Below are 283709 nucleotides of genomic sequence, written 5' to 3'. Positions count from 1 at the left end.
TTCTTTGCCACTAGGTGCCACTTGCGGTAAAAATATCGGTAGTAAAGTAATATTTTGCTGCATTACAGTGTAAAATTACAGTAACAGATATTTTTTTGTGTACAGAACACATTAAAGGCAGTATAATTTTATTTATGTGAATATTCAAATAATCTATCATTTTCTGTTGACTGGAGAAAATTTCACAATGAGAATTTAACATAAAAATGTGCTTAAATTTCATGAAACATAAATCTTGAACAATAATGTAATATCCTTGAATGATTGGGACTTTTTAATATTCAGATATTTAAATATGTGATTAATTTGATTAATCTGTAGTCTGTTTGAAATGAGCCAAACACACTACAGGTCAGTAAAAGTATTTGTTTACTATGAGGCGTGTTTTTACAGTATTATTATAATTACTACTATTATTATAAAATGACAGTAACTAAGTCAATTATTTGTATCATCACATTTTAAAAGGCAGTGCAAAATTTATTATGACTCTTCAAATAAAGCAAACGTTTTTTCCAAAAGATAATTTTACAATAATGAGAATTTGAAAGGAAAACATGCTTAATTTTCATGAAATGTATAAATCTGGTGCAATAATGTGATGTTTGGAGACTTTTCTCAACAAATATTCGTATATGTGATTAATTTGATTTATTTTCTCAATAATTAGCTGATATGACACTTTGTTCTCTGCAGGTTTCTTGACATCCAAAAACACTTCTGAACAAGTGTATTCATATTCTGCTTGTCTAAAAGTTCTCTTGCTGCACTTTCCCTCTTTCCTGTCATAACCATAAAGAATTATGCTTTTAGAGCCCTGATCACATCCCCATAATGCAGCATGTCAGTGTCTGTATTTCCTCGACTCATCTCTTCTATGAAGCTGCTGAGTCATGTGGTCGTCTCATAAACTCCACAGCTCAGGCTGACAGTCCCAAAAAACACAGATTACTGAACCTACTTCTAAGCCGCAGTATCGCACCAGCTCCCAGTCAGCACCGCTGCTATTTAGGACACAACATTGTGCTGTTCTGCTTTTATACGTTCATACGCATATATCTAGTGAACTCTTTCTGAGGCAAATCCGACTGAATGTACCAGCATTAAAACTTGAAAGCATATTTCAAAAGTATATTTCAAAAATGCATTTCAGCCCCATGAGAATCAATGATGTTGACGTCAAACCTGATATGATAAATCTTGACAAATAAGATTTGACATACACAAAGCTATTGTACTATATGTCCACAGAAATCTTGCTATATAGCACACAAGTAGTTCATTTTGTTATTTTAGTTTGACTCACAATGAAGAGAAATATAGGCAAGCTAGACATTTTTCAAAACAACATTTTGTGTTCCATGTAACAAAGAAAGTCATGGAAAGGCACTGTAAATGCACTACAAAGTAAAAGTTGACTCAATTTTGATTGTTAAATGAACTGTTTCTTTTACATTAGAAATGGATTGGCTATGAAGCCAGTAAATATGTTTGCTTCTCCAATTAGCAGCTACTGAGTATCTTTGTTCGCACCTCTGCGTCTCTGACCGACGGATCGCAGCAGTACAGATACTGTAATGCCTCCTAAACCAGAAATATGATGTTCTCTGATTTCACTAGATGATGGAAATGTTATGGATATTATAATGAACATATTGTACTGTTCTACCTCAGTGTAACACAAGATGTGAAGCTGCAGTGAATGCCACATACACGCAGTACAAGAGCAAGCAATTCAGTGTTGCTTCAGTTCACTTCAATAGCTGCGTCGATGCCAAACACACATTCAGCATCTGTATGAAGACAGAATGACTGTACATGCCAAGGCTTAACACATCACTAACCCTATATATAAGCAATAATAGGTAACACTTTATAATAACTGCACGCACATTAGGTAAGCATTAGTAAATAGTCAGTTCATCCTTAAAGGCTTACTTCATCCCAAAATTAAAATTTTGTCATTAATCACTTACCCCCATGTCGTTCCAAACCCATAAAAGCTTTGTTCGTGGAAGAATTGTTGAATAAATGTTGTTATTTTTATTTTCTTTGTATACAAAAAGTATTCTCGTCGCTTCATAAAATTCAGATGGCAGATGGACTATTTTGGCAATGTTTTTTTTATACTTTTCTGTGCCTTGACAGTGATAATTTACTTGGCAGTCAATGGGACCGTCACAAGCCTCCCAGTTTTCATCCAAAATATCTTAAATTGTGTTCTGAGGACGAACTAAGCTTTTACGGGTTTGGAACGACATGGTGGTAAGTGATTAATGACAAAATTTTCATTTTGGGGTGGAGTATCCCTTTAACAAGCTTTGTCCCAATATAGGCATTAGTAAGCAGTTTATAAATACAGCTATACATGCCTTGTTCTTGATTTATAAGTATATCTATTACAAAGGAGATTTAAAGGCTCAGTTATCTTCCAAACAGAAAAGTTAAACAAACACAACACAGAGGGATACAGAACACAGAAATATTTATTTCAAGATGCAAAAAAATTAAACTGTACACTTGAATTTTTATTTTATTTATTTATTTTTTTCTATGAAATTGCAAGGTTTTTTTTATTTTTTATCAAGTGTACAGTTGTACAGCTGTATTTATAAACTGCTTACTAATGCCTATTAATGTTGGAAAAATGCTTTATAAGGGATTAATTGACTATTTACTAATGCTTACCTAATGATTCATAGTGTGCAGTTATTATAAAGTGTTACCCAATAATAGCGATGCTTCACTCAGCATACTCCACTAATAAAAATTAATTCATATTATCAGCCAGCGAATAAATTGATGTCATCAAAACACAGCTGTGTTTAGGCCCAGTATTTGCTGTAGCTAAATGAACTGCATACCGAGGCTCAGGCAGACGTCATTAGGAGGATACGCAGCAATGCAGAGATGTGAATTTCTGCCATCCACATGTGTTGGGTCTGCAGCACAGGCTCCTGTGGAGATCTGCTCAGATCTGCTCATCTGGGCCTCAGCAGGAGTCTGGCAGTGATCTCCACTGCAGAAGAGAACCGAGAGGAGGAGAGAAACGAGATGAATCACCAGATCAAATGCAGGACAGGAGAAGAGATAAAAAGAGAGGGACAGGAAAGAAGATTTGAGATTAAAAGAACCACTACTATAATTAAACATGGATTCCTCAGATTGTGTGTCTTGTTGACAAAGGGACAGATGATAAAACAGGTAAAAGAGCCCAGAGATTTACATTGATGGAAGGACCCAAGCCATATCTAGAAACTAAAATATATAGCTCAAAAGTAGATATTTTAGGAATTGAGCAGTGTGAATGGTGGAGCTTTTTTTTAAGCCACAGCACTGCTCTCTCTCTCTCTCTCTCACACACACACACACACACACACACACATTATTCTCTCTCTGGTTTACCTGCAGATTGGCCGCTCAAATCAATAGAGTTTATGAGGCCCAGACTGGCTCTTCCATTCATCATGAGGGTGATTGGGATTGCAAACAAAAATATGTGGAGAGTAATACATGTGCCGTTAAGTTAAAATTGTATACTGCTGCACCTAATATACCCGTATAGGGTGCGTACACTCTAAAAAATGCTAGGTTAAATACAGCCCAGCGCTGAGTAAAATATAGACGAACCCAGCGATTGGGTTGTTTAGACCCAGCGGTTGGGTTACTGCCCAGAAGGTTGGGTTAAACATTTAACTCAACTGTTGGTTTAAAACAATCCAGCATGTGTTATGTCCAATATTTACCCAGCACTTGGTTGTATTTAACCCAGCATTTTTTAGAGTGTATTAATAGTATTAAAGTACTGATATGCACATTCTCAACAAACAGGGAATGTTCTCTCAAAGTCATGGACAAAGATTCTTCAGTAATGTTAATATAACATTATTTCAGAGTCATCTGGTCTTTAACAACATTCTCAAGACATTATCAAAGTTATCAGATTGCTGTTCCTTTTACACTACATTACTGTTTTGGATATCGTAGCTGTGGTTTGCTCATTACACAATGGACTGGAATTCCTCCGAATCAAAACGGTGGTCCACAAGAAGCTTGCAATCCATGTTGTCTGTTTGCTAATTTGCAGTTATAAAACCAGAAAGAAAAAGAAAACAGAAGAAACTTTATTTCTGAATGTTTTCTGAACGTTGAAAATGTCCATTTCTCTTTCATAGGTTCACTCGATGCTCTGTTTGTAGCTGATGCTGTGAGGAACACCTCAGGTGTGATGAGTGTCTGAAGCACATGTACCACCACCGCACCAATACCACTGGCCAGTGATGATGCACGTGGCCTCTGCGATCTGTGCCACCAAGACCATAAAAGACACACCTCATTGTCACTTCCCTGGTTTTCTCCTCTTCAGGAAGTCAAAAGTCTGTTGTTTGTGTGGCATTAGTGCGTCTCCGTGTCCTTGTTTTGTCACAAGCGAGGACAAGCATGTGTATCACAGAATGCAGCACTGAAGAAATAAGAAACGGGAGCAAAGAATTTTCATCCTAAAGTTCTTGCAATGCACGCAGTTAGAGATGTCCTTGAGAACTGACTGTGTGCATTGCAAGGATTTATGATGAAACTTTTGGATGAAAATGCTTTACTCCCATTTTGTTTTCTTCTTGAGTGTAGAGTGTGAGCTGATGGGTGCACCCCTTTTACTGCGTGCAAATCGAGGCAGATGCACACAATTTGATTCCAGATCTGGAATCTCGTGGTGTGATTTCTTTAGTCCGGATGACACAGTTTCATTTGCCTCATCTGAGAGGTTATATGTTGAGCAATGTGAAGAAGAATGTCAAAGCACACATGGTCATGTAAGTCGAAAGTCTACTGCCAATTTAAAGTTGGTGAACGTTATAACATGCACCGTGACCAAACTCAGTTTAGACTGGCCTGACTCACAGAGCACACGCTCTTTGTAGGCTGCCTCCATTCTTTCTAGATCTCCACAACAAGTTATCAAAATCCTGGAATCAGCCCTATTCTGTTACATTACAAACCCTGGGGCTGGAGACAGTGTCCATCCCTGCTGACTAAACCTTGTAGAATAACTTGTAGAAACTTACCAAAGTTTAGTTGGTAAGGTTTATGTGGTGGCTGGTCAATGGTTGTGTTGCAGGCATACCAGGCTGACCTGCTAAAAGACATGGATGAAGGCGAGGTATTAAAGCCTGAAGTGGTGAAGGAGTTTTGTCAGGCCACAGACTTAGCCCTTCAGGCTACTAAGCAGATGGCATGTTTCCTATGGCAGGCTTGATAGCTGTGGAGAGGCATCTGTGGCTCAACCACTCAAACATAAATAATAAGGAGAAAGCTTTCTTATTCTTCCCAGTAGCCATATCACCCTGTAGCCCAAGACTGGTCGTCCACTAAAGCTAAGCAGGGTTGAACTTGGCCAGTAACTGGTTGGAAGTCCTCCTGGGAAAACTAGGTTGCTGCTGGAAGAGGTGTTAGTGTATACCCTGCAGTCTGAGTGGGTCCTAATGCCCCAGTATAGTGATGGGGGCACTATAAATACTGGAACCGTCCTTCAGATAAGATGTCCCTCTGGTCATTAAAAATACCATGGGACTTCTCGTAAAAGAGTAGGGTGTAACCCCAGTGTCCTGGCCAAATTCCCTCATTGTCCTTTATCGACCATGGCCTCCTAATAACTCCCTTACATAATTCCCCGTACATATTTCCATGATGCCCTCAGGGGGTTGTTTCACTAAACCTTTGTTCTTTTCAGGTAGCAACAGTTCCCACTGGGTGTTTTACTGTTACTCCACACTTTATTTTAATAGTCCACATTCTACTAACAGTAAGTAACTTTGCAACTACATGTCAGCTAGCAGTCATTAGAGTATTAGTAGACTGTCTGCTTAATATCTTCTAACACTTTATTTTGATGGGTCAATGACATACAACATATTGACCATGAGAATCTTTGCAAGTATATGTCAACTTATTCTACTAACCCTAAACCTATCCTACTGAGAGGTAGTAGACGTAGTTGCAAATTAATGAGAATTAGTTGACATGTTGTTGCAAAGTTACTTATAGTTAGTAGAATGTCTCAAGTGGGCTATCAAAATAAAATGTAACCAAAGGGCTTTCCCCTCTTTTTAGGGTGTTAGGGCACAAGAGGTTGATAGTAGAGGCTGACCCCTGGAGAATGGCCAGGTACTTACTATACAAACGGTCCCTTGGTTCTAGAGTTTGGCCTCTTCCATGATGATGAGATATTTCAGGGCACCGAAAGGAGCATTTCAATCTCCTATTGATTAATACCCTTTTCTGACCATTTGGCACCATGGCCACTTCTGCCAAATCTGTCACTCTAGGATCTTGGGAACCTTAGTGTCACAGTGGAGAATGGATACACCATCCAGCTGTGTCCGCCACAGTTCAATGGTGTGCTCCCTACCTTACTCACTGTCTGGGAGAGATTATTTCTTGATCTCCAAAAAAGGATTGTGAGGTTGCATCAATCCTAGATCTGTGATATTTGAATCACACTCTGCAGAGGTGCAGATTCAAGATGCTGACACACAATCATATTGTATCTCAAATCTGTCTTTAAATGATGTTTTATTAACAAAGTTCGGGAGGAGCATTTTCAAATAATTAACCTAATTAACACGAGAGGAGCACAATCAGTAATCAGCCCAGTTAACAAGATAAGAGGCATGTATAAATACAGACTTACCTCTGTTCATTCGCAGTTTTCCAGTATCCCTCCGCCACCCCTTCTCTGCACTTACAACTATTCCTGTCCTAACCTGTAGGGAGGGGAGGGGGGGGGGGGGGGTACTCTGGGTTCGAGCCAAAATTCCGAGCTCTGAGCCCTCCCCTCGGACAGCATGCCAAAGCATAAACTTTATTCTATTTATTATATTTATTATAAGTGTGAACTCGTGAATACTGGTTTGCCTCAATAAACCTAAAGGACCTTGCTCATCTGAGGTGTCTAGGGCTCAGACTGAACCTTTAAAAGAGTGTGTTTTTGCCAAGGCAAAATATGTTTTTTTACTATTATTATTCTGGGAGTGCAATAGGATTCTTGCATAATCTGGATCCATGCCTGTTTAGTCTGGTTCAGGCTACACCAAGAACTTTTTCTGAAATGTTCAGAATGCAGAATGTCTCAAATGTGCTGCGATTCAGAACAGCAGCACTCTTACTTATGTAATAAGAACCTTGTGTACCCATGCATATATTCAAATGTATTAATTTTACTAGCTACACTGAAAAGAATGGTAAATATCATATATCATGTTGGGTGTCCATATTAGAGATAATCACCATGTTTAGAATGAAACCATCATATTTAAAACATGACATAAATCAAATCATATAATACAATATAATTTGTTGTTACTACTGTAAATCTGTATTAAATTATTATGGGATCTCCTTCAATGCTTTCAGAATCTTTACTTTTTAAAATGATTTAGTTTTTGTATTTTAAAATATATTTGTATTTATATTAACATTTTATTGACAGTATATTTATTGAACAAAAATTAATTATTTTATTTTTCAAAATAAGCAGAAAATAGTACAAACTTTGCTAAAGTGATTGTTTTGAACAAGTATTAACTTAGACATTATTTTAAAAAAACATTATTTTAGCTGAAGTATTTGTATCAATAGCGTTTTACCCCATGCTGGTGGGCCTTTTACTCCGTGTGTGGGGTAAAAGGCCCCCCTTACCACCTCATACATTTATAAGATTTTTAAACAAAATAAACAACTTGTATGATTTATTTTCACCCAAAATTTGCTCCATTAATGTTCAATACAAGCACATATTTTTTCTGCAATTATACATTTTAGATGCAGGGAATAGCACATTTTTTCTTAGGGTGTGCCTTTAGCCCCGTTGTACCCTCTGTTTCCTAACTGTGACAAAACTTTGCCGGTGAGTTAATCAGGTTGGCTTTTGGGATCATCAGGCTTGATGTCATTTAGTTAGTGGGGGGTCTGTTTAAATGAGAACAGACGTGCATCAAGACATTCAGCAAGGGATTCTCTAGAGCACAGAGACAAAAGGTGATTATGCATTTTTAATTATATAGTTTGGCTGTTAATCAGTATGGGGCTCCAGCAGTACAGCAGGGAAATTCTGGCAGCCCGGAGTGATGTGGAGGGCAAACGCAGGCCTAAGGGATTTTGTCAGCAATGGCAACCTTCCAACAGCTCAGTTCACTCAAATTCACTGTGTCTTATGTTCACAGAGCAGCTCTGTGCCTCTGACTGTAGTTATAGTTTGTGTATGCATGGGTGGATCTAAATCAAGTACAGTGTGTGCTTTTAAAATGGTCCAGCTAACAAAACTATAAGGTTTTTCCTTGTTTTACAAGCATAATTAATTCCTGAAATCTGTTCATACAGTTAAAATGCTCATAAAAGTATTATAACAAATATCAAAAAATTAATCCTTTGTCATTAACTTTAAAAGGAAATAAGCAATCTGATCCATATGAACAAAATAATTAGATCAGAACATTTCAAATCATCTCCAGATAATCAAAGCGCTACCTAACAAGATTAGGGTTAAGGTTAGGAACATTAGGATTAGGGTTAGGATTAGATTAATTTATCCAACGTCCTCATAACCCTGTCCGCCTCATCACATTTCATTCACCAAACAGCAACTCAGAAGTCATTCATTGTTTCTTACATTTCTGTGAGTAATAACACACCTTCCAGATGAATCATTTTCTGCAAGATGTGGTTGAAATATAAACTATATGTGCATTAAAAGATGGGTGAAGGTCAGTGAAAATGTCTACATTATTGTACAGTTAGTTACATTTCTAAAGCAGAAATTTCGGTTCATTTATAATTTATTTATACAATATGGGCACTTACATGTACTTACAGTGTACATAAAGGTAGAGTCAGTGTTATTACCTAGTTATTGTATTACTAAAATAACAACATAGTATGTATTTACATGCGTAAGAAGACTGTAAAGTAAAGTGCTACCAAAATTTCAGTATTGATTTAATCAAAATGGTATCATTAGTGCATGTATGCATATGACCTGAAAACACTGAAACAATCATGCCATTAGTTTTAACTTCTGGTCTAATATTGGAATAATCCAAAATCATTGTGCCCATACAGGAGAGAAAAGAAAAAATAAGATGCATTAGTTTGTTATTATATATAAATATATATTTAATACATTTTTTATTATTTTTTTTCTCAACATTGAACTAACAATTTTCTGACTACATAGGACTGTGGTTTGATCGACAAGGTCACAAAAAGTTTTGGACCCGGTTTGCACTTGTATTCAACTCACTAAATATATGTGACTGCCATATTTGCAAATATTTGCAAAACTTGAAATATATTACTCCAGATCCAATTCACTCCAGTTGTCATATATATATATATATATATATATATATATATATACAGTATATATATATATATATATAGTGACAAGTCGGCTGCCTCCCCCCTTATTATCATCACCACCCCGTCCCGTATTCGCCGCCCTTCACCAGGCTCCCGATGGGAGTGGGTGTGTGAGAGAGGAGGGACGCTGAAATAGCCAGGGCTGGCGGCGTGTGATGAGGCGCACCTGATGTGAATAGAGCCTCATCACCGCCGTTGTTTAAATGCCGAGCGCGCCTCTCCTCGAGAGACGCTGGTGTCCTCATGGGTCCAGGAAGGGAGTGTCGAGAATTGATCGAGTTCTGCACCCGTGAGACGGCTGACGGGCCAGGATGCCGGGCCGTATATCCCCCAGAAGCGCCGCGGGCCAAATAAGGACGAAGCCGCTAGAAGAAGCCGCTGCCACTCATGCCACGGTCCCTAGAGGGGAGCGCGTGCGGCCGCCGGACTCCGCCCCTTACCTGGACCCTTCCTTTCAGAACACTGCCCTCCTTCACAAACCCCGCAGCACGACGAGGACACCAGACCCCCCTGTTTATTTTTGGACACTTTTACCCCCTTTGGACACTATTTTATTATTTTGTTTAATAAAAGCCTCTCCGAGGCCTGATGCCACACCCACTGTGTCTGTCGTTTGCTCTTCCCGCCACAATATATATATATATATATATATATATATATAAAATTTAGTTTTTACAGATACCGCTTTATTAATGTTAAATCAATATAAATTAAAGCACCCAATATCTGTAATTCAGTTATCTTCAGTATACTAATTTTTTGATAATAATTAACTCCATCCTGAAATAAGTGAACTGATATGTTGTTCAGGGTTTTAAGTGAGTGTGTAGGCAGTCACAGTGGTGTGTCCTGAATTTGCCCCTGTCCTCTGCTGGCAGTCAGTGCACTGACCTGAGCAGAGATGTAACATGAGAAGATTTCCAGAGGGGCTTCAGGTGAACTGTCCCTGCAATTAATGTCCTCATCTTTATGGATGAAAAGCATGTGTAAAATGACTCTGTGCCCTGAACATATGCTCCATACTTTTAGTGTGTTCCACATATTCTGCATTTGTGTAACGTGTGGAGCGTGACAACAGAGTTGAGGATCCAAATGCAGCTTTATTAAAATCGCAGTCAGACAGGCAGGGTCAAACACAAGCAAAACAGTAATATCCAAGGCAAATCCAAAAGAGTAATCCAATAAACATGCAATGGTCAGGGCAGGCAGCAACAATCAAAAACAAGGGAAGAGTCCAAGATCAAAACACGAAGAAAACAAGGAAACTAGGAAACATTACAGGCTATCAATCAATGTAAGTGTGTGTGTGTGCCATTCTTATAGTGTGTGACTGATGAGGTGATGAGAGACTGGTGACTGCAATTGGTGAGTGCTGATGAGTCCGGGAAAAGGATTATGGGAAATGGAGTGTCCTTGCTAAAGTGGCAAGAGTCTGGAATGGAGTGTCCTCTAGCGAAGCTCACGAGCACTCCAGCTAGAGATTGTGACAATCTGTAAGGCCTGAGCAGTGCTTATACACAAGAGTGAAAGATTATCTGCATGAATTGACCTGGGAAGTCAGAACTGCTCTTGTTAGTAGATCGATTGCTTCAGTCTGTTCCTGTCTGTTGTGCTGCTGAGAGGTTTGGTTTGTAGCTCCGCTTTTTTATTGAATGTTTACCTTACTTTCACTCTCTGTTGTTTAAAGTGATAATATATAACTTAATTCCCACCATATTTCTAGTATTATCTATCAAACTAATCTAACTAATTTGATCGTTCGCTTTTTAAAACCGCGAGTGCAGCGCATCAGCTGGTTAGCTTGTTACTCGCGGTTCCATTCGCGTTTCTATTCGCGCCTATTATTGTTTTATTTTTTCTCGCTCCGTTTTCATTTCTCTCTCGCTCCGTTTATCATGAGTTCATCAAACAACAGTGGTAAGTGGTAAATTAAGTTGGTATCATTCATCAGTCATGGTGAGTAATGGCTTCTTCTCCTGCTATTGTTGTTTGCATTTCATGTCACATGTATAGTTTATCTCTCTCTGTCGGCGATGAGGGATTCACATGTGATAAATGCAGGGAAATAGTTATGTTGACAGAGAAGGTTTCAGAATTAGAGACACACATCCAAACTTTAGTTGAGGATAGTAAGAACGTGAGGGCTGTAGATACTGCTTTGGATGCGATTAGCTCAGGTAGTCCTGTACATTGTTCGGTTCCGGTAGAGCCCATGCAGCAGGGCAGCTGGGTGACTGTGATGTGGCCTAGTCGCGGTTCAAAACACCGCTCTTCCGTTCCGATCAGAACATCAAACAGGTTCTCCCCACTCAGTGAGGCACCCACTGAGAAATCTGATGAAACTACTCTGGTTATTGGCAATTCTATTGTACGGAACGTGAAAATAGAGACACCAGCCACCATAGTCCATTGCTACCGGGAGCCAGAGCGCCTGACATCTTGGCAAATTTAAAAGTGCTGGCTAATGCTAAACGTAAATTCAGTAAGATTGTTATCCACGTCGGCGCTAATGATGTTCGACTTTGCCAGTCGGAGATCACTAAAAATAATGTTAAAGAGTTTCGTGAACTTGCAAGTACGATGTCAGGCACTGTAATATGCTCTGGCCCGCTCCCTGCTTACCGTGGCGATGAGATTCATAGCAGACTGTCGTCACTCAATAGCTGGATGTCTAAGTGGTGCCCGCAGAATAGCATAGACTTTATAGACAATTGGACGAGTTTTTGGGGCAGACCTGACCTGTTGAAAAGAGATGGTGTTCATCCCTCCTGGGGTGGTGCCGCTCTTCTCTCTAGAAATATGGCACATAGTCTTAGAGTTCGTACTTGACTAACTGGGGCCCAGGTCAGGAAGCAGACAGACTGGCTAAACCAACCGTCTGCGAGCCCCCTTACGTCACAGAAGTCAGTTAGTTCTCAGCACATAGAGACTCCTTCACCCAGATATCACACTATAGAGACTGCGTCTGTACAGAAAACGTCCAAACCAAATTAAGAGTAACAATTTAATTGATGTTCAACAAATAAAAAATGTTTACAATACAGATAAACAATTGATAAAGCTTGGCTTACTGAATATCAGGTCCCTTTCTATAAAAGCACTTTTTGTAAATGATTTGATCAATGATCATAACCTAGATTTGCTGTTTGACAGAAACATGGCTAAAACCAGATTAATACATTACTTTAAATGAGTCTACCCCCCAAGATTACTGCTATAAAAATGAGCCACGTCCAAAAGGTAAAGGGGGAGGTGTTGTTACAATTTATAGCAATATTCTCAGTATTTCTTGGAGGGCAGACTTTAAGTATAACTCATTTGAAGTTATGGTGCTGCGTATAACATTATCTAGAGAAACACGTGTTAGTGATAAATCCCCTATGATGTTTGTACTGGCTACTGTATACAGGCCACCAGGGCACCCCAAAGACTTTATTAAATAATTTGCTGATTTTCTATCTGAGTTAATACTGGCTGCAGAAAAAGTCTTAATTGTTGGCGATTTTAATATCCATGTCGATAATGAAAAAGATGCATTAGCATCAGCATTCATAAACATTCTGAACTCTATTGGGGTTAGACAAGACGTTTCCGGACCTACTCATTTTCGAAATCATACTCTAGATTTAACTGTCACATGGAATTGATGTTAGTGGTGTTGAAATTCTGCAGCAAAGCGATGATATCTCAGATCATTATCTAGTCTTCTGTAAACTCCATATAGCTAAAACTGTAAATTCTACTCCTTGTTACAAGTATGGTAGAACCATCACCTCTACCACAAAAGACTGCTTTGTAAGTAATCTTCCTGATTTATCTCAATTCCTCAGCATATCCAACAGCGCAGAAAAACTTGATGATGTAACAGAAACTATGGACTCTCTCTTTTCTAGCACTTTAGATACAGTTGCTCCTTTACGCTTAAGGAAGATCAAAGAAAAGAGTCAGACTCCGTGGTATAATGAGCACACTCGCATCTTAAAGAGAGCAGCCCGGAAAATGGAACGCAGATGGAGGAAAACAAAACTAGAGGTATTTCGTATAGCCTGGCGGGAAAATACCCTATCCTACAGAAAAGCATTAAAAACTGCTAGATCTGATTACTTTTCGTCTCTTCTAGAAGAAAACAAACATAACCCCCGGTATTTATTCAATACAGTCACTAAATTAACGAAAAATCAAGCATCAACAGGTGTTGGCATTTCCCAAAAGCACAGCAGTAATGACTTTATGAACTACTTTACTTTCAAGATCGATTCTATCAGAGATAAAATTGTAACCATGCAGCCGTCAGCTACAATATTGCATCACTATAGATGCCCTGAGGAACAATTTCACTCATTCTCTACTATAGGAGAGGAAGAATTGGATAAATTTGTTAAATCATCTAAACCAACAACATGTATGTTAGACCTTATTCCATCTAAACTATTAAAAGAGCTGCTTCCAGAAGTCATAGATCCTATTTTGGCTATTATTAATTCATCACTGTCATTAGGATATGTCCCCAAAACCTTCAAATTGCCTGTTATTAAGCTCTCATTAAAAAACTACAACTTGACCCCAAAGATTTAGTTAATTACAGACCGATCTCAAATCTCCCTTTTCTGTCAAAGATACTAGAAAAGGTAGTATCCTAGAAACTATATTCCTTCTTAGAGAATAACAGTATTTGTGAGGAATTCCAGTCAGGATTTAGACCGTATCATAGTACTGAGACTGCTCTTATTAGAGTTACAAATGACCTGCTTCTATCATCTGATCGTGGTTGTATCTCTTTATTAGTGCTACTGGATCGTAGCGCTGCGTTCGACACCATCGACCACAACATTCTTTTAAATAGACTAGAACACTTTGTTGGCATTAGTGGAAGTGCATTAGCATGGTTCAAATCATACTTATCTGAACGCCATCAGTTCGTAGCAGTGAATGAAGAGGTATCATATCGATCACAAGTGCAGTACGGAGTACCTCAAGGCTCAGTACTAGGGCCGTTACATTTCATGCTTTACGTTACCCTTGGGAGATATTATCAGGAGACATGGTGTTAGCTTTCACTGTTATGCTGATGATACTCAGCTCTATATAAAATATAAAAAACTGGATGACGAGTAACTTCTTAATGCTAAATTCAGAAAAAAACAGAGGTGTTAATTATCAGACCTAAACCCCCCCCCCCCCCCCCCCCCCCCCCCCCCCCATGTAATAACCTAGAACACTATCTAACACTTGATGGCTACTCTGTCAATTCTTCTTCATCAGTTAGGAACCTAGGTGTGCTGTTTGATAGCAATCTTTTATTTGAAAGCCATGTTTCTAGCATTTCTCAAAAACATATCTAAATTGCGACCTATGCTCTCAACGTCAAATGCAGAAATACTAATTCATGCGTTTATGACCTCAAGGTTAGACTATTGTAATGCTTTATTGGGTGGTTGTTCTGCACGCTTGATCAACAAATTACAGTTGGTACAAAATGCAGCAGCTAGAGTCCTTACTAGAACCAGGAAGTATGACCATATTAGCCCGGTTCTGTCAACACTGCATTGGCTCCCCATCAAACATCATATAGATTTTAAAATCTTGTTCATTACTTATAAAGCCCTGAATGGCTTAGCTTCTCAGTACTTGAGCGAGCTCTTATCACATTATAGTCCTCCACGTCTGCTGCGTTCTCAAAACTCTGGCCATTTGATAATACCTAGAATATCAAAATCGACTGCGGGCGGCAGATCCTTTTCCTATTTAGCACCCAAACTCTGGAACAATCTACCTAACACTGTTCTGGAGGCAGACACACACTGTCAGTTTAAATATAGATTAAAGAAACATTTATTTAACCTGGCTTACACATAACACACTAATAAACTTCTATTATTCAAATCCGTTAAAGGATTGTTAGGCATAACACATGTACTCGTTACATCATAAGAAGAATGGCATCTATGCTAATATGTGTCTGTTTCTATTCTGCTTCACAGTCCGTGTCCGGATCAGATGGTGGATTGGCACCGGGAGATGATGTATGTGGCCCTGATCGTCGGCGGAGTCTGGACACCTGGATGAGCCCCGGGACATATCCCCAGTGACCGTAGCCACCCGTTCCGGTCCGTATCCAGCCCAGATGGTCTCTGCAGTCATCAGATCCAGTCCGTATCCAGATCAGATGGTGGATGAGCACCCAGAGACGACCTCTACAGCCTGAACGTCAGCGGAGACCAGGACACCGAGATGAGTGCCAGAGACAGATCCCCAGCGAGGACCCCGCCACTTAGACAGCCATCGGGAAAGACCACTGGAACCAGTTGAGCCCTTACAATCTGACTTTGCTGCAGTTGGAATTGAACTTCTGGTTCGTTTGGCCAGAGGAGAACTGGCCCCCTGACTGAGCCTGGTTTCTCCCAAGGTTTTTTTCTCCATTCTGTCACCGATGGAGTTTTGGTTCCTTGCCGCTGTCGCCTCTGGCTTGCTTAGTTGGGGATATTTTATTTCCAGCGATATCGTCGACCTGATTGCAAAGACACTATTTAAACTGAACTGAGCTGGATGATGATATCACTGAATTCAATAATGAAATGCCTTTAACTGAAAATCTTTTTTTTTAATCTTTTCATTTTACATTATTGACACACTATTTTCCTTTTTAGATATTGTGCAGTTGCTTTGACACAATTTACTTTGTTAAAAGTGCTATATAAATAAAGGTGACTTGACTTGACTTATATATTTTGACACCCATATTAATAGTGTTGCACTGTCCCAGAAGCAGTTTATTAGTGCAGAGCATATTTTCCCACATTCAAAAACAAACTGAAAATGCACTGCTGACCTACACTGTAAAAACATTTTGTCAATAAAATAAAGATCACTGGAGTTTGTTTATAAGAAAATGCTGTCTCAAAATTTCATGTTTAATTCAATGCAATACTTGTAATTTCTTGTAATTATTTGTGAAATTTACTAGCAATTTCTGAGTGAAAATTGTTTCAAAGTTAATTCTACACCAAAGTTTTTAGTGTATTTATCAACATAATTGTTTGCAATATAAGCTTTAATGAAGCAACATAACGTTTAGCAAACTCATTGTTTGAACACGTACATCTTTTGGGACTGATGCAGAATAAATGCAGAGTGAAAAAAAGAGAATCTATTCCGTAAGTATGACTGAATCCAGATGTTTTAAACAGTTTATAGCTTTGCTTTTGTGTCTGATTTCTGTGGTTTATCATTTGGATGTAAATGTCGCCCTCCTCGTGAAATATTCAGTGCAATCACAGTAGTAATGATGAAAATGACTGAAACGCTGTCTGTGTGAAAGCACCACGCGATGCTCAGATGCAGGAAGTGTGAAACAGGCCTCAGGCAGATGAACGTCATGAACTTCCTCATTGATGATGTTCTCATTGAGATGATGTGAATTATTCACCTAAAATAGGTTGTTGTAGAATTGCCTTCCTACACTGTAAAAAAAAAACAGCATCCGTAGTTGCCAGAACTTTACAGTAAAAAAATACAGTAGCAACATTTTAGGTTATATTAATTGAACTAAATGTTACAGTAACTAAAACTGTATATTTCATTAGCTGTTATACTGATATCACTGATATAATGTTAGAGGAGCAACCTTTAACTAGGTTTGTACCTTTATAATATACAGATAATCACCACAAACACAGAGAATTTACTGTTAACCAATTTTTTTTTCTTTTACAGTTAAAATTACAATCATTTTTACAGTTTGTTAAAGCAATTTAACAAACTACATTTTATTTTGTACCATGCTTTTAATTTGCCCACAAAAAACATGAATTAATATTAATACAAGTAACTGCGCTACAAATAGGGATATAAAATTATGTTTGTTCACTAATATTGTAGAGCAGAAATCTTGTGCAATTATTATTATTATTATTCTGTCAAATACAAAAGGAATATGGTTATGTATTTTTCTCAAACAGATTTCAGTTTTTGATAGGTTGGCAATGCAAGAAGCACAGGAAATTCTGTTTAATAAATTATTCATACAACATCATAACTTGGCATTTTAGAAAAGCGGTCACCTGTGGAAACCCAGGGCAAACAAATAATGAGGACCCTGGAGGAAGATGAGAAGAAAGGGCGAGATTTTAATGCCCACAACTGAAAGAGTTTAAGAAAAGGAGAGCAAAGAGGAGAGAAGAGAGTTCCTCTGATTGATGAAGTGACTCCCTCTAATTGAACATGTCATGAATCAGACAGAGGCCAGACAGAGGGTTCAGCCTAATGTGAGCAGATCCACAGTGACCTCAATCTCAACACAAAAGAGAAGAGGAAGGAATGCCATTGGTCAGTTTGTCACTATCATTGCTGCTGGTCGCCGTGTTAAGTTAAATTATTGTGTAAAAATGTACTCCAATAATCTTTGTTTCATATGTTTTCATTTAATGTAACTTTTCTTTTTCCCTAACTTTGCTTTAGCAGCAAAAATTTTATATATTATAATAAATATATATAATTTAAATATATATAATTAATATATATACTTGAAGTGCCTCATAGATTTTAAGTTAATAATTATATTTTATTATATTTTTTCAAGACATTTGCATGTTCATATTTCTCTGATGTTGGTCAGAGTATGTTCATGTCTTTTTTAGTAAGTATTTTATTTAGATTGTTTATTACGTCTATATTAAAATGATCCTTCCTTCCTTAAAATATCGTTCATTTAAGAACCCCAGTTTGGAAAATTGTGACAATGTAAAACTTAATGCACACCATATAACTGATCACAAGAAACCTAAGAGTAATCTAAAAGTATTCTGATTAGATTACTTACATTTACATTCAGTCATTTATCAGACGCTTTTATCCAAAGCGACTTACATATGCGGACAAAGGTAGCAATCAAAATCAACAAAAAAAGTAATATGCAAGTGCTATAACAGTCTCAGTTAGCTTAACGCAGTACATGTAGCAAGGTTTTTTTTTAAAGAATATAATTAGAATATAGAGTGCTAGAGTTAGAGGGTCAAATAAAGATGAAAGAGATGTGTTTTTAGCCGATTCTTGAAGATGGGTAAGGACTCAGCTGCTCGGATTGAGTTGGGCAGGTCATTCCACCAGGAGGGAACAGTTCATGTAAAAGTCCGTGGAAGGGATTTTGTGCCTCTTTGGGATGGCACAATAATGCGTCGTTCACTTGCAGAACCCAAAGCTTCTAGAGGCACATAAGTCTGAAGTAATGAATTTAGGTAAAGGGGAGCAGAGCCAGTGGTGGTTTTGACGACTTTTCACGACTGCACTGCCAAGTTCAGCTCCGACTGCACTGCCAAGTTCAGCTCCAACCACATCATCAAGTTTGCTGATGACACAACAGTGGTAGGTCTCATCAGCAACAACGATGAAACGCACTACAGAGAGGAAGTTGCACAGCTGGCTGAATGGTGTGGCACAAACAATCTGTCCCTCAATGTGGGGAAGACAAAGGAGGTTGTGATGGACTTCAGGAGAAACTCCGTTGACCACCCCCCACTGACCATCGACAGCTCGACTGTGGAGAGAGTCAGCAGCACTAAATTCCTGGGGGTGCACATCACAGAGGATCTCACCTGGACCACCAACACCATGTCACTCTCCAAAAAGGCACAACAGCACCTACACTTTCTCCGCCGCCAGACTGTTCAACAGCTTTTTCCCCCAGGCTGTGAGAGCCCTGAACTCAAATCACCCCACCCCCCTCTGAAACCCCATGCAAACCCCTACATCCTGAAACATGGACCACCCCCCACCCCAAACACCCCCCCAACCTTACCACACCAAAGAAAAAACTGTATGAAACTTTTTTTGTGCAATTTTAAGTGCTCTACACACAGGTGAGTGGGCCTGTACAAACCACCTGTAGTAACACACTCTCCTCTATGTGCACTAGACACTTTACACACACTGCTGCTTGTACACAATCCCACAAAAGACTCAGCAATATGTTTACATGCTCATGCACTACAAATCATCCTACACTGTTCCCCAACCAGCTGCTTGACTCCAAATGTTTCTCTTTGCACATGTACAATATTTATGTGAAGCATTCATATAGTTTGTATTTTTTATCTTTTATTTTTTTAGTTTGTATAGGGTAAATATTTATATATAGTATACTTATAGTTAAAATCTGTCAGTAGGTTAGTTGTGTATAGGTGTAGGGCTTGGTCGAAAAGCGAGCACACACACAGGTCTTTTAACAGGACGGCAACATTCCGGGAAGAAAAAATACTTTCCCTATCTGTGGTCATAAAGTTGATTAACGACCAGCACTGCGCTCAAGCATCCTGCTCTGCTCTCCTTAACGCCTCACGAGACCCCTAAAACAAAGGGGCATATGTGTGGAGAAATCTGGAATGTATTTAAAACAGGACTTCACGGTTGGTTCTTGTCACTTAAGCTTAATTCAACCAGGAACAGGGCAAAGACCTTGGCATCTGGGAAAACTCTGAAACAAACCTTTCCTGATCTTCTTTCCATTAGCGCAGTAATTCAATGTTTACTACACATGTCCAGCTAAGAAGATTCCAAGATCTCCACGAAAGTGACACTCGTGACCTCGTGTTTCTCTCCAAAAGAGGAATGCGCCTTGTTGCTCCCTAAACAGACAAAGAGACGCAATGCTTTGCTCAAGTATTTTAAAAGGGACAGATTATACTAGTTTCTGCTATTGAAGCAATATACTTGAAAACAATATATACAATATATTTACAACATATATTAAGGTTGTTTTCATGACATGTATAAGCTTGCTGTGTTGTTGGAACTTGTGGTATTGTTGTAATCTTGTGATGTATGATTTTCCTGATCAATATTTGTTCAGTTTCACATGCGTGGATGTGTTTATTTAGAATTTAGGATCATTTAATCGATGCATTAACCACGTAATGGATACAATTGATATATGTACTTTGGGTATAAAAAATACGTGGTGTTTGATTTCAGATGAAAGCTGATTTTATTAGCAATAATCTGGTATGGATGAAAATTGTCTTTTCCATCATAATGTACAAATTAGGACACTTATAGGAATCTGCTAGGATATGTGTGTTATTTTATGAAATAAGGCAGCAGATAATGTATGCACGGAAAGAAGCTGTGCAGGGCGGGGCTCCGCCCCACAGGAAGAATCCGATTGGGTCAGTCGCACGTGGGTGGATCCCAAATCGGCCAGTTAAAAACAGATACCCAACTGTGTCTCAGGGTTGGGTTGTTGGAAAGAAAAGTTTTAAGATCAAGCTTAAGCTCAGCTCGTTCGGCGCTCTCAGTCATTTTAACATCATGATCGAGCAGTGAACTGAGATCAAGACTCAAACTTCCAAAGAACTTTAAGATCTAAAGCCTCAGAAACTGAAACCAACTTCCTGGGAGCGTCATCAAGTCAGAACGAAGCCAACCAACCACTGAAGGGTATTCTCGTGACAACGATCTACCAAGCCGCCAATCCACGCACAATCTTTCCTGGACCGGCAAAGAATTGAACTCAACTGAAAGCCAGGAAAGTAAGACAATATCTCCTAAATCTGCTGGAACTGGTTGTATTTATCTTTTAAGAGTAAAGACAGAAGAGTTCCATGTGTGTGCAATTTCCCTCAGGTTGAAAACGAGCATTAGAACCTAAAACTCTCTTCAGATCAAAACAATTCATTGCAACGAATGTGTGTGTGTTGTTACATCTTCTGTTTGTGTCATTTAGCTTAGTATTGTGTTAGAGTAATGAAATAAACTTTGATTCTATTAAGAAATCTCTTGTCTGTTGCTATGTGATTTGCAAATCTTAATTACTTGCCAAAGATTGCGTTTACCTACGGTCATGAATTTGATAACTATTTGGTTTGTTTTATCGTTGGCCGCGAATAAGATAAACAAAATTGTTAAGAAATAACGTGCTGATTTTAATGCTTGCTGGACAAGTCGTTAACAAGGTATAAGTTGGACATTCTGATTAATCTCAATTAATCATATAAATATCGAATCTTAAGAGTGATTCCCTAAAAGCTAAAATTAGAATAATGATTCTAAAGTTTACTACATAGGTTTATAGTGTTTTTTACTTAATTGTTGTATGTCTGTAATATGTATCACCGTGGTCCTGCGAGGCACAACATTTCATTCCACTGTATGTCCCCACATGTAGCGGAATGACAATAAAGCTCAACTTGACTTGACTTGAAGGTAAACATCAGTGCCTTAAATTTAATGCGAGCAGCTATTGGTAGCCAGTGCAAATTGATAAACAGAGATGTGACTTGCATTCTTTTCGGCACATAAGAAATTAATCTTGCAGCAGCATTTTGGATTAATTGTAAAGGTTTGATAGAACTGGCTGGAAGCTGCCGAGAGAGCATTGCTGTAGTCTAGCCTGGACAGAACAAGAGCTTGAACAAGGAGTTGTGAAGCATGCTCTGAAAGAAAGGGCCTGATCTTCTTGATGTTGAATAAAGCAAATCTTCAGGACCGGGCAGTTTTAGCAATGTGCTCTGAGAAAGTCAGCTGATCACCAATCATAACTCCAAGGTTTCTGGCTGTTTTTGAAGGAGTTATGGTAGATGAGCCTAACTGGAAGGTGAGATTATGATGAAGCGATGGGTTAGCTGAAACTACAAGCAGTTCTGTCTTGGCAAGTTTGAGTTGAAGGTGATGGTCCTTCATCCAGCAAGAAATATCTATTAGACAAGATGAGATGCGAGCAGCTATCGTTGGATCATCAGGATGGAATAAGAGGTAGAGTTTATATTACTTAAAGTTTGTAATATAATAGATTAGGTTGCTAATTACATTTTTCATCATTTAAATCAGTAATTTGAAATCAGTAATGGACTACAATTTGTATAGTAAGTAATCTATCCATTACTGCTTACATGGCCTGACCTTCAATGAGAAAAATCCCACAAAAACATCAAAATGTTCCAGAGTCAGATAGTACAGTCTACTCAGAGAAAGCATATAAGTGAAATTCCTCTAAGTAGATCTCAGCTGGTTAATCCACTATGGACTTAGTTAACTGTAGCCCAAACAGCTTAATTCAATCTCTCTGTTGGCACAGGCCCCATTTCAGGTCCTGACCCAGGCATTCGCATAATCCACTGCTGTGAGAAACCGTGGGGCGTACCTGCTCTTTAGACCAGCAATATTTTACCTCCTTTATGAGGGTCACTGTCCTGCGAAGTTTACTTCCAACCTTAATCAAATACACATGAAGAAGCCAATCGAGGTCTTTTTTGAATGGTACAGGCAGTTGAGTTAAGGTTTCGATAAAAAAAACAAATAAATAAATAAAAAATTCTTACTCAGTATCTTGTTGTTTTCCAGTACTAATACCAAACCATTCTTAGATGAAGACACATTTACTTGAGAAGCATATAGTGAAACAAACATGTGTGTGTATCCTATGGTAGAAAAGATTGAGAATCTGTTTGTTTACCACTCTTTGTGAGAGTTGATGATAGCCTGAGCTGTATGTTTTAGTCCTTTGAATGACTGCACAACTGGATTTATGAGCAAACATATTGAGGTTATTTTGTTTTATTCATTATTCAACCTTTAATCTCATCTAACAGGGAACCGTTTTTTAGTTTTTACAACCTAAATTTGTTACACTGTGTTACACTACAAATACACTGTATTTATTGCAAATATACTTACAAAATCTTGATGGTTGTCCTCTTAATATGCTTTACTCAGTAGATGGCATTTTAATGTACATGTTTGAAATCCTTCAATTTCCACAGCCTCAAACTCAAACCTAACTATATCCTGAAGGCAGATGGCTGTTGCAGTAATATGACATGTGTTGCCATCTGTATCCGTAAGACAGGAGAAAGTCATCTTGAGAAGTCAGAACACATCTGCTGGAGTCACACTGTATGGCTGTGACTGTATTTATGAGGTGTTAAATCAACATGGAATACACTCCGCTGTTACCATCTCATTAACATGCAGGTTTCCCACCAGTAAGAGCTTTGCTTTTGTTTAGAACCTGATTTATTCAAACATAGAACATACTGTAGAATGTAGACAACTTTACGATCACTTTTTGTCTGTATGGACAATGACTAATGATTGTACATGTAGTCTAAAGCCCGATTTGGATGGCAATTGTTTCTCATATGGACGTCTGTAAAAATACATTTACATATCACCTCAGTGATAAAACTAATGAATTCGGACGGCGATTTATTTACAGTGGAGGAGTGAGTTCTGTCACCTATCTCTAAAATGGACCATTGCCACTCCTAATTGAGACTGTAGACAGAGTGTCAATGGTCCATTTGAGAGATAGGTGGAGGTAATGGACTTATAAGTCTGCGATGTGAACGCGCTCAGGACAGTTGGACCGGACGGCGGATCAGACGTAAAAAACAATATAAATACTGTTCAGTTTCTTGCACAGACCGATCGTTTCGTGTCTTTAGACCTCAATGTATCGTCACGAGCCGCAGGGTTTAATTTGGTTTTGTCTGTGTATGTTTTTTTTCTCTCAAAGCCGTGAGTCCCATTGACTGACATTATATGACTGACAGACAGCAACGGTTTGAGTTAAAAATCTTTGTTTGTGTTCTACTGAAGAAACAAAGTCACCTACATCTTGGAGTAAGCAGATAAACATCAAATTTTCATTTTTGGGTGAACTATCCCTTTAACCTGAAATACTGCATAAAATAAAAAAAGATAAATGAAAATTAATAAACTATATAGACAAAAAAACTAAATGAAGACTATATAGACTATATACAACTATATAGACATTAAAAACTATTTAAAGTGGCCAAAAAAGTGTAATGCAAAATATTATAATATAAATATAATACTATAGCAATGACACTAAAATATCACTGTCTCAAAGGATGTCTTATCAGTCAGAAAAGTTCATAAACTGTTACTATATAAAAGCATGATTTGTTTTTGTAAGCAATTCAAGTCAAGTCATCTTTATTTATATAGCGCTTTTAACAGTACAGATTAGAGCCCTGCATGGGCCTAAAATTTAGGACCTAGCCCGGCCCTGGCCCGAGACGCTCAGGCCCTAGCCCGGCCAACGTCCGACAGCTTATCCGAATTACCGGCCCGAGTCCGACCCGACCCCTTCTTTTCTTTCCCCTTCTCCTAAAACAGTTTATACTACTGTTTCGGCTATTAAAATAGTTCAGTTTTGTGTGTAATGACAAAATTATTATTTCGTTTAGTTTTTTTATTAAGTTAATTTAGAAAAAAAGTTTGGAGCATGTTTGTTCGTTAAATAGCCTATAAGTTTTTTTTTTTTTAAAGTAACGACCAAGCAGCCAGCTGCATGAGCTGATCATAGCCTATGTTTGATCAATTTAGCCTTCTCATATCATCACGACTTGCCTAAAATAATCTATAGATATACTAAAACAGTTCAAGTATATTACAATGTTTAAACCTTAAACCTGCGCTATAATAATAATGTGCGCTAGCCTATATCTGTTTGTGCGGAGCGTGGAAGCTAAAGCGCGCTCTGCAGGACATGGAGGCACCAGCGCAAACACCTGGATTGTTTTCAGTGGAAACAAATTAAAATAAATTTTTTTTTTTTTTTTTTTGATAAAGGTAAGAGTAATACATCATTCGGACCTGTAAAGGGTCTACTTGTATTTGTGTGCACTCACAATACCAACAAAAGGTAGTTCTTTTATAAAACAAAGAAAACAAACATGATGCGCTTTCTGCATCTTGAACAGGAGCTTCAGCTGAGCGAATACATGCCTCACAGACATGATAAATATATCTATAGAAAGCTTTAAATTATCACTTAACAAAATAAAAAAACTGAAAACAAAAACTCTTTTATTATAATCTTAATCATAATCAATAAAGATGCATTTCTCTCTAAAGGCACGTCTAATGAGGAGACGGTGAGTCAGGATCAGCAACTTCATCCTTGCGACACAGACTCAGAAAACATTAGTTTATTAGTAAATAATTCAAATATCTCCTTACTATTTCCCGCAGACACATTCATGGTTATGTTTGCTGGGGTTTTGCAGCAAGCTTTAGCCTATTGCGTGCATTTGAACGCAGAACTCTTCATCTGCGCTGAAGTCACTTGCGCACGCTGCTGCGAAATGCAGGGCTCTAGTACAGATTGTGTCAAAGCACTTATTGTATCAAAGCTGGAGGATAGAGTGTGAGTAATGTATAATAATAAGATTAAACACTCAATTTTCAGTTAAGGCATTTGATTATTGAATTCAGTGATGTCATTGTCTAGATCAGTTTAGTTTAAATAGTATCTATGAAATCAAATTGACGATAATCTCTAGAAATCAATTGTCCCCAACTGAGCAAGCCAGAGGCGACAGTGGCAAGGAACCAAAACTCCCTCTGTGACAGAATGGAGAAAAAAAACCTTGGGAGAAACCAGGCTCAGTCGGGGGGCAGTTCTCCTCTGGCCAGGAGATTATTGTTTATTTATTGTTTAATTATTGATTTAATTAAAATTTTAAATGTATAAATGTATTATATTTCTATTTTTATATTGTTGCAATTTCTAACAATAATAGTATTATGTAGTTAGATATTTTATTATATTTTTAGTTATTTTGTTTTATTTTTATTAAAATTAAAAGTTTTATTGTGTTTTTAGTCGAGGTCTTCACTGGGGATATGTCCCCGGGGCTAATCCAGGTGTCCGGCCTCCGCCGATGATCAAGGCCTCAGACATCATCTCCCGGCGCCGATCCACCATCTGATCCGGACACGGACTGAGAAACAGAATAAGAAAGAAACAGACAAATATTAGCATAGATTCTTCTTACGATGTGACGAGTACATTGTGTGTTATGAGGAGTGTTCCCGGTTCCGGTTGATCTAATTAATGCAGCCTAGCAATCCTTTAACAGATTTGAATAATAGAAGTGTAGTAGTGTGTTATGTGTAAGCCAGGTTAAAGAAATGTGTCTTTAACCTAGATTTAAACTGACAGAGTGTGTCTGCCTCCCGAACAGTATTAGGTCGATTGTTCCAGAGTTTGGGTGCTAAATAGGAATAGGATCTGCCGCCCGCAGTCGATTTTGATATTCTAGGTATTATCAAACGGCCAGAGTTTTGAGAACGCAGCGGACATGGAGGACTACTGTAATTCCCTTTATTGGGGACTGCCTCAATCGGCGATTTCTCGCTTACAAACTGTCCAGAATGCTGCAGCGAGGCTTCTTACTGGAACAAGAAAGAAGGATCACATTTCTCCAATCTTAGCATCTTTACACTGGCTTCCTGTAAAGTTCAGAATCGATTTTAAAATAGCTGTTTATGTGTACAAGGCGCTAGCTGGCCTTGCACCAAAATATATCAGTGACCTTCTGATTGCTTATTCTCCTCAAAGAGCTCTTAGGTCCAGTAATCAGTTTCTTTTAACGGTCCCACATTGTCGCTGTAAAACCAAGGGTGGCTGGGCTTTTTCAGCTGCAGCCCCGAAACTTTGGAATAGTCTGCCTGTAAATGTGAGACTCGCTCCTTCACTAGCTAGTTTTAAGTCTGCTCTTAAATCTTATTTGTTCTCCCTGGCTTTTGCATAATGCCTGCTTAAGGCTCTGTTTTTTTTTTTTTTTCCTCTGTTTTTGCTGTATTGTATTTATATTTGTTGTACAGCACTTTGGTGCAACTCTGTTGCTTTTAAACGTGCTATAGAAATAAACTTTGACTTGACTTGACTATAATGTGATAAGAGCTCACTCAAGTACTGAGGAGCTAAGCCATTCAGGACTTTTTAAGTAATTAACAAGATTTTAATATCTATACGATGTTTGATAGGAAGCTAGTGCAGTGTTGACAGAACTGGACTAATATGGTCATACTTCCTGGTTCTAGTAAGGACTCTAGCTGCTGCATTTTGGACTAACTGTAGTTCGTTGATCAAGCGTGCAGAACAACCACCCAGTAAAGCATTACAATAGTCTAACCTTGAGGTCATAAATGCATGAATTTAGATATGTTTTTGAGATGGAAAAACACAGTTTTACAGATGCTAGAAACGTGGCTTTCAAATGAAAGATTGCTATTAAACAGCACACCTAGGTTCCTAACTGATGATTGACAGAGCAGCCGTCAAGTGTTAGATAGTGTTCTAGGTTATTACATGTGGGGTTTTTAGGTCCAATATTTAACACCTCTGTTTTTTCAGAATTTAGCAGTAAGAAGTTACTCGTCATCCAGTTTTTTATATCGACTATGCATTCCATTAGTTTCTCAATTTGGTGTGCTTCACCAGCCCGCAAAGAAATATAGAGCTGAGTATCATCAGCATAACAGTGAAAGCTAACACCATGTCTCCTGATAATATCTCCCAAGGGTAACATGTAAAGCGTGAAAAGTAACGGCCCTAGTACTGAGCCTTGAGGTACTCCATACTGCACTTGTGATCGATATGATACCTCTTCATTCACTGCTACGAACTGATGGCGGTCAGATAAGTACGATTTGAACCATGCTATGGCACTTGCACTAATGCCAACAAAGTGTTCTAGTCTAATCAAAAGAATGTTGTGGTCGATAGTGTTAAACGCAGCGCTAAGATCCAGTAGCACTAATAAAGAGCTACAACCACGATCAGATGATAGAAGCAGGTCATTTGTAACTCTAATGAGAGCAGTCTCAGTACTATGATGCAGTCTAAATCCTGACTGGAATTCCTCACAGATACCATTTTTCTCTAAGAAGAAATATAGTTGTGAGGATATTACCTTTTCTAGTATCTTTGACAGAAAAGGGAGATTTCAGATCGGTCTGTAATTAACTAGATCCTTGGGGTCAAGTTGTGTTTTTTTTAATGAGAGGCTTAATAACAGCCAATTTGAAGGTTTTAGGGACATATCCTAATGACAATGATGCATTAAAAATAGCCAAAAGCATGACATGAAGACAGACTATGGCACACTGGAGGTAAAATCTATACTGCAACTGTAGACGCTATGTGATCATAAGCTCAGAGCCTCTCAGGTGGTGTCTGAGGGGGTTAAACTGATATATTTTGTCCTCAGGGTGGTTTAGTCTTCATTCTCCTCCAGGCTAAAAATAGCAGAAAAGCCCCAGTAGAGGTAAATCCCTTCAGATTATTGACCGCAGCTTGAGGGTCACAGCCACTGCGTGACTGCATCACCTCACAGTGAGGGCTGCTCGCATGCCTTACTCCTTAAATGTAGTGCGCATGTCTGTGTAAGTGACACCTCTCAAAACTCAATGAGTTAAAGTAACTCAACCCATTTTAGGAAACTGATTGCCTTTGTCTGTTTAATTTCAGAAACCAATATTTATAAGTACTTATATCTATAAATATTTGAGTCCAAAAAAGAGAAAATTCTTAATATTAAATATCCACTAAATTGCATAAAACCAAGCATAAACAGCTTATATTTTTGCAAGTTAATTGCTAGCTAGTAATAGCATAAGTTCACATGCATGTGTTGATGTAATTACAATGCACAAGCATTGCTTTTTAAATAAAACAATATATAATTTTAGGGCCACCTTCAACCCACAGATTCTACTCTTTAGCACAATGGTAACGCTCCCCCCAAAAAACAGCTACCCGTTTAAATTCCAACGTAACAACATTAAGCACTAACAGATCTATACTAATCTTGTGCAATAACACACAGAAGAACACTTAATTTCAACCTTTGCTTCAGACTGTTAAGGGAAAGTAAAGTATCCTGGGATCATTAATTCTGCTGTAACTCACTCAGTATGATTCTGCTTAATACAATCTGTTATCTAACATTTTCTATTAAGTACAATAGACTTTCAGTAGTATTTGAGTAAAATAAACTTGTTTCATCTAGTATATTTAATTGTTCTTGGTTTACCAGCGTGGTCATGTGTGCTGGAAAGAAAGCTTGGTTTTATTCAGTTTTACTTATGCAATAAACATTGTGTATTCGATGCTGACCGCTTTTATTTAGAATTGATCAATGACTAATAATGATGTTCAAAGTGATGAAAAGGACAAGTTTAGAAAAAAAAAATCAAGTTTAGAGTGCAAGTGCTTTGTGGTTAGAAATGTAAACTTTCTACTAATGGTGGATTTGTGGATTCATGTCTGTCAAGGTTTCCCTCAGTTCTCTCTCACCATCCTCACTCTGCTCACGCTCCCGGACTAATCACCAGCACCTGGTTTCAATCAGCAGCCAATCAAAGACTGCATATAACCCTAGCACAAACACGACTGGCTCATTCTGGCCCAGTCCCGAGAGCAGTTGTACAATCACAGGGAGCTGGTGTTACGGCAGCTCAGCCAGTTGGGGCTTCGGGTCAACTGGGAAAAGAGCAAGCTCTCCCCTGTGCAGAGAATCTCTTTTCTCGTGTGGAGTTAGACTCGGTGAGTATGACGGTGTGCCTCGCGAACAAGCGCGCCCAATCAGTGCTGAACTGCCTGAGTTCCTTCGGAGGCAGGACTGTGGTGCCACTGAAACAGTTTCAGAGGCTCCTGGGGCATATGGCATCCGCAGCTGCAGTCACGCCGCTCGGATTGCTTCATATGAGACCACTTCAGCACTGGTTGCACTCCCGAGTCCCGAGGTGGGCATGGCGCCGCGGTTCACTTCGGGTGTATATCACACGGGAGTGTCGCCGCTCCTTCAGCCCCTGGACGGACCTTGCTTTTCTACGGGCCGGGGTGCCCTTAGAACCAGTACGGGCTGGGACTCTACATGCAACGGGCAGGCAGCCTCGGGGCTCTGGACGGGGCCTCGACTGCTTTGGCACATCAATTGCCTGGAGCTGTTGGCAGTGCATCTGGCCTTGCGGCAGTTTCGGCCACTGCTGCTAGCCAAGCATCTGTTGGTTCGTACGGACAACACTGCGGCTGTGTCATACATCAACCGGCTGGGAGGTGTACGATCACGCCGCATGTCACAGCTCGCCCGCCATATCCTCCTCTGGAGTCACACGCGGCTCAGATTGCTACTTGCTGTCCACATTCCGGGGAAGCTCAATCGTGCGGCCGATGCGCTCTCACGACAGCTCATTTTCCCCGGAGAGTGGCGACTCCATCCCGAGACGATCCGGCTGATCTGGAGTCGATTCGGGGAAGCTCAGGTAGACCTGTTTGCTTCCGCGAGTCCTCCCACTGCCAGCTATGTGCCAGTGGCACGGACGCACTGGCACACAGCTGGCCTCGGGCTTTACGCAAGTATGCATTTCCCCCAGTGAGCCTGCTCGCACAGACATTGTGCAAGGTCAGGGAGGATGAGGAGCAGGTCCTGTTGGTCGTGCCGTATTGGCCCACCCAGACCTGGTTTCCCGAACTCATTCTCCTCGCGACAGCCCCTCCCTGGCGCATTCCTCTGAGGAAGGAACTCCTTTCTCAGGGGCTCGACTGGCCCTGAACCTTCATGTGTGGCTCCTGGATGGGACGTGGTAGACACCATCACTCAGGCTAGAGCTCCTGAAGTGGAGTCTGTTCGCGAACTGGTGTTCTTCTCGCCGGGAAGACCCCCGAAGATGCACGATTGGAGTAGTACTTTCTTTCCTGCAAGAAAGGTTGGAGCGTAGGCTGTCACCCTCCACCTTGAAAGTGGATGTGGCTGCTATCGCGGCCCATCACGATGCAGTGGATGGCCAGTCCCTGGGAAAGCATGATCTCATCGTGAGGTTCCTGAGGGGTGCCAGGAGGTTGAACCCCCCTAGGTCACCCCTAATGCCCTCTTGGGACCTCTCTATCGTCCTAGTTGGACTTCAGAGGGGTCCCTTTGAGCCGCTGGACTCAGTCGAGCTGAAATTCCTGTCATCTAAGACAGCGCTCCTGACCGCGCTCACTTCCATCAAGAGGGTCGGGGACCTCCAAGCATTTTCGGTGAGCGAAGAGTGCCTTGTGCTCGGGCCGGATACGTGCCCAAGGTTCCCACCATGCCCTTCCGCGATCAGGTGGTGAACCTGCAAGCACTGCCTTCGGAGGAGGCAGATCCAGCCTTAGCGTTGCTGTGCATATACGTGGACCGCACCCGGAGCTTCAGAAGCTCGGAGCAGCTCTTTGTCTGCCACGGAGGTCAGCAGAAAGGGAAGGCTGTCTCCAAGCAGAGGTTGGCCCACTGGATAGTGGATGCCATCGCCTGGGTGTACCTATCCAAAGGCGAGCCGTGCCCCCTTGGGGTGAGGGCTCACTCCACACGGAGTGATGCCTCCTCCTTTGTGTTGGCGCACGGCGCCTCTTTGGCAGACATCTGTAGAGCTGCGGGCTGGGCGACACTGAACACCTTCGCAAGATTTTACAGTCTCCGCGTTGAGCCAGTCTCTTCCCGTGTGTTGGGTAACAGGTAAGTGGTGGGAAGAGATGGCCGGTGTCACGCTAGCTGTGCCATTCCCCCTCACCCGGGGATACGAGCGCCGTTTTTCCTCCTCCAGTTCAGTTCCCCGGACGGCGAACCCTGGTGGAGTCCTCCAGCACCCCCGGCAGTCAGACTGGACGGAGCAGTCTGACGCCAGGCCCAGTACTGGTGCTAGCTCACCCGGGTCTCCGGGCAGCCCCTGTACTCTGCTAGGTGTCCGTATGGCCTGATTCCCTTCGGGTAATCCCACACGTGTATTCGTCCATGGTACGGTTTCCCTCACGGTAAACCCGTGTCTTCCCTTTGACAGAGCTTTGTCAGGCCCTGCTGGCAGCTCTCCTCCCTACTCCTAGGTAGGATCTGCCCCAGGGTCCCATCGTATGTAGCAGGCCTGGGCCAGTCCATATCAGTGTCTCCACATGTTACCTCCCTTCGGGCAGGATGTGCCCTCCGTAGCACCCTTCTCCGGAAGGCTCGCTTCCCTGTCGTTACTACCAAGCTGTAACAACAAATAGGAAAGACTTGAAGCGGTCTTTCATACAAGGTCGAAATCCCTTCTGATTTCTTGGGGAAAAGAACAGCGGCTTGGCTATCTCCAGCAGCAATGTACTCAGTGGTCCCTGCGGGCACCAAGGTTAGCGAATTTGCGCTGGGGCGATGGGAAGGTTGCGACCTTCGCATGGCATTTGTCTGTCACGCACCAGCTTGTCAATATCTGCATGCACAAAGTCGTGACGGGGTTCAGGTTGTGGCGCTTTCCATATGACCCCTATGTCGTCACGACATAACTCGTAGTGACCGACAGATAGGGAACATCTCGGTTATGTACGTAACCCTCGTTCCCTGATGGAGGGAACGGAGACGTTATCTCCCCATGCCACAATCTTGAACCATCGCTAGTTGCCGAGGACTCGTTCTTGGCTCCTCAGCGGGTAAAACCTGATGAGTGGATGCACCTGTCGCCCTTTTATACCCGTATGTACGGGGAGTGGCTCAGGTATGCAAAATCCACTAGCCAATTTTCATTGGCGTTTTCTTTTAAGTCAGAGATGTTTGGGGCTTCCAAGTAAATCCCCTATGTCGTCACGACATAACGTCTCCGTTCCCTCCATCAGGGAACGAGGGTTACGTACGTAACCGAGACGTTTTGTTTTATAGATCAGTTTTTGTTTTATAAATTAATCCCTGCAATTGAGTTTACCTTCTGTCTTACTCAAAATCACCTGCATATATACAACTAGACCCAGAACAAAAAAACCAAAAAAAAAGTGGTTGTAAAACATTGAGCATTGCTTCAAAATGTTTCAAACACTTTAATGTCCAGTTTTCTTGTTTAATAATTACAAATGTTTCTTACGGCATTCTCCTAACTTTTTCACCTAAAATATGTTACTTGGGCATTTTTAATATTATAAGAACATTAAGTCCTGGTTTCACAGAGAGGGCTTAGGTTAAATCAGGATTAGGCCATAGCTCAATTAGGACATTTAAGTAGCTTTTATAAACATGCCTTAGATCAAAACACTACTAGTGTGCATCTCTTAAAGATAAAATAATGAAACTGACATATTTTTAAAATCAGTCAGTACAAGTTTCTTTCAGTTAAAACTGCCCAGACATGCGTTTTATGACAAGCTCACACTACATGATTGAAAGACTATCCGAATCACTGTGTTGCTCAAACTAGGCAACAATATTTCTTCTCATCTGTCGTCATCTTGTCATAGATGCACGCATACTACACAACACAATGCTAATGAGGTGCACACACTACATAACATTTAGTGAAGAGGCGTTCCTGACCATCAGCGAAAATGCGTTTTCTCACATAAATTCTCACGAGAAATTACAGCAATTATAGGCCATTTCTTCAAGCATGGATGATCAACTGGCCCTTAAATTGGTCTGTGCAGTTATTTTATCCGAAAGAAAAAAGAAACCACAACAAAAGAGACTATGGCAGTGGCTTGGAAGACGTGGACAACAAGGACTGTCAGTACTGCAGAAAGAGTTGGAGGTAATTAAACAGTACAATGAAACGTGGTATTATATACACAATATATGCATTTGTTAAATTTATTTCTAGATAGTTGATTTGATTAATTTGTGGCTTTTTGTTTCTGTTCATAAAGATGCATGATAAGAGTTGCATCTTCCACGTGAGTTTACTTGCATTGTTGCTGCTGCAGTTTATGTACCTCCGGACGCTAATGCTAACGTGGCTATGAAAGAACTCTGTGCTGCTATTAGCAAACTACAAACCCTGCACCCGGATGGAGCCTTTATTGTTGCTGGGGACTTCAATCACTGCACTCTTAGATCTGTTCTCCCTAAATTTAATCAAAATGTCTCCTGCACTACAAGAGGACATAAAACATTGGACCACGTTTATACTAATGTGAGTGATGCCTACAAAGTCACACCCCTCCCCCACCTGGGTCAGTCTGATCACCTCTCTTTGTTCCTGCTCCCCAAGTATACCCCGGTCATCAAACGTGTGAAACCTACAACAAGGACTGTTAAAATCTGGCTGGAAGGTGCTGACTCCACTCTTCAACATCAATTCCAGCTCACAGAATGGAGTGAGTTTGCTGCCCAGGCCACCACAAACTCTCAGATTAACATTGACACTTACACCAACTCTGTCATGGAGCACATCAACAGCTGTGTGAGCAGAGTGACTACACACAAAAAAATAAAAATCTTCCCCAATCAGAAGCCCTGGATGAACAGAGAGGTTCGCCTCCTGCTCAAAGCAAGAGATGCAGCCTTCAGGTCTGGAGACCAGGAGGCTTACAGCTCAGCCAGAGCCAACCTGAGGAAGGGTATCTGCCAGGCCAAACTCACACACAAACAGAAGATTGAAGAACACTTCAATTCTTCAGACCCCCGGCGTATGTGGCAAGGCATACAATCTATCACGGATTACAAACCACCTAACTCTGTGCCCCCCTCCAGCTCTGCCTCCCTCCCAAACGAGCTCAACCACTTTTATGCTCGTTTTGATCAAAATAATAAGGAGATCTCACTCAAAGCTGAGCATCAACCCAGTGAACTGCCTCTCACTCTCTCCACATCAGACGTTTACTCCACTTTGCGTAAAGTGAATGCACGGAAGGCAGCTGGCCCTGACGGAATACCTGGTCGTGTGCTTAAAGCCTGTGCGGAGCAGCTAGCTGAGGTCTTCACGGACATTTTCAATCTGTCCCTGGCCCAAACAACTGTCCCCACTATCTTCAAAACCTCCACCATCGTACCAGTACCGAAACATTCCACTGCCTCGGTCCCTAACGACTTCCGTCCTGTTGCACTCACCCCCATCATTGCCAAGTGTTTTGAGAAACTGGTTGCATCCCACCTAAAATCCTGTCTCCCTGCTACACTGGACCCATTCCAATTTGCCTATCGCCACAATAGGTCAACAGAGGACGCCATCTCAACAGCGCTTCACTCTGCCCTCACCCACCTGGACAGTCAAAACACACATGTGAGAATGCTGTTCATGGACTTCAGTTCTGCATTTAATACAGTAATCCCCTCCAAGCTGATCTCCAAGCTCAGCCAGCTTGGAATCAGCACACCCATCTGTAATTGGATTCTAGATTTTCTGACTAACAGACCTCAGTCCGTCAAGTTAGATAACCTCTCCTCCTCCATCATCACCCTGAACACCGGCGTGCCACAGGGCTGCGTACTGAGCCCTCTCCTGTACTCCCTCTTCACCCATGACTGTGTTCCTGTTTATGGCTCCAACACCATAATCAAATTTGCAGATGACACCACGGTGGTAGGTCTGATCAAGGATGACGATGAATCAGCCTACAGGGATGAGGTGCAGCACCTGGCTGTATGGTGTGCCACCAATAATCTACAGCTAAACACCCAGAAGACAAAGGAGATCATTGTGGACTTCAGGCGGACTAGGAGTCATGCACACACACCCATCTACATCAACGGAGCTGAAGTGGAGCGTGTGTCGAGTTTCAAGTTCCTTGGCATCCACATCTCTGATGACCTCACCTGGTCCCATAACACCTCTACTCTGGTCAAAAAGGCACAGCAGCGCCTTTACTTCTTAAGGAGCCTTAAGAAAGTTCACCTGAATCCCAGGATCCTTGTGGAATTCTACCGCTGTACCATTGAGAGCATACTCACGAACTGCATCTCAGTATGGTACAGCAATTGCTCCGCATCTGACCGCAAAGCACTCCAGCGGGTGGTGAAAACTGCTCAACGGATCACCGGCACCCAGTTAACTTCCATTGAGAACATTTATTATAAGCGCTGTCTGGGCAGGGCAAGAAACATCATCAAGGATGCCTCTCACCCTAACCATGGACTTTTCACCCTCCTTCCATCCGGCAGGCGTTACAGGTGCCTACGCTCTCGCACCAGTAGGCTCAGGAAGAGCTTCTTCCCCGAAGCTGTGACACTTCTGAACGCCACACCACCAATCTAACCTGCACCTGCTTATTACTGCACTGGTCACAGTACTTTAAACACATGCATTTGCACTACTCATATTTTGCACAGACTGCACATCGTTCAAGTCATTACACTATAAACTGTTTAAAGTTGTTACTGTACAAGCACAGTAAACTATTTCTATAAAATATTGCACTACTGCTATTTTGCATAGAATACATTGTTCTATCAATACTTTGCACACTCATCCAGCTGTATTTATTTATTACCACTGTTCTCACGTTTCTGCTGTTCATAATGTGTATATATAATCTGTAATCTATATAATCTACATTGCTCTGTTCATAATGTACACACAATCCCTACACTGCATTCCTATTTTATATTCTGTATATACTCTGCTCAATACTGTATATAGCAATTCCACTGTATATTCTGTAAATCATATCTTCACTTACTCTGCACTTATATGTATATAAAACACTATATTCTTGCACTTCTGGTTAGATGCTAACTGCATTTCATTAGCTCTGTACTTGTACTCTGCATAAATGACAATAAAGTTGAATCTAATCTAAATCTAATCTAATAAGACTGTTTATATCATCTGCCCTGTGATTGGCTGGATTAGTTCCACCTTGTCATTGTGTCGCTCACATTACGAGATCAGTGGCGATAATATCATGTATCAGTGGCCAAAAATCATGTAGTGTGAGCCTGGCTTTAGTCTGGGACTAGGTTTAATCCTTCTCTATGAAACCGAGGGTATAATGCCCAGTATTCTTGTTGAGATTAGAATGTTATTTAAAGGTTACAAAAAAAGATTCTTAGAATATTGAAGTACAAATAACATCATAAGGACACTCAGAGAATGTTGATAACAATGTTTTTTTTTCCCCTTGAAACTAAGAATGTATACCAAATAAAGTTATAAGAACATTCTTTAAACATTAACTTAAGATTCTTTTGTTCTAACATTTAAATACATCTTAAAAAACATTTGAAAGTTGTAAGAAAACTTTCTGTTAGCTGGGATGGCTGTTCCCTGGAAGATTACATGGAGGAGTTTCTTGAGATGTGCCCTGGGTGTCCTGGAACAGCATCATTTTTCAAGTGCTTCTGGAGGTGGCGATGACTCTGGCATAACTGATGCCAGTGGGAGCGACCTTCTGTATCTGGTGCAGTATCTGTATTATGCACTGTAGCTGAGTGGCTCTTTCTATACTGTGGGTGAGATGGACAAAAGATCACAGTGACATTGTTACAGCTCACACCCATCCTCATGTCGACAGTCCTCGTCCCTGAATCCCACCTCAGCATTAACAACTACCTTATTAACTTTTAATAAGCAGCAAATTAGCAAATAAAGTGTGACTTTATAATGCCCATCGAGTGCATATTTTCTTTCCCTCCACCTAAATATTTAATTTTTACAAAAGTAATGTTAAATTCACATAGATATTTATATGACTGCATCAAATGTACACAAACAGTATTACCATATTCTCTATATAAAGAGGTTTTAAAGCATGAACATAACATAACTGAAATCGTGGGCTGAATTTTCATGCTCTTTCCAAAATGGCTTACGCAGGATGTGCTTAACATTAATCCACTAAAATTCATAGCTACATACAGTATCATTTAATTCTAACACGCGCAAATACATGTTCCTCTTTATCAGTCTGAGTTTGAACCCCTCTTTTAGACTGCAGGTTATTCTTGCTGCTGTGACACTCTGGACCACTATTCATGTTGACAGAGTGTTCTGGTGTTTGCATAATCAGGCAAAGCAAATGACAGGATGATCACTACAGAGTGTTTCCCGGTCAGCAGTTTCCCTCCATCACACTCAAGCTCTTCGTCTCCATGTCTTGTCTCTATGGGTACCTGAGGAAAACTCAGTGTTACACAACAACATAGGTTTTGGGGCCTGAAAATGGGTTTGCACATTTTTTCAAAATGGGCTCCAAATGCAAGTTTTTCAAAACAATACCATAATCTACTCTTTTTTTTATATTGCATGTTCAGTCTTTAGGCATTGGACATTACCAACTAATGTATACTGTAAGTGTTTTTCGCTCATTTGTGCAGATTCGTCATTTTTGTCAGATTTGTCATTTTTACATGAATCTTTTTAAAATCGCAAGGAAAAATGTTTCCATTTGTAGTACATTGTTGTCCTATAAATGTACCCTTAATGTGTAAATGCCTGAAGTATGCAAGTGCGCAAAAACGAGAATCAAATACACACATACATACATTTCATGCAGTTAATCCAGTTAATTTTACATAAAAGAATGGTACTTCTGTAAATGTAAATATTTGAATTGAATCATTTGAATGGAATGAATGAATTAAAATAAGTTTTGATATTTATTTATATACAGTGCGTGCATAATTATTAGGCAAGTTGATATTCTGATCATATTGTTTTCCAAGCGCATTTGACCAATTCCAAACCACATCAATCTTTGTAACAACAATTAATTTTGTATTTAATCATTTATTAGTGATATATAATTGTTCATGAAGGCTGGACATGAAAAACTCCTTATATTCAGGTGTGCATAATTATTAAGTAGGTTTTCTTTTACAGATAAAATGAGCCAAAAGAGAATTAACTCAGACTGAAAATCAAAAATTATTAAATGCCCATGAAAAGGATGTGATACTAATACGATACTAGAAATTGCAAAGTTAAGGCATGACCATTGGACAGCGAAATAATTCAGCAAAAAGACGTGAAGAAGAAAATACACGTTAACTGCAAAAGAATTAAGAATTAAGGTGAAGGTGTGAAACTATCAGTCTCCAGCGCCACCATTTTCCAGAACTCCAACCTACTGTCAGGTGTCTGCAAAACAGTTCTGTTTTGCCCTTATTTGGTAGTTCCTGCCCTTGTTTAGTTAATGATTCATCCTATTCACCTGTCTTGAGTTAATTATCTTGTTTACTCCTTTGTTCCTGTTCCTTTATAAGCATTCAGTTTTGTTTAAGCCATTGTCGAGTCTCAAACTAACGTTGTGTTGCTATTGGTGTTGAGAACTTTGTTTATTGGAACCTTAGAGTCATTAAAGCCTATTTTCACGGAACTCCCCGTTTCTGGCCTTCCCTCGTGCACGTTACATTACAGAAGACTCGACCGACACAGAAGATGAGGCGGCAGCTGATTTTGGTTCCCCGCAAGGGAGGTACCTGCTTGTTCAGTTTAGTTCAATTTTATTTATATTGAACATTTAAAAGCAACCATGGTTGATCAAAGTGCTTAACAATGTAAGGATATTCACTCACACACACACACACACACACACACACACACACAAGACAAATACACTAGAAAAAGTCACAATGTCTCAACTCAACTCGAAATAAAAACCAAAGAATACATGTGTCTTAAGCAATGACATAAGTCTGAGCAGTTCTTATGTGTACAGGTAAACTATTCCATAGAACCACTGAAAAAGCTCTTTATTTTTTAACCTGGTTCTCGGAACATCAAGGAGCACCTGATTGGACGACTTCAATGCTTTAACTGGAGCGTGGACATGTAAAAGCTTAGATAAATAAGCAGGTGCCAACCCATTTAAAATCTTAAAAACAAACAATAAAATCTTGAAGTCAATCCTTAAGCAGACAGGAAACCAGTGAAGCTAAAACTGGGGTAATATGCTCATGCTTTTTAGTCCAAGTTAGTAGCCGAGCTGCTGCATTCTGAACTAACTGTAAGCGTTGAAGAGACGACTGATCCAATCCAACATATGAGTTACAGTAGTCCAGTGTAGACGTTATAAAAGCATGCATTACTCTTTCAAACTCCTTACTTGTCTTTTACAACAGAGCTAATCTGTTTATTAAATTTAAAAGCACTGTCAAAGATCACACCGAGATTCTTGGTAAATGGACGAACATAAAATCTTAAATTACCAAGACCGTCTACACAAGCACTTAAATTCCCAGGATGACCGAACACAACAATCTCCATTTTCATTAAGACAAAGAAAGTTCTGATCCAGCCATATTTTTAAATCTCTCAGGCAATTAAGTAATGACAGAAATGACACTTTCTCATTTGTTTTGATGGGCAAATAAATTTGTACATCATCCGCATTACAATGGAAGAAGATATTGTATTTTCTAAAAATATACCCCAAGGGCAACATACTGTATACAAATAAAACAACATGGGGCCCAATATAGACCTTTGGGGGACGCCACAAAAAAGAGGGGCACCAGATGAAGAAAATTCACCAAGGTGAACAGAAAAACTTCAGGCTGTCAAATACAATTGAAACCATTTGAGAGCTATACCCTTAATGCCAACACACTGTTCTAAATGAGTCTACTCCACCAAGCTACTGTTATAAACATGAGCCCCGTCAGACTGGTCGTGGCGGCGGTGTGGCAACAATATATAGTGATATTCTCAATGTTACTCATAAAACAGGATACAGGAGGTTTAACTCATTTGAAATACTTCTGCTTAATGTTACACTGTTAGATATGCAAAAGAAATCTCTCCTATCTCTTGCTCTGGCTACTGTGTATAGACCGCCAGGGCCATATACAGATTTCCTAAAAGAATTTGCAGATTTCCTCTCAGATCTATTGGTTAATGTTGATAAAGTGCTAATTGTCGGAGGTTTTAACATTCACGTTGATAATACAAATGATGAGTTAGGACTTGCGTTTACTGACCTAATAAACTCTTTTGGAGTCAAGCAAAATGTCATCGGGCCCACTCATTGTTTTAATCATACGCTAGATTTAATTATATCGCATGGAATTGATCTTACTGATATAGATATCGTACCTCAAAGTGATGATGTTGCTGATCATTTCCTTGTATCGTGCATGCTGCGTATTACTGATATTAATTATATGGCTCCGCGTTATCGTCCAGGCAGAACTATTGTTCCAGCCACCAAAGACAGATTCACAAATAACCTGAAATAAATTGAGATTTATCTCAATTGCTCTGTGTACCCATAAATACACATGAATTAGACAAAATGACTAGCAAAATGGGCACTATCTTCTCTAATACATTAGAAGCTGTTGCCCCCCTCAAATTGAAAAAGGTTAGAGAAAAACGTACTGCACCATGGTACAACAGTTCTCTCAAGAAAGAAACTCATAATCTTGAGCACAAATGGAGAAAAATTTACTTGGAAGTTTTTAGAATTGCTTGGAAAAACAGTATGTCCAGCTATAGACAGGCTCTAAAAGCTGCCAGGGCAGAGCATATCCGCAAACTCGTAGATAATAACCAAAACAATCCAAGGTTCTTATTTAGCACAGTGGCTAGATTAACAAATAAACAGACGCCGCCCGATCTAAATATTCCCTCACAGTTTAATAGTAATGACTTTATGAATTTCTTTACTGATAAAATAGATAACATCAGAAATACAATAACAAATGTAGATTCTACTGCGTCTAGTATTTCAGCTTCATTCATCACCCAAAGAAAAACTGCAGTGCTTTACAACTATAGGACAGGAAGAGCTAAATAAACTTATCAGTGCATCTAAACCAACAACATGTTTATTAGATCCTGTACCCACTAAACTACTGAAAGAGTTGTTACCTGTAGCAGAAGAACCGCTTCTCAATATTATTAACTCATCGTTATCTTTAGGTCACGTCCCAAAACCATTCAAGCTGGCGGTTATTAAGCCTCTTATTAAGAAACCACAACTAGATTCTAATGAACTGGCAAATTACAGACCCATTTCAAATCTTCCCTTTATGTCAAAAATTTTAGAAAAAGTTGTGTCTGCTCAATTGTGCTCCTTCTTGCAAAAAAAAATTATCTCTATGAAGAATTTCAGTCAGGTTTCAGGCCTCACCATAGTACAGAAACTGCACTTGTTAAAATTACAAATTACTTCTTGCTTCAGACAAAGGCTGCATCTCATTGCTAGTATTACTTGATCTTAGTGCTGCGTTCGACACTATAGACCATGATATACTCATAGATCGATTACAAAACTATACTGGTATTCAAGGGCAGGCTTTAAGATGGTTTAGATCCTACCTGTCCGATCGCTACCAGTTTGTTCATTTAAATGGAGAGTCATCACAATTATCACCAGTAAAGTATGGAGTACCACAAGGATCTGTCCTAGGTCCTCTGCTATTTTCAATATACATGTTGCCTCTTGGTAATATTATTAGAAAATACGGGATTAGTTTTCATTGTTATGCTGATGATACTCAACTATATATCTCAACAAGACCAGATGAAATTCCTAAACTATCTAAGCTAATAGATTGTGTAAAAAATGTAAAAGATTGGATGACCAATAATTTCCTCCTATTAAATTCAGATAAGACAGAGATATTACTTATTGGACCAAAAAACAGTACACAGAATCTCTTGGATTACAATTTGCAACTAGACGGATACACTGTCACGTCCTCTAAAGTCAAAAATCTGGGTGTTATATTAGACAGCAACTTGTCCTTTGAAAATTATATTTCCCATGTTACAAAAACAGCATTCTTCCATCTTAAAAACATTGCCAAGCTTCGAAACATGCTACCTGTTTCTGATGCAGAAAAGCTAGTTCATGCATTCATGACCTCTAGACTGGACTATTGTAATGCACTGCTAGCTGGTTGTCCTGCATCTTCAATAAACAAGCTACAGATAGTCCAAAATGCAGCGGCTAGAGTTCTTACCAGGTCAAGAAAATATGATCATATTACCCCAATTTTACAGTCTCTGCACTGGTTACCTATTCAGTTCCGTATCAATTATAAAATATTATTACTTGCCTATAAGGCCCTAAATGGTTTAGCTCCTGCGTACCTAACTTGTCTTCTACCACGCTACAATCCAACCCGCTCCCTAAGGTCACAAAACTCTGGACTTTTGGTAGTACCTAGGATAGCAAAGTCCACTAAAGGAGGTAGATTAAAGACATCACTTTAGCCAAGCATTCACATAATGCATTTTATAATCTTGTACTGCAGTTATATCTGATCAAATGTACATTATTATTATTCTTTAGCTTGGGTTGAACAAATCATTTTTGCTTAGATGGAACAGCAGCTATGCTAATTATGTCTCTATTTGTTTCTGTTTCTGTCACGGGATTAACATGCCGTGGTAACTAGGAATTACAGAAGCTTCAGTCTGGATCCAACCCTTAAATGATCTGAGATGACCGAACACCTGAGAAAAGATAATGCCAACCCCTCAGAGGACCTCAGAGGATGCCAATGCTCAGACAACATACAGAATTACCAAATTTTGCCATAAGTTAAATATATTAAGGTTCTGCAATATATAAATATATTGTGGAAACTTAAATTCCTGTAGAGCTGCTTTGCAACGATTTGTACCATAAAAAGCTCTATACAAATAAACTTGAATTGAATTGAATTGAACACTGTTCAAGTCTGGATAAAAGAATAGAATGGTGGCCCTTATCAAAGGCTGCAGTCAAATCCAAAAGGACTAAAACAGCCGAGTTTCCACAGCTAGAAGAAGATCATTAGAAACTCTTAAAAGAGCAGTTTCCGTACTGTGACGGGTCTTAAAACCAGACTGAAATTTTTCATAAATACAAAATTTGTCTAAAAATTATTGAAGTTGATTAAAAATAACTCTTTCCAAGACTTTTGATAAAAAGGAGAGTTTAGAAATAGGTCTAAAACTGGTAACACTTTATTTTGATGGTCCCTTTTGAATATTCTGTTGACAATAAGTAATGTTGCAACTACATGTCAACGAAGTCTCATTAGAGTATTGTAGTAATTTTAGAACTATTACTTTAATTTTAGCTTTTAGGGAATCATTCTTAAGATTCGATATTTATACAAGAGATTCAAGAGTTTTTATTTGCCACATACACAATTATACAGAGTATAACCAGCAGTGAAATGTAGGTATTTATATGGTTAATTGATATTAATCAAAATGTCCAACTTATACCTTATTAACCATACCTCATTAAAGACTTGTCCAGCAAGCATTACAATCAGTACATTATCTTTTAACGATTCAGTTTTATTCTATTTGTGGCCAACAATAAAACAAACCAAATAGTACTTTATCAAAATTCATGAGCATAGGTACGTTTTGAGCGTAGGTAATGCGATCTTTGGCAGATAGTTTCAGATTTGAAAATCACAGCAACAGACAAGAGATTTCTTAATAGAATCAAAGTTTATTTCACTACTCTAATACAATACTAAGCTAAATAACACAAAACAGAATACGTAAACACACACACACACACACACAGACACACATTGCAGGCAATGAATTGTTTTGATCTGAAGAGAGTTTTAGTTTCTAATGCTTGTTTTCAAGAATGCTCTACTTCAACATGAGGGAATCACAAGCATGGAACTTCACTATCTTTACTCTTAAAGATAAATACAACCAGTTTCCAGCAGAATTAGGAAATATTGTTTGATTTACTTGCTTTCAGCTGAGTTTCCGTTCCTTTGCTGTGCCGAGGGAATCCCGGTTTGGATTGGCGGCTGATGTGTCGTCACTGGGGAACCCCTCTCGCAATTGGTTGGTTCTCTGTGAAGTGACGACGCTCTCGGGAAGTTCGTTTGAGTTCTTTGGCTTCTGGTGTTAAAGTTTCTTTAGAAGTTTTACTGAGTCTTGATCGTTGTTCAATGCTCGGCCATGATGTTAATGGCAAGAACGCTTAGCAGCGCGATCAGAGCAGGAACCGAAGTTCAAACAGCGCGTGAGCAAACAGAGAGAGACGAGCTGAGACACACAGTTGGGTGTCTGTCTTTAACGGGCTGATTTGGGATCCACCCATGGGCGACTGATCCAATCGAATTCTTCCTGTGGCTGTTTGATCCAATCTTAAGTGTTTCTGTAGGGCGGAGCCCTGCCCCGCACGGCTCAGTTTTCTGTGCATAAAATCATTTGCTGCATTATTTCATAAAATAAAGCACATATCCTAGCAGACTTTATCTGCTTATCAGACTTTATCAGACTTTCATCAAGCGTTCTAATCGTACATTGATGAGAAAAGACAATTTTCATCCACACCAGATTACTGTTGATGCAATTAGCTTTCATTCTAAATCAAACATTGAGTATTTTGCATACCCACAGTACATATATCAATTGTATCTATTACGCGGTTAAGCCATAGATGAAACAATTAATTCTAAATAATCACACCAAGCATGTGAAACTAAACAATAGTGATCGGGAAAGTTAGACATCAAAATATTACAACAATACCATAGATTCCAATAACACAGCAAGCTTATAAATGACATGAAAACAACCTTAATATATATTGTAAATATATTGTATATATTGTTTTCGAGTATATTGCTTCAATAGCAGAAACTAGTATAATTTGTCCCTTTTAAAATGTTCTAATTCAAAGGTTTGAGTCTCTTTGTCTGTTAATACGCAGGAAAATGCACGTTTAGTTAGTAATGTGCAGAGGGCAGAGGAGAGTTGTTCGAGGTCATGAATATATCACGTTTGGGGAGACCTGGAGATTTTCTTAGCTCGGACGTCGGTTGTAAAAACCGCCTCTCCTAGGTGATAACATCATTGAATTACTGCGTTAATGGTCAGGAAATCAGGGAGGGTCTGTGCGGGAGTCTTCTCCAGATGACAAGGTCTTTGCCCTGTTCGACTTTATTTATGATAAACCGGTCGACCACTGAAGGTTCTCTTCTTTAAAAGATATCCAGATGTTCTTCTCAAATATATTCGTTGTTTTTATGGTCTCAGGAGATAAGACGATGGTTATCCTCTTAGACAGGGAGGCGTCATTAGGCTTGGTCCCTTTCGGACTGAAAGGAGGGAATCGACTAAGTTTCCTCTTTGGTATGCACGAGTCTCCAATTGTTTGAGTCTTGGTTCAATAAGACTCTACAGTATTAGTAGACTATCTGCTTGATAACTCTTTATTGTGATGGTCTCCCAACAGACAATCTACTGACTATAAGTAAATTTGCAAGTACATGTCAACTTATTCTAACCCTACCAGTCAACTAACACACTACTAACACGAGTGTTAGTAGAAATGTAGGTGCAACGTTACTTCTAGTCAACAGAATGTGTTTCAGCAAACATCAAAATAAATTGAAACCCTAAAATTAGACAAAATTGAAGGATCCAAATTATTCTTTTTCAAAAGTGGTTGCACAATAGCATGTTAAAAAGCCGCTGGTATACACCCTGAGCTAAGAGATGTATTAACCAAACATATAACGCTTGGCCCAACAGTGTCAAAAACATCTTTATCTAGGCATGCAAGAATAATGTCAAGGGGTCAGTTTGCAGGATGTAGCTGTTTAACTATGTCAGAAAGATGGGAAAAAGAAACTGGCTCAAGCTGTTGGAAAACAAATGGGCAAAAAGAGAAGTCAGAGGGGTGACTAATAACCATGATGGGTGGAAAACTAAGGCCCACAATTCTGTCCACAAAATATTTCAGAAAGTTTTCACAATATTAAAGATGGCACAATGCAATCTGAGTCACGAGGGTTAAAAACATTAAAAAGAACCCCAGGACTCCCTAGGATTTACATAATGTGTCCTGCATAATTTCAAACGAGACTTTATGAGTTCATCCTTTTTCCACTTTCTCTCGGCTACTCTGCAGGCACGTCTGAGACAGTGTTAATTTTGGCAGGCATTTTTGATTTAGTCTTAGTCTTTATCTTGAGACGAAAATGCTTAATAGTCTTAGTCACATTTTAGTCATTTGAGTCTTTCATAGTTTTAGTCTAGTTTTAATCGACGAAAAGTCATTGCATTTTTGTCAACTTTTAGTCATTACTTTTAGTCAAACTGCAGTTACCAACATTTATTTTGGTAGCTATTTTATATGTAGTATTTAAACAAAAATAGTCATTAATTCTTCTCTCTTTAGACCAAATCAATTAAGCTTAGTTATGAGAAATTTGAATCAAGGATTGAATTTGGAAAAACTGGAATAAATTTTCATTTTTTGGTAGAGATATAAATTAAACTCATTTTTCAGATACAGTAGGTTTACTTAACAAGTATACATTTATTTAACATCTTTTGTTGGTTAACATTTATGACAGATAATTAGGAATGCTGTCCATTTAAGACGGAAGGTATTTATGTAATAGTCTACTGACATACATTCAGTTTTCACCTACCTGTTTAAGCTCACTTAAGCCATAACGGACTGTATTTCCGTGAGATACTCTACATGAGAGACATGTGGACTGCTGTGTGTGTATTTGAGCGCTGAGAACTGATCGCGCGCTGTATGAGAACTGAAGAAGTGGAGCGTGCGAGAGAGCACTTCTATCAGCGCGTTTCCGCCTAACGCACCTTCACTGACTAAGTTAATTCGACAATGAATTGTGACTCCCGGGAAAAACGGGACGTCTGGTCACCCACTCTTTAACCCTTCGGTTGCTGAGGCCATTGTTTCAGATCGCTAGTTCGCGTTTTGGTAGGCTATCCGTCCACTGCGGCTGCCATACTGAGACTAGATATGCAAACGCACCTTATCCAATGACAGAGACACACATTTTGAAAGACAAGACAGTTAACTTAGCCTATAGGATGTATTTTGAATGTCCGGTAGTCCTCAAATAACATTTTAGTCCCGTCTCGTCTTGTTAACGAAGACGCGACATAAATTTCGTCATAGTTTTTATCATCAGATATTAGTTTTAGCTCGTCAGCGTCTCGTCTTAGTCACAAAAAAAAGGTTCGTTGACGAATATTTTTCGTCGTCGTCTTCGTCAACGAAATTAACACTGGTCTGAGAGAGCGGGTATTGTCATTCAACCAGGGTTCTGAAAGAGCTTTAGGGCGTTATTTCTTCAACAGAGCAACAGAGTCCAATATCCCAGTACAAGTACAGTCAAATAAGACAGTGAATTCCTCTACACTGAGATTACAGTCATCAAGATTGTACAACAATTAGTCTTTAAAAGCACTAGAAAACTGTGAAGCAGTTAAAGGATTAACTGCACACACACTGCATGCAGAAGCACAGGTAGAAGTCTCCAAACTGGGAGTAAATAAAAAAGGCAGGTGATATGAAATACGTCACATACAACCCGAATTCCGGAAATGTTGGGATGTTTTTTAAATTTGAATGAAATGAAAACTAAAAGAATTTCAAATCACATGAGCCAATATTTTATTCACAATACAACATAGATAAAAAAAACTTTAAACTGAGAAATTTTACGCACAAAATTAGCTCATTTCAAATTTGATGCTTGCTAAAGGTCTCAAAATAGTTGGGACGGGGACATGTTTACCATGGTGTAGCATGTCCTCTTCTTTTCAAAACAGTTTGAAGACGTCTGGGCATCGAGGTTATTAGTTTCTGGAGTTTTGGTGTTGGAATTTGGTCCCATTCTTGCCTGATATAGGTTTCCAGCTGCTGAAGAGTTTGTGGTCGGCTTTGACATTTTTTTCGTTCAATGATGCGCCAAATGTTCTCTATAGGTGAAAGATCTGCAGGCCAATTCAGCACCTGGACTTTTCTACTAAGAAGCCATGATGTTGTAATAGCTGCAGTATGTGGTTTTGCATTGTCCTGCTGAAATACACAAGGCCTTCCCTGAAATAGACGTCATCTGGAGGGGAGCATATTTGCTCTGAAACCTTTATATACCTTTCAGCATTCATAGTGCCTTCAAAAACATGCAAGCTGCCCATACGGTATGCACTTATGCACCCCCATATCATCAGAGATGCTTGCTTTTGAACTGAACTCTGATGACACGCTGGAAGGTCTCCCTTCTCTTTATCCTGGAGGACACGGTGTCTGTGATTTCCAACAATAATGTCAAATTTGGACTCTTCTGACCATAGAACACTTTTCCAATTTGAAACAGTCAATTTTAAATCAGCCTTGGCCCACAGGACACAACAACACTTCTTGACCATGTTCACATAAAGCTTCCTTATTGTATGATAGAGCATTAGTTGGCATCTGCAGATGGCACGGCGGATTGTGTTTACCGACAGTGGTTTCTGGAAGTATTCCTGGAAGTGCCGAAGTTTCTCTGAATCTTTTGATGTTATTAACTGTAGATGATGAGATTTGCAAAGCCTTTGCAATTTGATGTTGAGGAACGTTGTTTTTAAAGTATTCTACAATCTTTTTATGCACTCTTTCACAGATTGGAGAGCCTCTGCCCATCTTTACTTCTGAGAGACTCTGCCTCTCTAAGACATCCCTTTTATAGCTAATCATGTTACAGACCTGATGTCAATTAACTTAATTAGTTGCTAGATGTTCTCCCAGCTGAATCTTTTCAAAATTTCTTGCTTTTTCAGCCCTTTGTTGCCCCTGTGCCAACTTTTATGAGACCTGTAGCAGGCATCAAATTTGAAATGAGCTCATTTTGTATATATGTATTACTGATAGTAATACATAATACATAAACTATACGACAACACAAGGTCCAAAGTATTTCCTTTTCATGGGTCGTACCAGTGACAGACTGCGTGAGATTAAACGAATCAATTAGAATGAGAAAATTTTTAGCCAGAGGTTTGGATTCACAGCACACATGTATGTTAAAATCACCAATAATTAAAAAAACTATCATATTTTAATACAATCACCGCCACAAAGGCTGCAATGTCCTGAATAAACGCTGGGCAGCAGGAACGTAACATCCATCGCAAGGACACATCACACAGGTGGATGCCAGGAAAGCCTTGAATCTAATAGGCACACATCTGTGCTTCCCCCATCATCTCCAGTGCTTCTTACGAGGAATAATGCCTGGTGATCGGCGTAGAAATGCCGGTATATCTGCCAGGAAGGGCCGTAGTCTTATGGTTTCTCAACACATATCTTCCATAGAGTGTATCATCAGAAGCTCTTATATTAAAAAGTGTTTGGCGATCATAGATGAGTAAAGCCAAGACATCTCGACAACATATACAAATAAATAGAGCGATAGCAAACAACAAACTAATGCAGACAACACGGAGACAGGCGGCATGCCATGCACACTGGCACCATCTCGGAAGAAGAATTAAACACCCAAAACTTACTACCTGGAGTCTCCAGAAGTGCAATTTGTCAGGTTCTCAGAGACTTTGCTTGGGTAAAAAAATCCTAAAAATGACCCTCACTTAAAGCTGAAGTGTTGTGAAATACATGAAGACTGATTTGTATAGGCTTTATCAATAGATAAGTTGAGAGTGACTCTTGAAGGACCAGCATCAGATCCTCTTTTCAACTGTTTGAAGAATTTATCTTCCGGAATCTGGCAGTAAAATTTGGGATTTCATTTTTAGTCACTCTCCTATCCTGAAAAGTCTTTCTTGATTTTTTAAAATATAAATATTGCTTATCTAGAATTCTTTGAGTTGCTGTTTCCCCTCAACAGTGTACAGACACAGAGCTCTTTACTACATTAGCCTACTGATCGTGACTAGCAGTAAAAAGCACTTACTATTAATATGATTTTTATCTGTGTGGTCTATAGAGGAAAACATTCAGTTAAAATGCTTAGAATAAACAATAATACTTTAAATGAATATTTCTGATCACAGTATGTTGTAATTTTTTAATCTATTTTTTTCTATTTGCATTAATATAGATCAGCTCAACTGCACGGTGCTGTGCCTTTAAACCACTCCTCTCCCATCTTCCTCATTACGTGCACACATGAAAATCACATTCTTTCCCCTTCACTATCATAGTCACGTACACTCATGAACCCTGCTGAGTTTTACAGATGGTAACGCCTTATTAAAGCGAGTCTAGTAAATTGCTTTGTGCATTTCTTTACCGCAGCATAACAGGGTGCTGCACAAAGCTGTACGTCACCACTCAGATACTGAAATGCAAATGTTTCTTAGTATGTAGCATTAGGATATGTGATCCAAATAACATCTCAGAGGACCAGACACATGGTTGTATTTCCTACAGATACGTGGTTTTCTTGTGATGTATGAGTGCTGCAGCCATTTGTTGACCTGATAAAGAATTCATAGGTTGTTAATGAGAAGCTTCTTCTCTTTCTCTGTCCCTCTTTGTGTTTTCAAGCATTTGTTTTTCTTCTGCCTGAGGAGGAATTGCAAATGTGAACCAGTACTTTATTTCAGCCCTGAAGGAATGACTAAATAAAGGTCTGTTTTCCTCTTTATGTATATTTCATAAATATGTATTACATTTGTTTTTTTATATGTAGTACAGATGTGCAGAAAAAGAGTGTGTGATATAATTGGCTTCTTAGGTATGTATTGCACAGCAAATGGCATTTCTGTAGCTCAAACAGTAGAGCATGGTGCTAGCAACACCACGGTTGTGGGCTTAATTTCCAGGCAATGTATAAAACTAATAAAATGTGTACCATGAATGCAATATAAAATATTGGCTCTGGATAACAGTGTCTGACAAATGCCATTTTATTCTATCTAAAAAAACCTTACACACCATCTCATTCCCTCTCAGGAAACCATAGTTACAGTTTTAATCTGAGATATTCCCTGTCAAGAGAACTTGTATGGCAATACTCACTTCACCATGCAGACAAATGTCTGTCTGGTGTGAAATCACGGTGAGCACAACTAAGACAGATGCACTTTACAGCATGGACCCAAGTCTAAGTTGTAAAATCTGACAAATATGAGCACAGAGGAAGGGCACACTGCATCACAAACTTCCTGCAGGGAAGCTTCTGAAAGAAGGGCTTTAGAAGCTGCTATACTTGAGTGAGCTCTGATACCCAAAGGTGAAGGAAGGTCAGAGGACTCATAAGCGAGGGAAATTGTCTCAACAAGTCACCTGCTCAACATCTGTTTGGTCGCTGGAAAACCTTTGTTAGGTGGACCAAAGCAGACGACAACAGTTTTCCTCCACAGGGCAGCTCTGTGGACATAAGTGTCCATTGCTCTGACTGGACATACCAAATTATGCTTCTCCTGGTCCAGATCTCTAAATGGAGGAGGACAGAAAGTCTGCAGTACTATGGGCCAATAGCACATTAGTGGGTACCTTTGGCACCTTGGGTGCATAAAAGTTGTTATCACACCTGGTGCAAATTCTAAGCATAATTGTGCAACCGACAGGGCAGAGAATTGCTCCTGCAGGAACTGAACATTGAACCAGCCAGGAAGTTAACTGGGTCCAGCTGACGATTTACGCACCATGAAGTGAAAACAGCCCACTTCAAGGTGTACTGTTTCCTCGTGGAGGAAACTCTAGAGTGAAGTATGGTCTCAACAACCTCTGTTGAGAGACCAGAGTCTATGAGTTGGGCCCCCTCAGAGGCAACACCCATAGCTTCCACAACCCTGGGCAGGGGTGAAGGATTTAAAAGAAAAGGTCTCACCTGAGAGACACATGATGGCTCCCACAGAGAGCCATCATGGAGAGACACTAGGTCTGATGTTCCCAAGCAAGCAACACAAAGATCATGTGTTTCCCCACCCGTAATATGATATGGGCAGGGAGGAACACACGATCTAAAATGCTGCTTGCTGCCCTTATATGTGTTTTTGTGCACTTGCGTTGACAAACATCACATATTTTGATGAACAATTCAACACAGAGATAATCTACAACCACAACCATTACAGAAACCAAGACCGAAACAGAGGATGAGGCTGAGGTTAGTTCCCTGCAAGATATGCCTTTGGAACGACAGCCAATGCCAGCCTGTGAAGTCAATGTCGCCACCTGTGGCAAAGTCTCCATCAGGCCCGCCAAGTGTCCAGCCCTCCAGAGCCCCTGCTGGTCCCGTCCAGCACTTCAGAGCCCCCACTGGTCCCATCCAGCCCTTCAGAGCCCCTCTGGTCCCGTCCAGCCCTCCTTGGTCTCCGCTGATCCCATCCAGCCCTCCTTCATCTCCTACTTCTCCGCTGGTCCTGTCCAGCCCTCCATCATCTCCTACGTCTTCGCTGGTCCCATCCAGCTCTCCGTCGTCTCCACTGGTTCCGTCCAGCTCCGCGCTTCCAGAGCACCCCCAAGAGTCCGCACTTCAAGAGTGCCCACCAGAGCCTTCTCCTCCTGAACTGCTCCCAGAGGGGAACTTCCCCAAGAAATTTTTTTTGGGAGAGGGGCATATAGTTACTGCCTGTGTGGCCGGGCCAAGGAGTCCCCTGATCCGCCATGGCCTCCCAAGTCACCTGATCCGCCATTGCCGTCCAAGCTCCCTGATCCCCCATGCCCTCTCGAGTCCCCAGATCCGCCCTGACCTCCTGAGTCCCCTGATCCGCCCTGGAGGCTTCCCTTGTCTCCTCCTCTGTCCCCTGGCGCCCACCCCGATGTGACTGTTACGGCGCGGGACGCACCTTCCGGGAGGGGGGCGATATCTGTCACGTGTTGATTTCTGTCTAGTTCCTGTTTGTTTGTTTCCTTATTTGGTCGGTTTCCTGTCATTAGTTAATTATCGCTTATTCCATTCACCTGTTTTGTATTAATCATCTCGTTTGTTCCTTTGTTCTCCGTTCTCCCTTAGTCTTGGTCTTGGTTTAATGTTTATAATGGTATAGTGTGTTGATGCCTATTAAATACTCCTTTACGTCTACTCCTGTCTCCGTGTGATAATCTACAACCACAACCGTTATAGTAACTACATGTCAACTAATTCTCATTCATTTTCAACTACATGTCTACTAACTCTCAGTAGGGTAGGTTTAGGGTTAGTAGAATAAGTTGACCTGCAAAGTTTCTCATAGTCAGTATGTTGTATGTTCTGTTCCCATCAAAATACAGTGTTAGAAGATATTAAGCAGACAGTCTACTAATACTCTAATGTCTGCTAGTTGACATGTAGTTGCAAAGTTACTTACTGTTAGTAGAATGTCTAACGTGGACTATCAAAATAGTGTTACCTAAAGATTTAATGTCATTAACCTGGTAGTGACTAGTTTTTGCATAGTTGATGATGCTACAAAAAAATAAATAAATAAAAATAATAAAAATCCTACAAAAATCAGTCTTTGCCTGTACCTTATCCTTTATTTTCCTTCCATCCATCTGTCCTTGGATTATTAATTATTAATTATGGATGTGGGAGGTTTTTGTCATCTGTACTAGGCATCAGTAATCAAAAAATACCCTCAAAATCGCTGGCCTAGGCAATTTTTTTTATTGCACAATGTCACATATTTAAAATGCAAAGGTCTCGGGTTACTGTGAGACTGACCTCATGGGACTGAAAGAGAAAGAAAGGGAGAGAGAGAGTAATGCACAGGCTGCTGACACATAAACATGTTTAAAGGTCAGAGCGTCACATGATCTTACATACACAACACACAAAATATCCCCTTAAAGGAATAGTGAAAATTAATAAATGATCCAGAACTGAAAGCTTTTTCTGATCCAATTCTTGAGTTTTTTGCACTCTGTGATTCAGTTTCAGTGGTTTTAATATGGATTTTATATGAATATTATACATTCACTGTGATTGCATTGAAAAGGGTGACCAATGTATTATGTCTTATGTCGTAAATGTCTCCTTCTGACATGATGGTGAGTAAATGATGGCAGAATTGTATAATAATGTCAAACATGGCACTTGCGCATCAGTGTAGCATTTTTATAGTCCATATGATGAAAGGGAAGCTCATCAGTGATTATTAAACGGCGCTTTGGAATTGTGATTGGTTAAATATTTCATAATCCTGACCACCATCCCTTGCATCTGATTGTTTTGTTGTTATAACTTTGTACTTTAAAATTAAAAAGTAAAATTTGAAATTTAACTTTAACTCAAATTATTTCTTAATGTTAATATACTATTAATGTACTATACATATGCATATAATAAGGAGCATAATGTACAGTCAGATGGTCATTGGTGCAAAATAAACTACAGTTAAACTACATTTAAAGATGTACTTAAGTTGAGTGGATCAGAAAAGCAAAGTTCAACGAAATACATTTAATATTAATGTAAACTATAATACATTTGAATTTAATTGTAAATAACATTTAATCAAGGGTAACACACTGGAGTATATTCTTTTAAATAATTTATATTATATCCGATTATTGTTGTTGTCACTAAGAAAAGAGCTGAGTGAAGATTCTTCAAAATAACTCTTTTTGTGCTCCACGGACAAAAGGTTTGGAATGAACTGTATATTTTGGGAATGACCTATTCCTTTAAAAGAGGATCTAAAGCCGCTATCAGTCCTGGCAGAGAGAGAGAGAGTGTGTGTGTGATTATTTATGTGTGCCTGTGAGAATCCCTGAGGTCCGTATGTGTGCTGACCAGTGTTTAAATTTAGCTGCTCCAGCACGCTGTAAGTGAGCGACTGCTCCCGCGTGAAGCTCAGTGCTGTGTGCATTAATCACAAGGCCGTTTACCCATCAGCACACCTGTCATACTGTCAGTATATCTCCAGAAGTACCTGCACTGTAACCCAGTCAGTCTACATACACACATATCCATGATCACATATTGTTCCAAAACCTAACTAGCAGCCTCGCATGACAGCAACCTTCTAACACTGTGTCCTAACCAGGTGTGATGTCAAGAATTCCCAGTGATAAGCAATTTGTCTGTTTGCACTGAACACAAAGCTGCATGACACAGCACAATCACAGCCAATCAGAAGATATGTGATTGTTCTGATCTCTGTTTGTTTTGTTATTGGCGTCCCCTAGTGGCGATTTGTTTTATTCAAGTAAAAAACATATACTGTTCAGCCATTTTATTATATAGCGTTTGAGAGAGCACACGAATGACATTCATCTCCAACCAAGCTTCATTTTGCTCTTGAAAAGGCATTGTCTGTAAGTTTTCTTAATAACAGTAATGTTATAAATGTTAGTTAATTCTGGTCAAGGCATATGGTTATATATACACTCACCTAAAGGATTATTAGGAACACCATGCTAATACTGTGTTTGACCCCCTTTGCCTTCAGAACTGCCTTAATTCTACGTGGCATTGATTCAACAAGGTGCTGAAAGCATTCTTTAGAAATGTTGGCCCATATTGATAGGATAGCATCTTGCAGTTGATGGAGATTTGTGGGATGCACATCCAGGGCACGAAGCTCCCGTTCCACCACATCCCAAAGATGCTCTATTGGGTTGAGATCTGGTGACTGAGGGGGCCATTTTAGTACAGTGAACTCATTGTCATGTTCAAGAAACCAATTTGAAATGATTCGAGCTTTGTGACATGGTGCATTATCCTGCTGGAAGTAGCCATCAGAGGATGGGTACATGGTGGTCATAAAGGGATGGACATGGTCAGAAACAATGCTCAGGTAGGCCGTGGCATTTAAACGATGCCCAATTGGCACTAAGGGGCCTAAAGTGTGCCAAGAAAACATCCCCCACACCATTACACCACCACCACCAGCCTGCACAGTGGTAACAAGGCATGATGGATCCATGTTCTCATTCTGTTTACGCCAAATTCTGACTCTACCATCTGAATGTCTCAACAGAAATCGAGACTCATCAGACCAGGCAACATTTTTCCAGTCTTCAACCGTCCAATTTTGGTGAACTCGTGCAAATTGTAGCCTCTTTTTCCTATTTGTAGTGGAGATGAGTGGTACCCGGTGGAGTCTTCTGCTGTTGTAGCCCATCCGCCTCAAGGTTGTGCGTGTTGTGGCTTCACAAATGCTTTGCTGCATACCTCGGTTGTAACGAGTGGTTATTTCAGTCAAAGTTGCTCTTCTATCAGCTTGAATCAGTCGGCCCATTCTCCTCTGACCTCTAGCATCAACAAGGCATTTTCGCCCACAGGACTGCCGCATACTGGATGTTTTTCCCTTTTCACACCATTCTTTGTAAACCCTAGAAATAGTTGTGCGTGAAAATCCCAGTAACTGAGCAGATTGTGAAATACTCAGACCGGCCCGTCTGGCACCAACAACCATGCCACGCTCAAAATTGCTTAAATCACCTTTCTTTCCCATTCTGACATTCAGTTTGGAGTTCAGGAGATTGTCTTGACCAGGACCACACCCCTAAATGCATTGAAGCAACTGCCATGCGATTGGTTGATTAGATAATTGCATTAATGAGAAATTGAACAGGTGTTCCTAATAATCCTTTAGGTGAGTGTATATATATATATACAATCGTAATGTTGTTAAATATGTAGAGGTTTACACATTTGTACTGTTGTTTTTGCAGTTTTACACCGCTTCCATTAAATATGCCTGAAGACAGCTCTGTTTTTTGGGTACTTTTTGGAGGAGTGTTTAGCTTACTGCATAGCTACTGTATGTACCTGCACACATAGCGAGGGCAGAAAAGTGATGTTTAATGTGCAGTTATAAGGAGAATGAAGTAGAATTATATCAACATTTCCCGAACTTGGTGCAATAGATTCTGCAATTGCTGAAGGACAAATATGATGCTGCCTTTGTCCACAATTATGTATCTTAAAGGCAACATATTTTTGATGCTTACTGCCTTGTCTTGAGAATGTCTGATGCCTTACAATGCCTCAGCACTCAGCAGGCTTTAGAACAGAGCTATAGCTTACCCACACACACACACACACACACACACATTTCGTTTCATGCAGGTGCCGTTTGGGTAACCTCTCTTTTTCTACAGAATAACATCTGCAGTAACATTACAGCTGCAACAGTGACTCATATTTCAGACTTGCAGCGTTGTGATGATGTCGCAGGTATCGACTGTCACCTTCAGCACAGCCAATCAGCCGGTCTTTCCTGAGAGCAGCCCAGCGCAGGAACCAATCAAATGGAGAATGCAGTGAATGTTAGAGACACCTCTGCTTGAGTCCCTTACTGAGCAAATATTTTTGAATGGAAAGATTGTCTTTAATTGCTACTTCAAGTTTGAACTGCTCTGCTGGATGATACATCTTAATACAAAATTTAGGTCACTGGGCATGATCAAATGCAATTTTTTAAATAGTTATTTTTTTTAATACATTCAACTAAACACATTAAAGTGACAGCCTTATTCCCAACTGTGCTACAGTCACACAAATTAGGATACAAAGATTATAATAGGACAAATCAAAGTCCAGCAAAAACATCTGTGTAAATGTACGGCTCAGTGAGTGGGTGGAAACTAGTCTAGTGAAATGGAGCAAGAAATAACTTGAATAACTTTTTCCTTTAGCCATGTTCACCACTGAGAAGCACATATTGCATAAACATTCATTCCAATGAATAATTCATTATGGTTCAGCATTTTCACACTAAATTATGATATTCAGGATACAGTGAATAGTAAAGTAAGCAGCTTGTACAGGAACTGGATGTTCTTACACGGTGAACATGGTAGCAGTAACTGCACTCTGTAATTTCTGTAAAGACGTTGAACACTTTATTCACTAATAAGTAAGGCTTAAAGAGGACATCATATATTTTTAAAATTATTTATATTTATATATATATAAATATATTTGTTTTATTCAAGTAAAAAACATATACTGTTCAGCCATTTTATTATATAGCGTTTGAGAGAGCACACGAATGACATTCATCTCCAACCAAGCTTCATTTTGCTCTTGAAAAGGCATTGTCTGTAAGTTTTCTTAATAACAGTAATGTTATAAATGTTAGTTAATTCTGGTCAAGGCATATGGTTATATATACACTCACCTAAAGGATTATTAGGAACACCATACTAATACTGTGTTTGACCATTTTTGAGCATCTGTATATGTCTATATATATATATATATTTGTGTATATGTGTGTGTATATATATATATATATTTGTGTATATGTGTGTATATATATATATATATATATGTGTGTGTGTGTGTGTGTGTGTGTGTATATATATATATATATATATATATGTGTGTGTGTGTGTGTGTATATATATATATATATACACTTGAAAAGGAGATCAGAGCAGCAAAGAGGAATTATTCTGACAAGCTCAGGAAAAAATACTCTTCCAGTGTTCCTGCTTCAGTGTGGATAGGAATGAAGGATATCACCAGCTACAAGTCACCATCCCCCAGCACTCTGGAGAATCAACACCTGGCAGACGACTTGAACGACTTTTATTGTCGTTTTGAAAGATCACCCCACACCCGCCCTGAACACCTCTCCACACAACCATTCACACCTCCAGCAACCCCTCTCTCCCCCACACCTACGATTCAAATCAGCGAAGAAGATGTGTGCCAGGTCTTCAGGAAGAACAAAAGAAGGAAAGCACCAGGGCCAGACAGTGTGTCACCAGCTTGCCTAAAAACCTGTGCTGATCAGCTGGCCTCCATCTTCACACAGATCTTCAACAGATCACTGGAGCTGTGCGAAGTCCCCTCATGCTTCAAACGCTCCACCATCATCCCTGTCCCAAAGAAACCCACAATTACTGGACTTAATGACTACAGACCAGTGGCTCTAACGTCTGTAACCATGAAATCATTTGAAAGACTGGTTTTGGCTTATCTGAAGGACATCACTGGACCCCCTGCAGTTTGCCTACAGAGCAAACAGGCCAGGGACTTATGTGAGGATCCTGTTTGTGGATTTCAGCTCTGCTTTTAACACCATCATCACGGAAACCCTTCAAAATAAACTAACCCAGCTCCTCGTCCCCACCTCCATCTGCCAGTGGATCAACAGCTTCCTGACAGACAGACAGCAGCTAGTAAAGCTTGGTAAACTCACATCCAGCACTCGTACCATCAGCACTGGAGCTCCTCAGGGCTGCGTTCTCTCCCCACTGCTCTTCTCCCTCTACACCAATGACTGCACCTCTAAAGACCCCTCTGTCAAGCTCCTGAAGTTTGCAGACGACACTACACTGATCGGCCTCATCCAGGATGGTGACGAGTCTGCTTACAGACAGGAGGTTAAGGAGCTGGCTGTCTGGTGCAGTCTTAACAACCTGGATTCAAGATTCAAGATTTTTATTTGTCACATACACAATTATACAGAGTATAACCAGCAGTGAAATGTAGGTCAGCTCCGCTCCAAGGACAGTGCAATTATAAAGTATACAAATATTAAGAAAAAGAAAAGTAGAAAAAATAAAAGAATAAAATAAAAATATAAAAAATATAAATATAAATGTGCAGGTCAGTATGTTGTTGACTTAAATAGTAATAAGAGGAATGTGCAAAAAGTTGTACAGGTTATTTAAATAGCAGCAATATGAGGTAGAAAAAATTATGAATAGCTTATTGATATAGTGATATTTACATGGAGTCATGTGATGTTATGACACAGAGTTTAGGAGCCTGATGGCCTGGGGGAAGAAGCTCCTCCTAAGTCTCTCAGTTTTTGCCATCAGGCTACGGAAGCGCTTACCAGATGGAAGCAAAGTGAATAGATGGTTACCAGGGTGATTTGAGTCCTTGATGATTTTGACAGCTCTACTTTTGCAGCATTTGCGGTAGATGTCCTGCAGAGAGGGGAGAGCAGACCCTGAGATGCGTTCAGCTAAGCGCACAACTCTCTGTAGTGCTTTGCAGTCCTGATTGGAGCTGTTTCCGTACCACACTGAGATGTACTGAGTCAATAAACTTTCTATGGTCCCTGAATAGAAAGTTTTCAGGATTGCTGGTGAGACCCTGAATTTCCTCAGCTGTCGCAGATGGTACAGTCTTTGCCTGGCTTTCTTAACCTGTGTTTGGATGTGTGTAGTCCAAGTCAGGTTCTCTGAGATGTTTACACCGAGGTACTTGAAGTTACTCACCCTCTCCACAGGGTTCCCACTGATCATAAGAGGAGTGTAGGGCTGCTGCTGTCTCTTCCTAAAGTCCATGATCAGCTCTTTAGTTTTGCTCACATTCAGAGAGAGACACTTGTCCTGGCACCATGATGTGAGTCTCTCTACCTCATCCAAGTATGTGGTCTCATCGTTGTTGGAGATGAGGCCCAGAACCACAGTATCATCAGCGAATTTGATAATAGATGTGGAGCTGTGAGAGGACACGCAGTCATGCGTGTAGAGAGAGTAGAGCAGGGGACTCAGGACACAGCCCTTTGGGGCTCCTACGTTCAGGGTGATGGAGTTTGAGGTGAACTGGCCAACTTTCACCACTTGAGGTCTGCCGGTGAGGAAGTCTTGAATCCAGTCACAGAGTGAGGAGTTTATGCTGAGGTCTGTGAGTTTAGAAGCCAGCTTGATGGGGACTATAGTGTTGAAAGCTGAGCTATAGTCAATGAATAGCAGCCTTACATAATTCCCATTGTTGCTGTCCAAGTGTGTGAGGGAAGAGTGGAGGATGTGAGAGATGGCATCGTCAGTGGATCTGTTTGGGCGATAGGCAAACTGAAGAGGGTCCAAAGTATCAGGGATGGAGGAGCAGATGTGGCTATTTACAAGTCTCTCAAAAACCTTCATGACTATAGATGTGAGGGTAACTGGGCGATAGTCATTCAGGCAAGAGGGTTTATTGTTCTTAGGCACAGGGATTATGACAGATTTTTTGAATGAGGTGGGAACCACGGAGGTAGCAAGGGTTCATTTAAGATAGACATGAACAAACCAGCGAGCTGATCGGCGCAGGACCTCAGAACACGGCCGGTTATCCCATCAGGTCCAGCTGCTTTCCTGATGTTCACTTTCTTTAGCGCCTCCGAACCTCATCCTTTGACATGGTGATTACAGGATCATCGCTGCTCTGCCTGCTGCTTCCTGCCTGCTCCTTCCTGGACGGCAGAGACACGCCGCCGCTGTTGCAGTCGAAGTGGCTGTAGAAGATGTTTAACTCGTTGGCCAGCAACGGATCTGCTCTCACCTCAGCGGAGGATTTGTTTCCAAAGGCACAGATGATCCTCAGTCCTTGCCACATCCGTCGAGAGTCATTGAGCTGGAAATGAGACTCAATTCTCTCTTTGTATTGGTGTTTGGCGGCTCTTACTGCGCGTCGGAGAGCATAGCACGATGCTTTGTACTCGCTCATATTCCCGGTCAGAAGAGCCTCATTGTAAGCTGCAGTGCGTGTGTTAACTGCAGCACGGATTGTTCTGTCCACCCACGGTTTCTGATTGGAGAATATCCTTACAGTTATTGTTTCTGTAGCTTGCTCGGTTAGCGTGTTTACAGAGCTCAATACTACATCCGTGAACTCGCTGACGTCAGAAGAACTCGCCCGGAACATGTCCCAGTCGACGTCATCAAGAGCCTCTGAGTGGGAGGACCAGCGCGTCACTACTCTCTGCACCGGAGGATCCTGAACGAGCCGTTGTTTGTATTCCGGTGTTAGGAAAATTGCGGCATGGTCCGATTTGCCAAAAGCCGGTAGTGAGCGGGCTTTGTAGGCATTCTTGAACTGAGTGTAGCAATGATCCAGTGTATTCGGTCCTCTAGTTGGACAGGATACATGTTGATAAAAGTTCGGCATGACCTGTTTGAGGTTGGCTTTGTTAAAGTCTCCCGCGATGATAAAGGCAGCGTCAGGATGTTTGTTAATGTAGCTGCTGAGCACATCGTGAAGCTTAGACAAAGCCAAGCCGGTGTCCGCCTGTGGTGGAATGTACACACTACAACACTACTGTCACTACAACAAATTCCTTGTATGTTTAAACACACTTGGCCAATAAAGCTCATTCTGATATGTATATATATACAAGGAATTTGTTGTACACATACAAGGAATTTGTTGTAGTGACAGAAGCTCCACAGTGCAACAGAAAGACAGCAACAGGACAGGACACAGATAATAAAAGAATAACAACAATTAACCAAAAGGCAATGTGCAAAGCAGCAAAAATATATGTGTATAAATATGTACATGTATAGACATATACATATATATACACACATATACATATATATACACACACACACATATATACACACACGCACACACATGTGTGTATATATGTATATGTGTACATATATATATATATAGTGTGGCAGGGTGGAAGGAACACGCGACAAGCAAAGCTTAGGTGAAGGCAGGGTGGATTTTATTAACAAGTGCAAAAATACGTGGGCGGTGATGGCGGTCTTCCTTGTGGCGGTACTCTCAAACGTGTCCAGGTGTGGGTGAGTCTGTGCGGTGCTCGTGGCGGTGCAGATCGGTCACACACTGCTGTCTGGAGGGAGAAAGAGAACAGCGGATTAGGTCGCTGTCTCATGGAGAGGCTTCTCAACCTTCCTCTGTGACCACGCGGTTTATATCCAGCCCGGCTGACGAGGCGCAGGTGTGGCCGATCAGCCCGTGATGAGCTGTGAACAGGTGCTCCACGTGTGTTTCCAGGGCAACGCTGATGTGGGCTCGGGACGCTCATCACAATATATATATGTATATATGTATAGAGTCGTAAAGTCGTGACGTATTGTCAAGTATGGTGACCCATACTCGAAATTGGTGCTCTGCGTTTAACCCATCCAAGTGCACACACACAGCAGTGAGTAGTGAACAAATGCACACACACACACACACCGTGAACACACACCCGGAGCAGTGGGCAGCCATGCTGCAGCGCCCGGGGAGCAGTTGGGGGTTCGGTGCCTTGCTCAAGGGCACCTCAGTCGTGGTATTGAGGGTGGAGAGAGCGCTGTACATTCACTCCCCCCATCTACAATCCCTGCCGGCCGGGGACTCGAACCCGCAACCTTTCGATTACGAGTCCGACTCTCTAACCATTAGGCCACGACTTCCCCAAAAAAATTTTTCAGGGGAGAGCGCGAACGCAGTCCCCCACTACCATAAATTATGCAGTCGAGATTCCCACATTTGGGGCATTCGCAGATGTGAGACCGATCTCCGTGCAATGGCCGCTGTAGACTGTAGACGCTTCTCCCTTCCGATTGGTCGAGAGTCTAAAGTCGCCGCGGACTGTAGACCAATCGGAAGGCCGACCTGTTTACAGTTTAGACCCCGAGGCGGCCAATCGGAAGGGAGAACGGTTTCCACCAATCGCGGCGCTCAGGACTCTACGCCATTGCTCACGTCAACAAGCTCCGGAGTTTGGTAAGTTATTATAATATTATAATAATATATTCACGCAGCAAGCAAAGTTAATTTCGTTCGCTCGCTCACACAAAGTTTGAAATGTGTTACTGTGCAAATGGCAATTATTATTAGAAGGACTTATGATAATTTAGATGGAAAAAACTACTTAATTGTAATTAAGACCAATTCATAAGACCATATTATAATTTACATCGAAAAACTCTGCTTAATTTTAATTAAGACCAATTCATAAGACCATGTGATAAATGGAAAAAATCTGCTTAATTTTAATTAAGACCAATTCATAAGACCATATGATAATTTACATGGAAAAAAATCTGCTTAATTTTAATTAATTCATAAGACCATACATACATACATACCGTTACATACGTACGTACGTACATACATACATGCATGCATATATATATATATATATATATATATATATATATATATATGTATATATGTGTGTGTGTGTGTGTGTGTGTGTGTGTGTGTGTGTGTGTGTGTGTGTGTGTAAAATAATGCATAGTGTGGGAATGCACAATAAGTTATTAACCAGTTTTAAAGATTAGCTTAAAGTGGCAAGCATCAGTTTATGTTTACAGTCTGTTTACACATATACATATGTATTTTTATAGTTGTGTAAAATAATGTACAGTTGGGGAATGCAAACATATTTGCCATTGTAAAACTAATTTTTCACTAATCTCTGTGTGTGTGTGTGTGTGTTATGAAGTTTATAAGAGACTGTTTCCTACAGGTGTTAGACATGGATCCACTGTTGCCCACCTTGTGCATTTTAGACACAAGCATGCCACAAAATAGGCAACAATGCCTTCTTAGGGCTTCAAAGGAGGCCAAGGCTCTGGCATCTCGCAACACATGCTATGATAGGAATACGATCAAAGATAAAAAGACGGCTTGTGAGGAAGGTAATATCTCGTTCATGTGTTTAAATCCTATGTTTACACTGCTTTTTGAGCTTATCATTAAGGTAATTATGGTTTCTATGTCTTCAGCTATAAAGAGATGCCAGCCCTTTACCTCAACTCCATCGGAGGTGCAGTACCTTGGCCAGCTCAATCTAACCTTTGGCAAATACAATGGCCAAAGTTTTAAATGAATGGTGGAAAATGATGTAGGCTACATTAAGTAGTAAGGGAGAAAGCACATGGTGTACGCGTCTCCTCTGGTACATCGGCTCAAGCAGCGCAGTGGCATGGGACAGCCGACCACAATTAAAGTGTACATCTGTGCAAGATGTGGCCAACCCACTCAAGGCCACAAAAAGTACAGAAAAAAGAGCTACTGTGAAAGTTCAAAATCATCCACGTCCAAAGACCTTACAGGACAGACTTTTGAGAATTTTGCACTTTAAAAAGGCAGTGGACATTCTCTTGGGCTCCCAGTCTCAGGCCTCTGAGTCTGTCTAAGCAGACATCCCCAAGTGCTTATACCACTGTACACGTTGCTGTGCATAATACTTTTATAATAGTGTTGTTGTTGCTGCTAAGACAAATGTATGTTTATTGAATGACTGACCTTGAATACCTAACCTGGCAGCACTTTAATTAATCTCTCTCTATTCCTATAACTGTTGCTGGCATCAATAATAATGTAACTAATAATAACAGGGTGCTATTTTTCAGTATGAACACTAAATGCATCTACTGTGTTGACTTTTATGTCAAGCAGGTCAGACAACATGTTCAGAACTATTTCCTTTGCACTTTTAACAAAGTTAGTTCAGGTAATTCAGAACATTCTGGTGTTTGTTTTTCTAAATGCGAAAATGACAAATTAAACAATTTGTACAACTTCTATTTTCTGATTTTGTCTGATCTTTATTTTTTATCGAAATTCATGACAATAATATGCTGTCCATTTTTAATAATAATGTCCCCCAGTAAGTACAGTCTGGTACAGGTGGTTCCATTGTTCACACCATCACACACCACATACAACACACACATACCACTTGGATATTATGGCGTAAAAAAGGTTTTCGTATACATTGTTTGCATATACCATCAATTACACATGAGTTGTGGTAATACAGCCTCAAGAGACAATTTTTCCTAAATGATCTGCATCATGTACTACGGTCACAACATATTGACAGCAAACAAATTGATGTAACTAAGATTATACTTTAATTGCAGAAGCAACACAACAGTTGTGGGTTAATCTCACAAGCAGCCTGCTTTTAAGTGAAACAATGTTGCATTCATTCATTCAGTAACACTTTACAATAAGGTTCATTAGTTAATATTAGTTAAAAAACATTAGTAAACATGAACTAAGAACAACAATACTTCTACAGCATTTATTAATATTAATGTTAATTTCAGCATTTACTAATGCATTATTAAAATCACAAGTTGTGTTTGTTAACATTAATGCACTGTGAACTAACATGAATAAACAATGAACAACTGTATTTTCATTAATTATCATTAGCAACGATTAATAAACAATGCAATACATGTTTGGTCGTGTTAATTAATACATTAATGTTAACAAATGACACCTCATGGTGTTCCCATTCATTCATGAATGGTAACACGTGTTATTGTTTTGGTCCCGCCGGAAATGACGTCGCTTCATTCATACTTTGCTTGAAAACTAATCAACCAATCCCCTCACACGTTTGTTTACACGTCCAAAGCACTATTTGCACGTCGTACGGCCCCAGGGCCATTCGCAGGGATCAGCACAACTGGAGTGCAATGACCAAGCCTCGCCCTGGGTGAACCGCCTTCTTGATCATGGTGTCTCCCCTGCCAGGTAAGTATGTATGTGTGTATATATGTGTGTGTGTGTGTATATATATATATATATATATATATATATGTGTGTGTGTGTGTGTGTGTGTGTGTGTGTGTATGTATGTATGTATGCATAAACAGTATATAGGCAAAATATGCATAACCTTCATAGACAAATATGCATAATATTAGGTTTATTAGTTTATTTGTGTTAAAACTGTGTAATTCGAATGGAGGGAAATTTTTTACAGCACATGTTTTTAAGTGTAATAGCTTTGCAAATCTGCATTATATTTATGCATATTCATTAATCACTCTGTTCTGATTCTGAAATGTGCAACTCACACGATCAGGTTTCTGATATTTGGATTATTCGGAAGGATCTTCAGAGCTTCTTCACAAAGACAGACTTCAACACATTTTATATTAGTCCCTAAAACCCAAGAATAAGGTGCATGCATGTCGATATGAGAGTATAAAATATAAGCAAAATTGGACTATAAGGTGTCTGTTATTATCTATTTTCTCTATTACTTTTTTATTTGCAGTGGTTCCCATGTTGCTGAAATAGCACTGTGATGAACCTGCAATATCAACATTATCACAGTTAGAATTACAGCCACATATTGTGTGTGAAGTCCAGAGGAGGCTGAGGTTAGGAGGAACAAGATTCACTGTGACTGATGGCTGAAGACGCACAGCTTTGAAAATTTATGCCTCACAGCTTGGCTTTTCAATCCTGAGGCCTGATGAAAATCTAGGATCAATGTACAAATGTCAAGTAAGGAGCAGGCAGAGGTGGATTCATCACACTCTGTTAGCCGGACTGTGTTGGGTTCAGATGCAACGAACGCCATTAATTGTGGTCACAGACAGAGGCCTCTTTCAGTCATGTCTTGAAACCAGGCTAAGGTAACACCTTCAGTAAACAGCAGCCATAACAACATGCTCAAATTAACATACATGCTGCTTATTCCACGTGGATCATTTGTTTGTCTGTTCAATCATGCATGTGCCACAGGGCACTTTATTGAACTAATTGCAGCCACAGTATATACCATACAAACAGACTTGGTTACTTGTGCAAAACTAGCAACAGCAGAATAATAGGCTTGATTCCTGAAGAATGCATGAACTGATAAAATGTATACTTCAATGCAATGTGAGTCACTTTGAATAATAGCATCTGGCAAATGCATAAATCTAAATAATAAATTCCTCTGCATGAGGAAAATGGATTTCCTTGGGCATTATTCTCAAGGTGGTGTAAACATTAAAGTGAAAACATGTAATCTTGTCCAAACTACCTAAGGCTGATTACCCAAAGAATAGATGAAAATTAAACTACTCAAGACTGAATAAATTTAGCTCTATAATGTTATGATAAATGTGAATTCCAATTGAAATTTTGCCCACAAAATATGATAAATTAGACTGCACCTTAAGACTAATACAGGACAGTTTTGTCTGCCTTGCCCTTGCTAACACTTTAAAAAAAGCAACGCAACAAACAAGGAAGTGATGCATTTATATAAGTCAGTTTATGAAAGCACATTTATTTTAAAATGGGATTTCCTGCCATTGGAGATTTTGCAAACAGATACTTCTGAATGAATTCATTTCGTGGTATCCCTCTGACTGAATGTACTTCTGAACACATGTATTTCTGTCATAAGTGAATACAAATTATTCAGTAGATTAACTAATGTACTAAGAGAGTTCAGAAGCGGCTGGAGATGAAGTCATATACCATTCAATTATAATTAGCCATTAAATTATATATTATGTATTATATCTATTTAAAGATGGAGGACGTGGAGGTTTGATTAGTAATATATTTATAAGAACATCAGTTCTTCACTTCAAACGGAGAAAATGAGTCTGTCTAATGTAGTTCCATTAGTCTATCATTATATCTGCCCACTACTACTACAATACTCAATGGGGTTAGATATGAGTCTAGTGTGAGTCTAGTATTTGAGACCCATGCAAGTTTGTATTTGTATCAACTGCTCGAATTGAAGGGGGGCTGGGGGGATCCGGGACCCCCCATAAGGCATTAGGGACCCCCCATAAGAAGTAAAAAATAGACTTAGGGGGGTCCCTCAGACATTTCTACTTGGAGTAAGCCATTTAAAAGAAGAATAGTAGCTTATCTCTCTTTGTTATGCAACATTAAATAGTATATAGTTATGCATATTATGATCAAATATATTGTTTATTTTGTATAAATTGTATATTGCGAGACTAACCCCCACCAAAAAAAAAAAAAAGTCTGATGGTGGGGACCCCCCATAAGACTTGATTCAATTCGAGCACTGTATCTACATGCATGGACAGATGAGATCCCAGTATGTTTGACTTTAATTACTGGCTATCATTTGATAAGCAAAAACCTCAAAGCTAATGAGTGTTCCCACCTTCTCGTCAACAACAGCCTGGTGAAAGATCAAAGACTGTGTGTACAGTGCAAGGATTCTGGAAGAACATGAAACCCAATTAGAGCAGTGAATGCAAGACAAACACCTGGCCTGAAATCTCATTACACAGTCATACACACATTCACATGCACACCACAGAGAATCCCTGAATATAATGTAACCACCTCAAAGAAAATTGCAGACACAAAACAAAGTTTAAAGCTTTGTTCCAAAACCTATTGAACTGGCTACCTAGACATCCTCATGGAAACCGTAGATAATTACTTTCTCTTGGATAGGCTGGAAAACCCGGGCATCAGATCTCTAACACTAGTGAAGTACTGTATGGCGTGCCACTAGGCTCTGCATAAGGTCCTCTCCTGTTCTCTGTGTACATGCTTCCCTGTTTAATGTGGATATAAAATAATAATAGAAACATGTATGTGTGTAAATTGTTCATATCTACCATAAACTTTCCTGTAGCTCAAATAGTAGAGCATGGCGCTAGCAACGCCAAGGTCATGGGTTCGATACCCAGGGAAAGCAAGAGCTGATAAAATGTAAAAACTGTAACTTGAATGCAATGTAAGTCACTTTGGATAAAAGCGTCTGCTAAATGCATAAATGTAAATGTAAATAAACAGAAGGCATAGCATTCTAGGGTATTGCATTTTTCTTGTATAACACACGAGGAGTACTATTTTATGACATGTGAGTCACCACTAACCCATAAAAAATGTTCCAAATCAGTCAGTTTGGATGCTGCCTATAACAACAAACAGCAAGGTGTCTTATTAAGTTTGGAACAAGAACTGAAGTGTGAGTTGTGTTCAAGTTTGAATGAACAACCATCTGAAGTGAAAACTGCTGCTACTGAAACAGGCATTTTAGAGGTTAAGCCCACCACTGCTAGCATGTGACATCCATGTGACATAACTGTATGTTATGACATTCCCCAGAAAGTGAGGATGATTCTATAAGAGATAAAAAATGCTGACTTGTGAAAATGTCTTCTATTACTCAGAATCCATCATACAGTCATATAAAAGCACGTATTCTAACACTGGGCACACATTTAGAGCCTTAAGAAGTGTTGGCTGCCTATCACAGGTCCAGTACTAATATGAAAAGCAAAGCAATGTTCACAACACTTCACTTTTATAGGCGTAAGGCCTATTTGCAACAAGATAAACTATTTTTGTCAGGATAAGTCAAAAGTTAAACCTACCTGAAAATTCACACACTTTAAAGCAAAATAAAATGCTATATTCTCTAATCTGAGAATATGCATTTAAACAATCCATATAACAATCCACATAAAATGCTGGTTTTGGCAAGAAAAAAACTAACAAAAAAACATTTGTTTGTATGTGTGTGTGTGTGTGTGTGTGTGTGTGTTTTAGATGCTGGTGTTGGAATTCTGGTGTGCTGTTTCGCTGGTTTTATTTTTGATTGGCTGAGAGTGTCGCATCACACAACATTTTCATTTTCAGTGTGAGCAAAAAAATAAGAAGACTGGAACGTTTTTACATCATGCTTAATTTGTACATGCTGTTAGGCTAATGCTAAATGCTCTGACGTCTCCCACTTGACCAATGATGGCATGTGAAAATAATGAAATTATCTGGCAGACTCCACCAAAAACTGCATACAGTATATACCAAGATGCTACACTCGTCATGCTACGAATGGGAGAAACTGCAACATAGTGGCTCAAGAGTGGTGTTACGTTTGTAGTCCAATGGGGTACACAAAACACGGCAGGCAGGCAGGTATATAAAAAAAAAAAAAAGCTTCACTCACGCCGACAAAGGCAGGTGTAACACATACAATAGCGGACAAGGGAACAGGGGAGAACACAGGCTTTTAAAGGCAGGTCACAATCAAGGGAGAACAGAAACATGTGTGGAGCTAATTAACTAATAATATAGGGACAAACTAGGATCGCTGTCAGAGACATAACTAAACAAAAACAGATCAGAACCGTGACAAGTGGCTCCTGCCTTCTAAATAAAAGACCCAATTGCTAATTGGTAAATCATCATGTAATTGCATTGGCATCACTGATTACGTCATTGAATCAACTTAAATACAATAATTTATACCAACTATACTAGCAAAACTTAGTTTTTATGGGATAAATCAAATCGAATTCTTTTTACGCTAACATTTTAAAGGTTACCAAGTTTTACAGTGTTTTTGTACTTGGACTTTACCTCCTCTAGTTGACCACAAATTGTGACTCTGCTGCTAAAGAAAGAAATTTCAAGTTCACATGAAGAATTGTGACTCCACAGTTTTAAAGACAGACAGATTTGATGACTAATAGATCAAAGCTCTGGCATCAGTAAGAACTGCTCTTTGTCAGACATCAGCTTCTGGAAGTACATGGTTCTCTCTTGCTAATATGCATCCCACTCGGGTTCTTTGAAGACTGATCATTACAGAGTAGTGGAGAAGGCAGCCCAAGAGGCTAAAGGAGAAACTAACCAGCCAGACAGCAGGAGCGACTGACTAAAGCCCTGCAGAAAACAACATCCACATACACTCTCAGGGAGTCTGGGACATAAACTGGCCTTATTAGTCACCATCAGTGCTGCTCCACATGCATGAAGACCACCTGGAGCACACAAGCCATAGTGAACATCCCACCAGAAGAGTCTGAGTCAGAGCAAGAGGGCAGAAGACCAACTGAAACACAAAAAGACCTGTGGATGGATGCATAAACTGCTTAGACTAGTCTTGAATATTAGTCATCTTTTTTTTTCTTTTTTCTGCAAGATTCGTTATAACTTTTTGAAATCAGTTAGATAAAAACAAAGACTGGTCTAATTTGAATCCAAAAAGCAAGACTGATTACCATTTAGTCAAACTAATTCTTAAGACACAGTGTTAACATGGTGACTATGTTCATGCAACTGGTCTGACCTCAGCTTTCCAGATTTGAAATATCACAATATTTTCAGTCCATTCAGCATGGGTCTGTTTTTCAAATAAAACCAAATAATGCACTAATAACCTGTATGAAGCCTGGTTGCATATAGTATACAGATGTTCACTCTAACTGCAAAAAGAGATTTATAGATGTTATGTCTTTATAGCTGTGTAACAGACTCGGTCTGTAACATATGTGTAACAGTAGCTGTCTATTACATCTACATAATTACAAACTATAATTACAGGCTGTTCCATAACTTAGTTACATGGTAAGTACATTTTGTTTCATGTAAGTACAATGGCTAAGTACTTACTTAGGTAATTACTCTGTATTATGACACCTTAAAATAAAGTGTTAGCCAGTCTTTTTATTTAAAAATATCATAAAAGTGAGAAATGAACAAAGGTCAATGCCAAAAAAAAATGTTCGTTTGTCTAATTCAACACTTGCATTTTTTAGAGATTACTGTCTGATTTGATTGACTAATTGATCTGGCACTTATTTGACACAAGGTCAATAGATAATCAATCAATACGATTTTATAATGTTCTCAATATCACCTTCCATCCCAGTCTTTTTTTAAAATCCTAACAAAACTTTTTAAATGTTTAAAATAACTGACAAAAGCCAGCTCCTCAGGAAGTGGGAAACATAAGTAAGTATTAGCAATGGATTGTATGAATTCTGTTATATTTTGTGGTATTAGTTGGTTTGTGTCAATCTAATAATTAACAGTAGTAAAAGTATCTAGTAGTAGAGGTATCTACAAGTAATTACAAGTAAACCTAAACCAAACCCTAACCTTAACTCTAGAGTAAATATGTAGTTAATTAATATATTACTCAGTACTTATTTGTGTACACTAACACATTTCCTTAAAATTTCAGCTTCGACTTCTGCAATTTTGTCAGGTCCCATCCTTTTAGGCATGAAACTTAAAAAAAGCAAAAAAATCTTTGTTTTGCCAACTTGATTTACTGCAGAAAGCAATGGCAACAAGACTATCGTTTCCTCTAAATTGCTTGCAAATTTGGGCTGAGGAGTCTGTTTTAATAGGGCTCATTCTCTTCCTTCTCATTTTAATCATAGCATGTCAAAATATGTGGGATTATGGGATTTTAATTGTTTTCAAAAGTATAACAGTGGTTTTCCGAGGCGTGGCGATGACAGTGTTTGCTTCGCAATAGTCAGAGCTGGGCCAGTGAGATCGGGAAGAGCAAGCGTGTGAGGATTAGTCCTTTAAATCCAGTCCGGGTCTGTGCTCTGGGACTCCAGTAGGAGGATAACACAGATACTTGGCTTTGTCATTCTCAGCTCTTCCAGTGTGCAATAGTTGATTAATGTTCCCGCTCTGCATGCCCACCATCCCCCTCCGGCCTGCACTGCCTACTACAGCCTGCCTTTGATTAATGGCTGACTCAGGTATTCCAGGAATGGGCTTGCAAATTACCTCACACTACTTCAGGAAAGAAAAGCAGGTTACATCCTGAGAGGCTGAGGTGAAACATGTACAATTTCTCTATTTTTAGTTATGCATAAGAGCACAGCACCTTGGTGTGAAAGCACACAAACCCTTTTCTCACCTGCAGAGAGATGGGTATATTGTACTCTAGCCATTGTTTTTTTCTCAAGCCCCTTGCACAGAATACTCTCTGATTTGTTTGTGTGTGTCAGCGCTGTCTGAGCTATTTCAAGTGTGGCAGCTTTAGCCGAATCGATACTCCAAAAGCGAGGAAGACACTAACATTCACCTTTCTCTGCAGTGCGGAGGAAAAAGCTGCGGTTCTTTAGCATAGCATACATAATGAATAGCAGTGGTAAACCTACTTTATGACACACTCATGTACATTATGAGCAACTATGCTTTATGTATATTGCGATTCAAAATATCCTAAATATGCTTTTCTAAACATGCTAACTTGGATAAAGAATTCAGGTTTTTCTTTTTTATATAAATTAGCTGGATGAACACATTACTGGAGCTTTTAATTTAAATATTGAAAGTAATTAATAAATTCTTATATATCTGGCCAGAATTATGAGGTATGTAGTTGTTTTATTGGTTGTAATTTGTGCTCTCTTTTTGGTCTTATATAGCATTTTTGATTTGTAGTCTGTTTTCTGTTATTTATTTTGATAAATGTTTTTGTACATGGATTATATGTTTGTGCTTATGTTTTGTATATTTTTTTATGAGTAGATGTATATCTTTCATGGACATTTGTATGTACAGTATATGTGGTACAAAATGTTATAAATTTATATAATTAATTTATAGATGCTAAGTATATTTTTCTATACCTATACATGTTTTAAGAATGTTATTGACAGACAAGATTATGCCATAAACATTAAAATGTGTTCTGTTTGTAGTGTGTATGTGATAATGTCTTGTTCTAATATTTATTGTTCCTGCACTTTATAACACATTTTTTATTCGATTTTGTTATTAGATTTTTTTGTGAACTCTATTGAAGCGAAATAAACAAATAAACAAACAGTTGGGGAGCCTTTGTCCTTCTTGTTGTGTGTGGGTCCTTTTTCTACTTTGTGACTTTTTTGTTTGGATTTACACACCCAGTAAGCTTTAGAACATTGAACTGTGTTATACCGTACATTTGGCACTGCACCATTGCCTCCATCATGATTTGTTGTCTAGTCATTGCATTCTTGGCACAATAGAACAGGAGAACAGCATGTACAATTTATCACTGTCTTCACTAATGCATTTAACCAACATTACTGACACATTACCATTTTTAATGTGGGAAATTTTTAGTAAAAGTGATTGAAATTATTTTCACAACTCCATTCAATGGCACCAGTGGTGTGAACGCATGCTGCAGCTTTAAGATAGAACTGAAAAAATGCTGAATGAAAAATCCATAGCAGTATACAGTGTCCAGATTTCCTGCTGTACACCATAAAACCACAGCATTTCCACAAAGCCTGCAGATTTCCTGTCACCACAATCTATTATCGTGCTCCTTGTTCCTATTTTAGGAAAAACTGTATCATGTTCATATGTTATGTTTATCTGACTGTGTTTGCTCCCCTGTGAACCTCATGTTCATTAGATCATGTCTGATCACAAGAAAAACTAAAAATGTGACCTTCCTGTGTAATAAGACTATACTGTGTAATACCTTAATTCAAGGTTTCCAAACTTTTTGATGCCATAAACCCTAATTATGATGATTTCTTCCTAAAATATAGAGTAGAAAAATGCAGAAATATAAATTTTTACTGTGTGAAAGAGAAAAAAAAAGGCTTTGCTGAAGGCATTTTTTTAAACCACTATAAGAGTAGTCTTACATGGTTTTTATTGCATGTTTTGAAAACTAGGAATGTCATATTTTAAATAAAGTCATCAATGAATGAATGAACTAATTAATTCTATATAAAACCATAATGAAATATGAAACCTTATATATTTTCTAAATATTATATTTGGCAAGTGTGTTAAAATTTTTTAGAAAAGTTGCAAAAAAGTTGGGTTATACTTTATTTCGATAGTCCACTTTAGTCATTCAACTAACTATAAGTAACTCTGTAACTACATGTCAACTACGTTAACTAATTCTCATTAATTTGCAACTACATGTCTACTAACTGTTAGGATAGGTTTAGGTTAGTAGAATAAGTTGACATATACTTGCAAAGTTTCTGATAGTCAGTATGTTGAATGTTGTGGACCCATCAAAATAAAGTGTTAGAAGATATTAAGCAGACAGTCTACTAATACTCTAATGACTGCTAGTTGACATGGAGTTGCAAAGTTACTTACTGTTAGTAGAATGTCTACAGTGGACTATCAAAATAAAGTGTTACCGAAAGTTGCACATTAAAAAGGCACTGAAGAAGGTTATATTTTGACCAAAACATTTGCCCTTCCTTAGTAAAACTGTGTTTTGTATCTCGTGTTTGCTTTTGTGCTGTCTTTTGTCACCACTATAGTGGAGGCCATCTGTTTTTGGCTATTGTTACTATTAGTGGATTTTAAGGCACAGTGAGTTTTTTGATTTCTTCAGTTTAAAAAATGGGACCCTGAAAGAAAGAAAAAAAAAACCTCTGACATAAGTAACAATAAACTTATGTCATATTACATTAAACTTAAGAGATATTATTGCTCAGGTATTATTATTCATCATGTTCATTGATATTTTAATTATGAATATTAATTTAAAAAAATATTCATAATTAAAAACTGCTAAAATGTTTCATCCCTGGGAAATAGTGAATATGCCTGATAAAGTAAGGGACGAAGGGTTGGGGGAGGAATTCTAGGGCAAGGTCTTATTGAGGGGTCAGTTGGTAAGGCAGTGCTGGTGGTTGTAATTAATCTTCAGGTGGGCAAGGAGGTAAAGGCTTAGTGTCTTCATTGAGGCTTGAGCTTCCACTCTTGACGGTACACTCTCAGGGCCCCTTGGGCTATCCTTCATTCTTATTTATGAGTTTCTGCCCTGCTGCGGCACACTGACACATCAATTCCTCAAGGTTGAAGAGGAGACACGGCTTACTCTAACATGCTACTGTACACTAGATACAAAGAGAAGGCCACAGTGTGCCCGCTGCTGCATTTCTAATGCAATAACTGTGGGAAGTAGCTGGAATTAAGGGGCAACTGAGGTCCCTTAATGTCAGACCACCTGGGGCCCAGAAATTCAACTACATTAGAAGACTGTTTATAAAAAAGGACCTTAAGGGACCATAGAGAATGTACAAGGACATAGTTATCTACAGGGCAGTAAACTGAATTATGACTAATCTTTTACATATGACTTGACTTTGGCAGCACAAGGCTAAAGAAGGCATCAAGTGGATTAAGTTAATGTCATGCTTGCAAAAAACTGTTTAAAAAAATTTAACATTCAGTTGCTAATTTTAGTCATTACTCTCAAGTGAACTTTATGGTGGCCCAGTAGTGCACAATGCAACTAAATTAGCACAACACATCGGAAACAAGCCACAATACAGTTAAATTAGAACAACACAATGAAATTAGTCCTATGCATTGTGTTGTGGTGATTTCATTGTGTTGTGGAGATTTTGTTGCGTTGTGCACTACTGGGTCACCGTAGAACCTTTATGGAATCATTCATTCTCTGATAATACATATTATACAGATTCATCTAAGGCACATATTCTGTTATAAACATAAAAAATCCTTTATTTTAACGGACTAATAGCACTGGCAATAAATACGTTTAAAATCTTACCATTTATAACAGAAGATGTAGAGTGCCTTGAAAAAAAAAGAAAGCATAAACATTGGCATTTTTTTTTACAGGATGGGGGAAATTGATTGAATGTTTGTGTTTCATTCGATATGCCAAACTTTCATGACAGTTAAGCTGAACTTCAAGTTAAATGTATTTCCAATGTATTGGAACTTTTATTGAAAGTTGTCTGAAAGTTGTCTAGTCTGTAGAAACAATTACAGCCCAATTACTATTTAAAGCCCAAAATTAACCCAGTTGCATTTGTACATGGTTTTCCCCTCTGATGGGGGTCCCCCTCCATTAAAATAGCAGGGAGCAAGATCACTTTAACCTGTGGAAATAATAACCTAGCAACAGTGTAGAAGTTGCCCAATTCCAGAGAAAAACTGAAGACTTGGTAACTCTGCCCGGAAAAACATCCCCCTGAGTCTACACCAGTCATCACCATTGTTTTTCAATGATGTAAAAATCGCCTTGATGGGAATATCCAAACTGTCTTACATGGCAGCTGCAAATGCACATATCCAATTCATATCAGATTTATTTCCATATATGAATGAGGTCTGAAACCAATCTGAAAGTGATGGAATCCATGCGCTTTTTTCCTGCTTACATGTTTGTGGGTCATATCGAATCTGTGCCACATTGGAGGAAAAAATCTGAATTGGGTCACTTGAACCATGTAATGTAAATGCGGGCTTAGTTACTTTTAACCATCCCACAAAGGTGACTCACTCATATCACATGACTGGTATGCTACTTTAATGTTGCAATGACTTTGTAAGATATTGAGTGTTTTCTGTGTGGAACTGAAGCATCTGTGAACACCTCATATGTCCATAGACCAGGGGCCTGTTTCATAAAAAAAGTTTACCAAATAAGCCAGGTTTATTTCAGTTAGTCTGACTTATTGTCAGTTGATTTGGTTCAAAATAAGTCAGACTAACTGAAATAAGCCTGGCTTATTTGGTAAACTTGTTTTATGAAACAGGCCCCAGGAGTAGTCAGCCATACTCAAAAAGGACTATGATTCTTCAGAGTTACCGACCCAATCCTAATCAAACAAAAGCAAAAACAAAAATAGGGTGACCATACGTGCCATTTTTCCCAGACACATCCTGGCCAGGATTGCCTAAAATATCCAGGTTTTGGCTTTGTTTTCCTATTTTCATACTTGATGAAGGTAATAATGGAAAAGTAGTTTGACCAATAACGTGCAGGCATTGTACATAATAGGCCAATCGTGGCATGTGAGAAGGAGGGATCTACAGAGAACGGTCAAAGCAATGCAAATATGCGTACATATTAGGTGTGTTCGATTTGAAGCAGCATTGTGCAGACTTTACGGTGTATGACATCAAAGTACCGCAAGAGCAATTCGAAAGCATAAGGAGCTGTCTGCTCTCTATATCTCTCACGGTACTTTGGTGTCACACACTGATCGGTCTGTGGAACGCAAAGAAAGCTAAAACCTGGATATTTTAGACAATATAGAAATCCAGGACAGGATGTGTCCGGGAAAAATGACACATATGGTCACCCCACAAGAAAAGCCTGTTTAAGACCAATGACAGTCAGCAAACACTAGGCTGGAAGGTAGCTAAAGACATGTTTAAAAGCTTGTATTCTTCTATATTTACTAGAAAATGGTTTACAGCAGTGGTTCCCAACCCTGGTCCTGGACTATCCCCAACAATGCAAATTTCTGATGACTTGATCCACTTTCCACTTTGCCATTCAGGTTTTAGATGTTTTATGAAAGGTTTCGAGGTTACAGATGTCAAACATTTTTGACATGCCATTAGCAGATTTAAAAAGTGTATGCGAGTTCCTCGAATTTGTTGCCAAAATTTAGCAAATTTCTGATTGAGCCTCTATGTAATGTTGCAGGATGTCAAAAATCATCTGGAAAGTGGAATTGTTATTGTCAGACCAATGCTGATTAAGAATTATCCTGTTGAGGCTGAATGCTTTGCTACTTAGATGTACACAAAATATGTTTGTTGTCCTATTTGGAGTTAAAATGCAGTTAATGCCATGTCTTGTTCACTGTATCCTCCTTAATTATTTCCAAGATGTGTTTTGTTCAATCCTTAGTCCCAGTGTATTTATAATATCAAGTTGTTATTGTCCTTTGTGGTTTCTGTTGTTCTGTTGTTTTTACTGTTTTTAGGAACTTTCTGATGGGCATGTGTCTATAGATCCTCAAAAGCAAATGACAACAAAGAATCTCCAGCAAGATGCAACTGATCATGTCTTCCTACAGTGGCGTATAAAAATGTGATTACTTTTAATGTTCGTATATCTTGAATGCTTCTGAATGAAGCAGCTGCTTTATTTAAAAGTGAGCTAAACTAGTGAGCTGCCCTCTAGAGGGTGTCATGGAACCGAAAGCAGCCATTTTGTCTTGATTGCAGCTGCCTTACACCATAAGTTGAGGTGAGCTCTCTGTGATGTGTATTTAGTGTCTATATTTTATTTCCATAACCAGTAAACAGATTTTCATCAAATTGGTGCATGTGTGAGAGTTGTCACTGGGGCCCTGCTGATTCATCAAGTGCCCAGGAGTAGTGAGATGTCTGCTACAGCAGAGATGTGTCCCTATAATACCAGCACAGTATTTTGGCAAGGACTTAGTCACAAGTCAATGTGCAACTGAAAAAATAGGACAACATTAGAGCCAGAATCAAAATCCAGGTGGCAGGATAAAATGATTGAACAACCGCTACCAAACAGAACATCTGAAAGCAGAAATAGTGGTCACTTTATCAGGGCAAATGGTAAAACACATAATATGACAAACCAGTTGGCGTAACACACTAGATCATAGTTATACTCAGGTCAAAGTGTGTTAGAATGCTTCGCTGCTTCCCTCATTTGGCAAATCAGACCACTTTTCCATCTTTCTAAATATAAATAAAAGGCATGTCCTATTTTGCTTACTGTACTATTATACAATATTTCATAGTATAAGTAGTGTGAGTACTGTGTTCACACTGAAAAATGCAGTGAGTGATGAGATTATGCACTTTTTGAACCTTGAAAATACAAATCACAACTTTCCCTGTATGGCAGAAGGGGAACAGTTAAATGCACATTTGAAATGCACTGTACTTTCATTCAAATTATGCTGGAGGGGAGTTTCTTAAAGTGTTTGATAAGTGAGAGTGAAAGGATATCTGTCTCCATGTGATTTCTGAAGTGTCAAATCCCTAAATATCCCTGTTTTCCCTGGTAGCCGAGAGAGTTCAACATGCTGCAACTGAAGAAAACATATGCAAATACAAAAAACACTGGGCATCTAGACTAGCAAAGTCTAGTTCTACTATCTAGGGAAAACATCTTTATCAGTTGACGACACATGTGATGTAAATACTTGCAATACAACCAAATACAGAAACTTTCTCACATTCTCAATTCTCACAGCACAAATAAATCTCGGCCTCCGTATTTTCAGGTTCAATCATTTTCTTTGAAGAGTAGACAAAAGTGAGTATTACTAAGGGATTTGAACTCCTTTTTTACTCTTTGATACTTCTGATTAATTATGGTTAACAGGTGTTACAGACTCCCCTCGGTCTCATAAATGCGTCATTCGTGTTGCCCAGGGCTTCACTGACGTCTACACAGAGGACTCACAATGACACCACATATTGTGATGCTTATTCTCAGAGCACTCACAGATAAACAGTGTTTCATAAATGGCCAGTAATCAAACATCATATCTATGAAAGGAAAGAAATTACATTTTCTTACTGGCTAAAGTAAGTTGATGCACAAAACTGCAACACTATATAACTGAGAGTCCTAGAAACAGTGTTGGGAAGGTTACTTTGGGAATGTAATAGGTTACAGATCACAAGTTACCCTATCTAAAATGTAATAAGCAGTGTAAGTATTTAAATCACTTTTCAATCATTTTCAAACATTTAAAGCAGGTAGGGTTAACTTTACAGTAGTGCTCAACACTGATTACTGTCAGATTTACAAAATCCTCCATCACTTTGAATTAAGATTATAATAATTTAAATATAAAGCACAGCCACCACAAAATAAGACTTTAGCACCTATTTTTACTTTGAGATCATTCTGAGATTAAAGACAGATTCAAAACGATAACAAGAAATAGTTTAGTAGCTATGATACTGTTTTTGAAATCTTTGCACAGTTATGACAGAAAACACTGGCATCTGGAAACAATGGCTTGGAAAGAACAGTTAATCTTAAAAAAATAAAAATATAAATTAAGCATTTACATAATGTCACACCCCTGAACTCTTTTGTTGTGCGTGTCATTCAGTTTCTGTCGTCTGCTTTAGTTTAGTTCCTGTTTGCCCATACTTGGTTCTGTTCCTGTTCTCATTAGTTCATTGTGTAATTATCAATTAATCACCTTCATTGTGTCCACCTGTCTGCCCCTCGTTATCTGCCCTATATTAGTTCCTGTCCTTTGAGTTCTAGTTTGTCAGTTATTGCTTATTTTACTGTGTGTGCGTGCGTGCGTGTGTGTGTGCATCTTTGAATTATATTAAATGGATTATTCTCTTCAACCTTCTTCATCATGTGACTATTGTGTGTGCACAGCACAGAGACCGTGACAGATAGACCCAAACTGGAAATAAAACAGTCATCGAATAAGCACATGTCATATTCTGTGTCTCATATTTTAGAGCAGTCAGAAAGAGGTATCATGAAAGAAATCAATTAAATCTGTATGTGGGTGTGTGTGAAAAAAAAGGCCCCACTTTATATTAGGTGGCCTTAACTACTGTGTACTTACATTTAAATGAATCATTTGGTACAATGCACTTATTGTGTACAAACATGTTTTTACATTGCACTTATATATTTAAAATACCTATATGTAATTACAGCTGTAATTATAATTACATTGTTGACCCATGCCTTACACCTTAACCCAATACAATATGACCACAATAAATTTGTTTTGCAATACAATATGACCACAATAAATACATTGTACTTATTTTTTGATGCAAGTACATAGTAGTTAAGGCCACCCAATATAAAGTGTGACCAAAAAAAATTAAATCAGATGTAACCCCATTTGTAGTCGTTAACATTTTCATAAGTAACTGTAATTTAATAAAAAAAAAAATTCTTCTCAATAACTGCAAATGGTGACAGTTATTTTGGGTAACACTTTATTTTAAGGTGTCTGTGTTACACGTTACATGTACTTTTATAATAACAATAAATTATGCATAATTACATGCAAGTAACCCTAAGACGAACCCTAATCCTAACCCTATATATATAGTAAGAGCATGTAGTTAATTCATATTATTCAGTACTTAAATGTATAATTAATGATAAAACAGACCTATAGGAGGACTCGAGTCATATTTAAAGACTAAATAGCCTAACAACCCAAAAGTAATAGCCTAACAACCTCCCTAGCAAATGCATTGAAATGTGGATAAAAACATTGTGGTGGAAAGTTTTGTATAAGTGAGTTTGTGTGTTTTACCAACCACAATCATCCAAATTGACTTTCACATGTGTCTACTCACAGCAACAATGGAAATGTGCAGCAAAGATTACATATTGTACAACATTTTTTGAGTGGTTGACAAAACGAATGACGCAGCATTCAAAGGTGACTGGTCATGGCATGCTGGAGACAATCAGCAGAGGAGAAATGTTGAGGCAAGCGGATGCGAGGCAGACCGTGCTGTGTTGGTGAATAAATGATGAACTGTGGGCGGTACTATATTGGGCCGGCCTGCTGAGCTTGTCAACTCTGCATGCCACTGTACGTGACTTGTTTCAAATAACTAGACTTTCTGTCCTCTCCATGAGACAGGAACACTTACAGTTCTTCTGAGGCTTTTTCTTTGAAAACCTATTTTCTTTTCTAATTAATTATCGTGCTTGAGGGGTTTTTCTATCTAGTTAATTAATTTATGCTTGTCGTGCATACAGAAAATAAAATCTACTTGAAGCGATGAAATGGGCTACAGTCATTGGTGAGTACTGTGATGCAGGGTTCTAAAATTGGCTCCCTTTAGTCATGTTTTTAATTTCATTTGAAATTAACTGACCCAGAACAGGAATTTAAATGTGCTTGCTTTACAAAAAGCAACCCCAAAGAATCTCAAAGGGAAAACAAATGTCTGTATTGTCTTGCACAGTTGCACATGTGAGTTTCGGTGTGAATTGATCTTTTGCGAATATGTGCATGCACTATAGTGTTAACGCAGAGGCAGTGGCCTTTCCTCCTTCAGAAGGTGCCGTCAGCACTGCGATCTGTGCTGTCTGCTGACATTTTCACAGGATGCTCTCATGCCCTGCATTCGGGCCTCATCAGCATCTGCATCTGACACCCAGACCTGCACTGCTTCAGCTCCACTATCCTCCTCCCTTATCCTCTACCACTCTTCTCACAAACAGTGACAGTTATTTCACCTGAATTCGCCCACACAGATTGATTGAAAGCACAGCCTTCTAATGTGCAGGCATAAACAACACAACAAATATGGCATAAACAATAATGACTCATATCTGTGTGTGTCTTAGAAACAGAAGAAACTTGGCAGAATTAAATCCATTACAAATCACAAAGAAGGAGAGGAGATCAGTGTAAATTCAAATTTTATTTTACATACATCAGTAGAATATATATCTATTGTGCTCGCTTTTGGAGCTAAACAGATATTGTCATGATGATTAAGCATTTTATCATGATGATAAAACACCTTTATTGTCTTTTTGTGTTCCACAAAAAAAAAAAAAAAAAAGGATATTAATTTAGACATTTGTGTTATCTATTCGTAAAGGTAAACAACTCCAGTACAGCACAGATCCTCCCACTTTATAGCAGTGTACAGTCTCTCTGCAGATGTCAGCTGGAATTCTTGTGAAAGGGCAGCACCCAAGTTAGGTGCACCCACTAATGCATCTATCATCAGCACAAACACAAGGCTGAAGTCTAGCACTCGCATTACTGGCTCAGAGAAGTGCCATGAACACTGTCTTTCTGTTGAAGCCTCAAAATGTTTCTTCCTGAATCAGGTCTTTGAGTGGACAGTGTTTTGGATAAGTAACACTTAATACTATAATTCTATCCCACCATTGCAAAGAAAGCAGCCTTGGATTGAAATATGGCATTGCCTCTTGCTTTGGAATATGGCAGCTGCACCATACAGGCCAAATGTCTGGACTGGGTACTAATGTGGGCTCCTGGTGTACTAAAGGTTGTTTTCTTGTGCTGTAGGAGGAAGGTGCAACTGCCAATATCATGTAGTGTGAAAATGAAAAATACCAAAAATACCATACTTAGGCATTCCATAAACTTATCCACCCTGGTCATGTGATGTCTGTTTATAGTCCTGTCTGTATAGTAATTGCAATAACTGGGTAATAGCAAGGTACCAACCCTAAACCTAACCTTAACCCATGTTAACTTTAACCCTTCGCCCATGTATTTACCTTATATACGGTGGCCAAAATTATTAGAACACTTGGCATATTTAAAAGATTTCAGTTGTTTTTGTTAAATTGGCCATTACAATAATCATAAGATGAACTATTGCCGGAACTACTTGCGCTGGAAGGAATCTGCTGGAACATTGAAAATGGTTGGACTGGCCCCCTCAAAGTCCGAACCTCAACCCCATCGAACAAATTTGGGGCGAGTTGGAAAATAAACTGGACAGATCTTTTGTACATTCAAAGTAAAACATTTGGCTTGAGTTGCAGAAGGCATGGGATAACATTAGTGTTGAAGTTCTCAGGAAATATATTGATACTATGCCAGAGAGATGTGCTGCTGTAATTGCTGCAAAAGGTGGATATACCAAAAATTTAAGTTAAAAGTGGATAAACACAGTATGACTCACTTCATCTAATATTTGTTGTGCTCAGAGCAACCATCTGCATGTTTTGTGAACATTATGAAATGAAATCATGTTTTGGAGGCAAAAAAGGTCAATGTTTTCAGATCTGTCTTGTTTGGCAACCACTGTAAGTCAATGCTTTCTTTAGAAATTACACTGTACATGCATGTAATGCAAAACATAGATCTTTGTTACCAAGATTATGTATTCTATATAATTGCACTGTCCTTACATTTCACTGCTGGTTATACTCTGTATAATTGTGTATGTGACAAATAAAAATCTTGAATCTTGAATCCATAATGCAAAGGCTAAACCAAGGGTGTAATAATCAGCTCCTGGAGGGCCACAGTCCTGCATAGTTCAGTTCCAACCCTGCTCTAACACTACCTGTAGTTTTCAAGTAATCTTGAAGGACTTGACTAGCTGGATCAGGTGTGTTTAATTAGAGTTGAAGCTAAACTCTGCAGGACTGTGGCTCTCCAGGAGCTGAGTTTGGGACCCTTGGGCACTCACCTGAAACTTTGGCTGTTGAGGGCCAGCCCTGGGCTAGACCATATGTTTTGTGTTCTGCAATTCCCAGGCAGCATGTTGTCTTGTTCTCCTCAACAGACTTTGGTGATTCTATGTGGCAACTTCTGCACAGTGGATACTAGAGACTTTATAATGTTGTGCTGACTCTCTAACCATTAAGCCACAACTTGAGTTGCAGGGAGCAATCCATCTCGAACAGCATTACATGAGATTTGATTCTGACACCTGGTTAGAGTTGGCGATAAACTCCGCAGGAAGGTGATCCTCCAGGAGCAGAATTGGATAATTGGAGATTAGAGTATGTACCATTTGTAACTGACTGGACACTGACTTAGTGACTCTGATGTAAAAAGCATCCAACCTTAACTACTATGTACTTACATTGAAATTAATCATTTGATACAATGCACTTATTGTGTACATACATGTTTTTACATTGTACTTATATATTTAAAAATACCTATATGTAATTACATTTATAATTACACTGTTGACCCATGCCTTACACCTTAACCCACCCTTAAACCTACCCATACCTCCAAACCTGTCTATAACCTTACCCGTATCCCACCTCAATAGCAGCAACAGTGTTTTGCAATACAATATGAACACAATAAGTACATTGTACTTATTTTTTGATGTAAATACATAGTAGTTAAGGCCACCTAATATAAAGTGTGACCAATGAAAGTTTAATTATTATATGTAGGCTATTTGAGATATGTAGATCTTGCTAAATGAGATTACAGTTTGGATTAATTCCTTTTCTTTGAATGACACATTGACATTACAGTACAGAATAGCTTATTATGAACACTGTAAGCATTCATTTCATGTGAGAGGCTCTTGGGAGCACACATAAATGCCACATCTTTTTTAATTTTCCCAGCAAAACATCCTGAATCCTTTACATAAAAATCAGTATACAGGCTTTAAAAGACAACCTAGGAAGCCTTGTTTTTCGTGAGTCTTGAGTTTCATTACAAGCTGTTCACACTTTGTCAATAAAAAAGCAATTAATACATGGCTATTCTTACCTATAGTGCATTTAAATTGACATTTATGATTGTAGTATGTGTTGTATTGCCCTGGTTTACATTTTTTTTTAAATCCATTACACTAATCTACACTGTTAAGCTTCACATACAGCTGGGAGCGACAGTAAATGTTTTACATTTCATCCAAAGGGAGGTTGTTCTTTTTCAGCATAGCGTCCCCATCACTTTACTGTGTTGTCAGGACCCGCACAGACCACAGGATGAGCGTCCCCTGCTGACCACATCAAAACCTCTCCCAGCTGCAGCATTAGTTTTCCTCAGGTGGTCTCCCATACAGGACTAATGCTGCTTAGCTTCAGATGAAAACTGTGAGGTGAAAGCTGCTTTCGATGTTTCAATATCATATTTACAAACTGACCATTTTACTAAGAGACACGGGAAGATAACATGAGGAGACTTGTTCTGCTATTTTTGACCTTTGTTTGGCATGCATTGCACAGGATATGTATTGATCGGCATAGGAAGGGAGAGAGGAAAAATCAATAGCTTTTACATGAATGCACAATAAGCAGTATCTGCCCTGTTCTACAGTCTGAAGAATCTTCTCATGAGCCCTTGGATGTCATCCGCAGACAGATGAGGTCAAGCCCTGTTATCATAACCCAAACATGTAGAGAAAAGAGAGGTGTTACCCTCCATCTATTCTGCTCTGAATTAAACAGCAGGTTTAAATGGAGACTATGTTTCTTGTCAGAAATGTGTGGAGTGCCTTTCCCAGATCAAGTGGGAGGTTGTGCTGTTGTCTAATTCCAACACAAACAACCGTATTTATAAAAAATAAAATATCTAAATCAGATTTCTAGATGTATATTCTGTATGTGTGTGTAGCAGTCTGTGAGCAGTAAGCCATGGATTTAAAAAAGACAGACCCAAGGCCGAAGGGGGCAAGTTAGTTAGAAGAATGATAAATGAGAGGTTAATGACTCAAGGACGCCAAGGGGGGGGGGGGGGGGGGGGGGGGGGGGTGAGGGGTTGTCTGGTTTTTGTCCTCTAGGTCATGTGGACAATACAAATGAAAAATGTAATTAAATTTTATGGCACATAAACTATAGCACAGCCATTTTGTAACATTTTTATTGAGTAACATGAAGCATGAGTAACATAAAAAAATCTCTGAGAGAGATTCTTGTCCTGTATTGTAAAGTTATAGGACAATATTACTGTATATTTTCTCTTTTGATGATATACTCTGTACTCTGAAAATTAATGTTCTAGATTATGTATAGACAATTTTCGGAGCTTGGCTCACAGAATTGTTATTGGCTTACAGACAGACTTGCTTTTAAAAATGAATCTATCATGAAATTTCCAAATTAATTACAAAATTGCCTGAAAATAAAACAATGCATACATCAGTTTGTAATGAAATTTGCTGTCACCGTGTCAAAATATTACACTTTCACTTCATGGAATGTTGGAATTAAATGGAATTAAGTTATTTTATATGTCCTGATTAATCATCCTGCTTATAGCAACTTACCAGTTATATAATTGGACATGTAATGGCAACAGAAGGGAAGTAATTGATTTAAAATGGACAATATCCATTTGATTAAAAATAGGAAAACAAGATGGCGCAGCTGTGTTCGGACGCCGTCCAGGTCGCTCCGCTCAGATTTTGCTTTAATTTACTTTTACTTTCTCTTTTTACACATTTCACGTCGGCACTGATCACCTACAACATAGAAACACTTTTGGACATTGGAAACCGCTACACTAACCTGTTCCAGGACACTCTATCCACGAATCCAGCGTGGCCTCTGGAGATTCTTCGGAATGCGGAGATAAACAATAAACCCCCGAGGCGACGGATCAAGAAACACCGCGGGAAACACGCTGGGATTCGAGATAGACTCAGGAAAAGGGCTCACAGTCCTCCTCTTCCGAGCATTCTGCTCGCAAATGTCCAATCCTTGGAGAATAAGATGGACCATCTTAGAGCCAGGATTAGTTTCCAACGAGACATAAGGGACTGTAATATCCTTTGTTTGTCCGAAACATGGCCAAGTGATAACTTCTCTGTTTTACGGATGGACAGAATAGCAGAGGCCGGTAAATCCAGGGGCGGAGGAGTGTGTTTCATGATTAACAAGAAATGGTGTGATCCCAGGAATATCTCCATTCTATCGAGTTCCTGCTCGCCTCATCTGGAACATCTTTCCATTACTTGCCGCCAGAGGTGGGTAGTAACGAGTTACATTTACTTCGTTACATTTACTTGAGTACATTTTTTGGGTAACTAATACTTTTAGAGTATATTTTAAAATACTTTTAAAGTACTTTTACTCTTACTCAAGTATATTTTTAGAGAAAAAACGGTACTTTTACTTCGTTACTGTGGGCGACTCTCCTCTCGTTACTGTATCTTAATGCAATACAAGTTAAAAATGCTTCGGTTTATTCCAAACGCGCCGTCTACTTTTCTCTGGGCAATGAACGATGCCCATTCACGAATGATTCATTCTTTTGAGTCGATTCTATTTAAAGGCTTTATGAAACCAGTGAATCGGTTCGCGAATCAGTTCGAATGATTCGTTCAGTTCCCTGCCGCACGCGCTGAGTCGCTGAAGCGGTTCTCACTCAGATAACAGAGAGTTTAAGAACATCAAGAGCGCTGAAGACGTGGCTTTGGATCTACAGTCAGTTGAAAGCAAATCTGCAAAGGCTTGTTTGCTAGAGCTATATGAAGATCTTTTATTAGATGAACACCGCGTGTGCGGTCTACTGTTCCACAGGTATAGGCCACAATACCACTATGACATCACCAGTTTGTTGTACATGTACCTTACATTAAATACAATGTATAATTTATACATTAAATAAGCTGTCACAGAGAATGAAATGAACACCCGCGGAACCCGCGTTAGCTCTGCGCAGCGGCGCGCGGCCTGTTCTAGACACAATTAATATTCATATTTTTACAATATTTACGCTTGCAAAAATATAGGCTACATTTGTTTATATTTTGCAGAACAGAAGATCCGTCAATATGCATTTGTTTCGTTATGTTCAGAGCAGTCATGCGAGGCGTTTTCAGAGGTTTCAGTGTCAGAGGTTATAGGATAATACATAATTAATTTACTTTAAAATATAATTTAATTCAGTGATGCAAATCAGAATTTTCATCAGCTGTTACTCCAGTTTTCGGAGTCATATGATCCTTCAGAAATCATTATAATATATCGATTTATTACCAGTGTTGGAAACAGTTTTGCTGCTTAATATTTTTTGGAACCTGTGACATTTTGTTCAGTATTCTTTGATGAATAGAAAGCTAAAAAGAGCAGCACTGATAATAAATCAACATGATTTCTGAAGGATTATGTGACTCTGAAGACTGGGGTAAAGGCTGATGAAAATTCTGATTTGCATCACTGAAATAAATTACATTAAAATATATATATATATTTTAATTTTGAACGGCAGTGTGTGTCTGTGTGTGTGTGTATACACATACACATTACATAAATGTAATCTATATATCTAAATAAAAATAGACTATATTCAGTACCTATATGATCCAAAGTAACTAGTAACTAACTACTTGAGTAGTTTTTTTATCCGATACTTTTTTACTCTTACTCAAGAAACTATTCAGACTATTACTTTTACTTTTACTTGAGTAAATATTTCTAGAAGTACTTTTACTTTTACTTGAGTACAGTTTTTGGGTACTCTACCCACCTCTGCTTGCCGCCCATTTTATCTGCCCCAGGAGTTTTCATCGATCATTGTTACTGCTGTGTACATTCCACCACAGGCGGACACCGGCTTGGCTTTGTCTAAGCTTCATGATGTGCTCAGCGGCTACATTAACAAACATCCTGACGCTGCCTTTATCATCGCGGGAGACTTTAACAAAGCTAGCCTCAGGCAGGTCATGCCGAACTTTCATCAACATGTATCCTGTCCAACTAGAGGACCAAACACACTGGATCATTGCTACACTCAGTTCAAGAATGCCTACAAAGCCCGCTCACTACCGGCTTTTGGCAAATCGGACCATGCCGCCATTTTCCTCACACCGGAATATAAACAAAGGCTCGTTCAGGATCCTCTCCGGCAGAGAGTAGTGACGCGCTGGTCCTCGCACTCAGAGGCTATGCTACAGTCGGCTCTTGATGACGTCGACTGGGACATGTTCCGGGCGAGTTCTTCTGACGTCAGCGAGTTCACGGATGTAGCATTAAGCTTTGTAAACACGCTAACCGAGCAAGCTACAGAAACTATAACGATAAGGACACTCTCCAACCAGAAACCGTGGGTGGACAGAACAATTTGTGCTGCGGTTAACACACGCACTGCCGCTTACAATGAGGCTCTTCTGACCGGGAATATGAGCGAGTACAAAGCATCGTGCTATGCTCTCCGACGCGCAGTAAGAGCCGCCAAACACAGATACAGAGAGAGAATTGAGTCTCATTTCCAGCTCAATGACTATCGACGGATGTGGCAGGGACTGAGGACCATCTGTGCCTTCGGAACACAACAAATCCTCCGCAGAGGTGAGAGCAGATCCGTTGCTGGCCGATGAGTTAAACATCTTCTACGGCCGCTTCGATGGCAACGGCGGCGGCGCGACTCTGCCGTCCAGCGCATCAGGAAGCAGCAGGCAGAGCAGCGATGATCCTGTAATCACCGTGTCAGAGGATAAGATTCGGAGGGTGCTAAAGAAAGTGAACGTCAGGAAAGCAGCCGGACCTGATGGGATAACCAGCCGTGTTCTGAGATCCTGGGTTTGTTCACTTACATCTTTAATGAGTCCCTTGCTACCTCCGTGGTTCCCACCTCATTTTAAAAATCTGTCACTATCCCTGTGCCAAAGAACAATAAACCCTCTTGCCTGAATGATTATCGCCCAGTTGCCCTCACATCTATAGTCATGAAGGTTTTTGAAAGACTTGTAAAGAGCCCCATTGAGCCCAAATAGATCTACTGGCGATGCCATCTCTCACGTCCTCCACTCTTCCCTCACACACATGGACAGCAACAATGGGAATTATGTAAGGCTGCTATTCATTGACTATAGCTCAGCTTTCAACACTATAGTCCCCATCAAGCTGGCTTCTAAACTCACAGACCTCGGCCTAAACTCCTCACTCTGTGACTGGATTCAAGACTTCCTCACCGGCAGACCTTTCAGAGTGGTGAAAGTTGGCCAGTTCACCTCAAACATGTATGTACACAATAAGTGCATTGTATCAAATTATTAATTTAAATGTAAGGCCACCTAATATTAAGTGGGACCGTTTAATGTGTATTAAAAAGTTAAGTTCATTATAGTAGTGAACATGGTTAGACAAAAGGAGACACAGAGGAGGGGAAGACATGCTGGAGATCATCGCTGGAGATCAGGTGAACAGGTTACTAGGCCACCGCACAAACGAGTCACATATCCAAAAAACTAATCCTGTGTGACTGATATGCTTTAAATCAATTGATTTTAGGTCAAGGTTTTGGCTATCAGTCAATGATGCCTTCTGACAGGAGGGAATAGCAATATGGCCACTCGAATGTGTCTGGTGGCTTCACTCCCTAATGGCAGTTTAGACCGCAATGTTCCCATCAATATATAGATCAGTGGCATGAATGCATCTTAAACCAAGGTAACGTGCAGTTTGAAACACTTATGAACAACGCAACACCCTTCTTTGATTTTCCGTGACCAGACTGAGTCCCGCAGCAGTGCTGCTTGTGACAAGGCCGATGTCACTGCTCTCTTCCCAAACACTAAAATACTGTGCTGTGATTCATAGATGCCGTCATTTGTGAGTTTCTGTGAGCAATGCCGAGACAAGGACAAGAGGGCGGCTCGCACTCATTCACCACCAAAGGGAACACACTCATCCCAACGCACACATAAAGCAAAATTAGCCACAGGTACCAATAAACCACAAACCAAAACCAGCACATACTGATGACTGTATCGGAATCTAGCTGTATTCACACACACATAGTTCATGGTTTATGCACCGAAAAAATGAACTTGTTTTTCTAAAATTATATTAACGGCTTGGTTCAAACCTTTTTTTATTTTAAAATTAATCAAAAATACATCCATACAAAGTAAAGAGATTATTCTTATTATAAAGAATATAATATAATTAATCAACATATTTTAACACAAGCAATATGTTACTTAATGTATGTCAGTATAATTAATTTTTAACTCATTTACCACCTAATTTGACTATAAACAAAAGCTAAATTAGTGAAGTGAAGTGACATTCAGCCAAGTATGGTGACCCATACTCGGAATCCGTGCTCTGCATTTAACCCATCCAACGTGCACACGCACAGCAGTGAACACACACACGCAGCAGTGAACACACACACACACACAGCAGTGAACACACACACACAGCAGTGAACACACACACACTGTGAACATACACCCGGAGCAGTGGGCAGCCATTTATGAGCAGTTGGGGGTTCGGTGTCTTGCTCGAGGGCACCTCAGTCGTGGTATTGAGGGTGAAGAGAGCGCTGGACATTCACTCCCCCCACCTACAATCCCTGCCGGCCCGAGACTCGTACCCACAACCTTTGGATTACGAGATTACAGTTATAATAAAGTAGAATTCTCCCTTAAGATAAAAGTAAAAACATTTAATGTTTCATTTAATTAACTTACTATAAATAAAGACAACTTTAAAATACCTTAATGTTCATTGTGATATTAATTAAAACATCTATTATATTTTGTGTTATGCATATATTTTTTATTATGCATTAAAAAATAAATAAATAAAACCCACAATAATTTCTGCAGTCAGTATGCTATGCGTTCACATCGACACGCTGGTGTCAAGGGAAATAGTATTAAAGCAAAATTGTTTCTTTGAACCTTTTCCATGGGGAGTGTTATTTGCTTTTAGACAAAATTAACAAAACTGGTTTAAACCAGAAACCTTTATTTCCCATTAGACAATATATAAATGCACTTTCAATAAACGACACAGTTGTTTCACTTTTTTCCAGTGTGCAGTAAATCACTGAGACCTCATTCTAATGCCGTCTGGCTGAATAATAGGCCACTTACGAGCGTCCATGAGTGGCTAAGACCTGTAGCACAGAGCTGAAGCGCCGATCTGCAGGTTTACATGTGTTCCACTGACCGGACAGCTTCTCAGCACATGGCATAAATCACACGGGACAGTGAACAATTGCATTTGCCTACACATTTCCCAGGCCCATCCTGATCGATAGCAACAATTTCATCTGTTCTCTTGCTACATTTAATTCATACTTCAGTTTCACCCCCTATTTATGCCTTGTTTTTTGTAACATGGGTTTTTAACGGAATGCCAGGAGGCAGAGGAAGAAGGTCCTTCAAAGAAACAAGGATTCCAGTCACCCTTGTCCATGCAGTGTCTCGTGATTTCACTGCTGTTTCAGTGATTTTGTGGATGTGCATGTGCAGCATGTCAGCAGATCTTCCTTCATTTAGGCTCTGTTTTAATGCCTCACTGTCTACATACCCTTATGAAAAAGAAGTGTGCTTCATTGTAATGAATGTGCACTTGTAGTACTTCAAATCTAAAAAGTAGTTTTTGATAATACAAAATTCACAAAATAAAAGGCCACCTAAATGTACTAGAGAGACTGTTTCTAAAAACTTAAGGACACTTTTAAAACGTGCACTTAAAAGGTTTGCTTTAAAGTTCATTTTAAATTATTATGTTTAAATAATCATGCTTTAAAGTACACGTATTTTGATGTGTTGACACATAAAACACATGAAGTGTTAGATATTCCCTATAATTTGTGTTGGGACTTTCGTTGTACTTCCTGTTTTTTTTTTGTAGTTCCCTTGTAGTTCTGCTGATGATTAGCCCTTTATTGTTCCCAGGTGTTTCTAGTATTCTCATTAGCCCATGCGTATGAATATTTTTGAGTTTTCCCTGTGCAGTTTTTGTTGTTGTTTTGGACGTATCCCGTATTTCCATTTCTCTGAGTTCTCTTGACTCTTGTTATGTTTATACTACTTCATCTTCTTCTTTTTTTTTAGATTGTTTAGTTTAGTCTTGTCTTGCTTTTTCTGTTTATTAAAACCTCTTGCATTTTAGAGACACATCCATCTGCCTGCATATTACTAGATAAAATAATTGATTATAATTTTAACTATACTTTGTTATGTGATATTACATTTAAAGTTAATATATTTTAAATATACTGAATTGCAACTTTATCATTAAAATTGTGTTATTACAAATACATTTAAGTACATGATATTCATGTTTCAATAGATATTACATTAAAGTACAATTTAGTTTGACATAAATGCTTGTCAGTACATTCAGCAGTAACTTTAGCCATATTTCAAAGACAATAGATGTAATTATGAAATTCCATATAAAGGTAGGGTCTACTTAAGTGGATCAAAAAGCATCCTATATTTCTATATTTTCAATAATTTTCATTTAATTGTAAATAACATACAGTTAAGCGTCTGAAACATTACATTCAGTCCACACTTATTTATATTGTTAAAGTATATAATTGCCATACGTTTTTAATTGTATGCTAAAGTGCACTTCTTTTTCACAAGGGTAAGCAGCTGTAGACATCGACAGTGATTTGCTGTGACAAAGTGGCAAGACAAACATCCTTCATATTGGCAGAAAAATGCTGTCTAGGTAGACTCTTCATCTGTGTTTGGAACAGAGCCTTGATGAATCTTACTCTCCATCATACTATAGTAACAAATGCTCGCAGTGGACAGAAGAAAAGGTTTCTGTATGTGTGTGCCAGTGTGACATATTTGAGCACGTTGAATAGCAACAGTTCAGCAAAACTGCCCAGAAGACAACAGTGTCATTATTGAGCTCGTTTTAGTTCAATAACAAAGTCAATGTTGCAAAGTTCATCAATTATGATACAAATTTAATTCAGCTACAAAGCGTCTCTGCAGAAGAAAACAGCATGATTATTCAGCTCAATTTAGTTCAATGTTGATTCAATTCAATTCAATGCTGATTCAATTTCAAAGGCAGCTCTATGAAAGACAGCTGTGTAATTTTCCAGCTCAATTCATTCACTCACCTGCATGTTATTCACAAAACTGTATCATTTTTCTTTTATCTTGGAACACAAAAGATGGGATTTACTGGAATCTCGAAGCTGCTGTTTACATGCAAAATAAATAAATAAAAAAGTTTCACAAGTTCACATCTTGACTAATAACTGTGAACATATTTAGCCTGCTGTCCTCTATGGGTGGGCTTGTTTGCAAGACTTGGCTTGAGCTCCAGAATTTGATCAAATATGGCAGCTAATAATGCACATTTTAAATGTCTCCTTGGTCAAGATGCGAAGAGTTTCGCATTTTGGAGTCTCTTGTAATGAGCTGGCGAGCTGTGCTCGATGAGACACTGATAATGTGCATTGGTGCAGGGGCTCCAGGAACTGGCTTGAGAACCATTGAAACAGACAAACAGTTCAATGAATTCCCCTGACCCAAAGTCTATTAAACCCTCTGATGCAGCTTAATTGGATTTGTAACAAGGACCTGATTAATTAGATTAGTAACAAAATAAAGTATTTTAGTCGCAAATCGAGTTTGCCTTCTAATCTGTTTAAAGAAATTACAGCAGTTTATGATGCATCAGCAGAATTAAGCCCCATTCACCAGAGGTGGAAAGAGTATGAAAATATTTTACTCAAGTAAAAGTACCATTACCTTAATGAAAATTTACTTAAGTACAAGTAAAAGTACCAGTCTAAAAATCTACTCAAGTAAAAGTAAAAAGTAGCTCATTTAAAATTTACTTAGTTACTTTTTAACAGTGGGAGGGACGCAACAATGGGATAAGCCAAGGGTGTCAAACTCAGCTCCTGGAGGAGCATAGCCCTACACAGTATAGATATCAGCTGGATCAGCTGTGTTTAATTAGGGTTATAGCTATACTAATCTAATCATTTAGGCTTATTTGAAAACTACATGGTATGTGTGTTGGAGCAGGGTTGGAACTAAACTCGGCAGAGCTGCAGCTCTCCAGGAACTGAGTTGACACCCCTGGGATAGGCCTATAAATCTCAGACTAGTTGTTTTTAATTAAAGGAATCAGTTATTTAGAATAATAAGACATTTGGGCTATTACCAGGCAAATTAAATCAGTATCAACAAAATTAATCTTTGAAATGCAGAGGAAACACAGAAGCTTCATTTAGACACATTTACATACTGTTTAATGCAGAACATAAATGCATTTAACCTGCAGTTACAAATGCAGAAATAATGTTTTGATATATAAGACATAAAATGTTGAATACTCATTTGAAATTATATAAAAAAAATAAAAAAATAAAAAGATACTTTAAATGTGAAATTCAAACCGCCAGTAGGTGTCACCAAGTCACTGTTCATAAGTGAGTCATTGACTGAACCGAATTCTTTAACAGAGTGTCTATTTACACTAAGTGCAAATAGCCCATCTTGTTGGCAAAGGCTATTTACACTAACTCCACCCACTAACGTGTGATTGGGTTAGTCAAAATTTAAAAAAGAAGCTAGTTCAACATCAGTTTCAGTGGTGTAGATGGTAAGGTGCATGCTTTTTGACGCGAGCGACCCGAGTTCGAGCCCACTTTTTGCCAAACATTTGCCATAACCCTTTTCAAATCTCATATCGCATCAGAAAGGCATTTATTTTCAATAAAAATGAAGGAAATAATCAAAAAGTTGAAAATAAAGTATCGGGTAGGGTTAGGGTAGGTGTAGGGAGGGCTTTATTGTCCCAATAAGGTGGCATCCATTTAATAAATTTGAATTAAAATTATAATTTACACTCAATACGTTATTATTGCGTACTGTTTTATAATGTACTGCAATACTGAGGTGCAGATAATTGCCACTATTTGCAATAAGTAGTATAAATAGCAGAAAATCTTGCTATTTTAACAGTGTAAATAGAATCCATTGCTATTTGCACTTAGTGTAAATAGCTTCTGTCACTAAAAAAATATGCTATTTACACTTAGTGCAAATAGCCGCTGCCTTTATTTAAACAGTTGATTCATTCAGGAACAAAACACTGTCGTTTTGCTCAGGGACGCAAAACAGTGCTGTGGCTGTGTTTGGGATTATTTTTGTTGTCGAAATAGAGCAAAAATAGGCAATATGGTGTCTAAAGCGCAAGTCTCTTAATTAATTTCTTGTTTATTGAGTTGTAAAAAATATACTTAAGTAAAAGTAAAATTACAGATATTAAAAATTACTTTAAAAAGTAGAAGTACACAAAAAAGCTACTCAATTACAGTAACGCGAGTAAATGTAATTCGTTACTTTCCACCTCTGCCATTCACACTGACAGCGATTAAAGACTGGAGGTGGTGGAGATCTGCAGATCTGGATCATCGTCTGCAACACTACTGTACTCACTGCATCGAGTCACTGCTTCGCCAGCAGCTTCTGTCGCTTAAAATTGGTACTCTCACTGAACATTTATGAACAGTTGAATTTAAAATGAACATGACTTTTTCTCCTTTTGAGTTTGTCCTTTTGTTTTAATGACAGCAACATTAATAAAACCTGATGATCATGTTGTTACATAATCAACATGACTCATTTATTACATTTCACTTTCAGGGAGTTTAATATTTTACATTTAATGGACTTTACAATAAGGCACTATTAGTTAACGTTAATGCATTACTTTAGTCAAGTCAAGTCACCTTTATTTATATAGCGCTCTTAACAATATAGATTGTGTCAAAGCAATTAACAGTATCAAATTAGAGGATAGAGTGTCAGTAATGTATAATAAGATTAAACACTCAATTTTCAGTTAAAGGCATTTCATTATTGAATTCAGTGATGTCATTGTCTAGCTCAGTTTAGTTTAAATAGTATCTGTGAAATCAAATTGATGATAATCACTAGAAATTAAGTGTCCCCAACTGAGCAAGCCAGAGGTGACAGTGGTAACGAACCAAAACTCCCTCTGTGACAGAATGGAGAAAAAAAAAAACTTGGGAGAAACCAGACTCAGTCGGGGGGGCAAGTTCTCCTCTGGCCAGACGAAACCCGCAGTTCAATTCCAACCCCAGCCATGTCAGATTGCGTAAAGGGCTTAACTGATTCCCGTGGTCTTGTCCCGATGGGGCATTTTAATTTATAATTTAATGTATTTGTTATATTTGTGTTTTATTCATTATTTGAAGTTTTTCATTTATATGATTTATTCATTTGCTATAATTGAAATGTAGAGTTTAATTCATTTATTGTTTCTCTGTCTATTTTTATAATATATATTTGTTTGTTTATTATAATTTTAATTTATAGTTTAATTCATTTAAAATACTTCTGTTGTGTATGTGTGTATATATATATATATATATATATATATATATATATATATATTTATATATAATTATATATTATACTGTTTATTATTTTAAAATGTATTTATAAATTTTTCATATTTGTGTATTATTGTTTTAATTAAGATTTTAAATGTATAAATGTATTATATTTCTATTTTATATTGTTGCAATTTCTAACAATAATAGTATTATGTAGTTAGGTATTTTATTATATTTTTTGTTATTTTCTTTTCTTTTTATTTTTGTTGTATTTAAGTCGAGGTCTTCACTGGGGATATGTCCCAGGGCTCATCCAGGTGTCCCGGGCGCCGCCAACGATCAGGGAGACATCATCTCCCGGTGCCGATCCACCATCTGATCCAGACACGGACTGAGAAACAGAATAAGAAACAAACAGACAAATATTATCGTAGATGCCATTCTTCTTACGATGTAATGAGTACATTGTGTGTTATGGGGAGTGTTCCCGGTTCCAGTTGATCTAATTAATGCAACCTAACAATCCTTTAATGGATTTGAATAATAGAAGTGCAATAGTGTGTTATGTGTAAGCCAGGTTAAAAAATGTGTCTTTACATTTACATTTATTCATTTAGCTGACGCTTTTATCCAAAGCGACTTACAATTGCTATATATGTCAGAGGTCGCATGCCTCTGGAGCAACTAGGGGTTAAGTGTCTTGCTCAGGGACACATTGGTGTCTCACAGTGGGTTCGAACCCGGGTCTCTCACACCAAAGGCATGTGTCTTATCCATTGCGCCATCAACACCCCGTCTTTAATCTAGATTTAAACTGACAGAGTGTGTCTGCCTCCCGAACAGTGTCAGGTAGATTGTTCCAGAGTTTGGGTGCTAAAAGGATCTGCCGCCTGCAGTCGATTTTGATATTCTAGGTATTATCAAACGGCCAGAGTTTTGAGAACGCAGCGGACATGGAGGACTATAATGTGATAAGAGCTCACTCGGGTACTGAGGAGCTAAGCCATTCAGGGCTTTATAAGTAATTAACAAGATTTAAAAATCTATACGATGTTTGATAGGGAGCCAGTGCAGTGTTGACAGAACCAGCCTAATATGGTCATACTTCCTGGTTCTAGTAAGAACTCTAGCTGCTTCATTTTGGACTAACTGTAGTTTGTTGATCAAGCGTGCAGAACAGCCACCCAGTAAAGCATTACAATAGTCTAACCTTGAGGTCATAAACGCATGAATTAGCATTTCAGCATTTGATGTTGAGAGCATAGATATGTTTTTGAGATGAAAAAATGCAGTTTTACAGATGCTAGAAACATGGCTTTCAAATGAAAGATTACTTAAATGCATTAATTACCATTAACTAACAAATTTTTCATTGTTAGTTCATGTAACTAATGTTGTCTAGTTACGTAATGAAACTTGTGTTAAGAAACTGAATGTATATATGTACACTCACCTAAAGGATTATTAGGAACACCATACTAATACTGTGTTTGACTCCCTTTCGCCTTCAGAACTGCCTTAATTCTACGTGGCATTGATTCAACAAGGTGCCGAAAGCATTCTTTAGAAATGTTGGCCCATATTGATAGGATAGCATCTTGCAGTTGATGGAGATTTGTGGGATGCACATCCAGGGCACGAAGCTCCCGTTCCACCACATCCCAAAGATGCTCTATTGGGTTGAGATCTGGTGACTGTGGGGGCCATTTTAATACAGTGAACTCATTGTCATGTTCAAGAAACCAATTTGAAATGATTCGAGCTTTGTGACATGGTGCATTATCCTGCTGGAAGTAGCCATCAGAGGATGGGTACATGGTGGTCATAAAGGGATGGACATGGTCAGAAACAATGCTCAGGTAGGCCGTGGCATTTAAACGATGCCCAATTGGCACTAAGGGGCCTAAAGTGTGCCAAGAAAACATCCCCCACACCATTACACCACCACCACCAGCCTGCACAGTGGTAACAAGGCATGATGGATCCATGTTCTCATTCTGTTTACGCCAAATTCTGACTCTACCATCTGAATGTCTCAACAGAAATCGAGACTCATCAGACCAGGCAACATTTTTCCAGTCTTCAACCGTCCAATTTTGGTGAGCTCGTGCAAATTGTAGCCTCTTTTTCCTATTTGTAGTGGAGATGAGTGGTACCCGGTGGGGTCTTCTGCTGTTGTAGCCCATCCGCCTCAAGGTTGTGCGTGTTGTGGCTTCACAAATGCTTTGCTGCATACCTCGGTTGTAACGAGTGGTTATTTCAGTCAAAGTTGCTCTTCTATCAGCTTGAATCAGTCGGCCCATTCTCCTCTGACCTCTAGCATCAACAAGGCATTTTCGCCCACAGGACTGCCGCATGCTGGATGTTTTTCCCTTTTCACACCATTCTTTGTAAACCCTAGAAATGGTTGTGCGTGAAAATCCCAGTAACTGAGCAGATTGTGAAATACTCAGACCGGCCCGTCTGGCACCAACAACCATGCCACGCTCAAAATTGCTTAAATCACCTTTCTTTCCCATTCTGACATTCAGTTTGGAGTTCAGGAGATTGTCTTGACCAGGACCACACCCCTAAATGCATTGAAGCAACTGCCATGTGATTGGTTGATTAGATAATTGCATTAATGAGAAATTGAACAGGTGTTCCTAATAATCCTTTAGGTGAGTGTATATATATATATACACACACACACAGTATATATAAAATAACAACAACTACCAGAAAATACATTCTTTGTGCTCAAAATGAGCCTTAAATGCAAAATAATAAGAATAATTAAGAGAGAGTCATTTCCAAAAGCAGAAACATAAAATAACATCTGAAAGCTTAAAGGTTGTAGTTGCAGTTTGTGAAATACAAAATTATTTGTGATATTATTTGTACATATTATTTGTTATAATTTGTGAATACAAAATGTATTGTTCCCATTTTTCAATTCACAGATAATAAGAAATGAAACCTTAATAAAAAACCTTAATAGTGAGCCAAATGTCAGTGATCTTAAATACTCTTTTAAACAAAGCATTTGTGATATGTAAACAATGAAGTGATAAATAACAACAGTATTAATGTTTTGTCGGTGACAATGATGCTAACAAATGCTTTTGCTGTTGTTGGCAGCAATAGGTTTGTTCAAAAATGACCTAAAAGACCAAAACTTTTCAACCTAATTTTCAAACTCCTCTCCGTCGTAATTTTAGTAAATATATTATATGCCACCTTAAAGTCTAGCAGATTTCACTAAAAGTCTTGCTTTTTATAAAACAAAGGGACGTATAGTAACAGCTTAGACATTGTCAATATGAGGAATGAATAAGTAAATGATCTATAAGTGAAAAGATACACTTTGTTCCAGTGAAATGCAGCAGACCGCTGATCTGTGACCAGTTTCTGCCCGGGTTAGAGGGTTCAGGCCTTAAGTGAGCAATCAATCAGCCGCTCATGGCCACTGCCCAGGACAGACACGCCAACATGAGCAGAGACATGAGATACACTGCAGGTAATAGAGACACAAACTCAAGACGGATATAACAGAGGTCAGGGACTTACATGATATTTCTCTCTGTTATGGAAGATACACAGGAAATAAAGACTGCACAACTTCATTCTGAGGCTCAGTGTCCTGTTAAGAAACCTTTAATGATATTGACGCTGAATATCGGTCCTGTTGACCTGTTGATACATTCCAGGCCGCTCTTGTAAATCTATCGCTCACTGACACAAGTAGAAAAATAAAGCTGTTTGTCACATTTGATCTACAGGGCTGAGGTGATGTCACAAGGAACCCTGATGATGTCACTTCTTTAAATATGATGTCAGAAATTTCAAACCATTATTTCTACAGGAGGAAATGCACAGTATAACAGGTTGGACAGAAAGTGCAGGGCAGACAAATTCCTTCAGTATGCATATAAATGACAGGCTTACAGTTTTACAAATCATGGCATAATGCAGTGTGTATAATGCATTTAGGGGTGAGGTTGGGGTGCCATTTTATGTGTTTTATTATTTTTTCTGAAAAATCAAATGTTTTCATATGACTTACAATCATATGAATTCATTGTAACCTGCAATTATTACATTAAAGAGACATTTTAACCTGATTTAACCCATAAAAGTTAGTTTTGTTTGTATAAATTATTGTATTGGGGTTAATTCAGCGATGCTAAATAATACTATTAATTTGAATGAAACCATTTAATTAAGATGTTACTTACCATATTTTTCAGTGATAAGCATTGTACATTGTGTATTAGTACATAATACTTAATGATAAATACTTTCCGGTTCATAAGCTCAGCTGTAATATCACATAAATTACATTGTCATTGAAATACTCCCAACGCTTTGACCCTGCCTGTCTAGAGCTGTGATTTTCACAATAAGTCCCATGTAATGCCACTTAATTTGTCTTCAACTTTTTTCTTTTCAGAAGAATGACTTGAAGGACAAAGCAAGATGATGCATTTTTTGTACATTGTGTTCATAGGTGTTTGACTCAGCGCTGACTTTGAAACAGTGTCTCTCTCTGTACACATGTTCTCCTCTCACTTAGGCTGAGATCGATCGCATCCAGAGTTTCCTCCAAAGCCACCGATACTCTCAAGGTCTGCCCATCACGCCAGCTGGCTCTATCGATTTCCATCAGTGATGAGCAACCATTAGCATCAGGGAAAATGCTGAGCAAAGATGCCCTTTTTACAATCCTGCTGTAGGCCAAATACTGGACAGCGTGGCCCAAGTCAACACGGATGAGTTCCTTCGTGAAAGTCTTTAAAATTTCATGGAGGCGATTGAGGAACAGAGCCAGGCATTTATCTCAAGCTGCACATGGCTGTGAGCTTCACAGAGGTTCAACACAATGATTAGTAATGCTGTACTTCAAAAGCCATGAAGCCATAATAACCCTTTGTGAACAAGACGAACACTTATATGCTTTTAAAAAGAGGACTTATTACAGAGATAAGATAGTTTAAAAAGAATATACTTAAGTGGGAACTGAAAGTAATGTTTTCTAGTGATGGGTCATTCATAAATGATACATGACAAATGAACAAAAGACTTTAGATGTAAAATAATCATTTATGTTCCTCATAAATTATCTTTGGCTGCATTCTAGTGATTTCCTAATTTGAATTACGATCAAGAGTGCATAGGATGGATGTCTTCAGGGATTTTGGCTGTTGAAAGTATAACATTTAATGCCTCTCAAATAAATGAAATGGCTTAAATAAATATAGGTTAATTTTGATCAAAGAGATCGAACAAAAGAGTCAATAAAATGATCCGATCTTCACATCAATAATGTTTACATTCACTTAATTGCATGTTATTTAGAATTAAATGAAAATGTATTATAGTTTAAATTTATATTATAAATAATTATATATTATAATAATTATATTATTAATTATATTATAATTTGAACTTAAGTGTGCCTTTTGACCCACTTCATGTCACATTCTGTGCGTGTGATTTTTTCCCTTGACCTAGTTTTCCTGCATTGCCTGATTATGATATTCTGTTCACCTGTGTCTGGTTAATTATCTCGTTGGTCTCCTATTATTTAAGCCCTGTGTTCTCCTGAGTTCCTTTGTCCTGTATTGTCTTGAGTTGATGTGTTTGTGGTTGTTCGGGTTTCTGGTGATTCACCTGTCCATTGAGTTTAAATTGGAATTAAAGACTGTTTATTGGATTATTTCTGCGTCGTGTGCTTCTCTACAGCCACACACCATTACACTTAAATAGGACTAAGCACATTATTAACTTAAATTTAAACATTGTAACAAAAAAAAAAAAAAAGTTTAACTAAATATTTGTAGTTACATGTGTAATTGTTAAATGAGTACATTTAAAATATATTAACTTTACATATATACTATCAAATTATATGTAACACACTACAGTTAAAATTATCAAGTACTTTATGTGTGCTTAGTATGTTAGTCAACACATCAAAATAAGTGTACTTCTCTAAACCACAACAGATTATTGAAATATGATGACTGTAAAATTAAAAGTAAACAAGACATAATTATGAACATGTCTCTTTAAGTACACTTGTGTGGCCTTTTCTTTAATATTATCTGCAATATAGTGTATATTTAATATATACTTTTAAGATTGAAGATCACCATAAGTGCACATTCAATGCAATTAATCACACTTCTTGTTCACAAGATTAATGGCGGATCAGGACAGCTGAACACCATCAGCACTAAACCAACCAGAGTATCAGCTTCTATGAATTAGCGTTTGTCATGTATCTGTCCTCTGACTGAATAATTTACTACTTTTCTAGGACATGTAATCTCCACTCTCTCTGCCTTCACCAGCACAGTAATACTGGTAGACATGCATACTCCAAATCTGGAATGTATTGCATTTCCTAAATTATGATTTCCTTCATATAATGTGGCAATGTAATTCCATATTCTGCGTCACATATTCCCTGTGGAATTTAGTAAAATCCATCTATCCATATTCACCAGTTTTATCTTCTGCAGGGTCGCAGAGGACTCAACACAGTAAATGTTTTTATCTATATACTTTAAATCTCAGTTTAACACTTCTCTCTGTTGCTTTTTACTGTCCTCAGACTCATTGTGAAATTGTGTTTTATTGTATGTTTAATTGTGTCTGTATGGTCATGGTTTTGGGACTGTAAAGCACTTCTGTTTTTAAAAACCTGTGCTGTTTTTAAATGTGCTATAGAAATAAATAGGATCAATTGCTGATTGATTTATATACTCACAAAAAGATCTATTCCGTCTCCACTGGTTTTTAAAGCAGTCTGGTTTAGTCTCAAGTATTTACTGACATGCTGATATATATTTTTTTGATCAATTATGAAACAAATTCTATTTCAAAGTTTAGTTGTGTATCTAATTCATCTACTGTAATTTGGAAATAAAAGTTATGATTAGAAATGTCATCATTTTAAACTGTAAACTCTATTGTGTTCATTCTAATATGCTGATTTGCTAAAAAAAAACATGCCTTATGATTATCAGTGTTGAAAACCATATTTCCATATTTTTGTGGAAACATATACAAAACATGTTACATGTTATTAACAAAATAATTCACTCTATTCACATTTTCTTCTCTCTTTTATTTTCTCTGCGTAATCCAGTCATTTCCTTGGGTTCTTTTATTCATTTGTCAAATGTGAAATCAGCCCTTGCTATCCTCATCCCATCATCATAATCACACAGCATTCATGAGGAAGGTCCTTGTTAAGTCTGTGTGCTTTTATTACATTAAGAGAGTCTGTCATACTCACACATCATTTGCAGCTCTCATGATCCTAATTCTGGCTTGCTAGTGGATCTCTATGTAAGGTGTACAGTACTAACATGTCAGGAGATCCAAGGATACACCGGAGACATCCTATCTGGAAGATTTCCAGAGTCCCCATGATGCTTGATAGACGGCAGTACCGGTGCGGAGGAGGGATATTTTGGATGACTGGGCATCTCCGTTTGCCAAAGACAATTGATGCTTGTTTAATTCTCCTTTCAAATTTCATCTTGCATTGAGTGCTGGGTTATTGTTAATTGGATTGGCAGGTGACCTTGCTGGTTGGCAGCGCCCATAGACAGCTCTGTTCTGTTCAGGTGTTAAAGAGTCCCAGCACAAATTCAAGTACCAGGTCAAGTTTGCTGCTTCAAGACCAGTGTGGAATGACAATCACAGGTAAGCTCAGGTTGCTTTAAGGCAATTGACCGTGTGCTGTAAATCACTTTGGATAAAAGTTTTGCTAAATGACCATTTACTATAGTGTAAGTTAGTTGGTTGATGTTGATAGTAGAGAACAGTGTTATTTTAATATCTCTAAAATACTATTTTAGTTTTTATTAATAGTTTGAATTATTATTTTTGTTTGTTTAACTTTTTTACTATTGATTTTTTATTATTTTTAAATCTCTATTTTTTGTTTGTTTATTTATTACATAGATATTTTATATTTAATTTTATTTTAGTTAAAGCTGCAGTCCGTAACTTATTTGGGTTAAAAATGATCCAAAATCAATATTTGAGCAATTACATAACCAGCCAGTGTTCAAAACTATCACCTTACTTTTGTCCGATTCACAACGTTATCTTATAATAATGTTTTATAATTTGAGTGGTACGGGTAGGTTTTTCACGGGAAATTCAAGCTTGGCACTGCTTCATTACATCACGTCTGTAAAGATGAAGAAGTTTTTCCGGCTAGTAGGCTATCACACATGAGGATCCTGCAGGTGGTGGATCGTTTAGCCTTTTCTCACAGCAGCTAGAATAATGAAATGTATCATTTTGATGGCGGATTGTAATCCAGAAAGGATCATATGTTTATGAAACATGTGAGAATGAAATTAAAGCTTCTGATTACAGATTACACAAGATTTGTATTTTAAAGACAACCAGTTCAAAAGGAGCATAGTTTGCTTTTTGGGTTAAAAGAATTTCTTAATATGAAATTCGAATAGTATGACAATTAGATTAGACTGTACAGAAATTGAAATCTACACGCTAATACACACTACACTCATAGTCACGCAATGCTGATGTTGTTGACATGATTAATTTTAGAATAAAGTAGAACAATAATAATAATTTTCACGGTTAGATGTGACATGAGCTAACCGATCGTTAGATTTAATTACCATTGATAGCGCAATTTATTGAAATGCTTTTTTCCTCAATTGGTCAGAACAAACCTGGCAGACTTGTTACTTGTTCAGAAGGCTGAAAATTCTTATTTGGGTCATATATTCCAGGACGTAGGCAAGAATCTGTGATTCCTAAGTGCAGTATCCACACCGGTGTGGTAACTGACAGACTGACACACATACTCCTCAAAACATTACATTCATCTGTGCTGGAGCCATGCCGGAGCACAACCCCACGCATGGAAGTTAATTCCGCACAGAGCTGCAATTCCAGGTTTTTAAACAGAGATGGCGACAAAGAGGTAAAACTTACTGCAGCTTTAACTTTTTTATTCAAGTAATAAAATGTTACGCATTTGAATGTGCATTTAAGTAATTCTATTCTAAACAAAATGGAATTGTTCATAGTTCATTTATTTCCTACATGTATACAGTAACTACATAATTACAAAAGCATTGCGGTCACTAGGTTAGCTAGCCTGAAATTCAGCTAATATCTTGCAAACATAATCATCAACACTGTCATATCTGTTTTTTCCTCTCATGTGTGACACAGATCTGATCTTGGATGATTCATCAAATTGAATGTGACATTTTCAGTTCACATCTGTGTCACTGTAATATGTGGAAATAATTCAGATACATACACTACCATTTACAATTTTGGGGTCTCCAAAATTTGTAAATGTTTTTGAAAGTCTCTTTTGCTCAATAAAGCTGCATTTATTTGATAAAAAACACAGAAAAATAGTACAATTGTAAAATATTAATATAAATCAAAATAGCTGTTTCCTGTGAATATATGTTAAAAATGTAATTTATTTCTGTGATGTGCAGCTGTATTTTCAACATCATTACTCCAGTCTCCAGTGTCACATAGTCCTCCAGAAATCGTTCAAATATGATGATTTGCTGCTCAAGAAACATTTCTGATTATTATCAGTGTTGAAAACTGTTGTGCTTTGTATTTGTGATTAATAGAATGTTCAAAAGAACAGCATTTATTTGAAATAGAAATGTTTGGTAACACTATAAATGTCTTTACTGTCATGTTTGATCAAATTAATATATCCCTGCTGAATAAAACTTTTAATTTACAAAAATCAATCAATCAATCAATTAATCATACTGACACCAAACTTTTCAATGCTAATGTAGGTTTTTTTTTGTTTGTTTGTTTTTTTTGCAGTGTGGCTTCATTGTGAACAATGAGTTCAGAATTTAAGCAATTTTTATTTGTCAATCTGATGAGAACATATTTATAAAGCCTCACAGGATTCAATCCAAACAGTGAACCAGGTGATTCCAACAGGTTAGTCATTATTGGATAACATGCCTCTGCTGCAGGCCAATATAAGCCATTCCCCACATGCTTTCTAAGGGATATGGCCTGCCTAAATGCAGTGCCCTGCTTCACAAGCCTTACAGAAATACACAGATATACGACAGGCTGCCATAGTCATTGTAATGTTCTTTAAAAGGACCGTTTCGTTTACTCAACTGCAGCGCAGTCCAATATGGCGGCTCTAGTAAAGTAAGTTCCACCTGGTCTCTAAACTCACACTCTTTGCTTTTAACTGCATTAACAATGGATGGTCCAAACAAATATACAGCTTGAAGGTCCCATTCATGAGAAATTGTATTGCTGATTTGAAATCTGCAATTGAAATGTGAGTTTAGCGAGCAGCTTCTGTGATTTCTGTCTTTCCCCATTCAGTTAAAAGCAAGCTGCACTTGCAAGACTGAAAACAGCTGCCTGAGTGCATTTATGAGAAGAGAAGTACCTGGAAAAGGACTTTACTGTGGTGCAGTGAACTGTAACTTGCACATTTTTCTTCACTGGAGAGACACTTGTAAACAGAAGCTTTCTTTTACAGGTATGCAGCACATTCTTTATTCCCATTTATTATCAAAAATGTTTACTTTAACAGCTGTTTTTGTTTTGGATACAATTAATTACAACATTACCACAATGCTCTTTCTCTCTCACACTCACACACACACACACACAGTCTGGTCAGCTATACTTGTAGGGACTCTCCATAGGCGTAATGGTTTTTATACTGTACAAACCATATTTTCTATGGCCCTACACCTAAACCTACCCCTTACAGGAAACTTTGTGCATTTTTACTTTCTCAAAAAAAAACTAATTCTGTATGATTTCTAAGCTTTTGTACCCATGTAGTACTGCAGGTATTTGGAAATCTAAGCATTTCTTGCTACTCGCCATTCTCAAGTAAAGGATTTGGACATTTGTGTCATTGGTGGTGGTCAAACAGGCGTGGTCAACAACAGCAAACAATGATGGCAGGGGCAAGCCTAAAGAGTAATCCAGATAATCAGGCAATGGTCAGGGCAGGCAGCAAAACAATCATAAACGAGAAAAGAGTCCAGGGATCAAAACACGAAGGCAAGGAAACAGAGAAACTAGAAACACAGAAACTTAGAAACCACGGAAGAGCTATACGACATTCAATCACCAGCGAAGACAAAGAGTGTGTGTGCTACTTTCAAAGTCCTTCTAATGTGAGACAGCTGTGAACTGATGATGAAATTAAATGAGAGACCAGTGATGCCATTGATGAGTCTGTGCAAAGGATTATGGGAAATGGAGTCCTGAAGTGGCAAGAATCTGGAGTGGGGTGCCCACGGCACTCCAGCTAGAGATCGTGACAGAGCCCCCCGTCAAGGAGTGGCTTCCAGACGCTCCAAATAGAATAGACTTAAGTCCAGGAGGGAGGTGGAGCAGAGGCGGAAAAGGGGAAGCGTTGGAGGGCCAGGTCCATGTGGAAGTGGATGAACAAGGAACTGAGGCAGAGCCGGCAAAGCAGAGAGCCAAGGCGGAGCCGGGGCAGAGCAGTAAGCCAAGGCGGAACCAGTGGAGCAGAGAGCCAGGGCAGAGGCGGCAAAGGAGACTACCAGGGTGGTGCAGTGAGACAGGGCAGAGCAGTCGGAGCTGAAAACCACCAGAACGGAGCTAAGAACCACCACGGCAGAGCGGGTGGAGCTGAAGACCACCAGAGCAGAGCTATGGACCACCACAGCAGAGCAGGTGGAGCCGAAGACCACCAGGGAAGAGCAGGCAGAGCTGAAGACCACCTCAGAGGAGCTGATACCAACAAGGCGGATCAAGCAGAACTGGAACATAGAGCACAGTGAGGTTAACAATGGCCTCAGTGGCCGTAACAGGACTTGCAGACAGTTCAGAAACGGCATCTATGGCCATAACAGGGCAAGCAGAGAGTTCAGGGCCAGCCCTTTTGACCATGGCTGGACAGTCAGAGAGTTCAGAAACGACCTCCTTGGTCAACACAGGACAGAATAAGAGTTCAGAAATGGCCTTCTTAGCCATGACAGGACAGGCAGAGAGTTCACAGATGGCCTTTACGGCCGGGTCGAGACAAGACAAGTTCAAGGACGACCTCCGTGGTTAGTTCAGGACAGGACGAGAGTTCAGGGGCAGCCTTTCTGGCTGTGACAGGACAGGCTAGAAGTTCACTGACAGTCTCCTTGACTGTGACAGGACAAACTAAGGGTTCAGAAACGGCCTTCCTAGCCGTAACGGGACAGGCAAAGAGCTCAGAAACGGCTTCCTTGGACATGACAGGGTAATTTGAGAGCTCAGAATCTGCCTTATTGGTCATAGCAGGGCAAACAGAGAGCTCAGGAAAGGCCCCCTTGGCCAGGACAGGACAGTCACAGAGTTTAGAATTAACCTCTTTAGTCGGGACAGGACAGACTGAGAGTTCATGATTGGTTTCTAGGGCCGAGATGGGTAGGACAGGGGATTTACTGATGGTCTCCATGACCTCGTCAGGACAGATAAAGAGTTCATAAATGGACACCTCTGCCACCTCTGGAGGTTCTGCAGTGGATTCCGCCACCTCTGGAGGTTCTGAAGCAGTAGCATCAGGAACTACAATAAACACAGAGAGTTCAGAGACAGCACTTGCAGTCATAACAGAGGCATTAGGGAACAGGATGGGTTCATGAACATTCTCCTTGATAGAACAGATACGGAGTTCAGCAACGGTCCCTTCGACCATGACATCACAGGTTGATAGTGCATTGCTGGGTGCCACCACTGTGCAAGGAGCTGAAGCGAGCACCGCCATCTCGGGAGGTTCTGCAGCAGGAGCCACCACCTCTGGAGAAATCATAGTGGACGCCGCCTCTAGAGTTTCAGTGGTGGTTTATGCAGCCCAAACACACCATAGAGCGATCCCCATTATGAGAAGCGGTACAGACAGGGGAATCAGTTCAGGAACAGGAGGGGTAGAGTGAGTGCGTTTGGGGATACCAGCTGCACCTGCTGACTCCAGCGGTGGATCCTCCACGCTGGATGCCAGTCTGGGATACTGAAGAACGGACCTAGAAGATCTGTGTGCCACAGACAGGACTCGACAAGACTCTGGAAAACCAGCTGTGACGAGACGAGACCCTGGATGATCAGCTGTGACGTGACGAGACTCTGGACGATCAGCCGTGACGTAGCGAGGCTCTGGACAATCAGTCATGATGTGAGCAGGCTTTGGAACGGCAGCCATGACGGAATGAGGCTCTGGACTAGCAGCCATCTTATGAAAAGTCTCTGTGTTGGCAGACATTTTGTGAGAAGTCTCTGGGATGCTAGCCATTCTGCAAAAAGTATTTATGTTGGCAGCCATTTTATGAATAGTCTCTGGGATGGCGGCCATTTTATGAACAGTTTTATGAAGCTTTGAATATCATGCAGTATCAGAAGTTCGGGACAGCTATTTTGAAAAAAATCAGTGCTTCACATGACTCTTGTGTTTGACTTTACATTGACTTGGTTGTGTGTGTGTAATCTTACTTGGGATTCAGTAGAATAGTTTTGAGGCAACTGTAACCTCAACACCAGACAGCAAACAACGATGGCAGTGGCAAGGCAAAAGAGTAATCCAGATAATCAGGCAATGATCAGCAGTGTTGCTAACTGCTTTCAATTAAAAGTAGCCAAAACTGGTAGCTAAATTTCCCTAGATGACATCATAATGGCAAATTCACTGATCTATATAAAGATGAATATAGATCAGTGGGCAAGATGAGAACTTAGATAAGGTTTGTTCAAGAAGTTGCTATATTTGTCCCTAAACTTTTGTCGCACTGCTCAGTTCGGCTCGGTTTGCGTTTCCACTGCAGATTAGTACCGCTTTTAGAGTGGGCAGGATTATTCATGTGTCGTTATGGTTGCGCCGCCTCTACTGCCGTGACTCCTGAAAAACATTTTAATTCCGCGTCGCTCCATCAAGCTCTCGCTGGATCCGCTGTACTTCCTCAACAAAACAGCCATTTTTGGTTGTTAAAAAAGTTGCGTTGCATTCAAAACAGTTGCGTTCGATCCTTCACTGGCTGTGCTGATTTAAATCTAGTGGGTCTGTTGTGTCTCGTGCTGCAAGTTCAATGACGCAGGCAGAAATTATTCTCTCCGGCCAATCAGTGATCAGCAGCGTTTACACGTCATGTCACGTTTTGGTAATGGTACGTACGGTTCGCTTGGAACCTCGGCAGAGGTGGTACTAAAAAAAGTACCAGGTACCAGGTACTGTACCCAGTGGAAAACCCCCCAAAAGTGTGCCGTACTGAACTGTACCGTGCCGTACTATGCAGTGGAAAAGCGCCATTAGAAACCACAGAAGAGCTATACAACATTCAATCACCAGCGAAGACAACGAGTGTGAGTGCTACTTTTAAAGTCCTTCTAAGGTGAGACAGCTGTGAACTGATGTTTGAAATTAATTGAGAGACAGGTGATGCAATTGATGAGTCAGTGCAAAGGATTATGGGAAATTGAGTCCTGGGTAAAGTGGCAAGAGTCTGGAGTGGGATGCCCTCTAGCGAAGCTCATGGGCACTCCAGCTAGAGATTGTGACAAATATATGCAGAAATCCTGAAAAACACTCAGAAATAATGTTTTAATAATGTAATGAGAGAAAAAAAAGCTCTTTAAATATTTTGTTAGCATGGTAGTTTTGTCATACTTCCAATGCAACCATTTACAGTGCAGTCCAATGTAAATATGTCTTGATTTCAGATGTTTGACAAATGAAATTGTGTTTCCAACATCAAGCTCAATGAAGTTGATCCATTGTTTATTATTATTTTTTTATTTTATTTAAATGGAACAATTAACATTGTATTATTATTTTTTTTTAAATTAAACTTTAAAGACCCAGTGAAATTAAAATTTGAGTTTTGTTGTTTCTAGCATATGTCTGTATCTTAAAAGTCATTTATTTCTAGTGTACTGGTAAAAAATCACACACAAATACATTTAAAATTGTTAAGTCTTTGTCTTCCAAGAAAACTGACCAAACATATGAATGACAACATCTTGCATTCAAAATTTTGTCCAGAACTTAAAAACTGTTAAAAATATTGTAAAATAAGGCTGTAGTTATGGCATCTCCCAGCAGGGGCTCATGACACTGAGCTATCCAGCAAAATCAGAACTGTTTGCGTTTCCTGTACCCTTTTCCTTTAAAATGAAAAAAATAAAAAATAAAAATCTTCAAGACATCTTTCTTGAAGAGAACAGAAACGACAGGGTGGTTCAACATGTGATCACAAAAGAAATTGCCATATGATATTGGTCATAATACAAATAATTTTTTTAGGGGAATGAAAAAATTATTCCTTAATTAAGACAGACTACTAGAGGGTTAAGGCTCACATAGATTTTTATCTTGACTTAGTCGTATCTTGTCAAAAAAAAAGGTTTGAGACATAAAAATGTGCAGGAAAGCTGACTTGAAAGTGATACTGCAGAAGCGAAATGAACCAGCTCAGCTGATTTCTGCACCCTGTGAACTTCTCTGCTCTGGTGCCATGAGACCCTGCTGAAATGTTTTTCTGGACACTGCTGCCTCTTTGTGGTGAAAAACAGAAGCACAGAGAAGAGAAATTACTGAGAAACAAAAACACTGAGCATTTACTTGCCATGCTGTATCTTCAAGTCAACATGAAATCAAAATTGACCCAAATTACTTATGTTCCTATTGAATGATTCATTTGTGCACGTTATTCAAGATCAAAATGGCATGATTTCATAATCCATCATTCATATAACTTAGTCAGTGTGAGATATTAACTAATGTAACAGCCAGAACTCCTCATCAGAAGTGAAGCAGATGAAGGTAAGATGAGTTTGCAAGGATGGAAATGATTGGATATTTTTATCTCACAATTCTGACTTTTCTTCTTGCAACTCTGAGAAAAAGTCTGAATTGTAAGATATAAGATATAAGCTTGCAATTGTGAGGAAAATAAAGCTTGGTTAAAAACAATTTCACATTTACGAATTTATATCTCATAATTCTGACTTTTTTATTATTCCATTTTGGAAATAAGCTTATACCAGAAAGACCAGATGATGGTATTTTGATTTAAAACTGCAGGTCAGAAAAAACAAAAAAACAAAAAAATATATCAAATGGAAGATTGAATTCAGAATAAGATCTATAATATGCAATTTGAAAGCAGATGAGGTGAGTTCTCATTTCATGCTGACTCATACTGTATACTGTATTTTGCCAAACAGCCTTAGATGCTTACAGTCCACCAGTAAGGTTAGGTCCAAGGTCAAGTGCGTCTCCTGCGTCTACAGAGAAACAGTTTGATGAGTGTGATCAATCATGTTTAAGAGCTGATATACAGTGTGTCCTCATACAGGAGAAATCAGTTACTGACCAGCTAAAACACACATCCAGCGCTGCTGCTCTATCCGTCACTGATAGATACCAGACGAGCAACAGCTATATTAATGCATCAAAGCCCAGAAACATACACGCTACAGTACAGACATCCAGCTTTTGCTTTTGAGGATGAGACACTACTGTTTTCCCTCCTGCAGCACTTATTGTACATACCCTACTTTATAGTTGTATGCCTATCTATAAACTGTTTTTACAGAGAGGTTTGTACATCATTCAGCTGATTTATATACCTCTTTATTCCAAGGAGAAAACATGTTTATTTATTTCCTGGCTGTCGACAGTTGTTTCTGATAAAAAGAGATATAAACCTGGCTTTATGCAGTGTTCAGGTTTCTGTTCTAGAAATGTATGCAAAGTTGTGCATATTCAATTAAACACAGTTTGCATATTTAAATATAACATTTCAGAATCAGCTGTTTTGTTGTGCTGTGTGGTATATGGTATGATATAAACATAGTGAGATCTGGTAAATCAAACTGAGATCAAAATGTCATCCCATTATTTCTAAAACATTACTTTTTGTTTTGTTTACAGAGAGTTGAAATGATTTTTTCATACACAGTCTCTACATCTGCATGGTAATGAGTTGTGATCTGCTCGATTACTGTAGCCTTGTTTCTCTAGTAAAGCTCTAGTTTGTCGGGTTGAAGAAGATGGATTGGTTTTTAACATTTTCTGGGTCACCAAACCTGGACCAATCAGCTGTAAGCAAAGTGACATTTTTTCACTCTCCCTGTATCTTTTGCTCCAATTGAATGCAGTTCACAGTGAAAGCATTTTAGAGACAAAATTGCCAGGATTTAGCTGATAATTATTTATTATATTTATTTTATATGAATTACCCTTAATGCATAAGCAATTTATTATTTATATAAATACAGACTTCATATACTGTATTAGAGCTTTTAAAACTGCTCAACTTTTTTTTCTTTTAAGCTCTTTGTGAAACTATATAAATTGTTCATTAATACATAAAGCAGGGCAGTGAATTGTGTGATTGGTTGTTCGATGTAGATGTCACTTTCAGGTGCACATGCTGAGTTAATCTTCAACTCTGAATCAAAGCTTGAGTTAACAGAGAATGGTTAAAGCAAGTGTTGTCAATTAACTGAACCTGATTTAAAGCGGCCTGGATTTGTTTAGTTTTGTCATCTCTTAACTCTACAGATCACTGGAGGAGAAGTGCATCCTCCTGCCCTCTTCTCCTTTCTCTCTCTCTCTCTCTCTCTCACACACACACACACACACACACACACACACACACACACACACACACACAGAGGTATTATGTGTGCAGCAGACAAACAGCAGTGTGGTGTGTGCAGTTCATTAATGATTACTCCAGCGCAGCTGACTTTGCACTCAACAGGAAGCCAAAGGCATGAGCAGGATCCTGAGCCAGATATAGAGATGGCAGCTGCTCACGGCTGCATCACATCTCACATCTGCCAAATCACTCTGAGTAGAGCTCAAAGGTGACTTCAGCACGGCCCGTCCTCGATGCACACATGTGAACAATCGCTTACAGCACCCTTTTAATAATAAGGGGAAAAGATTGTGTGTAAGGGTCCTCAAATGCAAACTGTGTTTTGCTTCAAGAGAGCAGCCATGCATTTGCATTGTGTTTTCCTTTCTTTTGTATTCATTTATTCCTCATTCATTCATTTATAATAATTTATCGTTTTATTTAAAACAAATAGCATTTATTTTAATCATATAATCATGCATACTAATTATTTAAAACATTTATATACTCATTTCATTGATTCATTATTTAATTAGTCATTTATATATTATATTATTATTTTTCCTGGTTGTTTAGTCGTATGATTGTGTGTTTCAAGGGATATTTGTTTTCATGAGTAAGAGATCAGAGAATGTCTCAATTTCAAGGTTTTTAATGTCACGGGTCGTTGTTGTGAAGCAGTAATTTTCCACTGATATTGTTTGTGGTATAATCCTTGTTTGGTTCTGGTCAGACAAAGTCTGAGCACTGAAACGCAACTAAGTAATTATCACTCTGGACCCCTCACATCCAGCACACTCCCTCTTTGAACTGTTACCATCTGGTCGACGCTACAGAGCTCTGAGCACCAGAACGACCAGACACAGGAACAGTTTCTTCCCTCAGGCAATCCATCTCATGAACACTCAACAATAAACGTGGAACACACAACTCTATTATACATTATTTATTCACCACACTTACTTATTTTTTACATTTCAAATTTGCACATATCATAACTGTACACACATAATTGTCTATATTATATATTGTGTTTTTGCTATTTTGTACATTGCCTATTTGGATATTATTCCTTTATTATCTGTGTCCTGTCCTGTTACTGTCTTTCTGTTGCACTGTGGAGCTTCTGTCACTACAACAAATTCCTTGTATGTGTAAATATACCTGGCCATTAAAGCTCATTCTGATTCTGATTATTCAATAAACTCTGCTCCTTTTTATCATCATTACCTCGTCTCCTGCTTCCGCTCTTCACTGGCTTTGCTGAGTCAACTTCTTGGCTGATAGAAGACTGTTAATACAGTTTTGGGTATTTTGGGTTCCAGACAAGACTTGTTGTTAACAGGTTTTGGGTATTAGATAACTTTGCTGGCTAGTTACCAGACAAATTTTGTCAAATACCAGACAAAAATGAACCACATGCCAGGTGGAATAGAGAGCCACATCTGTGGCCTGGAGAAGTTCTTTTTTATCACTTTAAGGGAAACACTCATCCAAGGCTGGTAGGCCTGCAACTCCTCCATGGCATGCAGGGACCCCAAGCCTGACCTGCCGCTGCATAAGCTTTGCCCACCAAGCTGGATTTTACCCCACAGGGCTTGGAGGGCAATGCTGGAGCCTTCAAAGACAATGCCACACCAGGGGAGAAATAACTAGATAAGAGATCACTAAAGAGTCAGAGTTTCTTCAACCCGGGGCATCGTCATGTACTTATGCTTATTCAACCCATCTACATTCAAATAATTAGAAGCACCAGGGGTAACGATGCAAGTTCTACCACATTTCCGACACCTCATTACGGAGATCGGGCAGTAACAGACAGCTTCTACAAGGAAGTTGCATCTACTAGCCACTTCCTGTTTTCCCACCGGCCAATCAAAGCTGCGCTTGACTGTGGCCAAGGTGACCACTTCCAGCAGCTTCTCATATACAGGTTAGAGGGATGAGCTAGCTTCAGACACACTCACTTCCACACTGACCACCTCCACAGAGCTAGACATAGCCAGTAGTGGATTCACAGCCAGATTTGATATCAACTCCGTAACTCCATTTGCAGTCCCCATGATTTGAGCCACCAAGCTGCCTCGCAGACGCAGCGCCCAGAGCACAAGGTGCAGATACTCGACTCCCATCCCTCGAGGAAAGGGCCAGGATGGAGCACAGCTTCCTCAATGGGAAACACTCACAGTGCACACAGCCCAACCCCCTTTGTGTTCTAACCCAAAAAACAGAGAAAATCTGATTATTTAATGATGTATTTATTTTTTTACCATCAGCATGTCTGGTGGCACAATTTATCCCAAGTGCACATTTTGATATCACATAATCCCAAATATGCCTTCTTGCATCGGAATGAGTGTTTCAAATGTACTTACGAGAGCAAAGATATGATGACGTCATTTATTACCATTCATTGCTCCATTTACCACACAGTAGCACAAGCACATTGTATTAAAGGTTAAACAATATCTTTATATTCCCTTAAAAAAAAAAGCTGACTTAAAACATAGTGACTGAGATAACGCTATTCTACATTCTAAAAAATGTGGTTAGATCACTGCAAACAGGGATTGTTTTTCATCATGATAGCGTAACATGAAAAACATGAACATCTAGTCCTGGGATGCACATGACAATTTCAATCTGTTTTTCTCTGATGATGACGACAGTCTCTGGGAGTATTCCCCAGCCATGCAGTCAGACATCAGTGCATCAGGGCTGTTCTCTACATCCATAAAACAAACCAGATGACTGCTGATGCCACTTAACATAAAAGAAGCTATAAATCATGTTACAAATGACAGTAAAACAGTGTTCGGAATGCAATTTTAAGGCAGGGTTCTATGCACAGATATGATTATGTATATTTATTGTGATTGATTAAGAATAATTTGATTATTAAATGCAAAACATAAAACAGAACAATACAGACTTTGGTCACTTTTTCATTATCTATTCGCAAACAATCAAATGGGAAAATAACATTGCAAAATACAATAAAGAAGTATAAGCCATATGCTTTTTTTGGCAGAGGTTTCTCAAGACAAAACCTGTTTAAAAACCAATCAAAATACTTTAAATTACTTTAATACATAACGTGTATGTGTAAACATTCATGTTACACCAAATATGCTTATAAAAGCCAAGAGAGGACTGAAAATTCAAGAAAAATTGAAGGCAGAAATTAATAGCTGCATGTATTTTGACTAAAGTTTGAGGGAAAAAAAGAGCTAAATGTTTTATGCTCAGACACCTGCAATATTCCCTAAAAGGAAAAAGACTGTCAGTTTATGTTGTACATATTTGCAAAGTGAGTGCATGTTTCTGTAGCAGCTTCAGCTGGTTCCAGATCTGTAGTGTGAGCTGTACAGAAAAATACAGAAATAAAATCAAACAGCTATCAAACTGCTGCAAAGACGTTTGGTACTTGAAGGTACGCAGAAATCGGTCGGCTTAAAAATGACACTTGTAGTCTAGTTTAACCATAGCTGCATGATATTTACTTTGACTGACCCACTGATGACCGGATCAGCTGCATCTCCTCTCATTCTTTCACTGTACGTGAACTTACACATCCCACACATCCAGTTAAGGCACAACCCTTCCTGAACTGCAGTAACACATCTCAGGGTGTGAATCTTGTCTTCTCTCAGGGCACTTCTGTAGATTTTTCAACACAAAATTTAAGATAAACTACATTATTTAAAATGTGGGTCGCTGCACCATTAATATTAGCCTTAGAACTTTATTTTAGTAATAAAAACAAATCGGCAAAATACTTTTTTGTTTTGCATATGGTGACTTGAAGAAACAAAAATATCTCAAAAAAGGATAAGCTCCTTTTTACAAACCCTTTACATGGATTTTTACAAAAAAAAAAAAATATGTCTAATAATTTCCCTAAAATCCTTTCACGATGGCACTTATCAAACACTCAATAGGTTAAAACAATCTAGAAGGGATATCATATATCAGCAGGCATTTGAACCTTGGAACTATTTTACATCTTTTGTAAATGAATATTTTAAAACGATAATCTGAAAGGTCTGTCAGAGTGAGGAGGACATGGGAAAAAGGCTTTGTTTAAGCTTGCAATGACCAAGTATCCCATCCATGTGTAGAGGACGCGTGATCTTTTCAAGGCCTCAGCCATGTTGATACACACTGTCCTTCAAATGATACTTCATGCATGTCCCGTTACGCTCTCTGATAGAAGAGGTTGAGCAGGGGTGAGGAATTTGTACCAGATTCTCCAAAAATATGGCAAAGGCTTAACACTTGTGCTTCATGGCAAGCTAAAGAGAGAGAGAGAGAAAGAGAGACTTTTAAAGATCCAACTGCAAATTTACTGAACAAATAGAGTACAAAATGCCTAATGAATTAAAAAACATCATGCTACATAATCCTCCCTTGCATGCTTGTTTCATAAATATGTTGGGTCATTTGATAATGCATTAAAGTAAAGAATAAAATACAATTTCATAGACTACTGTTCAAAAGCGCTTTGTAAAAATCAATAGCAATGATGCATTTAATTGATCAAAAGTGACAGTAAAAACATTTTATGTAATGTTAATGTTTAAAAAATGATGACGGTTTCCACAAAAACAAAGCAGCACAACTGTTTTCAAGATTGCTAATAATCAGAAATGTTTCTTGAGCAGTAAATCAGTATATTAGAATGATTTCTGAAGATCATGTGACACTGAAGACTGCAGTAATGATGCTGAAAATACAGCTGTGCATCACAGGAATACATTACATTTTATTATATATTCAGAGCAATTATTTCGAATTGACATAATATTTTAAAATATTACTGTTTTTACTGTATTCTTGATCGAATAAATGCAGAAGAGAGTTCTTTCAGAAACAAACTTCTGAGCAGCGGCCGTGTTTCTTTCACGCAGTCGCCACATGAAGGCAGCACAGCAGCACAAATGTGTTTTCACTTGAATAAGTTTTAGAAAGTCTGCAGAAAATGGCAAAAAGACTAAGAGTAAAGACAGACATGTGGCACACTTCACCTTGTGTGCAGTGTCGGCAAAATGCTGGGCGCTGTTCATCATCTCGCCCGTCTTCTCCTCGACGCGTCCCAGTCTCTCGCCGCGCTCGTTCAGCGCCTGACTGGCCTTCTGCACCGCGCTGCTAACGCTGTCTGCTGCCTCGTGCAGGATGCTGTTCCCTACACACACATCAGGAGAAACGTGTCAGGGAGAACACCTCCACAGAATGTGTGCTAGCAGTAACGCCTTGTGAAAAAGAAGTACTTATTACAGAAATAACATACTTTAGAGAAATATGTGTGAACTGTTTTCAGACACTTAAAGGGATAGTTCACCCGAAAATGAAAATTCTGTCATTAGTTACTCACCCTCACGTCGCACCAAACCCCTAAGACCTCCGTTCATCTTCAGAACACAAATGAAGATATTTCTGATGCATTCCGAGAGCTCTCTGATCCTCCCATAGACAACAATGATCCTTACACGATCAAGGCTCAGAAACATAGTAAGGACATCGGGAAAATAGTCCATGTGACATCAGGGGTTCAACTGTGATTTTACGAAGCTACAAGAATACTTTTTGTGCAAAAATAACGACTTAATTCAACAATTCGTGTCCTCTGCGTCACCCTATAGCACCACTTTAGAGAGTATCTACTGAATGTAAACAGCGTATGCTGTTCTGTGTCCCCTGTGTCACACGGATACATTGTTTTCGTTCAGATCAAAGCGTAAACAAAGTAGACAACGTATCCTGTTGAATTAAGTTATTTTTGTTTTCTTTGCGCACAAAAATTATTCTCGTAGCTTTGTAAAATTACGGTTGAAGATCCTTGTTGTCTACGGAGGGTCAGAGAGCTCTCAGAATCCATCAAAAATATCTTAATTTGTGTTCAGAAGATGAATGAAGGTCGACATGAGGGTGAGTAACTAATGACAGAAGTTTCATTTTTGGGTGAACTATAAATGTATTAAGAGTGCTTTTTGACCCATTTAAGTAAGACTTAAGTACATCTTTATAAGTAATTTCGTAATTATTTCTATTGTCTTTGAAATATGGTTAAAGTGAACTGCTGAATGCATTGACAAGCATTCATGGTGAACCAAATATACTTTAAAGTCATTTCTATTGAAACTTATGCGTCGTGTATTTAAATATAGTTGCAATGATGAAGTTGCAATTTAGTACATTTACAATATATTAACTTCAAATAACACACTGAAGTTAAATTAAGTACTTTACATGTGCTTTAGTGTGTTAGTCAACACATCAGATAAGTGTACTTCTTTAAATCATGACAAAAGATTATTTAAACGATGTGTGCTTTAAAGATCAACTTTTAATTTGATATTACAAAGTGCACTTTTTAAAGTATGTTAAGAAATCATGAAAGTGTCACTCTTTACACTTACGTGGTCTTTTATTTTGTTAATATTAGATTATCTGCAAGAACAGTTTCTTTAAAATATACTTTTAAGATTTTAAGTACACTACAAATTAGGGGTGTACCGGTACACAAATATGACGGTTCGGCACATACCTCGCTTTTGAGGTCACGGTTTTAACGGTTTGGTATGGTTTAAAAAACATAAATTAGCTTTTTTATTAAACAGTGGTTTGCTGAACAAATTGCTCTTTCTTTAAATAAATTCCATTCTAATAAAAATTTTCTTAGGGATAAAAATCTACATGATTACATGAGGCATGAGATGTTGATTCATGTTTGTTTTGCATTAAAAGCAGTAGTAAAGAGTACGATAAGGGATGAGGCAAAGAGCACCAAAACAACATTTATTGTTTGAATTTCCGGAAAAAATGGATATAATTTGAAAGATGACATTTTGTTTCTTATCAAAAATAACAATATATACAACTGGAAATTTCCAATGAAGTTCCACTCGTGCAGTGGTTAAAACAATGCTGTATTTGTTCGGTACATATGCGCACCGAACCGAAAGACCCATACCAAAAATTCTTGGTATGAATACGTGTACCGTTACACCCCTACTACAAATGTGACCCTGGACCACAAAACCAGTCATAAGGGTCAATTTTTTGGAAATTGAGATTTATACATCACCTGACATTTGTCATCCTACATTTGTTACGATAGGACAATATTTGGCTGAGATGCAACTATTTGAAAATCTGGAATCTGAGGGTGCAAAAAAATCTAAATATTGAAAAAATCTCCTTTAAAGTTGTTCAAATGAAGTTCTTAGCAATGCATATTACCAATCAAACATTACGTTTTGAGATATTTACGGTAGGAAATTTGCTAAATATCTTCATGGAACATCATCTTTACTTAATATCCTAATGATTTGGGGCATAAAAGAAAAATCCATCATTTTGACCCACACAATGTATTTTTGGCTATTGATACAAATATACCTGTGCTACTCATGACTGGTGCTCCAGGGTCACACATGCATATTCACTTAAGCTCTTTCGGGGGTAGCATGACTGAGACACAAACCGGTGCATTTCCACTGACAAATGCCATCATATGCAGTTGCTTCAACTGACAAAATATTAATCTAGAGAGCTTTCAAGAGAAAGAAATTATCATGCAGACAGAAATTATCCTGAAAATCACATCCTAATGGTGGAAAAAACATGGTGGCACAAGATTTTCCATTACAGGATGTGCAAATGTGTCCAGCATTATGAAAGCCCATTTGAGCACAACCAGCGTCTGTCCATGACGCTTAACAATGGAACGGATCCAGCGGTGACATGGATCCCCCCAGTTTTCGTCCCACACCTGAGCAGCTTCACGGCATTTGTTTTGCACTGGTGTGAGACTTAGACCGGAGGGGCCAGAGTGATCTCCTCGCTTCCATGATCTCATTAACCTTATCATTAACTACAGAATGACCAATGTTGACATGTAAAAAACTGTTGCTATATGCTCATGCATTAAATGTTGTGGGATCATGTGACTGATCATTTAAAGTTTTACATTTAAACTTTGAAATGCCTTCATAAACCATAAAAAACACATTCATTACTTGAAATAAAATAAACTTAAGTGAAAATAAAAAAAAATAAACAATTTATTTCAGCTAGTTGTCAAGGCAACATTTGTTATTTTTATTTAAAGTTGAAGTCCTAAAATAACTAAAACAACAACAAGAACAAAAAAAACTCTAAAACTTAATTAAAATATACAGGCATATTTGATAAATAAATAATAAACATAAATGGTTTGGTTCCCCAAAGAGCCTTTCAATGATAATTTCTTAAAATAACTATTTTTGTTTCTTAGTGTAAAGATCATTTTGACAAACTAAAGATTATTTTCCCACAATAAAGAACCGTTTGAACAATGGAAAATTTCCAGGCTCAAGGTTAGGAAATAATATCCTTTTAAGATATGATTCAAAATATGAGCTAGATTGTGACTAAAGGCCATTATATATCATTATATCTATTGTATCTGTTTATATCTATTATCATTATGTCTCTTTAAGCTCACAGTCAGGTGTATTCATGTTTGAGTCCTGCCAGGCAACACAACCAGGCATCTGACCCTCAGGAACTCGACTCTGCTTCCCACAATAACACAGTCCCTCCTGTCACTGAGTCAGACTGCCACTAAAAGAATAAAGACAAGCAGCAACACTAAAAGCTGTTATTTATTAAGTGGGAGGAATAAGTGTCAGGGAAGAGAAGGAGGGAGCTTCCCCCAGGACACAGTTAAAATAGCATCAGCACCTTCCTCGACACACCAGCACTTTAATTGTAGCATACAAACGTGAACGGTCTGCGCTCGCATCGGTGCTGCTGCAATGCAGAACATGTCCCGATTAAACAAATGTGTGAATAATCTACAGATATAACCCCACATCAATGCCTGCGCCTTAAAAATGCTTGACAAGGTGGCAGCAGAAAAAAACAGGTGCAATCCTGTATAGTACATGTACCCTAATTTATTTAAAAAAATGTATCATTGTAAACTACTTGAAATGAGAATCTTTTTAGATTGATTACTGACCAAAACTACTAATTATTTAAAAGTCATATGTCAGGATTATTGTAGTTGCATAAGCAGCATGCATTGAGAACATTAATGTATTGTTACACCTCTAAATTGCATCCAGTAATGTGAGTGTCAGGGTAATTATAGTAAAAGAAAACCCTCCATTAATCATGTCCATGAGTTATAAGCTATAAACTATAAACATCAAAGACACAAAAAAAGTTCTCATGATTAGCAGAACAAAACATATTTGCTGTCCTACAGAAAATACAGTGGAATAATAAAGAACTTTACACAAACAGTTCACTCAGCTCTATATTTCTCTATATTTCTTCTAACATTTTAAAAAGCTGTTGTTTTTTGTTACTACAGTATAGTAGTGAAACAGAACAATAGTTTCACCAGCCACTATATATAATTATGAGCCAAATGCATATAATAGACCCTCTATTTGATTGATTGATTGATTGACTGGAGATAGGATTCTTTGTAGGTATTACCAAAATTTTAATAAAAAAAAAAAAACTTTAAACTAAAAAAAAAAACCTCCAAAAAAGTTAAAGTAGCGTATAGTGAAAGAGAATGCACCGTATGTTTGAACGGGACGTCTCACCTCCCAGCAGTTTGGACTGGCAGTTGATGAACTCCGGTTTTCTTTCGGGGATGAACCGCTGACATGTGTGATGCAGGATCTGAACAAACATGCACTTCTCTCCAGCTGAACCCGCAGTCCACTGGTCGGAGCCGTTCTCAAATGTCAAGTCAAACTCTGGGCAATCCTGAACATTTTTGGATGATGAGAGGCAGTCAAAGATCAACAGCATCAAACAGAACACAGCATCTCAAGGAGAAAGAGCCCGGCGTCTACTCACTCGGACGGAGTTGATGCCGTTGACCTGCTGCAGCTGACTGATGGTCCACTGTGATCTCCTGACGAAAGACGAGGAGCCTTCAAACTGCTTCACCTTCGTGAGGAACGCCTGCGCTGGTTTCTTATTGGTCACTGTAACAAAAAGGAAAATATGTTTCAATTCTGATCAAAAGTTTGAAATTATTACGATTTCTAATGTTTTGATAGAAGTGTCTTCTGCTCTTCTCATGTGTCGTCTTGATAAAACACAGTTAAAAACAATAATATTGTGAAATATTATCACAATTTAAAATAACTCTTTTCTATGTGAATGTATGTTAAAATATAATTTATTGCTCAACGCTGAATGCTCAAGAAAAATGTATTATTATCAGTCTTGTGCTGTTTAATATTTTTGCTGGTCTACCATTTAAAAGTTTGGGGTAAGTATGATTTATTAATAAGAATAATAAATACTTTTATTCAGCAAGGATGCACTAAAAATGTGAAAGACATTTATAATGTTACTTTTTATTCATCAAAGAAAAAGGTTATAAATATTAAGCAGCGAAAACATTAATAATTATAAGAAACATTATTAATAACTGATAATTGAGCAGTAAATCAGTATATTATTATGATTTCTGAAGATCATGTGACACTGAAGACTGGAGTAATGATGCTGGAAATACAGCTGCAGATCACAGAAATAAATTAAATTTAACAATATACTCAAATAGAAAACAGTTATTTTAAATTGTAATACCGGTAATAACTTCACAATATTACTGTTTTTACTGTATTTTTCAGTAAAGCATCAGTAAGCATAATATATTTATTTTTCAAAACATTACAAAATTGTATTTACTCTGAACTTTTGACCGGTAGTCTACATACTGTATGCACATTTTTCAATATAACAGAGAAACAAACACTACTCTGGATTACAGTGGTGTGGTGGTACTGTAATACGGAGCTTTATCAGCTGGTTCTCCAGCTCTCCAGCCCGTATCACAGAGCAGTGTTTACAGATCCCACCATACCCGGCTCTGCTGGAGCGAGAACATCCGGCCCACGGCGGACTGTTTGAGGAATTTCTGATCCTCCACTGTTTGTTCAGGCCTCTGTGTACAACACTCCCTTTTCCTCCCTCTCACTCCCTCCATCTGTGTGAGGTCACTGGTGTCAGGGTCTCTGATCCATCGCCTGCTTTCACCTCCAACACTTCTGATCGTTCTGATGAAACTCAACACTGCACAGTAGTTCAGGGGTGTGTGTCTGTAGAAATATCTGGATGCACTCAACATCCTGAATAATCTATTGTGCAATAATGGTAACAATAAAAGAGCCTTGCTTTTTGTGAATGTTACTGCGGCATATTTGCACAAATACAAAGTGTCACGTGTTTTTAAATCAGCAAAAACTAGAACAAAAACACTGGCAAGGTATGCACAACATACATTGCAATATGCATCATATCATGACTCAAATATCACGACTCAACTATTGTGAGTAGCACATCCCTAGAAAACAAGAAAACTAAATTCTATAGACTGACAAAATCAATCTGTCCAAGTTAACAATGCTCATACCAACTAATATCAAACTCAACATAAATGCAGAGGTGATTCTACAATCGCCCTTCATCACAATCACTGCAATGAGAAGTTCACTACTGCATGATGTCCAACACCTTTTGTAAATATGGCTTCTGAATCCACCTCTACACAGATCTAACATGCTTATGCATTTGCTTAAATTCATTTCTCTCTTAGTGAACAGATTTTTCATTTGTGATGCATTTAATTCTTGGTGTGAACAGGCCTTTAGACAGCAAAACATTGAACTACTGAAGCTCAGCAGTAGATGCTCTCCAGTTGGCTACTATTAAATACTTTTCAGTGTGTTTCCCCTCAACAAACACAAAAATATGTTTTAAAAATCCCCAGGGCTCCTTTGATACCTAGAGCCATGCACGCTGAGCACTGCATTATGAAGCAGGCTTGGAATGATGTTCTGGGTGGGTTTTAGACTCGCTCTGAATGGAAACAGAAAGGCCACGCTGGGGCTGCTGGTGACGGGTCTTGTTTACTGGAGTTATTGTGATTGGCTAACCACAATTATGCTTAACATACCACATAAATTCAGTTAACTTGCAGAATATTTGCATAGTAGCTGGAGATTAAATGTTCAATATCCTCTAAAAAAAAAGTTCACAATCATGTGTGCGTTACAAATCCTATTAAGGGCAGAGGTGAAACGAATGTGGCTTTGGGGCGATGATATAAACAGATCTAATCCACTAAAACAGGTGAAATGAAAGTAAACAGAGAAAATATACAGAGTAAAGCTGAATACACACTGCATGGGATTTCTTCCAGTCTTGTGTCACTTAGGGCTGCCAAGAAGAAGGACACTTTGCAAGATTCAGTGAATCCAGGATAAAAACTAAAATCATAAACAGTGATAGAAATGAACTTTTCCACTACAGGGTGCTTAAAGTGACTTCTATGGCATTTTTTACCTTTATAAGGGCAGCTTTTCTAACCTTTTCAAATTAAGCATCCCCTTTCATGTAAATCCTAACATTTTTTAATAAACACAATTATGATATTAAGACAGTATAGGCTGATAGCAATAAAATTAAATCACTATGGACAAAATCCATCTTTGCAGTACAGAGGAAACATAAGACTGCTTAATGCAGCTCAGAGATGACATAAATGCATTTACAGTGCAGTTACGATGTATGCATAAATAATGTTTTAAACAGCCTCCCACCTTTCCACAGCTTTACATGCTAATTTCCATCTTTAAAACAGGATCACTTGTCTATAAAATAACATTATTTTCCAAAGATCCTAATGTTGGGAAAGTGTGTGTTTATTTTCAGCTATGTGAATGTCTCAGTAGAGCATTATTTGTTTGTGTAAACCAGTCACAATTTGACGCATGCTTTGCAAACAGACTTTTATGAAAAACAAGGCTGAACAATAATGCAGCAAAATATTCAATGGTTTGGGTTTTGCACTTTTACTGAAAGTCCTTAATGCAAAAAGAGAACAGGTATAATGCAGTAATCAACCATTTTCACGATTAATTCAGCAGCTGTAATAGTAAAATTGCAGTTTTCAAGATTTCCACATTAAAACGTATTTAATATGAAATCGTATTACCGAATCACAGCAGTGGGTGTTTACAGAAGCGTGACATCTTTCTAAATTATGACACTGTTTAAAGTAAAAAAATCATACTAAAATGACAAGAGCACCTCAAGAAACATTATAAAGTTAGAAAAATGCAGTTCATGACCCTTTAGGTCAACATTGTCTCACTGCACAATTGAAGATGAGAATTCTCTCATGCCTGGAGGAGATCTTCAGAAAATGCAACAAGATATATATACGTAGAGAGAGCAGAGCTCAGCAAGAGTTCAGTCTGATGAATAGGAATTCCTAATAGTTGCTCTGCAGAATCCAGACGAGGCAGGATCAAACAGACCAGCCAAATGAATCTGCACAAATGAGTCCATGGAACAGCTCCAACCAGACCATTAACCCACCAAGACCTCAGGCACCGTTCGGCTGAGACTAATAAACAACTTCCTGCAGCACATTTAAACAGCGCAGCATCTGATCTCCTCTACTGTCACACCAAGATGTTATTAGACTCAGAAAGAATGAGAAAGACTGTTTTAAAATAGATCCTAAATTATGCACTCAGACTCTCTCGGTCTCGTTTGTCTCAAAACAAGTTCAGGCTTTAAGAAAAATATAGCATGTTAAATACAAAGACACTGTTTACACCTGGCAATCACATGCATTTATTTATATTTTTGCATGGAAATGCATTTGGAAATGCATGTTAACCCTGTAAAGCCTTACATATGAAATACATTTTAGAAAAATGAAATTTATTGATGCTTCAGACCAAAAAAACAACAAAAAAACTAAAACAAAAAAAATCTAAAAGGAATTTTTTTATTTCTTGCTGCAATGATAATTTAGAGATGAACAAATAAACATTCCTTTAAAAGTCAGATTTTTGAGACTCACTGATTTTTCTAAAAGATAATGTCTGGGTAATCAAGGAAAGCAAAGTTTCTTCAGTCCAGTAAGTGTTCATCTGGAAATTATGAATTCAGATGCAAAAGCCTCTATATAAGTGCCGTCTGAAATTTTCTTTTAAAATTAGCATTTTTATCAGGCTCCTATATTCATATTAAGTTATTTCAACTTTAATTGCATAGAAAAGGGCCTATACATTTCCATTGGAGTAAAATTACTGAACCTTAACATAGGAGCCTGATAAAAATGCTCATTTTAGATGAAAATGTAAGGTGGCACTTAGGGGCTTTTTCATCTGAACTCTTCAAATATTACTAACAATATCAAAGATATTCTTATATTTACTTGACAAAATCAGTAAAGAGTTATCATTATTTATTTTAAGAAATGTCTCAGTAGCAGTGAAAATTAATGGTCACCAAAATTCTTTTCTTTTATGTTCTTCAGAAGAAAGATGGTCATCCATTAAAAAATGAAAGATGAAAAATGAAACATGTTTGAAAGTTCAGGTGTGAAAAGTCATGATGCCGACTGGCTGATTACCAGTCCTGTACAGTGCTATAGTCCGGACTGAGCATGCAATTTCTACTTGTTGCTTTTTCATAACAGGATAAAAAGAAGTGCTGGGACCTCAGGTTTTTGGGTTTCATACATCAGCGAGTGAGAGAAACCACTTTCTCAGGTCAGGAAGGTAAAGTTATATCAGTTGTCTGGACTGAGACAGTCGGCTATTGCCAAGCATCATTTAGGAACAAACAGCAGTCACATTACGCTTGGCTTGACAGAGTTTCTACATCTGCAGCACAGATATCTGATCATCAACGGTGAAGCCAAAAAGGGAAAGTGCACACACTTCTTGTCCTTGTGACGGTAACGAACTACGATACCCAAAATGCAACGTGTTAATTTTGGGAGGAGTCAGTTAAGCAGTTATGCCGAGTGAAATGGAGATAAAATTGAACACAGGTGTGTGAGAAGAGAGAGGAGAAGGTGAGAGATAGGAGTGAGAGCCGTGTCCGCTGCACTGAGTGGGAAAGTGTGTCTGCTGCACAGAGCAAAGTTTGGATCTTTTACGTCCAGAGTGAGAGTTTTCGTTATTAAGAGTAAAAAGTTGGAGTTCATGGAAGTTTGTAGAAGTTAATAAAGTGTAAAATGAAACAAAATGATTGAAGATTACTGAGATATGAAAGCTGCATTGCTACGTTGAAGAGGAGTTCCCGGATTCAATGTTCCTGCAAGCTGCTCCTGTCTCCAGGGGGTCTGAGTCGTGTGAAAGCGGAATCTTCTGAAATAAAGCGCAATCGAGGAAACTACCAGATTCAAAATTACCGTGTTCCAAAAGGTTCGCTGGCTGCACAGAGGATGAGTTCGGAGGTTGCTGCGCCACTCTGCTGTGAAACGGCACTGGATCGGAAGGAATGCGGTACTGTGAGTGAGTTTGGAGTATCTCGGCTGGAAACAAATCCATTGACTATGCTTGGTCTTCAGGTAGGCCTTGATCCATTCAGTTAACTCGACGAAGATACTTACTCATCAGTAACTCTCTGAAAAGATGGGCTTAGCAAACTCTCATACAAGCTCTCATACAAGCTCTCATACGCTCTCATGAACTGAACGCATACTCGCACAACAAACAAACATCATTTATTTCCTTTGAACCTTACATGTAAGAAAATCACCATTTGAAAAGTCATTTGAACTGACTAAAGAATTATGTGATGTTATGCATTAATGTGAAATGGGTTAAAATGTTATGTTTGGTTTTGATGCATTGAATTACCGTGTCCAAAGCTCTAACTTTGAGGTTGCGATCTAAGTTCGTACTGATACCTTGTATTGTTTATGATATGCTGAAGTAATTCATGAGATGACTTAAATGTAGTGTTTAATTGTGACTGTTGGTATGTCCTGAACACGTCAAGTGCCTTGAAGAGTTCAAGACCCATTTTTTATTCAAATTAAAAGAGAAGACAGTTGAAATTGTAAGTGTTTTGTATTGTTTCTGTGACAAGTGATTTTGAGTTCCCGGGTATAGTTAGTCTCACTACATCACATCCTCTATAAAAGCTCCCCGGCATGCTGACAGTTTCTCTCAAAACATCAGTACACTTTATAAAGTTTCATTAGGCCACACTGAAGATGAACATTCACACTGTTTTTCTGAGTTTATAGTTTAAAGGGCAGTCGTGGCCTAATGGATAGAGAGTTGGACTTGTAACCTGAAGGTCGTGGGTTTGAGTCTCAGGTCCGGCAGGGATTGTAGGTGGGGGGAGTGAATAAACAACACTGTCTCCATCCTCAATACCACGACTGAGGTGAGACCCTTGAGCAAGGCACTGAACCCCCAACTGCTCCCCGGGCGCTCCGGGTGTATGTTCACTACTGTGTGTGTACTTGGATGGGTTAAATGCAGAGAACAAATTCTGAGTATGGGTCACCATACTTGGCCACACACCACTTCCCTTTATCCCCCATTTTTAAAGAGAATGTAACATACATGATTTTATCCATTAATCACAACATGAAGGTCCACGGGAAGACCGCACAGAGCCAGCACGTGGTTCACTCAGACAGGAAGGTGAACTCCAGGTTAGTTCCTCTGCTGCTCTCTGAGGACAGCCTTAATTAAAGCCAGAAACGCTTCAGCATAGAGTCTGTTCAGGTAAGCTGCACAAAAGAGCTTGTCGATAAGCTTCACGACACAGAAATCTTGGACAAGGGACAAATTCAGGAGGATGAGAAGGAAAAAAAGCCCAAAAGGACAACGCTGTGCAGCAGTGAATTATCCTGACATCACTGTTCCTATGTCCTCCTTCCTGTCCGGGGAAACAAAAGCCCTGAAATACTTGATAAGCCTTTAACTTCCTAACTCGCACAACACTGCTGAGCTGATTCTGTGCCAAACCCTTGAGCAGGTACTACAGATATATATACACTAGGGGTGTAAGAAAATATCGATACACATGAGTATCGCAATATTTTGTTTGGCGAAACTGTATCGATTCTCCAAAATGGAATATCGATATAATTTTTTTTTTTTTTTAAATCATACAAGATTCATGGCAGTTTCGTTTTGAGTTCATATCCCGACCGCTAGTCTTCATCTCTGAACTTAAACCGTAACAGGAAACACTAGCATCAGGGCACTCCACTAATGTTAGCGTTAATATAGTTCGCTGCCAGTAATGGAGGATGAAAGAATTGTTCCAGTTCTCGTTTCGATGTACAAGCCGGAAGTGTAGCACCATTTGGGCTTTTGTGGTAATGTCCGTCCCGGGACCGTGGCGCGAGCGCAACCTCCGTTCTGCCGCTTGCCGCGTCCCGTGTTGAAGAGCCTTTGCGCGGGGAAAAAACATAAATACAAACTGAAAAACCTGTGAAATCAAGTTGAAAAGTTCTGAGAATGTTTAATATATGTATTTATTTGATTGTTTTACAATTGTTTTGCTTTCTTTAGGAATCCTGCAAGCACTTTATTTTTCATTGATATTAAGCAGATGCCATTTTTTTTGTTCCGATCAAATGTTATGGTATGTCACAATTATAAAATTAAACTGTGAAACTTTAAAGTAGAGTCTATAAATATATTTATCTTTTTATAAGATACATTTTATACATTTAACTAAAGAATCATGCAAACACTTGAATATTTCCCCCTTTACTCGTACTGCACAAAAAGTGCTTCAATCATGCTGAATGTTACAGGGACTGATTATTGCAAATGCAGATCCCAGTGTGTTCTGGTTAAACTATTTTTATTTATTTTTTGCTAAGGTTTGCATATGGTGGTGTGTTCTTAATGACAGCTTTCCTAAAAAATATATATCCTATTCCTAAAATGAGAAATATCCCAATATATCGCCTTGCTTGCAGTATCGCAATATATCGTATCGCAACCCCTGTATCGTGATACGTATCGCCAGATTCTTGCCAATACACGGCCCTAATATACACACTGTTATCACTGTTAGTCCATTTCATGAAATAAATATTGCAATTTTGTTGGAGACAAATGCATTATAAATGCTCAAAGGTCTGAAATCATGTGCTTCAGTCTCATGCACATTGTACATTGAGTTTGAAGTTTTTGTTGTGTTGAGTTCTTTGCTTAGAAGATACCTTGCTTTTGCAAGAAAATAATAATAATGTAAAAACCTTAATTGCAAGAACTGAAAATGTTGTTCAGGTTTACCCACAAATTCCTCAGACACTGTATACTGTAATTTGTTTTAGAGTAAAGGTCATTGCACACAGAGTTGCATGCGTTTTTCCATATTCCCCATCCTTTCCTATCAAAATACATGCTACGGATGCAAAAACGCAGAAAATCGAACCTGATCCGAATTTTTCTTGACGACTGAAAGTTTTGGAGGCAATGTGCAAACGTGACGCATGTAAGGTTGTATTTATTTTTTAACCTGCAAAAATTTCGGATGAAAATTTCGGACTCCGTGCAGTGACCTTTATTCTGTGAAATAGTTATTAGTTATAACATCTGGATGACTAAAAGATCAGCAAATGTTTGCTTATTTCTTCAGTGCTTCTCCACAACACAACAATTGTCAACAATAGTTACAATAGTTCACTAAAATATCTTGTCAGGCAATTATTAAAAGACACACTTTAAGGGTCATTGCAGCCACCAAAATACTAATTCATTCATTTTAAAATCATTAATTTTACATTTTTACCCATTTTTGCCACTATCCTTCAAACCACTACCACAACCCATTTGTCATCAACCATTCAAAATATAATAATGTAGTATGATCACTTTTTTTCTATTTTAATAGGTACAGATGATCTGTTACAGTGAATGACAGTGGGACATAATTTCACCCATATTTTGACATTAAAGTAGACACTTTACTTGGATTTAATATGCTTTCCACACCTAAATGGGCCGTCTCCTCTTTTGGTTTGCTCATTTGGTCTGAAATATCTGAAAAACTGTAGTTCTGAAACTATATGACATGCATAAAGATGTGAAATGCTCAAATTTTTATTACAAATTGTAGTTCTGTTATTAACTATTTGATTAATGATCTTTTAAGCAAATCAACTATTATGAAGGATGTGCAAAAGTGTAGTGTTATTCAGAAAATAATATATAACATTAGATCTGACAAAGATCTGTTTTCTGTCTGTCAGGTTGGTGTGTGTGTACAGATATTTGGCATGATGATAACATGCCCTGCATTCTAATCATTCCTTTAAATCCACAGACCAACAGCTCCTTTGCTCAGACCGCTGAGTTAACACGCTTTCACAGCCAGCCATTTCATAACACGAGTTTGGCTTTTACTTTAATGGTGAGACGGGAGGCAGAGCCTTTGCATCTGATTCAGAAAGGAAACCAAATCCAACCAACCTGAGAACCTCACATCTCCTCAGGGGTGTAGATTACGCGGGGGACGTGTCCCCCCACTTTTAATATCACGTAAATTCGTCCTCCGCACTTTTTCGGGCAGTGTGTTGGCATAAAGGTTTTCAAGAGCCGGTGTGAATAAATCTAATTTAAATTCAAAGAGAAAGGTTAGTCTGTTGCATGACCTGATGTTTTATTCGGACCCAGAATAAGGCGAGATGAACATCACGGAGCGCTAAACGCTCATTACATGCAGTGTGTGTTTCATTCAGACTCGAAGCCGGATATATGGTTTATTTGTGTTTTTCAAGTCATCTCCAGGTAATAAATCAAGTATATGAACAATGCAGTGCTAATTGACATAGAGACTATTCTGCCTCATGGGACAAAAAAAGAGTTTGTAGTAAATAAACAAATCATTATTATTGGTTATTGTCCAGCAGTGTATCTGATTTCTAAGCCAATTAAAAGCTAGAAATAAGAGAAACAATTAAAGTTGCCTATACACTACCAGTCAAAAGTTTTTGAACATTAAGATTTTGTTTAAGATGATGTTTTTAAAGAAGTCTCTTCTGCTCAGAAAGCCTGGATTTATTCGATCCAAAGTAGGCCTACAGCAAATAAATATTTTCACTGTTTAAAATAACTTTTCTATTTGAATATATTTTAAAATGTAAATTTCTCCAGTCACACGATCTTTCAGAAATCATTCTAATATTCAGATTTGCTGCTAAAAAAAACAAAAAAAACATTTATGATGATGATGATGTTGAAGACAGCGGAGTATAATTTTCTTTTTCCAGGTTTCTTTGATGAATAGAAAGTCCAGAAGAACAGCATTTATCTGAAATAGAAATCTTTTGTAACATTATAAATGTCTTTATCATCACTTTTGATCAATTTAAACCATCCTTGCTAAATAAAGCTATTAATTTCTATCATTTCTTTTCCAAAATAAATAAAATAATCATACCGACTCCACACTTTTGAATGGTATATAGTGTATGATGTTACAAAAGCTGTTTATTTCAGATAAATGCTGATCTTTCTATTCAAAGAATCCTGAGAAAAATTACTCGACTGTTTTAAATAATAATAATTAAATGTTTCTTGAGCAGTAAATCAGTATTTTAGACTGATTTCTGAAGATCATGTGACTCTGAAGCCTGGAGTAATGATGATGAAAATACAGCTGCAGATCACAGAAATAAATGATGTTTTCCAATATATTCAAATAGAAAGCAGTTGTACAGTAAAACTGTATTTTGGATTAAATAAATGCAGGCTTGGTGAGCAGAAGAGACTTATTAAAAAACAACCTGATGGCTACACCCCTGCATCTCCTCCTGCTGTTTTTAAGCCCACAACTATATTTTTTACACTTTTGTAGCCCTCAAAGAATTAATTTTCATGTTTCTTGCACCATTTTAAAAGTGCAGTCAAGGAGAAAGACAGAAAACAATAAGGGAGCAGAGAGGGAAACCACAAACTTGCACTCAAAGTGATATTTTTATATAATTGAAATACAATTAAAATGTATTCATATTTTGAATTCATTTTTAATTTAATTAATTTTAAACTATTAAATCTCGATTAATCACATCCAAAATAAAAGTTTGTTTACATAATATATGTGCGTACTGTGTATATTATATATATAAATAAATGCACACACATACAGTATACATTTAGAAAAAAATTACATGTATATATTTATATTCATATAATTTATATTATATATACATATATTTAAGATAAAAACAACTTATTTTTCTTAAATGTATACATGTGTGTGTATTTATATTTACATAATAAATATACACAGTACACACACACATTACGTAAACAAACTTTTAATTTGGATGCGATTAATCGAGATTAATTGTTTGACAGTACTAATATTTTTTTATTAGTTTTCAATAAATTTTTTGATTGAAATTTAAGTAAACTTTTTTAATTTAATTATTTTTTTTTTTTTTATTATGTGTATGTAGTTTTTATTAATATTTATTTCAGTTTTATTTTGTTACTATAGTAAGTTAAACAATAAAAAAAAGTCAAGCTGAAGTAAGTTTTTGGCAGCACTTTATTCAAAGCCTGTATAGTACTTTATAGAAGTGTTTTTTATGCATTAATTATGCCTTGAATGAATCACTGTAGTAACAGTCTTAATACATTAAAATATCTATTCACTGCTACAGCTTTAGAAAGTATAATGCATTCAAACATTTCAAACCACCAAATGCAGTGTAAACAGGAATGTGCAAATATGATAATGCATTTTAATATTGTTTACAATTATGTATAAAAAGATATAATGCACCAATGTACATTTATAGATATCTATTTAAAGGAGTATGCATTAAAAAGACAAGCTTCAGGTAAAGTGTCAATATTTAAAATATTTTATTTCAGTTAATTTTTCTTGTACTCCAACAAGCCTTTCCTTGCATGAAAAAATATTGCAAAAATACTGCAAAACAAAGCAAGACCATTGCCTTCCATCATTACTCATAAACAACTAGAACTGGAGTGATATTCACTGTGCCCTAACAACTCAACTATTCATAAAGGACAGATGCATGCTGGAGTCCTTTTATTTCACTAAAAGTGATCAATTCAAATCTTTGTCTGACAAATCAAGCTGACAGAGACTTCAGTCGCACGCAGGTATGTCCCCCACCAGGACCCAAGCATCGGATGAAGCCTGTGACGTCCTGCAGGAGCTCTCAGAGAGAAACGTCTGTCTAAATCCCATCTAACCTTTCGACGTGCTCTGAGTGAACAGCAGGCCGCAGGAACACAAACCGTCCTGCTGCTCCGGCAACTGACACGCATGACGGCCGATCAGAGACGGACTGACTTTATTTAATCTGCTCCGGGTCAGTCTGACCATGCCACCAAGACAGAGTCTTTGCATTGGACTATTACAGCAGCTAAGTATACTTTGTTAATTGAAAATTAATGCAAAACCTGTAATGTTGGAGTTAATTTTCAAAAATTCAATGGTACTTTTAAATATATATATATTATTATTTTTTTTAAAGAAAGGTCTCTTCTGCTTCCCAAGGCTGCATTTATTTGATTAAAAATACAATAATATTGTGCAATATTAATACAATTTAAAATAACCGTTTTCTATATATGTTAAAATGTAATTAATTGCTGTGAATAAAGCTGAATTTTCAGCATTATTACTCCAGTCTTCAGTGTCACATGATCCTTCAGAAATCATTCTAATATGTTGATGTGATACGCATTTATTATCAATGTTGGAAACAGTTGTGCTGCTTATTTTTTGGACCTGTTATACTTTTTTCAGGATACTCTGATGAATAAAAAGTTAATAGAATAGAATAAAAAGAACAGCATTTAATTAAAATATAATTTTTTTCTAAAAATGTAAGTATCACTTTACACATCCTTGCTGAATAAAAGTATTAATATCTTAAAAAAAAAAAAAATACTGACTCCATACTTCTGAACGGTAGTGTATATTGTTACATTATACAGAGATGCAAACAGTAAGAGGGAAAAAGGTGAGAACATTTTGCGGATCGGAGGCATGCTCCACACAGAATGTCTTAACTTATTTATTATACATTTTATAATAATTAAAATAATTTGCTTTACATGCTCACTTGTAGTTACTTTAAGGTATTTTTTGTATTTTTTATTATCTTATATGTCCAAAACTGTAATTTTTTACAATAAAAATAAAATCAATAAAAAAAACATCTTGTTGCAACATTTTACAAAAATCAAGATCTCATGTTATAAAAGATGAAGTGCTATGCAGGCTATTTAAGACAATATTGGCTGATTAGATGGCAATGCGGATCTAAAATGCTAAATGTTTGCCCTCTCTCTCTTCACCCACATCTCAAGACCTCAAGTACATCAAATATTACACTTTTTGGATGTAGTTTTTGAAGTAAAGAGTAAATAAAATACTATATAAAACTTAATAAAACAAGTTTCTCATTTACCCTTGTAAGATCACAAGTACCCTTGAAAGACCCTGTTATTTTAAATTGCAATAATATTTCACAATTTTACTTTTTTTTTCTGTAAAACAACAACAAAACACATTCAAAATCTTAATGATCCCAAACTTCTGAACAGCATATATGTGTAAAAGCACTTATTTTAGTGTCATTACCTACATCTGCTGAATAAAGTGCACTGCTCCATTCAGTGCATTTACAGTAGAGAGACCCCCCACATGATTGTAAAGCGCTTTGGGTGTACAGCAATAAGGCGCTATATAAATGCATCATTCATTCATTCATAGATGCACTGTTATAATCGTCCACTGGAATTTCAGATTCTTTCCTTAAAGGGGGTACAGTGCTGTTTCATGCATTCAGTTGTTTACACTGTTAAACAGTTGGTCTCTTCTCATGCTAAGCATGGACAAAGTTTCAAAAAACAAATTGGACGTATAAAGTATTTCTGTGCCAAAAATCTTACTTCCGGGTTCATACAAGCTTCGGAGAGTTCTTTAGCTCCGCCCACGGAGCTTGGCTTTTTTTGGAGAGAATCGTATAGCTGTATTTTTCTTTTTTAAATATGATAAAACTAAAGACTTTTTGGAGATATGAAGGATGCAATACTACTCTATAGGTAGGCTACTCAAGATTACCATGAGATGTGTGTGTTATGTCCCCTTTAAAAAGACCTGAATGAACACATCTATTACAGTAACTACAGAAAGATGAGATTAATTGCAATTAATATTTGAATTGACTTGTAGTCATAATTACTGTACAAGTGTAAGAGAGCTGGCCTTTGTCATTTAGCAGTGAGGTGTGAAGTGGAATTGCAGCATATGTCAGTTTCATGGTCCTGGTGGGCAGATGTCTAAACCTCACTGCTCCTGCGGAGTGTGTGAGTGTGTGTGTGTGTGTGTGTGTGTGTGTGTGTCCAGCTGCCTGTGGACAATTTATTAGTACAATTAACACAAACGTCAATCATGAAGCACAGTTTCTGCTATGTGAATTATGCAGCTCATTCTTGTTTCCACACAGTTGTGTAATATGTAACATCAACAAAGAATCACCGTGGAATTTTTTTCTTAATTTCAGTTACTGAATGCACAAAACAGGTTAACAAAAATTGATAGCCAAGCTTAAGGTTAAGAGGATTATTATTAGGATTAATAATAAAAGGATTATTATCTGCTGTCATTCCGATTCTTTGTATCTATGTTTATACAGCATTGTTCAATTGTAGAATTATTTATTACTTAGTAGACTCATCAAATTGCAATTTGCAGCATAGTACTGACTATTAACCTGAACATTTAGAGTTTCATACCATGTTTATGAACTCAGGTTAATTATATTATTTTAACGATCGGCTTATTTGCATATGAACTTCAGAGATAAACAATATTCTATCGTCACTCGATCAAACACAATCAAAAATAAGCAAATCAATACACTCACAACTTAACAACACTGATATTTGCTGCACTGAACTATACTATTCAAACTGCTCAAAGATAGCAATAGCAATTAGTTTATCCTGACTATAGGCGGAGAGACAGTTGCACTTGCTCAGGAATGACTGGATGTTTCACAGATCGATAGGAAACAATCCACTGAGAAAGATCTGGAGTATTACGTCGGTGTTATATAAGGAACAGTGAAGGTGTTGGAGTGTGTGCTTCATCTGAGAGCTTTCTTTTCACCAATTATTGTGACATTATAACACCAGATGCATGAGATAATCTCACTCTGGTGTCACGATGAAAAGCGTCTATGAAATCTACCATTAAACTCAAATCTGCAACACAAATACTAGTAATTGCATATTTTCATCTCTTAGAAATGTTTCCAGTCAGCATCAAGCTCTTGTAACTTGGGTCATACTGACAAAGATCACATAGGGAAACATTTCAGATGCAAGAAGAAATAATGAAGGACAAAGCAGGGAAGGTATGAACAATACTGGGAAACATCAGAACAAAGACAAAACTGAACATGTGCCAAAACAACAGCTGTAAGGCTGAAACAAAAAGGATCATTTACCATATTTTCTGGAATAAAGGGACATGTGCCAAAGTACAATACACGTTTATAGGTTTTATAACATTTTAAATACCAGTATTTTACATCATTTCTAAATGTAATAATAAAAATGTAACTTATACACAGGCATTTTCTCTCTTAACCAGGCAACCTGTTTTTTTTCAGAAAATATGGTACTGTATTACCAAAATTATATTGACACCATCCCTCGATATTCTCTTGTGATGCCTCCCAGTTTTACCAGAAACCCCTTGCTGTTTCCTTGTTAACTTGGCTTGTATACGTGATAAGTGAAGCTTATTACTTTTTTTTTTTTTAAATGTCACGCAAACAGGACAATTATGAACGCACTACCGCAATTCACATACCAGACTAAAGATCCATAGGTCAAAACATTTTCCAAAAATAGACTTCTAAAGACAGTTAGCTTAAGGATACACCAGGTCTTCCTCTTTAATGGAGCTTGCATTTTGAAAGCTGGTTTGAGAAGTATGTGAAGCACGGATCCAAGAAATCAAGACAAAACACCACGTACATTCATACCAGACATGCCAACATTCCTGAATGCCTGCAGGACAACGACACGTTTGTCTTCTTATCTGCCCTCTATCCCAAGTAAACATTTGGTGAAGACAATTCTGACAATTACTGCTTGGTATTATAAGAAATGGAGCCATAATTCTGATTTCAGGTCATTCTGAGACATTAACTGAAGAATCGCTTGCACCTTTAAGAAAAGTTACAACATAAGATATAAAGTCAAAAGTATTCTAAATTTAGCAAGATACACTATATGGACAAAAGTATTGGCACCCCCTTCTAATGAACAAGTTTGACTACTTTAGTAATTTCTATGAGTACAAATCTTAATGTTTAAGCATATAATGATATTCTAGGGAATTGTGTGCTTCTAATTTTATAGCAACAGTTTGGACAGAACCCTTTTCTATTCTAACATGACAGTGTCTCTGTGTATAAGACACGGTTCAAAAAGACATGACTGATTGAGTCAGTGTGGAAGAACTTGACTGATCTGCAGAAAGCCAAGTCCTGATCCCAGCTGAACTCTCTGGTGTGACTTTATATGCAGACCTTGAGCCGAAAGCTCATCACCAAACACCAATGACACATCCAAAACTGTTGCAACAGAGATGGAAATACAATTTTTAAATACATGAATTATGTTTCCATCTTTGTTGCCACAGTGTCAAGTTCTTCCACACTGACTGAATCAATCATTTCTTTTCGAACCTTGCCTTATCCACCTTATTTTTCTCGTAAGAGCGGGCATGGTCATTTGTAAATTTAATGTGTCTGGCTTCCGGTCTCATCTGTGTCCAGCTATTTTTAGCTGTACAAAACAGCTTGTTTTGCTGCTTGATATTGCAAACTAGTGTGTGTCTTACCATATTATTTTAATATATTATGTAAGGGATAATCATGGCTAGCCATGCATTAAAGGATTTTAATGCATGGCCCAACGCGCTCCTTTAATGCACGGCTGGCCGTTGATTATCCCACTTATTCCATGGTCATTTGCCAAGTTATAGACAAGTTAGAGATTTTATCACCTCGTTGCTGTAGAATATAATACACAGAGGCATTGTCATGTTAGAATAGAAAAGGGTCCTCATGGGATCAAATTCCCACCAAATATAGAGGGGCGGTGACGTCACTCCAGTGCGCCTCATTAGCTGCCGATGCTGTGTTCTGTTCACTTGTACAGGTGAAAAATGGATAAGTGTCAGCCGGGGTAACATCTTTCCCTACAGGACACCATTATATCTGTCTGTCTGTCACTGCTGTATGCCTACCTGGCGATCCGGTAACATTAAATGGGTAAATTGGTCAATTAATTTTGAATGAATGTAATGTTTTTGTATTGACTAGGCTAGATTTGACGGCTACAGTGTTACAGAGGAGAGAGTTACAGAGGCCAGGTGGATTTGATATACACAATTATTCATTTGTATATTGTATTTATTTTACATAGCTATTATAGCTATCTTCATACTATCTTTAGAGTAAGACATTAAATAAATCATACAAATGGCTGATTCGTTCAGTGAGGAATAAAGTGAATCATTCAATACAAAGGCTATGTGTGCTGCTCATAGAAGACATTGTTCTGCTGTGGCTTTGGACTCTTCGTCGAAACGAGAGCAAAATGAGAAAATAGTTACAATATTAAACTCACTCAAAAAAGATACAACTATTTGAAAATCTGCAATCTGAGGGTGCAAAAAAATCTAAATATTGAGAAAATCACCTTTAAATTTGTCCAAATGAAGTTCTTAGCAATACATATTACTAATCAAAAATGAAGTTTTGATATATTTATGATAGGAAATTTACAAAATATCTTTATGGAACATGATTTTTACCTAATATCCTAATGATTTTTGGCATAAAAGAAATATCTATAATTTTGACCCATACAATGCATTTTTGGCTATTGCTGCAAATATACCCCAGCGACTTAAGACTGGTTTTGTGCTCCAGGGTCATATATTATTCTCTCCTAACAGTAAAAACCATAACAAGACTTATCAGTCAGGTATAGGTGAGCCAGGCACATATTAAAGTGACTTTGCATATAGTGGCTGCTCCCTTTCGTGATGTGCCCATAGGCGAATACATATAGGTGAATATAACCGCAACGGATCACCAGGTAGGCATACAGCAGTGACAGACAGACACATATAACGGTGTCCTGTAGGGAAAGATGTTACCCCAGCTGACACTTATCCATTTTCACCTGTACAAGTGAACAGAACACAGCATCGGCAGCTAATGAGGCGCATTGGAGTGACGTCACCGCCCCTCTTCGACTGATTGGCTAGAGGAGGAGCTGTCAATCTAGAACTAGTGGACCAATGATGACGCTTGAGCCCGCCCTGATTTACATCAAATTCTAACCGCAACATTTGGAAACGTAGAATTTGGAAACAAGAGTGAAAAAAAAAATGCATTTTTACTTGCATTTTTAAATTTTCTTTTTTTTAATCCTTGACTGCAGTACATTTGGGAATTTGATAGCATAGGTTCTGTCCAAACTGTTGCTATAAAATTAGAAGCACACAATTCTCTAGAAAATATCATTATATGCTTAAACATTATGATTTGTACTCATAGAAATTACTAAAGTAGTCAAACATGTTCATTAGAAGGGGGTGCCAATACTTTTGTCCATAGGGAATAAAGCTCTAAATTTTAGATTAATATAATCTTACAGCAAATATATATATATAAAAAAGTAAATAAAAAATTATTTCAAATGGAAAGAAAAGTGTAAAATTTGTTTATAATTATATAACATTAAAAATGCATTTACATAAAAATTATAAGCAATAATCAATAGGTTTAGGGTCACAGATTACAAAGAAAACTGACAGAAACACAGATACAGTGAGCGAGAGCTGATGACAGACGTGTTGTGAATGTGGTGAAGAGCCACACGACTCTCAGAAACTCTGACAAAGCAGCACTTCCTCCTGGAGACACGAGAATATCGGATGATAAAGCCAAACTCATGTGATGGCGGCAGCTGATTTCACACAGTATTTGTGGAGATGTTTATCATTCTAGTGTGGTCCAGACAAAACTAGAAAACCCCTGGTTATTTGAAACCAAATAACCATTCACAAGCAGCTGATCCTAAATGAAAGTGGAACTCATTCTGCCAATTAAAATGGTCTTTTCTTCTTAAATACTAGCAATACCCATAGTTGCCCTAAAGGCTTTCTGTAGACGACGATGTAGAAAATGTGACTGGTTGAACAACTCTGTTATCTCTAAACAAAATCAGCTTAGAAAAGGAAGTCAAGAAACTGTCACTGGATCTTAAGCACCATCTGAAACGAGAGAAAATGACGCACTCCAAAGCTTGTGATAATTTTATTTAACTGTGTATGATTGATGTTCTCAGCCCGTCTAAGAAAATGTGGACTGGTTCACATGTTCATGTTCTTCTATAGTAGTACAGAAGTGCTGTTTTAATAGGATTGGCCAGTAATGAGGGTTTGCCATATTTTAGATCAGTCATTTCGCTACGGTAACAGCCAAACTGTAATAATAATAATCAAAAATGAAAGAAAATAACATTTTATGAAAGTTATATGGAAGTCTGTTATTTCTTGCAAGCTTAAATCTAGCAATTCTCTTTTTTCCTGAACTGATATAAACTCTAATTTTGATTCTAATTTTAAGTGTACATCTCGCATTTTTGACTTTTTTATTTTATTTTCTCAGAATTGCATGAACTTGCAATTGCAGGTTATAAAATCTGAATTGTGAGAATAAAAGTCGCAGTTACTTTGTTTTGTTTTTTATTCAGTGGAACAGGATTCCATAAAGAAACTGCTAGTATATTTAACAAATAATTACAAAGAGATAGCAAGTAACACGCTGAATCAAATATGAAAAGTATTTTCTTGCAAAACCTACACAATCTTTATTTACAACTTTGGAAAAAACATTTAACTATATTACTATTGTTCATTCTGATTATTATTAATAAATTCAATTTATTGAACATTTGTTGAATGTCTTTCACTATATTGATCATTTTGCCAATAGTGATATCTCTCGTTCCCTTGCCTTCACCCAATAACAGTGTTATATTTCATTGGTAGTGAGCTCAGGACTTACTCAACTTCCTTTGAATTGGAGTTCACAGAAACACACACACTTTCTGCAGAGTTTGGAATTCATTAGTCCTCAGTGACGGCGCGCAGTCGAGGCCCTGAGGCGCTCAACACACCAACAACATCTATTCCTCACCATGATTCACAGTTGGAAGGAGACTGTGTGTTGGCACCGGTGGGGAGGAAACGCCTCCACTCGACTCACACTCATCGTAGTAATAGTTTTTGGAGAGCAGTGGTTTCCTCATGTTGATCACAGAGAGTTCAGGAACACAGGTGTTATCAATCACAAGCAGGCAGATCGCAGACGGTATAAATACTTCTGAAGTCACACAGAACCACACTTCTGACTATAGCCGTAAAGTCTGGTCCATTCAGCAGCTCATTCTAGACAAGAACCGCCTACTAAAGAAAACTGACTTACAACTATAACCAATGCTTATGGATGAGTAATGTCCATCTCTGCATCTGCTTCTGAGTGTGAGTCACTTTAATATGCAATCGGAACTCAACGTGAACCAACCATCTTCCCAAACTTGCAATAAGAAGCCCTTATCAACAAATCAACAAATTAAAAAAGAAATTAACAGCATAAATATTAGTATAGTAATTGTACAGTTGCAATGTAAAAAAAAAAAAAAATATATATATATATATATATATATATATTTTATATATGAAAAAAAAATTTGTTTGGTATTTCTTGTGATTTCTTATATTTCTTATATTTTATACAAGAAATATATTTTAAATACCCTTTTTTTATTTTACAGTGAAATATTACAAGCTTTGTCTATATTACTTGCTTTGTTTTTATTTAGTAATTTCTATTTTTAATAATAATAATAATAATAATAATCATCATCATCATAATTTATCATCACATTAAATATATGATCATACATTTGTTTTGGCCAAATTGTGCAACCCTACAAACAAGCACAAACTGTTTTGTTGTTTTTTTCGCAGCACATTTTTATTAGATATTCTTTTCCGAACTGTGCATAGGGTTATAACCAAATCCATAAAAAAATAATAAAATAAAATGTATAATAAAAAAGCTCTTAATATTATACTTATAATAAAATGAAAATACTTGAGACTGGAGAAACTAAGATGGAATAAAATGCATATAAAAAAACACAGTCCAGTTGCCAAAGCAAGATTTCTCATTTTCATTTAGTTTAACCTGATGTACTAAAATGACTAAAACTGTATAATAAAAATTAAAACTATATAAAACTATATAACAAAAATAAAAATTAAAAACACAACACAACAAAATAACTAAAACTAGAACTAAAATAATGACAGAAAATGTAAATACAAATCTAATTCAAAATATCTCAATTATACTAAAATCCCCATGCAACCCTAAATTTAAGCATCAAGTACCAATTATATATAAACATGATTTTAAGAATTATTCATGCCTGTTGTTGGAGAGGTTAGTTAGTGCTGGGAGTTTGATCAAATCAGTGACCCTTAACAAGAGCAGCAGTAATGGTGAAACAGCACTAATGAGATGCAGTAAGATGTTACCTGATAAGCAAATGAATGTGGTGTAGTCACCAGGGCCTCCAGTAGCTAAAAACGGGATCTTTTTCTTCGTCCTCCTCTTCACCTGTACGGCTGCCATCAGCCTCTCATCGTTCGGAATAAAGACCGCCTTGTTGAGGGCCGATTTGGCACTCATTGTAGCCGATGGCGCAGGCTGGGTGACAGCAGGGGTCTCTGAACTCTGACGAGAGAGGCATTGAGACAGTCAACATCTTTATACTGTATGTGACCTGGAGAATAATTAGTCTGTGCAAGAAACTGAACATTATTTACAACATTATTGCCTGCGATCCAGAACCTCAGGCAAACAGTCCGGAGTGATGTCTGGTTTGCGAACGAATCACTCTTTTGAACCAATTCTTTTTGGTAAACTAGTTGAACCAGTTCACTGAAATGGACTGAATCATCTGAAACGGTCCGCGGCTCGAGTAGCACAGATCTACAAGTTACTCGATCAAAACTCACTTTCAGATGGGATTTCAGGGATCCATTCAAACACAAATCATTCAAACCTGCAATACTGTACATCTTCAGAGAGTTGATTTTGTTCTGACTGCTAAGTATAAGATCGTAAGGTCTGCGATTGTCAAACGAGATTTCTGCATGTATTTATATGAACTTTTTCATAACAATTTATAACTGTAACTGTACAATTTAACATAATATGGAAGGTTGGCCTTAATTAAAAGATCGGTGTTTGCATTACCTGTGTGTTTTATTAATATGTATCTTTTTGTGAAAGATCTGTTGCATAAATTATCTGTCTAGCACATGTATTTTTACGATCTCTTTTGCATTAATTAACAAATCTTTAAATTAGTCATGTATTAATTGCATCCTTTTTCAGCCCTTTTTTCACACACACACAAAAAATGTTTGATGCAAAGGTAACTGTGTAAAATATTAAAATATGTTGTGAAAAAGATGATAGAACAAACTGATGTATATGCACAATTGAGAAATGGATATTTATGAAGATCAATGGCAGCCCAAGTCTTACAAGGTAAACATTTCATAAAAAAAAAATTATAAATCAATGTAATACAACCATTTTCCAGATTTAAGTAATTTGTACATAATTGGTGAGGAATGTGTAGTCCTCAGAGCAAAAACCTTCAGTTTACAGTCATATCCTTATCTGTATATGTCACAAATTCACACATTTTTGCATAAAGTTCTGTCCTGACGGTCTGTGTTAAGTTGAAATCTTTACTGAATGAGCGGCGGAGAGGGAGACAATATTCAGCACAAAAACATTCATTGTGCTGAAATATCTGTTGTTGAACGTTAAATTTAGGTTTACAAGTCAACATGCAGTGCACATATGTTATGAGAGTAGGAACTGTAAAGGGATAACAGCATGCTGAATATAAATATCAGACGCTTCATAGCTGCCTTTTACAGGATAAAGAAATTACAGTAAGTGACTGATCAAAGTGAACACGTGTCCCTGCAGAACATTACTCTTACCTGTTGGTTAACACTGAGTTTGTGTTTTTATTCTTTATTATTATCTTAGTTTTTGATGAAGAGATGTTTAAATTTATTATAACAATTTGTGTAAGGTCTGTGCCACTGCTGCTCTACACTAACAGTATTGCTGTTTACTAAAATCATTTTATAGCTATCTGTATTGGTTAGTCCTCCAGTATGCGTAAGCTCTTTAATAAGAGTAGGCTATTCCTAATGCTATAATATAATTATTGCTGTTATCCATGAAAGAATGAAAAATCTATGACAGATTTTTCAGATACCCAATTACAGTCAAAGAGTACCTCAACAACGTCAGCAAGAATGCACGCTTTTATGAAAGGCAGGAGGCCATTTTTTTCATTATGTGAATAAATACTATTTAGTTTTTTCAGTTTGTTACTTGCCAAATAAATAACAGTTTTAGATTTAAACAAATCTTTGAAAAATCCCTAAAATATGTGTGTTTTCTCTTTATTATGACAGGTGGTCTAATAAATTGTTAAGCACTGTATGTTTTCAGTTGGCACGTTTGTTTGAAAAACATTGGGCAGAATGTGGAAGTAGTTTTTTGTCAAAAAAAGAAAAAAAAAGAAAATGTAGCTTTTTTTTATCCGATTAATCGGGAAAAAATAATCGGCCAACTAATCGATTATCAAAATAATCGTTGGTTGCAGCCCTAAATCTAACAGCAAATGTTTGGATGAACTATCCCTTAAAGTGGCATTGAGTCTTCCTCATCAAGAAGGGCATTTCTAAATTCTGGGAGAGTTTTTCTATAACGTTAACTCCCAAAACGTGATGTTTCTGAGCACTTCTACACCCACATATTGACCGTAGATAGTTGCAGGAATATCCAGTAGTCAACGGTTATCTTTGTTGCCTTGTTGACATTGAGAGATTGTGGACTTTGCAGGGTTGTTGCACCATGTAACTAGGTCACTAATGTGTGGACAGCTTCCAGATGACAACATATGTTGCCACTAGCACCAATACGTTGATGCTCTGTACATGAAATGATCAAATCCTCCATTGTTCCCAACCCTGTAGTATACTTCACTGTAAACCTAATGCTCAAAGCAATTCACTGAAAAAAAAAAGGATTAGAATTAAATAAGATGAACATAATATATGTTTGGGCACCACACAGAGAAGTTTGGATCGAGGTTGATAAGCTTCCTTAAAACAACCTCCCATGACGCTCGAGTAGGTGGTCTTTTGTCGCTGTTTAAACACATTTGACCACATGAGCATATACAACCTCTGGAAGTGGTAAATTTTTAGACCCTGTTTACACCTAATGTCATCCATTTGTGATGATGATGATGATCTTAACCACGTGTATAAACAGGGCCTCTGAGTCTCAAAAGGCAGTTGTTCCAATCTTGCAGATGGCACCATATGGCTCCACCACAGATGTGTTGTAACATCCAGGATACACTATTAGTTTGAGACTCAAGAATTATGGTGTAACGTGACACTGTCACACAGGACACATGTTTTAACCTGCTCAATAATGATTTTATGTATATTTGAGTTTTAATAGGTTTTCAGGCCCCCTCCATCGTCAGGCCCTTAGAATCGTCACTCAAGAACCTTTCTATAATCAGTTCTTAAAAGAACCATTTTTGAGTGTGAAGAATGTTTGGTAAAACTTTATAATAGGGAACACTTATTCACTATTGACTACGACATTTCCCTCAATAAATTATTTTTTCTTTTTTATTATTAAAATTGCGTTATACTTATATTTAATGTGTCACACAGTGAGGGCAGCGAGCACCAAATCAAATCTCCAGGTGCTCTCAGGAGAACCAGACTGAACTTATATGCACCCCTGCTTATATGTGAATTGTCCAAATATACTCCAATTATTTCAGGTTCATGCCGCAGCGCAGTTCACCTAAAATGTGCATTAGAATACAAAAGTTCCACTGGTTCAGCTTACTTTTCATTTGTACATTTACAAATATTCTTGGGTGTTTGTTTCAATGAACGTCCTTCTTTCACCTGAACACCTGCAGGAAAACAGGTTTAACACAGCCAACTGAAGACTATAGATAAGTATAGAACTGCTGTAGTTTAGAATATATATATACATATTTATATGCATATATCACATTTGAGGCACCATAGGCTTTTGCAAAATGTGTGTGGCAAAACAATAAGGTACTGCTCTGTTGTCAATAGAGACTCATAAGAACATTTCCATTCAGTCATTTCAGTTAGGATGCTGTCTTAGAAGGAAGCTGCCTATGCAGTCAGCAGACAGAGAGGAGCTCTCTGCGATTAGGGCAGCGCTCATCTGTCATCCTCTAAATCCTCAACATATTTCAGTCATTCATTGGGATTAATACGTACAGGTGCCAGTAAAACCTGATAATGTGTCTACAGTGCACCAGACAGTTGGATATGTAATCAATATAAAGGAATGGCCAAATCAGCTGTAATATCACTATTTTTCCTCTTTCTGGTCAAGAGTGAGATGAGCAAAATATAGAGTCAGACCAGACTCCAGTTCATTTAAAACACTTATTATTGAAGAGTAGACAAACAAAAGATGCATGTTGCAACTGTTGCTGTTCTTGCATTTTTAATGTAGTATGAGCATAGAAAACATTATAAATGACACTTGTTTTTGTTTTGAGAAGTAACTTAGCAGAAATATAATATTATACAAAAATGGACCAGAACTAAGTTCTGAATACTGACCTAATGTTACAAAAACAGTTAAGACAGACAGCTATCTTCAAAAACCTGAGCCAATCCCAGACCTACTCACACACTCGTGTCAAAGCCTGAGGACATGGATGACAGCGGCATGCAAACGAATTCAGCCAGTCAACAGTCATTGTGAGCTGGCATATGGGAGGCTGCACAAATTCATGATCGCTTGTATAACAGAACAAAGAGCCACAGTTACAGTCACATTGCCTGAGAAGTGGCACAAAGCTGCTGTTAGCAAACATCAGGCCTGGAGGCCATGCTTTTATTTGTCATCAAAAGGACAGTGCTGCTTTTGTCTTCTTGGCATGCTGTTGTCTCACCTAAATGAGACAAATGGCTTTCAGAAATCCAATTTTCTGTTTTTCCACTTGATGTCAAACTGGCCCGGTTCTCTGGACACCCCCAAAACACCTGCATTACCATCCAGCAAACACTCTGTCAGACCACACAGAGCCAGATTTACTAAACACAAGTTGCTGTCTGACACTTTTTTCACCCCCTTTTGACTGGGCCCTGATCATTGGCTATAAAACAATAGGCCACTAAACAATAGTGCATTGATTGATTTCACTACAGTAACAGCCAAACTGTAATAATAATAATAAAATGAAAGAAAATAACATTTTATGAAAGTTATATTGAAGTCTGTTATTTCTTGCAATCGCAAGCTTAAATCTAGCAATTCTGTCTTTTTTCCTGAACTGATATAAATTTGTAATTTTGACTTTTTTCTTTCACAATTTTAAGTGTACATCTCGCATTTTTTTGCAATTGCAGGTTATAAAATCTGAATTGTGAGATATACTCGCAATTGTGAGAATAAAAGTCGCAGTTACTTTGTTTTGTTTTTTATTCAGTGGAACAGGATTCCATAAAGAAACTGCTGGTATATGTAACAAATAATTACAAAGAGATAGCAAGTAACACGCTGAATCAAATATGAAAAGTATTTTCTTGCAAAACCTACACAAACAATCTTTATTTACAAGGATGCATCCCTAATAAAAACATCTCCCAAATGCATAAATGTAAAATAAAGGGCAAAATAAAGTGGCTGGAGTAGCTGAAGACAGTGACAAAAATACCAAAAGGCTGTCCATTACCAGTTAGTCACCAAATCTATACCAATCACTGAACCTAGAAAACACGCATTTCAAAACTAAACATAATAAACCAAGAGACAACTGAAGACGCTCCAGGAAATATGAGTCACCTACTTGAAAAAAAATAAAACACAAGAAAAATGTAAAGCGCTTAGTGAAGTTGAAGCGCTGTTTGTCTCCCATCAGCCAAGTGGGAGCTGTAAGGATTTTACACCACAGAGCGGAAAATATGACAAGCAGCTCAGAATCCAGAGTAAAGGAGGAAAACACATGAAGCTGAAGGCCTGTGACTTACTAAACTAAACCCTTTACAACGGATTCAAAACAGCCCATTAACGCCACAGGAACAATACACGAGTAAGCTATTTCACTCACTGAAGGCTGATACAAAAATAATCATCCCTTATTTTAATTGTTTTCATTTTAAAATGATTTATTTACTATAACTTTTCTTTTTATGATTCATTTGTATGTGAATCCTAGTTTAGGAAACTCTGAATCATCCCAGATATGATCTTATGATATCATTCAGAAACCACTTTTGCGTTTTCTCTTAATCATTCTCAACTACTTCTCTCAAGAGTTACTGGAAATACCACATACATGCCACATTAAGTCAAGCAGCTAAATTTATGCTCATATATTTTATGCAATATTGTAACACATTAATGTTCTGCAGTGACACATTATACTTATGCGGTATCTCTAGATAAACTGAGCACATCTGAGAGGAAAATAACCCCTTAACACAGGCAGGAATGGTTGCTGTTCACGTTCAACTGGTACATAAATACAAGGGCTGTCCATTTGGTGTGGTGATTCAGCAGTAAGTGAGAATTATTACAGGAACCCAATGGAAAGCCATGATTCAAGCCTGATGTGGACTTCATTATATTTAGACCAGAGTTCCTGAACAATCCCCTCATAAACCCTAAATCAGACAAGAAGCACGAGGAGCTGTATGAACGAATGAAAAAGCCAAGCAGTTTTAATCATATCGTAATAGACTAGGATTGATAGTTCTGGACTTTCTTTCTATTTGCATGCAACTTGCTTTCTTCATCAATCACATATTACCTTAATTCTCTGCTTTACAATGTAATGTCAGAGTTCAGATCAAATAGGAACTATCAACTGTATTGTTCTTGATGACTTCTGTATAAAATATAATGTTATTCTGACACTGAATTCAAAATATCAGAACTTATGCTCTATTTTGGCATAAAGTGAACAAAGCTCAAACCGACATGATTATGGAGAACAAAATAAGAAGATCAGGATGAGTTTGTTACTTCATCAGGTTTGTAGAAATGTGTCTCTGCATCAGTGTCTCAGCAATGGATGCTCTGCAGTGAATGGGTGCCGTCAGAATGAGAGTCCAAACAGCTGATAAAAACATCACAATAATCCACACCACTCCAGTCCATCAGTTAATAATGTCTTGAGAAGTGGGAAAATAAATAAGTAAATAAAATAAATCCGCCAGTAAGACGTTTCAACTTTAAACCATCGGTTCTGGCCATAATCCATAATAACTCTTCCTCCAGTGAAATAGTCCATCTCCTGTTGTCTCTCACATAAAAAACCAGCCACATATTTGTTTAGAGCGGTTTTGTCTTGTAAACGGTGCTTGATCTGTGCAGATTTCTCTCCTGATTCAGACCAGAACACGTTTTTCACCGGAGGAAGAGTTATGAATTGTGGACTCATAAGCAACAGTTTGAAGATAAACCATCAAATGCTAGATTTGTTTCAGCTTTTGTCTTCTCCAGATGTTAACTGCTGGACTGGAGTGGTGTGGATTATTGTGATGTTTTTATCAGCTGTTTGGACTCTCATTCTGACGGCACCCATTCACTGCAGAGCATCCATTGCTGAGACACTGATGCAGAGACACATTTCTACAAACCTGATGAACAAACAAACTCATCCTCGTCTCAGATGGCCTGAGGGTAAACACATTTTCAGCAAATTTCATTTGTGAAACTATTCCTTTAATTTACATTGATCACCACACATAAATTTGATCAATTATGGTCAATGAAAACTCAACTGTGCTGGTTTGATGGTCAATGAAGTTTGTTATGGTGTCACACAGGTACATTTGAGTTGCCTTTTGCCATTTTCAAATGAAATGAGAGCGAGTAAATGATGAATGTTTATTCTCAGGTGAACTATGCTATTTGTTTAAGTATATTAATGCATGTCTGTACTTATATATATATATATATATACATTGCACAGTTACACCTCAGTATAATGTTTAGTTTTCATTCTGACAAACCAAACTATGATTCCTACTAGATTCAACTAGTGACACTACACTGATTTTCACTGTCAAAAACAGAATTTGATCATTATGATCATCTTTTTTCCAGAGACTTGAGTATTATAGACACAACTCTCCCTCAAGGCATGTTTTGTAATGTATTTTGTGGGTAAAAACCCTAAAGTCATGTGGGGCTGACCACTGAGATGAGTGGAGGCTTCAGTAAGCATTATTTAAAACATTTATTTAAATCATTTTTAATGGCAGTGGCTGTTTGCACTCAGTTTAAATAGCGATAGATGCTATTTACACCAAGTGCAAATAGCAGTATTTTTTAAAGATATGTTATTTACACTAAGTGTAAATAGCAATGGATTCTATTTACACTGTTAAAATGGCAAGATTTTATGCTATTTATACTACTTATTGCAAATAGTGGCAATTATCTGCACCTCAGTATTGTAGTAAATTATAAAACAGTACGCAATAATAACGTATTGAGTGCAAATTATAGTTTTAATTCAAATTATTAAATGGATGCCACCTTATTAGGACAATAAAGCCCTCCCTTACCCGATACTTTTATTTTTAACTTTTTGATTATTTCCTTCATTTTTATTGAAAATAAATGCGTTTCTGATGCAATATGAGATTTGAAAAGGGAGAAAAAAAGTTCGGCAAAAGGCGGACTCGAACTCGGGTCTATTGAGTCAAAAAAGCATGTGTTTTAGTCTGCGCCGCTGAAACTGATGCTAAACCTGCTCTCTTTTTAGTGTTGACTAACTCAATCACACCTTAGTGCGCAGAATTAGTGTAAATAGCCTTTGTCAATAAGACGGGCTGTTTGCACTTAAGTTAGTTCAAAAGCAATACTCACTTCATTAGTGTAAAAAATAAATAATAAAAATAAAACTATTTAGAAGTACAATGCAAATTGTTTGTCTAACATTTTCAGTACTTCAAACATGCAAATTGCATACATTTTTATTTTAAACATGGTTTGTAATTTCCAATCTTGTGATGTAACCTAACTGCAACGAGGACACAATGTAGTGAGAACGTGTTTTCTTGACTGAGGCTTTAGCAGTCATTCAGCAGGCGATGCAGACACGATTTTGAAGCGTGTTTAATGAAAAGTGAGTAGTTTTTTCCTCCTCTGGTGTTTATCAGCGGCTGAGATAAGGTTTATATGTATAAACTCAATCAGTGGCAGTCTAAAAGCTGAATAGTTCACTCAAAAGAAACTGAAAGAGCGTCGTGTTTATCTCCAGACACACAACAGAGAGGATTGTGTTTGTTTCATTAAGACAGCAGTAATAAAAACTTAACTAGAGTTTCACAACATCTTGATTAGACTTATTCCTCCTCTCTCACTACAGCTCAGACACATTATTACTAGAAGACCACAGCAGGTCTGGTGTTTTCTTACCTTTCACTGTGTGTTCAGCGCTATTCTCTCGTCTTCCATCTGAACCCGCGCTTCTCTGTCAGACTGGATCCGCACTGGTTAGTGTTCACTCGGTAGTGTGCACTGCCTCGAGCTGCTGTGAGGGAGGTGGAACACACTCACACTGACGCGACGCGACGCGACGCGTTACCTGCTGCGCTTCACTTCATTAAAAGCAGAAATATTCCGTCTTTACGCGCTGCTCACTATTTAAACAAATAAAGACGTTTGGACTGAGAACTATTGGACATTTTCATTTCCATAAAAGAAAAATTAATGGTGAATATGTTTTTTAGTTATGCCAAGATCTGCATGTTTCATTAGCTAATATTATTTGGTAACACTTTATTTTAAGGTGTCATAAAACAGAGTAATTACTTAAGTAAGTGCTTAGTAGTAGCCGTTGTACTTACATGAAACAAAATGTACTTACCATGTAACTAAGTTATGGAACAGCCTGTAATTATAGTTTGTAATTATATAGATGTAATAGACAGCTACTGTTACACATATGTTACAGACCGAGTCTGTTACACAGCTACTTTTAAACAAATATAGTGTTTATTGAATTATTTGAGATCAACCATCAAAGTTACCATAAGAAAAATGATTATTTTTTTACAATTATTTTTCTTTCTAGCAGCCAATCCTTACTGAGTGATTTTGGTTTATTTAGGCTATACATCCTCGAGCCTGTTACACGTCCTGCTGTATGTTTGAATCTTTCAGGATTCCATTATTATGCACATTTGAGTTTGATTTAATTATTTAATAATGACTGACATCAACTGTCTTGGAGTTTGGGTTTAATCCATCTCAAATCTCATTTTTGAGTGATCATCTCTATTGCAAAGCCACCTATTTCTGATTTTTATTTGACTTGGTTTAATCCCAGAGTCTTCTGTGTAGGGTGGGCTGACTTGAGTAGAACTGAAACTGATTTCTGGAGCACATGACCAGATGCATGTAGAAACACGCAGACACACCAGAGTCTGGCTTCTTGTTTTTTCCAGACCGAACACCATGTTAGTTCAAAGATTGGTTTGATTGAATAAGTTTGAAACAACACATGTTGCTTTCACGTGACATTAAATATTGTGTGTGAAATGAACATTTAATGCAATACAAATGTTTATGGTTTATTAAATAGTCTTTATTGTACTGTATAGCAAATATTTCCTTAAGATCAGTGTGCCTGCATGCATACAGCTATTAACGCTTTATTGGTTTATAGATGTTTAGTTAATAACTGTTAATACCTGCTATAAACCTTAATGAACCATAGCAATAGATCCCTTTGTGATAATTAAACAGACACAACATTATGCATTTCATACATTTCCTGTACATTATGCCATAAACCAGTTACAAAGTAAAACAGATGCAAATAGCAATCATTTTGATTTTGTAGCTGAATATAAATTGTAGCTATTTATGAATTTCTTTGCAAAACTACTATTTTGAAACTTGGAGCAAATGAGAGGAGCCAACAGGTGGACATTTCCATGAAGAAGTAGGATTCAATGAAAATGGAAAACGAGTTGCCCTTCATGATGATTTTCTTACTGGACATTTATTATATGCTATTCTATTTATAGATTTGGCAGTTTTTTGCTGCTCTTGTAGTAATCAACATAAACACAAAGATGATGAACTAGTTTGTTTTGCCATATTTATGGTCATTCAAAAACAGAATAAAATGACCATACATCGAAAATGAAAAGTACAATAATAAAACTGAGATTATGTCATGCTGTTTTCTAATACATCCAGTGACTGCCAAAAATAGCAATTAAAACTAAAAGTTTAACAGTTAGCACATGAAGAGCTGCTTAAACACAATATTGTTCAGCATGTTGCTTTTCTACCTCAAACTAAATATTTTGAGCCGTTTTATTAAATATTTATTTAATGTGTCCTTACCAAACTGTCTAAATAATAGTTTAAAACCCTCGTTTGTAATAGATGCATTTTTATTTATAATTTAGCTACTGTTGCAATTTCAAGCTCCTGCTGAGAGTAAACCTGCTCCAAAGTTAAATTAAGCAACTTTGAGTTTTATGCCATTAATTGTAAACTTTACTGAAGACTGCTCTCTTGTGGAGGGATGGCCATTACAGCCTGCATAACCACATAAAATAAAGGCATGCTGAATCATCCTCTTGCGATTTGAAATAAAAATGATTTTATTTATTTATTTGCAAGGGAAATGGCATTTTTACAATCTTAAAACAGCAGGCCACGCAAAGCACTGCTGGCATCTGAGAAAAAGAAATAATAATCTTCATTTCTGGCTCTGAAACCACCTTCATAGAGACAATACTGACAAGAAGTGATGCACTGAAAAGGCACAGAAAGAGCGCTTCATTAGTGTTGAAGTGTGTGGCTATACACTCCTGCAGCAGAATCAAACGAGTTAAGGCAGGAAAAACTCAATCTTACCAGAGAAATAAAGAATGCCATAATCTACATGATTTTATTCCAGCCAGGAGCTCCAGACTTTCTTCATATGCACTTATATATATATTTCTAAAAGACAGGCACCAATCCATAAATGGCTTTTTTCCCTCTCTTCTGGAAAGAATACGCTTCCAAAAATGACAGAAAAAAGCAGCAACAAAATAACTGTACAATGTTGTTTTTAAAACCTGTGTTTTTTTTACATTAGATACAAAAAACTAATCTAATACTTCATTTAGCGATCCTTCATTTTGGAAAGAAATTGCATGGTTTGTGACCTATAATAAAGAAATGCTTTTGAATAATACTATACTGGTTCACAATAAAGAGCGATGAATAAAATAACAGACTTCATAATAAAAAGAAACTTCCTACAACGGGAAATCAGTGACCTTCAAAAGCAGTCTGATTCATAAACGTCCTCCTATGTTGCAAGCTGCTACAAAACAAGTGGACGACTCTCCTTCATAGTGTGAAAGATACCTGTGTTATTACATGTAATGTAGTGTTGAACACACATGAACCTCCAAACGACAGCTGATCTTCCAAGTGCTCAGAAAGGACCAAATTGATTGGGTTTTTGACCAAAGCCTAGCGTCTTTACTCATCGGTCGATAGCGTTCAGAAGCAGCAACGTTAAAGCTAGTGTAACATTTCCTTCTCTCTGACGTCACGTTAAAGTGACTGTTATCATTACAGATTAATAGCCACAAAATTTGACAGCTACCCAGAGAGATGCGACGTAAATTAGTGACAAATAAATAACCGGCATTTCTGCTGTGCGCAAAGCTGGCGTATTTCTACTGAGGGTCAAAGGTCATAGCTATAGGTCATGTATAACGGTCAGCTACTATTGCTTCATCTTCTGGAGGGAAGCAGTAAACGGCTCTGCTGAAACAGAGCTTCATGTCTGCTAGTGTTATGAACTCATGCGCATTACCAGAATTAAAAAAAAAAAAGTTTTTAAACAATTATGATGCGGCCACGATGGAGTGGTTAAAAAGAGATAAAGAAGAAGTGTGAAAGTATCAGAATGCAGTGGTGCGGCGCTCAGATCCAGCCGCTGGTCAGCTTGTAGAACATCTCCTCGTCTAGAGACTCGTTCTGGTCCTTGGCACGCGTGGACAGGAAGATGTAGCCGCCGATGAACTCATGCACCACTTTGCAGTCCACCTCGGCACAGATGAACGCCAGACTGGGCTCGTCCGCAAACTCCACCGTCACCTGCCGTGAGAACAGAGCAGATGCTGATGTGAGGTCAAGGAGATGCGTGTTGACTTTTAGATGTTAAACCCACAAAGTCTAGAGGTCTGTAAATGATCAAACTTTGCTGTTAAACCTGTTTCACACTCAAACTCCTCCATGTCTTAGAGTTTCGTTTTTAGAGTGCTGTCAAAGTTAATAACACGTTAACGCAAATTAATTTTAACGGCACTAATTTTATTAATGTGCAATTAATGTAGAGCGCATACATTTGCATAAAGCATCCATATTTGCCCATTATATATTATATATATTGTATTGTGGTAGAGTAATGAAGGCCCTTCATAATTCAGAGGTCAACTGCCTGCTCTGCCTATAGTTAGTAATGGCCCTATGCAGTGTTTAATAAACAGTGGTTTTACTAAATTCAGTGCGTATGGATACGTATCGTATTGTGACTTTGCTGCTGATACACATCCCTAATGTTCACGAGCCACGGCTTTCTCAGATCGGCTTACGTTAGATTAAAACTACAAGTTCCATCGAGTTTGGACAATTCTGTTTTTCCAAAAATAATTTAAATATCAGAATAATAATTAGAATATCTCTTCACCTGTCTCTGAAAATGTCCAGATTTTGAAATCGTCCATTTTAACAGGCGTTTATTCCTTTATTCAAGGTAATTACAGCACACTGAAAAGTGTATATATAACCGGAAGAATCGATACACTGCTTCGACGAGCACTTCCAGTAATCAATTCCGCTGCAATAAAGGTCTATTATGTTATTAGGCCATTTACCTGATGTAACGTCAACCGTGTACCGCGAGATACATACTCTTTAGTCTCTTGTAGAAGGCACGAGGAAGAATTTTTCATCCAATACCGTTATCATTATCATAGTTGAGGTTGTTTGGACTATGGGGGTCACATCACTTGGTTCAAATTTTCTGTGCTTGTTTTGTCAGTTTGATCTAAAGCCAATACGTCCGCCCAAGGGGCTGGACATTCAGAAAATGTAGAAAGTAGGCATATATTAATCTTACTTTTTTCAGCAAAACAATGCAATACACCTATTAGTGTTAACTGTGAACACTGTCTTGAGATGTTGAAAAAGGGGGAGCTCCTAGATAAAAAAAAATAATCTCAGAGAATTGGGGTGGGGGGGGGGGGGGGTTATAAAAATCTCATCAAGGAGAGCAGATCCCCTTTAGTAGAAATCACATTCCAGGGCCAAGGGCCCTTAGGGAAGAGCTTTATAGGCCTTCCTGGCCTCTAGGCGCCCTGTACAGTCCCCTTTCTATTCATTTTGAGTTTAACAATTGTGCAAATGTTAATATTTGTATATAAAACAAATAATATTACATTTAGTTGACTACTACTATGCATTTTTAACTAGATTTTTCTCTTACAAGTTTTCACACAGATGATTTTATGGTAGAACAGGGGTGTCCAACCCTGCTCCTATAGGGCCACCATCCTGCAGCGTTTAGCTTCAATCCTGATCAAACACATCTGAATAATCTGACAGCAGTCTTCGGGATAACATAAATTATATTTGTTTAATTACATTATATGATTGTTTAGGGATGGCGCTAAACCGTGCAGGACAGTGGATCACAAGGGTTGGAATTACCCACCCCTGAGGATAAAGATTAGACTGTTAAAAAAAATGTAAAAAATGTCTATGCCTCAATTTTAGGACACTTAGACATGTCACACATGCAGCATATTTTGAATATCCCATATTTGTTTGTATCAAATAAATCATAGAATTATTGATGACTTGGGCTGTTTTTTATACCCTAAACAGGCAACGTGTCCTGGGAGACCATTCAAAATCCAAAATATATCAAATATTACAAAAAATATTTTGAATATGTGACCCTGGAGCACAAAACGCTTTTAAGTCGCTGGGGTATATTTGCAGCAATCGCCAAAAATACATTGAATGGGTCAAAATGATCAAATTTTTTTTTATGCCAAAAATTATTAGGATATTAAGTAAAGATCATGTTCCATGAAGATATTTAGTAGATTTCTTACCATAAATATCAAAACTTCATTTTTTATTAGTAATATGCATTCCTAAGAACTTCATTTGAACAACTTTAAAGGAGATTTTCTCAATAGTTTGATTTTTTTGCTCCCTAAGATTCCAGATTTTCAAATAGATGTATCTCAGACAAATATTGTCCTATCCTAACAAACCATACATCAATGGACATATTATTTATTCAATAATAAATCAATTTTGAAAAATTGACACTTAAGACTGGTTTTGTGGTCCAGGGTCACAAATGTTTTACTTAAGTCCAGATGATATAAAAAGTGACATGAAATGATTTTTTGCTTTTCATTTTCCACTCTTGCCTGTTTTAGGGTTAACATGGAGCCTCATTCATAACAACATAATCAGTCAAGAGTCAACAACATAAAAAAAAACCCATCTCACCATCTTAATCTCCCAGTTGACGTTCCACTGCTTCATATTACTGAAGCGCCAGGTCTTGATGGCGTCTCCTGTGCTGGCGTCCATACGGATCATTCTGTTGTAGGTGATGCCAATCAGCTCGTCTTTCTTGCCACCCTGGAACCTAATGGGAAGAAATGTAACAGTTACAGGCTCAGTGTTTATTCAAGCAGATTTTGTGAGGAGACAATGAGAAGAAATGAAAGATATAGAAGATATGAGGAAATGACTTCTTAAAGGGACAGCTCACTCTAACATGTAGATTCTGTCATTTACTCACCCTCATGTCATTGCAAACTTGTATGAATTTCATTCAAGGTGCACAAAACAACAAATTATGTAGCACATGTAAATATTGTAATGTAGCCCACATGATTTGCGCACTTAAATTCTTTATAAGCTATGTCATGTATTTGTGCAAGGCTGAAGATTAAGTTATTATGCACTGAAAATCTTGACGTGACTCTACTTGGCATGTCCATGAGAATTTATGCAAGTAGTAGCACGGTCCAATTTGTGAACAAATGATTTCTTGAGCCAGATCTTCCCAAAGAATTGCTTGATCTGGACTCAATGATCTGGTTTCAGTGATCTATAGCTCAGTTGGTGGTTAATCACATTTTGAAAGCATAAGTCAGTAATTTCTGCAGAAGAATGTAAATGATATGGGTTTGGTGAAGGTGAGTAAATTATGCTAAAAACAAAAATTAAGCATGAACTTTAAAAAGGACATTTTTATTGGCGCACAAACATGTAATCAAGACATCTGAGAGACAGAAACGTTAGGTTTAGGCGACACTCACTTGGCAAGAAAATGGGTCATTCCAAACTCTGGCAAGGACTGCCAGGCCTGTATGAAGCGCATCTTGGCCTCGATGAGGCTCATCTGCGCCACATTCTGATGGGCTTCCAGAATACGGGTGGAAATCTGAGAATGATGCATGAGTGAACATTAATATATAAGTGCTATATAAACCATCGTAACTTCAGCAGAAGGTCAGAGAGTGAACACGGACACACTGTCATCAGAAAACAACCCCAGAGAAGAATGAGACACCAGACACGTCAATATGATATCGCTGCATTCAATCACCACAAATATCACAGTGAACACACGAGACGCTCCTCTTATTCAAGCATCGCTTATGATCTGTTACACATGCGGCATAACAAACATTCACAGAAGCCATTGCAATCCCAGCTACCATCGTTTAATCCCTATTTCCCCAGAACATGAAACACGCACATCAGATGGAAATGAGTGACGTCACAAGAGTCTCCCGCAGATCAGCTATCATGAAAGCTTTAATCAGAGCTACAAACTCCCTGAAAGGGTCCATCAATCAAACAGAAGCTCTTTTCGAAAAATGATTTCCATGAGTTTTAGATGTACTATGAGACAAATGTGTTGATTATAGTGGAAACTACGGAGCCCCTAAGAGGACATAGTGATGAAAATAATTGAGATGGGAGGAAAAATTATCTTTCATTATCTTTGCATTATATTTAAATGATTCTGCTTCCTCTGGAGTTGTCTCGCAAATTCGACCAAGAAACTTTACGTTCTCGATAAACTAGATTCTCTTGCAAAACTATTGCATTTGCCAAGAAATCTTACATTCTCTCGCAAAACATTTTCATTCTCTCACTAAACTATTGCATTTGCACAAGAAACTTTACGTTCTCGATAAACTAGATTCTCTCGCAGAACTACAACATTCACCCAAGAAACTATACATTCTCTCGCTAAACTTTAGATTCTCTTGCATAACAATTGTTCTCTCGCAAAACTATTGCTTTTGCCCAAGAAAAGTTCAAAAGTTTTGTGAGAGAACGCATTTTTCTACCATCACCGGGTCTTTTTAGGGGCTGTGTAGAAAACGGCATTGTGCATCTAAAATAATGACAAAACAATAACTGTAAATGTTGATAATATATTTTGGGATCTAATCATGCTTAAACAGATCAAAATAATTGGGCTGACACTAGTTTTACTGATTAATGACATTAAAAGCCTCAAGGTCATGAGACTACAAGCTGCTTCTGTATTCATTTAAATATTTCTAAAAATATCCACCACGAGACATAATTTGACTTTTAACAGCATTCAGGCAGATAGCTGTCCTGGAGGAGACGCCAGTGACACAAAACATGATCTTAAATGTTTAAACAGTTGAGATGTGAGCTTTGGGGTGAGCTACAGCTATAAATGGTAAAGTTGTTAATGGAAGGATCTCTGGAGTAAGACACAGCACCAGTGTTAGTGAGTCATGGACATTTACCAGCTGTCAAACGAGTGACTTACCAAGTCCCTGACAAAGCCTGGCTGAGGAGGGTGGAAACAGGAAGAGGAACACGGAGGAAACAAGGGAAAAGCAAATAAATGAATAAAGCAGCAAACAGGCAGAATAACAGAATCAAAACAACCGTTAATGTACAGAGAGAGAAAAGGTCAGGGTGTGCAAGTGAGTATACAGCAGGGGAGGACCACGAGGATCAGCTGGACAGGGGAGATCTGAGGAACACGTTGCACTGGGATCACATTAGATCCGGCCGGATTGACTGTATATATTGTGCAGATGTAGAAATGTGTCAACTAGCAGAGATCCTGATATACCGTTCATCTGAAACCAAGCAGAAGACTACTGTAGTCTGCAAACTGGGGTGATCGAACTGTAGATTCATCCTCGCTGATTAAAATGGGACAATCCAGTGGAACCTGTTTTTGCACTGATATCAGACCGACACGTTTAAAATAACAGTGTATTATACGCTGATCTACTAAGCTTATTATAAAGCTATGACCACCAAACTTGGCACAAACCTTCAGGATGTTCTAACTCTGTATTCTCTCTGTTTTCTAACTGATCTGACTTTCAGAATTCCAGTATCAGACTTCCAAACAGCTCCACATAAGCTTTCAATGAGGGGGTCAAAAGCTTCATACAATGCCTCTTATAGAAAAGAGTTATTGCTTGCTATTATTGTAAACCTAAAGCTAAAATATTCTAAAGCATGCTAGGAACATGCAAACTCATACATGCTAAATGTGCAAAAAAAAAAAAAAAAAAAAAACCTTCCTAGCAACATAAATCATACCAGCAATGTGCTAAAACATGTTGGAAACATGCAAAAATTTGTGCTAAAAAAACATGTAAGCAATGTGTAAAACTGCAACACTCAGTTTCATATAAAAAAAATACTAATGCATGCTAACAAAATCCAACAACATGCCTGCAACATGATAACAGTGTCCAACAACTACCAGTAGAGGACTCTAATGAAGTAGTTTGTATTGGTTTGTCTGTCTTTGACTTCTCTGAGTAAAAACTTTCAAACTTTAAGCTTCTGATTTGTCCATTAAGCTCCAAAAAAAGAATAAAAAGAAATACTCTTTAATGACATCTTTTGTGCTGAGCACAAATCAGAACATTTTTAAACATATAAAATGGGTTCAAAGTTCTGTAGTTTATGATTAACCTGAAATGTTCATCACACTTCAAACTATACACCCTTGACTCCACAAGGTGGCGCCACACACATTTAAACCCAAGAACACTACAGGGACCTCTGAAATTCCCCACCATTTGGATGACAACATCCGCTTTCCTGATCCTGTCGAGTCTGGAAGTGAGAAAGTCCTCGATCCTTGTTTCCCAAAGTTTAGTGCTTACTGGCCCACGTCCTCTAGGAATAAAATCCCAGAGGAAGCCTCTGAAGAAAAGAAATTGAGCCTGTAATGCATGCATAAAAGAAATCATCCGGACTCTAACGTTGCTCTCACAAACAAACTGCTGTCTTCATCCCAGGCTGCCTCTCCACATTCCCAGACACGGCTTGTTTCCCGCCTGTTTCTGAAGACCCCACCCCTGCTCCTCAATGAGATGAGGACAGGAAGCCCACCATCCCCCAGCATCACAGGAGCTGGATTGAGTCCAGGGCCACTGTAAGACGACACCAGCAGCAGCAGCAGCAGCACACAGGAGCCGTCTGTCGACTCCCACACACTCACCCTCGCTACATACCTTACTCTTGGTTTTCAATCAAGTACAACAAAAAACACATCATTCTGAGAAATTTCACTGGACACTCTGCATATCCATATCACAATGAGTGTCTCAGCGCTAGAAAAAGATGATTTGGGTTTTGTTTGTTTTTTTTACAGTTTTGTAAATCTTTTTTTCTTACTAGTACCAAGTAGGACTTGGTGATATTTAAAGTGTGATATGCATTTAATATTTGACATTTATTTAGTATCATCTAGGCATGTGATCAGCTAAGGAAAAATTGAAAACCATTTTTTTTCGCTCTTCAATATAACTATTCTTAAAAACACTAATATGTGTGTGTTTTATTATACATACACACACACACACACACACATACATATACACACACACATATATACACGCTCCGAGATGCTGAAAAACACCGGATCGTGAGCTGCTCACGTGTAAATGAACACAGTGCTGTTATTTACTTTAATAGCAACTCCACACAGGAGGATTTTACTCACATGTGTTTTAATTTTGGACCCTGGCTGAGACACAAAGGGTGTTCTGCACACAACCGCAATCGTGCCATGCATTGCTGTTTCAAGCAACCCATGCATGTATTTTAAAATATGAAAACGTAATTTTTTCCACTGATTTACACAAATTCACGTGGTTCATACTTAAGGTCAGAAAATACAAAAATGCATGTTTAAAAATATTTTTTTTTTTTCTTAAAGGTGCCATAGAATGAAAAACTGTCTTTACCCTGGCATATTTAAATAATAACAGTTCTGTACATGGAAATGACATACAGTGAGCCTCAAACACCATAGTTTCCTCCTTCATATGTAAATCTCGTGATTAAAAAAGACCACTGAAAAACAGGCGAATCAGAACATAACACCGACTGTGACGCAACAGTCGCGATCACTACGCCCCCAACATTTGCATAAACCCGCCCTTGTTCTAAGCCGGCCGAACCATCAGAAGCTCTGCAGGTATTGTAAATAAACAAGCGCGGACAACAGCGAAAATAACAAAATAAATGTTATGTTCCAGGCCGTGCAGGGGGTGTGAAGTGCAGGGATGGGTTGGTGTCTGTATTCAGAAAGGCACAGAAAGCAAATAACGCGAGCCACTAAAGGGACATGGTTAGCTCCTTGCTAGCGGTAGCCTGTTACAGTACATAAGATTTCACTCTCAGTAAGGAGAGATGAGGATGATGGCGAATGACTTACAGATCCTGAGCACCACTGACAAGCATCTGATCTTGTGAAATGTGTGGTAAGTACTGTTGCTCCATAATGTAAACATAGTTTGTGTGATCGCGTCTCTTGAAAGTGAAACTATAACGCGATCGATGGATCGTTCAAAAGCAGTTTCAATGCCTCGCATATTAATAACGGCTCCCTGATGCCCGCGTTTTATATACAGTATAATTACCCGACGATATAACTGCGAGAGAAAGTATTTAAATATATATTTTCCTCCCTGTGCGTCCTTCTTGCTGATGAGCCGTACTGTGAAACAGCCAATCAGAGCAGGGCTCAACATTGAGCAGCACTGTGAAACAGCCAATCAGAGCAGAGCTCATTATTATTCATGACCCTGCTAAATAAGCCAATAACAGACCGTTTCAATCTAGGGAGAAATCCTAGGGTTGTAAATGGACATGTAAAATCGTTTCTGGAGATTTTTTGCCCTTACCTAAGCCACATACCTTCTGTGTAGATATCAGAGAACAATTTAAAATACTGTATCAATGCATTCTATGGCACCTTTAAAGGCACAATATGTAAGTTTTCGCAGCTAGAGGGCGCATATTCAAAACAAACAAAGAAAGACACCTTGATTGATTAGCAGTGATTGAGTGTGGAATCATGGGAGTTGTTGTCTTCATCCTCACAGTCGATGCAATCATGTCCATGGTTGAGCTAATGTATTAAAGACTTATTAAAGTCACTGCAGTATGAAGCAGGATGGGGCTGAAAGTCGTGGAAGCGAAACGAGGACGCTGGAGTGATTGCTAATTAAGGACAAGCGCGATACACGGCTCGAAAGCAGCGGCGCTTTTATTATGCAACAGTCGACCGCTTCCGCTTCTTCCGGTCATGCGTATGTGAGATAAAGCAGCGCTGTTTTATCATACTGGATACATTTGAGTGTGTTGAAAGCTCTGTTATAATGCTACTCTGCGCGTTTGTCACCTGTCTAATAAAATATTATTATAACAGATTAATAATAAAATAACATATTAAAGTATCTTTGGGGTTTCCATGTTTTCTACAAAATAAAACCAGAAAAATCGAGGGTGTATGACATCATTGGCAGGCGACGCAAGGACACGGTCCATGTCACTAGTTAATATTGCTTATTTCTCTGGATTTAAACATTCATATGCAAGTACACACGTCAGCAAAATACATAACACTGTTCTAGTGGTTTTTGGATATTTTAATTAAAAAATCTTACATATTGTGGCTTTAATATAACATTAAATTATCATAATTTTAATGTACTATTTTGTCAATGAAGCTAAAGACCAAGTAGGTCAGTTTTGTGACTTTGCGTTAAGACTGAACTTGATTTAAAAATCAGCAGCAAAAATGTCAACAACGTTTAACTTTGCTTCACTTGCATGCATTAGTAAATAAATACATGCACACATATTGCTGTTTATTACTATGTATTAGTATATAAGTCTCTTGACCTGTCTCCCTGCCTGTCTTCAGGTCTCTGCCGTCAGTGTCTGTTTATATTCTGTACTGCAGGCTCTCATTTACCTGCTTGTTCTTGTATTTCTTCAGGTATCGTGGAGACACCAGACACTCAGGGTTCATGTCGGTGGTGATGGGCTCTATGATCTGAGGATCAGGATTCATGTGCTGCATCTTCAGGAAGGACAGAATGTTCTGGACCTCCAAGTTGTAGGAACTATCTGCCATCGTCTTCCCTTTGGAGGCCAAACGACAAGCCGCCATCCACTGAGCGTACTGCTTCTCCTGAAGGACAGGGACATTTTTTGAAAATTGAGATTTATATATAATCTGAAAGATGAATAAGCTTTCCATTGATGTATGGTTTGTTAGGATCAGACAATGTGTCAATTTGACAATTTTTTATGATTTTTTTTTTTTTTTTATTCTTCTATTTATTATCTGTTTTTTGTTCTGTCGCTGTCATTCTGTTGCACTGTGGAAGCTTCTGTCATTAAAACAAATTCCTTGTATGTGTAATCATACCTGGCAATAAAAGCTCATTTTGATTCTGAATACTTGACTGAGATTCAACTATTTGAAAATCTGGAATCTGAGGGTGCAAAAAAAAAAATCTCCTTTAAAGTTGTCCAAATGAAGTTCTTAGCAATGCATATTACTAATCAAAAATTAAGTTTTGATATATTTACGGTAAGAAATTTACAAAATATCTTCATGGAACATGATCTTTACTTAATATCCTAATGATTTTTGGCATAAAAGAAAAATGGATAATTTTGACCCATTCAATGTATTTTTGGCTATTGATACAAATATATCCCAGCGACTTAAGACTGCTTTTGTGCTCGGGTCACACAGGTTACTTTGGCAACGAGCTGAAATAAATAAAATTATTTCAAGTAATGCTTTTTTTTATGGTTTTAGTTTTAGTTAACCATAACAACACTGATGAGTTTGTATAATTACTTTTGAAGTAGCAAGTCAAGTAACATGCTCCTTTTCCTTTTAAAGGCAAGTGAAAATGTGAGGTGATTTATTGCACAATAAAGTGTGGCAATCAATAGAAGTGTCCATGAAAACGTCTCACTCACAGCATCACACCGCAGCCAGATCTCATTCATACCATCTGCTACAGGAATTAGCAACTTGATGTTGAATTTCTGACCGGAAATGTTCACATCTGGTGTGACTTCACAGCCTACGGAGAAACAGCAGATGAGATGCAGTGCTGATGTGGTAAACAAACAGCGTTTCTGACAGCGAGCGTTCACCTCTCAGGTTCATCTGGTACGCCGGCGTGCCGTGGGCCTCCTCGCGGCTCTTGTAGCAGGAGATTGTGATGTCCTTGAACGTGCACCAGTACTGCTTGTATCCTTTCAGAGTGAGTTTCTTTGGTCTGAGGTGCAAGCAAAAGTTAGGGAAATGACTTTGATAAAAGACACATCTCTACTGCTGATCAGCTCTGTGACATCTGTTCTTTCTATATTCAATACAGCAAAATATAAGCACATTATAAGCTGTAGTGTGTAATTTCTCTGCCACTAGCATTTCAACCACTTCCAGTGGAAACCTCATGTCAGACAGGTAATACTGCTCCACTTTCACACCACTGGCTGAGCCAATATTGTCATGTCGGACCCATTTCGCTTAAACAAACACTGTAATTAATTTAGTTTCCACTAGTGTTGAGGAAATGACACCATTTACACTTTAAATAGCCTAATACATAGAGTCTATATATCTGACAAAAGGCCTTGCTTTATTTTTGCCTTACGCTAATTAAAGCTTATGAGACCAAAAACAATAAATCAACTCACTTGAAGACTTTCACGTAGTCAGCCAGTTCAGGAATGGATGTGATGTCACCCTGAGAACACAAAGTGTTTTAATAAAGTTATAAATAAAGTTGTTGGCGTAATAATGTCGAAATCTTTATGATCACAGTCTGCATAACAGCTGCACGCCGCTCATGTTATAGCCAGAGGAATACTCAGAATACACCGTTTTGACTTCATTTTTTAATGTCACTGATTTTATTTCAGCATGTTTATTATGATTAAACTCCAGTTCTGTCTGCAGTATAATGCTATCCAATTACTGCACTCAAAATATATGTATTTTTTTTTTAAATGACTGGATTGATCATTGTAAGCGAGTCATATCCACCAGAGGATATGACTCGCTTACAATGATCAATCCAGTCATTTAAAAAAAAAAATACATATATTTGAATGACTTCAATTTGAAGTAATACTTGGAGATTTTTTTACTGAATGAAAAGCATAATCAACACAAACTCAGCACAACTGAGAAACGTCGCTGTTTCTTGTAATAACAAATTTCTATATTTAGCATGGACTGATAGTTTGGACGGGATATTATTTTTTATTGATGATAGCAATGTGAACAATATTTCTAATTTGTATAGTCTTTCCTCATAAGTAACATTTAATGTGATGTGTAATGTAGTCTAATTCTACTGTTCTTCATGGAGATATAGTATTATATTAAAATAAACAAACAGTGCTTAGACTCTGAAGTACTGCACATACACATACAGCAGGCATGTGTGCTTTCCTTTAATGCGTCAGAATAATATGACACCATTTTTCTTTGTTTCATCATACCTGATTAATGAGGTTGGTGTGTTTAGATGAAGTATTTGTGATGAACTGTATGTCAATAAAATCACAGCAAGCCCATGCTATAGTCACTGCACTGACACAGGCTACAGCGGAAGTTATTTCATGCTAATATTTGGAGCTTCTGCTGTTTGAATGCAGAAGAGTTATAAAGGCCTACAGGTGTGTGTCTGTGGCTGTAACGGAAGTAGTAGGAATTATTATTGCATGTGTTCCAGTACCAGCGTGTTGGACGTCTTTCCTCCCTCTAGAGTGATCTCCAGATCCGACAGAGCTGCATCAACCTCATCGACCTCCTTCTCACTGTTATTCATGTGATTGTCTGAAGACATGATGGACAGCTTGTTGATGTGGTACTGCAAATAAAAACACAAAATAAACACGCTGTTGTCATTTATTAATTCATCATATTAATATCGTAAATTCTTTGTTGTAATATTTAACCCTCTCCCACATCTAACATTTACCCAATAATAAAAAAAAATGAATTTGTCAACGTAAATGTAAAAGTATCTTCAAAATATTGACACTTGCATAACTTGAATTTGTTTAAATATGTATTCACACATGTCCTCAATTCCAGGGCTGCACACAGTCAAACTCTTACAAAATGTGGGGAAAATAAAATTAATAAAATATTTACTTTGACCTCCTGGGATGAACATTTAACATTTTTAAATCATTTTCTGTATCAGTATTATTTTAGTATCATTGATACTAGGGTTGCACGATATTGGAAAAAACTCTTAATATAAATTGCGATTATAAAAAAAAAAAAGACTTGAACAGCTCTATTTGGAAAAAAATAATCATCAATGATTTGGGTGATTTTGTAGGTGAATAAATCAACATAGAAAATAAGCAAATTCCAAACATAGATAACCTAAATAATATTAGAAAAAGATACAAATGAACTAAACAGTGCTTTATATTCTTCAGGTAAGTCTAATAGTATTCAGGTATAGAAATTGAATAATCAAATTAAAAATAACACTGCATAAGTCTTCACTGTATAAATTAAATCTAATAAATCTGTGTTAAAGCTACAAAAGTGATTTTGTTGTTTGATTAACATTCATGACACAGAAAGCCTCAGGAACATTAAACTGCTGTGAACCAATATAGCCTACTATCCATTTACTTTCTCAATTGTTTACTTTCACCTTTGCCATAAGCAACTGTGTTTACAAGAATACTTGCGGAGACATGCATTTTGACAATCTCACACGTGTGTCATTTCAGACAAATAGATGCGGAGATGAATGGTGATGAATTCAGTGTTCACGTGTATCTGCGTAGCTCTCACCGTGTTTTTACACAGTCCATGGTCTACACCGGATGCGAGTGGTTATACTAATACTATAGAGTGGTTGCGGCATGACGCAACAAATCCCCGAGAGTAAATCCGTAGTTCTTTTTATGACGTACTGACACAAAGTTCACATGATTTGCAACGGTCGCTTTGTCATGTCCAGTGCAGGCAGCCTTTAGCTGTTGCTGCGCGACACGACACTGTCGTGAAAAATGATCAGTGTAAATATAACGATCAGTATACTAAACAGCGCACATCCTGCGAAGTGACTATCGTGGATGCGCACATCACAATGTTGATGCTGAAACGATGTATCGTGCAGCCCTAGATACACTATTGTAGTTTATTTTTTTTTATATATATATATATATATATATATATATATATATATATATATATATATATATATATATATATAGAATTTGTTATTTTTTTTTTTTTTAATTTTAGCTATTATTTTTTTTTTTATTAGTAGGAGTGCAAAACATAAAACATATGGTGAACACAAAACAAAAAACAGCAATGACAATAACAGCGATGAAAGCAAACAGTCATGACAATCTGAATAATAGTAGTAGTATTTAAGTAATATTAACATGCATAAAAATAATAATAATGAAAATACTAAAGATGGTGATAACAATATTCAGATTTTAGCTAGTTTAAAGTTAATATTCTAACATTTATAATTGTCTGCATCAGTGTTATTTTAGTATCATTGATACACTATCAGTTTTTTCCCTCAACAGGTTATTAATAAAAAATTCACACACAGTGTATATATATATACACACTGTGTGTGTGTGTGTGTGTGTGTGCATGTTTATGTGGTTTATGAGGACACAAATTTGTATAATGACATGGGTATGACAGAGGTATTACAATATGAAGGTGGTTTATGGGGACTCTGCCTATGTCCCCGTAATTCAAAAGGCTTAAAAAACATACTAAATGGTGTTTCTTTGAAAATCTAAAAATGCACAAAGTCTCCTGTGAGGGCTAAGTTTAGGTGTAGGGTTGGTGTAGGGCAATAGCACACACAGTTTGTTCAGTATAAAAACCATTACACCTATGGAGAGTCCCCATAAACCACAAAAACCAACACGTGTGTGTGTGTGTATATGAATATGTATGTATGCATGCATGCATGTATATATATATATATATATATATATATATATATATATATATATATATATATATATATATATATATATATATATATATATATATATATATATATATATATATATATATATATATATATACACACACACATACACACACACACACTTTTACATATATTTTTTTTCTTATTATTTATTTATATTTTCTTTTTATTTAAAGTTTAAAGTTAATAATTTAACATTTATTTCAATGATACTAACAACATTTTTAATATTGTTATTTGTTAACTATAATACTATTCATTTATGAGTTTAGAGCAAACCTATAATCTAATTTGGCTTTTGTTTCTTTCCGTATACAGTTCACTGCACTACAAGTATTCTCTACCATGTTTTTGTATTTTTTACAACTCAAAAAATTGAACTGTAATTATGTATGCATATACTGGATCTGTTCTGTACCCCAGGGCGGTTTGACTTGCTGCTCTCCATGGCTGCATGGACCGGCGTGTGGAGTTTTGCCCAGAACAGAACCATACCGCCAACACTAACAGTATGCAATATAATTGCAATAAATATACTTTGACGAAAGTGGTCCTGACTGAATTAACTGTCAAACTTTCCCCATGGTGCTACAGTGGACAGTTAGACTACAGATGTTTATTTTACTGTACGCTGATGACAGCTCCGCTTTCAAAATGGAGGCTAAAGGCATTTTCATGTCTCAGATAAGAGTAGTTAGTAGGTGAATGACACACAGATTTCTCTCAACGGTTAACAGCCTGCTATAATGCTGGCTAAACTTAGAGCTGCTGATGTCTGACAGCGCTGAGCTCTTCTACCCAGAGACACGTCCAGAGCCAGACTCATATCCTCTGACTGAACGTGGTGCGGACTGATGGGGAGGGACAGACCTGACTAATTTAAACTCGCTGTACGTAAACAGAGAAAGTCGACACCACTGATACACCTCCACAAATCCCTGCTGGAGCAACCCACACCTCCTTAGGCTGGAGACTCCGGGTGGTCTCCCATGTCCCACCTCCCTCGAACAGACGCCCGCTCTATATTTACATGATGTGAAGACAGTGAGGCGTCCTGAGGTGTTGTCACTCAACATTTATGAGGGTTTGAAATAGCAGGGTCATCGTTGGCCAAAGGGCCAGTGAAAACAAACGCCGCAGCCAAACGTTTGCACGCTGCAGATGCTAAGCAGTCAGGCACAGAGCCCATCCAATTCATTTACAGGGCCAGAGGACCTGAGTGAAGACTGCAAACTGTCAAACGGTGTGCTTACGCAGCAATCCTAACAGACGGAGCGCTCGCATAAATTTTGCCGAGGTTTGGATGCGCACGTACCTGCAGGGCGGCGAACATCATCATCTCCTCCTCGGTGCATTCGATCTCCTCCAGCAGGATGGCCCACTTGGCCTGCTCATACAGCTGGTTCACCCTGATGGCATCATACTGCAGGGGTCAGGAGAGTGTTAAAAACACGACACCACAACAGCACTTACATCACACCGTCCTTACAACATAAGAGCGTAGAATCCTCTCAGAGGCCTACGGGTGAGCATAATGCACACTATATATTACTACACTCATATACAACCTTAAAGAGGTCATGAAACGCAACATTTTATGTTTCCTGAGGTCCACTTATCTTAGTATGGCATTTTCATCAAAAAGGGTCAAAAGGTAGAAATAAATGGTAATTTTTTACCCAAATTTAGCCTCTGATAAATGATTTATAGTACTATTTAACCCTCTCCCACATCTACCATTTCCCAATTTAATAAAACTGAATAAATCAATGTAAATGTTATAATGTAAATGTAAAATGGGCTGCAAACACTGCTAAATTCTTACAAAAAAAGTAAAAAATAAATTAAATATTTAAAATGACCTCCTGAAATGGACAAATATGTTGTCCTGACCCACATTTTGCAAGTTACACGGTTACTAGACGATTTTCCCAATTAAATTAAACTATATTTTTCATGCAAATGTTCATGAAATGCAATATTTTATGTTTCCTGTGGTGCACTTATAATCTTAATATGGTATCTTCATCAAAAATAAAAATGGTCATAAATGTAGAAACACATGGTAATTTTCTGCCCAAATTTATCCTGATTTGGACGCTCTGTTAGAAGGGTGTGCCCACTGTGAGACTTCAATGGAAACTCCCACTGCTATGATTGGCTGACATCATTGCATATGAAATGAGCATTACATGTGGAATTCTCTTGAAAACTTATGCCCAATGGGGAAAAGTGTTGATTACAGCATTATATTTAGAGCATCAAAGTGCTGCACTACAGTCATGTCTACTGAGCACACAATGATTATCATCTCCTTACTGCGACGTGATTTCTGCAATCTCACCAATACTTTTACCATAACTTACAAAGTGCAACACAATGTAAATAAGAGACTCGTTGAGCAACGTAAACTGAGCCACTGATTATAACAGGATTGTAAATGCAGAAATCACCGATAGACTCGCTCTGTTCCAGCTATTATAAAGACAACAATCTCTGATCACTTTCTGCATATAAAATAATCACAATATAAATGGTTTTCATGATACTAACAGGAATATCAAGAACATTTTCCATTGTATGACCCCCTTTAGGTTTTTCGCCCATTCAATTGTCTGTCACACTGTAAAAAAAAACATTTGCAATTTTTACAGTGGATTAATTTAGAAACAAGGCACAATTCGATGCATGTTTTCAAAAAGATTGAAACTAAAAGACGATGCTGTGCGACTATATTGGATCCGACAGTCATGTCGCACCGCACAAGTGTGAGTAACTATTTTTATTACATGATCACTATTGCTTTGTCTCTTCTTACAGATCATTTGGTTGGATTGTACGGAGTTAGTTATGCGTCCATCTATGAAGAATGTAGGCTGTCAAACATACACAACTGTTAGCCAATGACAGCACTGGGTGTTTACTTCTGAGTCTGCAATCCTCCACGTCTATTCAATGTTCTGATGGGGGGGGTCAAAAACAGGACAGAAAATAGACTATTATTTATAAAAAAAATAATTTGTTTTTTAATGTAAAAATCTGGACAACATTGGACCTCAGTGGACCTCAAAGAACAGTGCAAAATAAAAAAAACAAAGGCAGTTCATGACCCCTTTAAGAGCTTGTGTGTGATTCTGGAATGTCCTATTCTGCATTGTGTCAATATGACTATATGTGATCAGGTGCAAAACACACTGACCTTTGGGTTGAGGTCAAAGAAGCTGTGGTACTTGAACCGGAGCAGAAGAACCTCGTTCTCCTTCACATCCTGCTCCATCAGTGATCTGGAGGAGTCCAGCCACCTTCACGAAGACAATCAGAGGAATATGAACAAAAGCCTTCTGAATCACAGTCTCTTCACACATCAGATCTGTCTCAGCTTACCCCTGGTTGATCTTGGCCTTATCCAGGAGGGACTGTGGTTTGTACATCTTGACCACAATGTCGGGTGAGGTGATGGGCTGGCTGACAGCGAGTATGCTGGGATTGCCTTCTGACAGCGGACTGTCTCCAAACCAGGCTGTGGTGGGGGACAGTGGGCTGCCGTCCCGAGAGTCATAGGTAGGCGTCATTGTCTTGCTGTAAAGTCCAGGACTAGAATAGATGCTTCCTGAAATGAGAGACATCTGTCAGTAACCACCCAAAACGGGCATCACCCCATTCACTTAACAAGCCAGATGGAGGGCTGGGCGGAATGACGTATATTTTAATGTTTCGTCCAGTAGAGAGTGATCTAGGTTTTGTAAACATGGTGTAACTGTAGGTTGTTTGTGCCTTTCAAGCAAGAGAGCAAATTGGCATATTTATAAAGAAATCAACAGTCAGAGGTGGGCTTATACTGTCTTACATATTTACAGCCGTTTGCCATTTAGATTTTTTTTTCAACTTAGGATCATCATCATTTTTTTGGTTTTCTTCCATTAAACTATAAAAAGAATAAAGATTAAAAATAAATTATAATATTACACAAAATTAAATAGGCATTATTACACTGATACAAAACTATTTTGTGTTGAATTTTCTGCAAAAATAGCTTTGGACCTTTTTCACACACACAAAAAAAATAACCCACACTTTACAAAAAAAGGAAAACATATCAAGATTATGTTGGTCAGAAGAGAGAAATGTGTCAAATTTGCATGCAGCATCGTTGACGTTTTATGCAATTTATTCCAAGGCAGTTTAACAACAAAATAATTATTATAAATGTACATTATTAAAAAACAGACAATTATAAATGGGCCCTTTTTACGGACTGTGATGTGTAGCTCACAGTCCATTAAAAAAAAGTCAAATTATTAAAAATGATAATAATAATAATAATAATAATAATAATAATAACACTAACAGTTGTGCAGCTAATTTGCATCATCTACTCTGTCATCATTTGTTATAAATAATCTTGTTTTCTGGTTTGAGTCCATTAAATTTTAAAATATATAATTTAAGATTTTTTAAGATAAAATTGACAACCCAAACTCTGGCAATGTTGGGACATTTTTTAAATTTGAATAAAATGAAAACAAAGAATTTCAAATCACATGAGCCAATATTTTATTCAAAATAGAACATGGATAACATAAAGGTTTAAAAGAGAAATATTTACAATTTTATGCACAAAATGAGCTCATTTCAAATTTGATGCTTGCTAAAGGTCTCAAAATAGTTTGAACGGGGGCATGTTTACCATGGTGTAGCATCTCCTCTTCTTTTCAAAACAGTTTGAAGACGTCTGGGCATCGAGGTTATGAGTTTCTGGAGTTTTGGGGTTCGAATTTTGTCCCATTCTTGCCTGATATAGGTTTCTAGCGGCTGAAGAGTTTGTGGTCATCTTTGACGCATTTTCCGTTTAATGATGCGCCAAACATTCTCTATAGGTGAAAGAGCTGGGCTGCAGGCCAATTCAGCACCTGGACTCTTCTACTACAAAGCCATGCTGTTGTAATAGCTGCAGTATGTGGTTTTGCGTTGTCCTGCTGAAATACACGTCGTCTGGAGGGGAGCATATGTTGCTCTAAAACCTTTATATACCTTTCAGCATTCATAGTGCCTTCCAAAACATGCAAGCTGCCCATACGGTATGCACCCCATACCATCAGAGATGCTGGCTTTTGTATGATAGAGCATTAGTTGGCATCTGCAGATGGCACGGCGGATTGTGTTTACCGACAGTGGTTTCTGGAAGTATTACTGGGCCCATTTAATAATGTCAATGACAGAATCATGCCGATGAGTGATGCAGTGTCGTCTGAGGGTTTCTCTGAATCTTTTGATGTTATTAACTGTAGATGATGCGATTTGCAAAGCTTTTTCAATTTGATGTTGAGGAACGTTGTTTTTAAAGTATTCCACAGTCTTTTTATGCACTCTTTCACAGATTGGAGAGCCTCTGCCCATCTTCACTTCTGAGAGACTCTACCTCTCTAAGACATCCCTCTTATAGCTAATCATGTTACAGATCTGATGTAAATAAACTTAATTAGTTGCTAGATGTTCTCCCAGCTGAATCTTTTAAAAAAATTCTTGCTTTTCAGCTCTTTGTTGCCCCCGTGCCAACTTTTTTTGAGACTTGTAGCAGGCATCAAATTTGAAATGAGATCATTTAGTGGATAAGCGTAAAATTTCTCCGTTAAACATTTATGTTATATTGTGAATAAAATACTGGCTCATGTGATTTGAAAGTGTTTTAGTTTTCATTTTATTCAAATTTAAAACATCCAAACATTTCCGGAATTCGGGTTGTAAGATGTTACTCAAGATTAAACAGGGATTTTCCACATTTCTATAAAACAAATTATTTGGTTAAATTTTCTGCAAAAATAACTTTGTAGAACATTGTCATACCGCCCACTCCTAGCCAGATACGTGTACCAAATCCAGTGACTGAAAATCACCATAAAAAGCACAAGAAACTGCTGTTCACACAATCACCAGTCACATCACATGACTGCACAGTTCTGATGAAAGCAGCATGCAGAAAACACACAGTAAAACACAGAGTTGAACAGAGTGCACACACAGCAGCGAGCACATCCAGCAGCATAAGGGGTCCAGGAGGTGACTGGCATCTCTATGAACCCGGTGAATCAGGAGCCGAGCATCAGCTGGGTCTCAGTACACCGTTACAGCTGTTATCACCACACACCATTAACACATTCAGTCCATTAGTGCAGCATCATTCTTTAAACACTTCAGTTAATGCCTACAGGACAACTGGAGCAATTTTCCCAATCCGCATAAGGACCTCAAATTGCACAGGTCCTGCTGGTTATTATTAAATGGAGACTCCTGGATGTTCATTAATATTACATAGTATCAGCTGTTCATCAGCTATGACGTATGTCATGATACAACACCCACAAAGACTAACTATAACCTTCATTTAGATAACTAGAGCTAGTGAAAGCATGACACCTAATGAACTACATCAATAAAAGAAAACTTTAATGAGAGCAAGTGTCCTTAAAATATACTTATGTAGCAAACATATTTAAAAGTTAAGAGAGGCTGTCCCATATTGTGAATATAAAAACAACAGGAGGAGTCACACTTAATGGACCTCTAGTAATTTACTGTATAAATGTCAGTCATATTTATCAGTTTATAAACAAAAATAATTAAATAATTAAAAAAAATATCTATATATATATATATATATAAAATTATAATAAGTAGTGGTCGACCGATATATCGGCCGATATCTGGCTTTTTTTTAAATATCAGTATCAGCCGATAAGGTTTTCTGTTTTCTTACAACGGCAGCGCTTGAGCACACAGCACTCACATTCTCCTTGTTCACTGCCGTTGTTCAGTTCTGTAGAAGTCTGTCTAATAATCAGATAGAACTGTTAAACAAAGGAATTTAAAAAGGTATACAAAAAAGTATTATAATGATTGTTTTTATATTATTAGTAATAGAAAGGCAAACATTATAATACTTTCTCATTTGCCTTCAGCATTCAGCAAATGCGCATTTATATAATTTAAACAAATCTTTGAATGACTAATGAACATTTAATTTCACAAACCTTGTAGACTAGTCGAATCCAGCTGTGAGATCTTATAAAGTGTGCATTTGTATCCTGCATGGTCGCGTGTTCTCTGTGTGACGGTCGGTCCGTGTGAACTGAATGCGGACAGGATGCGAGTTCAGCTTCACTGGAGACGCGCGATCGACAAACTTTAAAATTGTGATTTCAAATTAATAATTTTCACTGTGTGCTGTATGTAAAATTAGTGTTACCTTGGCTTTATTTGAAAAAATATGATTCCCAATGCACACAAACATCCCAGAATACCGAGTGCCCTGTTGGTTACAGTGTTTACTTCCTTTTTAATTATATATATATATATATATATATATATATATATATATATATATATATATATATATATATATATATATATATATATTTATTTTTTTTTTTTTTTTTATTAAATATTTAAATATTATTTAAATATTTGTGAAATTATACTTTAGATGACAAAGTATTTTATGTTTATTTTAAACATTTATTTTTTTAATACATTTTCAAATGACTTAAAATGTATTAAATATTAATTAAAATAAACAAAATTATATTGGCTTTATATAGACCATCGGCCACCCTGCTTTCCAAGATATCGGCATCGGCTGTCAAAAAAAACAACCACTAATCGGTCAACCACTAATCATAAGCCATTAGCATCAATAAAACATCTTTATTTCTTTTAAAAAATAAAATAAAAAACCTGAAAATTGAATTTAGAAAAGAAATCTGAAAAATTTGAAAAGAAAAACAAATTAAGCAAATTCAATATATAAGATATATTCAAATGAATCCTTTAAAGCACTGACAGCCCACACAAAATGTCTTAGACATTACCACCAAAATCAGGCTGTGAGAGCAATAATGCAATGCAAAAATAAACTTCTGCTAGCAGGGCAAATATGCAATTTTATGTGAAGACACCATAATCTGTCAACTGAATACACTTGTTTATCTGCTGTCATAAATCAGACAAATCACACAGTTACACTACACATTCTTCTCTAACCACTCAAGCGACCAATCTCAGAGTGAGTAAAACACAGAAGCAAAACCACATATGTGGCAGTGAGAGGCCACAGTCATATAGAGGGACAGGAAGTGCCTGTGGGGTGGCAAAGGTCATGAGAAAAGACAGAGGGCTGGAGGAGGCATGAGGGAGGCTCGCAGCCCTTCTCAGAAACTCAGAGGAAGGTCACTAGAGGGGTTTCCACTCCCATCGGGGAACTGAGGAGGCCTGCCTTTGGATGTTTACTCGACTCTACGCACTGTTTGGGAATGTTCAAATGAATCCTGATCCACAAACACACATCACACTGACGCTTCAGCTCAGACTCATGCTTGAAGGCACGTGTAAAACAATGAACAGCGAGCGTGGAGGAGTGTTCACTCGCTCATAAGCAAAATGTTAAACTGTTTAGATAATAACAGTGCTGCAAGGCCTCTTTTTTTAATTCATTTTCTGTAATTATTTTGGCTCAAACTTAGACTCTATTCAGATTTTTTGTAAATAATTTCAGCTCTAAGAGTGCTATTTTTAAAAACTTAAATAGTTTTTAATATTAAAATGTTAGTTCACTCAAAAATGATAATTGTCATAATTTCCTTAACTTTTTTGTTTCAAATCCATAAGATTTTGTTAATATTTGAAACACAAATGAAGATGTTATTGAAATCTGAGAGATTTCTGTCCCTTCATTAAATGCAGCCAAAACTTTGATCTAAAAGAAATCCATATGAAGAGAGTGGTTTAATCCAAGTCTTCTGAAGAGACACAATGGCTTAATATGATAAACAGATCTAATTTAGGCTTGCATTCATATATAAACACGGATCAATACATATACTTAGAGAACATTAAATCAGACTAATCAGGGTAGACAGCATAATGTATTTGACTGAAAACGAGACTGTGTGCAGGATAGACTGGCATGCGTCAAATAAAGGTTTATAATTGTTTTATGGGCTAAAACAGTTTCTTCAGCTGAACATTTGGTATGTTGTTAAAAACATCTGTGCAATCTAATGGACTGTACATCTATCCCTCTTTCATTAATGTGAACATGATGCTACATTGACTAAGGTCTATGTGGTAAACAGAAGCTCTCAGTGCTTGTGAATGTGAGAAAACTAATGAGGTTCATTCTCATGTGTCATTCAAGCACATATGAACTTCCTCAAGAACCAATGAGGGTTGTTCTCATATGCCAAGCAAATATGTGCACTCGTTAAATCTGTTCATTAAGCAAATCAATCCTTATGTCCTTAAAAGACTTGGATTAAACTATTTGATTTACATGGATTTTTTACAGTATATTTATTTTTTTGTTATTCATTATCCATTTAAAGTCTGTTGTACCGAAACGGTGATTGTTGCTTCTTAAACCTGGCTTCATTTCGAGAGTGAGTCAGATGTTGATTCAGTAAATGCTCTGAACGATTCAGCAAAGCATTAATGCCCCTTTTTTCCACCAACACGGCTCCTCTGGTGGTTCCTGGGCTGATGCCCATCCATCACTCTCATTCCACCATAGAAACAGCAGTTCTGGGCTGAAAACAGTAGTTACAATCCAACCCTAAAACCTTGCTGACTGGAAAAGTCAGAGAGCTTGAATTGGTGCGTGTGTGTGTGTGTGGTGTGGTTGGGGGGGGTTAAAAGAAGTCTAGACACTCTCTCTATATCTGCTGGCTTCAGTTGAATGCACAGAGAACGCTACATACGTTTGTGAATTTAGATTAACCCAGTCGAGCTGACGAAAGACTGGTTAAACCTGGAGCAATTCATTATAAGAATCACCAAAAAAATAAATAAAACTAGTAATATAGTAATTTGCTTGTGGATTGGACTACACTGGTTACGCCTAATGCTTGTTTTTGCGTGCAGCCTGCAGGATAAAACCTTTATTTGAGGCGTTTATTTGATGGCAATTCAATTTGTCACATTCAATTCAAATTCCAAGACCACAACTTTTCTGTGGCGTTGGAGATTCAGCACCAATGAAAACAGTTGCAGGGACATATCTTAGTCTTAGGAGTGCACCAATATCTAATTTCCATACGGAGCATTCTTTCTTGCATTTATTTGCATGATGAATTTGTTATTGGCCCTTTCCTCTATTTTATTTCCAATCTCTGTATATTTGCCTTCACAACTTCTCTATCATTTGACTATTTTGACCACTATTGTTTTGCTGCCTGGCAAGAATTGGTATTTCCTTCCTTCCAACTGCAGCAATAAAATAAGACTTTTGCAGAGTGTAATAGGGATGCTCTTAAATCAAACCGCATTAAAAATGCAAGGTTCTTTGTATGTCACATGCGTACTCCATACAGAACCTTGAGCCTTAGTAAACTTACAACTGTTCAGTGCACACACATCCTGTCCATCATGTGCACATGCATCCTAATATGCCCACTTGTTTTTATAACCAGTTACGATGAGCTTCAGATAAAAGCTTGAATAATCGATGTCAGTATTGGCTGGGCTAAAATAATAACACCAAGCACTATTTGCTGGGTAGCTCCCTGACCTGACCTTTCAGTATTGGATCCCTTACTTTAAATAGATTTTAGGACAAAGCGAGACAATTTAAACAAGCAAAACTGAGAACCGATAAGGGAATGTAAGGGAATGTAGCGTTTGGGCAAAGCTCATCTCATGACCGCCATCAGCTGAGGTGTCACTGAAGCAGAGAGTCAGGTGACCAGAGTCAGGGATTTCTCAGAGTCAGCAGTGGTCAGGTGACTGCTCCAGCTGTGGTGAGAGGAGGTGAAGGAAGCAATGCAGGAAGCCAGAAAACAGCGAGCCTTACCTTTTACCGGTCCAATGTATAGTATCTCAGAGGCTTGAGGAATGGAAGGAAATGGAGAAAGGAAAAAATAAAGAGAGAAAGGGGGGGAATGAAAGGATAGATTAAAGAGATTAACAGCTTGGAGGAAAAGGAAAGCGTTACCATGCAAAATGAGACAAGACATCAAAAGTAACCAAAGTTTCAAAAAGAAAAGAACTAATATCTCAAAATAAATAAAAAGTTCCCTTGATAGGGCAGACCCAAGATTGTCATAATTTCCTAAACTTTTGTGTTTCAAATCCATAAGATTTTGTTAATCTTTGAAACACAAATGAAGATGTTATTGAAATCTGAGAGATTTCTGTCCCTTCATTAAATGCAGCCAAAACTTTGATCTAAAAGAAATCCATATGAAGAGAGTGGTTTAATCCAAGTCTTCTGAAGAGACACAATGGCCTAATATGATAAACAGATCTAATTTAGGCTTGCATTCATATATAAACACGGATCAATACATATACTTAGAGAACATTAAATCAGACTAATCAGGGTAGACAGCATAATGTATTTGACTGAAACGAGACTGTGTGCAGGATAGACTTACAGTATGGCATGCGTCAAATAAAGGTTTATAAAACCTTTCATCGTAACATTTTTAGTCCTTCTAAAGAACATGGTATTTGTACCTTTAGCTTCTCACATAAGTAAATCAATCAATCAATCAATCAATCAATCAATGTTTCTGCTCTTCTCTAGCTTACTTTCTAGTCTAGTTGTCTAATAAACAAGGCATTGTATATTACAAATATTGAAGTCTCTTTGACAAATTGCTTTTGTTCCTCTTCTGTAAGCTGCTTTGAATAGAAGCATCTGCTAAATGAATAAATGTGCGTATGAAAGTCCAGACACAGACCAGGGGAGGACAGAGCTCTACTTCCAGAGCAGATTGTGTTGTTTGAAGATCCGTAGAGGAAGGGAAATCAGCAACAATACTTATGGGTGGAGCTCATGTCCTGCTCACGCCGTAATCAAAGCGATCCCTATCACGGCAACTCGTACTGAAATCCCTCTTGAGAGGAGATCAAGCGCCGGGTCTTCGGCTCATTTCCCGTTGTGGGCCAAAACGGCTCATGGCAGCTCCCGTTCCATTTTCTCCTTCCTAAAAGAGCCTTTGTGTGGTAAAAACCAGCGTCTTTATGGACCCTAAACATCGGGAGTCCTGCACTATTTTAATGAGGGTCATCATGAGGTTAAATGGTAGTAATGAAGGAACAAGTGGAGAACAGATCCCAGACACAAGCGTTTTGAGTTTGCATGGGGGACGCGTTGCACAAGGGCCCTGGGACAATAGACCCTATTCATGTCGACCTGAGGAGATGGAGTCTGTCCTCTGTGCATCGTTAATGGATTGTAGCGCATCATGCGTGGGGTGATGTAGCTGCTCTGTTTCAAAATGGCAGCGTGACCAAATATGTGCGGAATCTGAACCATTCACGCTCCGAAGTTAGAGCGAGAGCAGCAGGCCTGCAAATGATACACTGCTCTCAACCCACACATTTCTCATTTCAGCACTGTTTCAACATAAGCCTTTTGTTTTCCTGCTCTTCAACCACACACGCATCATTATGGAGCTTCATGGGTTCCAAACCATCAAACACTGTGTACGACGCAAACAAGCAATGCGATGTGGCACGACAATCAGAGTTGCTTAAGTCAACCATCGCTATCTATTGCTCATACTTGGGTTTAAGATTCAACCTAACCTCAAATCCCAAGCACCTCGGCGTGTAACCCCACCCACATGATTTGTGACGGATATGAACCATGCCTCAGGTTTGTTGCAGAGAGAAGTACCATTACGCTAATTAACCATTAACTCTATTAAAATCAACTGGGTTGAGTTGCTTGGGCATTTATAACTGGTTTTCAATCTTGTCTAAGGGACCCAGAGCACTGGACATTTCACATTAGCACATCTTTAGTGCCCTGATGCAGCGATGTAGAAAATAAGGACAGAATTTATTACAAAAATATTTTTCCTGAAAATCTGTTATCTACTTTTTTCTGATTTCTGATTTAATACATAATGGTGATAATCAAATTAAGGAATAAAACCTGACAAAAGGGGCACTTTTATTGTAAGAATTATATTTTATGAATTCAATTAATTAGACATGCTTTTAAAACATAATTAAAGCAATTAAAACAGAGAAAAAAATTGAATTCATAGGGCCCTAAAAATTTGCTTTTGTTACAATGTTAATAAATTGCTGTTAAATTGTATAAGCTTCAAGATTCCAGTTAATTAGACAAGCTTTTTAATGACTAAAATTGAATTAAATATTAAAACAGATTTCAGAAAAGGAGGAATTTGAGGGGGAAAATAAAACTGATTTAATAGATCTCTTTTATAATTTATTCAGTTTATGCAGCTGACTTGTGGCCTCACCTTTTGAGGCAGAATAACGGTCCAACGATCTACAATAAAACAGAGCAAGCTTTTGAGATAACCAAATATTTAATTACTATAATTCTATTTTATTAGGAGAAATTACATCAAAAGTGAAAAAGCTGGTAAACAAAAACAAAACACCTGATCACCAACCGGACAGACGCCCATTTTATTTAGCTCAACTTCAACAGAACTGCATGCACAGTCACAGGCCGTGAAGAATACATCATATCCTGCTTTCAAAAACTAGTCAGATGAATATCTCAGTAGACTGGATGTGAGATGAACACTGGATTCAAAACACCTTCCTACCTCTGTATCCTGTCTGCAGAGGCAGCATTTTTCAGCTTTCAGAGACAGAAACTTAGTTTAGCTCTCTCCAAACGAGCTGATGATCTGAATCTGGTCTGTTAAATAAGGGAGACGCAGAAGATGTGCAGCGCGGCTGAACCTCAAGACTAGGACTGAAAACCAATGACTTATTGTGTTCCAAGATGGTCATAATGTTGACTCATGTAGGCAGTTCACTAGTTATTGGAAAAAAAAAAAAACCCTACCATTTCCTAAAATGGAATTTTATGGAATTTCTTATTTTGAGAAGTTAAGGACAGAGAGATCAGTGCACTGACATTCTCAGAGGAATGGTAACGGCGATCTGAGACATACCTGATCCAGGAGTGAGCAGTGGTCCTTCCAGCTCCAGCGCCTCCTCCTCCGCCTCCTCCAGCTTTTTCTTCTTCTTCTTGGGGTCGCGGGGCTTGCGCAGTAAGGAGAGCTCCTCAGGATGCCGGATGTCTGTGGAAGAGGGACTCTTTTCTAATTAAAAAGCCAGATCATCACCCTCAAGACACAAGATGTCTCAGACTCCGAAGGTCATTTCAACAGAAAAAGACATGCAGTAGACTTAGAAACAGACATATGCAAGCGTCAATAAATCTAGATGAAAACAAGCACATTACAAGTCATACATATCTAATGTACATTTTTAAAACAAGTTGTCTTAATGTGATTTATCCTCTATCTTGAATGTTTGAATCTATAGATGTAGCCATGATGTAATGCTTACAGGGCTGAACACGTGGTTCATTCTTTATACTCCCATCATATCAGGGAGTCTGAGGTTTTTCTCGTGCTTCGCTGCTAGAGGACATGTTCCACATAGAATTGTATTAATTATTCACATAATATTAATTACAAAATTATACAAATGTTCTGCATGTGCAAGCACTACTGAAATTCTTAAACTCAACTATTACAAGTCTACCCAACAAATAATGTGTTTTATTTTTACTTAATATTTTAATGTTTAAATTAAATTTAAGTAATCAAAAAGCATGTCTAATTAAAGTCGTGAAGTTCATGCAATTTTATTTTATTTTCTAATGTTTGGAAAAAATAGGGCCCTATGAATTATGCTTTATTTTTTCCAAAATTTTTATAAAAACATTTTCCCCAAATGCTGTGTTCCTGTTTACATTTTTCAGGATTCCATTAAATTATCATTATTATTAGAGTGCTTTACAGTGCAAATCTCTTACAATTTAATGAAATTAAAAATTTAACTTTCTTTTATTTGTAGACAAAGTTCTGTACAACAGGTCTTCCGTTGTACAAAAAAAAAAAAAAAAAAAAAAGGAAGAAAAATTTCAAAAGTTTTAAATTTTTTTATTACTATTATTATTATTATTATTATTATTATTATTACTACTATAGACATGGAGAACAAGCAGACTTCATTTTTCAATAGCAGTCCTTTTGCAGTTTAATATTCATAGGCACTAGTCCACATCATGATAAGATTAAGTTAAAAGCCCTTTGGTTTATTTATTCATAAGTTGCTGAATTCCATGGCATTGCATGCTGTACTGTAAATTCCATTGTTGTGACTGGATTTCGTCAGCATTTTCCACAGAGGGAAATCTGAGGGCCCTTAAACAGTGTCTAAAGATGTCTAAAGCAGACCTGCGATCTAAAGAAGCCTTGAGAGGACGACTCCAATAAGTACATGATGAAATTCTAATAGAGATTTTGCATCCAGAGTAAAATATATTCAAAAAAACCATTGCCAGTAATTGGCAGTGACAGTTTCAGCATTAAATGACTTTTTATTGAAATTCTTGCAGTTTAATTCTCCCCTACTTTAGTCTACTTTATGGCAGGACGACACGCACTCCCTGGATTTTCCACAGTGCTGGAGGAAACGAGTGTGACGGAGTGCAAGTGTGTTGGGGAGGGGCTTCACGGCTTGGCAGGAATGGCTTGTTTAGTTGTGTTACTAAAGCAAAAGCATTCCAGAGGTTTTAAGAACTACCAGATGGCAGTTCTCTCTCTCTCCGAGTCTGCCCTTTTACAGCCATATGCGAGCGAACTGCAGCAGGTCACTGGAGTGCTGGGAGTGAGCGAGCGCCTCCTCTGAAATTCCAATCAACAAACAGAAGATCCTTCAGCAAACGCTCCCAAATCAAACAGCCGTAACTCACAAGAAACTCTGTGACTGAGAAACCACACATTTCTCATTTTATTTAGTCTCTGATGAGCAGTTCTTGTGTTAGGTGAAGCGCTCTGCAGAAATGCAGTCCGCTCGCTCTAGAAGGCAAATAATACACACACTAGGGCTGCACGATTAATCGGAAAGAAAAAAAAAATCACGATCTCGATTCATACATAAATGCGATCTCATTTCTAAATGACGGCGATTCACTTCCGTGTATTTCCCTGCATTCAGATCATGCTGCATTCAGGCGTTATTGGTCACTCACACAATAACAAAACACTATTAATTCACCAAGCAATCATAAATCTCGATCACTTTTCTCCTCTCCCTCATTGGCCACGGTCCGCTGTCACTCACGTGACGTGTAACAAGGCGGCAGAACTAAACGGAGTCAATAGGAGCGTTCACAGAATGATCACCGGATGACATCAAAGTACCACGAGAGGATAAGAGAGCAGTCGATCCTATGCATTCAAATCGCTCTTGCGGTACTTTGATGTCATACGGTGATCATTCTGCGCAGCGCTGCTTCAACGGGGCGTCAGCATCACCGCTTGACGGAGGGCGTGTCTGAAGCTTGGTGCTGACCAGAGCCGCTGAGAAACAGAGTTGCGACACGCTTTGATCTCGCCGCCGCGCCGTCACGTGCTTCATGGAGCTCTCAATGGTTCCTAACAGCTCCGCGCTGTCCATAGGTTTGAATGGGATTAATCGGGTCAGACAACAACAAAGTAACAACGTTTGTCTGTGGAGTTTAATGGAAATAATATTAATGGGTTTTTCTTGTTTAACTATGGAGGAGTAAAAACAGTACAATGCAACACACAGGATAAGATTCTTTGTATGCAAAGCATAAATAGTGTAAACTGCTTAATAAAGATTGGAGACTTGAGGCATGACTTTGTGTTACTCTTATTCCTGTGGATGTGCAGACTAATGATGAAATAAATTATGCTTATTTAAAGAGTATAAGAAATCTAATTAGTATGTAAAATGTGTTATATTAATATATATTTCTTCATCTATGGTCATCTATTATTCACATTTTAATACAGTTATGATAACTAGTTTAGTTATTGTAGCTAATGTATCTATAATAATATAATTATATGATGAATGATTTTCACATAATTGTGAAGTAAATATTCCAGCCTACAAGACTGATTACACAAAAGTCTTATTCAGGACTATTTTGTGTGGCTTTTATAGCCTTATTTCAGCTACATTTTTTCCCCCAAAACTTACTAACCACGCATAATATTTTTTTTCTAAAATATGCAAACATGTACATCCATCTTGGTCACATATTATTGTAGCACAGTTTGTGTTGAATACAAAAAAAAAAACATGTTGGTCAATAGTATGTTATAAGTAGCTGAAATAAGCACAAATATCAGGGCATGTCAAAACATCTCAAGGGCCCCAAAATCACCTCGGACCCCAGAGGGTTAATTACTATTCAAGAATAGGTCAGCTAAGGCGTTAAAATATTTTAAAAAGCAGTTATTTCATCAACTTACCAGTGAAAATGCTCCAAAGATACTGAAATGAATGGGGTTAATTCAACTTCCTTCAGGGAGAGAAAGATTACAGAAAGATGGAAAACAACTAGCATCAACTAGCATCTGGTTATGATCGCTATTAAGGTGTTTCTCACGTTATCTAACTGCAAATATAGCATATACTGCCTATTATCTAAAAATAAACATTAACTATAACGCGTTTCATAAAATACAACTACTGGTCAGATTTCCGAGAGATAAACTAATGCGTTAAAATGGCAAAAAATGCTGTAATTTCCTCAACTTTCTGACGACTGTGCTTGAGAAGCACTGAAATGAATGGGCTTCAATGCTGAAACTATCGGTTGTTTGGAAATATCGGCTGCTGCATGACACGCTTTACTTCCGCATTCCTAAGAGTGTCAGTAATGTATAATAATAAGATTAAACACTCAATTGTCAGTTAAAGGCATTTCATTATTGAATTCAGTGATGTCATTGTCTAGCTCAGTTTAGTTTAAATAGTATCTGCTAAATCAAATTGACGATAATCACTAAAAGGTGACATAGTTTAGAATATAAACCATGTAGGGGGGTTTGGGGGGCAAATATTTTTGAACATACAAGTTAAAAATGTTGAGAAAAATGCAATACTTTTAATTATGAAACCAAACCACCAAAGAAACTCCCAATTTCTCTGGCAGCTGAGACACAGAGAGAGAGAGAGAGAGAGAGAGAGAGAGAGAGAGAGAGAGACAGCATCCCTGCACTTCATCCCTTCCTCACACTACTCCGCATGCTCTACAAGACATACAGCTATTGGGGACCCAAAAGCATCTGGACACTAAATAATACCTGAATGCCATTGCAGGGGTAGACAATAAGGGAAATTTGCCACTGGCCCTCTGGGCCAGTGTCTTTTGAAGTTCACTGGCCCAGGTCAACGCGTCGGGTATTGATCCCAATAATCACGAAAAAGAACAGTTTGCTTTAACAACATGAATAACATTTTTTTTTTTTAAGGTAGGTTTAGTGCAAAGTGCAGCAAAACTGTGCAAAAACATGAAACAAGTGCAAATAAATTGCATAGGATTCATTCTCCGTAGTCACACAGCAATTCATTATATTATGTTCATACCATAGGTTTCATACACGTTAACGTTTCTCTAACTTACTTGTCTGCATATGTGGGCATTGATCTGCAGAGCTCACAGTAAACCTCTTTTTTTTCTTGATCGTAGCCCAGCTAGGGGTGGGCGATATGGGAAAAATATCATATCACGATTTGTTTTTTTTTAAATATCACGATTCACGGTTTTATCACAATTCTTTGTCATGTTGGTTTTACAAGTTGTCTGAGCATTACAGCCAAACTAGAAAGACAAAGCCTTTCAAGGTAACAAAAAACAAAAAAAAGACATGACATATTTAGGCCAAAGTGGGCGAAGATAAAAATCTTTGTCATCATTCTATCTTTCTTATTTTTTAATAAGAACAAAGATACAAATTACAAATACACATAATGTACAAATAAAACAAACAGTGCTTTATTTTCAGGTACAATAGGTGTATTTAGCAGAGCATTCAATGAAATTGAATGAACAAATATAAAAATAAAACACTAGATAGACTGATTCCTAAAGCAACTGTATTAAAGTTTTTCTGTCAAGAATAGTGAGTGATTTTTCTCTTTGCGTTTTGTTGTTTTGTTAACGTTAAATGAATAGTTCCCCCACAAATTAATATTCTGTCATCTGTCTGTCAATTCTGTCATAATGTTTTATTTTTATATCATCATTTACTCAAGTTGTTTTAAACCTGAATGAGTTTCTTTCTTCTGCTGAACATAAATGCTATTTTGAAGAAGGTGGAAACCAAACAGTTGCTGGTCCTCAGTGACTTCCACAGGATTGTTCTTTCCTATCAAAGTCAATGTGGACCAGCAACTGTTTGGTTACCCTCATTCTTCAAAATATCTTCTTTTGGGTTCAGCACAAGAAATTAATAGAGGTTTGGGACAACATGTGAGTGAGTAAATAATGACAGAAATTAAATTTTAGGGTGAACTATCCCTTTAATGACAGTCGACAGCATGTTTAGTGTCCTGTCCCTTTAAGAGCTGCACGCATCTAATATACAGGCACGCATCCGTTTCTCTCTTAACTATTTACTTTCATTTTAGAGATAACCAACTGAGTCTGTATGTAAACCTTGTGTGTTTTGACAGTATTAGCGCAAAAGATAAGTTAGTTGAGTAATGAGGAGCTGTTAGACAGGCTTTTTAGTGCGCGTGCTTCAGGTGTATGTGCTCAGAACAAGCGCAGACCAGCGCGCGAATTAAACATTTAACCAGCAAGGCTTGTGTGCAAATGTACTTTTGCGATCGCGAATAAGTGCAGTGTCCTGTCTGAGTAACTCTACTGCTGTATGTCCTGTTGTACAGTATATAGAGACGGAGGCACCAGAACTGTATTTGACAGAATGTGTGCTGCAGCACGATACTACGATATTTCTTCAAAAGCAGATGGTGGAGACATTTTTATCGTCCACGATCAAAAATCGTCATATCACACACCCCTAAGCCCAGCCAATTCCAGCGGTCTCGCCACTGGGGCTGAAACTTTCTCTGCCTTTTCTTTTCGTACTCCCTTTCGCTTTCCCTCAATTCCTCTGGTGATTTTCTCTTCCTTGCCTTCTCTTTTTTTACCCGGCGTTTGGCCGGGTGATGTGGGTTTCAGAAACATGTAGCCTAGCTTAATAGTAGCTATAGGTAGGTGCTGAGCAGCAGTGTGCAGTTTGCGCGCGTGACCGCGGGAGCGAGCAAGGCGGTGCAGACGGAGCATAAGGCTGTCGGGATCACGTAACGTGTTAGCGGTGGTTACCGAGACGATTAAACAGAAATCAAAACACAGAACCACAGGTAATTAATGTGAAATTAGACTTTTTTTAATCGAGGCATTATTTTTACTGGCCCCACCGGGCTAGTGGTTGGAGCGATCTGGTGGCCCTGACGGTTTTAAAAGTACGTCCGGGCCACCGGGCCAATTATATTGTCGACCCCAGCATTGCATTAGAAAAAAAAAATCTAACTCAAGTGTCATTTACAAACAAATGATGCTGGGGCTTTTCTCAGAACTAACTGTGTCTCAATACTTTCCAAAAAAACAGACAAAAACTTTAAAGTCTTACCTTAAAACAAATGAAATCTCTCAAATCCGCTGTGACCTACAACAGGTCATGCCGTCAATCTATTTGTACTGACTACTAAAATAATAATTAAATCAAACCGTTAAGGACCTGAAATTGTTAAGAGGAATAAAAACTGGAATCAAACCCTCTCTCAAATCAATCATTTTTCTTAGGTTTGAAATGACACAAATATAGTTGTTAGTAGGGGTGTGCGATATTGAAAAAAATTCTCTCTCAATATTTTTTGGGATTTTTCCGATAATGATTAGACAATATTTTGCCGAGTGCGTTATTTTGCTGATATCTGACTACCGTAGACAGCTGCAGTTTTTGATATTCTTCATATTCTGTGTGGTCAGTAAAAATGTATCTTTTCATATAAGTTTAAATTGATTTTCACCTTTTATGGCCAATTTTACCCTTAATAAAACCATTTTTTTTTCTAAAAAGTATGCATCTTTTGAGTCAAATTGTTACATTTAATCAGTCAATTGGAATAATAAGACATTTAGACTGTTACCAAACAAAATGAAACCAGTATCAACAAAATTAATCTTTGCAGAAGTTGCATCTGAAGTGGCATTTAGATGCATTTACACACTGTTTAGGACATGGAGTGATTTAACCTGCAGTTACAAATGCATAATGTTTTGATATTTTAAATATAAAACATTAAATACTGATATTTGAAATTATTTTAAAATTAACAGATACTTTGAATGTGAAATTAAAAATCGCCAGTAGGTGGCAACATGCCACTGTTAACAAGTGAGTCATTGCGACTGAACCGAATCATTTAAACAGTCGATTCATTCAGGAACGAAACACCGACATGTTGCTCAGAGACGCAAAAAACAGTGCTGTAGCTGTTTGGAATTATTTTTTGTTGGCGAAATGGAGCAAAAACAGAATTAATGAAAGTGAATTAATTCTAATATAATTGTATTAGACTGAATCATGCAGTGAAAGAACACACTCTAAATGCGCACGCACTCTAGTCTAGACTTCACGTAACGAATGCATGCAATCTGTAGGAGTGTTTTATTTGGTTTTTGCAAAATACTCGATAATGTCAAATTGCACATCGTTAAAAAAACTAATTATGATATTATCGCAGATGATACATATTGCAAACCCCTAGTTGTTAGATGTTTTGCTTTGGAAATGTTCTAGTGATGTTGTAGTTATGATTAATGTTTATTTTGGTATTTTACAACAATAAATCCTATTGACCTATTGAAGTATTCACATAAATAATAAATGTAAATACCAACATTTTATGCTATATTTGTGTGTGTGAGTTAGAGAGAGAGAGAGAGAGAGAGAGAGAGAGAGAGAGAGAGAGAGAGAGAGAGAGAGAGAGAGAGAGAGTTGGGATCAGTTCAAATCGATTTGAGAGAGGAGGTCATGTGACTTCTTTCCTGGTCGAAAGACTTTTTCTGCAAATATTGACAGCAAAATGATTCAACCTGTAAGTGCTCATAAGGCCTTGTTTTCTAAATATGGACACAAAAGTTACCATTAGCCAGTTAAACTGATAAGAACTGTTTACGAAACAGGATTTGGAGCAGTTCAAGGGCATGCTGGGTCTTATCTATGCTACCAAATACAGATCAGTGTGTTTAACAAATAATAAAGACCAGTCAAAAGACCAGAAAACAAGAAATGTGAGTCAAGCACACCTTTAACCAATTCAGTTATTAGATACCAGTGCTATGGCATTATCACAGTACACTCAAGCCTCAAACAACAGCAGTACCACAGGATTTTCCAGAAGCTAGAACAATGATGCACAGTAGTTAATATCATCAGCATCATCATGTGTTATTTGAGCCAAATTCTGTGTTAGGTCCATTTACAGCAACAGAATGAAACGGACAACTTGTGAGTGTCTTATGAAGAGAAGCGCATAGATTGAGACGCTGAGAACAAAAGACAAAAACGACATCTGTCTGATGCACGTTAAAAAGCAAACTACACAAGCAGCTCCTATGATGTGAGGGGTCTGGGTTCATTTAGAGCGCTCACAGTAGTTATTAAAGACAAATTCAAATTGAACATTCAAATTACATTTTAAGATGGTGCAATTTTTCTGTTAGTTTGTTGTGAATATGAGGAGTATAGGTTTAACTGAAATGCTGCAATGCTGTGTGAATGTGAATGAATTAAAATACATTCAGAAGAACTACATTCAGGCATGTGATCAGCTAGAGACAAAAAAAGAAGGAAAATCTGACCACATTTTAGCACATTAAAAGATATATCTTATATTGTAAACATACATATTGTCCTGTAAAAAATAAAAAGCAGCATTTAATAATCATGATAACACTATAATATAATATAATAAAGTAATATAATGTATTATAGTAAAGTATATAGAATTGTTATTATTATTAAAGTACCTGCCAAAAGTTTGGAAACATTACAATTAATGATTTTGAAATAACTATCTTCTGCTCGTCAGGGCTGAATTTATTTGATCAAAATAAAGTAAAAAAATAAAAATAAAAATAAATATTGTGAAATATTATTACAAATAAAAATAAAATTTTAATATATTATAAAATGTAATGTTATTCCTGTGATGCAAAGCAGATTTTTCTTCATCATTACTCCAGTTTTAAGTGTCACATGATCTATTAGAAATCATTACAATTTATTTGACTCAAGAAACATTTCTGATTATTATCAATGTTGAAAAGAATTTTGCTGCTTCGTATTTTGTGTAGAAATGATACACTTTATTTTTCAGGATTTTTTGATAAATATAAAGTTTAAACTGCATTTATTTGCATTTATCCAAATATTTATTAAATAGAAATCATTTTAAATGTCTTCACTCACTTTTTATCACTTTCATGCATGATGAATAAAATTATTAATTTCTCTCTCTTTTTTTTTAATCTTATACAAATGTTTGAGTGGTATCATTGTTTCCAAAAAAATATTGTGCAGCAAAACTGTGGTCAACATTGATAATAATCAGAAATGTTTGTTGAGCAGTAAATCAGTATATTATTATGATTTCTGAAGATCATGTGACACTGAAACTTCTCTTTATAAACAACAACAGATTTATAAACGTTTCTAAATGACGAATGTTGCGTTCCCAAATGCAAATTAAAGCGGCTCAAACCAAGCGAATCGAAAGTAAAAACAGTACTGTACAACCTACACCCAAAAATAAAAAATAAAAAAAACCTGATCTACAATGGGTCTACATATGGGTCATCCCTCAGAGGTCGGAAAATACAGAAATCACATCCCTGTACATAATTTTTATAATAATATTCATAATAAGTATAACAATACTACTAGGGATACTTTAGCTGCTAAAGAGTTATTGTCAAAACCCTGTGTGTTAACATTGTTCCTGTGAAGTGATTTGATGAGTGCAGTTTTTTTCCCCCGATGCTTTGACACATATCTCTTCTACTCGTCAGTGCTGTTTATAATTCAGAGGCTTTTTTTCTTACAGATTAATCGGGCTGGGTATCGAGTTCGGCACCGACCGAATTGCCTCGATACCACCGAGTATCGAAAAACGTCTTGTCGTTCGGTACCAAATTTCGATACCTAAGGGGTTAATCTCATTGACATCAGTGAGCCACTAATCCTGCAGCACTAGGTGTGTTTGACTAGAAGTGAGGCAGTGCTGATTGATCAGTGTTTGACCTCCGCGAGAGCGATTATAAAGAGTACGGAGCAGTCTGCTCTCTATATCGCGCAGTTTCACTTACTTGACACAGACTGAAGCGCGCGTGACATTTCAGCGTCTGCCGTCTCACTAAATGAGGACATAAATACATGAACAACAGCTCCAGAACTGCTCTGAGAGTCACTTCATGAGCATTTTACCGTTTGATTTGAGTAAAACTAGCGTCATATCATATACACACAGAACTGTAAAGGTATTCCCGGAAACCCGTCAAAATAAAAGTTCAGTTTAACTCGGAAGACACTGCGGCAGAAATATATTAATATTGTTCAGCAGAGTGTACATACTGCTACTACTAGGCTACTATTAAAATTATTAAAACTCTTATTTTAAGTAATGCTCACACAACATTTCTTCCATGTTTTAATTTTAATAGTAAAATTGTTTGCCAAAATAAAGTTTGATTTTAAAAAGAGAAATTAAATTAATGTTTTATGCCTTCATTTGAAAACCAGATACAGAACAATTTCTGAGGAAAAAGAAAACATTTCAACATTTCAAAACAAGTAGTTTTTATGCATTCAAATAATTAGACATACTACAAGACAGAATTTAATAATAAAACATATGGTGAAAGAAAATAAAACACCCGCTTATGAAAGTGGATAAAGATTTTAAATTCCTTGAAGTCTTTAACAACCTAGAATAAATGAATAGAAATGATGATTCTGTCTGAGCCATGCGTTTTAAAACGAGCACGCACTAGTGTAAACTGAAAACTTTGTTGACATGTATACAGACTCAAAGGAACAAAATATAGTCATATCATGTCAACAAAGTTTTTTGAGATAATGAAATCTTGTTAAAACTGTTTTCATAAAATTGGTATCGAAAAAAGTATCGTTCAGAAACCGGTATGGAAAAATTTTGAACGATACCCAGCCCTACAGATTAATCAAGTTAAATTTATTCATTTATTTTAGGAAAATTATTTTCAAAATAATTTAAATAAATGTGTGAAAAATTTACTAATTGCAGCACTGTTGTTTTATTATCCTTAAACTGATTGATATCATATATATTGGCATCAGTGTCCAAGATATCCACATCAGCCATTACAAACCCATATCAGATGACCTCTACTGACAACACAGCATACTTTAGATGTTTATTGCTATACGTATAATGTACTGTTTCACATGCTATTTTTAAAACAGTGGGTAGTTTTCACTGTTAGCAGTACGCTAACATTAGCTGGGGTGTTACAAAGCTAAAGGCTATTGGCTTTTTAAAACGCAAGTGCCCATGGATTGGTCTACAGGAAATACATCAGCACATGAAAACAATTGTGTTTGTCAGTGCATTTGATGGGGCCTTTAAGCTGTCGCTGTATTCTGATTTAGCACCATCTCTCAAAATAACACAATTATCCTGACTTACTGTTCTTCACGACCAGCTGGGATATTGAGTTAGGCTAATGGAGTTATGAAAAAGCTGAGTAATATTTTAGAGAAGGCAGCAGCAGCACTCACTGAAGGTTTTGCAGATGTCAGACACGGCCTTGAAGACGCGGTCAGAGAAGTTGACCTTCACCCTCATGTGCTTCATGTTGGGCAGCTGCAGGCGCAACAGCTTGTGCTGCGGCGAGAAGAGCAGCCTGGCGTCGGCCTGAATGCCGTATTTATCAAGCGTCCAGTGCGTCTTTAGCAGCCAGGTCTTCTTCTTCTCCCACCACAGCGCGTGATCTGACCAGTCCTTCTTCAAATCTGCATAAAGACACATTTGACAAGGTTAGGAATTACATCGACAAACACTGGCACAGGGTAGGATGAAAAGCAGCCGAGCTAAAACTGGCCTCTGCACACAAGGCAATACGATGGAGTTGAAAACGAGGTCAGCTGAAGGAAAACACAGTTAAGTGTCAGATGTGTTTGTGAAAGTGAACTTGCCAAACTGGAGGGCTGCGTTCTGGTCTGGATGAAAGCAAGAGGCCAAGCATTCATGGGGAGGCTCGAGCACAGGGGCCGAGAATACAAGAGTTGGAGGTGAAATGCTGAGAAGTGTTTGTATGTGTGAGTACAGAGATCAGGGTCAAGCCTTGCTCTTTGTTCCACATTCACACCGTAACCTGAGTCTGATACTGCTTTTCCTCTAACAGCTGCACACAAACAACATAGGAAGTGGACTGCAGAAGAGGAATCCAATTCATAATAATCAGGAGACATATTACATGCACCCCCTACACAGGGCTCTGCACTTGTTTGTTTTGGAGCCAGTGTCAATACTACGGGGTAAAATTCCTGCAACATTAAGGGTATAAAATGTGAACTATAATAATAGAATAACACACATTATCATTATTACAATTAAACAGAAATATACTACTATTATACTATAACTGCATTGTAAAAGAAAAATGAAAAAAGTATTTCATGCTTGCTTTAGTCACAAAAATCATAATTTTTTCAACTGAAAGAGTTACACCCTCAAACTTTTAATTTGTTGGAAAATTTCAGGAAAGCTCAATGTTTCTAACAGTGTTACTATAGTTCACTAAAACTATTAAAGAAATATCTATATAAAAAAAAAAAAAAACCTTACATTTGAATTTCAAATTTATTTTTCCATTTAGTAACCCAGGAAAGACTTCTCTCTCTTTTTTTGGCTGTTGTTACTGTTGTTGTTTACTTCTATCCACGAAAGTAACTAAACTGAAATAAAAATTAATAAAGCTATATAGACAAACATGCAAAAAAACAAAACCTAATAAAAATGAAAAAACAACAAAATGACTAATAATTTACAGAAAAGTACTAGAAAATTCATACTAAACCGTAAACCTGTATATTAGTATAATTGAGATGCTTTTATAGTTTTTATTAATAGTTTTATTTATATTTTGATTTCAGTTAAAGCTGCTTTGACCCAATACTCACTAGAGATGATCCGATACCGATTCCGATACCTAGGCTCAGGGTATTGGCCGATACCGAGTACTGATCCGATACCTGGGTGTGTATCTGCTTATACAGCTGTATGTACTACTAGCCCTGTATGAATTGATTATTTAAAGCTGCAGTCCGTAACTTTTTTTTGGTTAAAAATTATCCGAAATCAATATTTGAGTAATAACCAGCCAGTGTTCAAAATGATCACCTTACTTTAGCCCGATTCACAACGGTTAGCTTATAATAATGTTTTCTAATTTGAGTGGTACGGCTAGGTTTTCACGGGAGATTCGAGCATGGCACTGCGCCATTACGTCACGTCTGTAAACATAAAAAGGTGCTTTTTTTGAGTGACACTATGAAGCTCTCAGTCAGTTTGTTCGGCGAGTGAAAGTATATCTGTGCTAAACTTATACATAGCCTTCAACTCTCACACACTGGTGAGTAAAATCTGAGCATTTATTAGCCAGTGGCTAATATTAGACATCAGGGTAGTCGCATATGCAAGTGATTTACTGGCAATGTGCTAGCACGTTTGCATTTCTTCTTTGCTGCTCTAAATAGTGGTTGCTTATGGCAACACAGCACAACTTCCTATGTTTGCATTCTGAGCAGTGAAGAAGAATTGATTTCCGATTTGCAGCGTTAAGCAAAGCTAGCGTGCATAACTATAGGTCTTGTTTAAGAAAATGGTATCGGATCGGTACATGGGTTAAAGTACTCACCGATACCAGAATTTTTTGGTGGAATTTCTGATACTATAGTCGGAACAAACCTAATACTCACATAAACCTGAAGTGAATTTTAACTTCACTATATAAATCTGTGGGAAATGCATGAAAGCATGCAGTGTTGCGAAAAATGTGGGAAATTATGAGAAAAATAAAATCAGCATAATTAGTGCACACTGCTCCCAAATCCATGTTAAACAGTACATGTAGAGAGTACATGGAGATGGACCGCGAGCCGCTCTGAGCCACTGCAAAGACTGGATCATGAGCTGCTTGCGTAGCAAACACAGCAAAATGGACTATATACTTATATAATTACAGCACACACTGTGGTGTGTGTCAGAGAGAAGAGACCGTACGAGAGTAGATGGTATATCAATACTGTGGAAAATTAGTATTGAAACTGGTTCAAATATTTCAGTACCATTATGTATCGAAAAATGGCAACCCACCATGAGCATACAAAGGTGACATGAGAAGTGACTGAGGAGTGTGTTGCTCTCAGATTGTTTGGCAGCTGGCTTCACTTTTTCATTGAGCTTGCGGTGCAAATAATTACCCAATCAAACTATCCTGGGGCTTGAATGTATGTGGGCTGGACCAGTGGCGTCTTTCCATCACTGATGTCAGGACACAGGTATGCATGCGAGCAGACAAAGGAACCGTTTCCTTTTCCTCAGCAGACCACTATCCAGTTTCTCCACATTATTTGTGTGTGTGTGTGTGTGAAAAAGGATCGCCTCCATCTCCTTTCCTAACCAAATTCTAAATGAAAGAATCTGGTTGAACTCCTAGTATGGTTTTACATGATTGTTGTTTTCTATGGATCCGGGACTTTCGTCTTTTGTGGGATTTTAATTTTTTGGTTGAAACACTAGGAAACATTTTTCCCTCCAAGTAGGGCAGGTATGAAACTGGGGCTATATAATATTCTGTAACCAGAATGAAACCGGTAGCACCACTGATGAACAGCACCTAAATTTAGATTGGATTTTTTGCTAGATGACACAGAAAAGTTTGAAAGAACTATGGGCTTAAGAAAAAAAAAAAAAAAAAAACTAAAAAAGACATTGTAATATAGATTGTAATCTTTATTTTATCAGGACAAAACAATGAATGTGACTTGATTTCTCAAAACATCTCTCCAATCTTCTTTCTGACTCTTTCCACTTCTGTCATAGTTGTGAACATGTATCTACTGACAAAAAAGCACTGACTCAGTTTTTCTCCTCCACACCCAACAAAAAGACACACTGGTCGCATTTCAATGACTGCATCTCGTTCACTAGCCAACTGTGACGTCCATCTCCATAACAACATAACACAGAATAAAAGACAACACAACAAGTTCAGTTCTCAGTGACCGTCTACTAGGGGTGTGCGATATGACGATTTTTGATCGTGGACGATAAAAATGTCTCCACGATCTGCTTTTTAAGAAATATCGTAGTATCGCGCTACCGCGCACATTGTCAAATACAGTTCGGGCGCCTCCGTCTCTATACTGTACAACACGACATACAGCAGTAGAGTTACTCAGACAGGACACTGCACTTATTCGCGATCGCAAAAGTACATTATTTGCACACAAGCCTTGCTGGTAAATGTTTAATTCGCGCGCTGGTCTGACGTGCGCTTGTTCTGAGCGGATACACCTGAAGCACGCGTGCTAAAAAGCCTGTCTAATGGCGCCTGATTACTCAACTAAGTTATATTTTGCGCTAATACTGTCAAAACACACAAGGTTTACATACAGACTGAGTTGGTTATCTCTAAAATGAAAGTAAATAGTTAAGAGAGAAACGGATGCGTGCCTGTACTGTATATTAGATGCGTGCAGCTCTTAAAGGGACAGGACACTAAACGTGCTGCCGACTGTCATTAAAGGGATAGTTCACCCTAAAATTTAATTTCTGTCATTATTTACTCAGTGGAAAACCAAACAGTTGCTGGTCCACATTGACTTTGATAGCAGGAAAGAAAAATCCTATGGAAGTCACTGTGGACCAGCAACTGTTTGGTTTTCCACCTTCTTCAAAATAGCATTTATAAATGTTCAGCACAAGAAAGAAACTCATTCCGGTTTAAAACAACTTTTGAGTAAATGATGATATAAAAATACAACATTATGACAGAATTGACAGACAGATGACAGAATATTAATTTGTGGGGGAACTATTCATTTAACGTTAACAAAACAACAAAACGCAAAAGAGAAAAATCACTCACTATTCTTGACTGAAAAACTTTAATACAGTTGCTTTAGGAATCAGTCTATGTAGTGTTTTATTTTTATACTTGTTCATTAAATTTCATTGAATGCTCTGCTAAATACACCTATTGTACCTGGAAATAAAGCACTGTTTGTTTTATTTGTATATTATGTGTATTTGTAATGTGTATCTTTGTTCTTATTTTTTAATAAGAAAAATAAAATAATGACAAAGATTTATCTTCGCCCACTTTGGCCTAAATATCTGCCATGCATCTTTGTCTTTCTAGTTTGGCTGTAATGCTCAGACAACTTGTAAAACCAAAATAGTAAAACTAACAAAGAATCGTGATAAAAATCGTGAATCGTGATATTTCTATAAAAAATCGTGATATGATATTTTTCCCATATCGCCCACCCCTACCGTCTACAATCATCTCTGAAGAACAAGGAAAATATTTACAAGCCAACAGACTTCCCAAAATTGCCAACTAATAAGCACTGTCCTCTATGCTCCTATTACGTCTTATAGATGAATTCTGAGGATTTATTGTAGATCCACAGAGTAAGGTGCATGCTAAACTGTAGTGCAGAAAACACCAGCATGCACTTCAAAGATTAAATAAACTTGCACTTCCTCACCAGATGAAACGGACTAAACTGCCCATCAAAGAAAAATAAAAGTCCAACGCTTCACTGAATTCAGATCATCTTGAATACAAACTCGCATAGGTTTTAACAAATAGAAAAAAACGTGACGTAATTTGGTGTGAAAGATGACACATACTGTATGTTCAATGAGGTTAGGAAAGAATGGGTCTTTGTAAAGGTAAGTGTCCTAGAAATCAATTTAAGGTGGCAAATGTCAGATAGAATAGAACACTGATGAGAAAATTGCTTAAGAAATAATCACATTTACACCACAAAAAAAGCCTTAAATGTTGAGCCCTGCATACATATGTTAGTCTAGAGCACCAGCTTACACAATAAACCACAATAACAGGTAAAAGTCAAATTAAAAAATTTACAAGATCTTTTTAAAGACCTGCATAAATAAAATGAATACTCTATGACATACAAAACAAACCCTTGCACCCAAAAAAAAAAAATTATAAAAAAAAAAGGATTCTTTTACTTTATTAAAAAGGCTGTGGCACACATTCACCTGCAAACAAGGGTAACTGAAAGTGTAAAATACTCATGTTTTATTCTATATATATATATATATCTCATTATAATAACAATACATATGAATTAGGGGTCCATATCCTGATACAATTATAATTTAAAGAAAGGCAACAAAAAAAGATTGCACTGATACCAGTAAAATCTATGTATTAAATGTGTTAAATACTGTTCTTATTCCTTCTTTCCTGTGATGAGAAGGGAATAAAGGCAGATACACGAGAGCTGATAAAATGTAAAAACTGTAGCGTCTGCTAAAATGCATTAAAAAAAAAGATACAGATGAATCTCTTTATGGGTGGAGCAGTCAGCTGGTGATTTTGTTAAACACTTGACAGCAGCGTGTGGACTCGCCCCGAACAGCATCCGGCCATGCATGTGCCAAACATCCCAGATGAAATAATGCCAGTCCATTTTTGGGACTAGTATGATCTCATCTTTGATCCACATGAGTCATTAAAACACCGTGCCGTGGAATAAACACGCTCACAGATTCAACACACGCACACACACACAGTGAGTGTCTTTTTCCAGAGGATCCCCAGTGAATTCCCTCCTCAGCTGGACTGTCATTGGTTGTCTTGCCCCCGTCCTGCCCTGCCATCAAATGGAGTGCTGGAAGAACGGCCATTCACTGACCATCCATCAAACAGCCTAAACAGAGGGCTGTAATTTAATTAGCTGCCAGCCAATTGCATTTCTTGGCTACAAATACAGCCTGCCAGCAGATGACGTAATGCTGGAACAAAACGAATCCATGCTAAGTAATAGGACGCATTTAACTGTACTGCAGAGAGACGCATGAACACACAGACGTGTGTGAAAACGCCCTGCAAATCACAAAAGCACTTCCTGTGCTGCGGTCCCAATCAAAAACAGTGTTACGCTGCTGTAAGAATGCAGCTTCCTTTTTTTCCATTAATGACAATAAACTACATTTGTGAATGGCAATTCAATATACAATGAATATACAATGAATGTTCTCCTTGAATGTGAAGTACAGTAAAACAGGACACAACTGGGTTTTTGTGCTGGTCATGAACGGCCAGTGTGTCCGATTTGTACTTGCTTTGGCAACATTTTCACTGACTAATACTAAAATATTAGTCTTTTTTATACACTAAAAAAAAGAAATTCAACAAATATCCTAATTTATTTTAAATTTGCTATAATATATAAAATTGTCACAGCTATAAAATGTACAAATTTTATAAATACTTCTACTGGAAAATAATTGCAAGTTTCAAACACTATAATTCTATTAACACTATAATTTATTTATATATATATATATTATATATATATAAGGCCTATAGCATGGTGTATTTTTATTTGTTTTGTAAATAAAAGTTCTAGCCTATGTTTAATATAAGTGAGTTTGTTGTGGTCCATTCAAACAAATGACGCTGGATCACCACTAATTAGAATGCATAATTAAGCAGCACAAATAATGAAGCCATTTACGTAAAGCAGTCTTTGACAAATATTATTTGTAGAGTACTCAAATCCCATAAATAATGTACATTTCCATACATGATGCTGAAATATTTTGATTATCAAGCTTCTAAAACCAGCTTTGAAAGCAGACGTAGAGCCGTTTCCCTTCCCAGAGGGCTTCAGTGTAAGTAAGCAAGTCTAAAACATTAAATCACAGCTAGATTTGATCAATGCAACAGGAAAGCTCTGTGCTGGGTAGGGCTGCTTCTTACAGTAACTACTTCCTGTATCATAGATTAGACAATTACAGAGCCTTGAAGACCAACAGTGCTGCACAAATACATAAGCTGCACTCAGCTTTCAACAACAACAACAAACGAGCACGTAAACAAATGCATTTGCCCTGTACCTTTAACATTAACATTATCCTCATTTGCTAAAATACATACATACCCACACATATATACCGTATGTAGTGTATGTGCATTTATTAATCTGCATGTAGGTTATACTTTTATCTTTAAAAAAAACTAATAAAGGTTTATGTAAAACACGGTAGCCAGCACTGAATTGCATTCATCTTGTTTGATTGTGAGCACATGATGGCTCAGATACAGCATTCAAATGCTTTCTAGCACTGTTCCACAGCAACAAACTTGACCAAACTAAGCACATATTATAAAACTAATGAAATCAGTAATAATGGCATGAAGTGATTAGCTTACTAGCATTCATTTAGTGTTGTAATAAACATGCATGTTAAAGCTGCAGTGAAACGATATCTATTGTGAAAAGCGCTGTACAAATAAATATGAATATTTGCGTAGACATGCAGACTGACCCAGCAATGCAAGTGACATGTCCACTAAAACCTCCCCGGACATCTTAGCACAAACCATGATAAGATCGTAAGTAACACTGTTTGTCTTGCTTCAGTTTAACCGAACATAAGACTGATGTCATCCATTGTACAAACAAATGATCCCAACTTTTCCGCTCAGGAGTTAATTGTAAGCATCCCGACTGCGATACATTTACCGCCATCTCTCGTGTACACGCACACAGCATCAATCAGAGCGTCCGGAACACTTTTAATGTTCTTTGTAAGCTTGCACCTCAGTCATATTTAAAGGGCAATTCTATTTTATTTATTTTTTTTAAATACCTAACTTGCTTTTTTGCTAGACTTAAAAAGTAAGCGCTGTAGGTTTGATAGATCTCAGCTTTAAAAATGGCGCTACCGGAAATGCTTCAGGACCAGACATGCACAGTAGTGTTCCAACGCCTTTGTTATGGTTTACGTTCTTGAAATGGCCTATAATGCCTGAAGAGTTTGGAGAACACCTGATAAGAGATCAGAGTCATCATTTTCTTCCTACAGAATTTCTCCAGATCCTTCAGATTGACAGCTCCATATTAGTAGTACCTCTCTTCAGTTCACCCCACTCATTTTCTGTAGGGTTCAGGTCAGAGGACTGGGACAGCCATGGCAGAAGCTTCATTTTGTGCTCAGTGACCCATTTGTGTGTTTATTTTGATGTTTGTTTTGGATTGTTGTCCTGGTGGAAGATCCAAACACGGCCCATTATAAGATTTCTAACAGAGGCAGTCAGGTTTTGATTTTTTATCTGTTGGCATTTGATAGAATCCATGATGCTATGCATCTGAACAAGATGTTCAGGACCTCTGGCAGAAAAACAGGCCCACAACATTAAAGATCCAGCAGTATATTTAACCGTGGATATGGGGTACTTTTTATCCCTGTTTGTACTAAACTCATCTGCTGGGTTTGCTGCCAAAAAGCTCTTTTTTATGTTTCTTCTGATCATAGAAGCCAGTGCCATTTGAAGTTCCAGTCGTGTCTGACAACTGAATTTGCTGGAGTTTGTTTTTGGATGAGTGAGGAGAATTTTCCTTGAAACCCTCCCAAACAACATGTGGTGATGTAGGGGATGTTTGATATATATTTGTTTTAGGTTTCTGACCCCAAGACTCAACTGATCTCTGCAGTTCTCCAGCTGTGATCCTTGGAGAGTCTTTGTCCACTCAAACTCTCCTCCTCACAACGCATTAGGACATTTCTCTGGATTTCATTGTTATGGTTAAATTAAATGGTAATAATAAAACAGCATGTCTACTGAAATAATGAAACTTTATTACAAGTTTCAGAAATATTTGTTAGGGCTCAATGAAATCACTTTTACTGCAAATTTGTATAATGATTCTATTAAGGAATAACATGCATAACAGCCCTGGTTTCTCATTAATTTAACATTTGTGCAATGCAAAGCTTGTTACATTTGTATTGTCTATATATTTTAATTATATTAAAGAAAAGTACTATATTATTACTATAATACTATATCAACTCAAATTACAAATACAAAATTACATTTATAATTCATTTAAATTCAATTATATACATTTGTATTCATTAATACTATTAGATTATATTAGAAGTTTTCTGGGCTCCTCTGAATCAAAAGTGGACCAAGATGAAAGCTGAACAAAGTAAAAATATTTTAACTTTAAAATATTAAATAATTGTATTAATAAAAAGTCATATAGGACTATTTAATTATACATACACACACACACACACATATATACACACACATATATATATATATATATATATATATATATATATAAATGTATTAGGCTTACAATGTAAGTGACATTAATAAAAACAAACAATTAATCTCAATTAGACAATTAAGTTATTTGTGATTATTTGTATGATTTCAGGATTATCGTCAGCACAGAATTTTTATTTTTTTAAATGCTGCCCAGTTCCAGCAGGACAGGCCAAAACATCCACAAATCTCTTTATTCGAGGAAGGAAAGGGGAGAAAATAACAGAGGAAATGCATCCTCTGATAAATCCTGTGTATTTCCCTGCAGTCTCCACATTCCTCTCACAGTAGCTCTGCCATGATTACATCAGGACAGACAGAAGTATTCTTTACCAGGATAACCTTTTAGTTATACTTACCGGGGAAAAACTATACTATTTCATACTGAATTTAGTCCGTTAATGCTCCCTGAATAATAAAGAACATCTGAAACTAAAAGCATCATTAAAAAAGCAGAAGGCACTTATGACAAAACCATTAAGTATGAAAACAATGAAAGAATCTGTGAGCAGCAGAAAACATCAGGATGACGGCTACATCCAGGGAACAAGCCAAACGTTTGATGTCATTTCCTGTCTGTCAGAAGACCCCCACGTCACAAAACTGGGCTCGGCATGCATTAAAACCCCACCTACAGCCCTTCTGCCCATAGTGGAGTCCATATCATCATTTCCCTCCTTCATGACGAACCAAGCGTCTGGAACAAATGACGGTTTGGTCAAGAGGCCTCAGATAAAAGTCTGGTCTCGACCTTCCCAATGATGTCATTTTGAGCTGGCTTACGTTTTAGGGTTTCCGCTTCACCTTCTAATAATACACGCTCCCTTCACCAGTAGTGAGGGAGCGCATGTGTGTGTTTCTTCACTGCCTTAAGAGGGTAGGGTTTCTTTTGGCCAGCACTCACTTTATGACACACTGCGGATTCTTACACTATTATAGACTCACAACGTTTGCCACAGAGTCTGTACAAAATGTGCCCCGCTTCATTTACGATGTCTCCACTTACTCACAAGAAATATTATGATTTGAACAGCACTGCGAAAGGAAAAGGAATGAAGATCCTGCCTCTTGAGGAGGGGATGCTACTATATTCTCTCAAACATGACTGAGTTTTGTATGATGGAGAGAAACTATCATTTTATCAAGTACAGGTGGGTTGTGTGTGAATGAGTAGCTGCTGTTGTGCCTGTTTCAGACCGCATATTAAATGGTTTCAGCAGGCTTTACCAAGATCAATTTAAGACCTTTAAAGACCTTTTTAGATCAGTGAAAGAAAATAATAAATCAAAAGAACACAATATAATAAAGAAACACAACGATGGTGAATGATGAGTGCTCTAAATATTATAATTTTTATTCATATTTTGAATTAGTTTGTCATTTTAGTTAATTTTTAGTAATTCTGTTGTGTGTTTGTCATTTTATCATTTTTCTTTTAATTTATTAATAAATAATTGTATAAATAAGTGTTAGTTATTTTAGTATATCAAGTTAAACTCAATGAAAATGAGAAATGTTGCTTTGGCAAGTAACTGAAATAAACATGTTTATTTCTATTTTATTTCATTTTGGTTCAAATGCATTTTATTTTAAGCAACAAACATTTATGGCTTAGTTGTAGTTAACTATAGTAACCCTGCTTTCAACATTACGTTTTACTTCATTTTACAAAGAAAAAAAATTAATAATAAAATAATTTAAAATAACTGCCTAACTAGAATGTGTAAATAAATTTCACTATATCTTCTGATGCAAAAAAGTGATGGTAAAATGTATATATATATATATATATATATATATATATATATATATATATGCACGATATTTATCGGACAGATAAATTATCGACCGATATGAGAGAAAATGACGTCATTGTTATTGCTCCGATAAATAAATTAGATCCGATAAAGTATGCTTGCTGGTAAATCAATCAATCAATCAGTCTGATTTATCTGAGATTCATCTTCTTTCCGAGTGCAAGTGATTGCAGCTTTAAACTGCAGTGACTCTCAGCATGTGTTGTGCTCATTACGTCATCATTTGCGAACATGTCTTTGCCGGTCTGGAAGTTTTTCTCGGTGGCAGAGGAGGACAATGCCATTGCTATTCCAGCGCGTGTTCAGCAAGGATTCCGAAAGGAGGAAAAAAGGCATCAAGTAGGGTTGTGACAGTGAGGAAATGTTCCCACTGGTTAATCGACGCGTGTCAACACCTTACCGGTATCACCTCAGTGGATGAGGGGTGGACGTCGTTTGAGTCTTCTCTCTTTTCCTCGCTTTCCTTCGGTTTTAATTGCGCGTTTTATTTTCACTTTCAAATTAGTGGCAATTCGGCGTCAAGCAGTTGTTTGTTTTTAGTTCGCTTGAGTTTTCTCACTTTCCTTTGCTTAAATAGCTTGTAAAAGCACCGTGCGTATTTTATTTTCACTTTTAAATTAACGGCAATTCGGCATCAATTGCTTGAATTCCATTAAAGCAACAACAAAATACAACATAGAACATATAGCTAACTTTTATTAACAAAACGAATAAAAATGCACCATGCTATATGCCTAATATAAAATAACAGATAACTTACAAATTTTAAATATTCATGGTAGGCCTATACAAAACTGAAAATCAGTAAAGACTGAGGAACAAATAACTATAAAACGTAGAGCGTTTATTAGTGAGATGGAAAGTTTTGAGGCACGGACTGCATACACCTTGATGTAAAATAATGGGAAATAAATGGGAAATAAGTTTAAATAAAATAAAAATCAGCAAATACTGTGGAACCAAATAGGCTAAATGAGAAACGAATGTTTAAAAAATAAATAAATAAATAGACCTTCCAATATCACCTTAGATAAATGGCAGGTCAACAGGCTTTTCAAAATCCAAAAATATTTTAAAACAGGCGCTTTTACATTTGGTTTTGAAACTCTTCTGCCATCGTCTTGTGTTTTTCTCCTCACTCTTGTCAGTCAGCTCGACTCTCTCTCCTCAGGTGATAAATGAAATCTGATCTGTGATGCACGACTGTCGTTCGTTTGGTGTGCTGCATTGAGCAGCCGCGTTCAGTTTTAATTGTAGTGTCTGTTCTCTAACTGAACTAAATGATTTTTATTACTATTAAAAAATCAAAATGACAGAGGGCAAGTGACAACCGGTGTTGCGACTTAACCTTGGTACTAGGGCTGGGCGATATGGCTGAAAACTGTATCACGATATCAGTGTTTCATATCGGTCGATATCGATAATTATTGATTTTTTTTTAAGGTGGTACATCAAGTTCGTGGTATTACCAGTCTTGGCGGTGACGACAGTCTTGCATAATTTGCAGACGACATTTGGTCTGACTACGTTCAGACTTATAATATCCAAAAAACTGCCATACTGGCGAGCTGACTTTGTCTTTTATTTACAATTTCCTCGCTCGCTGCGGCACTCATTTTCTGCTTATGAAGAGGAATCCAGCAGACCAGCCAATAGGGTCTGGCTGCAGACGTGCACTCTCAGCCGCGCGTGCGCACTTAGACACGAGACAACGATATGGCGCAACCAAACATGATACTGTTACATGATTGGCTGTTAGCGTGTCACTCCCTACGTTGCTAGGTTACCAGAGAGCGAGTGCCTTTGTTAATGCAACCAAACTTGCTTCGCAACCTTTGTTTTCTTCCGACGAAGAATAAAAAATATCGAACGTTTTATCGAACACATTTTTTATTGATATCGTTCACGTGTCTATCGCGATACATATCGTTATCGTTTTATCGCCCAGCCCTAGGATGCACTTTATTTTTGTTGAGCATGCACTTTTGTTTTTCATTTTTTGAGGCTGACAAATGTCAATGCATTTTTTTTATAATGTATTTGAAAACACGTGACTTAAAGACAGTGTTGTGCAAGTTACTTCCAAACTGTAATACATTACAGATTACTTGTTACTGTTATTTAAAAGTAATTCCTTACCTTACAATATTACAGTCTCAGAATTGTAATGCGTTACATGACTCCTGCAATACTTTTGAGTTACTTTCACCAAAATAGCTACAGAAGTAGACTTTAACATTTTAAAATGACAAAATGTACTAGAGCCCTGCCCTAATGGCAAAGTGTTTATATTTCGTTCCGGCTTTTCATTTATCATTTCAAGATCATTTAGAAAAAATATTTGGAGCATTTTTTGTTCATTAAATAAGTTTTTTCTTTCTTAAAGTAACGACCAAGCGGTAGACCGACAGGCTGATCATAGCTTATGTTTGATCAATTTAGCCTTCTCAAATCATCATGACTTGCCTAAAATAACATCTATAGATATACTAAAACAGTTCAAGCATATAACAATGTTTAAACGTTAAACCTAGATAAATGTGCGCTGCATCCAGTAGTTTGTGTGGAGAGTAGAAGCTAAAGCGCATGGAGGCACCAGCACAATCAATTACAATTTTTTTAAATGGAAACAACTTACTCTTACCTTTATGAGCAAAAATTATGGCGTAATACATCATTCGTAACTGTAAAGGGTCTACTTTTATTTGTGTGCACTCACAATAATCAACAAAACATTGTGCTTTTATCTTGAACAGGAGCGCGTCACAAAAACGATCCGAAATACATGCCTCACAGACATCATAAATATCTAAAGAAAGCTTTAAATTGCTACTTAACGAAATAAATAAAAACGAAAACAAAAGCTATTTAATACAATCGTTATCCGTGAAGATTCACTTCTCTCTAAAGGCGCGTCTAACGAGGAGATGGCGAATCCTTACTATTTCCCGCGGACACATTCATGGTAATTACTTTTGCTGGGGCTTTTGCTTTATTGGTGTATTTGAAGCAGAACTCTTCATCTGTGCTGACGGCTCGCTGCTGCTGCAGGACACTAAACACCGTCGAGTCGCTCTTGACAGTCGCGGCAGCACGGACTCATGTTGTTTCCACCAGTGCGGTAATCTTTTTCATCAATAACTGATGGCTGTCTAAAATATAAAAGATAAGGAGAAGCCTAAAACAGGCCCGAGGCCCGGCCCGCGTCTGAACTATAACGTTAATATTGGCCCGAAGCCCGGCCCTAGGGACATAAAAAAAGTAGGAACCCGCCTTTAAATTAAATTTAAAATAATAATAATTGGGGGCTAAAAGTGTGTTGTAATGCAAGCGTTACTGAACATGTACCGAGTAAAATATTACTGAAAATTGATTAGTAATGCCTTACACGACTGCGTTACAGCAAAAAGTAATCCGTTACTGTAATGCATTACTTTTGTAACGCCTTACTCCCAACACTGCTTAAAGACTATATAACTTTCTCATCCTCATGCACTAAAAACGTTGAATAGATGCATTTCTTTATGCATGAAATATTTGAATATAAATTTGTTGTTAATGAGTTGTTAAGTGCAGATAAACCATAGTTCTGTCATAATTCTGTTAAACCATTTCTGTTACAAAGTATTGTGGTGCCTTACACAAAAAAATAAAAAACATTTGAAGAGTCAGGACTGATGTTTGCTATAGTTAGGCCAGAGCTACTAAAATATCAGTTTAATCAGTGAATCTTAGATTTTGTATTCTCCTGGGTGCACAAACTGCAGATTATATGAAAGTTATAATATAAAAATATGAACTTATCGGTATCGGCCATGAGAAGGACTTAATTATCAGTAAAAAAAATTCATTTTTTTTATATTTATTTATATATATATATATATATATATATATCCGACTGGGAAGTCGTGGCCTAATGGTTAGAGAGTCGGACTCGTAATCCAAAGGTTGTGGGTTTGAGTCTCGGGCCGGCAGGGATTGTAGGTGGGGGGAGTGAATGTCCAGCGCTCTCTCCACCCTCAATACCACGACTGAGGTGCCCTTGAGCAAGACACCGAACCCCCAACTGCTGTGTGTGTGTGTGTGTGTGTGTGTGTGTTCACTGCTGTGTGTGTGTGTGTGCGCGTGTTCACTGCTGTGTGTGTGTGTGTGTGTGTGTGTTCACTGCTGTGTGTGTGCACGTTGGATGGGTTAAACGCAGAGCACGAATTCCGAGTATGGGTCACCATACTTGGCAGTATGTCACTTCACTTTCACTTTTTATAAATAATGAAACAAAACCAGCTACAGACTAGAGCACCAGGGATCACTATCTTCACATTAACTTTCTGTTGGACGTCTGAATTCAGCGTATGATGAATTATAGTTGAATATGAGCACTATAATTCAGTTTCCAGTGAACAATCATGCATAAGCCGACCATGAGGCAAAACATAAGATAAGTCTTGTTTTCTAAATGAAATGAAACTATGAATAAAAGGACAAATATCTGCCAATATCTGGTCAGAGAAACGAAACTTAAGTCAAAGTAGAAAAATATTGTCATGCCCCACTAACAGATATTTATTCTTGTTTTAAGCATAAATTTTTAATAAAAATTTTTCACTTTCAAGGGACGTTTAGATTGGAAAATGAGACAAAACTACTGAGGAAGATTTTTTTTTTCAGTGCATGCAACATAATGCCATGACAATGATTAAGACTTTCATAAAATGTAATTGACATGGACACTCAGACAACACAGATGCGTGCTTTAGAAACGTGATGTAAGAATATAATTTCTTATTTGTATTATTATTAATTATATTAATAAAGACTGTAATTTTAGCAATAATCAGAAATACCTTAAATGTCAACATTAAACATACTGTCAGACTAACCCAACTATCATGCGGTTATCAGTCTCAATAATGACACTTGACTCTCTTATGTGAAGCTCCCGCCGAGTCAAAATGAGGTAGCGGAGCAGGTACAATTCCAGCCGAATCAAATCAACTTGAAACTGAGGTATATACGGTTCACACTCTTCCTGGCAGAACTGAAGGTTTTGGGTCAGTGGCAAATATAAAAGCCATCAAGACCCCTGACCATCAATTATTAAATAGAACCTGCTGAAACTCTACTTCAGGAAATGAGCGCTGTAATCAATGAGAGAGTGCTTTCCTGGCATTTCGATTTATTCCATTAGAACATCTAAAGCCTTTCGATACAGGACTGAGAAGAGATGAGCATGGGCGAATATACTGAACATTTTAATACTATAAAAGATCATTTTTCCACTATAAAGAACCTTTTGTGGAATGGAAAGGTTCCGTGGATTTTAAAGGTTCTTCATGGAACCATCGATGCCGACTGATTTTTAAGAGTGTACCGAATCAAAGCCAAGTGTGAACGTAAGAGAAGTCAGATGTGTTTTATTACAAATCTCTTTTCACCACTGTTTAGATTTCACTGAAAGTTGTGCTGCGAACTTGGTTTACCTTTCCCAAAATTATTAGAAAAAATAAAGAAAACCATAAGATGAAAATCAACGCAAAAAATGACAAAATGTTGCCTTCTGGAATATAGCTGTGCTCAGGACTTGTCTTAGTTATGGGCTAATCTTGGCTGTGTTCAACACAGTGAGTGAAGGAAGTTTGAAACATTATAAGAACTGCACAAATGTCAAAGTGAATTTTTCTCACTTTTGTATTGTGAGCAGCATTTTGTTCTATTGCGTTACTTTAAGAAGACTGTGTTGCTATTACTAAACAGCAACATTTCATTTCAAAGGCCCATATGAGACTCATTTGGCTGGCTCGATTGTGGTTTGCATACGCTCTTCGTTTCAAAGAATAGCGAAGACAAAACAACAGACTTCTGTACTTTATAAATGAAAAAGAAAGGATGAGCAGGACAGGCATATCATATCAAGGGTACAAAAAGGATTTCATGACACAGAAAGGTCATGAACACCAGAGGCGTATGGCATAAATGCTTCATGAAGCAGGACAGACAGGACGAGCTCACAAGGATAAAATGAAAGTCTTAAAAACAAGAGTCATTCGACCCCTTTCCACCAATCACAGAGCTCACGAAAACATGTGACGACGGTCACTTGAGAACAATTTAGATGTGACTGTTCTTAAATATGCAATATTACAGCAGGATGAAGGGAAAGATTCAAATAAAATTAGTGACAAACAGCTCAAGAGAAAAACAAACAGCTAATTTTAAACTGCAATAGTCTAATTGAGTCCGTTAACCCTGTCATGATCGGCACTCAAAACAATTCTCACAATATGATGGTGGGTTCACTCTATATCCGTTACTTCAGATTCCACAATGTGTCAAAAGAGAAAATAAACACGTGCACATTATCTGTATGGTATTTGGCATCCAGAGAGCTCAAAGCATCCAAGAACCCACTGTACCGCGGATCTGTTTAACCCTGTAAAGCCTGACTTATGAAAAAACAACTAACAATTTTTTATTGAACCTTTACTTTGCATGTATTTTTTTGTTGAGTATCATATCTGATCCATCAGGATTTATAGCTCAGTCTGATATAGTGAGAAAACTATTTTATTCAGAGACTCAAACTGAGCAAAAATAAGACGCATCAATTGTCTCTAGATCTCCAATGATTCAGAGATGAACAAATAAACATTCCTCAGAAGATCCTGATGATCAGATTTGAGACGCACTGATTTTTCTAGAAAATGATTGATGGAGAATCAAGTAAAGCTGAGCTGCTTCAGTCCAGTAAGAGTTCATCTGGAGATATGACTGCAGTTATTCTGACCTTTACTTGATCAAAATCAGTCAAGATTTGACAGCAGAAAGACACGAGAAGCAGCAGCTGAAGCTGGATGTTTGTACAATTACACTAAAAAAGCTTTTACTTGATAAATAAAAAAAAAGTCAAAACTATCAATCAGACGACAGAAGGCATGAAGTAGAATGTGACTAACAGGTTTAACAGCAAAATTGATCATGTTGATCATTTACAGGCTTAAATGTTTAATTTGGAGTATCAAATAAGACACAGTAGTCTTTATAGGGTTAATGAGCCAACAGACAAAAATAGTGCTCATATCCAGATCCATTTTGAAAAGGGTCAAAAGTGAGCAGAGAGTTAAATGGAGCAAAGAGTACAGCACTCCTAATGAAATCAGAAAGAGCTTTATTGCCAAGTGTGCTTACACACACAATGGCAGCTGAAGGCAAACTATATAATAAAGAAACACAACGGTGGTGAATGAGTAGGAATTTGTGAATCATAGGAGATTTTACTGAGCAAACTCTGATGCTGGGACTGGTTTTGTATATCGCATAATGTGTCGTCTTATGCATATTATCTATATAGTGTTTGGCATCACGAGAGCTGTGCCGCTGTTGGTTTAATGAGCCAACAGACAACATTTCTCAACACCAAAAGCAGTAGCGAAGCGCAGAGGAGTATGACAACATTTTTCTTTTGCTTCAAGCAAAAATCCTCAAGCAGCATGCATGAAGAAATTATGTTTGAACATCTCTCTCTCTCTGAGGGGTTAATAGCTAACATGTGCTTTAAACTAGCACAAGCTCTGTCCCATAGCGCCACTACACATTCCTGAAGAGTTTGCAGGGGTAATGCATGGGGTAACTAGACCCTGAATGAGTTCTCTCACACATCTACCCTCAAACAAAGCTGTTTTTTACATCGTTGCTCAAAGATGAAGGTAGAGCCGCAGGAGGTCCCAGCGTGCCACAGTCACCCGCGAAGGAGAAAACAACAGATGCCCCAGCTGATAGTTCACAGCAACACTTTTTAAGAGCCGACTGCATTTAAGGAGTCGTCTCATCTCAGTGTTTCACAAACACACCAAACATCCAGAAAAATGTAGCTGCTAATAAAGCAAGGGAGAATCAGTAGGCATGTGTTCTCCATCTTCCTCTTTCATATGACCCTATCTTCATGGAGTGGGAAGAGCACGGAAACAAAGGCTGATTTGTTCTGTAGCGCTAAAAAACAAGGATGAACTGCAAGGAAACAGCGAGGAGGCAGACTATGGTACATTTAATATCATCCCAAACCCTCGTTTCTAACCAAAATAAACTGGTCTCAATTTCTGACACAAACACACTCATTTAAAAACGCAAGGAAATAATTAGCAATCAACCATTAAGGTTTCTCATTAACAGATGCAACATCTAGAGAGCGTGGTGGCTGATAAAATGACTGATGGCCCGGCCCGTTCAGTTTATTATTATAAATAATGAAACAAAACCAGCTACAGAGCACCAGGGACCACTATCTTGACATTAACTTTATGCTGGATGTCTGAATTCAGCGTATGATGAATTATAGTTGAATCTGTGCAGTATAATTGAGTTTCCTGTGAACAATCATGCATAAGCCAACCATGAGTCAACGAAAGTGCAGTAAGCATCAGCATCTGAGACTGCAGACTCATCCTGAAGGGTGGAAACTGTAGACACACACGTACCGAGTTTCTCCACCAGTTTGAGCATCACACCGCCGATGTGGATTTCCCCGGTGACTCTGAGAGACACGTCCCTGTTGAGGTCAGTGACATGCATCTTCAGCTCCCAGGTCCCGTCTGCGTAGCAGCCATCCGGCATCCGTATACCGTCCAACGCCATCCTTTAGAAACAGCGTCAAAACCATTATGATCCGTCAACTTTAGCAACAAGTGGCCTACAGGCTAAATCAAAGCTGTTCACACTGAAATACAGATCTCAAAAGCTAGTCCGCTTCCCACCTAGACAACATTTTGGACATTATAGGGCGCACTCCTGATGCTCTCCAGGTAGAAAGCACGCTACTTTTTGAGCAATGTGCACAATGCAAACAGAATAGTACGGTGGCCGAGAGAGCTCAACCAGCTGCAACTTCAGAAAACACATGCAAATAGAAAAAGCACCAGCAAATCAAGAAAACATCATCAATTTGACAGCAGGTGCAACAAATGCTCACAATACAACCAATTAAATAATTTAATTTGCAGCGCGTTTCTTTGTTTGTATTTGCAGCACATGTGTTGTCAAATTGATGAAGTTGTTTTCTTAATTTGCAGGTGTTTTTTCTATTTGCAGCGCGTTGAGCTCTCTCGGCCACCGTAGTTCCGCGATGAAAAAATGTGCAAAAACTCTTTAGCCTTGAAAACTGGATAATGGTATTAGAATAATTAAATATTAGACATTATACATTAGATATGAAGAGTTTATTTGCAAAAACAGATAACTTTCAAAAAGCATGTTATGTTATCATGTTTTTAATGTGTTAGTTAACTATTTTTTTAACTGCAGTTTGATTGAGATTGCACAATGAAAAAACATTACTTTTGAAAATGGTTAAAACTGAGTTATCCGTTTTTGCAAATGAACTCTACTTTGGAATAAGCTACACTGTAAATAAAGTTCGTCATAACAATAAAACACATTTAAACAATAGAATTTGTGTCATTTCTAGAAGCCTGTGTGAACTAAAGTTATTACATTAATTTAATAAATCACAATAAAATGTCACACACTGGAGATTATAAAGGCTGTAGTTTAGTGAAATTAAACCTGTAGCTCCACCAACTAACTAACTAGCTAACTAACTAACTAACTAACTAACTAACGGTCAACCCCTGAGCTAGGGCTCGGATGACGTCAGCAGCTCCGCTCCAAATGCAGCTAAATAAAGACAGCAGGTCAATGATAGAAAACACACCGAAACGACTGGGAAAGTTACAGTCTGCTCGCTCTTCGGTTGAATACGAGGTACTTGACGAAGCCGAGCAGCAGCAGGGTTTGAGGAGAGCAGCAGAGAAGCTTTTATTCAGAGTTGCGACACAAATCCTGAGAGAAATCATAGCGTTCACTAACCTTCACAAATCCGCTAAACACCACTTCAGTTCCCACAACTTCAACAGGCTACACGCTTTCTGTCCTTCGACCGAGGATTTAATCCTATCATGAGGAAGCTTCCCGAAAATAAGAGGAAAAATCGCCAAAGTCCAGCGGCGGAGCTCCTGAAGGGTTGTGTGTTAATGGACACTCTCTCTCTCTCTCTCTCTCTCTCTCTCTCTCTGTGTGTGTGTGTCTCTCTCTCTCTTCCCGCCCTCAGATAACGTCACTCACGCTCCGCTCGCGCTCCAGTGGGATTAATATAAACCAACTTTTGCACATTTTATAAATGACTTTAAATTAAATGTGAATATCTTGAAACAAACAAAGAATCTGAAAGCATTATGTAATTCTCTCTCTTTCTCTCTGTGGCAGTTAATGTTAATTTGATCATGTGAATATACCTCTTGTTCTTGTGACATTGAATTAATAAAGCATAAAATAAAATAACCATCCCTCCGGGTCCGTGTATATTTTGGTCATTGGATTTTCCTTTCAGAAACGGATATTAAAAAACAAAAAACAAGTGGTTATTTGATTTTTGTTTTAAAATACAAAATATAAAATTAAAATACAAAGCGTTTCTCTTTTTCAGTGTCAAAAAGAGATGAGCGAAATTTTAAAAATGATTTGAATTTCACTTTCTATTTCGGATATCAAAAAATAAAATTACTTTAAAACAGAAACGAAAAAAAGGCCCTTTTGTTCATATTCCGAGACCGGATGTGACTAGCACTCACGTGACAAGACCGCCACATTTGACAGTGCTTAGCCGTGCTTAGCCCAGAATAAAATGTCTTTAGAACCTTACTCAGTTATGATTTTAGACATGGCAAAACAAGGCCTGTCATCCACAGAAATCTCAGCGCAGATATCACAAGTAAATGGGGGAGCAAGAGGATGTTCCGCAAGAAACGTGAGGAGATTTTGCAGTGAAAATGGATTAAGTTTGATGGGACTCCCTGACGCACATTTGGAGTTGGAGGTGGCAAAAGCTATAACCGAGGTATGATCCTGCTTTTTTTTTTTTTTACTACAGAGAGCGAGAGAGTATTAAATTTATTATTATTATTTTATTATTGTTCATATAACTGTTTTATTGTGTTTGTATATATTATGTATATATTTTATTTGTATATGCTTTGGCAACATTGTTTCAAAAAACTTTCATGCCAATAAAGCCCTATTGAATTAGAGAGAGAGAGAGACAGAGAGAGAGAGAGAGAGAGAGATGGTTGAAATAAAAACAGTCAAGTCAGCACTGAACATGGGTCTGTAAACCAATTTACAATTGACTGGTCTGCAATATGAGAATTATTGTTATTGAGATTAAAAAATAAATAAATGGCTGTAAACTGTCCCAAAATATATACCTCTCAAAAAATGTACTATAGCCTACAGTAAATTTTATAGATTTAAGAATTGAAGTTAAGAGAGAGAGAGAGAGAGAGAGAGAGAACATGTGATATGCACAGTATGTCCCGCATTTATATGTCTTATCAAATTTATTTGGCTGGCATCTTTTATGCCCGTTTATTACGAATGGTACATAAATCCCAATAAATAGCCTCAGCCTTCCATTGTTTATAAATAGTTTCTAAGTCACAGTTAACATAATCCTCACAACACTGATACATTCCATAACACAAAAACGTTTTATTTCATTAAACAGACATCAGTTGGTAAATATTTGGAACGTAGAAAAAGACAGGCTGTATATTTTTTATTTTCTAGACTGGACCTACATATGGAAGAAAGATGATGAAGGGGTATCTCGCCACGAAAGGAGTGCATGCTGCAGAGATACGAATTGGATCAGCGCTCAGAACTATTCATCAGCCATACCATGAAGCAAGACGTCAGGTCTGTTACTGTCTCCTCTCTCTAATACATAATCAAATATGTGGATGGAATTTATGTGTAAATATGAGATAATGTTTTTTTTTTTTTGTCTGTGTTTTATTTTTTTGCTGTTTAGCTGCAGTTACTTAGATTAAGATTAAAAACTTGCAGATATTTATATTAAGCCTATAATCAGAACAAACCCCTAATTTTCATTTTACTTTTTTGATAGAGACACAAATAGACAATAGGTTATATTTGTAAAATATGCAGCCATATAGGACTAATGAGATTTATTTTTGTGTGAAATAGTTACATCGTTTTCCTATCTCTCTTAGGGTGCCCGCAATCTCAACCCCATACCATATCAAGCTGATTACATGGGTCAAAAGGTTCATATGGACCAAAACGAAAAACTGGCTATGTTTGGGGTCACCCATGTTTTAGCCATTGATGGCTTTAGCAAAAAGATTGTTGGTCATTCTACAATGCCTATAAAAAACAACCTTGCCATCTATGAAGATGTTTTCAGGTAATGGCAATTATTATTATTGTGGACAATAAAGAAAGTGCATACACATGGCTAACATTCATGATAGAATATAAAACATATAATAACTGTTGAACATCTACAGTATATTGTTATGAAGCCTATTATACTGAGAATAACTAATAACAGTTAAGTTTGAAAAGTTTTGCACAAAATAAAACACTTTTTTATCCAATAGGCCTGCAGTACTTGCCTATGGTATGTGGGACCAGGTACGAGTAGATCATGGCAAGGAGTTTTATTTGACGCTTTTCATGCAGGAGCTGCTGTCATCTCACCGCCATAATCAGGAGCGAAGGCCATATATACAGACTTCATCCACAAAGGTACAGCTCAACAGTTTGTTTGGTTGCTTCAGCAATTCACTTGTATCCCTGCTTTTTTATTATTATTACTATTATTAGTTTTGCTTTAGCAGTATAATGTTGTTTTGCATGTATGAGACAAATTGTCATTGGTATTACTATGCTTTCCAAATTTTATAGTTAATTAAACAAAATTAACTGGCTGAGAACATGTTTCTTTTTTAAATCTGGTTACAGCTTAATAAAAAACTGCTGCAGAAGCAATTACATCCTATTTGTCTTCAAGCAGAATTCCTGGTAAAACTATAAATTTACTTGTTCGGCGGTCGATGTGCATAATGACTGCTGAGTTAATACATTTACAGATTTACTGGGAATCCTGCATGACCATTTTTCCTTAATAGACTAAGATTTATTTACCCACCAGAACAAATTGACTGATTACACATCTTTGTTGCAAATTCAGAATCATATAGTTGAACGAATCTGGCCTGAAGTCAACAATCGTGTCAACTATCCACTGAAGACAGCACTTATGGGGTTGGTGGATCAAGAGGAAATAGACATGGATGACAGCCTTGTGAGATATTGTGTGTCCAACCTTACTGGCCGCTTGTGTGAGATTGGTCTTACAAGGCTGGTGGAGTCATGGAATGCTCATAGAATTCCAGGTGAAATAAAACCGTGTTTCAAAGATTACAAGAGGCATTCATAATTTTCAATACCATCAGTATGTTCTTTATTTTACAGGTAAAGGAACACCAAATGACTTGGCTGGCCGTGGGTGTCCCAAAAAAATCCAACAGGAGCTGTTGCCTCATTCAGCTGAAGCAGCAGACCTTTACAGCCAACAGCTGGGATCATCACTGACCAGGCATTCAACTTTTGGAGTTGATCCATTTTCAACTGAACAGGACAAGATTACAGTTGAGAACCAGTTTGCTGAGCATTATTCAGACATTTCAGAACTGTACTCTAGAGCAGTGAACAATGACTTTGCCCCATACAAACAGGCATTGCTCTGTCTTATAACCACAACTCAGCGCAATGTGTGAAAAGCCATTAGCTCTATTTAACTGTTAACTGTAAATTTGTTTGTGTAAAAATTCAACATGTTACTCCTCTTCAAAAAGGGATCTCAGAACAGAAAATGTCTCTGACAGACCATTAATTTCAAATATGGTGTTGTTTGCAGTGTTCCCTCTACATTTTGCACAGTGCACAGAGGTCTCCTGCCACTGTACCACACATGTTTTGCAGCCAATAATGCTCCGGCAACACTCTGTGAAGACTGGCTCCTCGATAAATTCTAAAAGACAAAATGAGAAAAACTAGTCATTCTTAGTGTGTCCATATGACCTTAACTCTTAACCAGCACCCCTTCTTTTTTGAGAATTTTCTGAAAATGACATATAACCAACTACAAATGTCTGTAGCTCTTAAACCCTATAGTCCACAACTGGTCTTTTTTTAAACTTCTGATTGAACGACATCATACTCTACATTTGTTCACTACTTTTACCCACAATCCTCTCTGATTTAGAGTGTACATCCGATGTACACTTGCTGAAGCACTATTTACCACAATTCAATGTGTAGAGGACTGAGCTTTAGACAATTTTATATAGATGACTTGTTAAAATTAAATAAAATATTAATAAGGTAATTTTGTTTTATTAAAATATTATTTAGGCATTAACACAATTTTATGTGTTTGACTAACAGTCAGGTATTGTAATAATATGTGACGTTGTTAACATTAATATTTCATATATTGTCTAAATAATAGGTTAATAGGTACATCGGATGTACACTCTAATTCAGAGAGGATTGTGGGTAAAAGTAGTGAACGAATGTAGGGAATGATGTCGTTCACTCAGATTTCGGACACCGAAACAAATAGGCAGACACCCTAAATAGTGCACTATATAGTGGATAGGGAGCCATTTCAGACACAGCTTTTGTTAATGTATCGTTACATCATAAGTTTTAACACAAAGGTTTGCATTTGTACATGTAATTAATTGTAGTGGATGAGACATAGGTGACCATGGTTAAAAAATGTAATAATGCATATTTGGAAAATTACAATTCTTGATCAAACTGGATTCAAAATAAATGTACATGTGGGACAATGACTATCTATTGTTTACTCACTCATACAAATAACACAGCAGAATCCTTGCTTGATGGTCTGTAGCTGGGAAGGAGTCAGGATCACTCTTTGAGTGGCAGCTAGATTGGTGAGCTCTTTGATTGCTGCAGTGATATCTGGTAAGGTCTGTGATGCCAGTACAAGCTCTTCTATCTTCTCAGTCACCTCTCCAATTCCAGCAGCATCTTCATCTTTTCGGCTATTACAAGGAAAACACATAATAGATATACTGTTTGTGTTTTAGCGGTTTTGCTTGTGGTAGCCAAATAAATCTTTGGCCCAAACATTATAGAAGCCACTAAAATACAGAAGCATTAATGGCCAAAGGGTTGGCAAACCGGTGCTGATTTGAAATAAAGTTTCAATAGTCTGGACAACAAAGGTAAGGACAAATATGTAAGGGATAATGTATAGCGAGGAGGTTGTTATTAAGAATACAACCCCGACAGGCTGTATCGGGAGCCCGACGCGAAGCGGAGGGATCTTGAGCAGCCTGAAGGGGTTGTATTCTCAATAACTACCGACTCGCTATACATTATCAAGAAATAACAGACCGCATTCTACATTGGAATTAAACCAAGCCATGTAATAAGCGGGATAATGTATAGTGAGCCGGTTGTTATAGTGAATAACAACCCCGGCAGGCTGAACGGGATCCCGACGCTTATAGTTGTTATTCACTATAACAACCGGCTCACTATACATTATCCCGCTTATTACATGGCTACCTACAAAATAATAAATAAATAATTTGCCACGAATTATTGATTTTAAAAGGAGTTTATTGATTTAAAAACGATTGTATTGCTTCCGCCAAAGAAAATAGTCCGTTCTGCGTCCATAGCAACGCGCTGTTTTTCATGGCAACGGTCTGTTATCAAGAAATAACAGACAGCATTCTACATTGGAATTCAGCCAAGCCATGTAATAAAAGTAAATAAACAATGCCTTTCAATATATGGACAAATAAGAGAAATATGAATACTTAATATGACCTCATTCTCCTCCTTTTAGAGCCCTGTACCTCCTGGAAGGCCTGTTCTTGTATAGCAAGAATCTTTCTTGCATTTTGTTTCCAGTACTGGGACCCTTTACATTAGGGGTGAAAACCAGAAAAAAGGTTAAATCATCATGAGTGTATCTCATCCCCTCTAATTTTAAATCACAAAAGTAAAGACTTAAAAATAAAACAAAATTAAAAGTTTAGTTCACCCAAAAACAAAAATTATGTCAGTTATTACTCACCCACATGTTATTCTAACCCTGTAAGACTTCCTTTCTTTGTCGCATCATAATTTAAGATTTTTATGATGACATCTGATAATCACTCCTCAGTAGTGTTATAGGTGGCCGAAACTTGCTCAATCAGAAAAAATATTAAGACATTGTTAAAATAGTGAAAGTGACTCTAGACAACCATACGTTTATCAAGCGACGAGAATACTTTTTGTGTGCAAAAATCAACAAAATAACGACTTTATCCCACTATTTATTCTCTTCAGCATTGGTCTTGTGTGTTTCCTTGGTGTTTTTACTTAGTCTATGTGCGTAGAGCTTCTGGGTTGAACGTCACACGCACCACTCAAATGACCTGCGTAGACCAACAGTGAGCCTGTGTGAAGACGTATGAATAGTGGAATAAAGTCGTTATTTTGTTGATTTTAGCGCACAAAAAGCAATCTTGTCGCTTTATAAACGTATGGTTGAGCCACTGGAGTCACTTTGACTATTTTAACAATGTCTTAATTACGTTTTCTGATCGAGCAAGTTTCAGCCACCTATAACACTTCTGAGGAGTGATTTAGCTATCAGATGTCATCATAAAAATCTTAAATTATGATGTGACAAAGAAGGAAGTCTAAACTGAGATAATTTTCATTTTTGGGTGAACTAACCCTTTAATGTTTCTCACCAGTTGTGCCTTCAGACTCCAAAATGGCATTCCCCTGCACATCAGTCAATACCATTGGGTCATGACACCCAATGGCATCTTGAACTTTACCGATTATCCCCTGAAGGGTAGCCTCAGTTTCCAAAAACCGGATCACCACCATTCTGCTGGGACTCAACCTCCCACCAACCACCTCAGCAAGAAAAACCGATCTGGAAGAACATCATATTAAAATAATCATGCAGACAGACACTGCAAAAACATAACCTTCACCACTTTCTTGGCAGAGGTTATGAAAGTCAGGGGGGGGATGTTAAAATGTAAATGAAAAGTACAAGTAGTATTAACTATTACACTACAACTAAAAAGGAGGCAGCTGGAGATTATAATATTATCAAATGTGATGAGGTGTTTTTCCTTTATATCTAATTATATTAGACTTTCCCGTGGCGTCTGTCGTTGCTATGCAAACATGCACTGCGCTCTCCACAATGACCGTTTGCATCCCTGAAATTTATAAATCGTATCACAGTCATTTAAGAAGTTAACGTTACCTTTGAAATGTTTTAGAGGCAGTGGCCCTGGGGGGGGCTGAGGCAGCCCGCTGAGCAGATGATGATGATGTACTAGGAGTAACAGTCGCAGGTGATCGCATAAATGAAAAACGAGCTGTGGCAGTTGAAGATGATGAGGTGTCCTCCTCCTCACCATGAACCTCATAGTGAGCTCTTGGTGTAAGGTCCAATGTACTAAAAAAACCAGAAGCTCCAGGAAAAATGGCCACATTTGCGTCGTCAGTCACATATAGACTATGTGCTGAGACCTGTCAAGAAATGCATTTAAATCAAATAACCGCAAGTGTTTATTTCCAAATTTTTCTCAATTAGTTCTAATATTTTCCAGTGACTACTGAGAGATTAACTTCTTAAAATCAGACACCACAATGTTTCCGTTAAAAGAAAAGTTTTACGGTTTCGCCAGCGAACGTTAACGTTAGCTATCGTTAGAGATCGTACGTTAGCTTATAACATTTTTTACCTGGAAAATGCGACTTATTTTTTCTGCAGTCATGTCTTCTTCCCTGAGAGAGACTCTTTTATTGTTTCGAAAAACAACGTATGGCTCCATGTCTGCTCTGCTCTCACGCTCAATTAGTCGTCACAGCACGTAACTTAATTTCTTCACAACTGTCAAATGTGGCGGTCTTTTCACGTGAGTGCTAGTCACATCCGGTCTCGGAATATGAACAAACGGGCCTTTTTTTCGTTTCTGTTTTAAAGTAATTTTATTTTTTGATATCCGAAATAGAAAGTGAAATTCAAATCATTTTTAAAATTTCGCTCATCTCTTTTTGACACTGAAAAAGAGAAACGCTTTGTATTTTAATTTTATATTTTGTATTTTAAAACAAAAATCAAATAACCACTTGTTTTTTGTTTTTTAATATCCGTTTCTGAAAGGAAAATCCAATGACCAAAATATACACGGACCCCTCCGCCATTCACTTCTACATACATTCGTTCTTTTTAATGGTTTAATTTAAATTATATTAAAAATTAAAAATCAACAAAGTTCTCATTGCTTCTTTTTCTTTGTGACTGTTTTAAGGAAGATCCCTATATCGTTGAGAACATTATCAGACCTTCCTGTAAATGTATAAAATTAAAAATTAAATGCAAATGAAAGTAAATGCATTATCAGACCTTCCTGTAAATGTATAAAAAAAAAAAAAATGCAAATTACAGTAAATGCATTATCAGACCTTCCTGTAAATGTATAAAATTTTAAAAATTAAATGCAAATTAAAGTAAATGCATTATCAGACCTTCCTGTAAATGTATAAAATAAAAATAAATAAATGCAAATTAAAGTAAATGCATTATCAGACCTTCCTGTAAATGTATAAATAAAAACAATTAAATTAAATGCAAATGAAAGTAAAAGCATTATCAGACCTTCCTGTAAATGTATAAAATAAATAAATAAATACAAATTAAATTCAAATGAAAGTAAATGCATTATCAGACCTTCCTGTAAATGTGTAAAATAAAAAAAAAATAAAAAAATTAAATGCAAATGAAATTAAATGCATTATCAGACCTTCCAGTAAATGTATAAAATAAAAAAAATAAAAAAATTAAATGCAAATGAAAGTAAATGCATTATCAGACCTTCCTGTAAATGTATAAAAAAAAAAAAAATAATAATTAATGCAAATGAAATTAAATGCATTATCAGACCTTCCTGTAAATGTATAAAATAAACAAAAATAAAAAAATTTAATGCAAATGAAAGTAAATGCATTATCAGACCTTCCTGTAAATGTATAAAAAAAATAATAATAATTAAATGCAAATGAAATTAAATGCATTATCAGACCTTCCTGTAAATGTATAAAATAAAAAATAAATAAAAAATTAAATGCAAATGAAAGTAAATGCATTATCAGACCTTCCTGTAAATGTATAAAAAAAAAAAAAAAAAATTAAATGCAAATGAAAGTAAATGCATTATCAGACCTTCCTGTAAATGTATAAAAAAAAAAAATAATAAATAAAATAATTAAATGCAAATGAAATTAAATGCATTATCAGGACTAGCGAGGGACAAGCAGCTCACATAGACGTCCTCTTAAAGGAGCAAAACATTATTTTTAAATCGTTAATTTAAAACTTATTTTTTCTGACTAGCTTGTTGCAGAATGTTTTTTAAAAGTATAACGTTCCCATCATGCTATAAAATTATAAAATGACATGTTCTCCACATAAAACAAATAAAAAATAAAATAAAACTGGACGTTTTGAACAGTCAGAGAACATTCATTGCTTAATGGGAACTTAAAACATTATTGTAAAGCGTTCCGCTTTTTCCAGTCATCAGTTCACTTTCTCCTAATTGAAGCAGAAATCCCAGACAAATGTCCTCCCTGAAAGGGTTAAGTGTATTTAAATGATTGTCTTCACTGATACCAATCAGTTTAATGAACACAACACAATTGTCGAATTAGTGTTTCAAAGCTTTTCTGCGAGTTAGCAGGCCATCTGGAATATTATTGGACTACAGGGGTGTAGGCTATAACTGCCTTTTATGGGAATAAAATGTTGTGAGATACCTGTATGGTTCTTTTACGAGTAAAATATACACTATAATAAGCCCTTTAGTAGCTATCTGTTCTCCTTCCCTGCTCATTTGATTTCATGTTTACTCTAAGATTTAATTATATTTTGTATCATCATCATATGTGAAGTTGCTTGTGAAGTCAGTTAATATGATATTATAAGGTTTTTTACAGCTGTCCCTCTGACATAAAACCTACATGCTATTTCAGATGTGAAAAAATAAAATAAATAAATAATAACCCTTTAATTAAAATGCATTTGAATATGTCAAACAGAGCTGAAATCCAGCTTCTCCTGAACTCCGGAGCAGGAATTTGTGCTTGAGTCATGGACTGCATCACAAGAATTTATAACCTCTCTCTCTCTGACCTCCTCCTCTGTGTCTGGCAGGGGAGCCTTTGCCTTTTTAGGCTGTGTTTTAATTACCGTGTAAACAGGCCGCGGGGCAGAGCAGGGAAATGAAGTGGATGGGGAGAGCTTCACAAGAAGAGATGTTACACACATCAGAACTTCAAGGAGTCATTTTTACTTTGAAACTGTAGAAATGTTCCTAACAAGTGTGCTTGTATTGCTGAGGACATCATTTATCAAATGGAGCAAAATAGCTGTGGTTCCTGTTAATGTGATTTTTATTTTATTTTAATTATTTATATATAACAATGATTGTATTTCAAGACGTAAAAAGAACAAATATTGTCTCATTTACTCACTCTAAGCTTATGCAAAATCAATGCAAATTGACTGGTAGCTGTGTGGATACATCTGTAGGATGAGAAGGGTTGCTGGAAGAAGAAAAGTGTCAAATGATGGTGCCATCTATTGGCCAAACTCTCTAAGCCTGAGTCCCAATGTGCATACTACTATCCATCCTAAATTCTGTGTAATATTAGTACATTTCAATACTATTTAGGGCAGATAGGGTGGATGGTATGCACATTGGGACGCAGGGTAAGTCATAGGTCTCTCTCGAGTAATATTAGGTCTGAAACCGCTATGAATGTGATTTAAAACAGTCATATGGAATATAGCATGTGCTGCAGCAGGATGCATTCATATACACTTAAGCTCTTGTGTGTTGAACTCACGTTATTCACAAGCATTGAGATTATTTCCAAATGGTTGCACTTATCCCACATATTTACTGACACTGACCAACTCTATTTTTTTTTTTTTGACCACTGAAAAGAGCAGCCAGGTTCAAACAAAGAGCAATGTTACTCACGCTGTGAACTAATAAATGCATAAACTTTGTACCCAAAACAGACAAACTGTGTTTACACTATAGGTTAAAAGATATTGATTTATCTGATTTACAAACCCTTAAAGCAACAGTTCACCCAAAAATGAAAATTTGCTGAACATGTCTTCACCTTCAGGTCATCCAAGATTAGGATGTGTTTGTTTGTTCATCAGGTTTGTAGGAATGTGTCTCTGCATCAGTGTCTCAGCAATGGATGCTCTGCAGTGAATGGGTGCCGTCAGAATGAGAGTCCAAACAGCTGATATTAACATCACAATAATCCACACCACCAGTTAACATCTTCAGTCAAAAGAAACAAATCCATCATTAAGGAAAACACAACATTGGTCAGATTTCTATAACATAACATGCAACCCATTTGACAGAAAACCCACAGCTACAAGTGATTCCCAACCTTGAGGAACTTGGCAAGGCTTTGCTTTGTTTGTTGATAAACCTATAAAACAGAAACACAGAACCTGTGTATGGGTAAATGTTATTGATTCGTGTTGCCTTCCGATGTCCGATTCTCATTAAAACCTGTTTATCTGGTGATGTTTGTGCCCCACACAAGACTGCAAATGACTCCAGCACCGTGCAAATTTGTAATAGACAAGAACACGGAGGCGAATCATTGTTATAGGCAGTTTAATGATATTAACAGTAGAGCTAACAGAGATCCAGTGTAACACGAGTTAGTAAGAAAACATTAGAGTTGATAAACTTTACTAATGATACACATACTCAGAACTCAGTCTTCCAGTCGAAATTAATCCAATTACACAACCAATTCATTTATTACTTCTGCTCTGTAAGTGCAGAGGGTTAAACATCAGTATATCATCGACACATTTCAATAAACGTGACCTACAGTAAGACACATACATCTTCTGTCAACAAATCGTGACTGAAGGAGCAGGAACGTCAAACTACATGACAGAACAGTCTGGAGCCCCGTCACATCTGAACCTACACACACACAATCTGTAATATCATCAGCTAGCTCCTGCGTTTAATAGTGTTGTTATTCGTGGCACATATAAATGCTAAAACTGTAGTGAAGTGAAGGGGGAATCTTGCCAAAACCTGTCAAGAACATGTCTAGGTTTCAGCCCAAAATATAAGAAAAAAAAATAAGTTGCTTAAAGAAAAATCATAATTTATATAGTTTATCCAGACAAGTCACTTAGGATCAAAATTCTTATTTACAACTAATTTGATTTGTTTGTTTGTTGCATTGAGATTATTTTGATGAAAATTAAGCACTTCACCCCATATTCTCATTATAAAATGTGTCTGGATGAAAAAAAACAAACCTTTTTGAGGGGTGAAATGTGACTGACATGTTCTGGGCAGGTTTCAGAAGATTCTCCACAATCAACACATCCTGCTCACAAACTCTGGGCAGGATTTGGCTAGAAACGGTCACATCAGCACACTGAATTATCTGCCCATCCATTCATCACCATGTGCGCTGCATCGGTGACATGAATAAATAAATAAGGTCAAACCACATCGCAATGTAGCTCTGAGAGCTTAATAAAGAAACCCTTCTGCATAAAAATACAAATTTTGTTAACAATACACATTTAGTTGTGCTTCTTATTGCATTAAATAGACATTGTTTCCTAAAGTCAAAACAAAAATCTCTAAAAAATCTCTAATGTACACAGTTAAATAAGTGCCAGCTGTTATTAGGGGTTCATTGTGCATGAGAGCTTGTTTCCACCACAAGATATAAAAATAAATGGTAACTGTGACATTCTGTGACTTTATTGAAATTCTCACAATTCAGACTTTGATCTTGCAATTCAGAAAAAAACAAACAAATCAGAATTGTGAGATGTAAACTTGCATTCCTGATATACTGTATACAGTAAACTGGCAATTGTGAGAAATAAGTCAGAATTCTGAGAGAAAAAGTCACAATTCCCTTATTTTTTTACTTCATGGTGGAAACGGGCTTCCTCAATTATGTGCTGCTGACTAAATAAAGAACTCGATTTGACCCCTAGACCTGCATGATCCAAAACTGTGCATGTCTGCTGCATATACCTCGTATGGATCAGGTGCACTCTTTGGACTTCTTATATAAAAAATAATAGGTATTCTCAATAATGAGTTTGGGAGCTGCAGGTTTTGCATAGTCCAGCCTCGGTCCGTTTGGGAAGGCTTAGGAAACTTAGAGGCACAGAGTGTTCTATGAAGCATCCTAGAGACCCAAAGAGGACAGGATGGGATCAGTCTTTCTTGTGGAAAGTGCTGTCTGTGCTACATGGGACTGGTGTTTTGTGTCTGGTTTGTGCTCTGTTGCTTGTATATGAAGGTCAGGAGGAACAGGGCGACGTCATGGGACGTCCAGTAGGCCGTGTGTGAGGTCACAGCTGACCAATAGCGGCTCTCCACCAAACCCTCCCGAAGCTCATAGTCAATGCGATGCTCCATCTCAACTGTGACACAGACAACCAAGATCAGTATGAGTTCAACAGAGGAAAGAGTCAAACAGCTTTGGAACGAGTAAACAGTACTGTTCAAAGGCTTTGTGGTCGGTACGGTTTAATGTTTCTTCTGCTCATCAATACTGCATTTATTTCATCAAGAATATAATAAAAACTGAAATATTATTAATGTAAAATAAGTGTTTTTTATGTGAATGTGTTCAAATATAATTGATTACTGTCATGTTTTTGAAAGAAGTCTCTCTTTTATTTTTCAGTATTCTTTGGTGAATAGAAAGTTCAAAAGAACAGCATTTATTTGAAATAGAAATCTCTTGCAACATTATAAACATATTTACTGTCAGTGTGGATCAATTTAATCCAGCCTTGCTTACAGAAAGCATTAATTAATTACTTCAGAAAAATCGTACTGACTGAAATCTCTCAGTAACTGTACTTCATCATCTCTGTGCATTTAGAGAACACAAGTGTTGGTTGTACAAACCTGCTGCATCAAATAAAGAGGAGGAAGATATGGCTGAAAATGCAAAAATGCTTTGGTTGTCCTCAGTGTCACCAATCCCAGAATCCACAACCGACGGCAGACTGGGTGAGCGAGAGAATCGAGAGAATAAAATCCCACCGATGCCCTTGCCGATACTCGCAGCACCTGCACAAACACAAGGCTACAGATTAGCAGACGACCATCTGACTTTTTCTGTAATACACTTACAATGTTAGTCAGTTTTTGCACTTCAAAATCTGCCATAATTTAGTTTAGCCGTGTTTCACTCGTTGATTTTTGCTGCTGCTGCTGTGTTTAAGACATTTATGTACAGTACTTCTATAAAACAGTATAACTGTGCAGCTCAAACTGTTTCAATCAGACTGGTATGATCAGGGATCTCAGTATGTATGTATGCATCCATTAAAATGTCCTTTATGGACTGGAGAAGTTATTATGAGTTCTGAAAGTTACTGTATGTTTTCATAGTAGTTCATTTCGGTATGCAGCCAGCTGTACCCAGTATGCTGGCCTTGCCCAGGCTAGTGATGGACTCTCCATAGTGTCTGCTGACCAGCACAGGTGAGCTGCTGGGACTGGGGCCGCTCTCCGTGTCGGTCGAAGCGTTCTTGCTCACGCTTAGATAGGTGGGTCTGATCTCATCATACGGGGTGGGGTTGATGGTGTTACACCTTTAAAACAATTCATCGAAACACAAATCCAGAGTCATAACAGAAGCCTAACATTCTGGCCAATTTAACCTTTAAACCAGTGATTCTCAACCAGGGCTCTGGAGCTTACAGCAAAATCACCAGTTATTATTGGTGCTCAGTTGTTATTAATAATGGTTCTTATTATTAGTGTTGCAGCAGTTTTTGCTGCTTCATATTTCTGTGAGAAGACCAGACAAGAACAATTGTTTTCAACATTGATAATCAGAAATGTTGGTTGAGCAGTAAATCAGTATATTATTATGATTTCTGAAGATCATGTGACACTGAAGACTGGAGTAATGATGCTGAAAATACAGCTCTGATCACACCAATAAATTACAGTTTAACACATATTCACAGAGAAAACAGATATTTTAGATTGTAATAATATTCCACAATATTACACCTTTTATTGTATTTTTGATCAAATAAATAAAGCCTTGGTGAGCAGAAGAGACTTTTTCATTAAAAAAATAAAATAAATATATAATTAAAATAGTAAGAACACATAAAATCAACATGTAAACTTGTTACTAACTCAATAACTATTTGTTTATTGAAGCACATACAATTCTTGAAACTTCTGGAATCATAAAATTAACTATGGTTAATTAATATAATACATCAACAATCTCAGTTTCTGTTAAATAAAAAAAAAGTTAATTAGAAATACTGAAAATATCTTAGTTTATATGATTGGATAAAAGCTTTTGCTAAATGACTAATTGTAAATGTAATGTAAATGATTGGGGGCTCAAATATTGGACAACGTTTGACTTTTTGTGTCAAAAAGGTTGATAACCACTGTTTTAAACACTACTACAAATACGACAAAAATAATTAAGATACTGAAAAATAAAGGTCATTTTGACTGAGGAAATATAATGTTACATTTCACAAGCATGTAAATTAATGTTCCTGATTAGTACTGTTTAAACTCTATATAAACTGTATAAAATAATAAGATATCAAGACTCACCAGTGTATTTGGACAGGTGTGATATTGCTATAGTGCTTTAAAACAAGAGGCTCCAGTCGATAGGCCTGTCAGACAATGACAAATATATATATACACACATGACAAAAAATGCAAAATGAATCCCTTGCACAGTAAGTTGTCAGACTGAGGTGCAGTGACGTGGTCTTACCACAGGATCTGTTGGGTGGAAGATGTTGAAGAGGCGCCGGCAGATGGATTTGGGCATGATGTGGTCCTGGTCACCGGTGTTTCCGGGCCGGATGCCTCTCAAAGCCAGAAACACAGCCAGAGGAGAACCCATGCAGAAGAAGTTCTCCACCTGCAAATTAATTAATGGGCTTTATCATATACTGTAGAGATATTGAACAGATGTGTTATTTGTATGAGAGAGCTGAAAAACAAGTTAATACAACTTTGGTGAAAATGTGCTCATCCTCAGGCAATACGAGATGAGGATGAGTTTGTTCTTCATCAGATCTGTAAAAATATAGCATTACATCAGTGTCTCAGCAATGGATGCTCTGCAGTGAATGGGTGCCGTCAGAATGAGTCTTTTATCAGAAACAGCTGATAAAAACACCACAATAATCCACAGCACTCCAGTCCATCAGTTAATGTCTCACAAATCAATTAACGTAAACACAAATCCATCATCAAGACATACGAGTCCATAATCCATAATAAAGCTTTGTCCATTGAAAAGTGCATCTCCTGTTGTCTCTCGTATCAAAATCCAGCCACATATTTGTTTAGAGCTGTTTTGTTTTGGCTTGTAAACGGTGCTTGATCTGTGCAGATTTCTCTCCTGATTCAGACCAGAACACTTTTTATTATGGATGATGGACTCATAAACACACAGCTTTTGTGTTCTCCAGATGTTAACTGATGGACTGGAGTGGTGTGGATTATTGTGATGTTAATATCAGCTGTTTGGACTCTCATTCTGACGGCACCCATTCACTGCAGAGCATCCATTGCTGAGACACTGATGCAGAGACACATTTCTACAAACCTGATGAAGAAACAAACTCATCTACATTTTGAATGGCCTGAGGGTGAAGACGTTTTCAGCTTTTTTGGGTGAACTATTGCTTTAATGTCACTACATCACCTTAAACTTTAATGTAGGGAAGGGTGTAGGTTTTGATGCCTTCAGGTCCTGAAGTTGATCTTGCAGTTCTCGTAACCTGTCACAGATACAGATTAATTACAAGATACAAGATTTATATTTTTATGAAGAATGAGTGGTGCTTGTTTAACGCAAAACTCACCGCAGTTACTTACCTTTGTCTGGTTAGTTGCACTTCCTCCAGCAGGTGGCGCTCTTCATGAGTGGTCCAGTGCAAATCTTCGCCCTCCAGCTGATCCCGATGTTCTTGCAGACAGAAGTGCACAGGATCCCAGCCTGTCATGATATCAAAGGTGATCACGCAGCCCAGCGAGTGGGAGATGATGGACACTTTGCCGCCTCTGCTCTCAAACTCAGGGTTTCGTGAGCAGAAGAGAGAATAGAGGCGGTTGAGCTCCTGCGTCAAACCTTTAGTGATCTGGAAGGATGAACATTAGAGCATATATAAACAAAATACTTTATACGTCAGCTATATAGGAAGATATATAGTACTGTTCAAATGTTTGGGGTCAGTAAGATTTTTTAAGTACTACCGTATTGACCCGAATATAAGACGAGCCGCCTTTTTCCAGATGTACCTTTGGGAATAAGGCTTTTTGAAAGCCAAATCTTGTTTGTTTTTTCTCTGTAAAACACATTTCTTCTTAAATTATTTTCATATTGCATATTTTTCCTATTTGAATTTTTGTTTTGAAAGTATGGTAAAAATAACAGGTAGCCCATCTGAATTATATAACATTTAGTCCATCCCTCTCATAGTAGCCTGCCAAAATTTTATTAGCAGTAGAAGTGAAATCTTATTGTAGTCTTCAAATCTGGGCACTGTCTTATGTTTAATCACTTACAGAGGAAGTTTGGTCCCATCAGGCTAATGACAGTCACGACTGGAAGCTTTTCTTTTTCTTTTGTTTTCACTCACGATCTTCTAACATTATTACAACACGCATTACATTACATATTTCATGGCACACTCCTTTTATGCGTGTTTGGCGCCACTTATTGCTGCGGGTGTATTATTGACATGTTAAAGTCTAGACTCCGAATATAAGACGACCGTGGTTTTTCAGATGTATTTCCAAGAAAAAAACATAGTCTTATATTCGGGTCAATACGGTAATTAATTAATGCTTTCTTTCATCAAGGATGCATTACATTGATCAAAAGTGACAGTAAAGACATTTATAATGTTTCAAAAGATTTCTATGTCAAATAAGTGCAGTTCTTTTGAACTTTTTATTCATTTGTGAATCCTGAAAATTAAAATGCATCACTATTTCCACAAATAAATTATTTGTGCAGCACAACTGTTTCCAACATTGATATTAATCAGAAATGTTTCTTGAGCAGCAAATCAGTATATTATTATGATTTCTGAAGATCATCTGAAGACTATGATGATATGCATCATTGACACTGAAGACTGAAAATACAGCTGCAGATCACAGAAATAAATTACACTTTAACACATATTCACACAGAAAACAGTTCATTTAAATTGTAATATTATTCCACAATATTACTGTTTTTATTGTATTTTTGATCAAATGAATGCAGTCTTGGTGAGCAGAAGAGACTTTTCAAAAACTGCCCAACCCCAAACATGTGAACGCTAGTTTAACTCACCCCTAAATGAACATTCTGTAATAAATAATCACATTCATCTCATTCCAAACTAATGTGACTTACTTTCTTTAGGAGATGGTTTGTTGACACAGCTCTTTTCCCTACAATAAAAGTATATAGTAACCAGAGACTGTCAAGCTCCAAATAATACCATAGAAATGCACTTTAAAAGTTTCCTAGCTTTATGTGAGCAACGTATTAGTGCTTGACAGCCACTCGTTACTAGTGTATATGCTTTAATTGTGTGGAAAAGAACAGCATGAACATTATTCTGAATTTCTGTATAAGTTTGGAATGACACGAGGGTGAGAAAATACTGACAAAGTGTTCATCTTCAGGTGAACTATTAGTCATGAATGTGGGTCACCTCGTCTCTGTAGAGAGGGCTGGTGTAGTACATGATGTCCATGGCGCTGCTGTTGAGCAAATCTCTCAGGCCTCTCACTTTATCTGGTGTGATTGACTCCACTGTGTCTGCATTTGAAGAGGACAACGCTCTCAAAATATGCATTCAAAGGCTAATGTATTTTTTCAATCATCATTTCGTTATTAATGTTAATGCACGTCATTGTTTGAGCTGTTTCGTTTGCACAGCTGATGGAGGGATGAAAGACGATAAATGAGTTTATGGCCTGTATTATATTCTCCTGCCATGTTTCTGCTCTCCACTAAAACAGCATGTGTGTGCTGGTGAACAAAAGGTAAAAGCACAGAGTGTGTGATAACAGCAGCTGTTCAGAGGGTGAATGCAGACAGACACGTGGTGTGGCGTCTGTCTTACCGCCGTCCAAAGCCAGTTTAGAGCGCCACTCGACCGGCAGAAACTCCACATGTTCCTCTGTTTGCTCAGCGAAGTGCTTCTCCTCCATCTTCCTCGCAGCTTCCCGCAGCCTGAACACACCAAACACACGGGTACATACAGAAAATCACATTGCCCTTCAAAACGTGCACACTTTCATTAAACATTAAGCATTCAGAAATAGTTATTAACTACAACTAAAACTATCAAAATTGTTGGAAACAAAATGCTAAAATTTAAAAGATCATAGAAATAGTAGAAATATTAAAACAAAGACAAATAAAAATGCTAATAAAAGACTAATATAAAAAAAGAAAAAAAAGGTTTTTTTGTATTTTGTTCAAATGTCTTCTGTACGGTTTGGACATTGTGTTCGTTTGTTTGTTGATTGTGTTTACGAATAATAAAGAACAAAACAAAATAAATACAAATTCTAAAAACAATTACTAAAACCAAAAAACGAAAAAGAAAAAAAATTAACAAAAATATACGCTAATTTGAAATATTAATTAAATGCTAAATATTAATTAAATGCTATAATAGTAAACAAAAGATTAAAGAATTTCTGATGTTATTTTGTTTTTTAAAGGAAATAAAGATAGGAAACAAGAAAGGTTTTAGTCATTTGGGAATTATATCAATGTTAAGTACTTGAGCTTATATTTTCCATCACAACCATGATATAAAATGTGACCCTGGAGCACAAAACCAGTCTCAAGTCGCTGGGGTATATTTGTAGTAATAGCCAACAATACATTGTATGGGTCAAAATTATTAATTTATAATACATCATTAAAAAATATTTTTTCTTTTATGCCAAAAATCATTAGGATATTAAGTAAAGATCATGTTCCATTATTCAATTTATTATATATATATATATATATATATATATATATATATATATCAATTTCGAAAAAGAAATTGACCCTTATGACTGGTTTTGTGGTCAAGGGTCACAAATGTGATGTAAATGTTATTTGTTTTCGATTTTTAGAAATATTTTCATATTTTGATTGTCGTAATTGTAGCTATAAACATCAGAACAAACTGTTAATGCATTTAGAGTAATACATAGCATAAAAAAGTTATTTTGTCAACACCATAAGCATCCAATTAGATATTCTTCAGTAGCTGAAAATCAGCTGGAAAACATTCTGAAATTTAAGTTAAGTGAATGTTGGAGCTGTAACTATTTATAATATATATTCGACAGAACAGTATCAAGGTGTTGACTCTTATTAAGTGATAAACATGAGATACACATTTAGTGAGAAAATGCAAACCAGGAGCTCTGAACGTGTTTTCATGAACACATTCATCTAAATACTTTCCTATTTTATACACTACAGCGGTTCACCACTGCATCTCACTGAGGACTTCATTATCACTAACAGCTCTCCTGAGGACTTACATGCCGGTGTTTTTGATGATACGATCCTTGTCCATCTTCTGTCCAATGCCATGGACCACAAACACAATGTGTGTGGTCTGAGGAGGTTTATCGTCCAGCGAGGCCTCTTCCACAAAGCCGCGGTGCAGTCTAGTGCCACTGCTGGAGGCTGAGCACAACCACAACACACACGTTACGAGAGCTGTGCTGTTATTCAGACAGTCACCCGTGAACAGCGCTGCTGCAGCCTCTGCATCGGTGACTGTCTTCACACTATAACATGGGCTCTTGTACCTCCACTGCTTTTTATGAAAAGATTACAACATTATAAAAAATATTACGGACACAAAAAATAAACAATTCAAAGCATTTATTAATCTTAATGTAAATTACTACATTTACAGTATTTAAACAAATACTGTAACAAAAGTTTCACTTCTTGTTAGTTAATGCATTGCTAATGTTAACTAATAGGATCTCATTGTAAAATATTAACAGGGATATTATAGTCAACGTAAACCATAAAAATTGTTAAAGTAAATTAAAAAAAAAATAAAAAATAAATATAAAACTTAATATTACTTTTTTGTTCACACTTTAGTTTGGGGACCAATTCTCACTATTAATTAACCTATATCTACAACTTTTGCCTCAGTAAACTCCTAATTTGCTGCTTTTTACTTAGTTTTAATACTTTTTAAGGGATCTAATATATGGTCATGCAGAATAATATGTGAATATGTGCTTTATAAGTACTGAAAACAGCAAATATACTAGTAATATGCATGCTAATAAGCAACTAGTTAATAGTGAGAATAGGTCCTTAAACTAAAGTGTTACTGCTTTTTTAATATAAAATAACTAAATTAAAATGACTTAAAAACTAATAAAACCTATAAAGACTTGTTTTTTTAATAGAAAAAAAGAGACAAAAATGCACAAATTACAACATTGACTAAAACTATAATATATATTTTCCATTTTAATTTTTAATTATTCATAAAAACTATGATACTAATTTAACACTGCCATCATATTATTAGGAAAGCTGCTGCTCTTTTTTTATATAAGTCTGTCTATGCAAGTCCTGTGTGTTTGGACAGTTTTTTAAAAGGAATATTACAAAAGTGCCTAAAAATAGAGCTGGGATTGATCAGCGGGTTGATTACTGTGTGTAGACTCTGTCCACTCACCTTTAGAGAAGCCCAGCTTCTGCGTGACAGTGCGGGCGATCTTAGACGTGGTGGCGTCACTATACAGATACACCTCATCCTCACTGTACCAGTCCACATGACTGCGGCTCAGCTGCACACTGTGAATGGCTGGACGGAGATATGTGGACCACATTGAGGAAAGAAGACCACACTCGTTACATTCACAGACACGGCTATAACACACAGCACCGTTCACATTACAGAGTAAATGACTATAGGAAGCCATGAAACTACAGCAAGCAGGCAGTGTGTCTTTTCAGTGGTTTTTAATCAGTGAATGACAGCGATGAGGCAGTAAAGTCTCCTGTAAAGAGAGCACACTGAAAAGCCATCTGTCATTCTCTCTTACAAACAGAGAGATATGAACAGAGAAAGTATTCTGGCTGGTGGATCAAATCAGCAAATATTCACCTGATGTTAAGAGCAGCCCTGCATCCCACTTCACATGCTCAGAATATCAATATCAGTTTCTAATCACAGTATACATATATATATACTGTATGTGTGTGTGTGTGTGTGTGTGTGTGTATATATATATATATATATATATATATATATATATATACACACATTTTAATGTTCCAGTTTCTATTGATAACACAAAAAATTGTCATCCCTCAGTTTGTGTTTGATAGTTCACTTCATTAAAAGACTATGGGAAAAGACATGGATGGTTTAAATGTACACTTGTACTTTTGTTAAAATTACAATTACATTGCTTGGAGTCAAATTACACAGGGAGGAAATAAATAACTTTTTACAGCATTATTTTAGCATTATTTTTGTAGGAAGAGGCTGATACGTACAGTAGTAAAATCCGTTGACTTTAGTAATCATTGTTGCATTATATGCCAATGGAGGCACTTTTTGCATTTTTCCCCAAACATATTCTTGCCTATCTGTAGATATTACAGATATCTTAAAGTCCTTTGAGAATTCAGTTCTTAAACTTTTATTTTTTGCATTTTCATTTTTAAGGTCCTATATGATTCAGTTCTGGAAATGGGATCTCAATGTGGCTCCAGGAGTAAACTGTTAAACCAAATGTGGGTCTCTTTCCATACAGCTTTGCATTATGTGCCTGTAACTCATTAAGCACTGTTGAATTTGACCCATTTTCAGTGATTACTTATGCAAACTCTCTAAAAAATATAATTTTTTTTCAATTGTTTAGACTCCAGTTTCAACATTATTTGTTCCTCAGACATTTGTCTTTAAAATGAAAAAAAAAGAGAAAAGAATTAGCTGTATACAAAGTGACCCACATTTAAATATGTGTACGATTTAACAATTTACTCATGGAGCCACAATGGATCACTGTACCTCTGGAACTGAATCACATAAATAGATAATGAAGACAAACATTTGTATCCTTTAATATTTCTTGAGTTACAGGCATGCAATTTTTTGGGAAATTTGTTTTGTTATGTAAAAATCTGTGCAAAAAAAAAAAAACCTGAAATGACTTGATGATTTGGCCCCAAATATTAGGTGAAAATTGTCATTTTGACCCCCCTCTAAAGGTAATGGATTACTCAAGATTTGCCCATGTATTTAACACGTGGGCTTTCTTCTCTCTCTTTCACCGGGGGAAAAAATAAATAAATACATTTTTGAGTTGATACTGAATGACCCTCATGTACTTTCAAAACTGGGTGTATTTTAACACTCAGTGTTTTTCTCCATAGACTTCCATTGTAAGATTAATACCACAATCGTTTTTCTTCAGTTTTACACACTGAGGGATGAGATTGTTTTCTGTGGTAATTAACAGTTTGCCACATTGAACCTGTACTTTCTTTGATTATATATTATATAAGTATTGGTAATTTAACATATTTGTCAATTTGAGTTTTAAACTGGGTTCATTATGATGGGTGGACTCATAAATCTATAAGAGTGCACTTGTCTGTACTCAGAGCTGCTCTTTTGCACAGGCGTCTAAGGTTGATCAAAGCAAACAAAAGGACTAGAGGCCTAGAGCATTGTGCTTAAACACTGAACTGTAACATTAATGCTAAGTCCGGTTCAGTGATGGATCTGGATAAGGACAAAGGACAGATGATTGACAGGTTCTGTTCTCTTTACAGTCTGGTGTCAAGTGACCGTCCCTCTATCAATCTCATCTGTATAAGTGAGGACATTCAAAGGACAGCGGGGTGATAAAATCGAGTCGAGTTTCCTGACAGACACACAATTATTTCCCAGGGACACAATCTACTGAGGACATCTTTCAATCTGAGCTCTAAATGAGATCTTCAAGATTGTGTTTCATAAAAAGATCAATTTTTGAACTAAACATCAAAATATTAATAGAGGACCATCTAGCACCATATTATTGAAGGGATTGAACATATTTTAACAGACAGGTTGTTTTATGAAGGCAAACAATGGGTAAAAGCCAATGGGCAACAAGCAAAGTATATGATAAAAATCAGCTGAATAACTGGTTTACTCACTGGGAGATGTATCACACATTTGCAACATGTTTGGATTTGAAAACTCACTATTTTCCAGAGAAAACTCAATGGAAGCATGCAGTTGTACTCTACTGACCTACATACATGACATAAACCCTTCACGGTGCCAGGAGTCAAACTAAAGGTACTCAGGGGTCTCAATAAAGGACAGATTATTCTTATATGGCTATTAAGGGCTTCATGAATCTGTGGAAAAGATGATATTTGATAGATAAACAACTTTAAAACAGAACATGTTGCATTACATGTTCGTCATAAATGGAGTAGTGGAGTATTAGAGCCGGACCAACTTAACCTGGAGGGATTACGAGGCCAACACAGGTTAACAGGGAACATGCAGAAAATAGCCTTGTCAGGATTTCTGAGTGGCAACAGACACTAGGTTTTCTGCATTTATTTTGATGGATATGCCACTCTCTAGCCACAGTTGTGATTTGAACAGAACATCTAAAAAAATATATATGTAATATATGTCAAATGTATTAATTTCTTAGTTAGAGCAGGTATGACGGCTACATCCATGCCACGACAGCTACAAATAAATAAACACACAATAAGTCCGTGGAGCGAACTTGTCAGTCCATCTTGAAGAACGATGCAGATCAACGTGCACAGGTGAACTCTGGCCAATAAGAGGACAGCTTTACTCATATTTGACTTGCATAAAGTGTAGTATGCTTTACAATGTTGCCTTGTGCAAGCGAATCGAACCAAACCAAGAAAACGCAACATTGAGAAAACACAACTTTAAGTAACTGTTTCGGAACAAAGCAAATGATCGACAGGTCTGAAAGTGCCCCAAAATATAAGCCAGTAATACCATACTGCATTAAAACCTATGGTTTACACACAACAACAGTCTACGTGAAAAAAGTGCTAATTAATAGTGGTGTCTGGTAAAAATAATGCATGAAAAAGTTAATCATTTTCTTCAATATTGTGACGTATATCTGAGTGAAACAGCTTTTCAACCAAAACAAAATAAAAAAAATGTAGGAAGAGACTATTTGTCCATCGGGAATTGGTTGTTGTCATTTGCTAATTGCTGCCATCTCATGTCAGTGATAGTTTGCTGAAGGAGGGGATTTTTGTCCAGTCCAGACGCTTGTAAATGTCCTCAGAGAAGAGATATTGTTTGTGTTTGTCAATATTCTATTAAAAATATTGAAAGTTTGTGAACTACTGGGCTCGGATTTCATCAGTTAGCAATACACTGTAAAAAAAAATACTTTATAAAACAAAACAATATACAAGAACATACTATTTCAGTTTTCTGAAATTTCTGAGTGAAAATTGTTTCGATCAGTCAATCTGACATGAAATTTTGGTGTACAACTAGGCACCATTTAAAGAACAGGTCTGTGATTACAATAAACTTGAACATGAGACACAATGTCTGTATCCAAAACACTGCTTTAGGTATTTTGGATACATCAGATTCTAAATATAGTATCCTAATAGCTATAATAATAATAATAATAAGGAAAAAAAACACTTTTGTGAATCCGGGTGTAAAGCTAAAGCAGGGTTCTAATGAGCAAAGGCGGAAAAAGAGAATCAGCATCTACAAGGAGTAAAAACAGAGGGTTGTAGTACCTTGGCATCGCTTTCGCTTGTGACTTTTAGCACTCGTCTGATATCCGCTCCATTTGAATAGAAAGGGGAGGTAGAATGGGGGAAAATGGGAAAGAACTAACAAACCAAAAAACAGTAAGTGGTCACGTTACTGGCAATATCACTTTTCTATATCACTAACACAAAATCTTAGTTTTAATAAAAACCCACAATATTATGAGATTGCATTGTACTGTATAATATTAAACTCAAAATACATGTAATGCCATCAAATTGTGTCACTCCAGCAGCACACTTAAGCAGGAAAGGCAATAGCATCAAGCCCTGTGTTAGTCACACATGAAAATCATGCTTCTTACATGCTTATAAGGGCCTTTTTCTAAGAATTTCAATGTGAAAGCATGTGATTTGACCCAGGACACACGTCTTATTTCAGATTTGTTAACCAATAAATGTTTCAATAGTAAAGACAGTGAAAACACAAAATCTCATACCATGTAAATCACAAACTCATACAAATCCTAATAACATAATTGGTCTTTTAGTAAATCAGTGTTGAAGGGAGCTGTTGTTTTGATACTTTGATCTTTCACTGACCATGTTTACAAGCACAAGAATATGGCTTTATTAAATGAAATTTGATCATATTGTAATTATGTATACCTTTGGAGCATCTAAACCTTTTGTAAAGTTTAAAGACGTAACTAGAATCAGAAAATGATGTGCATGTAATAGGATCCTATTCCTAAATAACTCAGTGAAATGTTTTAGATTCTATTTTAAAGAGAGAAATTACTCCTCTGTGAGGCTGTATTATTTAGTCCTTCCCTCCCTTTATTTCTTACACACCAACCAATGCAGAACATTTATCTCCCTTTTTTAAAACCCAAGCACTCATTCCCAACACAGCAGATCCTTAAAACAAGCCTTTTTAACATTTATTTTATTCCTTGGGGAAAAGTCTGCATTCATAAAAGAGATTTTTAATTCAATTCAAGTCAATAACATACTGTATAAGTAAGCTACTGGCAGATTTGACTTTTTTGAAGATTGTAAACACATTGATTCTTTTGAACACATGTGTGTCATGTGTAATGAAAAGTGTGATGTCCAGCATGAAACTACTGTTACAATGGACTGAAAACAAAAGAAGCTACACCCGAATGATTTAAAACTAACTTAGGTCCCAGTACAGAACCCTGTGACACTCCATGGTTGATTATTCAACAAAATTGCTTATTCGATAGAGTCTGCTATCCTGATAAAACTGTAAAAGTGCAGATGACGAGATTTGGATTACTGACTGGAGGAGATTAGACAAGATTTTCTGCACGAGAACGTTACATTTGATCTAATGAACCTTTACTTGTGATTAGAAGTTAGATCCCAGTGGAAGATGTTCATTCAGCATTCATGTAACTCACTGTTTAAATACACATTGGATGTAATTTTCTATGACCTACATTCAGCACCTCAAGAATAAGTGGCCTACAAGACAGTGAAATAGTAGTGTAGTTTAAAAGAAAGGAGAAATTTACCTAGCTTCTTAGACCCTATTGTAACATCTCAATGTGAGATGAGTCACATTGGCTCAATGGCACATTAAGAGATTTTTGCTCTTTGCAAAAGTGTAATTTGAGGACATCCCCAGTATCAAAATCCTCTCTTCAGCTGTCATGACACTGCCTTCTGTCTCCAGCAGTCTAGACAGTTTGTACAAATTCTCCTTTATCCTCAAGTTGACTTTAGTCTCATTGAATATCTCTAAATCCGATTCCATTCCCTATAAAACAAATAAATCCTTAAAATAAAATTAAATAAAAAGTAAGACCCAAATCAGTAACTGTTGTGTTGAATTGCCATTACGGATATTCACTTCTGGGTTGCATGTTTAACTTAACTCTTTAGTTTTTAGTTTCCATCACTTTCAAAGTTAAATTACAAAAACGTTCATTCAAAATATAATTTTTTTTAAATCAGCGCTCTCTGTGTGCTACCATCAATGCTCAACCCAGCATTATATGCATTTAATGTCTTACATACATTACTATAGATGATTTCATAGACATCATTATACAACATTCAAATTAACTGATTCAGCATTTTATGCCATCACAAGCTGCTTTTAATGCAACGGACAGAATTTTTTAAATGCATAATTAATATAAATTCATCCATTAACATGATATTTTTAAATAACATTTTATTTTACATGAACAACTTAGTATTAAACAACTGCCACTGTGCAATGTGACATATGCACTTTAGTGCTATCTAGTTTTATGCTTTCTAGTGTTAATTTGTGTCAGTCTTGCCAGAATAAGTTCTTGTTGTTTTGAAAACGTATTATTTACAAGATCTCACTCCCTGTAATTGTCCTTCCTGGTTTGAGTGATACCAGCTTGTTTTAGGGGTCAGTGTGGAGCAGATTTTCCAGCAATTTTTCCCGTGGAGCAAATTTTCTATGGCACAGTTGAACAATGACTAGGGTGTGTTTATGGATAGAAATGATAGCTGAAAGGTGTAAAAAAAAAAAAGTTTTTGATGCAAATGCTATCTGTCCAATCTGTCATTTTTCAACAGGTAAGGACAATAAGGGCAGGTGTGACCTTGTCAGGAACAAAACCTTTCACTGATGGATTCGTCATTCATTTCCCCATACTTCTAAACTAACAAACAGCCTCACATACAGGAGGAATGCTCTCTCTTCACAATGAACCTCTTTAGAAAAACCAAATGATGTGCTAGTAATAGAGTCTCTCACCATCTTTTCTGTCCACAGTCTTGGCCAGTGTGTCAGTCTCAAAAGCGTCCTGTATCTGTTGTCCTCGGAAGCACACCAGGTGTTCTTTCTCTATGAGGTCGCTCTCATCCTCCTCTACAGGCATCCATGTGCCGTCAATGAACCACTGGCCTCTCATGACAGGGATACAATCCTGTTCTACAAGGCAGAGAACACAAAATAAAGTACTAATAGTACAGAACGCAGGAACTAGGATCATTCAGCAATCAAAAAATTAGTTCAAGCATAAGAAACACATTGGGTAAAGTGTATCTACACTGTAAAAATTAAGGTACATTTTACAAGAAAATATCCTTTATACTTCAAAATTTTACAATTAATTCAATGTGTTTCTTTGGAATTATTTACACAATTTTCAAGCAAATTGTTAGTAAAAATAGCTTCAAAGTAAATCCCACTACAAATCAGTTTCTGTGTACCTGCATTTAAAAGTTTTATTCTTCTGCTAAACACACTGTAGTGATATCACACTCACCCGAGATGCTAATACAGTTAATCATTATGCAAAAAACAAAACATGTTGCCTTTAAGATGATGCACCGAATGTCTCTTCTGAAAAAGGAGCATTTTTCATCATCTGAAAGTTAAGTCACTGACTGTTGTCCACAATGTCAACTACATTACTTCCCTGTTATGTAATAACATTTCAAAAAGAAAAATGCACATTCTTCCTTTTTACCTGTTATAAAAGTGGTTTAAAACTATATTTAATCCAGATGGGAGAATAAATGTGTATGATTTATTCTAATTATGTGCAAAAAATGGTTTGCAGTGTTAACAACTCCCAATAAAAAGTTGTTTAGAAACAAAAAGAAGAAAAAAAGAGGACTTACTTCACACCTGACGTGAACAAAACTGCAGGTGTCACAGACACCAAAGAATGTTAATAATTGAGTGGACAGAGCAGGTACTTTCCTGGAAGGATGAGCATGTTATATACAAGCTTAAATGTTCAATAACACTTTAAGGATCTAAGGATTCTCAAGAGAAACGTGTGTGGCTTCAAGAAAGCAACAATACAGCTGTGTTGTGTATTTTATTTTATAATCATATAAATACTCAATTAAATTAAATAATAATTTATGTGTCATTAAACCATTTATTATTTTTTATTACATTTCTTATTATTTAATTTATTTTCATTGCTCTTGTACTTCTTTTTGTTAATGTTTAATCAGATTGCATGGTTTCAAGAGATATCGGTCTTCACGAGTTAGAGATAAGAGAATGTCTCCATTTCAAAGAATTTAACAGCAGAGTGATGTTCTGAAGCAGTTTTTCTATTGCTTTTGCTTTACTATGAACACACTTGTTGGATTTGTGCTGGTCAGATGATATAAGATTATTCAATAATCCAGGCTCATTTTTATCATCACTTCATCTCCTGCTTTCTGCTATTTCACAGCTTCCTCTTTCAACCTCTCAGGCTGATAAAAGACTCTCAGTTAAAACAGTTTTGGGTGTCAGACAACATCTTCTGAGCGAATCTGGTAATGAGACTGGATACAATATTCCTGGCATGGAGACTCAATCTCACATTTTTGGTCATTAGGATGTCGGCACAATTTAAAACAGATCTTTTGTCAGTAAAGCCATTGAACGCAATAAGACTTAAGCACAAGATTACAGACCACATCCTGCCAAATGAGTCTAACCCAATTCAGTAAAGAAAGAAAAAACTGTGGGGTGCTTTATTCGGGTCGAGACAGGACTTGGGTTTAAAAGACTATTAATAATCATCATAATATTAAATATTTAACTGCACTGACACGATCAGAGAAGAACAAAAAATAAACTGAATTGTGCTTCTTCTTCTGTAGAGCTGCTTTACAGCTGAAACTGAATTTGTGAGCTCCTTTTAAACAAACCATATTGTGTAAAGAGCTATATGTGACCCTGCAGCACAAAAGCAGTCATGAGTAGCACAGGTATATGTGTAGCAATAACCAACAATACATTGTATGGGTCAAAATTATACATTTCTCTTTTATGACAAAAATCATTAGGATATTAAGTAAAGATCATGTTCCATGAATATATTGTGTACATTTCCTACTGTAAATATATAAAAACTTCATTTTTGATGAGTAATATGCATTGCTAAGAACTTCATTTCAACAACTTTAAAGGAGATTTTCTCAATATTTAGATTTTTTTGCACCCTCAGATTCCAGATTTTCAAATAGTTGTATCTCAGACAAATATTGTACGATCATAACAAACCATACATCAATGGAAAGATTATTTATTCAGCTTTCAGATGGTCAAAAATTTACCCTTATGACTGATTTTGTCGCCCAGGGTCACATATAAAGAAATGTGACTTGACCCATCCAGGAACAATACTTACGATTCCAGTACACCGGATAGCACTCTTTATTCCTCACATCCACTTCATAGAGTCCTCCTCTGACACACACGGCCTCTACAGTGATGTCACTGGTGTCCAGCGCCGGTTCCCCTGCATCAAGCCCATGGTCTTTCAGAATCTCCTCTCCGCCACGGCTCAAAGCCCTCTCCGGGTTTAACTCGCAGAATCTGCGATACATGATTTCTATCCTGAGAGAGTCGTGTCCCACGAAGGGCTTCCATGTCTTTTTGTCCTCTTTGTAAAACCACCTGACCTCCTCGGGTCCCAGCTCGGTGATCACCTCGAATCGGTGTCTGGAAGCGCTGGACCGGGTCGCTTTCCGAATGTGGAGCAGATGATCTTTACCGTGGTAGTAGTCTGAGGCAGGGTGTGTGCAGTCTTCTGTGTTGCTGGAATGGAGGTAGCTGGTGACAGGAGTTGTGTGTGGGTCCAGATGGCCCCCAGGAAGGACGTCCGAGGCAGGATGGTCATGGTTCCCGAGTCTCAGAGTCATTCTGTCTGCTGGTGAGGAGTGTCCGTCCGTGTACATCCCTCTCCTGATGGACTCGTCGTAGAGGCCGATGAAGGCATCGCTCCAGTCTCTATTGCCAAAAGACAGTTTATTGCCAGGATTGTTAATAACCCGTGTCTTCTTAGCAAGACTGCTCATAACTCCTTCCTTGTGGAGCCAGCGGCCGGAACTGAGCCCTGTGACGTCATCCAACAAGGGCCATGACGCCATGTCAAAACAAAACGTACCTGCCGCTAAGTTACAGTTTATCAGCTAAATTACACCATGACATGGCGGTGTGACGTCATTCCACAACAATAAAGTAGCATAGAAGCAACTAACTTAGCCACTTTTAAATGTACATTGAACGGCGTTCTGTCATGTTATCGAGCTGTTTAAAGCTGCTTTATATCTGAGAGCAAAGACGAAGCACCGGTCTGACAGACTGCAGTGATTCCTGCGCTACACTTGCTGCTCCAAACTTGCTCTCAACCGAACCGGAGCGCGTCGTTTCCGCTCTGTTTATCTATAAATGAGTCCGTGTCACAAATAGAAACATAAGTCTGTGCACTATTCCAGTCAGACTGAATACACTGACCTGCTGGCACGCTGACAAGTGCGGGATGTACGGCCTTACGTCACAGGAGACGTCGTGCGTACGCGCTCACATATGCACGCGTAGCCGGTAGCAGTTTGGCAGCCAAAGCGCGCGTTCCTGGATTCTGATGCTTTGCAGTAAAATGCATCCGTTTAAATGTGATCTATTATACACAAATACATTTTGTATTATAACAAGAGCTGTAGTTTTGACTATATATAGGCAGGAGAAATCTCACATAATGACATATTACAGTAGGCTATGTATTATATAGTTATAGTAATTAACTCACAATTAACCGCGTTGTGTTACGACAATTAAAGAATTACTTAATGACTCAAAATAATCATAAGATAATTCATAGTTCACTCATTGTATCTCGTAAAAAAGCTTACATGCAAATGTTAGTGACTAATTAGAAAAGTGTCTTGTGGGAGTTAACTGTTATTTATTGATGTTTGTTTTTTTAATCTAATGATGCTTGAACCTTAAACCTTTGGGTTTGCAACCAGGATCCTTGACTCTTTGATGCACCACATGGGTCTGGAGTTATTTCTGCTATATCTTTGCAAGAAATTAATTTCATCATTCCATGAATTCCTCAATTAACTTGTTTTGATCATCACAAATCTTTTTTTTTTTACTCTTTCTTTCTTCTTTTTTGAATAAAAATCAATTTTCTTCTAATGCACCACATTCATTCAGTTATGAATGCGTGTTTCTTTGCTGAATCTCTGAAAGAAATATTTTTCAATCATTTATAATTCCAGATCATTGTTTATTTTTCCTTCCTTACTTTATAAACAAACACAGTTTTTGTATTTCTACATCAGTTGAGTCTAAATGACCCATATTCATTTCCTATGTGATTTCAATCATGCTGATTCTTTGCTGAATCTCTGAAAGAAATGCATTTATTATTCCAGGTATTCATTAATGAAGAATGTGGCAAAGTCGTCAGCTGTTAGAGATGATGATGAAGGAGGGAGAAAATGTTTTAAAGAGCACGTGAGAGTTAGATATGCATCACTGTATTAGATATGCATCAATAATTGAATAATATATTACTAATTAATATGTAATGTTACCGTGATAATGAAATGGATTGTCATCTCTTGGTCAGGTTGCCTAGTAAATGATTTTGTTTAGTTGGTGGGTTATCACTTGTGTTAAAGATACAGTCTAAAAAACGCTGTGTAGGTCGCTGAAAGTGGTCTTGATCATAACTCAGCGGCGCTTTGTGTTCTTTCTATAAATGCATTAATCCTTATTAAAGCTAAAAAAAATATTCAGTCAGGAGCAATGAAGAATCTTTCATTTTAATCTGTTTAATAATTAGTATCAATGCCATACAACTGCAGGTTTATTAGGCTGCTGCAAAAATAAACTAATCCAATATAGTGACATGCATCATATTTTCCCCCAAATTTTTATGTTCACTTAAGACACAAACAACTGTGTTTAAGTGAAAACTCATCAAGCTGGTCATTTTGACATTTGTGTGTTTGGGCATGCACCCAAAGTATACTTTGCTTGTTTTTGCCTTGCCTTTGCTTGTTTTGGAGCGCATGCAAATATTTCCAACTGTGGTCAGGACAACCTCCACTTTAAAAAACATGGTCTAGGCCCCTATTAGGAAACTCAGTTTCCACAGACCACTTCTTTTTTTTATACGTGTATATACTTCAGATTGACAATAACAATACACCTCCTCAGAGTGCCACATACACAATGACAGGACTGTCTGATGGTGGATTACAAAATAAAAGTCCTTCAAAACCTCATGTTAATGCTGTTTTGTCTGACTATATTACACGTTCTGCTTTGGAGTGATCTTTGTTGGTTGCCCACTTCTCGGGAAGTTAACAGTGGTCTCGAATTTCTTCCATTTGTACAGAATCTGTCTGACTGTGGATTTGTGGAGTCCAAACACTTTAGAGATGGTTTTGTAACCTTTTCTAGACTGATGAGCAACATCAACTCTTTTTCCGAGGTCCTCAATAATCTCCTTTGTTCCTGACATGATTCACTTCCACAAACATGATCAGACTTTGAATAAAACAGGTCACGTACTGACATTTGATAGTCATTGCACTGACTGAAAACACCTCTGCACAGATGGACTCTAATTTCATTAACTGCTAATCGAAGAGATTCACATATGCAGCGCACAGATATGTAACACTGGATCATTTTTCTCAATAAATAAATGACAAAGAAAATATTTTTCTCTCATGTTTTTGATTGGGTCCTCTTTGTCTACTTTCAGGAAATCTGATGATGTTTTGGGTCATATTTATGCAGAAATACAGAAAACTCTAAAGGGTTCACAAACTTTCAAGCAGCACTGTGTGTATATATATATATATATAGGAGTGTCTATTTACACTAAGTGCCAATAGCCCGCCTTGTTGGCAAAGGCTATACATTAACTCCACCCAGTAACGTGTGATTGGGCTAGTCAACACTAAAAAAGATGCTCCTTTAGCATCAGTTTCAGTGGTGTAGATGGTAAGAATGGTTGGTAAAACAGGCAAACAGGGCAATCCAGACAAAGAGTACAACGCAAATGTTGCCATGGCAAACAAGACATTGCAAAGAGTATCAGTCAGTTCAGAGCTTATAAACTCTCTAAAATTAGCTACAGATGCCAGGTATTCAGGTTAGTAGTGGCATTGTGGGAAATGTAGTCAAGTCAAGTCAAGTCACCTTTATTTATATAGCGCGTTTAACAATACAGATTGTGTCAAAGCACTTAACAGTATCAAACTGGAGGATAGAGTGTCAGTAATGTATAATAATGAGATTAAACACTCAATTTTCAGTTAAAGGCATTTCATTATTGAATTCAGAGATGTCATTGTCTAGATCAGTTTAGTTTAAATAGTATCTGTGCAATCAAATTGATGATAATCGCTAGTGACAAGTGGAGAGTCTCAGTGTCTGTATCTATGACACTTTTGCATGTTCAAGTGAATGAATGAATGAATTAATAAATAGGAGTCATTTATCATCTTGTTGAGTATCCTTATAAACAATCATTTATGTCTTAGTATTTGTGATATTGCTTGTAATTTGTTTATTTGTTCTTATGGCGCCGCAGCATGGCTGCCCACTGCTCCGGGTGTGTGTTCACGGTGTGTGTGTGTGTGTGTGTGTGTGTGTGTGTGGATTTGTTCACTACTCACTGCTGTGTGTGTGCACTTGGATGGGTTAAACGCAGAGCACCAATTTCGAGTATGGGTCACCATACTTGACAATACATCACGACTTTACTTTACTTTACTTTACTTTTTAATTAATTCTTCTGTTTCTAGTCTAATTTAAAGGAGCAGTCTTTAAAGACCACATGTTTTATAATTAACATTTAGCAGATGTTTTACAGTTAGGAGAATGTTTGAGAGAAGAATTGTGTGGAGAATTATATTTTTCACAAATATTGTGTACTTTGTCTTTTTTCTCAGCACTAGCTTGTTTTTAATGAAAATGTTGGTTCATATCCTTTAATAACGAAACACATCCGAGTAGATATCCTAATGTTACAATAATGTGAATACAATTAGTTTATTTTTGAGAGGTTTTTAAATATAATGCAGGTTAATATTGAACCACAAAGGGCTTTTATTTTGAATAGTAGCCTCACTGCAAGCTGGATTTGGTAAGGAAATGGGTGTAATCGCAAATTCTTGCAAATGGATTTTTTTTTAAATCAAATTCTAATCCAGTTTTTACAAGTAAGTATTAGAGCTCTGTCATTAAATTCTTGTTAGTAAGAATGCAGTTGCAGGGCTCTCCAATACAATTACTACAATTACTAGAAAGCTTGAAATCATGTTCTGATTTAAATAGTGTTTTATTACATTTATGTATTAATCATTTAATAATATAAAAATGTCCACTGAGCAAATTCATGAGTTGCATCTGTGCTTTCTTATTCTCTCAATTTAAATTTGGTATCACAGCTGCATGCTCCAACTCCTAATAAAGTTGTCATAAAGTTGTCAAAGCCAATTTTTTTGTAATTAACTTCAAGTAACATTTTTATGAATGAGAAACATCTTGTGTTTTATTCATTCCAGTGTTATTGATATGTAAAGTTACCATGATAATAAAAGGGATTGTCAGAAGAGCCTGTCAAGTTAACCACCACCACTAGATGGGAGCAAATATGAACCTTTATGCCTCACCTACCTAACACTTTTGACCATGCAGTTCCTCAAACTAACATGCAATTCCTCACCTTACACAAGTCAATGTAATGTTTATTAAATGTTCATTTATTTATAATGTATATAAACTATTTTCAAAAAGTATTTTAGTGCACTTGATACACTCCATTCATTCATTCAATCAATCAAAGAAAGTCTGGCGTTTGTACACTGTTCATATTCAGAGTTTGAAATTAACTTTTTCACTCAACAGCTAATTTGGCCAGTCATTTTTAAAGTTACCAGCCAAATCAGAAAGAATAAACCAGATTATCAAAGTCACAACACAAACTTAATTACGCAACTTAATTATATTAAAATCAGATTCTAAAAAATGAAAAAGTAGTGTCATAAACTGAAACACTGTCCCTAATGCTTTGAAGAGATCATGGCTCTGGCGACAGTATCAGGCTTATACTGATCAAAATAATATTATTTCAGTTTGGCAGATGGTTATTTATGAAACCAGCTGAATTATAGTCCAATTCAATACTCATGTATTCTCTCTGAGCTGCTGCAGATATAATGTGCTAGTGAAGAGTAAAATGTGCAACATATTATACTTCATAAACTGACACCAATCGAAGCAAATACACTGTGTGTTGATAACATAAGGCAACACAGTAAACACAGCTATGTTGTGTGATAACACTGTGTGAATGTATTGTCTGTAAATCCACTCTGAATTGAAGCAGTATCACTAAACATCTTTAAGGGATGTTCTCAGAACGGCTTTAATGACTTGATTGTATTCCAGTGTAGATGAATAAGAGGTAAAGCCTACAGCATGAATGAAGATAGGTGTGTTGCTCTAGCCCAGTACGCGTCCTTCTAGTAATTAAAGTAATTACTAGTATTAACTAGTAATTAAATGCCAATTAATGTTTTCATGATGGTTATAGACATCCACCCTCATTGTATCTAACCTCTTCTAAATACCACTCAGTTCCTGTTCATGCAATAGGTGCCTTTGTGAACATCTGGCACTTTCTCTAAATGCTGTGTGTTTCTGTCTAGTGAATATACTGTCTGACTGAGAATTCATTAAGGCAGTTGTGTTCTGCTCCCAGCCGTGAAACAATGAAAGCAGCGTTTAGTAAGAACTGTGTGTTCTGGACAATAATACATTAGGAGGAGTGTACCTTATGGGAAATAAATTTCCTGCTTGAGATCGTTGCACACTAAATGTGAATGTTTATTCTGAGGAAGTTTTTGAAAAGAAACGATGAATTCCTAAGGAGCTATTCACACCTGATGCAAACCTTTCTGCTTGTCCTGTAGTGACATGCTCCAGCATATAAGACTTGAGCTTTAGAGCATGTATTTGACACTGATGCAGATACACAAATTCTACACCATCAAGTGCTAAGGGACTGAAGATGCCACTGAAGACTCATATGAGCACAAGACTGAAAATTCATCAAAACAAAACCTGGTATCACTCTTTTTTGTTTTGCCTACAAACTTCAAGACTGCAAAAATCTTTAGGACACTGCAACAAACAAGATACGTCAAGCTCTGTGGCACCTTTTTTTAAAAAACAAATTCAACATATAAGATATAAAAATATACAATCTACTCAATTTTCCTGCAGTGCGGCAGACTTACAGATTTAAAGTTAGTGCTCTTATAATTCAGCTAAGAAGTCATGCCAGACATGCTGTTTTTTTTCTTTACTGATCACAAGTCTTTACACAAATTCACAGGTCAACCAACCAGAACTTTGTAATGCTGCAAAATGCAAAACTTATTATGATTTTACGTTTCCTGCATCTGCATATGAGTGGAAGTCAATGTAACAACAATGCACTGAAAACTAGGTTTTTCATTTGACTTTTTGAAAAGTTTCCCTGTTTACACTAATCCACAAAATCTACTAAAAATGCTATATTATGCATGCCAAGAAAGTAGCTGAAGTTGTGTAAACGAACGGCCAAAATGCATAAAAAGTTTTCTGTTTTTTAGTTGAAAATGATGCCTATTGCATCAGATATTTCAAGATTCATTATTCCTCAAAAATAAATAAATAATTTAATACAAGCACGGAATATTATGCAAACCTGATTTTTGCATTTAATCATACTTCATTTACCATTGTCTTTGCAGCTGACCTTTAAAGGGATAGTTCACCCAAAAATGGAAATTCTGTCATTAATTACTCATCCTCATGTCGTTCCAAACCCGTAAGACCTTCATTCATCTTCGGAACACAAATTAAGATATTTTTGATGAAATCCGAGAGCTCTCTGACCCTCCCATAGACAGCAACACAACTGAAATGCTCCCAGAAACGTAGCGAGGACTACGTTGGTAAACTAGTCCATGTGACATCAGTTGTTCAACAGTAATTTTACGAAGCTACGAGAGTAATTCTTCTCCTACTCATTCCATCTGCAGCGTGAACCGCCATTGTGGAGAGTATCACAGCGCATGCGTCTGCTTCCGCATCATGTAAACAACGCATGCTCGTGCTGACGCATGTGTGTATTACGTAAGCAGCAGTGCCATACGCATGCATTGATTACATGATGTGGAAGCAGACGCATGCGCTGTGATACTCTCTCCACAATGGTTATTCAAAAAATTGTTGAATAGATTCATTATCTTTGATTTCTTTGCACACAAAAAGTATTCTCGTAGCGTCATAAAATTAAGGTTGAGCCACTGACGTCACATTGACAATTTTACCAATGTCCTTGCTACATTTCTGGACCTGGGAACATTTCAGTTGTGTTGCTGTCTATGGGAGGGTCAGAGAGCTCTCGGATTTCATCAAAACTATCTTAATTTGTGTTGCAAAGATGAACGAAGGTCTTACGGGTTTGGAACGACATGAGGATGAGTAATTAATGACAGAATTTTCAATTTTGGGTGAATTATCCCTTTAATGATCAATTTCAACCATAAAAAGATGTGTTATTAGGTCTTTCAGCCTGAAGGGCACAATTATCATTGTTTGGCAAATGAAGAAACTGGGAAATGCAGTCATTTCAGCAGATTTTGCAACAGTTTTGGTCACACACATTCACCTCATTGACCAAGAGAAATCTGCTTGGTTTGAAAGTAGCTTTTGTGTGAGCTTTTCTTCATATATTACTATAATACTGACTTTTTGCAGAAATTGCGCTAATGCAACTGCTCTGTAACACTTACTGATTTAGCTTTTGATGCAAAAGGGCCATTTTTCATAATGTGGTTCAAGATTACCAATCTGGATAAATCTGATTCCCAAGATGAATGAATTGAGCTTCAATGTTCAAGTTTGATTATCCTCCAAAGGAAAGGACACGTTGAGCCAATACATGATCAAATATTAGCTACGCAATTAGGAACACTGAGTGTTAAGAGTCTTGGAATGCTGAAACTTTCTTGTTAAGCTCTTCGGCAGCATTATGTCCTGTTGAATATGTCTGTCGTTTTAAAGGAACCCTATCTAGTTTCAGACTAACCCCTCCCATTCACACACACACACACACACACACACACACACACACACACACACACACACACACACACCCTAGAGGACTTTAGAGATCAGACTCTGTCCCTTAGAGGCTGAGTGTGTTGTCCTTAATGGATGACAGATGTCTGTGAAATGAAGCTGTTGCGTGAGTGTTTCATGTTATCTCGCAGCATGATGAGCAGGGAAACAGCTGGGGATGAACGAAAATGTTTAGGCCCTCACAATGCTGCCATTTATTATCCTACAGTACATGTTCTGGCTGTAATGCACCCTTGTTTCTTTGAGTAATATATTGGTATTAATAAAGTCAAACAAAGGAAAGCGTTCTGTAATGGGAAGAGCGCCCTTGTTGTTCTCACAATAAATCTTTGGCCGTCTCAGCTCTTGTTTGGTTGGGTTTAGTGGTAACTAGTAATTAACCGTCAATGGGCCTGCCTCATTTATAAATGACAACAAATAGATCAATCACTTTTCACTTTTATAGTGGCATGAACTCAGTTTTATCCTGTCCTAGTTTTATATTCTGTAACATTCCAGCAAATATAAGCAGTAGATTTTTTAGATGCATGCAATGTGGAATAATGATTTTGGTCTGGTAGCAATGCATATTTAGTGCACGTTGGTTGCATAATGACAAAGGCAGTATTGATATATTCATATTGACAGTTTAGTATTGCTATATTTTATTCTCTTGTAGAAATTAATTTCATGATTACAAAATGTTAACTGTTTGACATCTAGTTCAAATATATATTTTAAAATAATATATTAATTGTTGAGGAACTTCGGGGGAAAATAAATAAATAAATAAAAATAAATGTATAAACTTCAAAGCTGTCCACTCAGCAGCACAAAAAATGCCAAACAAACAAATAAATTAATAAATACTATACATACATAAATGCAAAAAAAGAAGAAGAAGAAAAGATGTTTACTAATTAACACCTACATATTAGAAATAAGTCTGTGAAGTTAACCTCTCGCCATGAAATATATTATTTTTTATATTCTATTGTCATGCATAAATGATGTTTGCTTACAGGTCAAAGGTCACCATTTCTATATCAAAAACAAACTTTAAAAGCTGTATTGGGAATGCAGTTAAGCATTTGTTATTGATCCATGGAAGATTAATAGGCTATCTATCAAAGATTTCACAAGTAGACATATAGAAGGTTAACTGATTAACTGAATAACTTGGTTTGAACAGACTGCTCTGAGAGGGCTTTTGGACTCTCATTATCTGTTAGTCATTTAGGTTCATTAGCATGCCCTCTGTTTGCTGTTGAGTAACAGCCTTTAAAGCCACATTTAGACTAATGAGTCTATAATCTGTTAGTGATCCAAAAAAGTCCTCTGGTTTTCCTGCTTTAAGGATGAATGAGGGATTGCTTCTGTGCAAACCACATGTCTCGAACACATGAGCTACAACCAGTTTCTGCAGTAGACCGTTTATATGTCTTTGATTACATTGGTTCTCATCAATTAATGGTTCAGTTTTATTTATTCATCAAAGGCGCATGCTAATATTTGTCCCTGGTTATAAAAAATTATAAACATAAAAGCAAAATTAATGATAGTTTTCAAACGCTCAAAAGCTGCATCAGAAGCAGGATATATATTGTAAAAAAGGTGCATTTGCACATGCAGATCAGAGGCAGCTCTAATGATGATTAGCAATTTGAACAATTTAATTCTGTTATCATTATGATATTTTGAAGAATTTTGGTAGCTGTAAAGTTACTGGTAGCCATTTACTTCAACCACCAGCAACTGTTGCTTAAGTTTCTTCCTCCGAACGTTTTTAAAGGCACAATTATAAACACAATAAGACTGTGAAAGCGACAGTAGATGAGTTTATCTGTTTACTGTGATGATGAGAAATCACAAGAGAGTATTATATATATATATATATCATTCACCACAAAACGTATTTCAGGTATTTAACTAAAAAAAAACATAAAATAAAATAAAAATATTTTTTTAAATAATAAAAAGTCATTGACTTCAGGACGACGGAACCAGACGTGCTCTAACACTTATTTCTTGGTTTAGGCCTACAAAAGTATGTCATCCAGGCAGCACTCTATGGGGATGCTTGCCATTGAAAGCACCATCGATTAACCAGTGTTTTAATAAACTATAGTTAACAAACTTTTGGATGATATTCACTTTGTGCAAAAGTTTCTGTAGGCGCAAGTTCCTTAATCTGAAAAAAAAAAAGAAAAAAAAAAAAGTTAAGTCTTGGGGTCAATGCATTAATTATAAAGAATTCCAGATGCTGAAAGACCCTAATAAATAAGCACCACTCAAAGTATTTTTTTTAACAAAGGGTCCAATATGGTCCGCATCTGCTTTTCATTTTAACGAATGTTTTTAAGGGCCAAGAATAAAAAATACCTTATGCAAAAAAGTCTTGTGGCTCCCAATAACCCAATAACACCTTTAAATCTGCCTAAACAGAAATGGACCATTTAGAACAAGTGTCACTGACACAAATGAGACATTTATTCCACTCCTTCAAAAGGTACATGAGGGGGAGCTGCACTAAGTTCTGCTCGTAAGCAGGAAAAATAACAAGTTGAGGGCAGAAAGAGGCCATACGACCTCATTGGCTTGTTGGTGTGTTAACGTTACTGAGTGTTCTGGGTTGCTGGGGAGCGAAGGCGTTCAGGGGTCGTTCGATGTCTTCACTTGGAATGGGAAGAGAGGCTGAAAAAACCAGCCAGACTGGCATAGGTGAAGTGGGACAGGAATCCTCTGGGGTGTGATTGAAAGGGTGAGAAGTTAATTTGGCAGCTTTTCCTCCACGCTTTGCTAATGTTTCCTCCAAGGACCCAACAGCACTATCGTCCACCCCCTCCTTCGAAATCCCAAAGGGCCAGCGGCTTTTCCTTTTCCAACCAGCTGCCTTCACATCTCCCTCCTCTCCGACTAAAGCACACTGACCTGAAACCAAACTTTCTCCCCGCAGGGAACTTCCTGCTCTGAAACACTCAAGTGTGTGTTTTCTATGATGTTGTGAATGGAGGGTGACACGGTGCTTGAATGAAACGAGAAGCTTCACGGCCCGGCGGTCAGAGGCGCAGGGAGTCGTCTGGAACGGGACGGAGGGTTGAGACGGAGCCTTGCTCTTGTCTGTCATCAAAGAGAATGATTCAGAAAGCAGACGCAACATTTTCCAGAGCCGTAATGTGGGCAGTGCATGCTAATGTTGATGACAACAGCCCAGGCTGATATTTTTTGTTGGGAAGACCTTTGACCTGTTGCATTATGACTCTGAGGAGGCGCTGGCAGAAAGCGAAGATGAGGAATTAATATAGTCAGTGGAATGTAGTTAATGACTGCATAGCATGGTAAGCCTTCTGAAAACAAAAATACTCTTTATAGGATCAGATCAGACCAGTATGGTGGTTATGATTCCCAAAAGTTTATGATCCTTGCACATTTTATTCATCATGATAATCTTCACAGATCAACACAACTTTTATGAATTTTGAAGTCTAATTACAATCGACAGAAGATAAAAGCTGAACATAAGCTATGAACAAACTACACCAGTGTCAGAACTTCAACATAATCATTACGTCTTTATTTTAAAACATTTTCCCTACACGTTTGAGTTAGAATTGTTTGTAAGAGAACAGTTTTAAACACAATTAGGCTATGCAAGCACCTAGTGAGTAGATGAGTTTACCTGTTCATCTGTGAAGATGTTTAACATCTCGACAACTTCTGTAGTCCCATTTAGACACTCGTTAGCAAAGTTAAAGCTTTAAAAATGACAAGGCCATTTTACTGATGCATTTTAGGCTGTAGAATAAAACATGAACATATCTAAAGCTTGTGTCCACCACAGACCTTATTTCAGTCTGTTAACCAAAAACCAATAAAATAAAAACAAGCAAAAACAAAACAAACATTGACTTCAAACAGAAAAACTGGAAGTGGGATGAGAAATGAGAAAATAAGAACATGCTTCCAGATTTTGGCCTACAAAAACAAATCAGCACTCTGCACTCAAGCAGTTAGTACACTAAACTACAGCACACTTCTTCCTTTAAAACACTGCCAATGACAAATATCGCATCTCAAAACATAGACAGTTAACTCATTAGTGAGGACAACTAGTTCTAGTGACTTGTTCCTAGTTTGTTCTTGTGTCATAGAGCCCAAACTGCTTGATATAAAGGACAAAGCTACTTTCTTTCTGATATAATGACCACACTATAAAAAAAAAAAAAGAAAAAAAGTTGGGCAAACTTCAAAGTTGAAGGCAACCAACTTCAGCAGATTTTGGAGTTTTCATAACTTCTTGTTTTAAGTTTATACAACAAAAAGTTGAGACATTTCCTAAAAAATAAGTTGAGAAAAATCTGCTGAAGCTGGTTGCCTGAAACCTTGAAGTTGGCTCTTTTTTTGTTTTGTTTTACAGTGCGATGCAACAATTTGTGCGCGACCATCATTGCTAATAATCAATTTTGTGAAGAGGTCAACTTTTTTTTTTTGTCTGAAGTATTTTGTTGTAAGAAATAGAGTATGTATGGAATGTATGTGGACATTAACTGGCCAGCAGCATCAGATGAAGCCACACACAGCTAACACGGTACAGGCTGTGGTGTTATACAGGACTGGCCGGTGACAGTGTGCAGCCCCCTTCCTAGATCATTTATCTGCTGTGGAAACAGACAGAATGCAATTTCCTGAGAGAAGGAAGCCAGGAGTGGGGGCAATGCACATCAAAGGGACCCACCAGATATCAGAAACTCGAGCACTGCCCGTGCTGTATACCAGCCATTATCTCTGCTTCTCATCACTGGATGGCCAGATGGTCGGACACTGAAATATAAAAACATTCACTACAGACACCGAGAGACAGAAGAGTACTGATCAGAGAATGGGTGACATATGAGAAAGTTTGATGTCAGTCACTGTACAGCAGCACATGAACTGCATGTCTCTGCTTCACCCATGGCCAACTGGTTGATAAAACCTGTAAAGAACTAGCTGGCAAATCTGAATTAAAATGGGATATTTTCACATCCTTATGGCATCTTCACAGGGATAGGTATTAAACTCAACAATAAATCCAAATTCACCCAGTTTACTTATTTTGTATTATGTTTAGAATCTGGGTACAATCTTTGAGAAGGATTCAGTACAATTCACCAAAAATAGCATGAAATAATAGAGAATCAATTTAAAACAAATCTTTAACATAAATAGTTCTTGTAACACATTCCGAAATAAATTAATAAATAGAGAACATACAATTTTTTTAAATAAACTTTCAAAACTTTGTAAAATGTAAAAAAATATTTTTTTATTACAGAAACGGAATATTATAGACAATATTGTGACTGGGGGAAAAAAAATAAAAAAACATTTTAAACTGAATAAGTGTGGAAAAGCACTTATTCTGTGTGTTTTCCTGAAGCTGAAACAGCAAAGCACAGCGCTTGCAATGGTACAATCATGGGTTTGATGCTCAGCAAACTGAACATGCGCAACACAAAATAAAACAAAAAAAAAGATCCCTATAATGCAAAGCATGCATAATTGTGCAATGAATAAATGCAAATTCCAAGTGAGGGTAGTTGAGAAACTGACAAAAATACATCAAAAAATCTTCAGGACAAATTAGCCACAAGCATCACAGAATAGAAATATTGTATGCATTCACATTCCACAACACATCAGTGCTGACACTTTGCAGGCATTTTTATGACCCTACATGAAAAGAAAAGTCACAAAATTTCATAGGTTAACCTAACCTTTAGAAAAAAACATAGGCTAACCTTTTCCAACAACTAAAATATTTAAATGGGTTTAATTGACCCCATTATGTAAGGATTTATTATTATCAACTAAATCCAAAACCATAAAATAATTAGTGATGAATTAATAAACTTTACCTGAAATACTAAATGAACTAAAACTGAAATAATAATTAATAATATTATGTAGACAATAATAATAATAATAATTAAAAAAGCTAAGAAAAATGACAAAAACACATTACACAAAATTACTACAACTAAAATTGAAATGAAAACTAATTCTAGTTTTAATACAAACCATATTAGTGTCTCAATGATACTGAAATAAATGTTTCTGGCTCTTTTTCGTCTCGAAAAATCTTGTTCAGTACCCTGTTACACTCAGAACACATCACAATGCAGAAGTAAAATGGTTTGTGAATGCTGTTACATGCTGATTTTAAAGCAGCATATTTTAACTGTGGATAGATCAGACGTTCAGAGTGCACTCTGGTGTACAGAAAAGCAGTGACAACCGTATTTATTTGTGGGCATGATATTCAAACTGCATTGGACAGAAACACATGTTTTGCTTCTGTTAGTAAAGACATTGCTTTCGAACCGCTCTGTCTCTAAGTCATGGGTTGTCTGTAGTCCACAAATTGTTTGCAATGGTTAATGGGATAAACTAAGATGAAGGACCTTCTGGTTGAAACAAAGGTGTCAGTCTTGCATATTCCTGAAATTCCACTCTGGACTTTTTCATTTTGCTGTTTGCTTTTGGAGATGTCTAGAATAACTTTGTGCAGATTAATGTTTCAGAGAGGACCTCCACGTTCCCCCTCAGCTTTATGTCTGTCACTAATGGCTTTTAGGGATGAGGTTAACTTTAAGCTAAGAGGGCATGTTTAGAGGATGGAAGGCCTTATCACATCTATCAGAAATATTTTGTCAGCAGCCATTCATTGCTCTTGGGATAAATAAACCAAAATAACTCTACACTGACTGAATGTCAGGAAGATAACAGTTGGCTGCTGGAATCACTCTCCCATTTTCCCCCCTCTGTGGTAGCTCACTCTCCATCTCGCTCCTTTTTTCTCTTTTTGGTTTTATTTGGAGGAAACAGAAAGCCCCAGTGTGAGAAGCCACTTGTTATCTGAGAGTCTTGGGAATCAAGCGCTCTGCGGAGTCTTCACTCACCACACTAATGAAAGCTGGACAATTTGTGTGCGTTCGTTCCCAACATATTTAAAGCCCCATCTCTAACCACCCCCTACCCTCAAACACTTCAGGCTTCCCAACGTTCCTTAACTAACCCCAAAAATACTTTAATAATGCATGATTCCCCATACTAATCATATGCATCAGCTGCAGTAGTAGGGTCTGACAGTGCGATTTTACAAAAAACAATGTTTGATTATTAGTGAAACCTTTATGAAATTGATACAAAAATGCATCAACATTTCTCAGTCTGTTATAAAAATATATGAAGCCAAACTATTACGGTCTCTTAGTTAATGGTTGTGTACGAATTCTCGTTTATACTGTATTCTACAAAATTAGAACAAATATTCCAAAAGATACTTTCTTTTACATGATCTTCATGCAAAGAACACATTAACCAAGTTGTTATGTGGCATATTAAGAGGCTATTAGTGGCAATAACTGCTTTGTTTTTGACAAGATTAATACAAACATATTGAGTGGGTTATGTTTCAAAAAAGTAAAGACGAGGAAGAACTTGTTAGTAGGGGATCTGTGGGCACGAAACCTAGAGTAAAGACCTATATTTGTCAATAATTGTCAAGCAACATTGCAACTTGATATTCATATAGAAGAAATAATATAGAATTGATGTGCCCCACAGGTGTGTGTGTACATGGGTTATTTTACGAAAGCACTGAATGTGTCTCGTCTCATCTAATCTGAATTAAGGGTCTGAACGACTTATTCATTTGATATGAAAAATCTGATCTTTTGCTTTGTGCCCATCAAGTTTCAAATGAAAAGGGAAGGTAATGAGATCCTTCCCCATCCAACATTCAACATTTTCCATCAAAAATAACTAAACTGTAACGTTAGGCTGGAATACACTACGTGATTTTTAAAATCTGAACGGATTTTAAAACATTAAGCTTTATAGACTTTCTGCAACGTTTATAGAAGAAAAGCTTGGTATCATACACTAAAGTCAGATAATGTGTGATCCTCAGTTGTTTAAAGTCATTCTGAACACAACAAACTCACACAATCTCTAAAAATCAAACATTTTGATACCCCACAACAAGATATCATTGTTTAAGGCTTAAAAATGTAGGTTTGTGCCCATCATACACAGCACAATCTGACCGTCTTTTTTTTTGGTTTGGTGTCGAAACAATTTTCACTCAGAAATTGTTAGTAAATTTCACAATTACAAAGAAATGGCAAGTGACACATTGGGTTAACATACCCCAACTGTTTCCATCTAGCAAGCCAAAGAGAACAAAATCGTCACTTGTTAAACTGGCACTAAATATCACTAAGAAAAGTAGGAGAAGCCACTGAATATAATAATTTTTATATATAATAAATTACTTGCACCTCAGAGCGAGCAGACGAAACACAATAAATAAGGTCATTACTTTCGGAGGCGGGTGCATGCTGTTTGGGAACTAAGTTGTTTAAAACAGTTCTGGGAGGCAATTATACAGAAATAAGACAGACTTTGCTCAGGCATTTAAGAATGACCATAACATATCAGATCGGTCCACTGGTTAGTCAGGTTATGTTGTCCATTAGCGCAAAGTCACATGACATTTTTGATGCACATGGAAGAATTAATTAGGCAAATGTGTTTCCATCTCCCATTATTCGCATTAACCCTTTTTCGCACAAGTCTAAAACCACCTCAAGTGAGACAGCATGGAAATATAGGTTATGGATATGGTTATGGAAATATAGTTTCTGATGCGATACTTCAAAATGCGCATAAAAACAGTGTGATGGTAACATTGCTAGTGTAGCGTTGACTTGTCCAGACAAATCAGTGTATTTACAGTCTGGACAAGTCAAGTAAAAATCTCTACAACAGTCATGTATTGTTATTCAGCCTTTACTGTTACAACCCAAATTCTGGAAATGTTGGGATGCTTTTTAAATTTTAATAAAATGAAAACTAAAAGACTTTCAAATCACATGAGCCAATATTTTATTCACAATAGAACTTAGATAACATGTTTAAACTGAGAAATTTTACAATTTTATGCACAAAATTGAGCTCATTTCAAATTTGATGCTTGCTACAGGTCTCAAAATAGTTTGGACGGGGGCATGTTTACCATGGTGTAGCATCTCCTCTTCTTTTCAAAACTGTTTGAAGACGTCCACATGGAGTTTGTGGAGTTTTGGTGTTGGAATTTGGTCCCATTCTTGCCTGATATAGGTTTCCAGCTTCTGAAGAGTTTGTGGTCGTCTTTGACGTATCTTTTTCATTTAATGATGCACCAAATGCTCTCTATAGGTGAAAGAGCTGGGCTGCAGGCACCCGGACTCTTCTACAACAAAACCATGCTGTTGTAATATCCTGCTGAAATACACGTCATCTGGAGGGGAGCATATGTTGCTCTAAAACCTTTATATACCTTTCAGCATTCACAGTGCCTTCCAAAACATGCAAGCTGCCCATACCGTGTGCACTTATGCACCCCCATACCATCAGAGATGCTGGCTTTTGAACTGAACGCTGATGACACGCTGGAAGGTCTCCCTCCTCTTTAGCCCGGAGGACACCGCGTCCGTGATTTCCAACAAGAATGTCAAATTTGGACTCATCCAAATAGAACACGTTTCCACTTTGAAACAGTCCATTTTAAATGAGCCTTGGCCCACAGGACACGACGGCGCTTCTGGATCATGTTCATGGCTTCCTTTTTGCATGACAGAGCTTTAGTTGGCATCTGCAGATGGCACGGCGGATTGTGTTTACCGACAGGGGTTTCTGGAAGTATTCCTGGGCCCATTTAGTAATGTCAATGACAGAATCATGCAGATGAGTGATGCAGTGTTGTCTGAGGGCCTGAAGACCACGGGCATCCCTTACGCACAGAGATTTCTCCTGTTTCTCTGAATCATTTGATGATGTTATGCACTGTACATGATGAGATTTGCAAAGCCTTTGCAATTTGACATTGAGGAACATTGTTTTTAAAGTATTCCACAATCTTTTTACGCACTCTTTCACAGATTGGAGAGCCTCTGCCCATCTTCACTTCTGAGAGACTCTGCCTCTCTAAGACATCCCTTTTATAGCTAATCATGTTACAGACCTGACATCAAATAATTTATTTAGTTGCTAGATGTTCTCCCAGTTGAATCTTTTCAAAATTTCTTGCTTTTTCAGCCCTTTGTTGCCCCGTGCCAACTTTGAGACCTGTAGCAGGCATCAAATTTGAAATGAGCACATTTAGTGGATAAGTGTAATATTTCTCAGTTTAAACATATGTTATGTTCTCTATGTTCTATTGTGAATAAAATATTGGCTCATGTGATTTGAAAGTCTTTTAGTTTTCATTTTATTCAAATTTTAAAAAACGTCCCAACATTTCTGGAATACGGGTTGCAAATGAATATGAAGATTTTGGACATATCGTCCTACAGTCTTCATAACTCTCAGTTTGTTTCTCTGAACTGCGGTTCTGCACTGGGGCAAATCTTCTCTCCATTAATCTCCCCACGACTCTCTCGCTTTCTTTGTGGAGAAACTGACAGCTAAAGATTCAGATGCCTCTCCTCTACTTGAAACTCTGGAGCTGTGGAGGAGAGGAAGGCCCATGAGTGGCTGTTGACAGTGGATGTTTGTGGAGGAATCGGTGGCAATCTAGTGTCCCAAAGGAGGAACGAGCTTCCCTGTGCTGAATGTGGTAGCGACTTACAGAAATGAGCTCAATGAAGTGTCTAAAAGACAAAAGACGTAGGTCATTGTGAAGGTATTTGATCCCCTGTGTGCTCCTCATGCATCAAAGACATTTAGGTCCTTATTGTTTGTTTTACTATTTATTCTCCCCGGTTAACTTTCTTTTCTGTTGAGTCTGCCCCCACTGCTGGAGTCACTTACAAAGCATTGAGTGCTGTATAGTTAGGAAACCACCAGGGGAAGCAGGTTCAAAGAGATGGAAGAGTGTTTCTGTATGGCTCAGTCCCTGGTGAATGGATAAATACATGCATTCAGCTCGCAGGTGCATGGGTCATCGTTTGAACAAAACATCAATAGACCCTACAGGAGATTCAAGGGACAGGCTATGTGAAGGAGATTTTATATAATGCACGAAATCCACACGGTCTCCTGGCATCTTGTGGAAAACCTGTATGAATATGGGCACAAATGTTACGGCATGTTATGCATGGACATTCAACATTACTTTCCTCTCTTCATACTCTCTGAAGGGAACATAATTAATTTTGTATCTCAAAAGAAAAAAGCAGGAGGTGTTGAGAATAAACTTTTTAGAGGATTAAAACTCTTAAAGAGCTAACTTTAAAAAAAAAAAAAAAGTTTTTTAATTAGGTGCTTTTCTTAGTTTGTCCAAATATAATAAATCTGGTTGCTTGAACATTTTTAATTTTTCCTTTTTTTTTTTTTTTTTGAGTGATTACCTGTTTGAATAATTACTTTGTATTGCAAGGTCGACCATTTTTTGTTTTCATTTTACTTGGTTTTACCACAGCAGTCATCTTTGTGTCATGACGCACAGTAAATTTTGGTTATACAGGTGTTTACAGAATCCTGTATTAGGGATGTCCCAATAAGGTTTTTTGTGCCCCCAATCCAATCCGAGTCATTACATATTGACTATCTGCCAATACTGAGTCCCAATCCGATACTTGTATATTCCTAGTATTTGATGCACAATTCAAGTACATTAAAGTTATTTAAATCAATACAGTGTATACAGAGTTGTGCAGAGAGTGAAAGTAATGTTTGTGTGTGTGTGTGTGTGTGTGTGAGAGAGAAAGATACACTATCTCTGTGTATATATTTGCACATAACAAAGACATTGGTAGAATACAGGACTACTGATATAAACTACTAGTATTTTAAAAATACTATAAGCAGAATAATTGCAACATAAAGGTAAAAAAAGTGGAGATATGGTTAGAAAGCATTACGCTTGCGGTGTCAGAAGCAAGACACGGTCTTTAGCCAACCATTATGACAATGATATCTCAGATAGTCTGTAGGCAGCTCAAAGTAAACGATAAAAGGTACATAGACATATAGATACCATTTAGCAAATTCTTTTACCTTAGACATAAGTCCTAATGTAACAATCAAGATCACTAAAAGTTCCCATTTTAAGGTCTGTTTATAATGGGAAGGGCTTGAGTTGCAATACTAAATATAGAGCGGATTAGAGAACATTTCAGGTTTGAGAAATATAAGTGGTCAAACTTTCATTGAACAACCTGAGGTGGACTGACCAAATGTTTGTACATTTTGCAAGTTTTGATAATTTTTCTTACAATAAATTTGACGACAAAGTTAATTAATTTAGCCTAAAGAATGCAGTCAACAGTACAATTCCTGAGTGTCATAACTGCATGGGAAATCCATTTTTCCCATGTCGCATGGGATCATTATGCAGTGATGTCACAGAGCTGCTCTCAATTCCCCAGACAACCTTTATTTAACACCCCATAGATAAAGATGCGTTTAGATAACACATAAAACCCCCCCCAAAAACAACATACCTTGATGTGGCAGCAAGATGGAGAGCGGTTGTGCGCGCACACGCACAAACAAACACATATACACAACTAGACTGTGCTTTTCAGACTGGCCACCTGAGCACTAAACTGACTGACATTTCATTGCTTCCGTTTATATAACTTGGATTGACACACATGGTGGCGGCCATCTTCACATTAAAAAACTAGAAAGTTCTTTTATTTGTGTTTTTATACCTTTGCTATGATGCATTATGGGAGTGGAAAATACCAAATATGATGGGCAGCGGGTGGAATTTGGTATTTTATGATGTTTATACTCTGAATTTTCCATAATCATAGGTGGAATTAAGTTAGTATTATTTGTTGTTACTTTTGTGTATTTGAGGAGATGTTGTAATTTATTTTCTTATATTCTTTATCATGTTATATGACTTCTGAAAAATAGTGGTTGCCATGTGTATAAATTATCACCCAGTGGAGTGGCCAGGGAGTCTGTGACTGGTATTTTGATAAATATTGAAGTTGAATGTATTTCAAAGTTTTTTTTTTCTTTTGAATATTTTATGTTTATTTATTTATTTTTCCTTCCTGTTTTTGCGTGAGCACATTGCAATTTACTGGCTTGGGAAGAGAACAAAATGTTCTCCATTCAGTTTTTAAAAGATTTGTCCCAACTGTATCCCCAGCTGATTTGTGACAGGTGGACAGGCCAAAATTAAAATGATCCACCCTGTTAAAAATAAATGTTCCAAAAAGTGGTTTTCACAGCAATGCCATAGAAGAACAGTTTTTGTTCCCCAAAGAACCACACTATCTCATTCAAAATGGCGCCGCTGTGTTCGGACGCCATCCAGGCCGCTCCGCTTAGATTTTGCTTTAATTTACTTTTTTAATTCTTACTTTTACTTTCTCTTTTTACACATTTCACGTCGACACTGATCACCTATAACATAGAAACACTTTTGGACATTGGAAACCGCTACACCAACCTGTTCCAGGACACTTTAGCCTCGAATCCAGCGTGGCCTCTGGAGATTCTTCGGAACGCGGAGATAAACAATAACACCCTGAGGCGACGGATCAAGAAACACCGCGGGAAACACGCTGGGATTCGAGACAGACTCAGGAAAAGGGCTCACAGTCCTCCTCTTCCGAGCATTCTGCTAGCAAATGTCCAATCCTTGGAGAATAAGATGGACGATCTTAGAGCCAGCATTAGTTTCCAACGGGACATCAGGGACTGTAATATCCTTTGTTTGTCAGAAACATGCCTCACGCACTTGGTCCCGGACACTGCTGTTATGCCAAGTGATAACTTCTCTGTTTTACGGATGGACAGAACAGCAGAGGCCAGTAAATCCAGGGGTGGAGGAGTGTGTTTCATGATTAACAAGAAATGGTGTGATCCCAGCAATATCTCCATTCTGTCGCGTTCCTGCTCACCTCATCTGGAACATCTTTCCATTACTTGCCGCCCATTTTATCTGCCCCGGGAGTTTTCATAGACCATTGTTACTGCTGTGTACATTCCACCACAGGCGGACACCGGCTTGGCTTTGTCTAAGCTCCACGATGTGCTCAGCGGCTACATTAACAAACATCCTGACGCTGCCTTTATCATCGCGGGAGACTTTAACAAAGCCAACCTCAGGCAGGTCATGCCGAACATTCATCAACATGTATCCTGTCCAACTAGAGGACCAAATACACTGGATCATTGCTACACTCAGTTCAAGAATGCCTACAAATCCCGCTCACTACCGGCTTTTGGCAAATTGGACCATGCCGCCATTTTCCTCACACCGGAATATAAACAAAGGCTCGTTCAGGATCCCCCGGTGCAGAGAGTAGTGACTCGCTGGTCCTCGCACTCAGAGGCTATGCTACAGTCGGCTCTTGATGACGTCGACTGGGACATGTTCCGGGCGAGTTCTTCTGACGTCAGCGAGTTCACGGATGTAGCATTGAGCTTTGTAAACATGCTAACCGAGCAAGCTACAGAAACAATAACGATAAGGACATTCTCCAACCAGAAACTGTGGGTGGACAGAACAATTTGTGCTGCAGTTAACACACGCACTGACGCTTACAATGAGGCTCTTCTGACCGGGAATATGAGCGAGTACAAAGCATCGTGCTATGCTCTCCGACGCGCAGTAAGAACCGCTAAACACAGATACAGAGAGAGAATTGAATCTCATTTCCAGCTCAATGACTCTCGACGGAGGTGGCAGGGACTGAGGACCATCTGTGCCTTTGGAAACAAATCCTCCGAAGAGGGGAGAGCAGATCCGTTGCTGGCCGATGAGTTACACATCTTCTACGGCCGCTTCGATTGCAACTGCGGCGGCGCGACTCTGCCATCCAGTGCATCAGGAAGCAGCAGGCAGAGCAGCGATGATCCTGTAATCACCATGTCAGAGGATAAGGTTCGGAGGGTGCTAAAGAAAGTGAACATCAGGAAAGCAGCCGGACCTGATGGGATAACCGGCCGTATTCTGAGGTCCTGCACCGATCAGCTTGCTGGTTTGTTCACTTCTATCTTTAATGAGTCCCTTGCTACCTCTGTGGTTCCCACCTCATTCAAATCATCATTATCCCTGTGCCAAAGAACAATAAACCCTCTTGCCTGAATGACTATCGCCCAGTTGCCCTCACATCAATAGTTATGAAGGTTTTTGACAGACTTGTAAAGAGCCACATCTGCTCCTCCATACCTGATACTTTGGACCCTCTTCAGTTTGCCTATCGCCCAAACAGATCACGTTCTCCACTCTTCCCTCACACACTTGGACAGCAACAATGGGAATTATGTAAGGCTACTCAGCTTTCAACACTATAGTCCCCATCAAGCTGGCTTCTAAACTCACAGACCTCGGCCTAAACTCCTCACTCTGTGACTGGATTCAAGACTTCCTCACTGGCAGACCTCAAGTGGTGAAAGTTGGCCAGTTCACCTCAAACTCCATCACCCTGAACATAGGAACCCCACAGGGCTGTGTCCTGAGTCCCCTGCTCTACTCTCTCTACACGCATGACTGCGTGTCCTCTCACAGCTCCACATCTATCTTCAAATTCACTGATGATACTCTGGTTCTGGGCCTCATCTCCAACAACGATGAGACCGCATACTTGGATGAGGTAGAGAGACTCACATCATGGTGCCAGTACAACTGTCTCTCTCTGAATGTGAGAAAAACTAAAAAGCTGATCATGGACTTAAGGAAGAGACAGCAGCAGCCCTACACTCCTCTTATGATCAGTGGGACCCCTGTGGAGAGGGTGAGCAGCTTCAAGTACCTCGGTGTAAACATCTCCGAGAACCTGACTTGAACTCTACACATCCAAACACAGGTTAAGAAAGCCAGGCAAAGACTGTACTATCTGCGACAGCTGAGGAAATTCAGGGTCTCACCAGCAATCCTGAAAACTTTATATTCAGGGACCATAGAAAGTGTACTGACTCAGTGCATCTCAGTTTGGTATGGAAACAGCTCCAATCAGGACTGCAAAGCACTACAGAGAGTTGTGCGCTTAGCTGAGCGCATCTCAGGGTCTGCTCTCCCCTCTCTGCAGGACATCTACCTCAAACGCTGCAAAAATAGAGTTGTCAAAATCATCAAGGACTCAAATCACCCTGGTAACCGTCTATTCACTTTGCTTCCATCTGGTAAGCGCTTCTGTAGTCTGATGGCAAAAACTGAGAGACTTAGGAGGAGCTTCTTCCCCCAGGCCATCAGGCTCCTAAACTCTAACTCTGTGTCATAACATCACTTGACTCCATGTAAATATCACTATATCAATAAGCTATTCATAATTCTTCTCTACCTCACATTGCTGCTGTTTAAATACCCTGCACAACTTTTTTGCACATTCTTTTGCACATTCCTTTTATATTACTATTTAAGTCAACAACATACTGACCTGCACATTTATATTTATATTTATATTTTTTATCTTATCTTATCTTTTATTTTATTTTATTCTTTTATTTTTTCTACTTTTCTTTTTCTTAATATCTGTATCCTTTATAATTGCACTGTCCTTGGAGCGGACCTGACCTACATTTCACTGCTGGTTATACTCTGTATAATTGTGTATGTGACGAATAAAAAATCTTGAACTATCTTAGTGTGAAGAACATTTACAGAATCTGAAGATTTGTTTGTGGTTTTTTCCAGTATATGTAAAAAAACATTTTGTGGACTGGTTTCCATGGATGTTAAAGGTTCTTTATGGAACCATTTGTTTTTAAGGGTGTATGATGCTTTCTAATGCTGTCTAATTGGGCAACCTGTGGCCATCCTTAAACCCCACACAAAGATTAGCTAAGGACTGTTTGACTGTGTGCACCTGAAATCATCTTCTGTTTGCATGCAGATAGTCTTAAGTGGAGATTCTGTGTGTGAGCGAGAGTGTACTTTGGGAAGGAGGGGCAGCCTCTGCAACACTAATGGATTAACAGCTTGACCTGGCATGCTAATGGATATTGTCTGTGATGTAATGAGCTTTTAATTAGGTCACCTCTGAGCTTGACCCTTGTGTAATGAGGGGGGACGAGAAGCTGAGCGTAAGAGAGTGGAAGACAGATGACAGCCCCCTGACCTGCATGTGTGAAACATCCCGAGCAGTAAACAGCAATGGACATTCCATGCATTCTCCACCCAGCATCCCCGTGGCCCTCCAACCTCAATCCTTCTCTCTCCAACAGAGGTTCTGCAATAAAGCTTAGCCTTGCAACAGTTTGAGTCACATTTCCTTGTCTGCAAAGCAAGACAGGCCTGATTTTACAGCAGGTGTTTTATAAAGGGGTCACGACATGCAGGGGTGGCCTGGCCATCTGGCAGACCGGGCATTTTCCCGCAGGGCCGACATACTTTTTGGGCCGGGACTATACATCTTCTCATACCATATTTGTCTGATCGGCCCATAAAACTCTTAGCAGCCTATAGTTTTTTCTGCCTAAATAGTTGACGGCGCTGTGGTCTTTGCGGCTGTTTAATGCATTTGTCAAAAAAGTCGGTTTAGGATTTTTTTCCCCAGACAGACCGGCCCATGAGACATTTAATCAGCAGCCCATTGATTATTTTCTTAATTGACATTGGGCTGACCCAATCACATCTTTAAACAACTCCCCTTTTGGGCTCTCTGTCTCTGTCTCTCTCTCTCTCTCTCTCTCTCTCTCACACGCACACACACACACACATGTTGGTTTTTGTGGTTTATGGGGACTCTCCATAGGCGTAATGGTTTTTATACTGAAACTGTGTGTGCTATTGCCCTACAACCCTACACCTAAACTTAGCCTCACAGGAGACTTTGTGCATTTTTAGATTTTCAAAAAAACACCATTTAGTATGTTTTTTAAGCCTTTTGAATTACGGGGACATAGGCAGAGTCCCCATAAACCACCTTCATATTGTAATACAAATTTGTGTCCTCATGAACCACATAAACATGCACACACACACACACAGTGGTGTATTGTAACGTTACAGTACTTAAGTATTTTTTGGGAGTATCTGTAGCCTACTTGAGTTTTTATATTTCAGCCAACTTTTACTTTTACTCCACTACATTTCCTAATTAAAATGTATACTGATACTCCGATACATTTTCCCGAAGCATATTCGTTACTTTCAACAAAATAGTCAGAAGAACACAGACTGCAGGAAAGCAGGTTTGAGAATCAGTGGTCTGGCGTTTGCAAGTTAGAGCAGCTTTGCTCATCTGCAAACCGTGCAAACAAGTGCGCGCACAATCACGGATGATTCATTTTCCACTCAAAGTGGAGTCTGGGGTGTGTGATATACAGTATATCTTCTGCAATAATAAATATCAAATATCAGTATTCAATGTTTTGTGTTAAAAACACAACATTAGGCCTATTTATGCATCTGTAACTGCAGTTTAAATGCATCCATGTCCCCTCTGAGATGCATTAAATTATGCAAACAAATACATCTTAATGCTATTTCAGATGCAGATTCCAGAAATGTTTTCTTATGTTGGAATGAAAGACACCAAGCACTGGATGAATTGCTTCTTATTCTTACCCAAAAATACAAAATGGAAGAAAGAGTTAAAACTGAATACAATCTTGCTACTAAAGCTGTATGAATATTTTTTTATATATATATATATATATATATATATATATATATATATATATATATATATATATATATATATATTTATTTGCTTCTTTTCCATTTTGCATTTACTTGTACTTTTACTTTCGATACTTAAGTATGTTTAAGATTTTAAAAAATACTTTTTGTACTTAAGTAGGGCTGTAGTCAAGTCCACCTTTGTCGAGTCCAAGACCAGGACTATCGAGTCCGAGTCAAGACCGAGTCCAAAGAGGTTCGAGTCCAAGTCAAGTCCAAGTCCAAATGAGACAGTCAAAACAGAGAAAGAAAATAAAAGCATCTTCTTCAAAACCACATACTTAACTATTGATAATTTATGTTACACGAGAGACAGCATATCTTCTATTCTAAGATAATCATTTTGCATTATTATTTGTAATGATCTAAAAGCATGTGCAGCAACACTGTAGGATCAAATTATGCTATTTTATTTACTTTAGGTTTAGCAGTTTCACTAAAGTTACATAAGCTGAAGTGCAACTTCACATTTTCAGCATTTTTATTATAGTGTAACAATCACATTCTGGGCTGCCAATGGAAAATATTACAACGAACAAGCAACATAAGTCTAAAAAATAAATCAACATGTTCCCATTCTTGAACTTGTTACTTGTTCTAAAGCAGGGTGTCCAAACTCAGTCCTGGAGGGCCGGTGTCCTGCAGAGTTTAGCTCCACTTGCCTCAAAACACCTGCCTGAAAGTTTCTAGTACGCTTAGATTAGCTGTTTCAGGTGTTTTTGATAAGGGTTGGAGCTGAATTCTGCAGGACACCAGCTCTCCAGGACCAAGTTTTGAGACCCCTGTCCTAAAGAAACCATAGTACAATGTAACCCTCCCAAGCAAGGCTGTGTAGCATATAAACACCTTCAGCTCTGTGTGTCTGTGTGTGGCCGTGCATGCATTTGTTTGCTGTTTACCTTAGGCCATATAATATAGGTGCAATATATGTCCCCTGGGGATAGGGGGATATAGACAGTATTACAGATGTTAAGCTGAGGCCATTTTTAATAGTATAATAAAAATCATTTAGTTCAGTTAGAGAACAGACAATTAAAGATTGAAAAATTAAAGAAATTAAAAATTGGAAGGTTTTTTATTTGTTTCTAGGCTGGACGATATGGCCAAAAAAAAAGATTTTCATAGAATATTTGGCCAATTCTCGATTTTGTACAATTTTAACTAGTCAACTTGAAAACATAACTACAACATGATTCAAGCAACTTTTTTTTATTAAACCTCTAGTTAAAGAAAATTCTATTCTAAGTGCACCACACACATGAAGTTGTCATCATGATGTAAATGTTAAACAAATCACTAAATATCTTTGCAGAAAAGATGCATGAACTACAACTACATCTTGTACAAACTTTTCTTATGCATATTATATGTTCAGAAATAATACAAGAAAAATGCTTAAAAAATTCTCAAGTAATTCAAGTTCAAAATGACTGAAGGTATCACACCTAGAGTGCTATTATTAACTATAAATGCTCTGTAAAAACAATGAACAGTAGTTTTTAGCCTGTCACCATGATGCAAACATGAAATATCAGACATACAGTAGTAGTTCTTCACAGGTTTTTTTATTTGATTACGCTGCTTGTTATTAAAAGATGTTTAACTCTATCTTCTTGCATGTTTTCCTATTCCACTGCCCGTGTCGCATCTTTGTCAACACAAAAGCGCATTCTGTGTGAATGGCATAGAGAGCATCACAAGAGAGCGGTTAATCATGTGCGCTGATATGCGGTTGGATCTTCTCTCTTTACTGTTATTGTCAAAGTGTCTAATTCTAGCGTTTGGTAATATTCTATTCAAAATCGCGATTCCTCCATTTATAAAAAATAAGTTTGTGGCAAAACATTAAATTCGATAAAATGAATCCATAAAATCTGAAAAATCGCCCAGCCATAGCCCCAGTATTTGCTTATTTTTACTTTATTTAAATTTTGTGTGATTTATATATTTTATTTTACATCAAGGTGTTTGATCCTCCAGGCTTTATTAATTTTGCTCTTATTCGTTCTGTTTCTTATTCATTTGGTTCCACAGCGTTTTTGTTTTTACTTTTAAACATTTGTAAGTTTGTTATTTTATATTAGGCTTATAGCATATGGTGTATTCGTTTTGTTAATAAAAGTCCCATGTTTATGGCAGAAAATTTGTCGTTGTAAGTTATAGATAAGCAATTGATGCGGAATTGCTGCATTGAAAGTGAAAGTAAAATGAGCACGGGCATTTATAAGCTATATAAAAGCGTCAGGTGGAAGAGTGGGAAAACTCCAATGAACTTTGTAAAACCAAACTGTATTATGCAACTCGCCGACATTGTGTCTGTGGCCAAAATAAAAATTAATCATGCCTGTGTGCAGGCGCACTCAGAACCAGGCATATGACGCAGCCGTGCATTTACCAGGCGACCAATGGCAATGCCCGTTCTAGATGGATTGTAAATTAAACCAATTACATTACCCATTTTCTGAACAAGCGAGCCAGATTAATGGTTTTCTTTTGAAAGAGAAAAAAAAAGCATATATAGCTGGACTAATAAGAATAATAAAAAAAGAACAAGTAAATAAGGAATAACAATATAGAAATTGACAATTGACAATATGTACAGGTATAAAACAATAGACAGTTGTATGTACAGGTATCTTATGTGCAATTGAAATGTAGACTAAGTATGTGTGTTAGATAAATAAGTGTATAAATAGTGTGTGTTCCACAATTATTGTCAGGTGTTCATGAGATGGATTGCCTGAGGGAAGAAACTGTTCCTGTGCCTGGCCGTTCTGGTGCTCAGAGCTCTGTAGCGTCGACCAGACGGTAACAGATCAAAGAGGGAGTGTGCTGGATGTGAGGGGTCCAGAGTGATTATGCCAGCCCTTTTGCTCACTCTGGATAAGTACAGTTCTTGGCGAGTGGGGAGGGTTGTACCAATATACCAATGTCAGATTTGGTAGCTGAGCTGAACCAGACAGTTATTGGAGTGCAAAGGACGGATTCAATGATGGCGGAGTAGAACTGTTTCAG

The 283709-nt window shown here is 37.5% G+C and overlaps 5 protein-coding genes across 10 annotated transcripts; 1 reads left to right on the top strand and 4 right to left on the bottom strand.

Annotated features, from left to right (window-relative positions):
* Positions 1–118946: 118946 nt before the first annotated feature.
* stxbp6 (syntaxin binding protein 6 (amisyn)) lies at positions 118947–157393 on the bottom strand. The gene is made up of 6 exons (XM_079386607.1): positions 157223–157393; positions 148207–148405; positions 126571–126701; positions 126312–126477; positions 121734–121891; positions 118947–121001 (listed from the first exon to the last, which is right to left on the bottom strand). Exons 2-6 carry the CDS (start codon positions 148358–148360, stop codon positions 120978–120980), a joined length of 633 nt encoding a protein of 210 aa, XP_079242733.1. The 5' UTR covers positions 148361–148405; positions 157223–157393; the 3' UTR covers positions 118947–120977.
* A 966-nt stretch (positions 157394–158359) lies between these two features.
* On the bottom strand, positions 158360–222368 carry LOC306850672 (fermitin family homolog 2-like). 4 transcript variants are annotated; one of them, XM_079386450.1, is made up of 17 exons: positions 222154–222366; positions 220767–220924; positions 200862–201095; positions 189150–189278; positions 186053–186085; positions 178597–178822; positions 178412–178514; positions 176528–176635; positions 172951–173085; positions 171905–171954; positions 171359–171483; positions 171179–171285; positions 170154–170372; positions 165681–165701; positions 164179–164303; positions 163358–163499; positions 158374–160924 (listed from the first exon to the last, which is right to left on the bottom strand). In XM_079386450.1, exons 2-17 carry the CDS (start codon positions 220921–220923, stop codon positions 160751–160753), a joined length of 2088 nt encoding a protein of 695 aa, XP_079242576.1. In that variant the 5' UTR covers position 220924; positions 222154–222366; the 3' UTR covers positions 158374–160750. The 4 variants fall into 4 exon arrangements, with proteins under 4 accessions (XP_079242577.1, XP_079242579.1, XP_079242576.1 ...); XM_079386451.1 differs by lacking the exon at positions 165681–165701 and having other exon boundaries at positions 158360–160924; XM_079386452.1 differs by lacking the exon at positions 186053–186085.
* A 538-nt stretch (positions 222369–222906) lies between these two features.
* On the top strand, positions 222907–227008 carry LOC306850117 (uncharacterized protein). Of its 2 annotated transcripts, XR_013782389.1 has the most exons (7): positions 222907–223180; positions 223909–224037; positions 224355–224548; positions 224745–224892; positions 225338–225542; positions 225622–226415; positions 226696–227004. XR_013782389.1 is itself a non-coding variant. In XM_079385567.1 (6 exons), exons 1-6 carry the CDS (start codon positions 222968–222970, stop codon positions 225924–225926), a joined length of 1194 nt encoding a protein of 397 aa, XP_079241693.1. In that variant the 5' UTR covers positions 222913–222967; the 3' UTR covers positions 225927–227008. The 2 variants fall into 2 exon arrangements, 1 of the variants encoding a protein (XP_079241693.1); XM_079385567.1 differs by having other exon boundaries at positions 222913–223180; positions 225622–227008.
* LOC306850118 (uncharacterized protein) lies at positions 225591–230131 on the bottom strand. Its single transcript, XM_079385568.1, has 5 exons — positions 229956–230131; positions 229472–229740; positions 228939–229129; positions 227029–228115; positions 225591–226180 (listed from the first exon to the last, which is right to left on the bottom strand). Exons 1-4 carry the CDS (start codon positions 230043–230045, stop codon positions 228012–228014), a joined length of 654 nt encoding a protein of 217 aa, XP_079241694.1. The 5' UTR covers positions 230046–230131; the 3' UTR covers positions 225591–226180; positions 227029–228011.
* A 3777-nt stretch (positions 230132–233908) lies between these two features.
* On the bottom strand, positions 233909–254430 carry LOC306850102 (phospholipase DDHD1-like). Of its 2 annotated transcripts, XM_079385543.1 has the most exons (14): positions 253278–254430; positions 250889–251065; positions 248146–248241; positions 244049–244177; positions 242877–243024; positions 241445–241554; positions 241031–241137; positions 239196–239458; positions 239023–239098; positions 238081–238230; positions 237912–237976; positions 236739–236911; positions 236220–236384; positions 233909–235726 (listed from the first exon to the last, which is right to left on the bottom strand). In XM_079385543.1, the coding sequence occupies exons 1-14, from the start codon at positions 254017–254019 to the stop codon at positions 235548–235550; spliced, it is 2580 nt and encodes an 859-aa protein (XP_079241669.1). In that variant the 5' UTR covers positions 254020–254430; the 3' UTR covers positions 233909–235547. The 2 variants fall into 2 exon arrangements, with proteins under 2 accessions (XP_079241669.1, XP_079241670.1); XM_079385544.1 differs by lacking the exon at positions 248146–248241 and having other exon boundaries at positions 253278–254428.
* Positions 254431–283709: the final 29279 nt, after the last annotated feature.

Source organism: Barbus barbus (assembly GCF_936440315.1).
Source record: "Barbus barbus genome assembly, chromosome: 30".
NCBI lineage: Eukaryota > Metazoa > Chordata > Actinopteri > Cypriniformes > Cyprinidae > Barbus > Barbus barbus.
Note: the sequence above shows the minus strand (reverse complement) of the source record. Positions and strands in the feature narration are given on the sequence as shown.

What these genes read in the sequence shown, in the direction of transcription:
- stxbp6 (XM_079386607.1), bottom strand. Translation starts at nt 148,360, where the DNA reads ATGAGTGCCAAATCGGCCCTCAACAAGGCGGTCTTTATTCCGAACGAT. An exon ending in ACGGCATCAACTCCGTCCGA is followed by an intron (nt 126,478 to 126,570) that starts GTGAGTAGACGC and finishes AAAAATGTTCAG; the next exon opens with GATTGCCCAGAGTTTGACTT. An exon ending in CCAGTCCAAACTGCTGGGAG is followed by an intron (nt 121,892 to 126,311) that starts GTGAGACGTCCC and finishes ATGTGTGTGTAG; the next exon opens with GGAACAGCATCCTGCACGAG.
- LOC306850672 (XM_079386450.1), bottom strand. Translation starts at nt 220,923, where the DNA reads ATGGCGTTGGACGGTATACGGATGCCGGATGGCTGCTACGCAGACGGG. An exon ending in CAGGCTTTGTCAGGGACTTG is followed by an intron (nt 164,304 to 165,680) that starts GTAAGTCACTCG and finishes CATCATTCTCAG; the next exon opens with ATTTCCACCCGTATTCTGGA. An exon ending in TCAACTGGGAGATTAAGATG is followed by an intron (nt 160,925 to 163,357) that starts GTGAGATGGGTT and finishes TTCTCACGGCAG; the next exon opens with GTGACGGTGGAGTTTGCGGA.
- LOC306850117 (XM_079385567.1), top strand. Translation starts at nt 222,968, where the DNA reads ATGTCTTTAGAACCTTACTCAGTTATGATTTTAGACATGGCAAAACAA. An exon ending in ACCATGAAGCAAGACGTCAG is followed by an intron (nt 224,038 to 224,354) that starts GTCTGTTACTGT and finishes TATCTCTCTTAG; the next exon opens with GGTGCCCGCAATCTCAACCC. An exon ending in GAATGCTCATAGAATTCCAG is followed by an intron (nt 225,543 to 225,621) that starts GTGAAATAAAAC and finishes TTTATTTTACAG; the next exon opens with GTAAAGGAACACCAAATGAC.
- LOC306850118 (XM_079385568.1), bottom strand. Translation starts at nt 230,045, where the DNA reads ATGGAGCCATACGTTGTTTTTCGAAACAATAAAAGAGTCTCTCTCAGG. An exon ending in AAATAAGTCGCATTTTCCAG is followed by an intron (nt 229,741 to 229,955) that starts GTAAAAAATGTT and finishes ATTTCTTGACAG; the next exon opens with GTCTCAGCACATAGTCTATA. An exon ending in GGAGTCTGAAGGCACAACTG is followed by an intron (nt 228,116 to 228,938) that starts GTGAGAAACATT and finishes CCTAATGTAAAG; the next exon opens with GGTCCCAGTACTGGAAACAA.
- LOC306850102 (XM_079385543.1), bottom strand. Translation starts at nt 254,019, where the DNA reads ATGGCGTCATGGCCCTTGTTGGATGACGTCACAGGGCTCAGTTCCGGC. An exon ending in GCCCTCTCTACAGAGACGAG is followed by an intron (nt 239,459 to 241,030) that starts GTGACCCACATT and finishes TCATCCTTCCAG; the next exon opens with ATCACTAAAGGTTTGACGCA. An exon ending in GGGCAAGGCCAGCATACTGG is followed by an intron (nt 236,385 to 236,738) that starts GTACAGCTGGCT and finishes GTGTTTGTGCAG; the next exon opens with GTGCTGCGAGTATCGGCAAG.